Below are 259,506 nucleotides of genomic sequence, written 5' to 3' on the forward strand. Positions count from 1 at the left end.
ATTGTGAGCTTTCAAACATTACTCCATAATGAATATTATGTGTACAGAGGAAATCTTGGCTGCTGTTTTTTTTTTCACTTTGTTTGTAGATCTGGGTAAATTTACAGTGCTGAATCACAGACTACGTTTCCTATGAGCCTTTAAAGAACAAAGCAGTAGATACATGAATGAAGCTGTAGGCTCACTACGATTCTGTTATATGAATATTATGAAAATGCTATTTTGAAGTTTCCATTTTGCTGATTTCAAAACACACTTGAAATATCCTCTTTTGGATAATGGTTTTGTCCAATGTCAGCATGAGCTGCTAAGGGCATCAACTGTGAATTGGAAGAGCTGTAGCTTGAAGAGCGCCCTCTAAGAGGAAGGATGGATCAGGTAGTCCATATTCACTACGGAACTCATGCGATGTTTCTGACATTCCACGGATGATGATGTATGTTACATCTAAAGAGTCTGTGCATGTTGAAAATTGATAACGCTGTGCTTTGACTTCCAGTGAAGCAGTTTCACTGGCAAATGTGTTCCAGTCTTTTCTACTGCATTTGTGGGGACACATAAATTGCATCATACATTATTGATTATTGTTCAGATCGTAGTATTAAATCCAGGCCGACTCTGTGATCTATAGGAGTCATGGATGTGTTGGGAGTGCTATAGCTGTACTTGGCATATATAATCCTATAATCCATTTTTGGATTGTCATATAGCTGATATAACTGTCCATTGGTATGGCCACAGATGGTCTGGCTAAACCCGTGTCACCCAACACCACAGGACATAGTACATTGGTCCATGCAGGATTAAGTAAATTGAATACTATGGATAATTGGCAGTGAGCTCTAAAGGATTAATGCACTTAACCAAGTAGAATTAAAACAATGAATGACTTCAGGATGAGATACAACTGATTTGTGAGTATTATTAATGTAATATACTTGGCTTCTGTATATATATAATAATTATATAATTCCTGTACTGAAATCATAGACCGTCAAGGGTCTATGCTGGAATCCTATAATTCCTGTTCTGAATGCCTATAAGATGGACACTCAGAGTCATTTTGGACTTACAGCGGTGAAATGTATGAGTGCAAGTTACAAACAGGATCCGAGAAATAGACAATGTCCAAGCTGTGGTATGGCCACAAACTAATGACACCAAAGATCAGTACTTCTGAAAGCAGTAAGTGCCACTGTGTCCTCTTTCATTTATGGCGGTTATGACATCATCAGTTCATGGCTGTAATGTACTTCTTGAAAGTTACCCAGAAATATACTCCGCCATCAGGATGTATATTTCATAAAGCCCTCCTCTGCCTTGCAAAGAAACGCTTACTTCAATTGCATGTCAAATCTTTATAATGTTTTATTGTATCCACATAAATGCTTATAACCTGGCATAAAATCTAAATGTCGTAGATTTTGGTATCAAGCTATTTTGTGCCAAGAGCTGTTTCCAGTCTTTGCACAAAGTAAATATATTTTGGAGGAAAATATAAATGGCCATGAAAAAACATTCTGGATTGATAACTTCAGCATTGTCATTAAGTTCATGGTCAAATGGTGAAAAAAATTCATTGTAAGTTTCATATGTGACTTTTTTATGAAGAAATATCATAAATACTTTAAATCTGTAAAAATAATATTCCTCAGGATAGATTTCTTACGTTCTAATTTGACTGCATGATGTGACCATCTGTTGACAAGTTAATATGCAAATATATTTCACTGGGCTCATTTGACAATGTGGTGTGACCATCTGTTGACCAGTTAATATGCAAATTAATTCAGCTGATATTTAGTTGCCGTAGTATCTGTTGACAAATAATACACTGATGTCTATTTACTTTTCATGTGTCAAATTTAGTCCAACGAAAGCTTGTGTTGGTTGTTTATGGCAGCTAAAAAATGGCTGATGGCAAAAAAGTCTGCTGGCATTATTTTCATTGTAGCATAAATTCTGCTTCGAGAAGTTTCTTGTATTCGTCGAATCCTCCATCCATTCGTTTCACAGTGCCATTGCCGCATACCCATAATTCCTTGCAAATCATTCTGATGAGTCGTTCGTCGTGAGAGACAAGGATGACTCCGCCCTGAAAGATGAAAAATGTGTAACAAACGATGCAGAGTCAGAAGTTACTCAAAAAACTTTACAGCAAAGAAAAGAAGAATTGAAACACTAAACAGACAAAGACGCTGCCAGTAGTTTTAGTTCCAAAACATACACGGAAATAATCATACTTTTCAATAACTGCATATCACATGTTCTTAAATTACAAAACAGAAACAGAACTGCCACAGAAGAAACTTTTCATTGGCACATTCTAAAATCATTACACCTCATTTTGAAGTAATGGCACCTTATTTGGAAATAATAATACCTTATTTGGAAATAATGTTATGAATGCAAACACCATATTTGGCAATACTGATCCTTTATTTGGAATCAATATTCTTGAACAACCACCTATAACCATTTATATGTGGACACAACAACAACTATATACCGTATAACTGGCAACACAGATGTGTTTTCCTTCCAAATCTAATAATACTTACTTTGAAGTTGTTGAGGGCTTTCCCCAGTGCTTCAATCGTTTCCATGTCCAAATGATTGGTGGGTTCATCCAGTATGAGATAATTTGGGCTGACAACAGAACGAAAGAAAGGTCATATCATATTAAAGGCATTGCTGAAGTATGGATAGGTCTCAATGTGGGCAATAAAAACTTATTGACCTATGTCAGGTCAAATAAATAATCAATGGCATCATGGGAGGTTAAACATAGAAAAAATATAACATTACAGCGATATTACATGCATCACTTTGATTGATGAGTTTCCCCTTTTTTGTGAGAAGTTCTGGAGGAAACAACAAACAAATACACAGTCAAAGAAATCTCGAGACAAATTGATAAGATTTCCCTTGAATTGTAGCATGCATTACATGTTAATTTTCCTGCATCCAAACATTTATCTCAAAAATAAACTTGGTCACTTACTTGCTCATACACATGATTGAAAATGCTACTCTGCTCTTCTGACCTCCGGACAGACTGGCCACTGACCTCAGAGCCAGGTCACCGGACACGCCAAATCCACCGAGAGCATGGCGGTATACTTCAGTGGCTTTGCCTGTAATGGACATGAGATACACAGCATGTCTTAGGTTTGTCTCTACAAATTTACATTACATGTTTAACATACACTGACGTTTGGACAACAAATGAAAATCTTTGCTGACTTTGGTTTTCAATGAAACAAATTTTGGAATTCTAATAAATTAAGTTATAAATGCAACATTTATTCCAGCATAATACTTTCCATTTCTCAACTGATTACATATGCTCAACCCTTTTCCTGCCAGACAGTATCACTTCCCCATCAGCCAAGTCAGTAAAAAGTGGTATTGAGCCAAAACATGATGTATTTTCACCCACTTGGCTTGGTCTGTTATAGCATCTTTAGTCCAAAAAAATCAAGTTTACAGTATTTATGTTTTAAACAGCCTTCAAAAGTTCAATATTATGTTAAAATACACCATATAGAATATGTTGTGTTTCACTAATTTTAACCATCTTGACCTGATGGTGAAATATGGACTTGGCAGGAAAAGGGTTAAGCTTGGAATAATCTGTTTTCAGCTGTATAGTTGAACCTAAACACAGGACTATAATAATGGTAAAGTATTAAATGTATAACATCTTGCTCTATTGAATCTATTGATGGATTTTATTGCATCCACACTGTTGTTATGGCAACTGACCTTTGAACCTGGAAGCCATTAATTCCAATGAGGTCATGTCCATGTCAAGTTGATCCACGTGATGCTGACTGAAGTAACCGATCTTTAGATTTCGATGGACATGTCGTATACCCTTCACCGGTGAGAGTTCACCAAGGAGAATCTTGAGTAGGGTTGTTTTTCCTGTTCCATTCTCCCCAACCTTTACAAAACAAAATCATTGAAATCATGAAAGCATGGGCTAGTATATTTTGTTTTAAACTATGACTTGAAAGCTTGTTCCAATGAACACCAGTATCGTCAAATACTGGTATTGAAGTGTGCAGAGGTGTTACAATTTACATATCAATGCATAATTTGCATATTCATTTTGTGTTGTTACAATGAATTCTATTGTATGTTCATTAACATGTAAATAGACTGCTCAAACACGAGAGAGGTTTGCCCAATCCCTCAAAATTCTATGTGGAGAACCCTGAATTGTAGAGTTGTTAAGTAAAAATTTTCTCTCTCCTCATGTTTTTTATTACAATGTAGCATACAACACACTAACAGAGTCTTCTCATTCAAGACATCTTTGTATGGGTTATTTTCAAATACACTTAGGATAATTCTAGAATCCTGTAGTGTGACACTTCTGGGGTGGAAGAAAACGTTTCCTACATACAGTGAATGCGTTTCATTCGCCAAGGAAGACTTACAATGCAAATCCTTGATTCAAGTCCTGCTGACACGTCGATGCATTTGAAGATCGGTTTGTCCTTGGTGTAATGGAATTGCACTTCATCTAACTGCAGAATTGGCGGTGATAACTTCTCCTGGAGATCTGGAAACCTGAGGTAGATAAAGAACAAAATATGATTGGATGAAACCAATCATGTGATAAAAAATACTAGTGTGATTGGTTGGCAACAATCATGAGATACATGTAGCGTAAAGTTTCACCAGGTGAGGGAGAAAAAAAATATCCATATCTGATGAAGAGCTCATATGCCAGCACTGCTAAAAAGTGAAGAGTTAATTTATCGGAAGGCAAAAAATGCAGCAATTTTTTTTGTGCAGTAGATTTATGATATGCATTTTCAATGAATGATCCTTATTTCTAGGGTCTAATAATTTTTCTGAGTCCTTTTTCATACTGAAGTACCAATGTAAGGAGATGGAAAAGCTATTGCCAAAATTTCCCCGCCACATTTCTTTGTTCAAAAACCCCGCTATACACTTGGCAGGAGGAGTACTACAATAGCAACTATGCATAAATGATAAGTGGGACTGAATTGTAACAATGTAACAGGTCCATCATTAATATGCAAAAGTAAATATTTGACTCGGATTTCGGATATTACTCATACAGGAGTGGTGAAATTAGCACCCACCACCGGACTTACGACTGACACTTCCAGTACAAAAACTATCCGATCAAGGAATCTCTCCACAAATTGTAGCAATAAAAAAGCGCCCCCAAAAACCAAAGAAATTTTGTCCAAACTCCAGAGGGCAGAAGCCAATGTTACATACGTGACTATATATTTAGGAACAAACCTTCAGCTGCAATCAGTGTTATGGAATATGTTTATCCACAGAAATAAATAAAACAAGACAGGCATTAGTATGTCTCAATTTACGATAAAACTTTCAAAATGTTTCACTTGTGTTTTGCAGACAGTCTTTAGGCTTTAACTTTTTGTGGCAAAAGTGTTGTAAAATACTTTTGACAATAAAATAATCTTACAAAACTATTGATTTCAACAGTAACACACTTCATACAATGCCTTTTGGTAGAATTTTGCTATGTCTCACCTTAAAATGACTTCTGTTTCTTTTTCAACTGGTTTGATATCTGGCCTAGAGGGAACAAAAAAGTGCAGACATTGTGAATTTTGATATGTTACACTGAAAAAAAAGTAATAATGATGCCATGAGAGAGTAGTCGACCAATGGGTGAACACCATTGTGTGATCTGTCGTCAATGACCAATCACATTGCAATACTAAAATAGCCGAATATTTAATGATGAAATCATAACTATGTAACCAAACAACACCTCTCATGATTGTAGATTGTGGCTTGTAAGTACAGCCCTGACACTCACATTAACAGAGTATTATTCAAAAGCTATCAATGAAGAATTGTCAATGATCACTTATGAACAAGCCATTTTCATGATCCCGACATAAACCTTACATCCTGGTACTTTAGTTGCTATGGAATCACCAGTTTGTTGTAGAAAAGTCACAACATCCATCCTGCACTGTGATTGGCTATTTTGATGCGTATTGGATTGCTCCTGTTTCTTACATCAAGCAGTATGTTCCAACGTTTACAACACACCATGTTTCGTTGAGACATCCAACATTTCATTTTCTAGCTTACAGAGTGACAGAGAAACACTTTCACATGTATACTTACATTCTTTCCAATAGTTTGATTTTACTTTGCACCAATGCTGCTCTGTTTGCGTTGTACCTAAATCTGTCTATAAACGCCTGTTATTATCAAACAAAGTTAAATATCAGGCAATATATCAAAGAGCTTGCAATTCATAGAATTTAAATGACTAAATATCCATGACATAACACTATCATGGTACAATATTTCATGAACTGATGTACAAGGCAAGAGTTATCCAAAAACACTCATTTTCCTATGCAAAAATTTTCACCTTTGTCTCGCAAGTGTGAGAATGTTAGCAAGTTAGGGAGGCTTACAATAATTATTACTGACTTAGAAGGCATGCTTATATTGTGGTACAATTATTGTTGTAGATGCGTGCTTGTCATCTTACTGTATTTTCAGTCCATGCATAAAGACCTTATCTCAAATTTCATTTCACGTCTCCCCAAAAAATTGTATTTACTTTATAATTTAATCAGGAATATGCCTATATAAAATTTATGACCTTGGAATAGATCAGTTGCAATGTCCAAAAGTACTGTGTTGTGACTTTGCACGTGTCCTCTGTCCAAACTGTTAATACAAATTATCAAGTTAAAGGGTCTTCAATTCAAAATAAATCAGTTAAGGGGTGATTTGACTGCATTCGCTGAGGGCGCTCTCACCTGGACATGTTCTCTTTCCCTCTGTTGTGCTTCATATTCTCGTTGTTGATTTTTCAATTTTTCTGTCTTTGTTTTCACAAAAGTTTCAAAGTCTCCCTTGTAATGATCTAGTTTCTTTGAGTGTAAATGAATGACATCTGTGGTGATACTGTTGAGGAAGTTGCGGTCGTGAGAAACACAAAGAAGAGTTGTCGGCCACCCCTGAAAATGAACAGGACTCTAAAATGAGATGTTTGGAAATAATATCATGAATGAATAATGCTGAACAATACATGGAAACACCCAATCTGTAGCTGATATCAAATCAGTCTGTTTTGAGCTGTAATAGTACACTTTTACAAGTGTAGTTGGAACCCACCATACTAACAATACAATCTACTGGTATAAGCAATCAGTTTTGCAAATACTCACACATGTAAGAGTAACATCCAGATTTTGGTCCAACATCATGATTTCGAAAAATGTAATACAAATTATGTGATAGAACGATAAATATGTGAATCAACTGAACCTGTGACAAAATACTCTGCTGTTGGTGTTTAAATAAGAATAATTTTTGGAGGAATTTTTCACAACTGCAGGCCAGGTAAATGCGTACATGTATAACCTCTGTTTATCACATCTGATCAGCCTTGTCAAGTACACAAAATCTGACGGGTAAAGCAACCGTGACAACTCTAAAGCAATCCTCTTTACAATTTTTTCACAAATTTATCAGAGTTACAATGACCATTTCATTGTTATTACAACCACCAAGATTATTCCAAGATTATTTTGAAATATTATGACGATTAAAGAACATCTTGTATGAAAATAGATGTGATATTATTCAAAGACATACCTGTAAATATGTTTCTAACCAGAATATAGCTTTGAGATCCAACATGTTTGTGGGTTCATCGAGAAGAAGTAAATCTGGTTTGGAAAACAACGCCCTGGCAAGTGCTAGCCTCATTCGCCAACCTCCTGAAAACTCCCTGAATGCAAAATGAAGTTGAATAGCATTGATTTGGATTTCAGGTTTGTTAAAATATAGCTGCATGCGTGACTTCTGACAACGCTGCCTAAAATTCGGACAAATTTTATTGTTGCATGCGTAGCTGTTGTTGCAGCTTGTAGTCTCTGTACCATAAATTCATACCAATCAGTGTGACTTTTAGTTGCCATGGTAACACTAGCAGGTTTTATTTTTGCCGTTTATGTGGAAAATGCGGACAAATATTTATTTATGCATATTAATAAGAAAAAAAATGATGTCATTTGCGATCAGTGCTACACATTCTTTGACCTCTTTGTATAAATTTGACAAAAAATATTTATCATGAAAATTTTAATACATTAAAACAAATGTTCTATAAATTAAGGTGATCAAATCATTTTTTTTTTTACTGCATTTGTCAGTAGCGGTATCTCTGGCCTAGTTTGGGAGGTTGTATGACCTGGCCTGTCAAACAGATCAAGGGTACAATGTACAGATTCTATACATGATAAGGATACTTAGTAAACATGTGATGTCAACTTGATTTATTGATGTAATATTTTCAGGTGTGTGTAATCGGGATCAAAATGTTGATGGTTATCTGGCATTGGAAAACCCAAACATAAGTCTGTGTTCGGATAGGCTTCACTTGAACAGGACACAAATCTGGACAAAACTGAGCACAATTTTCACAAAGATCTGTGTCTATCCAACTGACGTGAATCATTCTCTAGAATGCAAAACAAAGTGTGTGTAATATATTTGAAGCCAATTGAGTTAACTTAGACATGGAGTTTCTCACCTTGTTTTCTGTGCTTGCATTTCTGGTGAAAATCCAAGTCCGGCAAGAATGACAGATGCCCTGTCAAACGATAAATAAAGCAACAGGTATTGCACAACTGACTTCTTGTTACTGATTATTTTGAATTGCGATGTGACAATGTTGGTGCCTATGCGTCCGAGGCCCACTGAGGGGTCAGTGCTATTGGTCTGTGTGTGTTTGAGTCTGTCAGCTTGTCCCTTGACAAATTTGTGGAGCTCATCATCAAAAACTTCAGAACAAAATGTTATGAGTCTGTGCATGTGAAACATTTGGTGATTGTCTGCTTGGCAGTGGGGTCTTGCGAAAATTGCCTGCATAATCACGAACGGTTTGAATATCTATATTTTTTCACAAATGCAAAATATTTCTTATAATGGTGGAGTATTTAACCCTTTGAGCACCAATGTCAATTTTGGTCATGTTTATAAAATATGCCCCAGTGGATTTTTTTCAGATTTTTGCCAAAATTTTGATAAAAAACTGTAGCCGATGAAATGTGATGTTTGTTTGGTCCAAAATTATCAAAAAATTACAGAAAAATTCGTAAAAATTGGTAAAATGTTGCACTAAAATTTTGGTGGGAAAAATTCAAAGGGTTAATGTGATATTTGGTACACGTGAAAAGATACAGGTAGGAAGTCCCTGCTACTCACCTTGACGGTGCCTTGTCTGCTTCAATGTCTTCCAATTTTGCATAGACTTGAGTTAGTCGGGCACTTAGGGAACTATCTGTTGAACCAGGACTGATTTACAATGAAGAAAGAAAAAATCTTCATTATTTTGAATCACTGATCTCAGTGAGATTGTTCCATGGACACTGTTTTGCACAAGAAACATTGAAACCTGAGACAGATCATCCATGATGATCTTACGTGTGAGACAGAACTATGTCAACTTGGAAGATACAACTGAATTAATGTCATTGTTGTAAGATTCACACACCTATTAAACAAAGTCAATGATAGGCGTCACAAAATATATCAACAAGAAATGGACCAACCACAGAAAACCTTACGAAATGGCGATGAGCCAATCCAAAATCTACTTTGATATTATGCATCATTTTATCATCCAATCAGAAAATCTGTGCCTTACAGAGGTTATGTCATCCCCAGCCAATCATAATGGTTTTAACATTCCTGTTATACACTTTGCTTCATTATAGCAAATGTGGCATAAGTTCCATTTGTCTCCTACCTTGTGGCCTGTATTTTCTCACTTATTTCTTTCTCTTCTTTTAGGAGTTTTGCTCGGAGTTCATCGCACTCTAGAACGCTGTCTAAAGCCAGCGTGTCATCCCCTTCAACCTCCTGTTCAACGTGTAATATTCTTATATGTGACGGTATCCGCAATTCTCCCCTGAAATTTCCAGAAAAGAAATAATTACATATGCGTACTTGATCCATAATCACTGAACTTACATGAAGGTAGTATGTACCTCAAAAGTGAAAGACTTAAACATTTTATCACAACTTTCCTCCATAAAACTTTCAACCATTCTCTTACCAAATCAAGAATAAATTTTACAGGTCACTGTGCAAAGTTTGGAAAAATAAATTACCTAACATCTACCAATATTTGAAATTCAAAATGGCCGCCATCCCTTTGTTAACTTTATGGGGAAAAACAAATTTTCAATTTTCTAAAAATTAAGATTTTAAAAGGTTTTCTTGCTCCCAAAATTTTACAATGAGCCCTCTCCCATAGTACTAGAAAAGTACTGAAAACATTTGAGAGTCTGAATATCTGTCCCTACGGCACTCTACCATAACATAAAATTTTGTCACAGAAATTTTTACGAAACATATTTTCATTTTCAAGATAATAAAAAGTAAGCCCCTACATTGTATGCATTATGATATGAAATTTGTGTATGTGTAATGGCTTGATATGGATTTCTACCTGAGTATTGTCTCAATACTACTCACTATATACATCATGGTTATGATTATTTAAATAAGCTGAGACTGTACAGAAATGAGACATCAGTTCTGAGGGCAAAGTGCAATCTCCATCGAATAAATAGAAGCTAAGCTATGGTGCCAGTATTGCTTGACACAGTGATTGTACAGAGACTAGGTCAGAAAGTTAACTTACGTTGATAGAAGTCGTAACATCGTCGTCTTACCAAGCCCATTCCTACCAACCAGTCCATATCGCCTTCCAAAGACTAGATTCAAATTAGCACCAGTCAGCAGAACTCTGTGTAATGAACATAGAAATGGACAAATTGCAAATTATACTGACATGATGAATAATTCCATGGTGCAGGGATTGGGGCATTAAAGGTATACTGTCACCTGCTCCAATTTTGCCACAGTTACCATGGAAAGAGAAAATCTAACCAATCACAGACTTTAAGTGGGTGGCTGCTTTTTAAAAACAGCGCCCTCATGTGGGCATTTTGAATACCAAGTAACGCCCCTTTGACCATATATGGGCATATTTAGATTACAGGTGACTGTATACCTTTCACCCACAAGTACTTTTGACTCTTTATCATGGAATATCTTTATCTGATACTTTCATTTCTTTTTATCATGTTTACAGTTTATATCATTATATAAGTAATATAATAATATAGAGACTTCCATTCTGGTCATTTTGATTTTGTAAAATGCCTGAAACACTTAGGGTGCGTTTGGGCGCACTGTTCTCAACACAAGAACAGTGCTCGGATATGCCGAGCGAGCTCGATTCTCTTCGCTTCATTTCCGGAAATAGTCGATCTTCGTTCCGAGAACGAAGAACACAACCCTGGTCTGATCCGGGAGCAGACGAGAACAAGATGGCGGAAACCAGCCGCGCGAAAATGAAAATGTTAGTGCTATGTTGCTACTGTATGAAAAACGTCTCAGGATACAATGCAAGATAGGTGAATTATTATTACAAGTTTGATCTTTCCAAACATGTGACGTTTTTCGTTTTTGGAGTGTTGTCGAAATTTTTTTCGAGTAAACTGTTGTACAAATGTACAACGAACGTCTTCAACGTAATATTTGGGTAAAGCTTATGTATGAACGATGATTAAAATATAGCGCTATCACTATAGAAACAGGATCTCCTTCGTGACACATGTGACAGTTGTCTGTTCTGTCTGTTGCCGTGACTATAATCACATTTGTACCAAGTTCAGCCAAGGCGAGGCTGTGTCGTTTGGTCGTCAAGAACAAGAACAGCTATCAGAAGCTCGCCCTCATCGGATGTTCTCTTGCTGAGAACGGTACGCCCAAACGCACCCTCAAATGTTAGTATATCAAAGATGTACCTTAAATGTATGTATATCAAAGATGTCCGACAAAGAGCGCCCTCAGTGATGTAAAATATTCGTCATGAGTTAGTACTTGTAAGAAGAGAGGAAAATTCCTTGAAAAGTTAGAATTGAAGACAATGGACTGCACATTTCAGAATGAGTAATCATACACAACAAATGCACTAAAAGTACACATGACTTACTTGTCTCCGAAAGCGATATCAAAATCTTCAATTCTGATATCCTGTGACTTCCCTCCAGCCGAATCAAGTCGGCTTTCTTTTCTGTCGATCACCTGGCTTGCCGAAGCTTCAGCTCCGAGGGAGACTCTGAAAGAAGACAGAAAACAGTGAATGATTTGTGATAAGTTGTTGGTTTACTGGATTGTTATGAAAGCTTTGAATATTTGATTGAAATGGATAACGACATAGTTTCATATTAACAGCGACAAACTCATTGATTTCATTTCATTGATTTCATTTCTGAAAACTATCCCACCTTGAGGTACAAAATGAGAGAGATGCTCTCTATGGTTGAATTGATAATAAAGTACTTGGTTCAGACTTGGCCTCTTGTCAAGTGTTCTGCAAATAAGCTGAATAAAATCAGAAGATTTCACAAAATAATAAAACTCACCCTGGTTTAGTATCTTCTTTCAGAGATCTCTTTTCTTGCTTTGCTTTGAGCTTGGCTTCTGCCTTTTCCAACTTCTTTTTATCAACAACCTGGAGAATAACAAAATCAGTAACGTAAATTGTAAATTTACAAGATTGTTATGATACATTTGTAGCTGTCAACACTTATTGAAAAGGGTACCAATATCTAATTTCAAATCAAGGGTACTGACAAGAGCGGTGTGATACTTGTTTCTAAAGTGGAATGCACCTCAGGGACAGATATTTGGACTCAAATTTTACCACTACTTTGCCTGCCTTCTGCTCATGTGACTCATTTTGAACACTGAGGAGTAAATGAAGGTGTTACCGTCTTGTTTTTGTGGAAATCAGAAAACTAACTTTTTCCCCACAGGGTTCACATTGGGATAGCAGCCATTTTGAATTTTCAAATATTGGTAAATTTTAGGTGATATGTCCTTCTCACGCCTAAATTTGCCCAGTGACCCCCCCCCCCTCCCACCCTCAATTTGTATTCTTTACGTAACATGAAATAGAATGGTTTCATGTTTCATGAGGAAAGTTTGGGCATGTTAAAAAATTTCCAAAGGACCAACTTTATTGAATTTTGTAAAGAATTTGTCTGACATGCCCTTTACCATTTTAAGTGAGCAAATTTTTCAAATAATTATACCAGCAAAGCGTATAGGGGCTGACACAGACTGGACTGCGGTCATGTGACTTTTACAAGGCTGCAGACATAGCTGGTACCATGATGTAAATTGTATGTCTTGTTCTAATCTGTAAAGGAAACGAATGCACTCTTGTGTGTACCGAAGGATTGAATCTTTCTTTTAGATTGACTTCTAAAAAGATAAATTTATACAATGGAAAGATCTAAACCATTTTCTTTGAAAATCAGTCAAAGCTGATATTAAAAACTCACAACAAAGTAGGCCTAAAATGATATTTCCTAGATTATTCCGAAAGTATCATAACCTTACACATTAACTAGACCCCCTAAGTTAATGTCGTTTGACATCTTTTCTCACAGCAATTGCGTACCACGAATGTACACTACATTAAGGCACAGAGACTGTACTTACTGAGGATGAGTCTTTCTGTAGGATCCAGATATTGACATCTTTGTCTACGTCATCTGTAAATCATCACAAATTAATAGAGCGTTTAATTTGTGGTTGATGTCATTGCCATGGATAAAAACATGGCTATGTACTACATTCTGTGTGCCTTACAGCTGTTTGGTAAGATTTCCAAATTATTTGGATCTATCATCAATTTGCTTTCAATCAACCCTCTACAGAAGAGAACACACTTGTGTTCATCAGTGGCACATAAAATTGGTTTATTAAGGTAGAACATACTAAGGGTACAGGTATATGGACTCTCAAACTTTATTGTTTTGACCTGCTGATTGTGAGGACTCATTTGAAGCTTACGAAGTAAATAAAGTCTTCGCCAACTTAATTTTGTGAATATCAGGAATATTATGCTTCCCCATAGGGATAACACAGGGATGGCAGCCATTTTGAATTTCAAATATTGGTAAATGTTGGGTAATCCGTTTCTCTATTTTTATTCTTGATTTTGAAAGAGAACGGTTGAAAGTTTGCTTGAGGAAAGTTTGAGCAAAAATAAATTTTTCATTTTCAAGGCACACACTACCTTAAGAGGACATTTTCTGTACAATAGAATTCACAGAAAAGCACAGTACATAGGAAGATGGTTACCGGACATTTATCACATAGATATACTAGTAGTCGGAGCCAGGGTTAGGAATGGGATCAGGTCATGTGTCCTGTGGATTAACCCTTTAACCGTCATGGTTTTGCCAAAGCCAATTGGTAACAATGATGATTGTACATCTGTACAGGGAATTGGGGTGAGCAGATTAATGTTTAGAAGTGAGAGTAACTGTCCTAGAGCTGTAACCTGACACAATGGTACTCTCTTTGAAAAGTTGAAAACATTTCAGATGTTATTTATTACAGTTCATTTAACACATGCACTTACTTTGTTTTTGTACAACTTCACCGAGTTGTACTGGAGCATCTAGTAGAACCATTCCTCCATTTTCAACACTACCGCCATCTTCATTTCTGTGTAAAAATATGGAAACATAACACAGTTACACACTTTTTGTAGTTTTTAAACTTATGTGGAGACAGTATATATATTTTTATGTGACAGTGCTGTCCTGCAATACTCTAATGAACTCAGGACTCAGTTAGATGGAAAAGTTTCTTGGAAACAGATTTTTCAGAAATATGAAAATTCTAAAAATATCATCGTCACCACCTAGACTTGCACGGAGTCATTTGTCAAATGAATAAATGTGGGAAATCTATTAGTATCACTTAAGTGTGCACTGGTTGTCTCCATCATTCAAATTTTCTACTTGTGTTTGAAGATTTCCACAATGCTTGCAGTCATTATCTTCTATGTAACACTGATGTTACACCTGCAGTGCTGTTATGAATGACAAGCTTGTAAATATTCCCAACATTTCCTATCATTGAAACCATATCAGCCTTGTTCATCAATCATATAAAAACTTCATCACAATACTAAAGTCATACAAATTCCAAACCCATTTATTATTGTTTCCACCATCATTAAAACAAGAATGTAGCGAGGCTCAGGACTGCTGGAAGCTGGATATTTACATCCATGGACATTCCCTACCATAATTTGGGACTAGGGTAGGGGACAGGGTGAGGGTACGGTATTAAAGAGTCTTGTGGGTTTAAGACCAGGGTGACTCTCCTAGAATGCAATTAGCTAACTGTAATTTCATATAAGGATGGTTACCCCCTGGGCATATACCAACTGAGAGATAGGATTGGAGTTGGAGTCCGATGGGTAAATATCAGGGGATGGGGGGTGGGGGGGATGACTGCCCAAGAAATGGGCCACCACATCGTCTAATTTCACACACTGATTATCACAAAATTCTTACAGTGATATTGCTTTCATGAGTTCCCCACATATTCTCTTTATTTCATCATCACTTTTATCCTCAGCAACTTCCTGTAACATTTCTCCGATGGCATCATACAGGTCTTCAGAAGATGAAAAGTCTTCTGTGCCTCCTTCTAAAATACCTAGTCGAGAAATGGATAGAGAGGTGATACTTTTTTCAGTTCACAGGAGACTATAGATGTTCCTTTCAATTGTTTACAACAATATAGACTCAAAGCAACATGTTAAATTATTGTGATCGAAACAACTACGGCAAGAGCAGTCTTCTTAAAGATCTGGACACGAATAGCTTTGTTGGTGATAGAAGGGCTATATTTGCATAACCAGAGTTGAGCAAATTTATCAATCCCAATGAGTCTAATAAATTTACTGAAACAGTAGTGTATCAGGCCTGAAGTTGGATAGTAATCCAACCATCCCATATCTAGCAGATTAGCTATAGGAATATTAGCGAGCGCAGCGAGACCGGCCGAAGGCCGCTCGCGAAGCGAGCATTGAGACTAACGTGTGTACATGAAATTTAGAATGGAATCTCTATATACATGTACCAACGAGTTTGAAAAGAGTGCAATGCCGGTTGTTTACACGGAGGCGGCCATTTTGAATACTTTTACATGGATTGCGTGAAATTAAAGATGTCATCTACCACTCGATAATGTGTTTTTCCAACAAAAGAATCTCTCTGTTCCAAAGAAAGTGAGAAATTTAGTTCAAAATGACTATTTTCGATCACTTTTGAAAGCCCGGTTCGGTCATCACTGTGCGCCGCCATTTTGAAACAAGCCAACTCTCGCGAGGGCGACCAGTCAACTCACGTGAGAATTAAAAATCGTGTGCTTGAGAGCTACTGACGGGAATATCAACTTCAAGTACTTGTTTTACATTAGACTGCCTCTGTTCCCGCCCTTGTTACAATAAACTGATCGGTATCATGTAATTAACCAGTTTTAAATAATTTTTGTTAGTGAACTTGGCATTTCCGAGTTAAATTGCTATAATAATCTATAATTGTTATTCTAGAAAACAATCGACAGCATGCAATTTCAACCTCAATGGCAAAAATATGCATCAAGCATCAAAACACAGAAATTAGCATGCTATCGCCTGAAAACATCAATGACGATATACCCTATCCTGTTCTCACTCTCAGGTCAGACCTGTTACATATTAGGATAGTAACCTGACTTACTATCCTATATCTAGCAGGTTAGCTATGAGATTGTTCCCCAACACCCAACGATTTAACAATGGACAATTTCAACTACATGTATAATGAAATAACTACTAGGTTTACAACATAAAATATCTAAATTGATATCATTTATAGTTTTAAGTTGTACTATATAATCATATATTTCACATTTTCTCGAGTAAATTTTCTTATGAAGACAACTTACATGATGTCGACATCTTGTGCAATAGCTAACATCCAATAACACTGGAAGACTTGATAAACATTGATAAATTATGACAGTTTAATACTAGTTGAGTAGTAAAACTTGCAGTATTTACAGCCTCGTACTTTGAGCCTAAAGAGTCAAGCCTTATTTAGATGGAAGGCAATGAAAACCAAAACACTAAAATTATCCAGATTTTTTCTACTACTGACTTAAACAGATTCACGCTTTGGTGTTCTCTTTCTTCTTCGGTGTGTTGGTCGGCCATTGAATGATTCATTGATTGACAGTGTGTGAGGAAAAATCATGCCACGACTTCGTCGTCATCAAAAGACGACCGGCACTTTTCAAAACTCATTATCTTTCGACGGAAAGCATAATAGAAGTTCCTCTCCGACATACGAATTACAATAACCATCCTTTATCCTACGACGGACAATCTTGTTACTTACCGTTCACATATTGCAACAATTCTGTGTCCATATTCGGAAAACATTGCGACAGGATTTCGCTGTGTGTCGCCATCTTGAAATATTTCTCATGTCTGTCGTATGAGGTCGCTCATCTCTGCCCTTACTTCCTGTGTTCGTACATTTGCAGTCTGCTGACAAGTGACAAGCCCACATTTCTGTAAGGGTCAAGGGAGTGAAGGTAAGCCAGTGTTAAATGCACGTTGCATACAGTTCTGCATTTATTTTTAAAACAAAAACAGTCTCTTAAAATACACGAAGTTGTCCTGCAAACATACATGTGCGCACATGGGTTGTAGTCTGGGCCAACATCTTGTTGAAATACTGTCTACGAGAACGAAATCATCGAGAGCTCTTCTGCCAATAGTAGTGCCATACTGTGATGACCCAAAGCCCAATAAGTATGCTCCAAGTGCCACGATGTCTTGTCAGTTAAATATTTGTGTCTGCGCGTGTTGCACGTCGTCATCTGTTGGACAGTTTAATCAAAATTGTAACGTTCTAACAGAAGATCTGCAAATGCATTCAGGAGGCCACTTCTGGAAGTGAGAACGTGTAGATTAATACCTGGAAGTTGACAGGGTGCTGAAATATAATGATCTTGTTTATTAGCTTTACATCATTGTATCTTCAAACAATAAAATTACAACTATCAAAACAGAGCATATATCGGTTTCACTACTCTTAAACAATAGATTCACCTTACCCTGGGCAACAGTGCCATCAAAATGTGGGCAACCCCAACTTCATGACCTCGTGACCTCTCTGGCCCAGAAAGGCCACCCACTGTGCCAAGGTTACTAAAAGGACAGGTGATTCTGGGTGCAACTTTATTGTGTGTGTGTGTGGGGGGGGGGGGGGGTCTGTCACCTTTAATCTCAAGCATTATGGTCTATCAGGTATCTGAATATCACATATCATATGATTTCAGACAAAATTAAAGTTTAGAGTAACACTTAGCTCCACCCTCTATCCACTCTCTCTTTTGTAATTGTTTGGAAGACAATGCACTGCAAGGCAAATTTATAACGACCCATTAATCTTTATAGAATCATTTTCTGAAAGATTTCCTGTGGGCCTACCCCTTCTCCAACCTTCTAGAATAATATGCTTTTAATTAAAGTAATGCTTATCATAAAATTGACCCAAAGGCCCGAAAAAATTGTTATGCGGCGACGCTGGTTTGTTTGTTTTTTCCTTTCTTTTTTTTATTCCTAACAATGCTGGTTTGGCACTATTGATGCAACAGTTATTGTCTTTTATCACTGGCTGCATAATACTTCCGTTTTCTGTTTATCATTTTTGGACATGCAAACAGGGATATCAAGGATAACTGTACTGATGAGTATGTAAACCCCCAAAAAGCCATGACGTGTAGGTTGTGAAATGATGTGCGCGGTGACCAGAAACAATCTTTTTGTTTTGGCCTAATGCTAAACCATTTATAGGTCAGATTTTATTTTTGTTCTTAATTTTAGGTATTGGGGTTGGGGGGGGGTCTAAAGGAAGTCCTGCTGCCTTTATTCATGTATCACATGTAGGGAACAGAGTAATTGTTATGAATGAGTTACCAATCAGAGATGTTATTTTGAATGTTACAGTATAAAATTGAATACAGGGTATTGTGATTAGTATATTCTGATATGCTAATTCCTGTTTGCAAATTAAATACATGTGTTTATCCTTTTTGCTATTAAGAATGAAATCCATCGATCCTATCGAAAACAAAGGGCTGTACCAAAATTTTTTTGAAAACGATCATACAGCATTCAATCACTTGCAAGAGACTGAGAGAATATTCAAATAAGTGTATTTTTATTCTTTCCAGACATGATTTTGATGTAGCCTATCACCAAGGAAAGAAGACCAATATTTCTTGAAGTTTTGTGACTGTGTTTGTGCAATTGTATTTCATCATGGCTTCCAGAGGACGAACAGAGACCTCCAAACTGAGACAGAACTTAGAGGAACAGTTAGATAGGTTGATGGCTCAGCTGTCTGATCTTGAAGAGTGCAGGTAGGAATTTAATTTGTAAGAAACCTTGCAGAGCTAATGGTTTCACCAGAAAGATAATGTAATAATAATATTTACGTTTTGAAGGGATGGAAAATTTCATTAAGAGAAGTGGCAGCTAAAAATGTAAGAAAGTAGCTTGGTGATTTAATCATATGATCCCTTAGTAGGAGTATCTAAAAAATTATTTCCGAATTACACTGACTGTGGTTCCCAAAAAATGTACAGACATAACTGTGGTCCAATTGGCAGGGGCTAAAATGACAATAAGAAGACAAAGAATTAATCAAAGGGATAAAAAATTGTATTCAAAACTGAAATTGGTGGTTAACAGAGCAGATAACTTCATGGAGTGATTGAAGTAACTTTCACAGGACTTGAAGTGGTCTTGTCAGTCATTTACTGCCTTGTTTTTCCATACTGCCATGTCTTTACATGTTTTACCTCAGTGTTTGTTTGTTTTTCATCAATTTGTGAAAAAACTTACCTGTCTGCAGACAGCAAACAACAAATTTCAGTATAGGTAAAGAGGCACCTTATTGCAGGTTCAAGATTTCAACAGCACTGAAACTATTTTCTTAACAATATTATTTTGTTTGTGTTGATTCTTTTGTTACAGAGAGGACCTTGACGATGAAGAATACGAAGAAACCAAGTCGGAAACTCTGGAACAGTTGAAAGAGTTGAAAGAAACACTTGCTAAAATTACGGCTGGTGATATGTCACTAGTAGACGAACTCAACTCTATGCAATTAGTAAGTGGATGTACAGAATGTACCAAAGTCAAGATGCATTGAATTAGATGCGACAAATACTTGACTAATACAGGACAGATTTGGTGTTTTAATAATGCAATGGGAACCTTGTAAAATCCAGTCCAAACATAGTGTTGAAGAGCTACAGAAATTGTTATTGTCAACTCTTTTGAGGAAAATATGACATTGACCTACAAATTAGATTGTCACTGCAAACTTGATAATTGGATTGCTCAATTTCTTGGTATATTTTTGATAGTTTGAAATTAATTCATTGCATGTGCTAGTCTCTGACACACATTGTCAATAGTGAAACATGTAATGTAGACAAGGATTCATGTGTACATACTCATCACCATAGCTAGTATACTGAGATGGGTAGACCAATATCTCTAAAACTTTATCTTAAGAACAACCCCAGGGTGGGTACTCCCATTGAAAGGTGTACGGGTATTTGCTGCCCAAATAGGTTACGAAAAAAATCCCAAAACACGGGTAACTTTTCATACAAACCTAAATATGGGTCAGTAACAGAGGAAATGCCGCCACACATCAGGAAAGCCTTCGCATGCAGTAGAATAACAGTAAAAATTCCCCAACACAATCCCTGACAATGGGTCATATTTTTAGAATATTCATAGGTAGATATTCTCAACTTGAGTGGCATATCCTTGTATGAAAATATAGAGAAACACACCCAGAAGAAAAACTCACCATGCTTTTCATATTCATAGTGATATTTCATGATAGAGATAATGTGCCTGTCAAATTCCAAGTTTTCCATCTTTCTATGTCAAGGGCCGTATGACATTAAAACTTTCATCAGCCAACTAGGGTGGAGTCATTTACAATCTGAATAAAAATCTGATTATAGAGATGGCATATGCTTTTCATCTTGAAGAGGTATGACAATGACAGCATGTAATGAGAAGAAGCAGAGAACAAGTAAAGGAAAGGTTGAAACACAGGCATCTCTACATCTGAGTTTAAATCAGATTGAGGTCGTGACCAGCAAGGATGGCAGTGATAAATATTGTATTTTATTTATGCAGGCAATCCAGGCTGCCATCAGCCAAGCTTTCAAGACTCCTGAAGTTATCAGATTATTTGCTAAGAAACAACCAGGCCAGCTTAGGCAGAGAATGGCAGAGGTAAGCCAGTCTGTTTCTTCAAATTGTCTTTGTGTTGCAGATATTTACGGTGATATTTTATATTGTAAATCAAACCAGTAGTTTTTATACAGTGTCTCTACACCTTGTCCTGTAGTCCTATAATTTTGTGGAGTGCTTTGGTCAACAGTGTATGTCTTAACATAGGCTCAGTCTTGGTAATAACTTTTGGAATTTAGATCTTGGTGCTTGAAAATTATCACTTAGAAAATTGATACTTTGCATGTATTTGTATGCCAAATATGCATATTATCTAAATTCATTTGCTGTTGTCTGTGTAAATGTGTCTGCAAATTTAGGTGAATTTCAGTTTGTTTTATCTGAAGTAATCAACGTAGCACTAGTCTGGAAGATAGCTGAAACGTTGATATTTTAGCGGAACCTAATGCCAACACCATAATGCACATGAGGGAAAATGCCAAGAGGGTTTGACCGGTTAAGAAGGGCTTGACTACGCAGTTTCTGCGTAGTGAAGCTTCATTACGTATTCATGGTGACCCCTGGCCAGCTGTCAATAACTTTGGGGGCTTTTGTCTTTTGGCCTGCTGTGCATATGCATCGTTGGACACGACCTGCCAATCACCCAGGTAGTCAATTAAACTATTAATTGACTGTTTACCGACCCAATTAACACTATCCAGCAGTATCAGTCATATTTTAATCGCGTGGCCCGGGTGGGCACAACGTAGGAACGCGTGTATTTCTATGTGTACGTTTCACTTGTGGTGTTGTTTGTACCATCGTGCGTTTGAAGTCCTTGTTTCACCTACAGCTTACTTCAAGGTGACAAGCTTACTATTAATGTTCAGTATCATTGCACCGAGTTCTGCCCACGGTGAAAAACACCTGTTTTGCCTACTAATTACTGCCCGTCGCTGCCCGTCCTGAATGTAGCCTATCTATAGCTACAGTAATCACATAAATCATTTATCAGTTTTGATATATACTCCTAAATTGTAAGTTTGATCAAAATCGAGACCACATTCAAGGGCTATGCAGACTGTCCATGTACGCACACACAGTGACAAGAAGGCGACAAACTCCTACTCACCAAGCACATCGAATCGGCGAAAAGAAGCATAAAAAAGCTAGGCTCATCGCCAAAACAAACGCGCCAAGCGCTAACAAAACCCATACCAAGCGGCCCTTTTCAGGGCCACCAAATACTCCAAAAAGAGAACTACCAAAAAATACGATAAAATGACATAGAACACACGAAATAACAAAATCGTACACATAACAAACAACTGAAACACAACGTTAGATACAAAATAAACAATCACAGTAACGTAACAGAAAACATGGCCGTGGAATAAAATCAACAATATTCTAAAGAAAACCGACAAACAACATGAAATTCAAAATCAACCTATTTCTAAGAAAACCGAAACAAATAGTACTACAACCAAAGCCTTCAAAATTCATTCGGACACCAACAAAACCAAAAAGAATAAAACCACCTCAGGATTTCAACAAATTAAGTCGTATAATGTGACTACGCTACATCGTGAGACACAAACAATCGCAACACCAATTCAAAGAAAAGTCAAATTGGACTCCACGAACAACAAAAAAACAAAAACTTGAAAGCTATCTGAAGCTTCTAAACTCGCACTTCTAGAGATACCCTTTCAAACAAGGAAACAAAACATGTCGCGTGCCAAAAGAATCGCGATAAACCAGCTAGCAAACAATGGACAAATTTCGAGAAAATAACCCTTCGACAAGGGTCGGTTTTTCGTTATTGTCAACACAAACGATTACGTACTCGAATGCGAAAGGCAATTACGCAACACTCAGTATTATACACAACAAGCCAGAACAAACAGTAAACAAAGTAAACGAACTATTAATCAAAATGTACGAGAACAAGCACATCAACCAGGATACTTGTAAGTATCTTGATCCAATAAACATAAAATCCGTACCCCGCAGTGGTACTTATTGCCTAAAAATTCACAAACCTCCGCAAAAATCTAAAAGACACACCAGTCAAAACAAAATTTACCGAAGTAAAGAAATATAGAACAAACAAACCGAACCACCAAATGGACTCACAACGTGACCAAAATTAATATACTTGCCTCGCTAATCTGAAAGCAAGACCACTAAAATGCATTAAAGTAAATTTTCACAAACACAAACTAAGGAAAGAATCTACACTGCGACTGATGAGAAACCACACTCAGGTTCGAAACGCAAGCGTCAAAGGGCGACTCTATCAACTTTTGTAACAACATAGGTCTGGCTGCGTCTCGCCATAAGCTTTCCCACCACAAACAAAACAATACCGTACACACTAATCCAAACTTCTCTACAAATATCCAAAGCGAAACAAACATTTCATTAACACAAACAATCGGATAAGAATGTAGGAACACATTTTCGAAACGAATCAAACACAAACTCGACACAAAAACATTTAGGATAGTTAGGTGGGGAGCCTGTTTCACATTTTTTACATCTCGCTACACTGTCTATGATTCTAAAAATAAAGTCATCTGCCACTTTTTCTGTATGCGCGGTTTGGCAAAACTCATCTCTTCAATCGAAAGTCGGGCGATTTCACGGTTCTTTGGGGCACTTAAGTGTACGTCGAGCTTAAGGAATGTAGTTACATTCGCGATGTTTTATTCGAAAATTATTTATTTCTTCAAGGGCAAATGCACATAATTTATGCTGTTGGAAATACTGGCCGCTCATAAACAAGACAATAAACTCAATATATGTGCATCTTTACTTATATTGTCAAAGTACCACCGACACCCACAAAAAACCAAATGGTTCAGTCCAGGTATTTGCAACTCTGCCATCCGACTGGTCAACAGGAAATCAACCATAGGTGTCTTTTGGCACGCGTATACGCCAGTCACCTAGGCGACGGTAATCTGCACCACTTATCACCATCGGGAAGGTACTCCTCCCCATATACCACTGGCGATCCCACCCTCAAGGCACTGCGTCATTCGACCAAGCATTGTTATTGTAATTTCCTGCATAAAATTAACAGCGAGGTCAACCGGTCAAAATGTCTTGGCATTTTCTGGCATGGTTTCTTGATGACCAGCGCCCTCTAGTGTTCAGATTAGAATGAGATTTCCCTTGAATGATGTGTTGATTCCATCTTCTAGTCTATGTAGCGTTATGCATTATCATTTTGATAACAAGTTGTTTTGTGAATCATACCTTAATTTTGTCGATCTTTTGATTGAAATATTAGAAAGATAACTATAATTGTCAAAAACATTTGAAATTTTCGTTTAAACATGAAACATTTACAATAATTAATATAGAATAGGCAGCACAAAATGTTATCAGTTGTTATTTGTAGTTCGTATAAGACAGACAGGCATTCCATTGTTAACATTATTGTACAAGACCAGCATATTTTTCAATTTACTTGCTGATTCGTACCTAATTTTAGAGCAGCTTATGAGATAATTATGGTGAAAAAAAATTGGCTGTAGCTGTTACCAATAATACCCCCTGATTGATATTATTTAGTCATGTGATTGAATAATTTACATAACGATAGCTCAGTTTTTAATTCCTTAAAAGGTAGTTGTGGTCTGTGATAAATTTTGAAGGATGATGTGCTCAGGCAGTTTTTCTTTTGTATGTTTTGATATACAACGTTGTTAATATAAAATATGATAAGACAATATCATTTGCTTAAAATGATTGAAATTATGACTTATCATAACACGAGCAATGATTTCACACTCAGTTATCACAATGACAGCGGTACACTGACTTGTTGATGTTTTTTTAGTGTTTTATTTGCTTCATAATACTCACAAAAATAATATTAATTTTCATCATATTCATGAAAGATGACAAAAGAGTATAGCTTTCATTTTACAAAAACCTCTTGGATATTTTCTGACTGTATTATTCATTGTCACTGCAATATACCAGTATACCAATATACCTTTATCAGCCTATTGTTAACACGGCTTTTTATGGAGACAGATCATTTTCTACAAGTGCTCCAAGGTTGTGGAACAGGCTGCCTATTTTACTCCGTTGCAGTGAGAATTTTAACATTTTTAAATCAAACCTTAAAACTTTTTATTCACCGAATGACTTTTTATATCATACATTTTAAATGCCTTTTCACTTTTTATCAAGTTATGTACAGCGCTTTGAGATGTGTTTACATGGAAAGGGTTTTTTCAAGAAATAAATATTATTATTATTATTATTATTAATATCTGCCTTTTTCTTCATGGATACGGCTGCTATTTCAAGCATTCATCATGTTTTCAGTCAATAGGTGTTTCACTTCAAGAATGAAAGTCACTGAAGTGATACGTTTTCATTTATTTCTAATCTAGAAAATTTTCCCCATCAGTGAAATTACAACCTGGTCAATATTCTTTGATTTATTGTATCTCGAAAAGTTGTATCCGGAATACAGTGAATAAAAAATATAGTACAACCTCTAGGTTTAGTACCCCCCCCCCCCAAAAAAAAAAAAACCAAACAGACAAACAAAAACTAAAATTCTCTTCCTGTGATTTGTTATGTTCTGTTACCAGTAAAATGCAATATTAGTAATGCAATGTGTGGAGTTTTAATTTATGTGGTTACATGCATAAAGAAACCTCCTCAGAGAGAAATAAGGGTTTATCAATAAAGCATGTTTCAATAATTTCAATATTTCACTTTTGTTTAATAACCCAATAATGATATACATGTATATGATGTATGTATCATTGCAGATGATGTACAGAACTCATCCAATTAAACATTGACACACATCGTATATGTCCTGCATTGTAAAAAGAATATTCATTTCCATTAAATTTCAATATTAATATTTTCAGATTCAGAGAGATAACAAGGTTGGGAAAATATCACAAGATGTGTACACGCAGCAAGCAGTGGAAATTCTTACAGCTTTGAAAAAATTAGGAGATCAGGTAAGAATATGTTTCATTCATCAAATGTGACCATTTCACAGGGAAACTTTGTGTCTTTTGTCCACAATGGTTCTACTCCAGATAAAAAGGACGCGATGCGTTCTACAGACTCAGTACACCCAAGAGATCACGTGATCGCGGTACAAAAAAACCCACAAGTGCACTAACTCGTAAGGAAATACACGTTCGTCTGTGTGCGTTTACGCACGTTGGTTAGTTTATACCATGGTCCATTCGAATTCCGGGTTTGACTTATTATGCAATAGCATATAATAATACCACTCACTTTATCCTACACCTTGTGACATTTGATAAGTATCCACTGTGAACTGTTTGAAGCATAAATCAAAAAACTCAATTGTTCACTAATTTACACAATGTACATAGACTTTTCTGCACCTGTGAGAATAACGTTGTGTATTGTTTTTGATGTATTATAAACACTCTTGAGCAAAGACACTGTTTGTTTTGGGGGAACACATCCCCTCTTCATTTTACTCAACATGAATCTAACCATTGAACCATAGTGGGTAAGACACAATTCTGATGATATCGTTGGTTTTGGTGTAACACTGCATGAGTGCACGTAGATATTTCAAATCATGCATTCATAAACAAAATATTGTTCACTGTAAAATAGTCAATGTTTCCACAGATAATCGTGTACCATTGCCCAGATTTTAAGGTTATACTATTGGCAAGCCAAGGTATGGCATTTGACATTAGAACTCTCTTGGGAAGAGTATCACATTTGGTTGGAAACAATCAGCAAGCTTAATATGTAAATTTTCCCCTGAGAGTTTTAAATGCACTGCCAAATACCTGATTGTTCCATTTACAACTCATTATAGCATGAGATTATTAATATGATCAAAGTTGGATAAAAGGTATCAACTATTTGGAATTAGATGTTGTGAAATTGGATACATCATGAAAGTTGAGGGGCTTCACAGTATCTATGCTAGCTTTTGCTTTATCACTATATTGCTACTTGGACAAGCCCTTGGTTTGCTAGATTCACTGACCCAGTCAAATATAAACAGATCATAGTGACCCAAAGCTGGAAATATTGAACTTCAAGAATCTTGCAAGTCGATGATAGCTTACAGACACTATGTGGACGACAATTTTCATCATGCCACAACCAATCAAATGCTTAGATGACAGTTTCATAGCTATTATTCATCCCAAGTATTATAGTTAGAATATAACCCATTTTTTTAGCTAGTCATATGGATTGATTTAGACAAGGCATATTATAACAGTACATGTTGTAATTTCATATTGAGAATTATGTAAATACTCTATGTGACGCAGTTGTGAAGTAATTCAATTAAGTCTCGTGTATCAGTAAATGTACTTTGTGTTCTCTGTTGATTTGACTGTGTTCCAAAGAAATCTTGTCCATTAAGAACTGAAATGTTCGTACAATCAACTTGATTATTTCAAGAAATTTTGAACTTAGATGCTTTTATTTGTAAAATATAGAAGTATTTTGAATGAATGACTGACTTGAAGGAGAATGTGAAAGTTGTTTGCAACTGTCTCCATGCTGAGATTTGTAATTTATCTCGTACCACTGACCAGTTCCTTCTGTAGCCGTAACAGGAGTACATAACACCACCACCCTATACCTGTTAACAGGTACCCTACTGCTCCCTCTATCCCACAGGATTGACTTCCTCACCTGACAGCAACAACCCTGACAATTGTGTATATCTTTGTGCATGATTTTATCATCACAAACAATAATCCATTATAGACTTTCCAAAACTGCTCACTATAAGTGTTTCAGGAAGACCCAACTTAATGTCGAAAACAAAAAATGTCTCATCTGGTAGTGTTTTACCGTGAATGGATATGATTATTGGACCAGTTTTGATGTCATATTACCAATTTTCAATGGACAATAATATCCTATTCACTGCCCACCCACTGGGCTTTTTTCAAGTTTCCAACAACAGGAAAAGTCTCCCTCCAAAGAAGCACTTACTTTTTAGCTCCCATAGCCATATGTATATATGGCAATGGAAGCTATTCTTATAGGCTAGGGAAATGTCTGTATGTATGTATGTCTGTATGTCTGTATGTCTGTACGTCTGTATGTCTGTATGTCTGTATGTCTGTATGTCTGTATGTCTGTCCGTCAACATCAAAAACTCCAAAACCGCTGTACATTTCATCTTGATATTTGGTGTGTACAGGATGATGGGCTGTAGATGAGATTTTGTTCAAATGAAGTTGTCATTGCCAAAAATATGCAAATTAAGTGAAAAATGTAAAAACAGTCAAAATTGAAAAAAACTCAATAACCACTGAGCAGATTACATGAAAAATTAGCATGTAAGTACTTTGGGCTGACATGAAATGATTGTGCACATCTTGGGTCAGTATCTTGGACTTGCTATTTTTCATGAATTTTTTTGTAATTTTCTCCCATTTTTGGTCAAAAAATCTCCTGCTCTGAAACCACAAGTCCGATTGATTTGAAACTTGGTATGGAAGTGCATAGAAGTGACCTTTCCCAAATTTGGGCAAATCGTGGTGAAATTTGCATATTTTTAGTTTACACGTCCATAGACTCCCATGTATAAGGCAGATCTCCATAGACTCCCATGTATAAGGCCACGAAAAATAAAAATTTAGTTTCTCATCGTATTCATATTGCAAAAAGGATGCAGTGACACAATTTTAGTCCCCACAGATGAAGTCCAGTGAGCTTATAGATTGGGTCATGTCCGTCTGTTCGTCCATCCGTGAGTCCATCCGTTCACGCAGATATCTCGGATATTTTGACAAAATGTCATGTGACCTCGGTGACCTTTGATCTCAAATATACATATTTGTCCATAACTCAGTAACCACAAGTGCTACCACCCTTCATATATGGTATGATGGGACAGCTTATGACGCCACATATTGTACCTCATTAATTATGCACATATCTAATTTTGAGCGAGCCAATAGAGCAGAGGTCTGATTTTTGGTATATAGGGATAACTTAGCAATACAATTTTTTTGACAAAATGTCACGTGACCTCGGTGACCTTTGACCTCAAATATACATATTTGTCCATAACTCAGTAACCACAAGTGCTACAGCCTTCATGTATGGTATGATGGAACACCTTATGACGCCACATATTGTATCTCATTAATTATGCGCATATCTAATTTTGAGCGAGCCAATAGAGCTAGAGGTCTGATTTTTGGTATATAGGGATAACTTAGCAATACAATTTTTTTGACAAAATGTCACGTGACCTCGGTGACCTTTGACCTCAAATATACATATTTGTCCATAACTCAGTAACCACAAGTGCTACACCCTTCATATATGGTATGATGGGACACCTTATGACGCCACATATTGTACCTCATTAATTATGCACATATCTAATTTTGAGCGAGCCAATAGAGCTAGAGGTCTGATTTTTGGTATATAGGGATAACTTAGCAATACAATTTTTTTGACAAAATGTCACGTGACCTTGGTGACCTTTGACCTCAAATATACATATTTGTCCATAACTCAGTAACCACAAGTGCTACACCCTTCATGTATGGTATGATGGGACAGCTTATGACGCCACATATTGTACCTCATTAATTATGCACATATCAAATTTTGAGCGAGCCAATAGAGCTAGAGGTCTGATTTTTGGTATATAGGGATAACTTAGCAAAATGTCACGTGACCTCGGTGACCTTTGACCTCAAATATACATACACTAAATAGTCCAGGATGGGAGCTACAGTGTCATTGACGCTATTTTTACAAATACCTTTTTACAAGAACTGCTTTGATTCTTAACCAAAACGTTACATTTGACCACAAACTGTTTATCTATGTTGAAAAATTTCAACCAAAACTCTACAGTCTTGAGTTATAACTTGATAGTAATAAAAACACCAGATTCAATCAATAATTCAACTGTGTACATTCTAACAGAGGGAGAGAGCTCAAGTGGTTTTGTTTACATCAACAAAACCTACCAATTCAGTTAGAATATTTTGAAATAGATCTCCAATCATTTTAAATGTCATGTGAAAATTATACCAATAAGGGCTAGTGAAAAAAATCACTTGCCATAATTTTTTTGTCTCTGACACTTCATTTAAGTCAACAGAACATGATACAAATTTTCACAAAGTAATTAAGATTTCCTTTTCATTTCCAACTTGACATTTTTGGAAACCTCTTCAAAATTTACTCTTTAACCTGTCTATTCCCAATTCCCTGTGAATTGTTCCACATCCCACCATTGATACCAATGGTTTTGGGCCAAACCACACTGAAAGGGGTTAAAAGGATGCATGGCAAATACCAACTATCATCATAGGGTGTTGTAGAAGTGATCGTCCCAGTGGTAGGGGCGGGGGTAGGGGGGTTGGTTTCAGCACAGGTTTCTTCTGGTATGGTTTACTTTATTTTAATACGTTTGACTATGATATGCATTGTCAATAAACATTTATACTGCCAACCTTTGGTGTCTTGGTCTTATGTTAGCACTGGTTTTGTAATGATTTTTTCTCCGTAAGTGTCGCTTTGTCACGCATTTGTCCTTTGACAATCTTACGCAAAGTTTTGTCACTGTGTTGACATGTTTTAACACAGCGCGGCGATTGTCGTTTTCGTCCACTGTAGTTACGTCTATTATCTGATGCGTTTGATTGCCTAATGCGCCAAAGCAAGCAAGGGTAAATTACCAATCTGTAGACGCTGTCACCAGATTATCACCGGATTAACTTTGACAAAGTCAACAACAAACGCACCAGTAAGGTATAACAGTCTCCTGTTATACCTTACTGGTGCGTTTGTTAAGGTTGGCAGTATAATGTTTATTGGCAATACATATCATTGTCAAACGTATTTAAATAAACCTTAGCAAGAAGAAACCTGTGCAGAGACCAAGACACCCCAACCCCGCCCCTGCCCCTGGGGATGGTCATTTCTACAACACCCTATGCTATCATGAAGTGTTCTTGAGAGAAAAAATCAATACTGCATTGGCGCATATCACCAATTTCCGCTGATAAGCTGAAAGCGCTGTGAGTGTGTGTATGTAACCAGCTCTCCTCAGCATTGAACAGCTTTTCAAGACAAGAAAGGAATGAGATAGTTGAAGATTAAAATGAATAAATGGCATGCTATTTCTAAGGTTTTACAATTTTTTTAAAGTTGCTAATTTTTTAGATTGCATGTTTCAGTATCTTTTACTGTAATATCATAAAACAATTGAAATGAACAACCGGCCATCATATGGACTTTTAGAATTTTTTTATATACCTGGTGTATGCCGGGATTTGGTGACTCTGTCCTTTTCCTTTAAAATTCTGAGATTAAAATGTATCATTTCTGAGGTTTTTCTGGTTTTGAAAGCCTTATCTCCAGTTTTCATGTCTCCATATACTTGCCATATAAATTGTTGAGAAAGCACATAAATTTGGTTTATAATGTCTTTGTCCCTTACCCCACCATGGTTTGGCCCAAACCCATTGTTACAAATGGTAAGTGTGGACTTGTTTACACGGAATAGGGGTGAGCAGGTTTATGATTATGCTGTTGGAATTCATGAACAATATTACCATTGATAAACAATGTGTGTTTATAACACACTTTGTGTGATTCAGCATTATTGATTAGTCAGATTTAATTAATTAATTGTTAGGTTGAGTTAATCAGACCAAGGAACTAGGTTTATAGTTTTATTAGGCTTTTGTGTTATAATTTGATTTTGCGGCGCTAATTTTGTGCTTCAGCAATTAGTTACTGTTTAATTGTTTTAATCAACTCTCTGTTTGTACACAGCTGTCAAATAAACTGTAATTCCATCAGTAAAATGAAAACGAAAATAATGTATATACCCGGTACTTTATACAAGTAAAGGCATGTTAAGTTTGCTATGTAGTACAAAGGGGAAACATTTTGAGTAGGTGAATTTTTTATTATTGATGATAAATTTCTGTGTTATCATTTTAAATTTTAGTCAGACTTAAAAAATTGCTGTAAAGTAGAGATATTTGATAATGCATAATACTTTAAGCATTATAGAAAAGAGATTTATGATTTAATGGAGAGAGATGGACAGAGAGATAGTTGTGTTTTTCTCTGATTCAAAACAATGTGTTCCCTTTATAAAGATATGGCTGGTTGATATCTACATGTAATATGTCTTAGATGCTCATTATGTGCGTCTTCAAGCTTGCCAGTATCCTGGATACCGCATCCAATGATGATGGCTTTAATCAGCGTGATGTAGGAGGCAGTTGTGGTTGCCATGGCAACCAGAAGGAAGAAGATGCATCATCTGTCTTCCTCTCCCCTCTGGTTCTGTAGAGAAGAGCCAGTGACGTAGATTCCATGATGTGGGGATGTGACTGTTATTTTGCTGTCCTATGATTGATTACTGAATTGACCCACAGGTCACGCAGTACCACATACTTCAGTGTCAGATCATATTAACTAGTGGTAGTACAATAAAGAAAAAAAAAACATGACTTGTGACAGGGGAATCTGTGTCTCTCAAGGCATTTGAGCATTTGTGACAAAAAATGATTAAATGTCAAACGATTCGTACATGACATGGTGGAAACCGTGATCGTGAGGAGATTTTTGTGGCATTGCTATTGCACTAAGTTAAACACAAATCTGTCTTGGCAGACTGAAAATTTCATGATCATTTTTGAGCAGGCCAGTAGTGCATTATGTAAGCTTTGAAAAAAACAGATTTTCCCGGCCATGCAAGATTTGATTATCCTGCCAGCAATTCAATGGCGCACTGAAAATCGCTTTCAGTGTGTTGATTATCAATCAAGTCATTGAATGGTGGTGGTGGAAATCCGTCCAAGATAACCCTGTATTCCAAGAAGTCATAAACCACAGATGTTGACTGCATGACATGTATTTAATCAATGATGACTTTGGAACTTTGCGGCGTTACCAAAACACACTACAATCCATCAGTAGTCATATTCTGCAAGTATTGTACATAGATCTTCATGTTTCCAAAGTACTGCCTCGGACCATTTTCTGAGAATTAAGCGCAGACATGGATTACCAAATATCTCAGAGTTGATCTTCACAGCCTAATCTCTCACTGGAGGCTGCTGTAACATACATTTCTGATGTTATTTTAGTGCAGTAAGCTTTCTGTTTCACCCGATCCATTGAGTATCAGAAAATATTCAAAATTGAACAGTTTGTTTTTGTTTAATACGCAGAAAGAAAGTACAGTTTACATACCGGTAAATTCCTTATGGATTTAAATCTAGATTCAATTTAATGAATGATAGTTTGATTTCATTAATAGTTTAGCAACAGATTAAAATTTCATTAATGCATCAATATATCAGGTTAGATTGCAACGAAAATGGAACAATCTCATCAACCAATGCTTGATTCTTATTGTTTTGGAATGTTTTACCAGTATATGCATGCATGGTTTCCTATGTATCAATAACTTTTGTGGTTTTGAATTTCTATCAGTCTGATGACATCATTCTGTTACCCTGTATGCTAATTACCTAATTAATATTCTTATTATGTGAGGAAACAAAGAAATATGAAACTTTTGTCATATACGAAAATTTGATTTATTATTTCCATTTTTCAAAATATCATTCACATATACATCATGATTATAATAACAGAACAAAAAAATGTAAAAGCATTACTATATAATAGCTACATTTAGCATGAGAACTTACAATGATCTAACGATACCATAAATTTTCAAACCGTCATATTCAGAAATTTAGCGTACAAATTTTACGAGCGCAGTTTATGAGAGGATTAAAGGAGTCTGCAAAAATGATGAGTTTTCAGTATTTTATATAACTTGGCTACACCAGAAGTGAGTCAGATTTTCGCGAGGTTTTGATTTTATAGTAAAATTTTTCCAAATATACCAAGTATTAGGTGCAACCAGAGTCAGCTGTCTGTAACATCTGTGTTCAAGAAGATTACATCGGAATGTACCCTGTGATGTTGCTCTGATTATCTGCATTGTGTGCAGCATCCACTATTTATTATTTCATCTTTTCATAAAAATGAACTCTCTGTTGAGTCCCCAGTTACATTGTTCATGTATTTTCATGATATCTGTATCAAAATATCAAATGCCAAATCAGCAAAGACCAGAGGCTTTTTCAGAAAATAAACTTGTTTTAGAACTCAGAACTACTACTAGGCCCTGTGATTGTGAAATATCAGTATATACTTTGAGTACAAAGTATTAAATCTGCATGTTGGAGAACTCATGTTGTAAACATTCAGCGATTGGTTGTGAAATAAATTTTACTGTAATTGGATATAATGAAAAGTAACAAAGTTCTCTTGATATCTGATAGAGTTCCAACCAATCAGTGAAAGGCTAAAGTCTGTAATTGATTTGTGATATATTTCCAACCAATCAGTGAAAGGCTAAAACATGTGATTGATTTATGATATATTTCCAACCAATCAGTGAAAGGCTAAAGTCTGTAATCGATTTCTGATAAATTTCCAACCAATCAGTGAAAGGCTAAAGTCTGTAATCGATTTCTGATAAATTTCAAACTAATCAGTGAAAGGTTAAAACCTGTGATTGATTTGTGATATATTTTCAACCAATCAGTGAAGGGCTAAAACCTGTAATTGATTTGTGATAAATTTCCAACCAATCAGTGAAAGACTAAAACATGTGATTGATTTATGATATATTTCCAACCAATCAGTGAAAGGCTAAAGTCTGTAATCGATTTCTGATAAATTTCAAACCAATCAGTGAAAGGCTAAAACCTGTAATTGATTTCTGATAAATTTCAAACTAATCAGTGAAAGGTTAAAACCTGTGATTGATTTGTGATATATTTCCAACCAATCAGTGAAAGGCTAAAACCTGTAATTTATATCCTACAGAATGCATCATGTGTTACCATGACACCACAGATGTTCTTCTTTCCATCTCTGAAGCCTGTTTTATGAATATTCATGTATGCAAATCATGTTGATAAGCATCGTTTGAGTACTGGTATGCAAATCAACTTATGAGTCATTATCAGTAGGGAATATTAATTTGTCTAAAGTTGAGGTCCCCGTGTCTTCTCATGCAAATTTGCCTTTTGACTCCAAAAATGAGGAATACCAGGCCAGTTTTGACTTTGTAGTAAATGAAATGAAAAGTGACCCATGCGGGACTTCCAGTGAACCCACATCCCCCGAATACATTGCAGATGCTCTACCAACTGAGCTAATGGATCAGTCGGTTTTACTATGGTCGGTCCTGTCTCTTAGATGGGGCTCTTCATTTCATGTGCGTGTATATTGAGTTTGGGCTAAACTCATCACCCAACCTTACTGCCTAAGGATCTACAGGATTCGACAGGGACTCGCACAGAAGTCACCAGCTTAGGAATTGATTTTTGGTAATGAGGATCATCATACGAATGATGCAATTTCAAACCCAATTTTGACTTTGAAACAAGGGATACTAGAGTAATTCTGACTTTGAAAGAAAGGATATGTAGCAGTTACTCTAGACTCTACACTTCACAACGGTAACAGTCAGTTAATCTGATATGACCTAAAATACATGTGAATATCTGTGCATTTTGACAAATACAATAGAAGCGAGACTTCGTTCCATGACTTTGATCACTCCAGTCCCATGATAACCTTACAAAATCTGTTTTATAGAAATGGAAAGTGAACACATGCCTGGAACACAAAATGTACTCTAGGCCTGGAACTTCCACAAAATCAATATGAAACAATCCCGTTTTGAACTTTGTGAACACCATGCAAAATCCATAATCTGTTACGAAAGATGTGTAAATTTACTTTCATGTTATTTTTAAAGGCGTGAAAATATTTGTATAGATTACATCATCATTGTACTGAATTGATTGTAGATTTTGTTTTGCCCTAAAATATGTCAAAGCGGTTTTCCGTCATTGATAACTGAACGATACAGCTTTTGAAAGCTTTTGTGTCGGCAAACATGGAAATCATTAGCTTGCCTGTACAAACAAATCTGTCTTTGCTTTTCGCCGATGTTTGAGCACACTTGCCAATTTGCTTCGATAATCAATACTCCGCTACTGTTATGCCGGTATGATTGTAGTTTCACCGATGGTTTCACTGAGAATTTAAATGTTGAATTAGCATTTTTCCAGTGTACAAATCTGATCGTGCAGGGCTTTTTCTTCATTCTCAAACTTTCATCAAGATTCTTGCAGTTTTCACTCTTAAAATGTGTTTCCAGAAATCACACGTGATGTCGCCCAAATGGTGAATTTTGCAAATATCACAAATCATATCTCCCTATCAAAATCACTACCTCCTTAGTTCATGTCATCGGGAAATTTAATATATTCACAGTCTTCGGTAAACAGAATGGTTACCATGGCAACAGAACCTAATTTGCATGAGTTGCTTAGTCGTGGAAATACTGCGGAGGCATTTGTGTAAATGCGGGGAAGCGCCTAGGATAATTTCATCCACCTTCAATGGGTTTTGATAAATTAGCTTAATTGAATTTAGTGAGTAATTGTGTCGATCGACGGAAAATCGGCGGAAAAAGTTGACAGATTAAAGGCAGATTTTTCAAAGCAGACATGAAAAGGCTGCCATTAGAACCATACCGACAGAATGTAGCCGTGCTTTTTAGGATATTGACTCCATTAAAATCTCTGAAGATGGCTTTTACCATCAATAGCTTCTATAAAGCTTCTCTATCTCTCCATGTATGTTCTCAGTGCTAATATGTTCAATATTAAATGGGCAATTGTCAGTGGTAACATCTGTTAAAGCTCCATAAGCTGTTACTTTTTATGTTATATCCAGTATTTTATATTCTGTTTGTTAACCAGTTTCTTGCCCCACTCTGAAAATCAAAATGCCTGGTTTTCCACTTACCAGTACAGTCCATATCCAACGTTTGTGGTTGAGATTCAGTCTGGACCAGAAATTGTTTGTCAGTAATATTAAAAATTGCGTATTGAACACACTCCAAAAGTCATGTCAAAATTGTGTGGTTTTCCATTTATCCATGTAGCTTGTATGTATCCAATATTAACTGTTGTTGTTGACCTCTGAATTTTAGCCCAGACTAGAACTTCTTCACCAGAAATATTAAACATTGCATATGCAACACAATGGGTTGTTTATGCAAGGTAAATACTTGAATATACATACTCCAGGAAGAAGAATGAGATAACATATTGTTTTCAGGAACAAACATGATAGATACTGGTAATACTATCAGAAGTTATAACTGTTGTACCTTGAAGGTAGACTGCACCTCAAGGATAGATTTTCTCCGAAGTTTTACAATGCTTTTCTGATCCACCATTTATGGGGCCTCATTTTAAAGTTCTTGGAGTAAGAAAAATTCTCACTATGTTTGTTTTTCGAAAATCAAAAATTTTTTCCCACATACATTTAACAGGGGATGTCGGCCATTTTGAATTTCAAACATTGGTAAATGTTATGTAGTTTGTTTCTCTAGAACCAAACTTTGCATGGTGACTCCTGGTTTTTGTTCTTTGTTCAATGGCTGAAAGCTTTGTTGAGGAAAGTTTGAGCAAAATGTATCGCAGTGGAATCAAGATACCCTGTAACAGACAGAAATTTTTTTCTGTTAATATGATTAACAGTATTTTGTACCACAGATCCACCATGGTAATGTTTTTTATTCCCACAAGTGTATTAAGAGGAACGACCTGATCAGCCTATCACAATCTGATTAAAATCAGATGTTGGGATGTGTTCGGTCGCTGCCTTTTATTCGTTTTATGTCTTTTATATCTATTGTACAAGAATGAAGAGCAAGCTGGATGAATAGGCAAGACAAAGCAAAGAGGAAACAAACAAATCTATTCCCTACGTCTGATTTTAATCAAATTGAGCTTTTGATGGCCTCCGTGTATCACGCACATCATCACCGTTGACTGAAGAATTTTATACCACAAAGATACGTGTTTAATCTGAAGTTACTTCAGCAACACTTGCCACAGTACTCTTTGTCTTGCCTGCAGCTCTCTTGAAACCACAAATACCAATGTTTCTTGTTGCACTGCTGAAAGCAAGTTACTGTGACCACATTTCAAGCTGTCTTTATCAACTATAAAGACTTTTCTTATCAATACCCAAACCATGTGAAACATCCAGTTCAGTCACCAAGTTGTCATGGAGGCAGCCAGTATATGTATTCGGTATGTATTCGATGCCTCTTGGCTGTTGACATGTCATATTGAGTGCTGAGGCTGAATAAAAAAAATGTCTGTATTTCCGGTATTACATGGCTTTGAAAATGCAGAAGGTAGATCGAAGGACACTTTTTCAATTTTCATTTTTGTCACTGAGACCCATAAAATATGGTCAAATTTAGAGAATTTGCTTGAAATTATTTGACAATGTGAAAAAATGTTTAGTGACAGTGATTTTCTAGGGTCAGTTGTGTTACAAGAAACACACATATTTTTATATTTGGCCTGAGTTACAATCCTGTTGACAGCACATAATCATATTGCTTCACACAACACTCAGTGTGCAAATAAGTCACTGTGCTGTCGCCAATAGTAGTACAAGACTTATACTGACATCCGTCAGAACTGTTTGAAAAGTTTTGAAATGTTCAATGTCTTGCTCTTTAATCTTTATTTCTTACGTACATATTACATTAGAAATAATCTCAATGCGCTTTACACTCAAATATATATTCAAAATAACAAATAGAAGGATGAAAATAAAATTGTTTTAACATTCATGGTCAACAGTAAAGAAACAAAATAGGAATATAGCTCCATTTAAAAACTCATCATATATTCAATGAAAATTATGGATGAAAAGACATAAAAAGTTGAGTTTTTGAGTTTACTTTTAAAAACATAAAATGTTTGAATCACATGAATATCTGACACAGAGCATTCCATAAGGGAGGTGAAAAAATTGGAAAAGCCGTCTCACTGTAATAAGCTGTATTTCCAATCAGCTGATATCAATTAATAGCACTTGAATTGAACAAGAACTGAACAGGAACTGACTGGTAACCTGACCTGTGAAATTTTTAGACGTGAAATTTAAATGGGGGCCATCCCTTTTTCAGCTGTGCGACGTTCTTGTTCATGAACAATTCCTTTTCCAAGAAATTGGCAATGAATAGGATACAAATTCAGCATTTGATGCGTGGTCATAGTTCATTAGTTAGTAACTTTCCAATCACTGCCAAGCTGTGCCAAATAAATTTTGATTGTATCCCATCGTTTAGATGAAGCTGCTTTGACTGCACTCATCAGTTTCAGTGCAACGGCCATTTTAAAATTTTGGTATGCACAAGGGATGTTGGGATATGCTGTGTGTAGCAAAATACCCATTTCATGGGTCCAATATGCACAGCGACAGGCGTGAGGACCCCCCTCCCCCTTTACATGTAAAGCCATGAAATATGTGAACAGGTAAAATGTGGCATTAAATACTGTGCCAAAGAATTAAAACCATACTTCAAGGTGATATGAACATTGAAAATTAAAAATGTAAATATTTGTTTACACTTTGGTATAGGGAACTTAGAATATTCTCTTTGATAATTAAAGATACACTGTCACCTGTTCCAATTTTGCCACAGTTACCATGGAAAGAGAAATCTAACCAATCACAGATTTTAAGCGGGTGGCCGCTTTTTAAAAACAGCGCCCTCAGATGGGCATTTTGAATAGCAACGAACGCCTCTTTGACCATATATGGCCATATTTAGATTACAGGTGACTGTATACCTTTAATAACAATCAGTGGTTACTTTGCCATTTCTTGGATTCAAGGTGGAAATTGTCAGTGGTGTTAGTTACCAAGATTTGATAATCAAAGTGGCTGCCTCTTGCAGTGTTATCTCTGTGCAGAAAAAATGAATTTCCAACTTTTGTGAAAACGAGGAGGTCAAAAATTAATTTTCTATGCAGGTTCCAAATGTGAGACCTAGCAAAATGTAAACAAACCATCAACTAATGGTAACATTTTTAGATACAAAATTTGGCACCAGCCAGGCACATTTTGCCTTAAGCATTCATCTCATCAGTAATGGGAGTTGTGATCCAAATCTCCCGATAAGTGGACACCTATTACTTCAACCTTTCCAGATGAAGATCCATTTATCGTTTCCTTTGTCTTTGACATTTGTTGCACGGAAATATTTTTTTTGCGGAATTTTTCCCATCCCATCTTCTTATTCTAATTTCATTTTAATGATCATTAAGACAACATGGCTCTGAAGTAGGATACCGGTATCACAATCAAAGGAGGGCAAGTTCAAGACTCTATCATGATTATACCCACAGCCGGAGGCACTTTACTCGTCATTGCTTCATTAGATAGAATATGATTGGTTCCCCATTCTGTAATTTGGCTTTCATCCTTTGGATGATGGAATAAAAAAGAAATGTTTCATATTTTCTGAGTATTTTCATCAATGGAGCCTGGTGGACTGTTTCTTTTGTTCTATTTGATCATGTTGAAATATTGCTCTGAGTTGAGATATACCCCATGAATAAATGGTTTAACCCTTTCACCCCCATTTCCCTATCTAGAGGTCCAACTTTACTGCAGAAAACAATGGGATTGGTTCAAACCACAGTGGTGAAAGGGTTGAACTACTGGTATATGGAGTGTTCCAACCTTTCTTGCATTTGTATCAGCTGTTGTATTACATACCTACACTGACATGTAACTTTACATATACCAATCTTCACTGTCCAAACCATTGACTGATTCACCTTGCACAGGAACCCATTTTAATGTGTACCTTCCTTAAGCTCCATTATTTTCCAATATTTAGGGTTTGTTTTTTATAAAGTACAGTGATTTTCCCTGTTCTACTCCAAAACTCAAGTTAAAAAAATATAGTATATGTATAGTATATGTATAGTATATGTAGTGTTCAACTTTTCTTCACCATCCGCATACGATAATTTTTCTCCTTGACAAATCTTAATCCAGATTATAATTTACTCGTCAATAATAACGTGTGTTTTCAAATTTCAACATATGTCATAGAGAATATCAAGAATGCATTTATTGTTCATAACAAAAAATAACGAAAATATTTATTATTATACAGTTTTGTCCCTTTAAAAAAACACCCAATATCCAACTATGCTACCACAACGTAAGTGTGACATTTTCAGTGCGAATTTCATAAACACCACCACAAACAAACACTGACATGTACAAACACCCGCACTCCACTCATTTACTAGCATACACACTCACGTACCACTGCCAATCAATGTACCAAGCAACTGAGCTTTTACTGTTATTTCTTTCACACCTTGCTCTCAGCTGCCAGTCATATAGGCGGAGGAAAAAATTAAAAAACCATTATTTGTTCCTGCTTGGCCTCTGATGTCAATTACACAAAAACCTACCCATTTACCCTTTCAGAAAGCTATTTTGGTCTCACCCCATCATTTTCACCATCATTCTCAGTGGTGAAGTTTGATTTATGTGCAGTGGAATAGGAGTGAAAGGTTATGCAGTACGCTTTCTAAGCATCAAGCTCAGGTATAGACATGTACGCTATGTGGGTTTCCAATTTACTGAAATCCCAAAGGAGACTTCCAGAGTAACTAGACTACTTTAAGAAGTAACTACAACTTCTCCCAAGCGTAGCTCCGCTCTCAACTTGTCATTAACTGATCAATTCCACAAACAACTTTCGCTGCATTGCGTCTTGCCAATCAGGAAATATCTGAAATTTTTATTTTCACTTTTAGCTAGTGCTGTTAGCGCTTTCCCTGGCTTGCGGATTGTCAATCCAAGTTCCCGCTTCACTAAGTTGAAAGCAAGATTCAGTTTGAGAGGCTAGGCTTACTACACCAATGGTCTGCTCTCTGTACTTGTAACCATGACAACCAGCTCGTGCCTTCTGGCCTTCACAGGGGTAAACTTGCCATGATCACAATGTTATGATGTTAATTTAAAACCGATGTGAACAGGATGAACAAGTTGATTGAACAACGTTTTGTTTCTTTCTGCCCCATCAAAGGCTGTCATCAAATGCTGAAATTATTGCTTTGACACCCACTCCAAGAGTTCAATATTCATAACACAGTATTATTAAACCATGATTGCTTTGAATGTTAAAAATTTATTAACTGTTAATGACAGTCCTACAATCTACACAGTTGATTACCCATGGATAGCTACAAAAGGTTTGACCCAAAATATAACTCTTTTTCTGAACATTCTTCCTCACACTGTGCTACAGGGCCAAAGCTATGATAATCTCGATTCTTTCAGCTCTGTCATCATATTCACGGATGTCACATGCATGGCTGGGCCGTCGTAAACAAGACCCATATTTCCTCTCTGACTCATTTGCCACAACAAGATCTCATATTTCATCAAGATGCATATAGATACAACAAGCCATTGTTGTGTACATAATCCAAGTATAATAAGAAAAGTAATCTACGTTATAATTATTATATGCCATTCATACTTGAGATTAGTTAAAAATGATGTGTACGTTTCAATGAATAATGAAATACAATCATGTAGATTTCATCAAAAGAGAAAAATTGTAATTAGCTAGAAGGCAACCAGTATATTCAAAACATGTTTTTAGCAACATGAAGAGATAGAAGATTTTATCTTTATGATGGATTTTTATCTGAGAGAGATTCCTTTTGAAGACATCCATTTACTATATCTATTTATTTTTATTTATTTATTTGTTTTGGTTTCTTATGTAGAAATTTTCATTTACACGTTTACAAGGCGAAATTAAGTAGGAGATGTGAGCAATTTCAAAATGTCATGGCAGCCAGAATAATGTCTTCCGGTGAAATGATATCATGTGTGTAGTTTTACGACATGAACCATTTATTCATATCATAGGTACACTGTAATCCTTTTTTGGTCAATGTCGGCATACCTTTGAATCATATCTCAGCCAATTACCAGATATTTTTCACAAATTTGCCTTCACTTTGTATATTCATCAAAATTTACACTTTGTAAATGATTGTATTGTTTTTAAGTTTGCATTTGGCACTGAAATTTCAACAAACTGAATGTTCGACAATTTGTGTGCATTTATTTTTGTCTTGGCGGGAAAGTGTGTTCTCGCCGCTCTGAAGTGTTTTCTGTTAAAAGCATGTCCCTAAAGCTCTATTATCGGGATAAATATGGCCGACCATGAAGAATGGTGTATTGATCTCCTTAGCAACCATCCCGTAGGACTCTTGATGAGTGTCACACAACTTCAAGGATGCCACTTACAGCTATTACTACTCAGCAGAATCTATATTTTATGTGAGAGTTGTTCAGTGTTAACTGAAAAGACTCCCTCTCTTCTTGCCAGCGTGATACCCGTTTAAAAATCCTTCTGTACATAAAATCCTATTGTCAGTTTGACATCTTTTAACCCATAAAATAATGAAGCCTACTTTGTGTGCCATAAAATGATTTTTAGACTCAAAAATTCTTAAATACATTTTTGTAAAGAATCGCAATCCAAAAATGGAAATTGAAATTGAAATTGAAATGATAAAAAGCAACAAGAATAATTATCAGTGAATAATGATCAAAACATAATGGTTATAGTGATATTTTTCTGACAAAATGAAGACAAACTCAGAATATAACATTCGGTAAATGCAAACAGCTCGACAGCTTTCCCAGAAGCCTATCAAAGACAACATACATGTAATAAGGTGATGTATTCCAACAACAATAAAGTAAAATAATAAAAAAACTAATCACTAACATAGGATACATACATACATACATACATACATACATACATACATACATACTTACATACATGCATGCATGCATGCATGTATACATACATACATAACGTACATACCGGTGCATACATCTATACATAAATACATACATACATACATATATACATAAATACATAAATACATACATACATACATAAATACATAAATACTTACATATATACATACATACATACATACATACATACATACATACATACATACATACATACATACATACATACATACATACATACATACATACATACATACATACATACATACATACATACATACGGTACATAATATATACACCCTGGTACATACCTTACATACATACATTTATACATGAGGTAAAATGTGAAATGGCCTGTGAGAAGTAATTTCAGAAAAATATGTTTCAAATAGTTGCCTTCATCAAGAAAAATAGGAAAAATTTAAAAAGTTCATTGTGATTCAGAACATCTATAATGAGAAGTTTTGATAGTCTTTTTGTGTCCACCACCTTTTTCACAGCACTCATGTCAAAAAGAATACTATTTCACCATAATTCAGTATTTGGTTAGATAAGTTAAAAACATTTTCTCTTTTGTGGATATAAGAAATTCCTTATTCAAATTATTTGAATTTGAAAGGGGCAATCATTAAAATATTTGAAACAGAATGGAGGCAACTACTGTAAGGAGACATCTGCTCACCCATGATTGTTTACTCATGCTCTTGCCTTATGAAAAGAATACTGCATTGAATTCAGTTTCATCTGTTTATCGAGGTAGTTTGCTCCTCGAAAATGAAAGACTTCAACTTTTGCTCAAATTTTCCTCAAGCAAACTTTCAACTATTCACTCAAATCAAAAATAAAAATAGGGAGTCACCTGGAAAATTTCGGCACTAAACAAATTACCCAATATTTATCAATATTTGAAATTTAAACTGACCACCACCCCTGGGAAAATAAAATTCCTAATTTTTAATAAACCACGCTGGTAAAAACATTATTCACTCCGCAAGCTTTAAAATGAGTGCCCACAAGTGGTAGGTGAAAAGAATATTGTAGAAGTTTGAGAGTCTGAGTATGTGTCCCCAAGGCATATTCTGCCTTAAGGACACTGGCTTATCAGGGACAGTGTGCCCTCCAAGCCAATTTGACGCACCACAGACTCAAGATATTATCTCGTTGACTCAGAAAAGTTTTACGTGTATAGGAACAGTACTGGCTCAAAACAAATTGCCTGAAATTCCTAAATTGACTCAAAGATTTCTGAAATCTGAAAAGATCAAGGGCAGACTGATTTTCCCAAAGTACCCTTAATTGACAATTTTCAGTGTAATTCCAAGTCAATTATTGTATTAAGAGTCTTTACTTTGAGAGATAGTCTGATTTTTCTGGGGATTCATGTTTTAAGATGACCACGAACAATCAAAAGTATTTTAAATTTCGTCATAATGGCATATGTTGTCGGCAGAAGTTTGTTGAAGAAAAATGATGTGAAAGATACGCTGTGTGGAAATACAGTGGTTTCCGTGAGCCAACTGTTGGCCAAATGTCAAAACCATGATGTTTGTGATGCATAGGTTGATAACTTCAGAAAACCAATCATGCAAAAACAGGAAAGGGTCATAAAGTATGTGGATTCATTTTAATTCACTATCTTTACAATATTTTAATGTCACATTTAATGCTTAACTTTTTTCAATTTCAAGGGATATGACCCTTTTTTTAAAATAAATGTCAGATGAATTCAGAGAAACATCACTACTGCCTTCATGACGTTAATATTCATAATCAGCTCAGTTAGTTTGAAGTAATTTAGGTTATCTTTTGTTGAAAAATGCAGTGATGTTATCACCACATATCAGAAAGACATCTTTTTTTTATTTGTTTTAAAAACAGTTGACGAAATTTATCAAGTCATAAATGCACAAAAAAAGGAAGTTTTGTAAAAAGTGACACAGAGAAAAAGAAAAAAATGTGCTGACTTCATGTTCAAAGTTTGCAGGGATGATGTCGCACCTTAATTGGTGAGTATTGAAATTGTATAAAAAAAACGTGACTTGCGTTGGGTTGCCAATTTAACATGTGAAGCAACCACAAGTGAAGTATATGTGGTTGATCAGAGACTCACTCTCGTATTGACTTAATTTTTGAATGGCTGATAATTTTCTTTGGATCAGGAAGCTCTTGGAATTGGCATTCATCAAGTTTGTTACCGCTAGAATGCCCCTTACAGTCCACAGTCAGGCTGAATATAATTAGGTGATATATGATTCCTCAGAATAAAATAGAATTCCATGTCAGGTTCTGTCAGACGATAGCATATGGTCCTCGGATCATTAACTGAAAATTAGCGATATCATGTTTGGTGCATAAGCTGTGCAATGGCTGCAAACATTAAATATCTGTTTCATAATTATTCATATTCTATTGTATATAAATATACCAACTAAATATTTCCGGCTGGTGTTTACTCATCCCCATGGTAGGTAGCTAAAATTACCGGAAAGCTACAGCGAATAGGAAATTTAGCTGTCGTATACAATGGTTTCATTATATGTTGACTGTTTTAATATGCAGAAAACAGTATACCAGGGTTTATATGATGTACATATGCATGTATTTGGATATTTGTGTTGGTGTAAAGAGGTATATACATTTGGATGACTTTTGTAAATGCCTGAAGTAGGAATTTTGAATAAATTTACACCCATCTATAATGCATCCGACATTGGAGAAATATCATAATTTAATCTGGAAAATATCCTACGAATTTTTCAGGTCAATTCCAGAAGAATGTAAGTCTGACACAGTCATCTCAAGGCTCTAAGTTTTTAAAATCCTTCATAGGGGTTGGCCAAAGCTGATACTATTCTATCATTATTAAAAAAATACGGTAAATATTAACATAAAGAAACTTGCCAAATAATTAAGAGTAATAAGTGTATATACATTGCGGATATATTTCTGCTGTCAAGTCAGCTTCTACCGTTTTCTTCAGATAATGTATTCATAATTTATTATAAAAGACATACCAAAAGTAGATCAATAATATTCAAGCCTTTACATATTAAGTGATGTGAATTTTAATTTAATTAAAACTGATTTTGAAATATTACTTTTTGGGAAATTTTCATGAATTTGGTATGAGGGAAGCATTCATGTTTGCAGATGATTTGAGTTTTCACTTGTTATGAATTGTTAACAGAAGTGCCATCATTAATCTCCTGTATGTTGAATGAGAGAAAAATTTCTCAAGGGCCTCATTCAATTTTCATTTTAGTCGTGGGCTCCAAAAATTCAGCTATGGCAATGATTACAGGCAGTCAGCTCCCTTAAAGATAAGACTCATGACAAAATGTTTCTGTACCTCAATGAAACACATGGTTGCACAATATTCAAAAATACCTTTCAAATTATTCAAATATATTCAAATTTGCTTTGATATGAGCCATTGCTGTTTATTGGTCAAGTCTATTAGTAGATAACAATGGACAGATATTCTTGGACATGAAATGGTAAATCATATTATTTGTATAATTCATGAAGTACTTTGCTATCTTCAGGTAATGTTCTTGCAAACATCATTTAATTTTAAAGCTCCCTGAATATTTTTAAAAGTTTTTTTTTAAACCATTCATTCACCGAGAAGCCAGCATTTGCATGAAATTCAACCTCATATTGCTGAAATAACCACTTTGCTTTATATCTTTTGACAGTCTTTCCTTGGCATATATTTATTTATGAAATCAAGAAATTTGTTTACTTTTTCGTCCTGACAATCAAAAGAAAAGTGCATGAGCTTTTATATGCACTTTCTTCAAATGGATAAATATTTGTTTGGAAATATTTTTCGGCACTGTAATCAAAAACCACTCATTTACCAAAAAGCCAGCATTTGCATGAAATTCAACCTCATATTGCTAAAATAACTACTTTGCTTTATATTGTTTGACAGTCTTTCCTTGGCATATATTTATTTATGAAATCAAGAAATTTGTTTACTCTTTCGTCCTGACAATCAAAAGAAAAGTGCATGAGCTTTTATATGTACTTTCTTCAAATGGATAAATATTTGTTTGGAAATATTTTGGGCACAGTAATCAAATTTGCATACATTTTTTTACTTTAGTGTAAATTAAATTAGCCAAAAGTGATTTGTTGGTGAGGGTGATTATATGCTGTAGCTTCATTCACAAATACCATATGTGACCTGTTTATTCAGTTCATGTTGGATAATACATGAATATTCAATGAAGATAATGAATAATTATCATAGGATTTGCATAGGTGAAGTTTTTTTACCAGTTTGTTGGTGGTATTCCATAGGTTGCTGTTGTTTTGAAACCATAGCAAATCGGTGACACTTCAGTACATGACATGTTTATAACCACAGCTGGAGGCTGTACATTCATTTCATGATACAAATATGAAGCTATCACTCCATTCCTGGTGTATTTCAACCATCTTCTAGAACACAACAGGATGTACATCTGACTCATAGAGAAAGGGTTTCAAACAATACTCATTAATATTAACCTTACATCAATTCGTCAATACCATTATGTCACGCTTTAAACATGGCATGAATGTCTTGGAGTTGTTCCGGTACACAAGTTGAGTTGACATCATTTCCAGTATGTACTGCAAGAGTTCCACATATTCTTTCTCTCATAGATTTTAAGTAGTTTGCGCCTAGAAATTTCAAAACTTAAACCTTTACTCAAATTTTCAGTTAGTGAACTTTGGGCCATTTTCAAAATCAAGAATGCAAATTTGGGGTCACTCTGCAAAATTTGATATTAGAGAAAGAAATTACCTAATATTTCCTGACATTCAAAATGGCCACCATCACTGTGTTATATCTGTAGGGAAAAATTAAAATTTTCGATATTTACAAAACTAAAAGCCCCAAACTGTAAATGATTTCATACATGGTAATGTGCCACAAATATTGCAAGCAGCTAGTATCTCCATAATATTGTATGCAAGTAGATATATAATTATGGCATATGATGTAATTATTATAATACTCACCGTCTCATCCTTGACATTGAACATGAGGATACACGTATTGTCAATGTGCCAGAAAGAAAAACAGTGATAGTTGCAATTATCCAATCAGAGCTATCCTGCTGTAGCCATTTCACCGTAGTCACTCAATGTAGAGATCCAAATTTATCATGGAATGTTGTAAGGTTCTTCAAAACTTTAATGTTTAAAGGTTAAATTACTACATTTAATCCCTCCCAAGATAATTGTAGATCTTTATCGTGTCCGAATCTCATTTCTTTGATAGCCAATATTGTCTCTATCCCATAAGGAGATCTTATCAAAACAGTATTGATGCTGTTTCACCTGACATAGGCAGTGTCTAACCAAGCATTGGCTGAACACAATGACTCAGAGCTTGATTGCATCGGTGCAATTTGATTAAGAACGGTATCTCACCAATGGTCGAAAAATTGGCTAACTTGTTATCATATGGAAGCCTCAATTTCCTGATTTGCGGTGATGTATTCTTTATTTTGAAACTGGTGCCTTATTGTGCAACAGTCTGAAAGCTGAGTCTACAAGGTCCATAAGTATGCATGTTTTCAAATCTGTCTGGGAAGTAAAGGTTTAAGTATTAACCCTTTGAGCCAAAATCAATTCTGTCGCCATTATAAAATACATCCCAGTCAATTTTTTTCCAATTTTTACCAAAATTTTGATGAAAAACTTTCGCCAGTGAAATGTGATGTCCCTCTGAACCAAAATTATCCAAAAAAATTACAGAAAATTTCAAAAAAATTGGCGAAATGTTGCACTACAATGTTGGTGGGAAAAATTACAGCACTCACCCTTAAAGCCAGCAATCTAGTATTATTGATATACTCCAGTGTGTAGACAACAAATTTTACTGATGTTTTCTTCAGGGTACAAAGTTATTAACTTCAACACAAGTATTATGGGTGTACATTCATTTACATGATATAATGTTTAGCAATTTCTAGATATTGGTCAAGCATTACCACAGATTCGAAGCATGTCACCATGCAATGGTATTTCTCACGTCCCAGGCATTCCATGTGTATGAAAACACCAATGTGGGATCAACTTATTCTTACACTCTGTATCATGGCACAAGTGAAGTGTAATTTTGTTTGAGGAATCCTCATTGGTCATTCGATGTCTCCCTACCCAATACATGCGTATTTTTTGACAAATAGGTCGCGTACTGTAACTTTAATGTGGACAGACGACAAAAGCACTCTGGAACTTTAAATCTACACAAGCTGTAAACCAGCAAAGAATTTTAATATTTTATCTATTTGAAGATAACGAGATGCATTCTATCTTAAAGCCTGAAAAGAAAGATTCAGTACGGTTTTCCCTTGTTTCCTGTTTTCTCATACATTTGTATTTTCATCTTTCATTTTTCTGCATTGTAATTTTGCATCAAGGTCATTTTCCTAATTAGACCAACATCCGCTGTTGGTGAAATGTTTATTTTTAAAAACAAAAAAAACAACCAAAAACAGCACATCCCTCCACTCCCACATCAAAACATCATCTAAACTAATGCAATTTGATGATGAGCAAGACTTGTTCCCATGGAGATATAAAGATGAGCAAGGGACTAGTTCCCATGGAGATTTAAATTTACCTTTGACCTTCAATATGAAGGTTTTCGTGAAACCTAGCAAGAGTATATCCATGCTTGGTTTCAGAAGAGAAACAAGGTTTTGAAATGAATTGTATTGCCAAATATATAAAAATTTTGAATAATGTCCAAAAATTCTCTTCACATTTTTTCTTGACTCTTCTCAAAGTAACATTTTAATCCTTTTATGGTTATTATGTGGAGTAAAGAGTTAATATTTAAAGAATATGAGGTCTTATTAAAATTTATTGGCATTGTGTTGATATTGAGTTTCTTGTCATTTTTTCTGTATGATACAAAAGCAATAAATTAAGAAAAAAACTTGATACTTATAAAATAATAAAAGTGTCCTTAAAATTCAAACACAATGAAAAAACAATGCAAACAACAACACATAAGGACATGGAAAACATAATTCAGTGTCGCTGTGTGCGTACATTGGTCATGAGAATACGCCAACTATTCCCCAAGGGTATGGTTGAAAAAACATGACAAATTACACATGTAGTGAAGCCGATCAGCTAATTATGCTGAAAGCAATCATAGTGGTAAAGAAAAATTGTTTACTGAAGTATAGAAGTTCTTATTTATTATCAATAGTTGTGTGTGCAAAATTAGAAATAGCCTCCGCGATGGTGATGTCCATCTGCGATTTGAACAACAAAACAGACACAGACACAAAGGCTCACAAATGCTCACATATGTTAATATGTGATTCTGTATAAGCAAGAATATGCAGAAAATATATGCCTATAAACCTGGAGACATTTGAAATTTAAACTTCATCTAAAGTTTAATTGAACTCCCATTCTATTCATAGGTCAGATTTTCATGAAAAGATGTATAATACACCAAGGTCAGATTTCAGTGAAAATTGTTGATTTTATACCAAAAATAAATCTGGATATCTTAAGGGATTAGCAAATCGTGATGATGGCATAGTGACAATCCTTTTTGGGAAATGTGTGGTGCCTCTGCTTTTGATAATTATATCTTGTCAACATGTCTTTGAAAGAATGGAAAGTCGATAGAAGATAAAATCTAGTATCATCTTTTTGCAAAAATAGCTTTTGATGAATATAGAAAAGTGTAGCTCCCCATAATTAGTAATAGGTCTTATGTAGATACCTGTGACTGATAATAATTTTAAAAAATGTTTTGATATGGAGCATGTTTTACAGATATCACCAGAGAGAAAGGGAACTGAATCTATTTAATGGATTATTTTTTGCCCAAAGGATGTTTTCTGACGATTTTTCAATTCCTCAAGTCATCATTAGCCAAACATACGTAATGCATCTGATATGTTCTCGTCTCTTTAATCTTCATTTTTTCAAACAAAACAAATTGCTTGAAAATGTTCTGAATATTTAACAGTGACATCGGAAAAATGAAAGTTCAGAAAAAATTAGAATGAATTTCCGTGGTAAATTTGTCCCAGCCTTTGTCATTTCTGGAAACCATGTATAAAGAGTTTCTGAGATTAAGTTAGAATGTGCTTTAGGGACAGATATTCAAACACACAAACTTTTACAACACTGTTTTTTAATAGCCTACCACTTGTTTGGGCTCATTTTCAAGCTCATGGCAGAAATACAGTTTTCACCAGCCTATTTTTGTGAAAATAGAAAATTTTATAGTAAAAGGATGGCAACCATTTTGAACTTCAAATGTCAGAGGATATCAGTAAACATTGGGGGTAGTATGTTTCTCTACTTCCAAATTTTGAACAATGACTCCAAATTATTAATCTTTACTTCAAAAGGGAATAGTTTCAAGCTTTCTTACAGAAAATTTGAGCGAAAGTTTAAGACCTTTAATTTTGAGGCGCATACTTCCTTAAAGGTATACTGTCACCTGTTCCAATTTTGCCACAGTTTTACCATGGAAAGAGAAAATCTAACCAATTACAGATTTTTAATAAGCAGGTGGCTGCTTTTTAAAAACAGCGCCCTCACATGGGCATTTTGAATACCAAGGAATGCCCCTTTGACCATATATGGGCATATTTAGATTATAGGTGACTGTATACCTTTAACAAAATAAAGGTTCTGTAAAATGTTCTCATAAATTCATATTTTGAATCTCAGTAAAATCACCTATAGAAATATTTCCACATCAACCTAACATGTTTCTGATAGCACACACTTTGCAACCCATCTGCAAATAACTTTTTTCTCATTTTAAGGAAATCTGCCCATTTACCTGTAGGTAATTTTGAACAGCCAGCTGTGCATTCAGACATACGTGTATGAGTACTTTTTTGCATTAACCTTTGTTTCTCGATTCATATAATGCCTACGTAAAAACCTGCCGTGGAAGATTGAAAGTTTTACCACAGTGGCCTACGTTTTTACAACATCCTCAGCATTCAAAGATTTTCATGAAAAGATGTGAGATACCCAAAAGATACAAAGAGATAAAAACCTACTACTGTTGAAGCTGTAAAAATTCCACTATATGAAATGAAAATGATAGGAGCTGTTAAATTCAACTGCATAAAATGTAAACAGCACAAGCCGTAAAGATTTCACTATATGTAATGAAAATGACACGTTAACACAGATTTGGCTTGAAAATGTTGCAGAAGTCATCGACAGTCAAGAAAGCAGTAAAAATACATGCCGTAAAATCAGATCTGCAGTAGTAACCTTCATAATTTTTCTCCTGGGTGTAATAGTAATGTCCTTGAGAGAAAAGTAGACATGAATTTAATATTTGAAATTTCCTTAAAATGAATTATTACAAATTTTCAGTGCAGTAGATATATTTATAAAAACTTGGTTGTGATTTCAGTGATTTCAGTGATTTTAAAACTTTACCTCTCTGCCGTGGTTCACTTTTAACTGGTTTTTATTTGCTCACGTGTTCACACACGTGAGCATATGGTTTAGCGATGTGTGTGTGTCTGTCTGTCTGTCTGTCTGTCTGTATACCCTATATCTCAAGAACTGCTGAAGTGATGTCAACCAAATTTGGTACACAGCTTCAGGATCTTAATGGCAAGAACTGGAAAGGTTTTGGTTGGTTTGGCTTGGATATTTATGAAGTTATGAAAGTTTTAATTTTTAGTCCCCAAGGCACCGTCTGGGGGGACTTATAGGTTTGGTCATGTCCGTGCGTGCGTGTGTGCGTGCGTCCGTGCGTGCGTCCGTCCGTGCGTGCGTCCGTTCACGCAGATATCTCAGAGACGCCTAGAGCGATTTGATTCAAACTTGGTACAAGGATTATCATCTATGCCATACATATGCACGTCGATTTGAATTACGATCCGATTCAAAATGGCTGTCTGGCAGCCATTTTGTTTCCTGTATTTGATGTCGGTGCATATGTTCACGCAAATTTCTCAGTGATTCTAAGAGCGATTCCATTCAAACTTGGTACATAGATTACTCTATATGTTATACCGTACATATGCACATTGATTTTTATTTTGATCTGGTCTAAAATGGCTGCGTGGCGGCCATTTTGTTTCCTATATTTTACGACTGTACGTTCGTTCACATAAATTTCTCAGAGATGCCGGGCGCGATTGCATTGAAAGTTTGTATATATATTAATCCTTATCACATATATATGCACGCCGATTTTTGTAATGATTCGATCATAAATGGCTGTGTGACGGCCGTTTTCTTTCCTGTATTTGATATCCATCCACAGGGTCCCCAGGTACATTGTATGATCCACAGGGGTTCCAGGATGAAATTAATACTAATGCTGTGTCTATGCATAGGGGCTCATGAATGCAGATATCTGAGATATTCCTGTGCCAATTCTTTTTAAACTTGGTACAAGGATACTACACTATGGCATACACATGCAGGTCTATTTATATTGGTGTGGCATGCATAATTAGGTCTAATTTGCATAATTCAAGATTAGAGCGCTGTTTCTGGTACAACTGTACCAAATTTGATGAAACTTTCTGCAGATGGGTTTAGTCCCCACAGACACCATCCGGTGGGACTTATAGGTCATGTCCGTGCGTCCGTGCGTCCGTTTACGCAGACATCTCAGAGATGCCTGGAGCGATTTCATTCAAACTTGTCACAAGGATTACTTCATATGTCATACAGATGCACGTAATTTGTTTTGTGGTACGATCCAATATGGCTGTCGTGTGGCCATTTTATTACGATTTTTTTTTTACGTGTATAGAGCCATTATTCAGGCATGTTTCAACCGATTTTATTCAAAGTTGGTACAAGGACATTGACCAATGACATAGATATGCACACCAATTTGTTTTGTGATGCAATCCAATATGGCTGCCTTAAGGCCATTTTTTTTCAATTTTTTCATGTACAGAGCCATAACTCAGGCATATCTCAACCGATTTTATTCAAAGTTGGTACAAGGACATTGACCTATGTCATACATATGCACGTCAATTTGTTTTGTGATACAATCCAATGTGGCTGCTAGGCGGCCATTTTATCACGATTTTTCATGTACGGAGCCATTACTCAGGCATGTTTCAACAGATTTTATTCAAAGTTGGTACAAGGACATTGACCTATGTCATACATATGCACATTGATTTGTTTTGTGATACGATCCAATAAGGCTGCCATATGGCCATTTTATTACGATTTTTTCATGTCCTGAACTACAGCTCAGACATGTATCAAGCGAATTTATTCAAAAGTATTTTTATCACAGACCTAATGAAGAGGACTCTATCCTCTCTGAGGACCTGTAATCAAAGTACCCATTAACAAGTGGGGACTGTGTCATCAACGATGACTTGTTTGTTACATGGTTGTCTATGAGAGAGCTTCGCTAACGCCACGTATGACAAGTGAAAACAATCAACTGTTTGAGGGCGCTGTGATATGAGCTAGTCCAGATTAGCTACAGCTGGATAGCTCTGGTTTCAACCACGGTCCCTCCGTGTTTCAACCTCATATTGAACGTTAAAAATATGATATTTTATGACTCATTCAACTCATTATTCAAGATAAATTATCGTTTAGCAAATTAGCTTTACCCTTGGTGATTGATCGTTTCTCTTACTGCTCAATAGCCAGAAATGACTACATACATTCTCCACCTAGCCTCATGGCATGGCATTATCACTCGCCCCAATCCCTAAATATGGAAGTGCCGATAAATAATAATTTTGGGTCAAAGGTGTGACAACCAGGTTCGTGCATAAGTCCAAGGCCGTGACCTACTTCATGTACTACTGCCATGTTTTGATTTTGCTTTGCCAAGAAAGATGCTCGCCATTGTCCATAAAAGTATGTTAGTTCTCCATTGTAAGCATATTTTTAATTCTAACTGTGTCAGATTAAAAAGGCGAGGTTGTTCGTGAAACAAATTCCGGGATAGGCTTTGGTATGCATACGATTGGCAGTGCATGTAGCGTACCATGCTTGTGTAATTGCTGAGCTCAACCTGCATTCACGGTTGGTACTCATGTACAATCATGATATGTTCAATTCCGATGAAGATTCATAAGTCTTACTTTTGCAGTCTTTTTTCCGTATGATCAAATCCCGACAATTCTTGTTATGGTTAGACGTGGTGGCCATTTTATGATAAGTTTTCAATACTGCAAAGCTACATAGCTTCACTATCGCGTGATCGAGGTACAGCATTGTTGAATGGGATACAGAAACTCTGCAGAGGGAGAAACGATCGTTGACATGAGCAGTCAATGTACTTCAGCACGTAGTCCGCAGATTGCGGATTGAGAAAATAAACGTGTCCCAGTAAATAACGGAATATTTATGTACATTAACTCGATATTAATCAAATTTCCAGCTCATCGCAAAAAATGTATTTCAAAGATTTGTCACTGACAAATACTGCACTGTACGGAAAAACAGTCTGTAGAATAGTTCAAGTAGTACTACCCGAGACAAACACTTGTGTTGTCAATTTTGATTTCATTTCACAAACTTCATACTTCATCGAGTATTGCGTATTTCAGCCTTTGTGAAGCCATTTTATTGATATTTTCAATTTTTGTCTTGGCTTTGTTGTGGAACATGTTGAATCGTCTCCGCGGACATGTAGGCACTAGGCCGTGGTACATGGTGCAAACATTCAGCGGCAAAATTATTGTTTCAAAGCAAAACAGTTCTATCATAAACACCATCAATTCTCTCTAGCAAAGTTGTGTTAAATATTCAGTAAAATGTCACATAACGTTAAAAGTGTAACGGGGTCGAAGTGACTTGGTTACCAGGGTCAACCAAAACCAGTGTGAATTACTGGGGTCGAAGCGGACAGCAGTCGGGATGACCAGTTCCCCAAGCGAGCTACCTTCTGAAGTCTGTTTCGTTGCAAAAAACGTCAACTTTTAAAACCCGTCATTTATTTACTGATGTTATTCTCAGCATCACAAACATATACGCCTCTGCTATGTATCACAGCAAATAGTTATATTTGAGCGCCCCGTATATGGGATCCTCGTTTTTTGCGAAGCCGGCAGTGTGTCTTGCTCAATGCATTTCGTACCCATAGCGAGGGAAACTGCCCGCGTTCCCATGCACCTTTTTTCGATGCCAGTGCAACGCTATCTTTGCAAAATTTGTGGTGATATGCTCCCGTGTGATGGAAAAGCTCTCTTATTCTAACAATGACATAGTTGACTTTTGACTTCGATTTCGTAAATGTGATGTCCATGCAGTGAGTTTGGGTTGGCGCGCTTATAATGCAATCTTCGCCCGCCTGCGGTCCGATATCCCGCATAAGGCATAAGACCACTAGAAAGATTGCAAGAAACCCGTATTTCAACTCTGTTGTCATTTTTAGTTGCCTTCACTGCTTATCGGAGAGGTTTTTCCAGGATTGGAAGCCGTGGGAATGTAAATCTATATCTTTCTCTGTACTGCGCCCTTATAGATCGCCTCTAACTCCTGAAAACAACGGTAGAAATCAAAACCATGCGGTCCATTTGCAAGCAAAGAGTTCAAAGATCATTTTCCGCATGCGGGAAAATTTGGCCACCGATGAAATTTTTCGTCTCAAAGCGTTAAAGTTGAGTATGCGAAATCTGTGTTGCTTGAAGCCTTTTTTTTGCCAAAGACCTAAAAGTGGGCCACCTGATTGGCCCAAACAATGGCATTGTGTACATTGAAGATAATATGATACAACATTATTGAAAGTTATAAACTAGTTTTATTTCAGCCAATTCCTTATTTGCATATGTAATGAACATTTCTAATTAGGGATATATCCCGAATTGACTCAACCAAAGTTGATGAATCTTGCCACATATATTTCAGAAACTATAATACATGTTATTGAAATTCTTTAAGAATTTTTGCTTCAGCCAATTTCTAATTTACATATGTGATGAACTTTCTTAATTAGGGATATTTATCTGTATTGACTTGACCAAAGTCGACAAAACTTGCTATGTACATTAAAGATACTATGATACAAGATTACTGAAAGTCATTTGACATTTTTATTTCAGCCAATTCTCAATTTGCATATTTAATGAACCTTCCTAATGAGGGATATATACTGGGATTTACTTGATAAAAGTTATACCAGGTTATAACAGTATTGAAAGTCATTTGCATTTTCATGTCAGCTAATTCATAATTTGCATAGCTAATAAGCTTTCACGGTTTGGCATATAGAGCTTGAAAGACTTGACCAAAGGTAATTACACATGCTATATTGTGATACAACGACAGTACTCAAAGAATTAATTATTTTTATTTCAGCTAATTACATATTTGAATACTTAATGACCTTTAGAATTGATCTGTGGTGAAATTCAATGAAGTTGCAAACATGTAGCAAAGGTTCAAACTTGCACATAAATGCAATGCTGGTTGCAAAAGATATAGATTGGAGAAAAGGAAATGTTTTCTTTTAACTGTAAATTCTGTAATATATTGTTTTCTGATACAGTCTGTCATCTGGCTACGACTGATGATTGATATGAAAACTGGGAATAACAAACATATGTACATATCATCAGATCGTCTGATTCCCTATGAGAAATTAAACACGAGATGTGAATGTAAATTTTTCCAACCGTTCTTTAAGTTAATGTCCATAGTTCATTCAGTATAACCTGATTGTTTTGATTAAGTATGCTTTTACTTATGCAAGAAGAAATGAATGCTTCTTTAGGTTGTAAGCTCCTCAAAACTGAAAAGTTTTAATCTTTTGCTCCAACTTTCTGGAAGGAAGCTTTCATGCAGTCCCTCTCAAACCAAGCCAAAAAATCCAGGGTTATGGTAATATGCAAATTTTGATATTGGAGAAATGAAACAATTACCTTTAACCTATTGATATTTGAAATTCAAAATGGCTGCCATCCCTATGCTTACTCTATCGGTAAGAGTTAAGTTTTAATTTTCAAAAAATATGACTGAGAAAACAGCATTTGATGCATGGGACTCAAGATGAGTCTACACAAACTGAAGATCAAAAGAACTTTAAAAATTTGAGTGTGAATATCTGTCCCGGAGGCACATTCTACCTTAACATGCAGTCATTTTACAAACTTTACGGTGGTTGCTGAGTATTCCTATGGTGCACTGAGCATGCTCAGAACCAACCAATCACAGTACATTTAAGTACTCTGAACTACATCAAATCAGAATCATGCCAAAATCTGCTCATGTTCAGAGTTTAATAACCAGTCACATTTAAATCCAGATGAGTAAATACTGTAATTGGACATGTGCTTGATCTTGTTGTATTTCATGATTCATATCGTATTCGATTTCACGTTTTTTTTTTTAGCTCACACCATCAGAAGAAGCATTTCTACAAAGTAATTCCAACAAAGCTCTGAACGATTTTGAAAAAGTGTCAAGTGATGCAGGTAAAGTCTTTACATATCTCATTATTTTTTCACAAGCACAATAAACAGCCATGGAATGTTAATATTCTGCCATGCAGACCTCAGCAAGCATGTCACTTTCCCTTGTGTCACAAAACAAGACCCTGTAATTATTTGACTTCTTGGGCTACATTTGTGGGTTCACTGGTGAAGTTGAAAGTGATGTGTTATTAGATTTTCTTTATTTCCACATGAATTCTTCAGTGCAAATTGATGCCTTTCAAAATACTGTGTGTATGTAAATTATCATGAAGATAATCAGCCAATTAAATATTATAAAGGAATGAAAATTTCATATCATAACTGAATGTGGAAAAATCTAGTGAAATTCACCGTAGCGTATTGACTGTAGATGGATGAAGGGTTCTGACAGTGTTCACTGAAACAGAAAGGAAGAAAATAGAACTGAAATATTGATTTACAGTACATTAATATCCTGGGTCAAAGGTCACATTAGCCCAGTGTCATGTGACTTGTCATATGATACTTTGTCTTTATTTGAAGTCCAGAACCATGAATCATATAGTGCTTTTATGAACAAAAATTGTATTGTGAAAGATGTTACATGATAGAGCATGCAGATGTTGAATTTTCTCCAGTAATGGATTAAAGTTTTCCTCCTTGATTTTCTTTGCATGGCAAGATTATGTAATTTTAGTCCCATTTTTATGTCCCTCAAGAAATCTCCAGTAAGTTTACAATTTTGAAGCATATTTCTCATCTCTGAAACTTCCTTGCATATTTCAATTTTTTTTTCATGACAAAAACTATTACATGTCATGCCTTCCAATATTCCCTGCATCAGAATTTGATTTCAGATAGCTGGTATTGGATCATACTGCCATTACCGTGTGAAAAATTCAATTTTCTCTTCTCTTATCCGGCAGCTGCTGGTGACAAAGTCCTGGCTATGGCAGGATCACAAGTGGAGGAAGCCAAAAAGTAACAAACAAACAAACATTTAGGACAGGTCTTAATATATGAATTTATTTGCCTTCGCAAAGTACTTGTTGAATAATCAATTCAGTTTTTTAGTGAGCAATTAGATTATTTTAAGATTATTTAACACTATGTTGTATATTTTTCTTCCTAAAAGTTTGGACGTATACCGGTACAGTAGTGTGTTTTTCTTTTTCCGGTATGTAACTGAACTGCAGCAGTTTGTATTATGAATACAAGGAGCCAGTATCTGACTTACAATCAGGCATTGACAATATTTTGACATCAGATATTAGTGTCAAGGACCTGTGCAATTCATTGGGTTTGAAAGACCTCGAGCCATCACTCTGATATTCACCAACAGATGAATGTAAGCTTTATCGCCTTTTTATTCATGCAAAGAAACAATGACCTGAAGACACACACACAGCAGTCATGTCAGATAAGGACAGGCGATAAATTTGATATGATTCAATCAGATGTACACAAGGTCAGATAAGTGAACTTATTGACCTGCAGTTCAGTATGGGCATTTCTTTAAACATTGGTATCAAATGTATCATTATCATACAGCGCTCAAATGATATGCCTACATGGTAATGTAACCTTTTCATCAGTCATGGTTTAACCCAATCCTTTTGTGTACCCTAGCAAAATTGGACCGTTACACACGGATGTAGGGGTGAAAGTGTTAGATTCTGTAGGGATGTACAATAATACATCCTGACTTTGTTTCTCCCTGGAAGGTGTATTTTCATAGAATCATTTTTCATTCACAGATGTTATCAAGTAGGAGAAGTATGTAAACATTGAGTTGCCATGATCATCGTCTCCTTTTTTGGTGGATCCCTACCCTTTCACCCCTGTTGTCCAGTGTACTGGTCCAATATCAATAAGGTTACACCAAAATATTGAGCTTGATAGAATTATAAAGTAATCGGTGCTATTTCATCCACTGCTGTTGTCGATTGGAAGAGATACAAAAGAGATTAGTAGCTGCAATGATCATTGTCACTTTAACTTGACCTTAACCCTTTCACCCCTATTTCACAGTGTATGAGTCGCATAGTACTTAGGTTATACCAAGTTGTGGGTAGAGGAAGGTTGAAACTTGACAGAGTATTCCTTACTGTAATAGTAAACTGAGCATGCAATCTCTTCAATGGACTTTTACAAATATTCTCTTCAATGGACTTTTACAAATATTTACAATCTTTAATTCAAATTGATCAAAACAAATGTTAGTGTAAATTAATATTTTGATTGCAAGCTGTGCCTTCCAAGTTTATTCACAATTCTGTTATTAATTTTACATGAGAAAATTGTTGTTGTTTTTATCCTTTTAAAAGGCATTTTGCAGCACAGAAGGACCTTTCTGTAATGAGCATCAACTAATTTAAATGATTTACATAGGGTGTACGGCTACTCTTGTAAAATTTTTATTTCAATTCTAGGATAATGTTGAAAATTAATTACAGTGCTGATTTTAGCTATAATGTGTATTTTGATCATTCAATTTCATATGAATTATAACCATCTTATTACAGTTGAGGAACTATGTTATGGAGATTGGAAAAGTGACGCCATCACCCCTTCAATGCTACACTGGTCTTGCACATGACCACATATTTCATCTACAGGAGCCCATCCAAGGGGTTACACGAGTAGAGTTGGTTTCATCTACAGGAGCCCATCTGAGGGGTTACACGAGTAGAGTTGGTTTCATCTACAGGAGCCCATCTGAGGGGTTACACAGATAGAGTTGGCATGAAATGGAAGAGTAAGAGAAGGAACTAAAACTGCACTAGTGTCACCGAGCAATGAATCATCAATGATATCTTTCTGTGTCTTTTACAATAACCTTTATTGTAGAATTGCAGTGTTCTGGAATCATTATGCAATGTGCTAGAGTTATATCAGATGTCATGTTTGGAGATTTTTTGAACAATTTCTGTAGATATGTTTATTTGAATGACAGTTTTAGATTTTCTTTGTAATTGTTATTATTGGGGATGCTCAGTATAATGCGCAAATAAAGAATGTAAAGGAGATATGTGTGTATGTCTCTCTCAATGGAAATAAACTTTATTGTTGAGTGTTTTTAACTAATTATAAAAGACATTGTGGAAACGTGGATTGCAGGCCAATTGCTTCACTTTGGATTTTTTCAACATCTATTCATCAGTTCTCAAGAACTCTATTAGACAAATGTAAGAACCACCATACTTGGTTTCCCAATACACTCCCCTACCTTAGGCCAATTATAATCTCAATAACTTGTCTTTTTTACATAGATATTTTTTTGCTCTCGTTTATTCATCACTGATAAGATATGAGTTGGAAATCTTAAATGCTAAAATAGTATTTTTACATATTTTTCAATCTACAAGGTACAATGTGTGGCAATGGCCAATATTATTTCTGATTTTCTCCTTACTTTTCTGTGTGGGCATCAGCTTCCTCTTTTCTTGAGGCAAAAAAGTATTCAATGTTGCATAGATTCTTCACAAATGCATTAAAATAAGTGAAGGTGGGAGTTTGTGAGTTACATTTTGCAACGTGTATATATCTGTCATGAGGAAAGAGGTAGGAAATCCACAACTGTGTGTATGTTTAAGAAGCCCAGTGTTTGGATGAGCGATATTGTGTTTTGGTAAATCAGTAACTGTGAATTAGTACCCCTTAATACTTGGGTGATGGCACTCACATTGGGGAATGTCAAATAATCCTATCATTCTCAAACCATACAACTACTGCAAAACAAGTCATTTTAGCTAGTGTTTAAATTCACTAATTTAAGATTCACTTAATTTAAACTTTTCCCCATATTTACTATTGTCAAGATATCTTTTCAGCTACAATGAAAAATTTGCTGATTGGTATGAAAATCCAAAATCGCCAAAAAAAGCATGCAGCTATTTTAAGGTGTTTACACTATATTCACCCATGGAAGTAGAAAAAAATATTGCAAAATATTCATAAGCATTGACTATAACCTTTCAAAACTGGCTTCACAAAACTTTTACTGGCAAAGTGCATGTCATTCACTTGCAACACACTCCTCATGTCTTTCTCACCAGACAGGTATATAAATTTCCCAGTAATGTATTCATAATTTAGATGATATCTTGCAGTGTAAGCATATTTCTGCCTCGACTGAGCAGTTATATCATTCAAGAGCATATTATGCATTATACATGTAATTTGGGTTGCTAGTAATTGCATCAGATACTTAGTAGAATTGGATAATGATGCTATTGATTTTACCCTCGAGGCAGAACTCTGATTTTAAAGCAAATTCACGTAATAATGTGGCGCCTTAGAGGGAGACTGGCAAAGTTTCCTGACAGATAACATTCAAATTTTTATGATCATTATCACATTCAGACAACGATGTAAAATTTTTTCCTGGCGGCATTTCACGCCTTGGGAAATGTAGTATTGATAGGACTTTAAGTATGGAAGTTTACACTTGACATTTCACTAAGATGCTTCTGTGTGCAATGTCATTCTTTCATCATGGTTAGGAAAATTTGGTAAATGATGTTGTAACTATGGTAACATCACTGCCATTGCTGGAACTGTACTGGAAATGACAATGATGTATCAAGGACAGTGTGCCCTCAAAGCCTATCGTCATTTCACTGACTTTCAAGAACATAGAACTTCAAGACAAGCTTATGTATTGCATCACCGTATCACTGACATCAAGTAGTGGATGACATCTTATAAACTACAGTTGAATGAAAGTAAAACAGAAGCAATACAAATATCATCACCCGGATAATCTGCAAAATCATCTCTCCCTTCCTCTACACACATTGGGAATTTTAAAATAACTCTTGCCTCTGGTGTCAAAAACTTCAGAGTCACACTTGACTCTAATTTGAATATGTCTGAACATGTGCAGAATGTTTGCAAAGCTACACACTATAGGTAAGAAATTTCGTTCAGAACAATGCCTCCAGCCCCCCCCCCCCCCTCATCAATGGTGTGCTCCTTATGCCCTTATTAACCTATTTGTTTCTTTAATTGTTCCATCCTGTATTACGAATATAGGTGGCTAGCCATGGCCTTGGTGAACAGTAGATGTTAACCATATTGTTGAGATCACAGGGTGAAAAACGAAACCACACCAATAGTGTGACTACATGTACATACAACTTGAAAACTCAGTAATTTACTGTGTAGTACCTGTAGACAGTTACAGTATTATGGTAGTACTTGCCTTGAAACTGAAAGACTTTAAATGTTTTTTCAAACTTTCCTTAAGAAAGTTTTCATCCATGTCCCTACCAAATCAGCGGTCACCGTGCAATATTGGAACTGGAAGACTAGAAGAACATTTTACCCGGTAATATTTACCAATATTTGAAATTCAAAATGGCTGTCATCTATGTGTGAACCGAACCGGGGAAAATCAAATTGTCGACTTTCACAAAACAAGACAGGGAAAACTTTACAGACTCCAAGAGATTCAAAACGATCCCCTACATGTGGTAGACCAGAAAAGTATTGTAAAAGGTTGAGAGCGTGAATATCTGTCCCCGAGGTGCATTCTACCTTAATATACACTAATCTGTGTAGAGCTGGTATTATACAAGTGTAGAGTTTCTGAAGGAGTATCATGTACAAGCCTGTAGCATCAGAAATACATTTGACTCCTAAAACCTATGGCATTTTCACTGTCATAGTGTATATTGCCCTCAACTACAGTTTTGCACATATTAATTTGAATGAAGAAGCCAATGGTATTGCAGCTGTACCCTTGCCACTGACCAGACCCCGGAGATTTGGCTTCCGATCAACAATTGTGCATGAATCAACTGCTTTTGTAGAATATTACCAATATTTGAAATTCAAAATGGCTCTCATCCCTGTCTTAACTAAACGGGGAAATTTTTTGACTTTCACAAAACTAAGGCTGTGAAACTAACTTAGTTTATATGTACTAAAAATGATCCCCACATGTGGTAGACTAGAAAAATACTGTAAAAAGTTGAGTCTGAATTTCTGTCCCCGAGGCGCATTCTACCTTAATATGTACTCATCTGTATAAAGCTTGTATCAGCATCGGAAGTACACTTGACTCCTACAACCTGTGGCATTTTCAACTTTCATAGTGTATATTGCCCTCAACTACAGCTTTACATACATGAATGTGAATTTGAGTGAAGAAGCCAACAGTATTGCAGCTGTATTCCTGTCACTGACCAAGCCCCGGAGATTTGGCTTCCGATTGACTACGGCGCATGAATCAAACAACTGCTTTTGTAGAATATTAAAAAGTCAACCAGGATGTATCTCTGCAACGACTTTTGATGTGCTCTTCCTGGAAATTTGCAGTGTGTTCAAATGGCAGGACTGAAAATAGAATATTCAACCAACATCTAATTGTTAAAAAAGTTTCGTATTTGAAATTCCACTATTAATTGTCATGCAACCGTTGCATATAGTCATCTCGATATCGAATTGAAACTATAGCAGAAATCGTGTCTAACCTGTGACCTCTTCCCTGCTGGAAGAGTTATTTATAGAGGGACACAAGGTTGGAGGTTGTTATTCAAGTGAATTGCAAATACATCAATTCTTTATAAAGGAAACAAAATAAACTTTTTAATTGTTTCTAAGACATGTCCGCACTTCAAAAGTCCTTTTTTGATTTTCCAACGTATGTTCAGTACCTTTATTATGCTTTGGTGTTTTTGATATATGACATGGATTTTTTCCCATGGTGTTCATATCAACATGAATTAATTTTAGCTCCAGAACAGATGGTTTCCCGATCCGCGAATCGATCAAATTGTTCCGTCTTTTTGTTGTTTGTCACCATGAACACAGTAGAAACACAGTCTATTAAACAGGCTTGGTCAAAAATTGAAGTTTGAAAAAGGCATGCAATGAAAAGAGTGGAGTGTGTACCGTGATGATTTTTACCCTGCCATCTTCTTCACCTTTTCATAATTTCCAGATTTTATTTGAGATTAGCGGCAATAATTATGTATATAAAAATAAATGGCCAGTAAAAACATCCACCTACTTGATGTTTTTTGGTTGTTTTGTCCACCTTTATCAAAATACTCATGTTTTCTAGAGTTACAAATCACGAACTTTGCTCTGCTTTCTTATCTACTTTTCCATCACAAAATAATTGAACAGGTTTCATTTATTGGATTCTTTGCAGGACGGAGTTGTTCTCCTCGGATGTTACCGTCATCAACTTTGTCTCGCCAGAGGGTCGGTTATCTTGTTCGGTATCTGGAAACATTTTGAAATAGTCGTCAGCACAATACACCCTCAACTCCACTCAGAGGCAGAGGAGATCTAAATGACGCACACTGACATACTGCCTGTAACTGGTATCTACCAAAATATATGTTGATGAGGTGATAACTTGTCTACCGCACAGGAAAGCTCAGCATAGATTAATCCACGGCTATATTTGACACTTGCAATATCACGCATCAGCACTATTTTAATTATTGGTTTTTCCTTTTAAAAGATAAATACGCTACGTGATGAGATTAATCCACCCATGGGACAGATATTTGGACTGTACATTTTTTTACTATTCGTTTCTGATCACTTATGGAGTTTCATATTATAGATCTTCGAGTAAGAAAAGTTTCCGTTTTACTTTTTAGAAAATCGACAATGTATTTTTCTCATAGATTTAACGCAGGGATGTTGGCCATTTTTAATTTCAAATATCGCTCTACGTTAATTTAGGTAATTTGTTTCTCCTGTTCCAAATTTTTTCACGATGGCCCTTGATTTTTATTCATGATTTGGTAAGAGTAAGGCTGAAAGTTGCATTGAGGAAAGTTTCAGCAAAAGTTTAAGTCTTTCACTTTCGGAGGGCATACAACCTTAAACAGAGAAACCTGTTCCAACACATTCAACACATTCAAAACTGAATGGAAATCAGTAGCTTGGAGTATACAAGTCCAGAGTAACGGACTCACTGTTGGAGGATGGTGAGTTCGACAGTCTATAGCACGGTGTTATATCTTTTACGCAAGGCACTTTACTCCAGCCCTTTATTGCTCCATTTGGGCAGTGGGTAATGTGTGCCTCATCCTGTAATTGGGCAATGCCTGTTGGACGATGGATTGATTAAAAAAAATTAAATAGGTATACACATGAACGATATACATTATTTCAAACCAATTTTCATTATCGAAGCCGATCGCTGTAAATTACATATTTATCTGTAACAAGTTATATTGGTATAATCTTGACCTTTATCGCAAACTTTTGATACTATGAATCGATAAAATAAAGTGTCATTTGAAAGATGATATCATTGTCTTAGAGGGGTGTCTATTATTGAATTCAGTATAGGGGTCACATTTTGATATAAATTAAGTGACCCCATTTATATGTCATTTCTATAAATATAACATTTATCGAGCGTATGACGCTCGAAACTTCAAATGTTCCCTATATGATGTTGTGACCATTGACGCTTTCAAGAATGTTTATGTTGCAAATCTCCTTTTTCGCAATCGACCTTGGCAAGACCAATTAATCCGCTGGTAACGCTGTATTTTTATAAGTAAAATCAACGAATATCGCTATTAGAATATGGGGAGCGGCTATTCGAAAGTGTAAGTGAATGCGCATGTGCTATTTTAAACTCTCGGACAATAATTTTTGCGATGGTGTCATGACACAAACTATGGTGTTTCTTGTTGCCCACAGAATAAATGTGGCAATGTTAATGATGACTAACTTTTAATTTTTCAAATTAAAATCAATTTGATTTTTTTTCAAGAAGTGGTGGATATCTTTCGTCCTGATGAAAATCGCAGCCAGTAAACACGATATTGAAAGCGAGGCAGATCATTATCTGTATGTGTATTTATATGTTCAAGCGGTTACGAACTTACAGTTGCGGGCATTCAACCAATGATGACAAGCTACAGTGGCATTGAACTCTAAAAGCTATGTCGAGGCGTTCAGTCAGTGAACCGTGAAAAAGTTGCAGTTACCTTCAAGCTTTGATATGCAGATACATTTAAAATTGAAATAAATTTTAGCCTATGAGTATGGAGAACAATGTTTTATTTTCCTATCATACCTCCAGCACACCTGCATCTTGTATTCAAACTTGTCGTTAATATTATAATAATTTCTTAATTTTGCATAATATCAAGTTAAAGGGGCAACAGCTGTAACTTTTGATGATACTTTCATTATTTCTGTTTTAAAAGCATATAAGTTTTAACTTTCATCAATCGCCAACGTACCTGAATATAGTGTGCATATCGGTCCTAGGGGTTACTAGCGACCTTTGAGCGCCCTGCCGACGACCACCACCCTTTATACGACCTTTATTCGTGAAAATTGCACTTCATGGAATGATCAAGGATGGTAATGGAGAGAGACTTAGGGTTGGAGTTATCGGAGTACGATACTCGTACATGAATGAATCTTTCAGTTTGTATTGTTGTTTGCCGGTGATATTCAACACCTGTCGATCCGACCGTCGATCGATATGTCGCAACCACGACAAAACTAATAATCCAACGTATAATGTTTTTCTTTCTGTCAGAACGTAACTCTATGTTATGGGTGCACTCGATTTACATTGTGAAATTATCGTGTTCTGCAGCGTATATTTATACCATGCACCATTTAAAGGCATAGATCATAAGATCTTTGCATGGGAGGGGGTCAGCAGGATGGTTATGTATTCCAAAATTTGACCAACCCACCCCCGATTCCTTCTTGGCGTACACTCTTTCCTCCCGAAATTTCGACATTTCACTTTTTTTTCTCGAACATTTTTTAGACCAACCTTCATTTAATTTTTTTTTGTCAACGAGGAGAGAAGCTGTTATTTTTAAAGCAATATTTGCTCCGCAGACTTAACTGCAACACCGCATCCAAAGAACTAATGGTCGTCCCACAGAATCAAACCTCGAATCATCCCGAATATAGCTGCACGACATCTGCACGACCCTCTCCTTAACAAATATACGGCAGCTGTTGATTGGCTGATACAGTCGACACAAACTATACATAGAAAGGAATTTTAATACAAAGAATCCTATCAAAGATGATTATATATATATATATATATATATATATATATATATATATATATATATATATATATATATATATATATATACGAAAATGGTTTGCTTGTCAATAGAGGAAAAGTATAGTGCTCAATGCATTTCTGCAGGGCGGTAATACTGAGAATCTAGGAACTTGTAGTTGTCACTCTACAGGCTGTTTCATGCGCTAAGAGATTCTCAGTATATATATATATATATTATATATATATATATATATATATATATATATATATATATATATATATATTCTTTACTATTTCATAACATTTTAGATATCGACATAAGTATTAGGAGTGTTCTACTCGTATGCCTGTAATTCGGGTATACAGTTGTAGCTGAGGTCTACGCCTATTGACCTATGAAATCGCAAAATATACATACAAAGAAGATCATGCTAATTTAAAAAAGGTCAATTCATCCAAGGTCCCATGGTGGCAGGGAATCAATTTCAAGTGAGGGCGTCTTTGTTGTTAGATATCCTTCAGAGTGTCTGAAGGCAAAATTTATGGAGCCGGGCTGTTTTTGTCGGGATTCAAGGTTGCTTTCAAATACATGTACGAGTGTTAATGATGGTAACTAAACTCTAACTCTTGGTTTGCCAATTCATGGATAAGAAAATGACAAGATCTTTTCAAGATCAACTTATGTATAGGGCGTTCGTTACGGTATAGGCCTATACTGGCACAAACGACTCAGTCATCTAGATGAAGAAATTGTAATAATCTATACAAAACTACAAGCACCGCTACAATTCAGTACAGGATTTAGCAAGAGGACTGAAGGACTGATAGAGTGACTTAGTTTTTGTTATATATATATATATATATATATATATATATATATATATATATATATATATATATATATATATATATATATATATATATATATATATGCTTATATATATATATATATATTAACATCCAATGGCAAGATGTTTACTTGCTAAGATGCGAGTGACTTGACAAGAATGTAACCGATGTCGTCTGGTACATTCAGTCGAAACGGTGTCTAGATCTAGTCAACGATGCAATTCATTAGCTCTCGCTTAACAAAACAATAACGCTTGTAAATATATACAGCTCCTTCTAAGTAGCTATTAAAAGAACACGTTCATATATCAACTGCACATCTTCGTGAAATCAATCCATACAGCAAAGTTTTCGCGCACTAAGAAATAGATAGTCCTATTGCAGTTCTGTTGCAGATATACGTATATAAAAGTACTCGTTCTTCCCACGAAGTATCATATTTTGTTCGTACTGTATGGGCAGTGTGTATTTTTGTCTCTCTGCACGTGTACTCCTTAAACTTTTGTCTTCAGTGTCATATCATCTGACTTGGAGAGGGTTTTTTGCGACAAATATGTGTGTTGTGAAGCATCCCTATATACGCAATGAAATACAAAAATATTGAGATTAGCCCTTGTGAGGGTTTCACCATTCACTCTCGTAGTTCATCAATACGAGTGGCATACATTTGTAAGAAATCCATTTTCAGAAAGGAAAAGTATTGGTGTAGAAGCAATGATTATTTGCCCTACGATGTACTGGTATCATCGATTTAAGACGGAAACTGCCCCCTCCCCCGCCAAAGATACTCTGACCCAATTTGACGTCGTTCTTCTAGCAGCTGAATGGCCTGTTTTCGTGTTCAGACTTTGGCCGCGTGACAGCGACTTCGGCATTGTCACTGGTTGGACTGTCAGATTTACATACAATCGTATCCATCGTGCATACGCCTGCACTTTGTTCGAATAATAAGCGTACTGCTTTAATACACGTAAACAACTTTGCCATGTTCTCAAGGTTGTGCTTGAGCTAAATTTAGATTCCTCTCTGTGAAGACAAGAGTGTGCTGTACCCACGTCCATTTTATTGAAGGTTTCAAAATGACAACAACTAATAATTGCATTTGAATGGAAAATATTTTGTTTTGAATTTTGGACGATAACATCGTAATGTATTCAAAGTGTTGCATTCAATGGAAATTTACATGATGACGTAGTGTGTCAACGACGACGGCAAACATTTGAAACAATCAATATTTTGCACACTTTATAGCATATAAAGTAGACATATATTGGTGACACCAGAAATATGTGCAGTGGGATTACAATTGCGCTTTGGTAGATGTAAGTTGTAACTTGTCAAGCCTTGGGTGCATGGATACACATCATTCCTAGGAAGCGTTCAGTTGTTATTGCCAGGATGGGCAGGCGAAATCCAGAAGAGGGGAAGGGGGTATTTGAAATCGGAAAACTGCAAAGTGGGGAAAGGCGTCATGCTTTTTTAAAAACAGTGATTCAAATTGGGTTTACTTTATGATGGACGTGGCTAAAATATGTTATTTTGAGGTCTCAATATAAACAATCTCAGTAAGCTGTGCGATGCTGGATTACTAATAAATGTGCTCGTACTAAGCAAAACCTATGATGTTCTTATCAATTCAAAGCGTAACTGTATGTACAGGTAGCCGCCATTCTATTGTTAACAATTTATTTTAATTCTAGCTTAATATAGACTGTAAATTAAATATGTACACAGATTGTTATTCTACATCAAATAATGGTTATTGCAGCATATGTGTATGACGGCATAGTAACTGTAGCTTTTGACATTTTTTTTCAGGTTTTTTTCACACATTTGTCGGCGACAATTTCCATGTATGCTTTCCACGGCGTATTGAAATACATGTTACTTAGCTCGTTGACATCGACTGTATATCTGTGTTCTGTGTTGATAAGCAAATACTAGTCCAGACTTCAATTTTAGTTTTAAACAGTATAGCAGTATTCAACAGTGCACCTGGCAAGTTTCATTAACAATAAGGGGCATTTCAAAATGCCACTGGAAGTAGAACAAGAAACGTTATCTGTAGTTGATACACGGAATAAAAGTATAAAAATAACTTTCAAAAGTAAGAGTTAGGCCCCTCCTGTAGCTTCCACCCAAAGAACAAACATATTGAAATAGCAAAATTTCCTCTAGCAATGGTGTAGTGATGGGTGGTGGTATAGGTGTGAGGACAATTAAATTTTTAACATACTAAGGAGTCATTATGTTATTAAATGGGAAGAGGGTTCTCTTATCTTGTTGGAGGCGAAAGAAGACTCAAGTCAATGAAGAGAGTGTACGTTGGCATAGAGTTACATCGGGTCAAAGAATGATAGTGTCCTTATGACATCTACATTACGTTTGAAACAACCACAACACAGCGGTTACCTTCTTTGAATCATATTGGTCAACAACAACAACAACAACAACAACAACAACAACAACAACAACAAAAACATCACGACTAATAAACATAAACAACAATACAGATAACAACAACCAGATTTCTATGATATGTCCTTGTGGCGTTTCCTATGACATCTACATTACGTTTGAAACAACCACAACACAACAGTTATCTTCGTTGAATCAGATTGGTCAACAACAACAACAACAACAACAACATCACGACTAATAAACATAAACAACAATACAAACAACAACAACAAGAAAAAACAGATTTCTGGGTTCCCTACGGTAGAAATACCAGTTGTAAGCTTATATATCCTGTTGTAAGAGACCAATACCATTGGCAGTACAGTTTTCAATTTTGGGTTTGAACAAGTTGGTTAACGTGAGGTCGCATACCATGGAAATAAATATAGTGTGCGGTAATGAGTGACAGAACGTCTGTATTCGGTTTATAATATCTGCCTGTGTTAGAAGGCGATCAGAGCGTACAGTCGATAAGATATTGAAGAATGAAATGAAAACAGTTCTGTTAATTGTTCTTGATGAGAGAGGTCTTTTTACTTGGTTACCACGTAACGTTGTTTCGGATTCCCTACAAGTGATGGCTTGCTTGCCACATCGATGCACAGGTGCGTGCACCGTTGCTTAGATCGTCGATCGAAGAGGTCCAGGATCGAAGTGTGAGGCCGAAGGCCGAACCTCGGGCACTTATTCGGCCTTCAAGCTGTACGACTGAAGCCATTATTCTTCGATGGTGTGAGTTGGTTTTTACCCGTGGCCACAAATTTATCTAGCCATATTCCAATGTACTGCGGTATAACCCCGGGTATAATCTCCAAAGCCAAACTTTGTTTTCCTATCTGGAGCGGCAAGATGAGATCCAGACAGACTGGGAGACAATCACAGAGGGTGACGAACTTTGCAGCCACCTATGTTGATCTGATACCGGGATGAACCATTTTCATGTAGGTTCGTTCGAAGGTACACGACTGGGGAATAAAAGCTACAATAAGGCTGTATTCACAATCACCTCGGGGGGGGGGGGGGTGAAAATATCAAGGGTATGTTGATATTTGGACAAATTTGAGGACGTAGAAGAGGGACTCGAAACGGAACTGCCTCTGATTAATATGATATATGATATGTTGGGCTGTGTTAAAAAGTCGCAAAAATGTTAGTATTCATGGATAAGAATACATGCACCAACATATTCAGGTACGTTCTCACACCTATAGCATGGAATTACTCCATCATCTTTGTGCTGTATTTGTGTCAACAGAAACATTAATTTTGTTTTATAGAACAGTAAAAAGATTACAGTGAGCCGCTTGTTCCAATGCTTAATATTTAGGATTTATGAAAGAGCCCATCCATAACTTTTGCAGCATTCTGTAGCAGAGACTGGAAACCAAACGTTTGGGCTTTAAGTTGTAAAGGTAAATGGCAGCTGTTGACAACCGTACTGAAAACAACTTGTGAGACCCTCTTGACACTGGCATTGGAAGAGTTGAAATGACTGCGTCATACACTGCAAAATTCTGTCAATTTCAAGATCAGGCAAGTTTTATTTTGAGGGGGGGGGATTTCAAAATTATAGCGAGTCATAGAGAGGGTTTTGCCTTTTGAGCTTGTTTTGGGGCATTTTCAGAAAATCAGAGAACTTCTTTAGGATTCTCTCGCCCCTCCAGAGGTGTTTGTGAATGCAACCTTCGTAAAACACTATCTTTAAATATTGCATGTATTGTGTCTTTTGTTATTTTATACACTGTCAAGTCAAATGACGAATTTTCAATTTGCAAATGAAGATAATTTAAACAATCGTACAGGGTACAACATGTCGACCCACCCGATGACTTAAACGGATTGTTCTAACAACGTAGATTGAAAGCCATGATTACTGTCACCATATATTTTACACAAGATGTTATGCACTTTACACCGCAAGGAAAATCGTTCACCAGATGTGAAATGATCAATGAAATGTTTTGTTAAGGACTTGCCATCTTATATCTTCTTTAATAAAAAAAGTATTCAAGAGCAAGACATTGGTGCAATTGTGGTGACGTTCCAAGGGAGACAGTGTTACATAATCCATAAATACAAACAAGATAGTTGATGAATCACTCCTTCCTGATCAATCAAGTCACAATCAAATCATAACTGAAATTTGAATAAGGCCTCACGCTTTTTTCCCACTGGATCTCTCTGTCGACTACTTGGCTCAGTATGACAAAATCCACCACCCTCAGGCGCTGATTAATCTTGCAGCTTTACATAGTATAATTCGCTGGCAGCAGAAACTCAACCCTGTAATGATAGCACGATGATGACGTAAGGGACTTATTGTTCCATGAATGTTAGGTCAAACGGGGTCACTGGTGTGATACTCTGGTCTTGCTGTCATTGTATGGTAATACTGGTATTACACAGGCCTACGACGTCACTTGTTTATGGTTTTAACGCTGGGGAACTGCCAAGAAAAAAATGAATGTAACGCTTGAGCTTTGATAAACTTCGGAAAACATTCACTTTCAACCAGCAGCTATTCTCTCTGGCGTACGCTCCCCCCATCATAACTAGTGCTCACAGTGTTGCTTGGATGGTCTATCGAAGGCCAGATAGATAGATAGATAGATAGATAGATAGATAGATAGATAGATAGACAGATAGATAGATAATTAAATAAATACATGTAGATAAATAAATGACGATGATGGCAAAATTTCCCTTGCGCTGCGAAAGAATATAAAGAACGTTTTATAAAAATAGATAAGGTGATACATTGGAAAAACAACAGTATCAAGGAGATCATCTTCTCAAAAGTTAAAAAAAAACCCCAAAAAACACCTAAAATCTAAATCGGTGATTGAGTGACATTTTGTAATTTCGAAAGTAATTATTGACGTGACATTTCGCCTTCTAAAACGATTATTTCTTTTTTTTCATTTTGAGTGTTCACTGTTTCGGATAGCACCGGAACTGTTCTTGCTACTGTCACTTTCTTTAGTGTTGGGAAATACCTTTGTCGAGTTCCATTCAAAATGGGTGACCCTTAATTATACTATATTTATGATGATGTCACCACTATTAAGCAACGTAAACCTGCGCAATATTGTTGTTCCAAAGGTTCTCCATTCGCGTCATTGGAAAAGTTTCGGGGAATTACTGCTCAGGAAGTTCGTATTGTATGCTAAGTGTATTACCTGGACGAGTAAGGAGAATTCACATTCGATCACACCAAAGAAATCAGAGAAACCGGAATTTTTTCTGTTCAACAAGCTTTATCTCCTTGGTAAACTTCGATGTTAATTATTTAAGGAACAGCAAGGTTTCAGTGTTGTCTAAGAATCGATAAGTTAATATTTAACCTTTAATAACCTTGCATATGATATGACGAATCGAGCTGTCCTCCTCACCTGGCGGCTGTTCCGTTGCCAAGTACTTCACATTTTCCTTGACGTGAAGATTACACGCGCTGGTCATTTTAAAAGCGACGCCTGTAGATGATTAGCGTATTTCTTGTTATACTATAGTTTTGTGTTTCTTACGTGGTTTTATTGCAATTTTCAGGGTCTTAAAGGTTTTGTTGAAATTCAGGGTTATATACGTTCCGAGGGGCAGCGATAGTCGATAGAATTTCCTGACTATTGTCGAAGTGAGCCGTCTCCGTCCATTTGTGTTGGGGAATAGCTAAAATTGCTGTAGAGTCCCCAAAAATTCTTTTTACCGAAAATAAAGGAAAATAAAACCGAGAAAGGCCATTTTATGTCTATTGGTAAATTGTTAGCCAAAATTCTTTCATAATTATAACGTATTTGTGCCCGTTTATGCTCGTACAACGAACCTCCCCGTGTCAAAAATAATGCCGTCCGCCAAACCCAATGACGTCATTGTAATATTCGAGGTCGAAGCTTCATTGGGAAAACAAGCGAGCAAGTGACTGGACGGCCATATTGGCCAAGAAGTAAGCTTTTTACCGCGTTTTATAATAATATCGGACGGTACTGGGGACAAACAACAACTAAATATGCTTTATAGTCCTTGTAGGATTTACGGGTACGTGGTGGTGCTGATATTGGTGGGCTGTTGCGCCGCACTCGGCCAAGAAGGTAAGTTACCTTGCGTTGTCTGTGTGTCACGGATTATGCGATGTCACAATACTGGCTTCCGTCCTACGTCGCGTACCTCACCGATTAGGTGAAAATCGTGATAAATTATGACAAAATACAATATTTCAATAGGTTTTACGAAGTTCCAAGATGAGTTTATGTTGGTATTAGTCGTAACTCGATCAGTAAGATGTGTTGCGACGAATTTTTCACGGCTATAAATTCGGTGTATGGAGAGTATATATTGCGATTCGCCGCACTGACCTGAAGACTGATAGGGCATTGTGTATGGGGCCAGTTCGAGGGACAAAGGAAGGCCGTCATACATTAATATCCTTTTGCTAGCCAGCATAAACGAGTCTTACTTTGATATTGAATATAAATATGACCGTTTTTATGTCTTAAAGCTAAATACAAACTTCGCTCGAGCGGTTTTGGCGGCACCGAGAAGCCCTTGAATTGTCAACGAATGGTCTCTCGGGAGCTGTATTCGTTGACATTTTCAAAATGGCGTCGTTAGCCGTGAAGGGTTTCCTCGTCTAGTTATACCATTTTACCAACCAAATGACTTTGTTTCTCCATGTCTGCCAAATTTATAAGGCTTTTGATGCCTTTAGTTTCTTTTGGCTGAATTCATAAATCTTTTGTGTATCGTTAATGCGATATTCATGCACATGTTACAGAACAATGTCTACCTGGTTTTGTATTATCGTGGAGACATCAATGAACCCTATAATAAATAATACCTGTGTAGACAGGTGCGATTATACAGTGTTATATAATTGTTACACACCTGAAGTTTCAATTTGTCAATTCATCAGCTAATTAGATATATTCCCCACAAACTGAGACACTTATGTTAACGACTTATGAGTTTGTAAAAGTAATGCTAAATTCGAGACATCTGTAAGAGTAATTTTGTAGTCAACTGTTTGTCAATTCGTGATCGGTTAAATAACTTGTGTTACGTTTTAAGGACAAGCAGTTCGATTACATCACATATTTGTAGGAACAAACAACAATATATCATGATAGAGTGGAGGTTGTGGTTCGTTGTGTTGTTTGAGTATGTCAGTATGAATGTGTTTACCGGAAAGAGATAGCCGCCAAGCAGAGAACCCGACAGGAAATGCTCAACTCATATACAAGGTACACAGGCTGACAAGCTTCCTTTGGCAATTGCATGGGTGTGTAGTACATACGTTATTATCATCTCAAGCACTGTCAGAGTGTATTGGGATCATAAGATATATTAAAATATTGACATATATTACATCCATCTTAGAAATATTGATGTACATTTTTGTGAGATATTGCTAATGCAGTGATGTGGTGCAGTTCAGATAAGATCATGAATAAAAATCTGGTTATTATTTTCTGACAGGCTTTCTGATTTAGGAGTAAAACAGTGTGTCAGTTGCCTAAAATAAGGACACACAGTGAGTAGGTGCATAAACTCTAGTTACATTTACAACCATGGATGGCAGTTTCTATGTATGCCTTGGTAACACTCTAGCTAAAGGATAGGAACAACGTGGTTAATCTTTTCCTTATGGTAAAATACACAGTAGCCAAAAATATGACGTAGTCCTGGTGTAAGGTTTGCTGGTTCCGGAAATTCCTTTATCACATGTGTTGCTGATATCTGAAAATCTTTTACTGAAACAGAAAACAATTGGGGAAGCCCCATGGGTTTACAAAAATTGGCGATAAAGGGAGTTCCCCTTTCGAAAATAGACCCTGATTAAGTGCCGTTTTGGGTGCCTTGTGACAATTTTCTATTTTGATAAGTCACAGTTTTAGTTAGAAACTCACGGTGGGCTGTTCTTTTGTCAGAAGTAATTTGAACATCAGCGGTTTTGAATCTGTGGTTCTATCTTTGTTTATATAAACTGTATAGTTGCCAATGTTCAAGTCTTATGATTATTGGAAATGAAATACTGTAGCAATACTTGCAGTGGAGGGATGTGTTAAGACAGTCTGATATTACTGCTACTAGTGGGGAAATTAACCGGTTATTACCTAACGTATAAACCCTTACAGTTGCAGTTACACATTGTATTATGTAGTATCCCCTCCCTGTCTCTACTGTCATTGAAAACACTCATTCTCATGTACATGTAGATGAAGAGAACTAGATTCGTGATAATATATCACAGGTCATTCACTTCATACGGAACATATTTTTCTTAGTGTGGGTTGTCTGCATCCATGCCCTTGTTTTCAGAAGTTCAGGCTGTTAAAATATCTAAAGTTTGATGGAAAATCTGTGTTAGGACACAAATGCAGACCTTGAGAAAAATGGTCCACAATTAGGAAAGGAAGCAATGCCTGTTCATAACCCTTTCACCTCTAAACGCTTCAGCCTTATATTTTTGAACAGGATAGGTGGACCCTCATATATACAGGGAAATACATGTACATGTACCATAGGGTGGAGGGTTCAGTAACAGGCACCAATTATTCAATTTGCCTGTTATTGTGGCTGTTGGTCTGGAATTATCAATAGTGTATTTGACTGAATAAGTATATTGCATAGAAACGAAGGCATTGTTAATAAACACATTTGCTGGGTGTTGAAATTCCAGCATTTTTACGCTAAGTATGTCATCAGTGTTCTCAGAGCTGTAGGTTGACTGTTGTATGTTTTCAGGCTACCAGCTGGATTATAATCAGATTATTGAAGTTACTCAAATTATGCACAAGAGTTGTTCAAATCATATATTGATGATATAACAAGTCAAACATGTGTTATTCATAGTATAGGGCACATTTCTCAAGATTTTAAGCTTCTCAATGACCCCCAAAATACTCAACAGATGGTTGATGCTTTGATAGTTTTCAAGGTGCATGCATTATGTATGTACACTGAACTTTGGAAACAGGGTCAACTTGTATGCCCAGGGGGATATTGGGTCAATGGCATGTCATTAACAATCACAGTGGAGCTTTGATAATATTGAACCAGCATTATTTTGACAAGATAACAATGAACATTTTTTCTGTAAATAACTGTCCTTTTTACTGGGCTTGTACTTTTGTGAGGATATACAAATGAGGATAAATTCATCGCATTAGAATGTAAATGCGTGTATGTACATGTATGTTTCAAAGGTTATATCTGAATATTGAGTTACTTGTGCAATTTTGTATACATGAAACTTTTAAGTACACGTTATTGACAAGCAGAGCAGGTGTACCATTTGGAGGATAGAACAGGGTTAGACTGATATCTGTAAGGGTCATTAATCGGGTACAATTGTTCACAGAATGGCGTGGTTTCCGGTTATGTTCCATTGATGCCAACTCCTTTTCATAGTACGGAGTATCGTGATCACAACAGACATCTACGTACATCATGTATGTGCCATATTGTCCAGAAGTGCCATGCAGAAAATTATAATACAGAACAGATCTTATTGCTTTCTGAATTTTTTCTTCTCATGGGCAGTGTTTGTCTTGACCTTTGAACTGTAATATCCCTGTACATCATGGCTCATCCATCAGGCATTATCTTAGAAAATGGTAGGGATTTCTCAAACCATACTTATGAAAAAAGTTTATGGTGGTTAAAGTTCCCGTGTCCCTGGTATTGAAAGTCAAGTTTCCCTTGTTTCATCAACCTAAAAAAAACTGAGATGCCACAGATACACATGCATACATGTATGTGCTGTTCCCAAAATGATCATTTGTATATTTTCCTCAAATCTAGAAAAAATCCTGACACGCGGATAGTGTCACCAATATGCTTTGTGACTTGGTAGTTAATTATGCACTTTCATTACGCACAAACACAAATAATGTTATACACATGTAGGCAACCTAATACCTAATGAAAGATTATTCAAGAATAATGACAGATAATGTAAGACAATTAACCAAGCACTTTGTGTTGAATGTATTGTGTGTCCACTTTTGACCGAGATGAACGTTACTAGGGTCTAATCTAACACACAAAACATAAGTTTCTTGTAATTTTGAAATAATTATATAAGTCCTGCTTTATGTTCCTGATGACTTGTTAGATACTTGTAGGTCAAATTTTTTGCTGTTAGTATTGCTTTGTGTGCATGTAGCTGTATTTATCTAATTCTAACAAATATTAACCTTCAAGTTAATGAGCTATGCCTAATTAGTGCATAACTGTATATTAATTAAATAAATATGTCACATGGTTTACAGATAAATAATTTGATCGAGGAATAAGACTTTACCACTATTCTTAGTAACACTGCACTAATGCCGTATGTTTTCTTCTGCCACGAATCTCCACTTCTTTCACTCAGTGTTATGGGTCACATAAAAAATTGTATTTGCTACCCAAAATATGCTGTTTAATTGATGATGTCAAGATTCATGGGAAAGTGTCAAACCCATGCCCTCACAGGATGTCAGATCGTACCATACCTGGAATAATTGTGACCTGTTCTCTACTACAATTGTTGGCCTTCTGGGTTTTGATATGAATAATTTCCACTTCATTGATAGCCTTCAGGGGGTTACATTGTTCAGTCATGCTGTTCAGTGTTATAATCTTTTCAAAATGACCAACCTTTGAATGTCTAATGGTGCCGACTAAATCCAAAAACATGTACTTCTAAATACATTGTATATATCCAGTTATAAAGACAAGCCTTACATTTCTTTAATTAATAAGGAGTACATACATTTGGATTTTAATTATTAGTTTGCATCGCAATATTCACAAGTCTTGTGCCTCTTCCAATTCCCTGTACTTTCAATTTCTCAGTGTTCCATATCACTGACTGTGTAATGCATACAATACATCTCAGTTCAGATGTTACCTGTACTTCCCTTTTTGGTTGATTTCATATTTCATGTTCAATATTTCCAGATAGTATTGCATAATTGTATCATATGCCAACTGCCTTCTCAGATAGATGGCGATATCCTATCACTTCTGTGTATCTCTCAGTTCAGAGAGGGTTTGTGGTCAGATGATGTATCGGTTTTGATTTCCACTCAGTGGTATGTCTAAGTATAATTTTGGAGCCACCGTTGGCAGAAAAGATTTAGAAATATGAATAGATGCAACAAATCAAATGAAAGTGAATGTCAAACTGTATTTTGCCAAGATTTTGAAGCATCTGTTTAGGTTCATTTATTAATTAATGCGTTACTAAGAGATATTTTTCCTTTCCTGATGAAAAAAAATGGTTTGGTTGCTTGTCCTAAAATAGGTTGTTAAGGCTAAGGGATTCTTCCATTGAATTTATCCCTGATGGTAAGTGGTTTTGGGTAATTTATTGATCATTTATCTGCAATAACAATACCAGGAAATATCAAGACATAATTTACCATTCCAAAATTTTCCACTAATCTGAATAATTGACTTGTCTTTTATGATGTGTTTTAAAACACAGTGTGGGAAAATTATTTTATAATTCTGTTTTATTATCGAGTGGAATTTTTGTTATCCATATGTTTTTAGCACATGATGTATCTGAAAATATTTAGTCTAACACCAGAAGGTACACCATCATTAGGCATGTACAATATTCTGTGAATTTTACAAAGCCGACTGATGAAAATAAATCATTGTTTCTCGCCATTGCACATATACATGTGGTTCAGTGGTGTGTAGAAGTTACTCTGACCGTTGATATTGTTTCCTCAAGAGGGCTGTATTGAAAGTGTCTCTTAGACTAAAAATGAAATCGTAAATAAAAAGATAAATTTGGATATATTTTTCTGCTGTTTGTGCCCCAACCCGTCTACATGTACATTTATGATAACAAAATGTAGGAAATTTTTCCGAGGTCAACTATTGGTCATGGGAGACTTGATGCATCTTTTCTATCAGGGTCACATGATGTACATGTATGACTAATACAAGCATTGACACTGACAGGTGATGTCATCATTCTTATTGATTGTTTTTGATGAGAAAAGGAAAAAAAATTCTCAGTGTTGTTTCTGAATTAGAATTTTTGTCATGGTTACTGTCCAATATCATTCTTATTGGACAGTATATAGCTTTCAGAATGTCTCAAGCAAAATCCCAGCAAGAAACCACCACCGTGCTACATGTATGGTAGCAATTTATCAATTGGTAAATAATTACAATGTATACTTGAACCTGAAATAGCTCTTCAATGTAGTAAGTACATCGTACTTTCAGCTTCAGGTAAATTTTGAAGTTGATATCATTATTGAAAAGCAGTAAATTTATTTTTGAATTGCGTTACATGTGGATGAATACAGCAGCTACATTGTTGGAAAGAATGATATGCGTTCTTTTTTTCCAATTTTGAATTTCCAGGTTTGAGTTTGTAGTGTTTCAGTCTGATCATCCTTGTAAAAGTCAGACGCCATTTCCTAATGGACAGTCTGGAAGGAAACCAGTGTTTTTAAGGCCCTGAAGCAAAATCCCAGCAAGAAACCACCACCGTGTTTATGAAAGACTGTCTTTGTGTGAGTGTTAGAAACAATAGCCAACAGAAACCAGATCTCCTGAATCCTGCTTAGTCTTGAATAGGTTGGAGTGCTCAGGCAGACTAAAGGTCTCTGTTTATTTTCAGTGACAAGCAAGAAAGGGGCATTTTTAGCTGGCTACTGTGAAAGTGGAATCCACATGCTATTTCAAGGGTATAGAGTTTATACCAAGGCTCTCATTAGTCGGGCTTTCTTCCTTGACAAAAGTTGTACATACACTTAGGCATTTGTAAGCTCCTACAATGACTGCAATTTACATTCAATCGTATAAAACTGCAGTTTACTTTGAACGTTTCCAGTCATCCTTAATAATTGCTGCAAAATACCAATTTAGCTTCATTTCCGAGAGCAAAACATTGTACATCAGAATTATGTAATGGCTCTGTTTGTGTGTAAACAGGAACAGGTGCAATAGTGACTTCATGGGGCATGAATAATTGATTATATAATTACACAGAATCCCAATGGCAATAAATTAATCCTTTTCACTGTATGGCATGCAATGTCTGTATACAGCATGGGTCGTCAGTTATGGAGTTGGTTTCAGCCAGTGTCTCTTTCACCTTGCAAAGCGATGTGTGGCTGATGTGCTGTAACCCAAATCAGTGACCATAGGCCGTACATATGTGTACATGTACCTGTAGGGTTTTACCAAAGAGGTCCATGGACCAATTGTTAATTTTGATGAGCTTCAAAGCTGTAACAAATGATTTTCTGGAATATAAGTGGTTGTCATGGTTATTCTATGGCAACAAACAGGTGTCAATATAATATACATTGTAACAAGAGAAGTATCGTTGTAAATCATTGAGTCTGTGCACTGTTGTGGCTGTTACCTCTAAATTGGCTGGTGTAGACTTTCTGTTGATATTGTATAGCACGCCAGATGTACAGTGCATTGTGTTTGTTCAGTTAACACTGCTGGTTGAAGGGCACTGATTCTGTGTGCTTTTCAAATTATCACCATCTTTCCAAGTCAAACAGGTGATGTTTACCAAAATTGTGAGAAACAAACTGAAAGCTAGTTTGTTTGCAAACTCTCCAGATAGAAGTTGTTGTGATAGGTTTCGATGCTGTCAAAGTGTTCATTCCCTCGATAGACTTCAGTTTTCTTGTTTCTTCTTCTTTTTCTTGCTTTAACATCAAATGGCTTTGGAACGGACTAGACTAGCATCTGCTATTTTCCGTTTACCCTTTATCACAGCACATCTCAGATGTACATTCATTACTGAATTGTAATATTAATATGATTAAGGGTAATAAAGATTATTATTATTATTGTATTATTATTTCTATAAAAGTGAAATACAAATGTAGGTATTTTGAGCGGGAAATGGAATGGAGTTCAAAACCAAGCCACATTTTACTGCCCCCTTTTTCTTTTTTTCTACTGATTTAAAGATTGTAAACTGACTCTTTAGAGGTCAGTTTGTAGATGGTAGATCCTTCTGGAAATTAATAATTAGTAAAAAATGATTACATACATGTACACAGTGACATTTACATATTACGTGCATTTGTGAAAGAGGACCCAGAGAAACAACTTATGAGTGCCGTTTATACATCTTGAACTCTATTTGCCCATTGATATGTGACATGGAATGATCAGTTTATAATTCTCTGTCATTTTTGTTCGTAATATGTAAAACTAATAGTCCATACAGTGTATGCCGTTGTAACTTTTGGGCACGCCACCTGCATTCTGCAAAGCCAGTGAACAGTTATGTAGTTGTGATCTATAAATTATAACCCACAATACATATATTTCAGAATCACTAAAGTTCTCATATACAAGAGAGTACATGTAACACCCTGTGCTCAGCAATGCCGTTTGAGCCCTTGAAAAACTGGTCCAGACATGCATGGTCTTAGTATCTGGATTTGGCTTTTAGTGTTGTGTTTCTCAAACTTGGTAGGATAATGGCTCCTGAATACCAGCTTCTCTGCACCATGAGAATCAATGCAATTTCATCAAGCTTAGCAGGATTAGGTTTAATTCCTCTAGCCAAGTTTGTTCCTTTCGAGAGATGTTTCAAATTCAAATTCAAAACAACAGTCTCTAGATATTATCAAGAAATTCCAGAAATATGAAGACATTTTGACAACTGGTTGGCCTTGATTAGATAACATATAAATCAAACGGACCTGGTAACAGGTACGTAATTTCAACTGCATATTCATTGAGTATTTGACTCGCTATCAACTCAGTTCAATCATAGACCCTCCAGAAAAAAATTGTAGTTGACTGACTCCCTCAGAGAAAAAAGATAATCTCCTAATCTCTATTCACTTGTTGCCTAATTAGGAAAATCTGTTACATTGATATGGGTAATCCTTTTAGTCCCAGACACCTGATTGTTCTGGCTTTGTCAGAACAAGTGAAGCCATGCAATCACTGGTTATGCAACTTATCTCGTCCTCCACATAAAATGTTAGGAGGCATATCCCTGATGAGATAGAATAGGAATTTGTATATGATCGAGGTCTGATCCAAAGCTTCCAAGTACATCAGCATGTTCAGTGGCTTTGTTGTAAACCATGGGTCTCTTCACAGCAGCAACATTTTGCGCAGGATGGAAATAAACTCGGCTCGCTATAATGTTCATTAGTCCGCAGAACTAAATATTTGGTAGGGTCTTGAACCTGCCCGTTCAAAGTACAAAAGTTGATTTGACTGTTCATCCATCACATGTATTCTTGTTGTAGAATTTTTCATCAGTCTGTGTCCAAAGTGTCCCATTGTGTAACAACTTGGAATATCCATGCATTAAGTCCATGCACCAGGTTTCTCCACATACTGGTAGGTATTTTTACGGGTGGAGGTCCCTTTTGTGTTTCTACAGCAGTCTATTCATATGTTAATAACAGTGCAAAAAATTACAAGAGTATGTAAATTATACATTGTTATGTAAATTATCATCCCCTCTGTATTTCCAAGCTGTGGAGAGCACTGACAGATATGTATCAAATGCAATAGGAGAAGTTCCCTTTAACTGAAATTGTTGCGATTGCTAAGAAGGAAATGTCTATGTTCCTTGTGCAGTTCAAAGTTCCCTGCCAAATAGACCAGTTGAAATAATTCCTGAATTTTAGTTTGTCAAGATCACAGGTGAGGTATACTTTAAGTGTACATGTATGGAGGGGTATAATTATCAAGGTAGGGAGGTGTAATATTTTGCTGAGGCAAGTAATTTTACTAAAGGATAAGTTATCTGTCTGCATAATCTGTTGTTATTGAGAAGTTTCTACTACTCTGGTTATAGGTTGAAAATCACTGAAATAAGATTCCGTTTCAACTGTTGCATATTGATACTGTCAGATTCACCCATAAGATCAAAAGGTAATTTAGTTTACCCAACTTGCCAACACGTGGGTGGTCATTTGATGATTAACACAAGCATTCTTAGTCAGTACGGAGAAAGTACATGTAGGTCTTCAATAGAAGGATACTTGGAGAACAGAAAGGCCTCAATAAATGCAATTTCCATGTTGGAGGACAAATTAATGAGGTAGTCTAAGAGCTTCAAACTATTGTATGTGTATAAAAGTGCAGTGCACTAGTATTTATAGACACTGAATGGTGCTCACAAGTCATTGAGTGGATTCAACCTTCATCTCTGGTTTTCTGCACATGCATGTAGCTTGGCTTCTATGCTTGTAATAGTGAACAACAGATCCGTGCACAAATTTAGATACGAAGGCCATCTTCAAACCCATATTGAGCAAAACTTTCTGTTGACCAAAATAAATGTGTACAAGATGTGCATTTCATTTCCTAAAACTATGCATAAGGTAACTCTCAGCTGATAACTTTTACTTTATGTAGTCAAAAGCAAGATTCAAAAATACAAAAGACAAATGATACATACATGTATGTGTTGAAGCACAGACCCTCGAGAAAAACGAGGGTCTATTGTTAAAGCCTCATTTGCAATAATTATGCATACACAGTACCATTTTAACTGCCAAAACAAATACAAGTATAAATCAAATATCCAAACTATGTGACATTTTGAAATTTTAGAAAAATTAATTAAGAAATTTCGACCATGCATTAGCAACTTCTGTTTGGCTTATAAATTCCCGATGATGAGTGTTCTTATGGATGAATACATTGGCAATAAGAATGTGGCCAGATATTATCTAAACGTGTGGAATCCTTGAGATTTAAATATATATCTCAACTATATCAAGTATAGCTTCACCAGTTTTTTTTTTTCAGCAAAGAAATGACTTTGCTTGCTTAACTGTTCACAAAGAAAATAAAACGTCGACAATGAAGAATATGTAATTTTGAAATGCCTTTCAATGTATACAGTATGTAGTGTGCTGCGACGATGTCGGGTTTCATCAGAAGATGAAGAAATTGATTTCTAGGACGCCTGCTGAGTACGGTTCTTCTTATCTTTCCGTCTCCTTGCAAGTAAATATGTCAAATCAATTGTGAAAGTGTCGCATAGTTAATGTACCGTGACTGGTGTGTAGATATGTGTACATATATGTTGTACATAAGCAAAGTAATTTTAGTACAAATTATGGGAATATGCACTGTACAAATGATGGAACAATTAATATGAGACCTCTCTGAAAATATACGCTTCATCTCTACCTACAAGTACTGTGCAATGGGAAGACTTTGTGGTGAAAGATTAATTTGAACCCAGAAATTTTTTGTATTAACGTTTTGTGACCCTGTGGCATATCTTTGGTCAGACATTCTAGATTTAGGCATACTTGTTGTACTATTAATCTCAAAATTTATTACTGTACCTGACTGCCTCGAAGTTATGTACTGCCTGCAGAAATGAACAGATTAATTTCTTGTGTCCATCATAACAAGGAGTACATGTATTATGAAGTTTAGTTTGCCCAATATCATAATTTATTTTAATGATGCCTGATCCACGCTGTACATTTTGAAAAAATAATATCTGTATTATCAGTAAATGTTATAGAAAAGTACCCTCAGCAAAATCTGAAATATGAAGAAAAAATGTACATGTTGAGTGTGATGCTGATTTGAACAGCCAGAGATTGTAATGTATGTGAAGGGAGGATTCCTGTAAATCTGTAGTGTCATTGAAGTAGTTCACACTGCTCCAGCCAATTTAATCATGGTATTCCGTGATTGAATTCAGGGAACATCATTTGGAATAACTATAAATTTACTGCAACCAAATGAAAAAGTTGAATTTATGGTTTATAAAACAATTTCTCTTGACACTGATGAGATGTGTAGACGTGCCTTACCAGAATTTCCATAGAAATTTGTGATGATTTTGTCCCTTGTGTCACAGTATTAGTAGTTTCATTGACTTTGCAGAAAAAGTGAAGCTCAGCAGATGAATTTATTTACTCTGAGCTTGAACTAATGATATATTGAAAGTTTTCACGTGATGATAGCTGGTTAGTCAGATCAGATATTTTGAGTAAACAGGATATTGCCACAAAGAAAATCTCAGTAATAAAACTATCTTTTGTTTGTGAAGTAATTTGTAATTCAATTTTAAAATCCAGAGTAAAAATTTCAGTGATCTGATAAATGTCTTTATGAACCTGTCAATTTAATTTGTAGAGGCCAACATTTTCAGTGTTATCCTGAAAACACTGTTTGAAGCATGACCTCGTCCGGTGACCGTGTCAGGTCTACTGTGAGCTGTAAATTAACTTTGACCCTGACACTGAGGTGACCTCTACTTTGCAATTTGCATGTGGCTCCAGGTAAACTCTGATAACGTCAGCAAATTTTAAGGCTGAGCAATGAATGAAGTGATGTACTTCCGTTAGCAAGAGTATGTCTGAAAATTGTTCAATTTCATGGGCATTTGTGTAAATTCACGAATGAGGCATGTCATCCTGTGTTTAGATCTCTTGTAATAAAATTTTGGTTCTTCTTGAAATTAATTAAAGGTTGCTTGCGCATCAAAATACTTGAACATAATTGAGTTTGTGAGGATGATTTTATGTGTGTTGTCCACCGCTAGGCTGCTTGTTTTTCCTCGTAACGTCTAAACAGCAATTTCTGTATAAGTAAATGGAGAATATAATGTATTTTGATACTTTGAATTTTCAACAAAAGCTGCTATAATCACTGCCTAAGATGCATTAATTTTTATGAGATTTAATATACTTGTTAAGAAGTATATGTATGTACATTAATATGCAAACGTTTTACTAAATTGAGTTGTTACACGTCTCTGCAGTTTCGCATGACTTTACAATGCCTACATGTATATTTAGAGAACCAAGGATAAGAATGGATACCCACAATAATCCATGTACATAGTAATTGTAAATTTTGAAACACTTCCTCTGTACATGTTCAGTACGTATTCATTTACACATTTTCATTTGTTCATTAATAGCTGCCTCAATTTCTATTCAAGAAAAAATATTTGTGACCTCTGTACATGATTTTTGTCAAGTTTTCAACATGCTTCCATGGTTATTTCAGTGGTATTGGAAGACAGGGCTGAACAGAAAAAACCCACGTTCATATTACTGTAATGAGATTCTACCATCCCGGTGCACACATTCCTGGATAATAATGAACCAGCCTACATCAGTAGTTTGATTAAAAAATATTCTATGCCGGTAGTTCTCCAACCAACTTGCATGTATGTCTAAGTGAGAATGCTGATGAAAGTTTACATAGCAAATGTACGTGTACATGTAGCAGTGGAAAGGCCCATGGATATGTTGGATAATCAGCTTGTAATATAGTACAGTACATCCAGAGGTGTATTCGTACCTGTGAAGTGAAGCAAGATGCTTATGTTACACATAGCAAAATCTTCTACCGACAGTCTCAAGCTAAACCTTGGAAAGGCCATGCATCTTGCTGTGCTTAATTTACAGCTCTCTGCGGTTTCTTTGAAAATTTGCTCTATTTTGCCTCATGATACACTGTGGGTGTACATTTGCTTTCAGTATTTTCTGGGAAATTGATAATTTCACCATATTGCCATCTTATGGTACAGACCTGTGAAAAGGTTAACGCTTTGAGTGCTGTTATTTTTTCCCATCACAATTTTAGTGCAACATTTTACCAATTTTTATGAACTTTTCTGCAACTTTTTTGATAATTTTGGACCAAATGGACATGTCATTTCAGTGGCCAGAGTTTTTATCAAAATGTTGGCAAAAATCTGACAAAAATTGACTGAGGTATATTTTATAAGGGCAACAAAAATTGACTTTGGCACTCAAAGGGTTGATTTCCAACTAATATCTTTTTTTTTTTTTTTTCCAACTAATATCTTTGTCAGTCTTCTACATGTCACAGTCCCTCCATGATGGAAGGCCATTAGTATGTAGATCTAGTTTTAGAGACTGTGAACAATTAGAACACATACTGTATATGTGTATACTAATTACTATATACTGTTAACAGATCTCAGCGAATTTGATTTTAACTCCCTTTCCCTAAAATTAAAGCTGAGAAGTCCGGAGTTCCAACAAAATTATGATTTTACCTTCCCAAACACAACAAGTTGCTGAAATAGGTGGACAGGTTCTTTCAAAGTAAGCCTTCAAAATGAAATCTAAATTGTGATTGAGTATTATGCATATGTACAGAGTCACCAGCATAAGTATCCCTTTTCCTGCCGAGCGCCCCTGTCCGTTATCCTGCCAAGTCGGTCAAAACCGGCCCCCTTTTCCGTGTCTACAGAAGATAGGCTCTCCTGCACGCTTTCCTGCCAGGCATTTGGCGGGAAATACCGCATTTTCGGGGTACGATTACCGACCATATACGTGTTAGACTTCAAAAATTTTTGCATGCCCGTATAGAGGGGCAACCGCTGATGAGGTTGTGTCCAGAAAATGACGAGGTCACGGGCGTTGTTTGCCCCGGGGGACGTGCACTTTTATGCCCTTTTCTAGCTTACTTTCGCGGAAGTAAAGCTCGTTCGCCGGCACGCACGGCCACACCGGGGAAACGTCACCTCTCTCGTGGGTTAGTAGAAGACCCAGGGGTTAGTGCTATGGGTGCGGCAGCACCCTCAAACCTGTCCTGTTTCCCCTGGGTTGTGTCACTTGGCCACGTACTTTGAACGACTTGGAAGAGTTGCACAGTGCAGTCTGCTTTGACGTAGTGTCAACGACATAGTTCCGCCATTGAAGGAAGGCGTGTACGTAGTTTGGCCAGTTCAGTGAACACTTAGCTCGTTAGTGTTACCGTTTCCTAACACGTTAGTTGTGCAGTTGTTACTAAGGTGCAGTTTTGTACCACCTTAGCTCTGGACAGTGCAACTGCTCTATGCACTAACCCCAACGACAGATGGTTGGTACAACGTCTACGTCGCACGAGCACAGCCTCCGTTGGGCTGTGCCCCTCCCACGTGATACAACGCACGTTCATCCATTACTATAGCGTCCTTACGGATCTGCCAAAACAAAAGTGGGGGTAAAAACAAAACAAACGAAAATATGCGATCATAGATAGTATTTTATTCGGGAATAATTTACATTATGCCGAACAATAAATCTCGGAGTCTGTCTCGACGTCCGAGTGCATGGTCCGTGTTTCAAAAATTACAATCGGGGTGGCAGATCCGTGTTTCAAAAATTATAATAGGGGGAATTGTACAAAATAATCCGTCTAAACAAAACAAACGAAAATATGCGATCCATAGATAGTATTTTATTCGGGAATAATTTACATTATGCCGAATAATAAATCTCAGAGTCTGTCTCGACGTCCGAGTGCATGGTCCGTGTTACAAAGATTACAATCGGGGATGTACAAAATAATCCGTGTTTCAATTTACAATCAGCGGGATCGTAAAGCACAAACAAACGGCACAACCGTGCTCAAAATGTGATCATGGTCCGTGTTAAGAATACAGTCAAGCCACTGTTAGGCGAAGCTGTCCCCTGTCCGTTATTTACGTCGGGTTCTCTTGCTGATGGGTGTCGTCGGGGCTGTGTGAGTAGAGGTCTGCACGCCAATGCTCCTCTTACCTCGTAGCATCATGCGATGATGAAAAGCCGCAAAACACTCGCCCTCGTGAAGATGAACCCCGCACAGACTACATCCTTTGGACGTCTCAGACAGTCGTCCGCTCGCAGTGGTCTTACCCTCTCTGCTACATACTTTACAGCATTTCTGCCGCCCCTCCAAACGGCTGACAACGCGCATCGGCTGTTTTTGTGGATTGATGTACGAGGCAAGAGAAACGGTGGCCTCGACCTCTCTCACACTGGGCTGCGATCGCCCACAATAACCGCCAATGAGTTGTTTCCCGACACGCAGATGAAACATCTTATGGGTCAGCTTACTATCAGGGTGTACATGCTTGAAGCATATATATGCATTTACCAGGGCAACATCAATCAGGTAACATGCCAGATATGTCCACCATCTGTGGTTCTTGCGCCCAGTGTGAAAGTACTTGCGCTTCTGGTTGGCTCGGTCGACGCCTCCCATGTACCGGCGATAATTATACAGCGACAGAGGCACTTGTCGCCGCTCGTCTCCCTCCCCCACTGGCACGCACTCCAAGGGTGGATAGACCGTATTCAAGATCAGCACCTGAGCGTTACTATCCTGATAAGCAGTGATGTTAAGACGAGAGTCGTTCTGGTCGTGGCTTTCATATCCCCAACAGACAGAGAAAGGCGCTTCCTCTTACCCGGCGGAATTAATTGAGGGGGCATGGTGCGACGATTACGGCGGTTTAAAAACCCCCACCATGTAGATCCCCGGCTCCCTCAACTCTCTACCAGAAACGACCGGGCTAAACAGGCCATCCCAGAAAAAGCTGGGATTATATCCACAGAATGGCTGGACCAGCTCCATCGTAATTCTTTTCACCACACCTCGCTCCTGCCGTCCCCATCAGTCCGATCCCGATATTTCACACCTAGGTACGGTGCAAAGTTAGCGATGTATGCAGTGGTGGAGTCGCACAGCTGCCATATCTTGAAACCGTCTCGATCAGGCTTATGCGGTAATCTCTGCTTAAATTTAGAACGGCCCTTAAATCGCACCATACCCTCGTCGATGGAGATCTCTCTACCCATCTTATAATTATTTACGCACCGGTCAACTATGGGCTCCATCCATGGATTGATTTTATACAGGGGATCCTCCTGACACCGACGTCGGCGGCGTGCCTCATCAGGATCACGACGTGGATCGTTCTCTGGGTCTGCCAGATGAAAGTATCGCATAAGCTGCTGAAAGCGACTGCGGGTAATCACAGTAGAAATACCCTGGTTTCTCAGAAAGGGATCGCTAGACCAATAATCCTCCACTGATGATTTACGGTCGATACCCATACAGACTAAGACGCCAATGAACGCCTGCACCTCTCGGTAGTCAGCGTTACGCCAGTATTTATCTATTTTCCTAGCGATATATCGCTGGTGGAATTTGGCGTATTTATTAGTCTCGTCCTTGGCCAATCTGATCAGTGTAGCTGGAATAAACTTAAAAAAGTAATCGAGCTCACGGGAGTGGCTGGGCAAGGTGAAAGTCGGTCCTCTCTCATGGTCAAAATCGGTCTCCTCAAATATATTAGCATCGGTAGTCTCCGACATACGCCAGACAGGAGGGTGTCGTCCTCCGCCAACACAGCAGCAACGTCATCATCGTCGTCAGAGCTTGCCTCACCTACATACTGCCTGTCATAAAAGTCATCGTCCTCTGCCGCATCCTCGTCAACCTCCGAGTCGGACTCAGCGGTGATATCACCGTCGTCTGGGCGTCTGGGCCTGAACTCGCCCGTAGCGGCATCAAGGATCATATCTGGCTCAAAATCAGGTGGGCTATCCTGATAACGAACCCTCCGCACTATCTTTTTCGGCGGGGACATCGCAGCACACGAAACTATGGCAGGAGCGGGCTCGGGCGGCCTCTGCTGATGACGAGGACTCAAGCTCTTTCGCACTGGGCACAGGAACCTCTCCTGACGCAGGATGAGGGCTCATAGTAGCAACAGGTGGTGTCTCTCCCGGAGCAGCCGGGGGAGAACCAATGGCATCAGCCGTCTCGTTACTCACTGTCTCACTAGCAGCAGCAGACGTAGTCTGTGCAGGTGAAGTATCTCCCACAAGAGCAGATGTAGTCTCTGCAGGTGAAGTAGTCTCTCCCGGAGCAGCCGGGTGAGAACCACTGGCAACCGGTGACCCGTCATCATCCTCATCGGCAGAACGATCGGTCTTACGTTTACGCTTACCACTGGGTTTTTCAGCCGGAGATGGCTTCGCCTTACGGGAGCGTTTCTTGCCCGACTTCTTAGAACGTTTACTAGGGACATCACAACGATCGCTACCACTACCGCCCGGAGACTCTGCATCTTTGAGCTTCAGTCGTCTGCTCGCCTTCAGAAAACTTTTGCGGTCCGTCAAGCTCATGTCTGGAACAGTGTCGACAGACTAGCAGGTCCCTCCCTTTTAAAGCCACAGGGAAACAAAGCCCTGGACATGATTGGACGCAGGGGTGTTAATATATGCATCCACCTGTTATTATAATGGACCTACGGCAATCAGTCCACCAACCGGCGCTGACATTCCTACCCGTCATGTAAATTGCCTGTCCGCACCATTTGATATGCTAATAATACTCATTTGCGATGCAAATCCCTCGAGCACTTAGCATAACATAGTCAATGTCATTAGCATCTCAACTTGACATTCCGTCCAGCTGGGTACGTGGCATGCGCACCTGCCACCCAAGGACGTTGGCCCAAGCCCATGTTTAGTACGGGTGGGAAACCCGTCTCTTTAACCTCATGTCCCTTCTAAGTACGCCTGCGCAGGGCGTATTGTCATCCAAGTCGGTGACAAGCCAACCCGACAGATCGCCCATTAAGCAGTAATGGACTGGCCGTCTCGTTCTTGTACGGCAACGAACAGTGCTTCAGCGGCTTGTTTAGGTCATAACCGTCGCCTGCCGAGCGGCTTACCCAACTAAGGCGGTCAAAGATGAAGGATGCCAAAATTGTCAACGGCTGTCTCGGCCTCGTCCGTTGGGCAAAACATGGCTCCTTCAAATAAGGTGGCCAGCACGTCTACGTCATCAGCGGTGATGACGACCCGTCATTGACGCCCGAGTGCGTAAAACTCGGAATATACCGACAGGTACCTCTACCTGAGTCGGTCATACTACGGTATAAACCAAACACAGGTCTGCCAACTCCCGTTAGACTCGGCCGTTAGCCGAACTTCACAGGGACAACATAGGCGTAACAAGTCGGTGAACAACGGTTCACGCACCTAACCACAGCCGCCAAGTCGGTGAACAATGGTATCAAATTTTGAGGCCATGTTCCTGAATGGCAAGGCTGAGGCGGTGTGTTTCGTTGCACGGCTTGAACGTCTAGAGCCAAGTGCAGCCGACAACGTCCGACATCTGAGTGGGTAGTCTTTTCGAGAAGGTAACAAGTCGGTTAAAAGCGGTGGTTACCCTTCACAAATGTCGCTCAAGTCCGTTCGGATCAGTTCCATGTCAGGGACTAATCAAGCCGAGTCCGTCAAATCCGTCCGCACTTCCCGTCAATCAGGACAAGTCCGTGATTTTCGTCTCGCACCATTGGCAAAAAATTGCACCGCCAGCTGAGGCGGTCTTAGGCGGTTGCCTTACAGAAAGCCGAGCCGTCAAATCCGTCCGCACTTCCCGTCAATCAGGACCAAGTCCGTGATTTTCGTCTCGCACCATTGGCAAAAAATTGCACCGCCAGCTGAGGCGGTCTTAGGCGGTTGCCTTACAGATTAGCGTTGCCGAGACGGTCAATTTCGGCCGCAATCTATGTAGTGCCTCAGAGCCAAGTTACCCCAAACTCCGCTAGAATACGTCAACGTGCTAACCTGCCAAGTACGCTACTCGTCCCCCCAAAAAAACCAGTCCCCCACCGGGGTGGGGGACTGGCTGGGTAGCTTCCGCACCTTTCCCTGTCGTTGGACTCTCTGTGAACCCATTTCGAGAGCAAACGCCGTTCCTCGCCCAAAACCTGTCCTCGAACGACCCCTAGCGCGAGCAAGGGTTTGCTACACGTAGTTCCGTCGACTAGGCAGGAAAGGGGGTACCAAAAAGTAGCCCGATTTCCACCGCCTTGGCAGGATAACGGCCGTGGCTGCTCAGATTCTAGCTACACCGAATTTCAAGCGGATTTTCACCGACTTGGCAGGAAAAGGGGTATTATTGCATATGAGTATGCATAGGTAATCATAGTTGTTAAAATTTTTACATGATTACTGTATATTATGAGAATTTTCTGTGCCAGGATTCCTGAGGAACCTGTATGAACCTGTATGAATTAGCCATGGCCCCTTAGATTTGAAAGATAGTGAACATACAGGAATATAATGACAGTACGTGTATGCCAATTTGACCCTTGTATGTAAATGTGCATGTATTGCTGGAAATAAATGTATTTTTAGCCATCTCATGAAGTACAGTATGGTTAGAGATATGGTGACAGGCTGATAAGTAGAACTGCTATTCAAAATTATCAAAATTCTGTTTTCACAATTTTTTTGACGTATTTTGTAAATATAGGGAAGGTCAATTGCTCACATTTCGTATATTATCTTGACTTTTTATCAGTTGGACAGGTACATGTACTCTTCCAGTTACAAAAGCCTGTAGGCAGCTTTTTGATAGAAATTGACAAATGTACATGTAGCAGTCATCACAGAATTTGCTATTTTTATGATGAACAAAATGTAACATCTGCTAGCCATAACCTTTTGTTTATGGTAAGATGTAATTTGAATACATTTCTTAGAAATGCATGCACTTGTACGGTAAAGTGAATATTGAAATACTAGTATTAGTCTGTGGGCCCAACCAACATGTACATTGTACAGGTTGGTAGAAAAAAGGAGGTCTTTTTCTATTCAGTATATGGATTTAGGGTACAGTGTATTTGTAATTATGCAGTAGAATGCCAGTGGAAATTAAAAATGCTACCACTAGTACCAGTAAACTTGATGTGTTGCTGTTACCATGTACATGTACAAGTGACAATTCTGTGGAGGTATCTGCATTATTGAAGTTCGGTCACCCTTTCTGTGTCAGATTCATATGTTGCTATCGGGTCAAGTATAAACACACGCACATCTCATAATTCGCATTCTATCAGATCTAACCAGTGGGGTCCTATAATAATAAAATTATCATGGTTTTCCAGTGCATTGTCATGCTAAGATGTGCATAAACATGAGTTATTTTCTGACAAGGTAGCGATTGCATATGTAACAATTTAAAAATACATTGACTGCCAAGGAGAGTAACAGAATATAAAGTGTTTAGAAGTAGACGGTTGAAAATTGTCTGTATCCTCAATTCTGGGGGAATAAGAATCGCTGTAGCCCAAAGCTCATTCTTCTGAGTGATTGCAGTGAATTCAGCAGCTGGACACAAATGTCTTCCAAAATTAAAATAGCCTTTGGTGGGCTGAATATGTAGCATTTCTGCTAGCCTCCGTGCTGTACATTTAGACTTCGGACTTGTATAAAAGATGCATGCATTTGTATGTACTGAATGACACAAAGTATTAAACTTGGATGTTTTGTCTTTTGACATGAAGTAATCATCTACTTCAGAAATGCAACACACCCTTACTCAGGATGTCTTGGGTTATTGTCCAATGAACAGCTGTTATGTATTGTAATATTGCGCTGTTGAATTTCAGCATATTCTGTCTGATATAGTGTTACACGTCATTGTATACACCATTCTTGTGTCACGATAAACGTAAAATGAAAATACACAGTCTTAAAACTAGTCTTATCACAGAATCTGATCATATGAGGGTAACAGAAATTCACATGTAGTTAGCTGTAAGTGGCCTTTGTCTTCCTGGCAGTACGAGTTACACTGTACTTTCTAGTACCTGCAAGATATCGGTACATTCTAGTCTAGTTCTCAAAAGACATGCATGATTTTTCCAGCCTCCAACTTGTTCCAATTAGAAGAATTTACAACGTATCCTATTAAGGATGGACCTATATTGCTTTGTTGGATATTATCAGAAAATGGGCCTCTTGTACATCCGTGGAGTGGACATTTTGATGTCAGGATTCATGATGTTTCTTGTGCAGACAGCCCCCGCATAATATTCGTCACAGTATATTAAAATAATGTGAGGATCTTCTCTCAGATTATGTTGTCATTGCAATCTACCCATCGCATCCTGTGTCGTGCCGTATGAGTGGTGTCATTTACCCCTAAGGAGATGTGATCATATAGAAAGTAATATGCAAGGATATTGAATTTTTGGCTGGTTCTCTTTCAGCCTCTAGATAGAGATTTACATCAAGTAATAATTGAAAGTGGTATTTGGGTGTACTAACTTGTCAGGCTTATCATAAAAAATAAAATCTCACGTAAATGGCTTCAATTGAGTTGATTCTGTCATCAGAATTTATATTGTATTACTTTATTGTGCACGGGGGAGTAGGACTAATTAATTAGACAGCGTGTGAAGTGCCAGGAACTGCATGTGAATATCATCACAGGCTGTTGAAATGACTGCTCATTCACACATTGATATTAGAATAACATGTGTAGCCTCATCTGACAAGAAGTGAAGGCCGAGCGATAAAGTAAATTGGCTTATATGAAGGAAGTGATCTGCTTTGTGTGGGTGCGATTGTCCATGAATTGCACTGAATCATAAAAGCTGTGAACATATCAGGTTCCTCTTTATTCTTATAATCTATTTCAGGTCAAGTAATATAACAGAAAATTGTTCCGTATATTTTTCAAAATTCATAAGAAATTTAAGTAGTAGTTGGTCAAAGCAAGGGAATGTACATGAAACACAATCAGTTGGAAAGGGACAGAGATTCTTGTAATTGAAACAGTCCAACTTTGCCATAAAAGACAATAGGGTTTTACCCAACTTTGGTGGTGCAAGGGTGAGAGCATGCAATACATGTACATGTAGTTACAGTGGATGAAAATTTATGTGTGAAAACAGTTGGTTTACAGTTTTGAAAATTAATAAACGTTGATTGACAGCAGAAGGCGCCAAATGAAACGTAAATAATGACGACATTAATCGATTTAGTTTATGCGTTATTGTACATGTAATTAGAACGTGAAATGTGGTTCATCTTTATGAATTTACAAACAGGCCCTTTGACAGGGCCTTAGAAGTCACAGTACATATACATCACTGTATATTGGCAGTCCTTCTGTTTATTGTATTATTTCAAAGTTGGTAGTGCTTGTGTTGAGAACTACTTACGAAAATTAACTCTCAGATTTTCAGCAGAATTCTTGTCTAAATAAACATTATTTTGTGAAACAAAGACAATTACAATTGATTTTTGTGGAAATATCGATTGGGGCCTACATGTACTCCATGGCAGGAAGCCAAGAGATGTAACATTGAGAATAAATTGCAAAATGGAGGTGGGTGTCGGTGAATCATGATTTTGTCTTCATACCATTTTAGTTCCTGCACACTGATTGAATTATACTTTGCGACTACAGACAGTCAGTCTGATGGTACAGACAGTGCGAGATAACTTCATGACTTGAAAAGATTTAGCAGCCAAAAAAAATCAATAAGATGCGTGCAGGCTTAGTAAACAAGATCAGTATCTTGTGTGTGGTCTTTTGACATTTCTGAACTTCATCACTGGTTATTGAAAATTGGTCAATTCAAAGTATATCACTTGTATGGGAAAATTGCCAGTGATATGCCAGAGTAAAATTAGATAGTGGGACCAGGTTAATTGGTTATTAATTCCTTTTGCTTTTCAGACTTTGTTTTACTATACGGTCGCGATCCAGTCATTAGCCATGACGTACACAGAAATTGGTTCACTAGACATAATACAATAACGTTCTGGTAAATTTCTCTGTGAAATTGAAACGATGAAAAATGTTCAGTATGATATTGAAGTCTGAGCATTTTCCTTGGAATGGCTCCTGTGGGTCTGAGCAGAATGTGACTTGACTTGTGATGTGGAATGGTAAATTTATACAATTCTGTCACCAAGTGCCGACGCCAGTGAAAATGCAAAGCATGTCAGATTCAGATCCAGACTTCACTGCATCCATCAGTGGAAATTTCTCCTGGCAGAGACTTGAGTGGATGTATCATTTGTAAAATAATTTGGATCAATTTTTACAAATCTCAGGTAGTGAACATAACAATAAAATCGGTGTTACAGTAAAAATCGTGATACATTCTGAAGTTTGTCATCTTACCCAAGACAGAATGTTCACATGCATGCTACATGTACAGTGTGTGAATAGAATGAACCTTTATGTGATGTGGTTTATTTAGTCTTGTTAATAATATTTGAGTTAGTATCCTCAGGTGATACCAGATTCATTCTGTTTTAGTCCAGTTACTTTCAGATATTTTTGCGAAGTCATGAATATTCATTAGCTGACATTGAGTAGAAAAGTGCATCCATTTGTGTTCTACCCTGCTGCAAGCTGATATGGCTGCCTTATGGCGTGTTTGTTTTTTTGGACTGTCTCTTGTCAGACCATAACACAGACAAATACATACATGAACTGATTTTCGCTCAAACATGGAATGAGTATGTACTGCATCGTCGTACACCACGCCCTCTTCGGCGAGTCTTATCACCCAACGCCGAACGAGCAGGAAAAAATGGAAAAAATGCTCTGGCTTGCGAGAATGAGTATGTACTGGGATATACATACACATGTAAATTTGTTTTGTGATACGATAGAATATGACTGCCTTCCAGCCATTGTGGTAAAAATTTGGTTTAGCCATAGCAATAACAAAGTATGTCCATACAGTGAAAATTAATGGTAAAGTTTGGTGATATGGGGTCTGCGTATACCGTACACTTTATGCCTTTCATGTACATGTGAACCACAGTTTAATAGAAACCAAGGCAAATGGTTCATGAGGGAGTTGGACCTGCATGTGTATACATTATTAAAGGATAGAAAAGGGGAGTTTTGATTGTAAGTATGGTACATGTACATGTATCTCAAACATGATTTTTGTTTATCTTTCAGAAAATGAACACAAACCTCAGTTGGATGATAGGTTTTTCCACGGTGAGATAAATGAAAATGAACGATTAGTACAGCTCCATCCGGCACTAGTGGCCCATGATGATGACGAGGGAGACGCCGGCAAAATTTGTGGCTATAAAATCAAGGGCAAGGATATTCCATTTGATGTGGAAGTTGATGAAAACACCGGTGAAGGATTTTTAAAAGCAAGAGAACCTGCAGACTGTGAAAGCCGCAGAGAGTTCACATTTGAGATTCAAGCATTTGATTGTGGTTTACCGGAGAAATACTCAAAAAAGTAAGTCAATATGTTCATTTTAAATCAGACACATTTCAGATTTTCTGGATGTTCACGAGGTTTGGAAGAATGTTGTTCTGTTAACATTTTTTCAGCAATGAGAAGAGATATAGCTGTGAACTTGTCCCCTTCTTATGATGGTGTGGCACCTTTCGTAGTCTTATCAACACTCTCACCATCATGGGTCGACCCAAACCTATTGTTATCAGATTGCCACTGATTTTGAAAAACTTTTTGAGCATCCTGTAGGTATCCTTGAGAAATGAAAATTATGAATACACATTTTCTCGACAAACTTGTACAGTATGTGCCAGTTTTATTCTTCCTCTCAGATTGGAAACTGTTTTGTGTTATCATAAAGTCACTGTCATATCTGATGTAACGTGGAAGTCTATATGAAGCAGGCACAGTTATCAGACTTGCTTACAGGGGTATATTTCACAGACTATGATAGTTGAGTCTTGACTTCTGTGTCCTATCCTATTATGAAATGCAATCCTGGAAATGATTCTAAAGCATCAGCATTTCATGAACAGGACACCCCAACACTCCAGAAAGTGTATTCACAACCAAAGTTCACAGGGTTTCCTTACTGCCTTGAAGGCTAAAATAATGAAGGCAGCCACAACTGGCCAGAGATGCCCCAGAGGACCAATATTTCATGTATCTTGGCATGTTTCTATGGTCTGAGGTGGAAACAGTTTACATACGAAAAACATGGCAAGCTGTAACTTCAGGAAAATCTGTAGACTGTCTCCAGTCATTCAGTTTCACAGTTGAGTCCTAAAGGTATCCCAAACGGATCTTTGAGCGAATTTTAAACTCTACTGCAAGACCAGTGGGTGTGAGACATCATGTGGGATATAACCTAGAATCTACATTTCATTTCCTTAAAACATTCAGATATTACACTATATAGGGACAAAGCTGCCTTTACACCATCATGCACCAACATCATCTATTTCTTGTTGTGATATTTCAATTTCCAAAGCCCAGTTATTCTTCTAAAACAATCTTTTGCCCAAATTTTGTATCAAATAAAACAAAGAACAGTAGATTGCATGTAAACAAATGAATGAAAACAAGAAAACCTAAATCATCAAAAAGGAATTTGTTCAGGCCACACCATTTCCTGCAAAGTAAAAAGCCCTAAGGAGTTATTCTTTGAATATATACAGACATTTGGTTCAACTATCAATTATCCGGACTGTTTTGCATGCAGCTGTGGTTTTGTTTATGACTTGCAAATTTTTGCAGTGGATCCTGAACAGACACGTGTTGCCTAGGTATTACCATGGAAACAATGTTACCATGGAAACATCATTGAAAACATGTCAGGGAAATGACTGTCAGATGTTAATAATGTGAACAGTTAGTGATGAGCTCTTCATATGATTTGATTATGTGTACTGAATAGTGTATGATTTATTATCTTTTTTCATAGTTGTAAGGAAGAGGATATCGTTAGTTATGTTAACTGAAACTTGGTTTTCTGTAGAACAAATGCGTGGTTTTACATGCATGCAGCACATGTACAATAATATTACCTTAAACTATGTCTAAATTATAGGAAATTAGTATTATACATCCTCAGGTTGTCTGTCAATGCTAGACAGTTGGTTGCTTGGAGATAAGACTGTTCTTGTGTGTATCTGTACTCGTATAGACTACAAATTGGCAAGCAGAGATGTACATGTAGTGAAATACGTACATTGTACAGTCATGAAATGCTACGTACAGTACAGAGACTCAGTTATTCTACTAGGTTCACATTTCACCACAGCGTATGGCATCTAGTGAAGATATCACATTAGGATGTAGCTTAGCATGGTATAAAATAGCCTGGTATACTCTGCACAAATGGTCCGTGACAGCTCTCCAGATATCCATCCTAATGTAATTTGTCTGAGTCAGTTTTGCATTTGATTGCGTTTTCTGTTCCAGACATTCATGGACAGAGGCAATATACAAGCCTTTTTTGGGTCAATGAGTTGATTGATGGTGAGGGTGAAATAAGGTTAACAATTAAGCGCAGTGGTCGTCGCGCTGCGCATCCTCCTGAGGGGGTCCCCCTCTGTTGTAAACAAATCCAAGAACGCCGCACATGTTACGGGTTGATTGTAATGTTTGCGATATTGCCGCTTGTTAAAATGGCGGCTGATCTGTCACAAGCATACCAACTAACCAAATGTAACACGCAATAAAAGGTCAATTAATCTGCTGAATATTAAACAATAATTGCACGCTGGATTGAGATCACATTTGCTCATGATTTTCTTGAATCAGTTGAATGGGGCTCGGCTACTGTTATCGCTCGAGCCATAGAGCTAGACGTACGCATGTATACGCAAACAGACTATCAACGACCGGGCTCTAGTTTTCGACATCGCTAGCAAGGACGAGAGCTTTCATTTCAAGAGGCCCGACAGGAGTACAAAGACAACAACCCAAACTACAGAAATCTACAGAGCAAAGCCCGCTGCAGCAAGAAGCATCTCTGCATCTGTTCCGTTCCGTGGTCTGTATGAACGTCCGTGTCAAACCGGGTATATGGCGCGCTACACTCGGCTGTGGAGAATCCAACTCAACTACAAAGTTTACCCCGTTTTGGGGTGCAAACGAGAATTCCGAGTACAGGTATCAAGTCAAGCGAAGGAACTTTCATAGGTCTTCTTGTTATGTGGGGGTTATCTCACTTAAAAGAGGATTCAGACCTACCCAGCAATCAGGAGGTACAACAACGAAGTTTGCCCAGCACCGGTAGGCCTGCACAAGCTAGCGGTTGGATCACTGCCATGACCGTGCACAGGACCGGGGCACAGGATCTCTCGATACGTCTATGCACGGTGTAGCCGTGCAATTTTCCTGCCAAATGCCGCGAAAACCCGCTCGTTTTGTCTATTGTTTCCTGCCATTTTACTATTTCTTACCACGTAATACTAGGAGAAGTAAGACATGGTGATCTACAGTTGGTTGTGGGCCAAGTCGTCGCGGGCCGGTACGTTGTGGGACGGGATTCTCTATATGCGTGTACGTCAACGCGGTGACCGTCTCCCAACAACATCTCCCGTTTCCTGCTCTGGCTTGCCGATCATGGTCTTGAGTGTAATATTTGTGTTAGGCATTGTGCTTCTTGCTGGTCTACATATATAGGCAATGTTGATCATTTTAGTTATGTATTTTCACTGTACTGTACCATAGCATTGTGTATAGCCAGCGTGATCGCGCGCGATCAAACCTTTTTGTTCACTGTGTCTGCGTGCAGTAAACTCAGCGACATAATGTGCTTAGTGTAGTGTCCCAATGTTCGTAGCTCTACATGAGTTTATAGATAGAAATACACCACTGAAGTTCGTTTCAGATCTCAATATTTTACTATTGCATGACGTTGAGTCTTACAAAGGCCTTAACAAAGTGGGGGACTGCTCCCATCTCACTCCTATTGAAAGTTGAGAAGACTTATGTTTACAAAAAATTATGTTTATCAACAAAAAAATCACGCACGCGCAGCGCGACGACCACTGCGCTTTAACATTACATGCAGTCGAGTCAGCTATACTTTGCTATGTTGACCAGAGAAAAGCAAAGATGTATCTTTGGACTGTCCATAAGCCAAAATGCTGAATTACCAAATATCATTGCTGAATACATGTAGCTCATCCAGATTAACTTGACCTAGTTCACTGTCAAGATACATGTGTAGATCAGACATACATATAGCCATTAAAGTATAGAACAGTAGTCTTTGGTCCACTCTTTTTGGTTGCGTCAGTCTTCAATGCATAATGATTGAATTATGTATTTCTGTTAAAAAATATCAGAACACTGCGTTTTTACATAGTTTCATAAATATTTTATCATCCTCCAGTTTATCAAAGACTGTTTGTGCTTGAAATTAATGTGCACAGTGCAGTCATTCTGAATTTTAATTATTCAACCAGCTACATGTATAGATTGCTTCAAGTTAGTGTTAGTGTTGCTGAAAATAACATTTCATGTGACATGACATGTATATGTAATGCAATCATGAAAATAAAATTTGAAATATGTAATATTATTTGAAATAAAACAATTCAGTATGCAGCTTTTGATGCTTGAGTTTTGGCTGGAAAATGACTCATACGAAACAAGTTGGCTATACCTACAAGTATTTTCTCAGCCCTTGTGTTATGTTAGATGGTTGAAGTCTTGATGTCATGTCTGATTCCTGTGAATATATTTCAGATGGAGACGTTTTAATTCAATATCCAGTGAGACACTTTAGACGGAAAACTGGTAGAGACTTTCAAGCTGTGACAGGATATTGCAGAGATTCATTGACACTCAGAGATAGTTTACAGTTATTGCACTGAGATGGCATCCTATTGAAATGGAGTCTGCCTTTTATATTCCCCATGCTGCATCAAGCGCTATCATTGTGGGAAAATGTGTGCTTTTTCCGGAACGCTCCGGGCTTCATCTAGTGTGAACAATGTAACCCTGTTGAGCTGAATAGGTGGTCTGTACTTCTCAAAGAATAAAGGGCACAGTTTAGGGATGGCATTTCCCATGCAGAGAGTGAGCAATAAAAGTATATGTACTTTACTGGGCAATAATGTACAAGCAAAATGTCATCACCTTGGCCGGCTTGGGAGCAGAGAGAAAGTTCATTCTTAGTATACACAAAGCTATGGTACATTGATTCTTGAAGATTGTTTTATTACATGGTGTTAAGTGAGATCACAGCCATGACATGAAAGTAACCAAGATGTTTAACGTATGCTACTCCGGTTGTGTACGTGTTGTCGTGTGTTGAGATGACCTGATCTGAAGAGATACTCATCACAGTGTCCCCTTAGCAGCAGTATTGTAGCAATATAACCATGAGAATTCTGAATGAATCAACAAAATGTAGCAGATGTTGAATGGGTCATCAGCTGACTCGAAAACTTGTCATTATTGCAGTGTATACAAAAATTGTATTCCCATGTGACAGATAGTCACCCGACTTATGGCGTTTTCAGAATCAGTTGATGACATTTATAAAGCTGTTGTATATCACTTGTAATTCCATTATGTTGTTCTGTTGTAAAATACAGTTTCTTTTACACCAAATTCTATGTGGGTTAGAGAAGCTATTCTCACACTGTTTGTTGACTGTGTCTGTTAGATAGTGCTTTAAAGCTTGTATTGATATTTTCTTTTTGCTAGTTGATGAAAAGTTAGAAGGGGGTCAGTGCCATGATGTTTTCATGTCGTGTGTTCATCTGGATGATTCTACTGAAATTTTGAAGTTATCAAACTAAGTGCTAAAGTCTGTGAGGATAATACACATAAATGCCAATTCAAACTCTATTTATTTGTTTTTTGAACAGAGCCAGTGTACACATAGAAGTAAATGATGTGAATGAACACATGCCGTACTTCACATCAGATGGATATGAGGCAGACATTGATGAAGGAAAACTCTACGAGAAGATTATCCAACTTGAAGCCAACGATGACGACTGCTCTTCGGCATTCTCTCAGATCTGTGACTATGAAATTGTTACACCCAGTGTACCATTCAACATTAGCAGAGAAGGTAAGCCATGTCTAACCTTGACAAGTCATATCTAACCTTGATAAGTCATGCCTAACCTTGATTTCTCAAATTACTTACAAAATGGAACATTTATGAAGGTCGTCGGTCAGTCCATAGTCTTTTGAAAAGTCTACTAAACTAAGCAAATCAAGTTGAATTTCTAACCTTCTAGCCTTGAAAGATTTTTCCTCAACAGATATAATACTTCTCTCTTGTCCCTCTTTGACTTATGGAAATCAAAGCTTCTTCACCTGTTACTTTTCATCTATTTTCCAGGTTTTTTTTTATGTTTGCAATTAAGTTTTTTGTTCCTCTCCCAAAGTTGTGTGGAAATGCCCAGTGTTCAACTTGTTAACACAAATTGTATGTTTGTAATGTACAATGTTATTGTTGACTACTGAATTGTAGTCTGGTCTTTAATTGTCAACAATAACATTGCTTATTTTATACAGTGTGTTGTGTCTTCAAGATTGATGCTTCGTATTTCAACAAACTTCATTAGGTAGTGGAAAAAAAAATCAACTCCTTTTTTGAAAAAACATAACGAGAATTTTATCAAAAATTTTCACCATTGCTCCTTTCAACACAGAATATTACAAAAAGAACTGAAATATTATTGATATGCAGCTACACTGTACAGTTGTCTCGAACCTAGACCTTCGTAATTTTTACCCTGCAATTTTGGCTTGCAAAGCTACAAGAAAACCCAGCTACATTCTAGCAGTGGATAGATTATACCATTGACAAAATCATTAGTGTATCACAGTCTTTACATAGTTTACTGCTACCTGTCATGCAGAAAAATGAGAGTGACATTTTCCAGTTCTCTTCTTTGGAATTTGGAAGTGTAATTGTCAGACTTTACAAAGGTAGTTTTGTTGTAACAGTCTGAAACTTGAAAGGAGAGATTTTGGAGAGATGTTTGCCTTATAATAGAAAGTTTTAGGTTCAGCAGAGTACCTCTTTTGGATAATGGTTTGTAAAGATATTAAATGTCAGTAAGGTTTCAAGAAGTTTCATATTGGAATGCAGCTGGTCAGGCTGTTATTACATACCTTTATTGGGGAAGCAGGATTGAAATTCATCTCTTTTGAGACTTGACGTTTTGGGAATTTACGGGCCAGTCATGCATTCACTGTCCCCAATGATGCAGTGCAGTGAGGTCTCTCAAATCGCCAGAAGTCAGTGCTCAAGTGCTAGTCTCAGAAATTTCCGTTCACTCTGAACAGAGTGATTTCATGTGTATTTCATGGTTGCTAGTCTGGCCTTCTTGCCACATGTCACCCATGTGAAGGTTTGACTGAACTGTAGCAATCAACTGCCAATCCAAACAAATTGTCCTTGTGAAGTCTAAATTGTAATGGGTGGGGCTGTGGCCGGATTTTCCCATTAGTGGCAAACCACTGGCTAAACAATCAAGCAATTACCCCCTGTGAACTTGATTAGCCTCATTTGTGAGGGGATCATGCCACCTCTGCAGTTTAGACATTTGATTACATTGGGTCAGTCATGCATTGATCAAATGTCAGTGTAGGGCACACGTGGACTTACACACATAATACACTCTAGTCTGGATGGATGCTGGAAAAATAAATTTATAAATGCCATATATTTCGGGGGCAAAAGAAAAATCAAGAAAATGTGTACGGGATCATGGTAAATTGTAGTCCTGTATCAATGCTACATGTATATAATTTCAAATTCAAAGTTTGCAGAAGTCCAAATAAATGTTGTTGATGCTAGGCTAGTGGAAGTTCTGTCTGAGAATTGAGTGTTCTTATGGGATTGACTAATAAATTCTAACCCATCAGTGTCAAGAAACGGGGAGCAGATACTTTATGTATTGAGCAAATGACTTTGTGAAGGAACAAATAGATTGTAAGTTGATTCTGTTCAACAAGTAATTTGTAATTCAGTGATTAGAGCCATGGCTCTTTACAATCCTTACTGCTCTTTTGGTAACAACATCGGACAGTCCTAACTGTCAAACTTGTCTCTCTGTTTGGACACTAGGTTTGATCAGAAACACAGAAGCCCTGTCACATGAGAGGAGTTCCGATTACATTCTCGCTGTGAGAGCCTATGATTGTGGTGGCAAGAGGAGTACAACTGTCCTGGTCACGATAAATGTCAACAAAATTTGTACACCAGGTTGGCAAGGTAAGTTGATACCATCACACCTTCCTTGCTCAGTGTGTTAAAGTTAGCCCGTCCTCGCAAATTTACATATATCCATATATGGTAAAAGATACATCAGCCATGTCAACATGTTATCACTGCTAATTTGCATACATCATTATGTACAGTAAAAGAGGCATAACAGCCATAGGTCAACATGAAACAACATATTTGCATATATCTATATATGGTTACGCACAAAATCGGTTTGTATTTATTTCACTATTTATAAATTTTCGTGTTAAATTTTCGTGTGTAAAAAAACAAACAGGATGACAACCAACTTGCATTTGTTTGATGGTGCATCAAGGTCAACAAAGTGTTATTTTGATAATGTTCGGTCCATTTGTGGTCCTGCAACTCCTCAAAGTGACAGTCTACGGTTTAGGCTATGGTGACTTATAGTAAAACTTCTTACTAGACTGAGATTACTTTCTCTAAGCCATCAACACATTAGAGTTTGAAGTGTAACCAGCGAGGCAGATGATCCTTGTTCTGAATCAAATTGCCTTCTAAAGAGTAGTTTAATGATGAGAACTTGATATTCACTTTTAGAACATTGAAAACTTCACAAGAAACTGAGAATCTGCCAAAGTCTGATAGTACTCATGTAAAAGCCATTTTCTTGTCTGGGAAATTCATCTCAGGATTGTAAACTTTGTCAGATGACAGTGTGATAGGGGTTTAGTGTAACAGATGTTTTTGATTATGCTGTGTTTAGCCAGAATCTGATGTATTGTACATGATGTGAAGCTTGTTTATCTGAATTGTTATGTTGTTTCAGTGTTTTCAAGGTGATGGAAAAAGGAGGGATTTCAAAATGTTGGAAAAATAGCTCAGTACAAGTACATTCAAACCAGAATATATAATATACGACGGGGGTATGATTTTTATTTAAGAGGAAACAATTCACCTGTACATGTTCTGTCAACTGCTGTGCATGTTTGGCAAAAACTAAAATGGAAGTAAAAGTAATGTGTTTTAACTCTTTGAGCGCCAAAGTCAATTTCAAAGTCAAACCCAATCAATTCTTTTCATATTTTATTCAGAAATTACAATAAAATAACTGAAGCCGATAGGAATTCATGTCAATTCATTCCAAACCTATAACGAAAATTACAGAAAATTGCATAAAAATTTACAAAATGTTACACTAAAATTTTAAGGGAAAAATTACGGCATAAAAGTGATGACAGAGATGTTATTACATTTCAGGAGTGCCTACACGTATTGAGTATGAAGCTGGTTCAGGTCGTAAACAGATTGCCCCTGCAATGTACCTGGAGACGTGTACAGCACCAGTGTGTGAAGACAGCTATATTGAAGCCACCATTTCATTGGAAACTGACCACATAGGAAAAGGATGCGATAGAGACACCTATTCAGAGAAATCCCTACGCAAATTGTGTGGTAAGTAGCTTTCAGCGTCATATATTTTATGTGCTCTGAGCCCTTCTGCCCCCATGGTTTGGTTCAGTCTTTCTATTTTCTGTGGCAAAGGTGGATCTTTGCACAGGAAGTAGGGTTGAGAGGATCAAGCTCATGCTGTGCGTCAACTGAATAACTATTTGTTTGTATGTCTGATGTGAATTTATTTCATACAGAGGATCCATATTTCATTTTTACAGAAAGGACTGATGGTCATCTCGGAGCTGTCTGTGGTAGCTCGTTTTATTGACCTGTGCCAGCCCTTTCTGCATAGATACGGGTAAAACGCTATCTTTAGCAGGTGCTATACGGAAGCCAGTAGCTTGTAATGATGGCAAATTTCCACCTTTGTTCAGCGCTGTACAAGCATGCCTGTCTTTCTGAACAGGCATCTTTTTTAGACCTTTTTCATAATAATATTAGCGGAGAGAGTATTTGAAGAGTGCAAGTCCTGTGCCTTGTCTGCTGTGTCATTATAAGAGTACACATGGGGGTGACACGCACTTAACCCTCTGAGTGCTATAGTCAATTTTGGTCACCCTTATAAAATATATCCTTGTCAAATTTTTTCAAGTTTTTGCCAAAATTTTGATTAAAAAATGTAGCCAATGAAATGTGATGTTATTTGGTCCAAAATTATCAAAAAAATTTCACAAAAGTTCATAAAAATTGGCAAAATGTTGCATTTAAATTTTGGTGGGAAAAATTACAGCATTCAAAGGGTTAACCTCAAGTTTTGTGTGATAGTGGACCCAGTCTAGCTGGCACATAGGAAATCCATCTCACATTCAGATGCAAAGTACAAATGTCCATCCTGCAGCCCTCAGGCACTCCAGTTATGTTGTCACAGAAACAGGCATAGCTCCGTGACTAAGCCTTGTATTAATCAGCGTGATAAATTGACACTGACATACCACGGTATGCCGTGGATAATATATTATAATTACACACGCATTAAAAATGTCTCAGATATGCCGTGTACATTATCCAACATCCTAACTCAAAAAATCTACTGGTAATATTTTAATTATCATCATATTTCCATCTCAAAATGCCATGTTTATTATCTTATGTTGCAAATAAAACCATCCTTACATGTGATAACCATTATAGGATAGATTTAAATCTCTGTACCCTTTCACCCCCAGTTCCCTGTATACAGGTCCAACTTTACCATAGAAAACAATGGATTAGGGAAAAACCATGGTGGTGAAAGGTTTAAATCTCTGTACCATTACAATTATTAGAACGTCATCTTCATGATTTATTATTAGAATTAAGAATGTGCGATTCCAGGTTGTGTAGTGGTCTGTGTACGTCATGGGGAGTGTCACACTTGTATCTCGTTTCAAATTTCCTCAAATTTTCTCTGAACGATAAGGATACACTCAGAGTTGCAGTGCCTGAGCCAGTATGGTTAGCAGAATTTGATGAATTTTGCCCAGACTTAAAGGCCTGCCGTGGTGCCATTTGAAATTGGTTGCCGTAATAAAAATTCCATGGCAGCCGTGATATGGAAATCGGTATAGCATTACATCAGCTGAAACATCTTGAGTAAAAGTCTGAATAAGTCTTAGTGTAATCTTATCTGTGTTCTGTGATTGACATCCTTATGAATTCAAGCCAAAACCAACAACTGGAAAATTACCTACCCTGAGCCTCAGGCTTTTAATACCTTGAAAGAAAAAAAAAATTAAAAAGTCTCAGCAGAATGAACAGTGCAGGACCAATGTGTGGATTAATAGCTTATTAATTTGTTTATCCTTGAAAGGGTGTGTGACATTATTATTACCTTTCTGTACAAAACATGAATTATATATTACTTTTGAGAGTTAATAACGTTTTAAAGAATTATGAATAATTTAGATCGCTTAATAATTAAGTGACATGACAGGTTGGGTCAAGCAAGTAAATTAGCTATTTTGTTGATTGTCAGTGGTTGGTAAATTACTTAATTTGGTTCATCAGTGAGTCATATGGTTTAGACAACCGTTGTGTGTATGCTAGTGGACTGCCTCTAAGACAAGAAGCAACATTTGCATTTTCTTGTGTATTAAAATCTTATTGCTGGTGCAAATTACCGTACAGTGGTGGTTATGACACAATTGTACAATAATTTTAATGTTTGTACAATTTAATTGCACAGTAAACTGTTGTTCAAAGAGAGATTTTTCGCCTCGATATACTTGAGCTGCAAATTATGTAGAGGCCACTGTAGGGGTTTTGTGACATCAGATATTGAGTCGGATCGACATCGTAGAAAAAAAAAACTACACCAGAAGCCTGCTAGTCAAATCTATGATGGGTGACCTGTTATCAGTTGAGATTCCCAAACAGAAGTCAAATTCCTGGATTACAAAGAAATTGGTAGTGCTGATGTGTAATATGAAACTGACTTTGCGTTTTCTAAACTCCCATGTGTGTGTTTGTTGAACCTAAATACATACCAGGACACACATTGACCTATACAATCTGCTTTGCAGGTCACCGTTTTCACTGATATTTATTTTGGCTGTTCTGGTTGCCGTGGTAGTGCGTTACTAAGGCTTTCGATAATTGTTTTAAAGCTCAATTTATATCATTTGATGTACAATCTGACATTTTGCGTCTGTTTGTGGAATACTGTTTCTTGCTAGAGCTTCTTTCTTACCACTGCAAATTACAATGCTGTAAGGTCAGATGTTCTTGTACACAACCAAATTTAAGCCTGGACCAGAATTCATTGGCAGCCAGTAACATTGTGTATTTTAGACAATGCATTGTGTTGGTGAGGTAGTTGAGAAGATCTGTTGCTCAAGTAGTGGCTGTGCCTAGGTACGGCCCTGACTGGAGTGATGGATCGTCTGGTGTCTGTGTAAGGCTTATATTTTGCATTTCAATGTGTAATTATTATGGAAGATAAAGAAAATATAACAATTTTCTTAAACAAAATTATAGAAAATGTAGAAATATATGACTGATGACACTCCAGTGTGTACCCTGTTCAGAGCTATTTGAAGCCTGCTGTAGGACAGTTGAACAGGTCTTATACTTTGCTATCCAGACAGATGCAAGCTGCATCATCAAAGTTCGGAATAGTTTGTTCAGTTGTTTGTACTGTTACTGTACAGTGTCTAGTTTGAAACATCCCATCACTTAAACCACTTCAAAAATGTGATTATGGTTGAGAGAGGTAACAATGAGTTCAATTCAACTCAACTTGCTCACCCACAATGCCCCTGTAATCAGGTCCACACTCACTATCTGTAATGATGGGTTTAAACCATGGCAATGAAAGGCTTAAATTTGATAATGATGAATTCATATATGCTACCGGTACTTTACATGCACATGAGGGTCATGAGTGCTGTGTCCAGCTGTAGAATTGAACCATAAACTGCTGAGAATGTGTCTGGGGAAAATGTAAAATAGAGTACAATAATGGGTTATTCATCTTGTGGATTTGCTGAATCTTCAAAGTAAAAAAGCACAGAAATAAAAAGAAAACATTAAAAAACGAATAGTTTTTCTGCCAAATTGTACAGGTGTCTTTCGACTCATGTGTTCTACCAAGTTTTTTGTCAATCAATAAAGTAACTGAGAATGCGTTAAGCAAATCCATTTAACTCCACAGTGTAAGTACATAGTGATTGAAATAATGACAGCGTTGACAGTAATCCCAGTGTGTGTAACAGTCATGAAAGGACACAGCCACAGATATTTGTGAAAGTAGGCTATAGTATGCATAGCATTTTCCAGTTCTTGTGTTCGCTGGTGTCAACTGGAAGAGAAACTGTCACCCCATTTTCCTCAGTGTGCCTGTCACTGCAGTTTAGAATCAGGATTGTTATTAATTTTGAACTCTGTAAACTCCAAGTTGTAAATAAACCATCTAGATTCTAGGCTACTTTCTTTGTAAACTATTTTTACCAGGCCATCTGGTCCAACCCAAGGTCCAACTCACTTCCTGTGCCGGATTTCTTTCTCTCTGAGAAGTGTTTTGTCTGGGTTCCTGGGCCTTGTCTGGACTCTAGGGCTATGGTTGAAAGTCTCGCCAGTTGAGATTTTTCCTTTCATTGATTTTTGTGTGGGTGTGGTATTCTTAAGAAAAATCGGTTTGGCTGATTTGTATACCTTGCTATGGAGGATTTACAGATTCTGCCCTCAATTCTTCTGCCTCATCCTCCTCATTCAACACTGTATGGATGAAGATGTTCCTCAATATATTGCTGGCCATTGTTGGTAACTTGGCCTTTGTCCAACATTCAGCATCTTCTCGAGCCAGAGTCGTTTTCTGCCCCTCGAACATGCACAAAGCATAAAGCAAAAATTCGGAAGCACTCTCTGTACGCATTGGAAAGGTTTTCTGCATATGGAAATGTAAAATGAAATCCTTGATTTGATAAAGTTTGTATGGCTTGCTTTGATTAGTTCTGAGATGCTTGTTATTCCATCCGTGACGTGATATGGTTGGGAGTAGATGTGATACAACAGTGATGCAGTGGATTATAGTCGAGTATATGTCAGTTCTGAAGCTATCATTAGATTATCATTCAATGAAGGATATCCCATTGGTTGTTTGACATGAGTCAGTCTTTATTCACGTTCTGTTAATGTCATGGATACAACCACTTGCATATTTAAAATTTCACACATAAAAAAACTAGCTCAATTTATTGTTGCTGTGAGGTACAAGCCTCTTGATGAGAAGGATGGAATTGTTGGGAGGGAGGCAAGTACATAGTCACTGCAAATGTGAAGTTTGAATTCTGCCACTTCACGAGTGTTTTTCCAGACATTGACTTCCTTCTTATCCAACTTTTCAAGAATATTTCAACCCCCTGGCTTAGCAAGGAACAGTGAAAGGTGTGCCACCAATTACGCTAGTGTGAAAATATGTAACTATTTTCAAACAATTCACCCCATGGAGACACAAAATGGTGCAGTCAATGCAAAGTCCTATACAGCCTACACACTCCAGTAAATTACTCATGCTCTCTCCTAGTATTTCTAGATTTATTCTGTTCAGTGCAGGATAAGACCTGGATATTAAATATTAACTATTAAATCAGTTCTCACATTACAACCATAACAAAATACATAAAATATACATGGCTTTTCCTCTGTATATCTCTGCAAATTACGTTTGACATCCATGTATACATTTGTTGGATGAAGCTAATGTTGAACATGAATAACCTGTAGCTAACAGGAGTCCTTGATTTCAAAACGAGGGCGAGACACCAGATAATTGCAACTGTAGAAGCTAATGTTGAACATGAATAACCTGTAGCTAACAGGAGTCATTGATTTCAAAACGAGGGCGAGACACCAGATAATTGCAACTGTAGTAAATTTTTTAACAGGAACATTATTTGTCACGAAGGTTTTCAAACTATTTGATACTGGCTCAAAAGTAGAGACAATATCATGATTCTGAAGAATCAAAGATAATAATTCCACAGGTTTTAAAAAAGTGAAGTTAATTTGTCAACCGTTTAAAAATTTGAGCGCCAAAGTCAATTTTAGTTGCCTTCATAAAATATAGCCAAGTCATTTTTTTCAGATTTTTGTCAAAATTTTGGTAAAAAAGTGTAGGTAATGAAATGTGATGTCCATTTGGTCAAAAATTATCATAAAAGGACAGAAAAATTTATAAAAATTAGTAAAATGTTGTACTAAAATTTTGGTTGGAAAAATTACAGCACTCAAAAGGTTAAAAACAATGGCAGCTTTACAATACTAGTTAACTATTGGCAGTATACTGTTTGAAGTATCCATTTCCTGATGTGTAGTATTCATAGAGTGACAAGGATAGAATTTTCAATCTTTGATTTTGACCATTGTATTGTATCTGTTTTTTCCTGACTATTCCAGGGGCATCATCCGGCAGCATTGAATTACTTCCATCACCAGGCACCGGCCACTCCTGGACTGAAGACCTTCAGACAGATGAAGGCAAAGAAAGCGACCAGATTTATGAATTTGACGGTGAAACGACAGCAGTCATGGTACCAGACGATATTGTCCCTCAAAATCTCACAGAACACTTTACTATTTCCACATGGATGAAGCACGGTCCAAATTATGGAGAAGGCAAAGAGACTATTCTATGCAACTCTGACAAAGCTGGTAAGTAGCTTGTACTGCTTCTACAGAGTTGAACTTTTCAAAATACAAGTTCAGAAAAAATTAATCAGTTGAGCATCTGTTGAAGCCCAAAATATTAAAACTTCAAATTCAAATTAGTGTAATTGGATAAGTAGAATGTCTGTGTTAAACTCAAATAAAACACCTTCAAGTTCAAAGCAGTTCAATCTCCAATTTGGTATACAACACGAAAGCACACAAAAGGTCACTTGCTCACAGAAATTGGACAAACCACATACTGATAAAGTGATATAGTGTCTTTGTACAGTGAACTCAAAGATGTTTACCTTTAGCTTGGTAACTTTTGAGCTTATCTTTGGTGTTCCTTGTTCATCAATCATGAACTAAGACCCCCAAAGAGAAAAGGATGCTTGCTTAAGAGTGATCCAGTTTTGGTCTTGTAAATAGAGTTCACAGACAGCTCTGATTATAGCAAGAGGGTCATATGTATATATTTACCACTTTCACATTCATCTTCCAGGCCTCAACCGACATCACATGTCCCTCTACGTACACAACTGCCGGCTGGTTTTCCTTCTCCGCCGCGACTATGGCAATCTGGAGACCTTCAGACCAGCAGAGTTCCGCTGGAAGATCGACCAAGTATGCGACAAAGCATGGCATCACTATGTGTTGAACGTCAACTTCCCCGAGGTGATTCTCTATGTTGATGGAGAGGAATATGAACCACACCACATCACTGAGGACTGGCCGTTACACAGGACAAGCTTCTCTACCCAGTTGACTGTTGGTGCTGCATGGGAAGGTAACGACATAGGCAATCATTAATTTTCCATTTAAATTCAAAACTACTCCCTATTTCAATTCATCAATTCTATCTGTGGAGGGAGTAAATTAATGCTACTCAATGAAAGGAGATAAATTTACCCTATTTTCTCATTGGTTATCAAAATTAATAAATGCAAACTATGTACAATTTTGCAGATTTTTAAGAAGAAGACGGACTGTATTTCCTCATCAAATGTTTAAATGGATTCACACAAGCTGTAGTTTAGCTGAAGGATAGCATCTTGAAACTAATGATTTCTGAAACAGTCTGTCCCTGAGGTGCTTCTCCACAATCAGTATGGCCAGACTGATAGCTGATTTCTGATAAGGGTGTCATTTTCTCTGTCACTAAACAAGGTTTTTGAATTGCTGTTCTTTGCAGGAGCTGATGGTGAATACGTCCAGCACTTGAAGGGATACTTAGCCGGTCTTACAATCAGACCAGGGAGCACAGAGAGCCAACGTGTCATCTCCTGTCTCCATGGTTGCAAGGAGAGTCTGGAGTTCCATGCCTTTGATCTTTTGGAGCCGGGCCAAGAGGCGACACTCAATCCAACGCAGTCATCACTCACTCTCAAGGTGTGTAATTCTTTTGATGTGTGTGCCTCTGGATCTCGTAATTGTGATTTTATGTTGTAGGATTACTCAAGAGTGTAGCACACTACATGTAACTGTTCTACTCATGGGGCTATTCTCTCAGTGTTACATTCATAATTCACTCTCAACAAAAACTTGTGACCAAAAAAATACAGGAATTTCTGATACCAGTAAAGGAGTTATTAGACTGTTTGGACACTAAACCTTTTCTTAAAGTATGCATTTCAGCTCTGCTCAAGTATCTCTGATCAAGAGTGTCTGTAATGTACTGGTAAAATTCTATTTGACTTGAAACTTATGGCTATACAAAACTTTTCCTAATCGAGGGCTGCCACAATGAGAACTGTGTCCTACAGTATAAAAAGGGTTTCATTGTACACTCTGGCATGAATTCACATTTAAAATGAGAAATTTGCACTAATTTAGTTGTATTACACATTTTTCAATGACAATGATAAGGTTAACAAATTTTATCTCTTATGATAATTTCTTCATCAGGGTAAACTCATCGGAGACAACTTTATCAATGTGATGCAGCGTGTGGCATACATCAACACACGTCAGTTCCCAACACCTGGAAAGAGAGCCCTCACGATACATACAAAAGCACAGTAAGTTTACACCATTTTCAAATTGTGAAAATATCAGTGAAAGTTATGCTTGGTGTAGTTTTACTGCAAAATCAGAGGGGAGTACTCGATTCAGTATTGGATTTAGTTACCTGAAAATACTCAGCAGTTTTTATCCTAGGGACCATGCCATTGTACTGTGTTATGGTGACATGAGCCAGTCATTTGTGGACATTGCACAAAATACTGGTTTTGGATGATTTGCATTAAAAGCAGGAGCACAAATTACCCTTGAAGTTGTTTTCATCATGGTTCCGAGACCATTAAACGAACAAATTTAGGAAGTTGGTTATGGAAATGTGACTTTGGTTTTGTACATATCATTCATCACATTGCTGAATTGAAGGCCAAACATTCCTTGTACAAGTCCACCTGTCACTGCTTTTCCAGTTACAACAACAGAGAAATTGCTGTCCTTGTGTGCTATGTAAATCGCTGAAATTCCATGACATACAGGCCCTCACATGAATGGCATTCCTTGGTAATGTGTACAATTTAGTATATTGTGTCAAATCCAACACAATAATCCTACATTAACACTTGCTGTATATCTTCTCTTCAAAGTGCGATAAATGTCCAGTCATTTGATTTCACATGATATAAGCCAGTATACAAAGGTTACATAACTCAAAAATTTCTTTTAACCCTTTCAAGAAAATAGTGTGGTCAGATCATGATGTATTCTGTTGTGTGGTTTTATCTCAATACAAGAATATACGGGGTACAAGGAGTAAAAGTTTGTCATAAGTGCAATGATTATGTTTTTAGTGTTCAATGTTGGTATTTTGATCGCAGGGTATGGTCATATATCTCCTTGATGGTTTAAATAGCTGTCACTGACCAACACTTAAGACAAAATGTGTATTCATTAGTGTGCACAAACTAACCTTGATGATTCACAAGTTGTAAGCCGTACAGTCTTGAGACAGTCCAAGAATTTCTTGAAGTTTGAGTCATCCCTGTGTCATCAACTTTGACACAGACTGAAGACTGCATGATTATTCTTTAAAAAATATTTCTGTATTTACTCAGAATGTTATTAAATGGAACTTAATGAAATGCAAACAGGCAGAGTGCTTGATGTTATGAAAGGGATGTCAAGCCCAAGTACCACCAGTACACGTGTTCGTGAAGTTTCTTGCCTCAACAAGACTGTAACCTGCTCCCCCCAAGTCCCTGTTTACAGGTCCACAATCACCATTGATAAAAATGGGACTGGGTCAAACCATGGTGGTGAAAAGGTTAAATCAGTAGAAATCACAATCTTTGCTACTGACAGACATTTCTCCAACTTTAGCACCCCTTTGTTGACGGAATACAGCATGTGACATCAACATCACATGTGTAGTACTAAACAGACTGTGATACATCCGTCAAACTGTTTCCTTGAATCGTATTTAATTTTCTGATTTATAACCTTTTCCAGATGTGATGGCACAGACATTCTCATACCAGATCTTGATACTTACGTCATGGTACTCCAGCCCCCAGAACCCACCATCACCATCACAGGAACACAGCACCATGCCCACAAAGTCAGCGACTTCCAGTCTGGAATCCCTCTCTTCAATGATGTTCACATTGTCAGTGTACTGGAGGAAGAACAAGAAGATGGGGAGGAGGAGTCTTCACTTGATGGTAACTATGGCAACATCATAATATTTTGACCCTTTAAGATTGGTTGATAGGATATGCTACATTGATACTTATGAATGTCTGTGCTATGTATGTGACTTTGTTTACTGTTCATAGGCTCAAATCTGATTGTTGAAAAACTTAGATAAGATTAGGTAGAAGTGATGGTGTGCATGATGGTTCAAGTAGAACTGGATCTGCCAGTCTCACGGTGACATGACTGACTTTGAAGGGTACAAATAATTCTGTCACATTATTAAATTGTTGTTCGTGTGACAGTTCGAAAGAGTGTGTTGTAGCAATGAAATGTAAGTGTTTGAGTGAGCATAATTGCACAGATAGTTTCAAAAGCTGAGTAAGTTATTTTCAAACGTCATACTGCCAATGGAAACAAACACAACATTTATGTCATTCAAAACACATCTACATCACAACAGGAGTATATTTCCAAAGTTGTGTAGGTATGGAAGAAATACCATAACATTGAAGCAAATTACACAGGGCATGAGACAATTTTACAAGCCACGAAGCAATTATCGTACACCAAGCTGATTCATTGCATTGGTTCATGTCAGTCAGCGTCAAAGGTTAAAAGCTTGAGCAAGATGTTTACAGCTGTTACAAGCACCATATTTAATATATTGATATGTGTCATGTCCTGTATGTGATCTATATCTGTGTGGCCAGAGAATTCTAAGCATATGCAAATAATCCCCTGCCAACGCTGCTTGAATTAGAATGTATCTCCTGTGTAGATGAATATTTGTGATGTGTGATGAAATGAGTAGGTGTTGGCAGTTGCCTTGTTAGTGTAGACTGAGTTTCCGAGTCCGAGGTTGTTTCATTCCATTTGTTCAAGGGTTGTGTATATCTAGATGAGAGAGTTTCATTCAATAAATTCAAGGATATGTTTTCATGAGAGAGAGAGAGAGAGAGAGAGAGAGAGAGAGAGAGAGAGAGAGAGAGAGAGAGAGAGAGAGAGAGAGAGGAGAGAGAGAGAGAGAGAGAGAGAGAGAGAGAGGAGAGAGAGAGAGAGAGAGAGTAGACTGAGTTTCTGAAGTCGTATTCAATAAATTCAGGGATATGTTTTCATGTGAGTGAGAGAGAGAGAGAGAGAGAGAGAGAGTGTGTGTGTGTGTGCACGTGCGTGCGTGCGTGCGTGCGTACAGGCACGCATGCATCTGTATATAAGTGAGTGTAGCATTGCTCTCACTACTATTGTGAACCAGCTGACCAACTAATTTACCCTCCGCTTTGTACAGCTGTGAACATTGCCCACAACTTGGATTCCTGTGCAGTGAAAGTGTCGCCACCTCTGGACTTCAACCATGAGAAATTGGACTTGCCTATGCCAGAACTTGAGAAATGGAGACTGGAACAATACAACACAACAGGAGAGCTTGTCATCAGAGGTGAGTACGGAGATTGAGTCACTGTGACAGCTATCTAAACAGTCAGACATCAGACAAGTCGGTGGAAGTAGAGTAGATCATTTGATTGTGGGCATGTCTAGTGTTGTCTGTGTTATTTTGGATACTATTGATTGAGTTTCTATGTTTCTGTGGATGAGAGTTCATTGCTCAAGCACATATAGGCAAATACAAATGCAAGTGTCATGTAACCTGCTGTTCAGTTCTGTGCCACTTCTTTGTAATTGTCTGTGTACGAGTGCCTGTGTGTGCCTATAGATCAGACGTCATTCTGAAATCTAGTCATGACTGGAATGACAAGTTTTTGTCAATATTTGGTGGGTTGTGGGCTTGTCATGTATCAGAATTTCCAGCTGTTGTGTGAATTGTGTGTGAATGTGGTATCTACAGATGTATTAATTGCACAAACATGCAAAATGGAATTACTGGTACCTCAGAGAGTCCTCGTTATTAGCTTGATGACAGGTGTTCAGTTCTGTAAACTACCAATCATAGACCAGTATTATGTTACTGTGAGATGATTCAGATTTTGACCTTTTTTCCAACTTTCAGGTGTGGATTCCATCACAAACTACGAAGACGTACTGCGAAACATTGTGTACATCAACACAGACGCTGGAAAATATTTTGATCGTGTATTCACCCTTGAATGCTCAGAACTAAACGGCCGCTACACCAGCAATACCCTTCAAGTACAGGTCAGTCAGTTTTCCATTTCCGAACACTCAGCTGTGATAAATATGCGTATTTAGATTTAGTAATTGTAGGATTCTGTACAAGAAACTAAATCAATATCATACGAATGAACGTGAGACTTAAATTTTTATATCAAGTATTTTCATTTTTAGTGTCTATTTTGTAAAAATTCGAGAAGGTAAAGTCAAAAACGATGAAGAGCAATGTGTGCAATATTGACTTTTCAAAAATAAACATGGTCTTTTATCTTATACTTGACTTCCATATAGAGGATATCATTGATGCAATGTGTAATAACTTGCGTTGAGTTTGAAAGTCAGCTGATAATGACTATCTGTAATCAGTGGGAAATATTCATTGACCAAGAATTGTACACTATCTAACATAAACATATGTGATTGGAAGGTGCTGAACTCATGCCTTGAAAACTGGAACCTGTGGACGATAGTGTGATCTTAAAGTTCACTGGAAATTAGGCATGGTCATGTTAAATTCACTAGTATTTTTGAATTGTGTATCTTTTTGGAGACAAGTGATTAAGATTCTGATTTGTTCCTCCCTGTCACAGATCAACGTGCTGCACACCAGCTTCCCAGGACCTAAAGTGAACCATGACAAAGGCAACGAACACATGAAAGTCAACTTCAAGCACAATTCTATCAGCAAACAGGAAATTGGTAAAGATCCCAGCTCTTCAACTAAAGGCATTGCAAGCAAAACAGGTGAGAGTACAGCTGATGATCATGATTGAAATTTGTCTTGATTCCAAAAGCAGGTCCATATTATTTACAAAGTTTGAAGACACTGTGTTTCCAGCACTTCTTTCCTTCCCAGAGTCCTACTCATATCTCACAGTTTCTAATTCTGACAGTTTGAGGCCTACTAGATCATTTTATGTGTTTCCTTAAAACCACCTCCTGCAAATTCTATGTATTCAAAAAACTTCGATGAAATTTGCATATTGACAAAAAATTGGGATACATGTATGATTAAGGACCATCATGAATATTTGAGTATTTGCTCATTGTTTCAACATACGTTGGCAGTTTTTATTGTCAATTAATGATCATTTTTGTCTGAAAGTATTTCATTTAATTCAGAAAATATGAAAATTGTTAGTAGCTTTCACTTCAAAGCAGTTTGTGTATGTTTGCATACATAGTTGCTCATGTTGTTACCATGGATTAATTTTTACCCTTTGCACTATCCTAGGCACCGCAATGACAGCTGTTATTGTAGCCTGTGTTGGGTTCCTGGTTTTCATGATCGTGCTGGGAATATTCCGTATCCGTGCTGCTCACCGCCGTGCCCAAGTTGGTGATGACAGACAAGAAATGGCCTGGGATGACGACTCACTTACAATAACTGTCAATCCTATGCAGGTAAGACATTGAACTATGACATTGTGTTCTGATGAAACCAAGGAAACAGGTTGAAGTGAATATTTTGTAAACAATCATTGGAGTCCCCAATGAGCCTTCGACAACTTCTGAATTCTGTAGAAATTTTGTGAAATCTCTTTTAGCCAGACCTTTTCCAACGCATGTAATAACAGTGTCAACATGCATACAAAATTGGCTGGAGATTTTGTTGCCATGAAAAAGCACAGATGATCAGCAATTCAAAAGCAGATTTTCCGGCATCTGCTGTGAACGAAGTCAACAAGAAATTCGTAGCATTTCCCAGCAAATAATCCTGTCAGATCGCATCAATATATAAACACCAATATTATTTTTTTGATCTGTTTCACAACAATGTAACCTTTTCCAATTTTTTGCTTTGACAGAGCATGGAATACGATGATCAAGAGTTTCACCCTCAAGAGGATAGCGATTCCAGCGACGACGATGATGATGACAGCAGTTGCCACGACGACATGGACAGCTCAGAAGATGAAGGGGAGCCTAGTAAAGAACACCAACTTGAGTGGGATGATTCTACTTTGACATTCTAAGTAGAGAGATTGGTGGACCCCCTAAGGAACTTATCATTTGCAAATGTTTCTAATGACCACAAATAAAGCTTTACTGGTCATTGGAGTTGTTTCTGAAGAGACTATCTTTGTGGCTTGGGCTAGGGGGTCCAGTGATTTTTAGTTCTTTTTGCTGCCAGACAGAAATTGCTAAAAAAATTTCAACACAGATACAATCACAATCATATTACTGGCCAAACTTCATCACTATTACCATCATACAACAAAAAAAATGTATTCTTTAGGAAATTAGCACTTTCCAAGATCAAACATTTCACATTTACATTCAGGAAATTGTAACGATGGTTACGGAATCAGTATAGTCAAAAAAAAGAGAAAGATATACAGGGATTATTATATAAGTAAGAGTGTATAAAATCCAGGAATTGTATTCCAGAAACAGATTTTGTGTATATCCCCTTGGTATTGGTAAATTTGACACATTGTCAGCATTCAACCCACAAAATAAAAACAAATTTTGATAATAAATGCTGTTGGAATTTCGAAACACTTCATTCCTCTGAAGTTGGGGGTTTTAGGTTAGATATTTCCAAGAATGGGTAAACATTTTGTGATCAATTTTATGAAATTCTTGTTTTCTTGTGTTTTGTTGATTTTTTTCTTTACTCAGTTTGTTCACCACAGACGTTGTACAAGCACAGTGACTATGTGAATAGCAATTATTAATACACAGAATAAGCAAAAATACACACTCAGTGAGACTGGTCCATGTAATCTGTGCATAAAAAAAGAGAATTTTTCAATATAATGTTTTGAGGGGGGAATGGAAAATTTTAGATAGATTAAAAATTTCATGGATTGGTGATAAGCAGAGCATATGACTTGCAGTCATGCAGTGTGCATGACTTTAAAAAGAATGGTTGGGTTTCCATGCGGAAAATATGACGGAAATAAGCACTCGGAATCTTTTAATATTCCGTGCTCTGTGAATCGCAAATCATATGGAATTGCAGGATTTGTACCATATTATCATTACTGATACTTTTATTCATAACATGTCCACCCTTTTACCTTCATGAGTACAGGGACTTGATTGCCATCGTCTGACAGATGGATCAAACCATTGCTATGAGAGACAGGGGTGAGCAGGTTAATTTTGGAGTAGGAAATGTATGTATAGAAAAAAAAAATATCTTTCTCCGCGAGTTGATTGGCGTATGATTTTTATGAAAGTGAGCAGATGTTAACAATATTTTTATCATTAATAATATTTCCAATACAGGTTATTGTTTATAATAGTCTGTCGATTAGAAATGCTGTTTTTATTACAAATTAGACATAGGTACTGAATTATATTACAAATTATACAATATTTCATTTGATCATGTCATTTAATTTTATTGATGGCTGGTTTCTTATTGAAAAAGTACACCCTTGTAAAGCTGTTAGGCGCCTTAAAAATTTCACACCGTTTAGTTACTGCTGATTTCTTGTGACTTTAGATGAACGCTACGAGATGCAGACCTTATCAAGTCTGTAAATTTTCAATGATAGTAACAATTATGATAGATTTTGCCTTAAATGTGCAAGTGAGACAAAATATTCTTGACCCGTTTTTGCACTGTCTTGAGAGTAATTTCCCCATTTCTGAAATGGCCGTGATTTTTCCATCATTTTTTCTTGGTGTGCTGGTGTAGATTTATTGCCAACTTAGGGGGGCTTACATATAATTATTTTATTTTTTGTTTCCTCTGTACGCAAAGTTTGTAGCCAAGTAGATACTGGAGATTTTGTTTATCCTTTGATTTTTGTGTCACTCTGTCCTGTAAGAGTAAATAATCACTTGTAATTAACCCTTACAATTGCTGTGTCTGGCTGTTTCTTCTCTCCATTGGATCTTGGGAGCAGGTGGTCATAATAAGGACATGCAAATTTTTTCCATAAATTAAAATTTTACGTATTTTTGTCATGATTTGGCAAAGAATGCAAACTTTTTTCAAGAATACTTTTTTCAAGAATTCTACCCTATTTTGAACACCTTTTACAAAAGCAGCATGACTGCAAACATTTTTTCACCGCTTTTGCCCGACATTTTCCTTCTATTTATGACCACTCCTCTCCAAGAATGAATGAATGATCTTTCACAACACCACATCTCACAGAGCTCACAAAGGGACAATGTTCTCTAACACATGGCTGCCTTATATGTTGGGGTCAAGTTTGTTTGACTGGGTCCATACACTCCTTGAAAGTTGTTGAAAGTCCAGTGAATCTCATAGTTGCCTTGGAAGTCCGTGACAATGAACTTGAGTCCTGGAAAACATTGATAAGCAACCCTCGATTTTCAAAAATCACAAAATGACATGTGATAATGTAAAAATTATGCACAAAATTATCTATAAAGATTGTAAAAATGTAAAAAAAACTACCCTGAGAATGGCATTTTGGACATCAAAAAGTCTCCTCGAAATTTCTGAAAAAGTCCTTGATTGGTCTTGAAGTTACTCAGAGCATATGGACCCTGATTTGAAGTTCTCCACATCCATGGCAGACAAAATAACAAGAACTTGTGATGTGTGCATACATCCTTGTAATTGTGCCAGTGAGATATTCTATCCACATTGTAAAAATTGCATTCCTTGTCAAAGTTAATCTGTAGAACTTCCCTGAGGAGGATGCAAGGGTGAAACTACACATCTGACGTGAAAAATTCTTCTAACTTTCCCACCACATTTTCATATATATTCATCTTCATATAAATTTAATGGTTTGCAAATGGTTTGCAGATTTTCAAGCATTTCTGTACTAATCAGCCTCCTGTAATTCCAATAATCTTGCAAACTTGAAGTGAAAAGCCATTCTGTGACCAGGAAAAGCTGTGCACTATGAAATAGCATGGAAAAGTTTGCCTACATGTGTTGTCCATGGTGTAATTGACTGCAATATTGCCCTCTACCGAGCATCAATATTGATACTCATATTGCCCTCAAACATGCAGTAATACTTATCCTGCATCGTTCATGCTGATTTCCCCTTTCACCATGCAGTAACATTTCTCACCAAAGACAGATCATGCTAGTGTTCACTGTAGATGCTGCCTCATGACACAATGAACGACATAAAAGTGATCCACAGCTTCATCTGCAAATGATCACTGCTGTACTGATGTGACAAACAATCCATTTCATGTGTACACCCAGGTGAATTTGCTATTTTGATGCCCTTTACACAACCTATGTAACTTTCATCAGTACGCACATGTTAGATTTTTTTCTTGATTGCCACTAACTATAAGTGAAATTAACATTTTTTTCTGCAAAATGTTGACATTTGAATATTAAATGGCAGGATGAACAGTCACGAAAATGGACATCTCTCATTTAAAAAAATAGAAATTCCTACGTGGGAAAAAGTAAAAAAAATTACAAAGAAAAAAATACCCAAGTCAATTACAAATGACTGGTCCCTTAGCAGCAATTACTGTGTCGCTTTTTACAACCCATTTTTCTGACCGTTAAGTCCATGTTAAGCCTGAAAAGATATAATTTGACATTATCATCAAATAAGAATTGAGTGACAGAGGAATTAGTACCATGCTATCAGCTATGGCAGCTATACACACATCATTATCTGCTTCTATTGCTGCCACAATGTGACTATATAATAATCCTCAAATGATATGTGCTTCCACGCAGATTAAGCGATGGAGACTCCATGGTTTGCCCCGGTATCATAATTTCACTGCTAGGCAATGTTACCTCCTGTAACACTAATCGTTGTCAAGGAAAATACCATCTCACACAAAAATATTTTCATTATTACTTTGGAAAATTTCAAGTATCAAACAAGTTCATATGTACCACCAGTGTGAATAGATTGTGGTTTTTGTACATGAGAAGGGTTGACATTTCCATCAATGAAAAGAAAACTGTGTACCCTTTCACAATTCCACACATACTAAGAACATTGTCAAAAAAAAAATCTATTAACTTATGATCTCAATTATTTCAAGTTCAAATACGTTGTGGCTATGGTCACCAGTTGCCCAAAGTCTACATGTTTGCCGCCAACACAGCTATGTGCACGCCACCATGTGGCAAAGGTGGCTGGTGCACTAGCATATGCGTCAACTTTGAAGTAAAAAAGCAGATTCCACAAACAAATATGATGACGGTGCTGATTGATTGGGTATGCACTAAATATCTGATGAGGTGCATGCATGCAGAAGTATAAAAGTCTGCAACTTATAGTTGCCACCAAGTGTGACATTGAGCCCAATGTTGAGGGTCACAACTGGCATTCTCACTCCAAGGGCTCGCCTAAAACTAGACTTATTTTGTCATCCATTCAATATTATGGAAAATCACTTGAAAGATAAAGAGACCTCCATCTTCTGACTCACCAAGAAAAATTCTCCAGTTGCAAGCTACACTGTCTATTATACATCATCAGTAGGTTTACAATTCTTTGAATCCTTGACAACACTGATTAATGTGTCATGATGGTTTTGTCATTCATGACGTTGAGGGCGCCATTGCAATTTACTTTTAAAGCCGCACTTTTCAATCCCAGGTAGGCCTACTAGGTTCTCGCATTAGTGGCGTTCTCCTCCCAGTCACACATTTGGCCAGTACGATGTTTGATTACTATAACATTGATTACACAAACTGATCTCAACCTTTTGTCACATTTTGCTAATCCTGCAAACAGAGTTTATACAAACGTTTGATTGACGGTCGGTTCAAATCGCGAATGGTCATTGATTCCCCACCACAAACGCTGGAATTTCCTAAAAAATTGTCTTCCAGTCGCGTTAGACTTTGAATATAACTACAGAGTTCCATCGGCAGCAACTTCGCGCTGACCGCTCTGCAGAGTGTCTGTGTTTTTGCGGCCAGGGAAAACTAAAAAGTGGCATTTTCTGGAGCGTGTACCCGCGTGTTGCCAGTTTGGTGTCTACTTACACGATGAATGCCGCCATAGCTTCGCGTCCTTTTAAAGGGAGGCTCCGCCTTTAACCCTGGAAAAACTGGCACTGAGGTTTTCTCTCCACACACCTCTTTTTTTTCACATCAGGCATACGTAATGTATGTACAAAAACATACATAGACACAGTTGCCAGACTGCTAATAGCAACTGAAGTCATGTGCCATACATTTTCATGAGTAAACAGAGAATAGCTTTTGGCATTTCACCAGATACCTAAACCTCCCGCTATTTTACCTGTTTATGATTTAAAAGCCTTCATCACTGGAATCAAAATCACTTCATTGTTTAAAAGACACTAAATGAAACTTGGAGGAAAAGGAAACTATATGACTGAACCACAACACAAAGGTAAATCTCAAAATCAAATATTATGAGCCAGAAAATGTTTTGTAGAACTTTCAGAAATTTTATTACCACTTATTTACCCATTACAATTTTACTGTTAAAATGAGTATAGCAGGTACATTCCATGATGTGAAAACTCAACTATGAACATATGTAAATTAGCATAAATATCAGGCAAATGTTTCTGATCTATGAGTATAATGATTCTATATTTTGATCTTTGCATTTTCTAAATATCACTATTTAAAATTTTTATCATGCCTTTACCACAATACACATCCTTCCAAAATATTAAAAATAGATTTGATAACTTATTACATCTAAATATTCTAAGTAGATGGAAGGTTTTACCACTTATGGTATCATCTAATCATAAGAAAAAATATGGAGTATTCTTTAAGAATAAAGAAATGAATAATAATGATTCATTGTCAATGCTAAGTGTAAATAAAATTATACAACATCAGTTTTCAGTTAAGGTACCGGTAGTATGCAAACAGAAACAGAATTGACGTAAACTTTTGCAAAAACTTTTCATAAATGAAACTTTCAACCATTCTCTGACCAAATAAAGGATAAAATTTGGGGGGGGGGGGGTGGGGGGGGGCAAATTTGATAATATAGAAATAAATAATACATAATGCCGACTGATATTTAAAAATCAAAATGGCTGCCACCCTGTGTTAACCCTATGGGGAAAATAACATTTTTGATTTTCGCATAAGCCAGTGAAAACTGTAGCTCAAGCATGCAATTCCAGTGATACGTAAATTTTTTAGTGTTAGGTAAGTTTGGTGAGTATCACCGTGAGTGTGCCTCTATTACATTGCAAACATTTGTTTCCGGAAAAAAATTAAATTTACTGGCCTTTTGGTGCAAAAATGGTGGTCGTATACGGTCAAAAGTCTGTTGAGAATTCACAGTGCCGTCAATATCTAACTTCTTTTTCTGAGTGTCACACTTCTTTTCATTGAGGGTATATTAGGTTCCTGAGCGTGGTCAATCCCTGTCAGTGGGTTTTATGACACGGATAGCAGTAGCAATTTGTGATCTGATGATATAATACAATGCCCAGTAGTTAAGAATATGGCTATCCACCATTGATGTCACTGTTCTCTTATTAATACATAAACATAGATATTAGTCTGCATTTTTAGTATTTTTGAACATTACTCATGCAAAAACAACAATAATACAGCTTAATAGGCAACTGCTAGCATTACAATGAATACTAAAAGATACATTATCAGTTCAGACAACAAGCTGCAACGACAGCCACCTATGAAACACTGACAATATTTGTCTACATTTCAGTGTCTGATGTCAAGTGTGTTAAGCTATATTTAGTAAACAGAAATGTAACCATGAACAGCACTATTGATATTATAAGGAGCGTTTTCTATAACCTCATTGTATAACATGGTGACAACTATAGGCCACAGCTATTAGCCCTCAACAATATATCTATTCTTGTACCAAGACTCACTGATGTAAATTAATGTACATGTAAGTATGCTATTAAGAAACTTATCATAAATGTGATATCATTTGTCAATTCCGCTGACATCTGTAAACATATTTGAACATACCATATTGATGGATTTTCCTTCCTTCCATTTTATTGCTGGCAGTGCCGTGTTTCCAAATCGCAAGTATACCTCCTCCGTGTCTCTAGACTGACTGACTGTACTGAGAATATAATATATCTGACTTTAGATATCTTGTTGTTGAAATGGCATGCTGAGTTTTAGTCCAATTTGGCTTGCTTTGTGAACTGGCACAATCCTGGGGGGAGGGAAGTTTATGCTGATGACAATTAATGCAATAAAATATGTTTAAAGGACATACAGCACAGAATAGACAATGAACAGGATTGAATCCTGCACAAAATTTAATACCCTATGAAATAAAACAAATAATTAACCGGTTTCTTGTTTTCAAGTGATTTAAAATCCTGTTGTCATCACCAGGAAATAAAACAATTAATTAACTAGTTTCAACTTTTCAAGGTGATTCAAAGTCCTGCGGTCGTCCAACTGTTGATGAGCCATCTTAATACATGCAGAATTTTGAGTACAATACAAAACAAACTGGAGCTGCCTAGGTTGATCACAGGGGCTCATGAATGGCCAATTAAAATACAACACAGAATAATGCTATTAAACCTAGTTTTGTGTATGAGCCTGTGTTCCCTTGTTCTCTTATCTTGCCTTAATATGCTTCCTGATCACTCTGTGAGTCATGACGGTTCAGTGTTGAAAATATACTAGTATGCAGTGCGCCCTCTCTTGGTGAACTTTTGGCATGTTATATACATTAAATATGGCAACAAAATAGAGGTCAACAGAGAAATCCATTACCAACAGTTCACAAAGAAGGGCGCACTGCATACTGCATACAAGAACAGTCTAGTCATGACTCACAGTCTGAGGAAACATAGGGTGAGAGAAGAGAACAAGGAAATGCATAAGGCTCATGCACAAAATAAGATTAATAGCATTATTATAGTTCATGAGCCCTGTTGGTTGATGATGACGACATATTACCGTCAGTGCTCAATCATCAATGGTTGGATTTCAAACATCTCAGCTATTTTGTCCTTAAAGGGAAAAAGTCGGCCATTTTTCATGAATTTTCTTTGATACGAGACTCTATTTATATTGTTTGACAAGTTGAAAGATACTGAATGAACGGGTACCATGCATATATTCGACCCCGTTTTAGACAAATTAAATGAAACCATTGCGAGAATGAATAAATGGTCATGACCATTTATCTTTCTCGCGTTGGTTTCATGTACTGTGTCTAAAAACCGGGTTCGAATATATGCATGGTAACCCATTCATTCAGTATCTTTCAACATGTCAAACTATATAAATAGTGTCTCGTATCAAAGAAAATTCATGAAAAATGGCCGACTTTTTCCCTTTAAATCAACAGTTGGACAACCATCAGTGTTTACATTGCACAGGGTTGATTTGTACTGGCCTGGTTTTCTATCAAGTCCTGTGTGAGATCAAGCAAAAAAGCAGTACATCACAACTCTTTAATAGCTGGACCGCAATCTCATCACACAATTTTGGAACAAGCCTCTTCATACGTGACACTGTCAAAGATTTTCAAATTATCGCTTTCTACGAACTTTGCAAAATCTCGATAAGGACAAAGCCCATTCTCATTGGTGCTTCGTCTGCAGAATCTAGCAAATCTTGTCACATTTTTACCATTGTATATAATCCTGATGAAATGGCGTTTAGTCTTTGCATTCTGCCAGAGTTCAAAAACAACCCTCGATGCATAAGGAGGCCAGGCATGGTCTGGAAGACCAAGGGTATCAATGAGAGGGGAGACCGTCACATCATGCCCGGAAAAAAGGGAAAATTTGATCGCTGTTTGATCTTTCATGACTTTGTTCATTTGAGCGGCAAGCCGAGTTAAAAAGGGATGTATGTACAACCGGACATATTTCTGATGTGGACGTCCATCAGCGTTGGTTACCATGGCAAAGGTGTCCGTAAAATTCACGATAGGGGAGATATGGGTCAATTTAACACACTCCTTAGATCCACATGGCAAATCTTTGTTGTGACAAATATACGGTGTGAGAGCATCTTGTATCCTCCAGACAGTTTCGTCTTTGAGAACTACTACATCAAGAACACGTACGAGGTCGTTGATGTTGCTGGCCAGATGAAGATTTGCTTTCCGCATCACGTATCTTTCCTGTTCATTCAGCATTTTATAGTGATTTTGTGATGTGCACTTGCAGTTTTCACGGCAAAAATTCACCAAACTGCTCCCCTGGGCTTCAAATCGGTCAAAACTGAAGCCAGGAAGGAAGGCGTAGAGGAACGCCAACCCACTCTGCAAAGTTCGGTTGTACAGTGTACTCTCGAACAAAATATCTTGTTGCGTCCAGTTTTCCATGAGAAGGTTATGTTGTTCCAGGTATTGCTTCCGGAAGTGTTTTCCCAGTTTCAGATGCTGCAGTGCTCCCTGGGGTGTGAGTTCCGAGATGCGCAGAACTTTTTGTCTGGTAGGTATTTCAATTGTCTTAACCGGTCTGGCGCCCTCAGGCGGTTGGCATTTTCCCTCATGTAATTTACATAATCCAACACAGCTGGGTAGAGTTCACGCATCTTTTCATTGAAGCTACAGCTCCAAGGACTTTTCATTGAAGGAAGTGACGTCATTGATGTTCGGTCACCATGGCGAGTGACAACGGCAACATGGCGAAGGCGGTGATCTGATACAGGTTCACCTATTTAAGGAGCATGATAAGACATTATGGTGAAAGTTATGCGATAACTCATCACCGACAGAGATATATGAAGTATAATACCATTTAGGCATGGACAAATTCTTCATAAGTATTTTCAGTAATTTTTGCGCAATAATGCAACATTTCTACCACTCCTCTCAGCTGAGTTTATGATCAAACGCAACGCTGTCATATAGCAAAATTCAAAATCATTGAACAAATTTGAACACTGACCTTCCATTCCCTGACCAATGACAGATGGCAGGTTACAGTATTTCATTATTCTGTTGTAGACACCAGATGCTGTGGAAACATTCGGTCTTTCTGTAAAAGCAGCGAACTTATATAATCAGTTAAAAAATTAATTTTCATGTATAAAGAAATTAAACCGGTAGGTCTCAGTATTTGCAATGGCCACAATAATCAATGACTTCCAGGTAGGCCGAGAATGCAACCCACTGAAAGAAACGACTTCATAGCTTTAGTCATGCCACAACTACAGGAATAATTACTGCAGTTGCTTTTCAGATTGCAGGTACATTTCAACATTTACTTGAAATCACTACAATTATCAGTAACTTTCAACTAAGCCAAGAATACCACTTGCACTGCAGTTTCCCAAAATGGTGCCATTGGTATTGTTTCTGTGTTTTCCTTTTTCCTATTGTTTACTTTAGTTGTAGTGCAGTTTTCTTATACCTGTAGGAAAATGTGTATTTAAGGCAAAATGAACTATGGTCTAGCTACTCGACAAGGTGAATTGGTTAGGAATGAATCAACTTTGAATGCATATCCATTTATGCAAGGTGTGAATATAATTATAATAGTACCTGTTGAAAAGATAGATCCAACCTTTCAACAAAATGGTTTTTCCCAAATGTGTCATTATCAATTGTGAGGGTGGACCTGTTCACAGTAAATAAGGGGTGACAAGCTCAAGGTTAAAGCTAAGATGAGTGCACTGTTTACTGTGAACCCTGTTGGAAAGGAGTGTCTTTGTATGTTGGCTGTCCGTATCAGCACAGCTGTCAATCACTGATAGTCGCAGCAATTTCGTGTAAACTTTGTACCAGCCATATAAACAGCAACCTGCGGTAATTTCTGCTGTAAACACTGTCATCCACAACTTGCCACGTTTCACAGGGCTGGTAAACAACTGATTTACTGAGAGTCAAATTCAACAATTGGCAGAAATCGGAAGTCAACAATTTATGATGCATTTCTACCGGTATTCTTCTTTGAAAAGTAATGTCAAAAATTAACAGCTGGTAGCTGTCACTTTTGATGATTTTTATATATTTTTTGTACGTCAACTGCAAGTTGTTATACTCCCTAAGCATGTTGTTATTGTTTACATTTGGATTCCAGTCCGGATCAGAATTCACTTGTCCACAATATTACAATGTAGTTAGTGTATACATGGAGACTGAGCTGACAAGCTCAACACTGTGTATATCAACATGCTTTGGGGAGTAGAACAACAAACTGTGGTTGAATTTAAAAACAAACATTGTGAAAAAAATCATCAAAAGGAAGAGCTATAAATGATCTATGTATGATTGCATCAATAATTTTCTTGTTTCAACTTAAAGGGACAAAACCTGTAACTTTTCACAGATTTTTGCTATTGTTGTTCTGTAAGACAAAGAATAGTTTCATCCTTTGGCATAAAGTAGGCTGAAATACCAAGTATTAAGCTTGCTAGCACAATGTATAGTTTAGAATGGACTTCAAGTCTGGACTTTGGTTGTAAACAAACAACAAATTAACCCTGGCAGTGCTGTAATTTTTTCCGATAGAAAATTTGAGAGCAACATTTCACCAATTTTTATGTATTTTCTGTAGTTTCCTTGATAATTTTGGACCAAATGGGCATAACATTTCATTGGCTACTGTTTTTCACAAAAATTTTGACAAAAATCCGAAAAAAATTGACAGAGCTACATTTTATAAAGGCGGCAGAAATTGACTTTGGTCTCATAGGGTTAAGCACACACAGGCTGAATAGACAAGTTGAAGTGCAGGTATTTTGACATGATTCTTGAAGTAGAACAGGACACTGTATTTCACAGAGACATTCAAATAGAGGGAAATATACATAACAGTTACAGCTGAACGAGATTTAACCCTTTGGGCGCCACAGTCAACTTTTGTCTCCTTCATAAAATATACCCCTGTCAATTTTCGTCAGATTTTTGCCAAAATTTTGGTGAAAAACTGTAGCCAATGAAATGTGATGTCCCATTGATCCAGAATTATCAAAAGAATTACAGAAAAATTCACAAAATTTGGTAAAATGTTGTACTAAAAGTTTGGTGGGGAAAATTACAGCACTCAAAGGGTTAATACAGGGTACTTTGTGAGACCTTTGGTACAGGTCTTCAACAATGTTTAAAATCACAGAGAGACAAAAAAATTATACATGCGGAGTTCTGGTGACACAGAACTAATACTCTCTACCTACCGTTTCCTTCTCCATCTATTTTCTTGTCAGTGTTAACGTGAAATGTAGACCAATCATGAATTCTGCTTGACTTTCTGTTGAAATCTTGCCGTGTTTTTTCCTTGCTTCTGCTTCCAAAAATCCATATTGCTGAAATACGGGAATGTTGGATCACATTTATCTCACTTAAAACCACCTTGACATTGATTGAATTTTCAAAATTTAATCTATACTGTCCTTGTAACTTCTTTAAACATACTATTTTGATAATTTCCATCAACGTCTGACCATGCAATGTTGTGCAGATCAAATAAAATCAGTACATAAATCTTTGAAATTTTTCAATAATTAAGTTTGCAATTCAAAGGCCCAATGAATTTATCATCCAAGAGCTCACACTTTTGCCATCTGAACTAGGGAGCTTAGTATAGAGGTGTCTGCTTTGCTTTCTTTGGACTCCCTAGGACAGTGCCAATGAGAAAAGTAACAAAATCTTCAGATCTGCTGAAAATCTGTATTGGTCATGAAATGATCAGACACTGAGGGCTGTGCCCAGGAAACATCCTATTTTCCCCTCAGTTCTGTCGTTTGCATGCGTAATGTCCGCCGAGTCAAATAGCGACTGTGGACAAGATGTTCAGAAAACATTACAAAAAGATGATGCTACAATAAGAAATCCATTTATTAGCATTTTAAGAAACTCAAATATTTCAATATCTTTAAAAAAAGATTCAGAAAAACATTAATAAAAATTTAAAATGCACTAAAGTTTCAATTATATGTAAACTTGTCATAATTCATAAACAGAAAAGATATTGTATAATAAATAATGAATCTACATACATATACATATATGCATATATGCATGCTTACAGACATACATACATACATACATACAGTGCACATACACATGAACATAATATATACATAGGCACATATATAAACACATGCATATGCATATAATAATGCATGTGTACATACATAGACATACACACATGCACGCGCAAAATGCATACATATACATGCATGCATATATATATAATATATATATATATATATATATATATATATATATATATATATATATATATATAGACATAAAAGTACTCACACTGTAATACAAGCAAAATGACAATGAATGATAGAAGACCAAGAGCATAGCGCCTCCACAGTCGATTCATTTTACTTTGATTCATCCCTGTCCCCACTCAGGCCATGAATATCAGTCTGTGCTGCACAGGACCTTGAAAAAGGAAAAAAAAAAACACAACGACTCTGTTTCATCCCTGTGCGTTCTCACCATCAGACTTATCATAAAGCCAGGCTACATATATACTTGTCAATACATGTCAGTTAAACAGGAACTTCCCCTATAAAAGCCAGATTATTGTAAATCTATGCAAATGTAAAAAAGCCACGCTACTGATCGGACGTGCCGTGTTTGGTCCCAGAATCCCATCATTTTGCCATGATTTAGGCGTTTCATTATCATTGAATCTTGCATGCGACTAAATTTGAGTTGAAAATAAACTGAAAAAAAAAGATTTTTGTCAGAGAATGCACATGTTTCAAAATGTGTTCCTTTTACGACCATTTGACCCCTCTTTGCAAATATCACGAAAGTGCCCATCATAATTATTCAAATGTATTATAAGGTCAAAGCGATGCTATGAGAATTAAAAACTCCCACCTAGTGTTTGCAAATGGCTGCATCATCAGTAATCCCCCTATTGTGCACCCAGTCCTGTAACTTCCCATTTAAAGATAGCGTGCATCTGGGGAAGATATTCTCTTCAAAATTTTCCAATAGTTTTCTAGTCTGCTGCTTCTGTAGCCTCATTTCTTAAGTTTGTGAAGAAAATAAGGTTTCAGTCTTTTTTTTGTGAAAATCTAAAATTCATTTTCCCCACAGAGTTTAACATGGAGATAAAAACAAATTTGAGGAATTTTGTTTCCCTAATACAAAAATTTGCAAGGTGACCCCGATTTTTATTCTACTGAGAGAGAATGGTTTAAAGTTTCCTTCAGGAATGCAATGTTTGAGCAAAACTTTGAGCAGTTCATGCACACTAGTACCTTAGGCCTAAAGGCTTAACAAAATGTGGTAAACAGACAGAAGATATTTCTAGCATTCGACGATTAATACCAGTACGTGGCTGAGTATTAAAATGTTTGTTGGTAAGATTTCCACGTCAATTTTCTTGGGGTATGTGCTTGTGGGAATGGAGCGACAAAAATATTTCTGGGGTTCGAAATCAATTTCCACATTTTCCGTAGCCCCAGAAAATAACAGTGAAAGAATCGGAGGCCTGTGTAGCGAATCGAATGTGATTACACACGATAACAGCGCCACAGTGCAGCGATCCGTTGACGTGTACGGTGCGGGATCCAGGATTATCAGAGCGTCAGGAAGGTGAAAGTCGCATTTATATCAGGAAATTAGCAGAGAACGAGAGAAAAGGAAATCTAAATTCAAAGCGTACTACCTTCCTTGAACTCCATTTCATCATATTATCCCCCAACATTCAATATCATTATTATCAGCAGCACACTATGTTGATTCTTGTCAGTCGGCTGCGTGACCTCACACTTACCGTGACCCGGACCCTCTATTCTGTAAAGCCACACAGTGGCGGCGCTCTAACAAGCCAGCAGGAGCGACGCCGATTGCCTTCGCAAATACAACTTTATAGGGATGTAGGCGCAGAAAAAATAAACATGTAGCGTATAGGGCTATTGAGCGGTTCTGCTCGCAGCTGCTAGTACCTGTTTTGGCCGCACACCTAAACATTCTGTAGTGGTTCTTTAAATGTTGTCAGCCGTTTGTAGAGCCCATACCCAAAAGGTAAATTCTTAAATTGATTCAGCAGTGGACCTTTTGGATTTATCAGTCCGATTAGCCAACTTGAGTTAATCCAATCTGGTCGGGTCAATGGAACCATAGACAGTAGAGGGGCAACCTCTACTATATATATGATGGAATCAGTTGAAGAGCACCCAAAATGACGATCATGAGAGAGTATGCAAATTGTGAATTCCTGGCTAAGCTTTACAAAACAGTGAAAAACTGAGCACGGTATCCTACTGAAGAATTTTTTATGAAAGGTACAAGATACATATGATCTTGATGTTACTTATAAAAGATTTACAAATTTTATATTCCATCAAGTAAAACTTTTAATCTTTGAAATTTTGTGTGTAATAGTGGCAAATGTGGTGGAAAAAATAAAAACTTCCATTTATTAACACATTTTTTTCATTTAAATTAGAATATTTTACTGTTCAAAATTTTACTTTTGTGTTATTGTACGATGAGAATGTGAACATTTCATTCACTTCACGAACTTGAAAAGATTTTAAGTGATTTTTGTGAAAACAAACATTGACTTTTCACCGTATGTTTGTAGAAAATAAAGCATGGTGACCCCATCTTTTGATTATTCTAATATACCAGGATTTTTAGTCCAAAAGTATAACAATAGCTACTATTTTTCTTATCATACACCTTTAAAGGGTACACGTGGTTCAAGTATGTGATTTGTTAATGTTTGAGTGGGGTGAACGCGATGATTGGCCCACGCGGTTAAGACGAATCATTCTAACGTATAACCGGTTTTCCCGGGGACCCAGATCACATGACTAGGGTCAAAGCATTGTCGATTCACCAGTGTGTCGCCATGTTTCACCATATCATAAAACCACATCGATCGATTCAATATACCGCATCACTATCAAAGGTAGAAAACATTGTGTGAAGTTGCCCTCACTTTCCTTTGTATTAGAACCACTTGATAGCATTAGAATCACCGGATGACACAAAAGTGTTATTCATTTTTCATTGAATCACCTACCAAACTACGGAATCTGAAACAAATAGGGAATCAAAATATTTTCAGGCCCATCCCCCTTACACGCAGAGCAAAACTACTACCCCAAGAATTTTCAAATCCCCATGAATTTTTCCACCCTCACAAGTATTTGTGAATGCAGCAACATAATGATTTCAAAAATTTGCTTCAACAGCATTTCTTTATATATTTTTGAAAAACACCAACCCACCAAACCACCTGTTTCGAGCCCCAATCTTGTAGTCTTAATGAATCTTGAAGTATTATATTAACTGAAAACAATCAGTGTCGTTTCAAAATTGTCTACATATCTTCAATGTGTCCCTTAATTTGGGGGGAGGTTTAATTTGGAAAGATATAGCGCCCCTCCCTATCTATCTATCCTCTATCTAGCCTTATTGTTGTATTTTCATATCCAGCCATGTATTTGAAAGAAGCGAGTATTATGACTTCCGAAATATCCATACGGCACCAAATGCGTTCCAATATGGAGTAGCTGTATTTTTATATAAACATTGCCCTCATGTTAATGCTGTCCCTAATCTTGTCGTTTTTAAATCCAACTTGAATTATCAAATAGCAGCAATTGTATTTCAAAAAATGTCTGTATGACTTCAAAATCGTCCCATTACAGCATATGTGTTGTTAGAGTTGAGTTTATCTATTTATCTATATATTTATTTATTCGGAAATCCTACGGAATCAAGTCCCATGTACAAGTTCCTGAAAAACTCAAAAGAAAACGGTTAAAAAAATACTGAACAAGCCAGCACCAAACAACAAGTAACGAAACAAAAATTTTGACAAAACTAAACTCGACTCGGAGTGTAGGATATACACAGAAAATATAAACAAAGCAAACAAATCAACAAGGACAGCCGTCAGAATATAACATGTCTTCATTAAAATTGCTCATACATCTGTTGAGTGGAGAAAATTTAAAACATTGATACGACGACGGGGTGGTCTGAATGTAGGACAGGAGTGCAAAATTTTGTCAGGCGCTTTGATAAAACATCTGGTAAATTATAAAAACCCAGTGGCACATTTGTGTAAAAACATGTCAAGATGATAGGGGCAACGATGCTGCTTCAAACTCGGTGAGTTAAATCACAGAGTAACATGGACAGAGTGGCAACACTTGCATGCCTTTTGTTCCATGGTCGGCTCGGTAGACTATTGGCTTTTCATATTAAAATGAGCTTCAAAGGTGTTAAACTTTTTGGAGGCTTTGTTTGTGGTTGATAATTACACGAGATTATGCGAAACATACGACGAGATGGCATCTTACTGCCAGTCGCGTAGCAACCATTGTTACTTTGTGAGCTCTCAGGCCAGAAACACTGCTTCACGCCAATTAAAACATAACACGCCAGCAGTTTCATAAACATGTCCTTTCTTGACGCACGTGTAAAAGACGGTATGACTGACCGTAAACCATTGAGTAAAACCAGACAGTATCGATAAAAGACTTTCAAATTTGGTTCAAACACACTCATTATATATTCATAAAAATATGAGAGGAATTTTTAAAACGGTACAACCCACTTTCCTGAAGCTCAAAACATTCCCGTTTTTGCCAGCACATCAATTCCTATCAGCACCACACGACAACAACAACACAAACTTTGTCGAACATACTTTCGCTTAACAATTGGTGAAAATCCGAAAATTACCGAAGGGTGCATGGTCGGCACTCTTCGGAAAAGAGAGCCAAGAGCTTCGTGAGGCGAGGCAAACATGGATTGCTTACGTAACCGCTTCGCGCCTTAAACAATAGGTGTTGCCACTCTGTCTATGTTACTCTGTGGTTAAACCTAGTACAGAGAGCTTCCTACTGGTCAGCATGATATGAAACACAAGTTTTTAAACACAATTATTTTATTAATTTACGTTGATCATTTTAAGTGATTCCATATCTGATTTTTGCCAAGGGTTCCAGACAACAGAACCATACTCGAGACAGCTCCTTACAAGAGAAGTATAAGAGATTTCAAAGTTTGAACCTGAGGAAAATTTTGAGTTTCGTTTTATAAAACCAAACATTCTGAAAGATGTATTTACAGAAAAAGAAATGATCTAAAAAACTGAAATTCGAGGTTAAAAGAACGTTAACTCCCAAATCTTTCACTTTGTTGTTGTCTATTAAGAATGGTTTCTAAAATACAATAGTCAAAATGTCTTGAAATCCTCTTGTTGGTAAAAGAAATCACAGAACATTTTTTGACATTTGTATCAAGTTTCAAAGATCGACACCAAATGGCGACTCTATCAACATCTTCTTGAAGTTTTAAACAATCTGAAATAGTTTTAATAGGTCTAAAGATTTTGGCATCATCAGCATATAAGAGACATTGTGAATCTATGCGAATACCTGGTAAATCATTTACATAAATACTGAATATTAGTGGGCCAAGTAGTGACCCCTGGGGTACACCCGATGATACTGGGCCCCACTCAGAAACGCGATCGTCAATAAAAACTTTTTGTTGACGGTTACTTAACAACTGTAGAATTTGTCCAGGAACACCATAACGTTCTAGTTTGTAAATTAACAGTCTATGGTTAACAAAGTCAAAAGCCTTACAGAAGTCAGTGTAGTGCTATGAACTTGTAGTTTCTTGTCAAAACAGTTCGCACGGAATTCAACATATGTTACAAGATTGGTCTGAGTAGAGAGAGTCTTAGTAAAGCCATGCTGTGAGTTACATATATACTGTGTAACATGGTTAAATATATCATCAAAGATCACTTTCTCAAATGTTTTGCTTATTAATGAGAGAAGTGACACTGGTTTATAATTTGTGGCATCGCATTTGCTACCACTTTTGGAAATTGGTACAACATTTTCTGGTTTAAACAGGCTTGGAAATGTACCTTCTCAATTTATTTGTTAAATAAAACCTTCAGTTGGTAAGCAAGTTGATTTGCACAACGCTTTAATATAATACCTGGGTTTTTTTTAGATGTTATCTGGGCCCATGGCTTTGTTAGGATCCAATGTATTGAGATGTTTGAGAATGATGTCCACAGAAATATGTTCATTGCATAAGGCATCACTTGTGACATCATCAAAAAGTAGAACAGCTGTGGTTTGGTCGTCCTTTTTTTGAAAATGGACTCAAAGAAAGCATCAAATAAATCTGCAACTTCTTTCGATTTAGAGGCAGACTGATTGTTATAGCGCACTGAGTTTGGGACAGATTTTGATTTACATCTCGATCGATTTTACGTGTCCCCCGAAACTTTTGATATTATTTTAAATGTCATATTCAACATTTGAATCACACTCTTTGTATTTGATTCTACTTGCTCGTTCTACTTGCTGAGTTTAACCCCCCTATCTTACTGCACTTTCAGCATATAGGGACATGATTTAGGTCAGGGACATGTTGAAGGTCTTAACAAGTGCTATGTTTGTTTCAACGCTGTTTTGTGAATGATTCGTCTAGGCCGAATTCTGTCGTTTCTGAAAACTACTAACTTCTGCAGGGATAAATTTGGGTAAATGTTGCAATATTTACAATCGATCTCCTTGTTGCTTATAGTCGTGGAGAGTGGATGACCCTAATGACAACACGCTTGGCGATGGTAGGTTAAGGCCTGGAGTAGCACAACACAAATTCTATGGTTCGAGATGAATAGCAAACAATGCATTAATATGCAACGAGGTAAGATGAACCTAATCTTTAGCTCTGCTTCTACATGAATCTGAGGGCGTTTAGTAAAACAGGGCGTATCAATATATATGAGCATGCAGAGAAGGCACCGAGACGAAATTGGTGGTCAAAAGTTTACCATAATACAAATCCGATGATAGAAATACCATGAGAAGTCCGGCGATATTTCAAACATGTTTGACCTTTTTCTTGTACTGATACAAGATGGCGGATCATGCATAATTGATTTGTCAACGAAAGCTATCAGTTTGTCCAAGACCAGTTGGATATGAGCAAAGAACGTATCCTGACATGAGCATTACCGATTGATACGCTCGACAACATAGAGTATTTGCGTCTTCGACAATGGTGACCTACAATGATGTACTCAACTTTGTAACAAATGAAAATATGTTCTTAGCATAACTTTAGAACCATGACCCAGCTAAACTGCCAAGAAAATCAGCCTCTGGTATATGAGTGTACTCTTTAGAGACAAATTTTGTATGCATGAATTTGAGGAAGAATCTCATTGTTTGAACCGATACGATAATTTATCGACGTGCCGTTAACATCGGTGTAACCTTGACACGTAAAAAGAGGCCATTAATATGCTTCGCCCGCACACTTATCGGTGACACTTTGATAAATTTCATTCGTACTGGTATCCCACTGCGTATACGTACACTTGACTTCTGAGATACATTTGTCATACCTAGGCTGCGTTTACAAAAACCGGTGAAGGGGCTGGAGGAATTCGGGGGGGGGGGGGGGGTTTCAGAAAATTTTGGCACTGCCCATAGGGGTTACCTGAAAATTCTTTTGTTTCCTTTTACCTTTACATTTTCCAATTCCAAAGTTTGTCAGGTAATTCAATGACACGAATAACATTTTAATGTCATCCTATTGTTCTAATGTTAGTAATAATTAAACCAAATATAGAACCATTTTGTCACATTTCATGACTTTTATTTCGAAAAAATCTAAACACATATGATTTTTTGTAAAAAACCAAACAAACAAGTGAGCCTAAAAAAGGGGGGCAGAAGCTGCAACTGTTGATAATTTGTTAAATATATATCAAATACAGTTTCTTGCTGTCTCCCTACAGTTTGCTGAAACACACAATATTCAGTTTGTCGACAAACCCTGTATATATAAATATGTATTGGATTATAATTGGATAAGAGTCCAGACTGAAAGTCATTTGTCAATGATGCAATGCACAGTACACATACACAGGCTGTGTTGGCAAGCTGAATATAGAACAGCTCAGCATGCTGTAGGGAGTAGAGCAAAAACACAGTTGTATAAACCGAGCAAAAATATATATTGTCAAAATAATCAAAGTTAATACAGCTTCTGCCTTGCTACTCCAGTGTCACTGTCACTGCATATTGGTAGTGACAGAGTTAGCTCTGACTCTGATGTATTTAGTTGAAGAAGAGTTTGGGTCAAATGATGCGTATGACAGTCAAATCTACTTGTACATAACATCAGACCTGAGAGCAACGCATGATATAGAAGACCAGGAAACATGAACGTTATAAGAGATTTTTGAATTCTTGCATATGAAAATAATTAAATATTAAAGAAAAAAGATGGGGTTACCTTGCTTGATTTTCTAAATTTTCACATTCTCATCAAAAAATAATATACAAGTAAAACTTTGAACAGTAAAGACTCTAACGAAAAAAATGTGTGACTGAATAATTTTGTGATTATTATTCATTTGTATATGATAATGATCAATTTCTGTAAGTAGACCATGTATCGGAACAGAGTTTATTGAACTTGGTCAGACTTTTGAGGAACATTGATCATACTGATATTTAGTAATGACGAAGGTTTGATGAGTATAACATATGGAATATGATAAAATGCCGAGAGAGTTTGACCGGTTGACCTCGCTGTTAATTTTATGCAGGAAATTACAATAACAATGCTTGGTCGAATGACGCAGTGCCTTGAGGGTGGGATCACCAGTGGTATATGGGGAGGAGTACCTTCCCGATGGTGATAAGTGGTGCAGATTACCGTCGCCTAGGTGACTGGCGTATACGCGTGCCAAAAGACACCTATGGTTGATTTCCTGTTGACCAGTCGGATGGCAGAGTTGCAAATACCTGGACTGAACCATTTGGTTTTTTGTGGGTGTCGGTGGTACTTTAACAATATCAGTAAAATGCACATATATTGAGTTTATTGTCTTGTTTATGAGCGGCCAGTATTTCCAACAGCATAAATTATGTGCATTTGCCCTTGAAGGAATAAATAATTTTCGAATAAAACATCGCGGAAAAAATCGCGAATGACACATTCCTTAAGCTCGACGTACACTTAAGTGCCCCAAAGAACCATGAAATCGCCCGACTTTCGATGAAGAGATGAGTTTTGCCAAACCGCGTATACAGAAAAAGTGGCAGATGACTTTATTTTTAGAATCATAGACAGTATAGCGAGATGTAAAAAATGTGAAACAGGCTCCCAACCTAACTATCCTAAATGTTTTTGTGTCGAGTTTGTGTTTGATTCGTTTCGAAATGTGTTCCTACATTCTTATCCGATTGTTTGTGTTAATGAAATGTTTGTTTCGCTTTGGATATTTGTAGAGAAGTTTGGATTAGTGTGTACGGTAATGTTTTGTTTGTGTGGGGAAAGCTTATGGCGAGACGCAGCCGGACCTATGTTGTTACAAAAGTTGATAGAGTCGCCCTTTGACGCTTGCGTTTCGAAACCCGAGTGTGGTTTCTCATCAGTCGCAGTGTAGATTCTTTCCTTAGTTTGTGTTTGTGAAAATTTATTTTAATGCATTTTAGTGGTCTTGCTTTCCGATTAGCGAGGCAAGTACTAGTATATTAATTTTGGTCACGTTGTGAGTCCGTTTGGTGGTTCGGTTTGTTTGTTCTATATTTCTTTACTTCGGTAAATTTTGTTTTGACTGGTGTGTCTTTTAGATTTTTGCGGAGGTTTGTGAATTTTTAGGCAATAAGTACCACTGCGGGGAACGGATTTTATGTTTATTGGATCAAGATACTTACAAGTATCCTGGTTGATGTGCTTGTTCTCGTACATTTTAATTAATAGTTCATTTACTTTGTTTACTGTTTGTTCTGGCTTGTTGTGTATAATACTGAGTGTTACGTAATTGCCTTTCGCATTCGAGTACGTAATCGTTTGTGTTGACAATAACGAAAAACCGACCCTTGTCGAAGGGTTATTTTCCCAAAATTTGTCCAATGTTTGCAAGCTGGTTTATCGCGATTCTTTTGGCACGCGACATGTTTTGTTTCCTTGTTTGAAAGGGTATCTCTAGAAGTGCGAGTTTAGAAGCTTCAGATAGCTTTCAAGTTTTTGTTTTTTTGTTGTTCGTGGAGTCCAATTTGACTTTTCTTTGAATTGGTGTTGTTGCGATTGTTTGTGTCACGATGTAGCGTAGTCACATTATACGACTTTATTTGTTGAAATCCTGAGGTGGTTTTATTCTGTTTGGTTTTGTTGGTGTCCGAATGAATTTTAAGGCTTTGCCTAGTACTATTTTTCGGAGTTTCATAGTTTGAGCGATGATAGGTTGTTGTTGAATTTCATGTTGTTGTCGGCTTTTCTTTGGAAATAGCTGATTTATTTCCACGGCCATGTTTTCTGTTACGTTACTGTGATTGTTTATTTTGTATTTAATGTTGTGTTTCAGTTGTTTGTTATGTGTACGATTTTTGTTATTTCTTTTAAGTGTTTGTGTGTTCTATGTCATCTTATCGTATTTTTTGGTAGTTCCCTTTTTGGAGTATTTGGTGGCCCTGAAAAGGGCCGCTTGGTATGGGTTTTTGTTAGCGCTTGGCGCGTTTGTTTTGGCGATAAGCCTAGCTTTTTATGCTTCTTTCGCCGATTCGATGTGCTTGGTCAGTAGGTGTTTGCCGCCTTCTTGCCACTGTGTGTGCTTACATGGACAGTCTGCATAGCCCTTGAATGTGGTCTCGATTTTGATCAAACTTACAATTTAGGAGTATATATCAAAACTGATAAATGATTTATGTGATTACTGTAGCTATAGATAGGCTACATTCAGGACGGGCAGCGACGGGCAGTAATTAGTAGGCAAAACAGGTGGTTTTCACCGTGGGCAGAACTCGGTGCAATGATACTGAACATTAATAGTAAGCCTGTCACCTTGAAGGTAATGCTGTAGGTGAAACAAGGACACACGATGGTACAAACAACACCACAAGTGAAACGTACACACAGAAATACACGCGTTCCTACGTTGTGCCCACCCGGGCCACGCGATTAAAATATGACTGATACTGCTGGATAGTGTTAATTGGGTCGGTAAACAGTCAATTAATAGTTTAATTGACTACCTGGGTGATTGGCAGGTCGTGTCCAACGACGCATATGCAAAGCAGGCCAAAAGACAAAAGCCCCCAAAGTTATTGACAGCTGGCCAGGGGTCACCATGAATACGTAATGACGCTTCACTACGCAGAAACTGCGTAGTCAAGCCCTTCTTAACCGGTCAAACTCTCTCGGCATTTTCCGGCATGTGCATGTATGTATATTTAATTTCTGCGTGTAGATATACCATATGTAAAAACCGAATATACACTAGATTTGCCCGGAATTCTAAGTTCGATGTTGATATTGGTCACATGATAAAAGCTCGACGGGCTTGACATATTGATAATTACATACGGTTGGCATGCTCCACCATTTTTAAAATTAGGCTCTGTATCAATATTAAATTTACTGAATTTGACCTAAATTCAGTAGAACCTTGGCAATATTTATGCCGGATGTTTAATGAGCTTGGCAAACTGATTATTAGTTCATTTACATGCCGCAATCTCTTTTTGAATTTGAGACAGGGTCTTATACTTATAGATACCAACACTGACTGCTCTGTTATGTAGGTGATTTTATCACCCTTTTACACATAGGCCACTTTAATCTTACTTTGATTTCTTCCATGTCTCTCCCTGAAGTTGGATACACAAGTGGTATCACCCTCTACCGAACCCTCCCAGCTTGTGGAAGATCCCTGCAGTCAGAAGTTACTCAACAATGGGCGACAGCAGCATCGATCTAACTGCAGCTGAAATTTTTGAAATACTTACTGGATTTCAAAGATCTCAGGTATTTAGTAGTATTCTTCAAGGTAGAATGCGCCTGAGGGACAGACATCCGGAGTCACAAATGTTTGCAATAATTTTCTGGTCTACCACGTGTGAGTTTCATTTTGAAGCTGTTGGAGTCAGTATACTAGTACTTGTCAGCTTCTTAGTTTTTCGAAAATCAAAAATTAAAGTTTCCCAATTAAACTAACACAGGGATTGTAACCATTTTGATTTTCAAATGTCGGTAAATGTTGGGCAATATTCTCTGTAACCAACATTTGTACGGTGAACGCTGATATCATTCTTGATATGATACGTCTATGATTGAAAGATGCTTTAGAGGAAAGTTTAAGTCTTTCGATTTCGGGACACGTGTACTTTAACTGTGATCCTATAACGGAATATCACTTTAGACACAGAAAAATTCCCTTCTTCTGTGTTTAGTGAAGTTCAAGTTATGTTTAAAGCTGCGTTGACGATAACTTTTGATGCACGTTTTTCCATTATGTCAATTCTTTTGAAAATATAATATCTTTCTCTTTTCGCCTGATTAAGTCGTAAATGCATGCTGTTCATCTTGTCAACACGTCCTTAGTGCAACGTCATTGCCATGTTTGACAACTGAATTGAAGTACGGAACACAATTCAATTTTTGAGTATCATACATAATTTGCCGTGTTTGCAAAGTAAATATTTGTTTTTCCGTTAAAGTTTAGAAGAAGGAAATATTTTCATTTAGGGCGGTACGCGCTTCGAAATTGAAAATTTTAAAGTATAGCTCTGTTTTCCGTTAAGAAATTTTAAGTCATTTAGAGAATAAGACTTAAAAATCAGGAGTTACCGTGCAAAATTTTGTACTATTACTGAATATTTCCCGACGCTTTAAATTCAAAATAGCCACCATCCCTGTATTAATTCCACGGGAAAAAAGATAAGATTTTCAATTTCCGCAAAAATAAAAAACTATTTACTCCCTAAGCTTCAAAATGAGTCCCCACAGGGACTAGATGGAAAAATTGATTGTTGAAAATGTGAGAGTCCAAATATTTGTCCCCGAGGAGCATCCTACCTTGATATAACACAAACAATATCAACAATACGAAAAGGACTATCCGTGTCTTTTAAGCTGCGTGGCGAAGTTCAATACATGAGGTGTACAGATATCGGTTAAAGTTTTCGCGCCTCTCGTGGCATATATTACCATCATCCGCATGTCCCAGTTTCTAGCTAACCAGAAAATCAATAATAGAAGTACAATTGAACACTTTATTTTAAATTTCTGGTTGAATATTGCATTGCCATGAAAATGTTTTTTTTTTTCTCAGTAAATTATTCTGTCTCATCATGATCTTGCGTACATTCCACTAACCAGATCCTGTTCGCGGCCAGCGAGCTTGGCGTCTTTGACGCTCTGGCTGGAGATGGTGAACAGAAGAAGACAGCCACGCAACTGGCGACTGAACTGTCAACTGATGTTGATGCCATGGAAAGACTTTTAAATAGCTGTGTCAGTCTGCATCTCCTCAGTAAATCTCTCGACCCTGACAAGAAAGGTGAGCAAAATTGTCCAGATACCCCCGGCGTGACTATGCTTTCCACGGAGTTTTGTTTTTCACGGATTTTATATCTTGGAATGTAAACATAGGGACATCGACATCGATAAAAAATCCTGGAAGTGTCGAAGTTAATCACTTACCGGTATAAAATACTATGCACGCACAAGAGAGAGAGAGAGAGAGAGAGAGAGAGAGAGAGAGAGAGAGAGAGAGAGAGAGAGAGCGTGTACATGTGTGCAATTGTTTTCTTCTTCTGCCTAGAGCTTGTTTGAATGGAAAGTATTAGCTTTGCTGACATATATGGCGCAGTTTGCGATATTATTGCTGCCAAATGAATCCTCGTCCTGGATAAAATCCAGTAGTCGAGCTTATCGACAAGCTGAACGCTGAGTATTTCCACATGATTTAGTGGGGAGAACGAAAAACAACATTAACAAAACGGAACCAGAATAGAAAATACATATAATAAGAACATTAAATTGGTCAGAGAATATTTATGAGGACACGGGTGTGGAGGAACTCAAAACAACCGCACGTATCCACAACAGTTTTCACGCTACATACACTAGTACAAGTATCAGACACAGTTAATAATATTTCAGGTCAGTATTCGAACACAGAGGCATCCTCTAAATATCTCACCGCTGGATCAAAAAGTTCCATGAGGGGATATATTCACTTTGCCAAGCTGTATAACTATCCTCTGATGGGAAATCTTGATCATGCTGTACGTGAAGGTAAAAATCAACACGTGAGAACCTTCGGCGCCACCAGCAGTGAGCTGTATGAAAACTTTTATGCAGATGAGGACGGAGTTATGACTGTCGTCAATGGGATGCAGGGGTTGGCGCCATTGGCGAGCAAGGCTGTTGTGACAGCGTTCGACCTTTCTACGTTCAAAACAGCCTGTGATTTTGGAGGTTGGTAGTATTTTATATGGCAACCATCGCTGAAACCAAGTATTTTTTCCCTGACTTTAGAACCGCAGTCTGTTAATGATGAAAGGGGCCATTGAGAGCTTGAGGGAGAGAAAGATGTGAAATAGCACCGAGAAACTTGCTAAAAATGTTTGAAAGCATTGGTTGGCACTTGCAGGGGAACGACTTCTAATATTTTTTACACGTAAACAATCATTTTCATGGGGGGAAAAGCATTTATGATAGCAAAATTTTACTGTTTGTGAGGAATGTGAAATCAAAACAGAACAAGAACGCCACCACTTCGCGTGTGTTGTATGAAAACCTGGCATGCATGAAAACTATCTCAAAGAAACAAGTTTATCTGGAACCGGACGATTTCAATCCAAATTTACACAACATAGCCGTGGTGTGACATTAAAAAAACTACATGGATAGGTAATACTGTCTAATTACTGTTAAATCATGGTACATGATAATCAATTATCAAAAACACAGAAAACTGCTAGGATTACACGAATACTCTATTGTGCTACTGCTGATCATACCGTGCACATGCCTTTTGCCATTGACAAAACCCAAACTAATGGTGATGGATTATTAAACTTAAATGAGAAGCTCCGACTATGGACGTAAAATTCGAGTGTCCTTTATCATATTTACTTCGATGCTCTAACATTTTTACTCAAAAAATTTGTACTCCCTCAATGGTCGTTGCCTGCGTTATGTAGACTCTTATATATAAAATATGATTTAATATATATATATATATATATATATATATATATATATATATATATATATATATATATATATATATATATATATATATATATATATATATATATATATATATATATATATATATATATATATTAATTTTCGTTTTTTCACCACAAGGCGGAAGTGGCGCTCTTGCGTACGAAATGAGTCGAACCTATCCGAGCATATCGATCAAAGTGCTGGAATTGCCACCGGTTGTCAAGGTATCCAATCATTTTAAACCCGATGATGCTGGAAAGCTGAACGTGGAATTTTTGGCCGGAGACTTCTTCGTGGATGAGTTGCCGGAGGCAGATCTGTATGTCTTCTCAATGATTTTCCATAATTGGCAGGATGATAAGATTATCCGACTTCTGCAAAAAGTACACTCTACATTGAAACCAGGTGAGCTTTGAATCAGGTGTAGGTTCAACCACAGACAGTAGCGGGACTTTCAAACATGTCTTGATAGAAGTTAATTTGTGTATGAATGCGAATTCTTTTCAGACAAATGGGCGAGCAAAGCCTTTTTTTATCAATATTTGTTTTAAATGTTCAAATAAGAGGTTACAACAATGTTACTTTTAACAGCCTACCGAATACCGTACACTCGTTTAGACTTCATTAGTTTTAAAATATGCATACTTTACGCTGATGAGACCTGAATATTGCAATAAAAAAAGACCATCAACATCATGTTAGGGTAGAATGCGCCACGGAGACATGTTAAAACTCTCAAATTTTTACAATTTTTTCTGGCCTACCGCTTGTTGGGAATTCATTTTGAAGCTCTTTATTTAAACAATTTTTTTCACCGTCTTTAATAGTTTTCTGAAAGTCTACGATTTAATTTTGGCCATAGCGTGAACAAGGGATGGCGGGCATTTTGAATATTAAACATTACATCCGAATACTAGTATTGGTAAAGTTCAGATGATTTCTTTCTCTAGTACTAAAATTTGTATGATTTTTTTTTCTTGAATTTTTGAGAGGATTGTTGAAATTTTCATTGACAAAGGTCTATGCAAAAGTTAACCAATAAGTATTTTAATTTCAAGGTACATACTACCTTAATATGAAGGGTTGTTGTACATTACACGCAATTTTTTTACCCAACGCCACTTTTTTTCGCAAAACTTAATTTATGTAATTTGTTACCCAAGGAATGATATATTGCCTGAGTTCACCATTTTGTCTAAAAGCAGTTGCAAGTTGGCTTTACACTGGCTTGGTCATATTCGATTCAATTTTCTCATTGCATTCTTGAAAACACTCTAAAACATTATTTTTCTGCGTTTCTGTAAAGTACTAACAATTTGAACCAGAGTGATTTCAATTTGGCTTATCATGATTTTAATACCGCGTTTTGAATGTCAGTGCAATGATACTGTTGACCAATGACTTCTAGTGCGGACTTAATTCAGTTGTCAACAATAACCTTTGACATTACATTTAGAGAATGTGTATCAATGGGATGAATAATAGGTCTTCCGACAGATTTTGAGAGTACAACACCAAAGTATTTTACACCGAGTGCAAAAACGTTGGAAATTTCATCAAAATGTACAGCAAGCAAAACCTAGAAATCTTTTACTGTTATTTTTACCTGTAGGTGGCGCTATTCTTATTGCGGAGTGTATATATAACGATGACAAAACAGGTCCTGTTGATCCGGCACAAAGGTGTATGTTGATGCTAGCAGTCACCGATGGCAAGGAAAGGTCAGGAAGTGAGTACCGGCTTCTGGCAGAGAAGAGTGGTTTTTCTGACGTGAAGGTCAAGTACACGGACGCCTTACACGATGTAGTTTTAGCAAGAAAGTCTTAAACATAACTTTGCATTGACTGTTGACTTGAGAGGCTCGTCATGTATGCTATGACTATCCGCTACCCAAGTTTTGATGGCAGTGAGAAGTCTTTCCTTGTATTTTTACATCGCCATTCTGAAGGACGACATAACACCAAAAATTATATTTAATTAAAAACTGTACTGCCATGCCTTTGTGACAAGCACTGTAACCTTTCACCATCATTACCAAATAAAATTTTATATACGAAAACAGGGAAACAAATAACAACAAAAAACCTCGTCATTTTTTAAAACCGAAACCCACGTTTCTTGGCATGGTTTCTATAAACCTCACAAGATCCAGGGTCACAATAGACTGCTACGCTAAACATAGGTTGTCATCCAAAGTATACATTTTGATTTTAGCAGAGAATTATTTTTCCAAAAGAGTTTTACAATAAAGTGCAAGCCTGGCCTAAAACTTTCAGCAACATTTTCCCATCGGGTGTCTTTTCTGTTATTAGGACACAAGGCTAATGTAGTTTGATGATCCAAAGTATTGGTAACGTGGTGAATCTAGTTTTTATTAGTTATTCGACAGGTGGAAGAAGGATTGCTTGCTGTGCGCATGGAATATATGGATATTTGTCCTCACATAATCTTAGGAAGGATTTAGGGACATCGGGGAACTTTTGACTAGAAGATCCGTCACCAGAGTCAGGGGTGCAGCGGTCGATGTCTCTCCCGGTCCGGGATACCTACAAATACAACAAGAATATGATGAAGTTATCGTTTTGTTGATACGATTTCAAGCTTTGTGAAAAATGGTGATAAAAGACGTACCTTAAAATCCTGTTTCCAGTGAAATTGCAGAATTCGAACAAGTATGACTTTCTCGAAATCAAAAAAGGGAAATAAAAAGACACCAGAGAGCTTTTGCCGGCAAAAGGTGATTTACAGTTAGTTCACTGTGCAGATAGTAAGCATCTATCCATGGATGGCTCTGTGCCAATCTCTAACCATAGGGTATGCGAATTTTTTCTCGATAAGGAAACTTTAAAGATCAATCCCACAATGCCTTGAGGCCATTTAGGCTTGAAATCGTATGGAAAAAAAGAAATTGTACTCTGTCCGGGTTTGAATGTGTATGGCTGTATTTTTCAAAATCTATGGTACACAATTAGTCACTGAAAAATACGATTTATCTGTAAAATCATGAATGACAAACAAGAGATCAAACTGTCGTTATTCAATAAACGTACAGCCTTTGGGTACAGAGGAACACGCCTCCAGGCACCCGTAAGCCTTTCTCATTGGACCACTGTTTGACCCCAGGATAACCCGAATAACCCGAATAACCCGGGCTTACAGAAAGGTCTGTAGGGTTGTGGACGTCGCTGATATCCATTCCGAAACTGAAGGTAAGGCAGTTTTTTACTTATACGCAGCTCCTTTGAGTCTATAATAGGCCTTCTGAAGAGTTTGGTTGAACACAAGTCTGCATAGTTTGGCACATCTAACCGTAAATGCCTCTAACAGATTCTTGTCAAAAAAGTTGGCATTTTTGATGTCATTTAAGGTCACAACGAGCTTTTGACAATTCCCAATCAAAAGATGACATTAAATTTAAACCAAAGTGACGGAGAGTTTTTGTAGATTCGCCCTCTGGGTAGAAACTCTATTCAAGCACATGTATTTTGAAAATTAGCTTTTCAAGTGTCCACGACAAATTAAATGTGCTAATCGGTCACGAAAATCGGTCACAAAAATCGGTCATGCATGCGGTTCGATCTACAAACAAATAAATACTGTGAAATTATGTGGATACTGCGACCCTTAACTACCCTTCTTCTCATTCAAGATTATGGCCCATAATCCTTTATTTATACCACGTTTTATTCGTTAGCCCACATAAGAGTCAAACAACCCTCTCTTAGCCTGTCCAACACAGTGACGTTAAAATGGACGATCGCAACGTTGACCTGACCGCTGCTGAAGTTTTTGATATTATAACTGGATTTAAAAGATCTCAGGTAAGTAAGCTATTTACTCGTTTTCACAAATTTTGAGACAGAGACATAAATTTTACCCTTCAAATTCAGGACCGAAAACACTTTTCCCACGATTAGTTCAAATTTCCTGTTTTATATCCGACCTTTCGGCTGAGTTCACAAATACCTTCGAAGTGTGAATTAAGGGGGCACATGAAAATGATTAGGGTACGCAGATTCGGAATAGGGCCGTTCACAGTTTACGTCACTGTTCTCTCATTATATCAATATGCAAAAATTTATATTTGTCCGCATTTTTAGATTACGCTTTTGAAAATTAAGCATAACAGCAAGAACAACGAAAATACATCTCAGTGGGCGACTGCTAGTGTAACAATGAATACTAAAAAACATATTCACAATTCAGAGTACAAGCTGTAAAAACAGCCACGCATGCAACATTAATAAAATTTGTCCGCATTTCAAGCTGCGTGTCCGATGTCGCGCGCGTACAGCTATATTTAGTAACAAACCTGTAACCGTGAACAGCGCTATTGTGTTGGACTGAAGGGAGGGGCTTGAAAAAAATAAATCTTGATTTGTTTTGAAGTATCATAATGGACTACAGACGCTATGAATAGACCAACACTGAACAACAGGTCAGAAAAATATAGTTTAACAATATAGCTGCAAGCATGCGATGCCGAGGCCCAAGCAATATATGTTTGTAAAAGAAGTCAAACGTCAAATGTCATTTTGTCACATGTCGTCTTTGCAAAAAAAAAAATACTCCCATTGTTACCCCTGTCAAGCAAAAATCAGACCTTTAGTTTCATTGGCTAGCTCAAAATTAGATATGTGTATAATTAATCAATACAAAGGATGTAGCACTATAAGGTTACCTATATAACCAAATATGAAGAGTATAGCAATTGTAGCTATGTTAAATTTGTCTCGGTGCTGTGTAAAAATCGCCGCGCTGTGTTAAAAAAATCGCCGCGCTGTGTTAAAAGCTCCGCTCTGTGTTAAATTTGTCTCCGCGCTGCGTAAAAATCGCCGCGCTGTGTTAAAAAAATCCGCGCGCTGTATTAAAAGCTCCGCGCTGTGTTAAAAAAATATCCCGGCTGTGTAAAAATCTCCGCGCTGTTTAAAAATATACGCGCTGTGTGAAAATCTCCGCGCTGTGTATTAAAAAATTTATTTCCGCGCTGTGTAAAACCTTTTCAAACGTTTCTCAATGACTCTTTCCACCATTTTCTTTCAAAATCAAGAATAAAAATCAGGGGTCACCGCACAAATTTAGGTACTAGAGAAATAAATGACCAAAAATTTACCGATATTTAACATTAAAAATGGCCACCATCACTGTGCCAACTCTATGGAGAACAATAAAGTTTTGGGGTTTTGGATAAAGTTGATAAAAAACCTGTACCTTTGTTACAGACTAAATTTCTTTGGCGTATTGATATTGTTTTGTAATTTCGGAATCTGTATAAAGGTCAGTGAACGAGACGGCTGAACTTTCCAAGTCTGTGTTAGGGTTAATGATCGTTACGAACTTTCCTTCATCTTGGTTAAAACTCCGTTGTCAGGGACATTCAATGTATTTACGTCATTAATACCTATAGTAAGTATCAAGGATACAGGTAGAAACGTTTACTAGTGACATCTATTGTCAAGGCAGTAGAGTGATTTTGTATCATCAATACCTAAATCCCAGACAGGACCCTGGGACGATTACATAAGGGAAATGTTGTATAACGATGATGTCACCTGTGCAGATTATGTAAAATTTTATATCATCAATGCCCAATGAAAGGAGGTTTAGTAATATATTTCTCAAAGGGAAGGATACTTTAATTATTTTAGCCAATCAAGAAATACTAGTTGATTAGTGATTGGAGGCTTAACTAATTTAATCTAATTAGGATGCTATGATTTCTTTTAAAAAGGAATGATCACCCACTATCTTCATTCGGAGGTAGCTGGGAATCTCTGATGTGTAAACTTTACACTTAAACCACCATCGATTGACATCCAACAACTCTGTGAGTCTCTACTTTGTCAAAGATCTCAAAGTACCTCTCAGCAGTGAGTACACTCCCCAGACCGACGAGATAAAAACATAACACCTTTAACAAGTTCATATAAAACAGCAAATTTCTTGGACGAATGCTTGGAAACCAAAGTGCGAACAGCAAGCAATCAGAAAGGATTTTTCTGCGTATTGTTTAAATATTCAACAAAGGCTGAGCTATTCTCAAATCAACACAGCTAATTTTGTGACATTGACCTGCATGTTGAAGCATCTACACATGAACATCTTGGAACCAATGTGTGAATCTCACGCAAAATCTCCACTGGCCAAGCGGGCCGGCAACTTTAAACAATCGCAGGCCCTGAAGAAAATCAACTGGTCCTATCCTCAGGTCAAATCCAAATATAATGCAGATTTTTTACCCGCTCTAAGGGGGGCCTAGAACATTTGATTACAAAAAATAAAAAGACACCACTTCAACATCCTAACATCAAACTGTTTCGTGCCTTTTAATTCATTTAAAGGAAAGCAAATGATGGTGACTATCAAAACCAAGTTTTGACAACTGGTCTCAGTGCAAAAAAAAACAACATATTATGAAATCAGTGAAAGGTTAAACACAAACACATAAACGGTTTTATTTCTTAAAACAGCCTTTCACAACAAATATTTCTAACATTGAGAAAACGAGCACAAGCGTGAGCTTGAAGTTGAAATAAGCTTATGTCCCGACAAGAGAAAGGTACGCGTCCAGAAGTCCGATCAGGGATGGATAAGTTTTGGCACCACAAACACAAGATCACACGCAAATCGAGTCACTACAATAGTTGACTCTTTCAAAAATGATTCAGGCTTCTTCTCTTTGAGGGAAGATGACTATCATCAAATCCAAAAAGGGAATACAAAACATCTGGGCAACTGATGAAGAGAAAAATACTGAAATGTCGACACCCACGTTAAAAGACGAATCATAAAAATGTATTCTTTACAGGCGACCAAGGCAAATGGCCATCAAGGTCACATCACAATTATGAAGGCGCAATTTTGCACAATGTTTTAAATATCGGACATTTACTTTCTAGTTTCGAAGTTTGGCATCCAAAATATTTCTGTCCTACATAACAATCTATATATCGGGTCTAATATCGATATTAGACGACACAAGAAGGACTTGCCTTCTGTTGCGGCGCGCCAGGTTTGCTAAATTGCCGATATTTTACCTCAGGCTGATAAATATCGGCGATTTTTGGGACCCTAATAATCGATACTAGACAATTCTATAATGACTTTGCCTTGCGTCATGACACGCCGGGTCTGTGAAATCACAGATATTTATTTCATATTTATTGGAACTTGGGACTCTAATATAGATACTGGAATGACTTGCCTTGTGTCTCGGGCACGTCTGGTCTTTGTAAAATTGCCAATGTTTATCTGCGATTTCGGGACTCTAATATCGATTCTGGTCGATTCTTGACTTTCAAATCGCCGGTAAATATCCAATATATATATCAGAGATTTTACCACGGTGACCTCACAGATCTTGACAGGCCCGACTTCCCCAATCCGACTCTTACTTCGATACTAGACGATACCATACTTGTCAGATTGGGGGTAAATATTAGATGTATACCACTATACCACTTGTATCGGAACTTTGGAGGGCAAAATAAACCAAAGTGAGTGTAATTCAATAAAATGACCTGTACCTGCCTGAACTCTGATTATAATATGCTTAACTGGAATCCGGCAATCTGATTGGCTGGAGCCGGGGTTTATATTTTCAACAAGAAGACCTGCGCGCCGCGTAACATTTTTGAGCTCGCGCAAGAGTCGAACGCCAACTTGAGAGCTTAACGCGCCATAATGTCGAACAAGTCTATGGCTTGAGATTGATTTTGATTGTTAAATTTAGTCTAGTGCAGCTTGACGAACCAACAAATGAAGAGTTTCTGTAATCAGTGGAGGCTACGTAACAACAACATAATTTTTAAAAGTTTTTGAGCGTTTTTTGAAGTAAAATTCTTCAAGTTGGATGAAATAATCACCTGAAATAATCACCTCGCTTCGCTCGGTGATTATTTCGCCAAATATGCTAATTTTCACCCAAAAGGTCTTATATCCGCAACCAAATACCCTCGCTTGCTGTTTATAACCTCTAATTATTGCTCATTCCCTAACTTCTTTTGTGAACAAAATCTCTGGCTCGTTACGCATTTCGGCTGATTTTCCAAGGAGTGCTCAAGATTTTCACTCCAGTAGCGTACTTTGACTTCTATTGATATGCTAATAAGGACGTCGCGCGTTCAAACGTGAATAGCGTCACGGCCGGTCAGAGTAAAAATCTTGAATACTCCTTGGAAAATCAGCCGAATTACTGAATTACACTCACTTTGGTTTATTTTGCCGTTCAAAGTTCCGACACAAGTGGTGTGGTCGTAATGGACCCACTTTCGCCGCTAGTTGGCCCGCAGCTATCCGTGGCGGGGTTGACCTTTTGATGACCCGCATAGCGACGCACGTAACCCCGCCAACAGATAGCTGCGTTTCCACCGTAGTGGGGTTGACCTTTTGATGACCCGCATAGCGACGCACGCTACCCCGCCAACAGATATCTGCGTTTCCAAAGCGCGGAGAGATAAGTTTAACACAGCGCGGAGCTTTTTACACAGCACGGAGATAAATTTAACACAGAGCGGAGAATTGTCGTTTTCGTCCACGGTAATACCGACAATCATTCCGTATTGCACTTGATATTTTTACGTGTTTCCTTGAACTTGAGATTTCATTGAGAAAGCCATTGAATTGCACTGTAGGAACAATAAATCTTTACTCACCATGACAACATTAAGGTAGAACGCTACGGGGACAGACATTCGGACTCTCAAACTTTTACAATTCTCTTCTGATATACCACATGTGGGGGTTCATTTTAAAGCTCTTTTCACCGGCTTAGTTTTTTTGAAATTCTATAATTTTTATTTTTCTCCATAGAGTTAACACAGGGATGGCGGCCATTTTGAATTTCTAACATCGGTAAATCTTGGGTAATTTGTTTCTTTAGTACCAAAATTTGCATGGTGACCCCCTATTTTTATTCTCTTTTCACCGGCTTAGTTTTTTTGAAATTCTATAATTTTTATTTTTCTCCATAGAGTTAACACAGGGATGGCGGCCATTTTGAATTTCTAACATCGGTAAATCTTGGGTAATTTGTTTCTTGAGTACCAAAATTTGCATGGTGACCCCCTATTTTTATTCTTGATTTTGAAAGAGAATGATTGAAAGATTCTTTGAGGAAAGTTAGAGCAAAAGTTTAAGTCTTTCACTTTCGAGGTGCATACTACCTTAACATACACATTTTTACAGATCCTGTTCGCGGCCAGCGAGCTTGGCGTCTTTGACGCTCTGGCTGGAGATGGTGAACAGAAGAAGACAGCTAGGCGACTGGCGACTGAACTGTCAACTGATGTTGATGCCATGGAAAGACTTCTAAATAGCTGCGTCAGTCTGCATCTTCTAAGTAAATCTCTCGATCCTGACAAAAATGGTAATCCATTTTAAGCCTATTGAATAGAGCATGTAGCATCAGAGAGAGAGAGAGAGAGAGAGAGAGAGAGAGAGAGAGAGAGAGAGAGAGAGAGAGAGAGAGAGAGAGAGAGAGAGAGAGAGAGAGAGAGAGAGAGAGAGAGAGAGAATTAATGTAGTTAAATTGTCGTTTAACCCAACACAGCGTACTTTGCTCAAAAATCATTTTTTTGAAAATATTCATTCAAGTTTAATTAATTTCCTAACCCAAGATTAAAATATTGGTTGGGTTAACTTTTAGCTTGTCAAGCAATTATAAGTTGCGTGATAAAGAAGTGTCAATTTATGTAAATGTATGCAAATCACCCGATTTCCTCTCTTTTTTCTTCCCTTAATTTCAAGCTTTTTAATCTAACAATTCTCTAACGGTTAATAAGCTCAGAACCCCTGTAAAGTATACATTTTCTGAAAGCCTAGATATACGGGAACATTTTGGTAACCACAGTGTCTCCATTGTTTACATAACTATCACGTGACACGGTAATTTGCATAACCTTTCAAAAAACGGTTTTCCCTATGTTTTGTCTCAATACTTCAAAATATCTGACTCAAACTTGCTGGAATGCAAGCTGTCACAACGCTCTTTAAAAATGTGTCTCAGATTTTTTATATCTTGCTTAGTTTTTTTGGAGCACAATTTTAAAGAAATCAACTACGCTTAAATTCACTGCTCTGGAAGTTTTTCTGGCATAAAAACTGTTGTAGAAGGTTTAAAAAAATTCTGAGACACACTTTTGAAGACCCTTAGGACAGCCTGCACTCATACAAATTTCAGCCACATATCTCAAAGCATTGAAACAAGACATAGGGAAAACCGATTTTTGAAAGGTTAGCAAATTACCTGTCACGTGATAGTTATGTCAACAATGGTGACACTATGGTAACCAAAATGTTCCCCTATATCTAGGCTTTCCGAAAATATACAATTTATGGGGGTTCTGAGCTGCTTAAACACTAGAGAATTGTTGGTTTAACATGGTAAATTTCTTGTCTTGGAACCTTAACTCCACTCTGGCTCTGTCCAATTTTCTGAAATTTTCACAATATGTTCTTTAAATGCTATTAACAAAACGACGATTTTGTTTGGTATTAAAATTCTTACATTATGAATAAGAGGCATTGTAATTTTGCTAATCATGATTTTAATCCCCTTTTTGAGTGTCAGTCTTTCAACCCATGCCATTTTAGAATGAGGATAGATAATACAAAACAAAATAGTCGTTTTTTTCTATATATACTCTTCTTTCAAGTGATATATTAAATTTCAGAAAATAGCGTCAAGTTGTTGACTTAAATTAATATTTATCATTAACACCAAAATTGAGATTTTTAATCCAAATATACACCCAATTAATCCTTCGAGAAAACTACTGCTACCATACTAAACTTAAGAGTCTCTGCTTTTTGAAAATATATAGTATGACGGGGTTTTCGTTTCATCTTCGAGAAATATTGCTTTGAAAAAACTGTTGGCAACATGCGGCTCCACCTTACATGTTAATCAGAGTAATGCACCTATTCAAAGATTTTTCAAAAATAGTTTGAGACTATGGTCTGTCAAAAGATCACCCTGAACTTAAATGTCAACTTTAATGGTTAATCATTCTTTCCTTTTAGCTTTGTACTGGAACACTGAGGCAGCCTCGCAGTATCTCACCGTTGGTGCAAAAACCTCATTGAGGGGATTTGTCCAGCATCAAAAAATAAATTTGTATCCGTTGATGGCAAATCTCGATCACGCTGTGCGAGAAGGAAAAGATCAACTTGCAAGAACCTTTGGTGTCACTAGCAGCGGGCATTTTGAAAAATTTTACGAGGGTGAGGCCGGAGTGGTGAAATTCATCGGCGGAATGCATGGGTTAGCGCTATTAGCGTCCAAGGCTGTTGTATCAACCTTTGACCTTTCTTCATTCAGAGCTGTTTGTGACTTTGGGGGTTGGTATTTCATTATTTTTCCATGTCTTTTTTTCTCATTCATATCAAACTTATCTTTGTTTTATGATTAAAAAAACGCTTTGCTCTTAGTATCGAGCACAGTAAGCACCGTTATTTCCCATGAGGACATCTGCGCACTTATCTATCTATCTATCTATCTATCTATCTATCTATCTATCTATCTATCTATCTATCTATAATATATATCTATATATATATATATATATATATATATATATATATATTATATATATATATATATATATTATATATATATATATATCTAATATTATATATATATATATATATATATATGGTCCTCGTGGGAAATAACAGTACACAGATATTAATTACTTCAAGTGCAAAGTAATGAAATCCTTACTTAAGTTTCATGCATCCTGCAATCCTCAGACAGAGGATTGCAGGATGCATGAAACTTAAGTAACAAATTCATTACCTTATACTTGAAGTAATTTGTGTTTATATATATATTATATATATATATATATATATATATATATATATATATATATATATATATATATATATATATATATATATATATATATATATATGTCTCTGTCTGTCAAGTGGTGTCTCTGTCCGTGTATAATATAATGTAATATCATATCATATCATATCATATCCATATCATATCATACATATCATTATTTCATATATTATCATATTTATCATATATAATATATTATTATAATATATTATATTATATTATATATCATTGCTTAGATATAATATAATATAATATAATATAATATAATATAATATAATATAATATAATATAATATAATATAATATAATAATATATTATTATATAATATATTATATTATATCATTGCTTAGATATAATATAATATAATATAATATAATATAATATAATATAATATAATATAATAGAGTATTATTGAAATGTCGTTTCACAAGTCTAATCGTTCATGATTCTCAGTGTAGCGAGCTATTGACATAATGCCTGAAATGCTAACCTTGTCCAAATACTTGAAGTGACTACTATGATAATCGCAATCATACCAATCCATAATCGAATAACACTAGGTCAAAATTTGTAAGACAATAGTTGTAAACATAGACACAAAACAGCACAGAACAGACAGTAAATAGACGGTACAAACAAAGTCAAATTCATGAAAGAAAGATATATGGACCTCTGGCCAAAAGACCAAGAAGTGATGTCAGGTGTTTCGAAAATAGTAAGCGCATCCTGCCCCACATGTGGCACCCGCCATATATCAATCTGTAAGTCAGATAGGAAGTGGTCACTAACTAAGGCCCAATGTCACCGATGCCATCAGTGATCATTTGTCGAAGAGAGATATTGTATTTATCTACCAGCTTGCGATACCTGCCAAAAAAGCGTTTGAATGTAGAGACAAGTCTTGCTCTGGTGTAACCTTGATTTAACAGTTTGAAAGAGAGATGGCCATGTCTCTCTACAAAATCACCATATGAACTGCATGCTCTTGCATATCGTATAAGCTGGGAAATGTATACCCCATAAACAGGTGAGAGTGGAATATTACTGATGAGGTGTGGAAAATTAATTATACTAAAGTTGAAATCATCTCTCTTGTCATATAGCCTAGTAGAAAGGTGACCATTGGAGTCAAATTCAAGTAAAATGTCCAGATATGAAGCAGAAGAGGCCGTTTCTGTAGTTTCTTTAATCTCCAATTCTGGAGGATAAATCACAGCGAGATATTTACTGAATTCAGAGTTATTCAATGAAATAACATCGTCTATGTATCTAAATGTTAGGTTGAAAGTACGAGCTACAGAGACCTTTTTCTGCTTGATAAGGTTATATCACTTTATATCACCATTTACACCACAATTAGCAGTCACTTAGGCCGCGTTCAAAAAAACTGGTGAGGGGGGGGGGGGCTGGAGGAATCGCGATTGAAATCTTATTTTTTTTAGATCCCCCCTCAATCCCCTCAAAAATTTTCAAGTCCCCCCCTCGATACCCTCAAAAATACAAGACATATGTACAACTTAGATGCCACTTATAAAATGTTTTACAAAATTGACAATACTGGAAGGTTAAAATATTTCATGAAATTAATGTTTTAATCTCAGAAATTTTGGGTGTAATAATGGCAAATTTGATAAAAAATAAAAGATTCCATTTAGTCACACATATTTCCATTTAAATTAGAGTCCTTACTGTTCAAAGTTTTACTTTTGTGTTATTGGTACAATGAGATGTGAAAATTTCATTCACTGCATGAACTTGAAATGAATGGTTTTATATATTGATTTTAAGTGATTTTAGAAAAACTGACTTTTCATCGTACATTTGTATAAGATCAAGTATGGTGACCCATCTTTTTTCTCTAATATTTGATTCTTCTCATATGCCAGAATTCAAATATCCATGGTAACTGTTAGTCCCCTAGTCTTCTATGTGTTGCTCTCTGGCTGGATCTTGTGTACAAGTAGATGTATGTTTCACTGTCAATTGAGTGTCCTATGACCGAAACTCTTCTTAAACTACATCAGAGTCAGAGCTACATGTATCACTGTCACTGCCAGTATGTAGTAGCAGGGCAGTAGTTGTATTAACTTTTTATTTTGACAATATTTTTGTTCAGTTTATACAATTGTGTTCTTGTTCTACTCCTACAGAATGTTGAGCTATCCAGTATTCAGCTTGCCAACACAGCCTACGTGTACCGTGCATTTGCATCATTCAATTATCACCAATATTTAGACAAACGGGCTTTGTTGACAAACTGAATATTGTGTTTTTCAGCAGCATGCTGTAGAGAGACACCAAGAAACTGTGTTTGATACATTGCATAGAAATATTGAAAAATTATCAACAGTTGTAGCTCCTGCCCCATTACAAGGCCAACTTGTTCTACGAAAATTTAATGGCATTCATACATTTTAGACTTTTTCGAGATTAAAGACATAAAATATGACAAAACGGTTCTAGATTTTGTTTAATTATTACTAACATTAGAACCATTGGACGACATCAAAATGTTGGGAGTCAAAATATTTTCAGGTCCCCCCCTATAGGCAGAGCAAAACTTTCAAGTCCCCCCCTCGACTACCCCAAAAATTTCGAATCCCCCCCTGAATTCCTCCAGCCCCCCCCCCTCACCACTTTTTTGAACGCGGCCCTTAGGCATTTTGCCTCGTCTAGACACTTACGTCCGCTATCCTTTATTTTCGTCAGGGGGAAGGGGCGCTCTGGCTTACGAAATGAGCCGAACCTATCCGAGCATGTCGATCAAAGTGCTGGAATTGCCATCGGTTGTCAAGGTATCCAATCATTTTAGACCCGATGATGCTGGAAAGCTGAACGTGGAATTTTTGGCCGGAGACTTTTTTGTGGCTGAGTTGCCGGAGGCAGATCTGTATGTTTTCTCAATGATTTTCCATAGTTGGCAGGATGATAAGACTATTCGACTTCTTCAAAGAGTACATTCTGCATTGAAGCCAGGTACGTTCTGAATCCGATAAAATTTCAAGCTTGAAATAATTTTGTGACACTTTTGATCGCCTTTGTGATTGCAATGTTCAATTTGCCTGGGTTGACGAAAGGGAGACGAAGCGCTTACATGTAAGTAGTAAACACCAGTCAAGGTAAAAGCTCTATCACCATTTCAGTGCTTGTTACCTTTGTTTTTTATTCTACATACAATATCAAACTCATGCGTCTGGTATTATACTTCCTAAAATGATTCGTCTTGTATCGTCTAGTGTTCCTGTCGACAAATGTAGTTTAGCCCGGACCAGATCTCAATTTTATCAGCGACTTGTGAAAACTAAGCACAGTTCATATCGAACACGTGCATTACACATGATCGGCCTAAGCGATATATATATATATATATATATATATATATATATATATATATATATATATATATATATATATATATATATATATATATATATATATATATATATATACAGTTCTGTCTGTCTGAAGATTGCAAGATGCGTGAAAGTTAAGTAATATATGTTATTTTGTATACTACACACACATTTTGTATGTATATATTATTATCCATACATGACACACACACACACACACACACACATATATATATATATATATATATATATATATATATATATATATATATATATATATATATATATATATATTATATATGTGATACTCACTTTGAAGTAGAAATGTTAATATTGGAATTTTGGAATCTGTAGGTGGCGCTATTCTCGTTGTTGAAAGTATGTACAATGATGAGAAAACAGGTCCTGTTCAAGTTGGAGAGAGATGTATGTCGATCCTTGTGGTATGCGAAGGTAAGGAACGGTCACTCAGAGAATACAGACAGTTTTTGGAGAAAACTGGATTCTCCGATTTCAAGGCCAAGTGCACAGACAGTTTACACGGAAATAAGATAATTTTAGCAAGGGCTGGAGAGATGTTAAAGGAAATAGGATGCTTAAGATGTGAAGATAGTGGCAACATGTAGTATAGATAACGCTTCTGATTTAATATGGAGATCTATCCATATTGACTGAGGAGCAAGGCTGGAGAGCTGAAAACAATCTTGGCTGCAATCTCCAAAGATTGCAAGAACTCCGGTAAAGGGCTGGTTGGATAATTCTTTGAGTTGACTCGGCTTTTCCTTCTCGAGCGTTAGCGATAGTAATGGTAAACTTTACTAACCAATCTTTCTATGAAATATTGTAATGAAGGCTCTGATTAAGAGTAGCCTTTTTGTGTTCGAAATTTTCTTTTCACCCATTTAATGCATTTTATTGTGTTTTTGAGGCCTTTGGTGTAATTTTTGCTTTTTGCATGGAAAAATGTGGCAGATATTATAGTGCTTCGTCCAAAAACAGCAATAATACATGGAAGTCGAATTGGCAAGTATAACATTTTCCCAATTAAAAACAAGCTCTATCTCTAGATTTACATATCTTTGATAATTCATGTAAATTTACTTTGCCTGAAGTGAAGTGGCAGGTAAAAGTGCATGTGTGTACAACAAAAATTGAATTTTGGATTTCATCGACAATGTTGATTCTCTATACATGGTCGTCTTTGAGAAAACTAAAAACAATTTTTTCCAATATAAAAAGCAATATCTGTGCATTTATAGATGTTTGATAATTGATATACATATACTTGATTGGGATAGAGTGGTAACAAGTGCATATGTGTACAAGAAATTTGATTTTGGAATTTCATCAACGATGTTCATTCACTATGCTAGGGAGTCTATGACAAAACCGAGAATATTTTCCCAATATATAACATAGACATTGGATAATTGGTATAAATGTACTTTATTAGAATAGGATGGTTATACTTCATATGTGTACAAGACATTTGATTTTAAAATTTTACCGCCAAATGTTCATCAACTATACTAGGGCGTCAATGAGGAAACTGCAAATAATTTTTTCCATTATCAAACTTGCTGTACTTGTGTATATATAGATGTTGGACAATTGACATAGATGTATTTGATTAGAAGAGGATGGTTACAAGTGCATATGTATAAAGAAATTTGATTTTGGATTTTCACAAAAAATGTCCATGCTCAATGACAAAAATTGAGAATAATTTTTCCCACTATAAAATTTGCATTATTTGTGCATAATAGACATTGGATAATTGACATAACTGTACCTGATTAGAATATGGTGATTACAAGTGCGTATGTGTACAAGAAATTTAATTTTGGAATTTCATCACAAAAATTGATTCACTTTACATAGGAGTCTATGAGAAAACTGTATAATTATTTTACAATACTAAACTTAATAAACCTGTTCTTTTATAAGTGTTTGGCGATTGATACAAATGTACTTGATTTAAGTAGGGTATTTGAAAATTCACATGTGGACAAAAATGTGATATTGGAATTTCACCCAAAATTATTATTTCACTTCTCATGGTAGTCTACAGGTAAAGAATTAAATATTTTCCCTAATAAAACTTGTTATATCAGCTATGTGTAAGTATATTTATTTGTATTTACATGTAAGTGTTGTCGAATATTGACTTTTAGCTGTAATAAGTAGCGTGATAAATAGTAATAGTGCTCACAACACGATTGGAACTAAATTGGGATAATTGGATTTTCATATTTTTTGAATTTCTCAAAAGTGTTAGGTGCCGTATAGCTTAATGTTACAAAGTGCTCATAAAAGAAGTGTGTAATTTAAAAAGAAAAGTAGATGAGATTACATTTGTAGATTAGATCGACATTACTTCACCATCGAATTATCCAAAATTAGTTCCGATTGTGTTTCACTGTACAATTACAAGCCAAGCTATAAATGAATGTAAACATCACAGCTATTGTCCCTTTTGCAATAACATAAGAAATGTTGGGGAACATGATGACAACCCTAACCTGTCAAGGAAAACTGGATGCAATTGTACCTTTTGGCAATCAAGTGTGTTTTATTCTGTGCATCGACTTCAGTTTCTTGTTCTCCTTCCCACAGCATGCAAGAGTATTCTGTTTGGCAAATACTTTGTATATGCATGTGTAAAGACCGTAATCATTGCCATTGATGACAAATGGATTGCTGACTATATACGTATGGCTGTGTTGGACTTTTCATCACACTTCTGGGAGTTGAAAACGAAACTGCAATGGATACTCAAAACAAAACCACCCAAAATCAGCCAAACGTTACAGCTTAAATTGACAACCCAACACGTATTACAAATCAATCAGAGACGGTTTTGTTTTGAGTCCCTGCTTTAAGACTCAGTCTCCAAATTCTTTCAAGTAAAGTGCCCTCACATAGCTTTGATATTATCAAGCAAACCCCCATCAATACCCCTCCATAGGTGTTTGTGAATGCAGCCCAAAGTCGACACGAGTTACAATTCCACGATATGGACATGGAGGGCCGAGTTTGATTATACAAGCGCTCGACTTGTCCAGCCCTAGTAAAACAATCAATCAGTGGGAGACAAATCTACAGATTATCCACCGTGACGTTAGTTCAAACTAACCAATCACCAACACTTTGATCTCAAAAAGATAATCATATCGATATTAGAACCCAGGTCACTTTTGAAGAAACAATACTATTACTAGGTTCAGATCGACGCTCCGAGTGTTGGGAAACCCAGCGCAGTCCAACTACCTACGTAGCAAGGTAAGATCAAAAGTCAGCGACAAGTGTCACCTGAACACATACCTCTGTGTATTTGACTCTTGGCCGGAGACAGATAACTGACGTACGTTCATGCTTTCATCCACAGCCGTTCGTATCAAATGTTATGAAGGAGCTTTCAAATTTAATTAGGGCGTGGGCCAGAGCAATTAGGCTCATATGTGACGAGTTTGCCGGTAGAGGGGTCACATTGTGCAACGTTTTCTTTAGGGGTGGTGGTACTTTACATTTGCTGATTTTAAAATGAGCATAAATTCTGAATGTGTTAAGTACATTATTGAGAGACGTTTTACAAGAGTTCAGTGAGAATTGTCAGTAGCTGAGGTGTAGTGGTGTACATACTGTGGAGAAGTTTATTTTCGCTGAAATTCATTTCGGGGTCAAATTCTATTCACTTTATCTTGCCGTTCATAGAAAACTTGCCACTTGAAAAGTTGTTAAAACCATGGAAATCAATTGAAGTGAAGATAACGTATGTCCTGCGCAACACTAAATACATCACGTATCAGCTTACAGTCTAATAAACAATTTCACAAACAGCAAAACAATGGCAAGCCTATTTTAGCCATCGAAATTATTTTAAAAACGGAGTTAAAAAAAACGTCTCTCATATAGATGAAGATGACACAGCTTTGCGTATTTCACAGAAATAATGTCTTGCATATTGCTGGAGGAATTCGGGGGATTCGAAAAGTTCCGGGGTTGGGGGTACTTGAACGTTTTGCTGCGCGTATGGGGACGGGGACCTGAAAATATTTTGGCTCTCTTCAACACAGATATGAATGATCAGTAGGTATGTTAAACTTGATTTTTTTCAACATCGTATTTTGTATCAAAATCATTTTTGTAGTTATTTTTTACACACCCTGACAGCAGTCTTACGATATATTGATTTGCTTGTACTCTACAAATCAAAATTAAAAAAATCAATGAATTTAAGAACTTTCCTAGGAATGTAGCTCTACAAACAGCTGACGACATTGTTATAACCACTACAGCGGGGTGCCAATATGACACCACCAAGCAAACAAATAGTAGGTGATGGGTATGTAGATGGGCTTGTGCACAGAACAGTCAACAATACCTAAAAATGACACAGAGTATCTTGAAATACATGTTTGTTAAAGTACACACTGCACTACAGAATAATAATGTGAGTGACAAACAGGGAGTGTTGAACAATTGCGAGCAGAACTTCGCAATTTATGTTTTACTTCGGCGCGTACATATGTGGCTACGATAGTTGAACATTTTTGATCATTTAGTTGGGGGGAGGATCCGAAAAAATAAGATTTCAATCATGATTTCCCAAGCCAACCCCCACCCCCACCCCCACCGTTACTTGTGAACGCAGCCTAAAGGGCAGGGTCGTCGGAATTGTGCTGAAAGGTCGATTGGGGCACCTATACGACCAATGTAAACACTGTATCCAAGGTACGTTGGCGATCTGTATCTATGATTTCCACTCAGCAGATTTATATATGCTATATATGTATTGTAGACGTTATATAACCTTAAATATCACGGCTGATTTCTCAAGCACTCCATCATAACTGAAATTAATGCCTTAATGCCAGAATTATACTTGCAGTGTAACAGAGTGCGCGACGGATTCGATGGTTCTTTAATGGTTTAATATGATATCCTGTCAAAGGCCTGGCAGAGTTGCCATATCTGGACAATCTCAAAGATTATTTCGTTTACTATTTCTGTAAACGAAGAGATTACGTGAGCTATAAGACAGGTATTCATTGCATTGCACACGCTTTACGCACTGGTTTATCAGACCAAGTTTGAGTTGCATAACGTTCATCAGAGGTAGATATAATACTGAGTATTATTGTACGTGACAGGTCACATCTGCTTCATAGTGGATGCAAAACTTACAAGCCAACAATGAAAATTATGCAAACTAACTTAAACACCATCAAGCGAAATGTTGCCGATATTTGGAGACGTTGAAACTTGATCGGATATTGCAGTGCATGCAGGCAGCTAGTTTCTGTTCAAGTCCCAGTGCCAGGAATTCGTGAAGTACATAGGAAAGAATCAGTATGTAAATATGTTTGCATTTGTTTACGCCAATAGAGTTAGATAAAAACTGTGCCAAGGGTCGGTGACAGGTAAATTCGTCAAAATTCTGTCTTCTTGACGTAACCTGTCAGAATAATCAAATTTCTCAAACAGCGTGCTATCAATTACTCCTACAACTATACACGACCTGCACTAGGATTTCTTGCGTGTCACTGTACATGCATCTTCCCATTTACCGCATTTTAAGGTACCACACGCCTCAAAACTGAATGATTTAAACTTTTGCACAAACTTTCCCCAAGGAAACTTTTTAACCATTCTCCTTTATACTCCAGAATAATCTGTATCTGCCATCGTGTGAATATTGGTACGATAGAGGAACAAATTGCCGAGTATTTACCGAAAGTTGGAATTCAAAATGGCTGCCATTGGCATTCCTGTGTAAACTCTACGGGGAAACACATTTCGACTTTCAAAAAAAGCATGACTGTAAGAGCATCATTAACTCCACAGTATTCAGTATTTCAGAGTCCTAAACGGTAAAATCAGAACAGAACACAATGAAATTATCTGGCGCGAGTTCATGTGAACTTGATTAATATGGTTAAAAAACTCAGAGTATGGCAAGGTAAACACCATCAATACACAGATTCAATTCTTCAAATGCTAGATCAGCGACACATCCTTATCGTTTGACTATGATTGTAAAACAGACCATAATCATCGATTCGTCCATCGCTTATCTCTGGTATCCTTTATCTACCCGATTTGGTTTCGTGGCAATTTTTTGTCATTTTTTTTTCAATTGTTACTACTCATCCAACAGGCTGGCCAAATTAGAGCATGAGATACCCATAACCCACTACCCAGTAGAGCAGCGAGGAGTAAAGTACCTTGCTCAGGGGCACAACACCGTGCTGGAGTCTCGAACTCACCATCCTCTAACAATAAGACAGTTGTTCATCTTTGCAGTTTGTTTGGTTTTACTGTACTCTGTAGATCAATATACGTTAAACTCTGTATCATCCGCTACGTCTTTCAAGTCGTTTTTTAAGATCAGAAATGAAATACTCCCTTACTCCCGTATCCTTCAGTCCAATTTTCCAACCACTCGATTTTTTTCACGAATGTTCAATTTCACCACTTGTCTGCTTATAGAATATTAGTCCGCTCTAAGGGACCAAATATGGCTGATACCAACGATAAAACTGGAGCTGTCGAAATTCATGGCATGATTACAGCTTATCAAAAGTCTCAGGTAAATACACGCTACCTTTTTTGACATAGAGTAAATTAATAACCTTAAGGTGGTTGGAAAGGCTAGAGCGTCAGTTATAAATTTCATCAAAACTATTAAAATATAAAAGTAGTCAACATTCTCTGTGGAATAAAAAAAACTAGACATTTGGGCACAAAGGCATCGCAGAGTTATAGCCTGTCAAAACTTCTGAAAAACTGACTAAATAAGAAGAAGTTGGGGAGTCCTTAGTGTATTAACTATGGTAGAGGTCCCCTAGCTTTTAATAAAATGTTTGAAAAGGGAAAGTCATTATTTGCTGTTTTTCAGGAAAGTTTGACAAGGCGGTGCTGGCATTCAGAGTGAGTGACTGCTATTGTAAATGCATTTTTAGATTCTTTGAGTGTCAAAGAGGTGTCAAAAGTGAGATTAACCAAACAAACTGCTCTATGACTTCAAAAGAGGGGTGCAAATATGGCTTGTTTTCAACATTTTTGACAGAATAACAGTTTTCCTACATAATTGTATACCAATTTAATCCAACTTTGAAATGAGATATGGACATGGAATTTTTACAGCCTATTAACAAGGTTACAGATAAGATTTGTACGGCACAATTTTCCTGTATTTGAAGTACTTTTTGAAAAATCACATTTTGAAATTTGAAAGAATTTTAAATAATTTTTTGATATATAAACCCATGTAAAATCATAAAAACAAATTTTATTTACAAATCCTGCCGTACAAATCTTACAATAAATAGTGTCAACATATTATAAATAATTTGTAATATAAATACTATCCAATTATTATTAAATTCAAATATGTAAAAAAAATATGAAAAATTAAATTTTAATATTTACTGGTGTCATATTTGGAAATCATGGCTGCCAATACACAATTTTTATATTCTTTGGAGAAAATATTAACTAAGGGAGTTATCCTGAAAATTTGAACTAAATACCTTGATTCTAACACTTGAAACTTGACTTTAACTCTGAGAAAAGAATTGGTGCAAAAATAGCCTTTCCAACCACCTTAATATTAAGTTCCGTTTACTTGGCAGCGAAGTAAAGTTCGCCTCTCAGTTCTACATATAACCTCTTTCAGCTGTTAACAACTTGTTGTGTGAAAATTTGGCATCATTAGATTTTAGAAACGTAAGATAGGTACCTTTGTTAGAATGTAAATTCTAAGGATATTGTGAAGATGAAAAGCTGTATTTGGACCCGTGGGCCGGAGGCCAGTAGAGGTCGATGTCATCTGTCAATCTGTTTGTCACTCTGTCTGTCTGTCCACCCGTCCGTCTGTAGACCAAATTTGTGGAGGTCATAACTCAAAAAACTAATGGAACAAATAAGATTATTTAATGTTCGGTCGAATAGCTATAGAACGAGTGAACCTGGTAGGTGTGGGTCGCATATTTAAGAAGAAATTGTTCAAACATGTTTTTAATGAATGTCATATATATCCAGTAATAATGGACAAAACTCCTAGATACTTTTTTCAAATATAGTATTTGTGGAATTTGAGAATGGAGTAGAAAGAAAATGCGCCAGAATGTAATTCGGTAAATTCTCGATTGGATTCAAACTCACAACGTACGGCACCGAGCCACCTAACGAAGACATCGCAGTCGGAAAATCAGTGTGCAAATTACTTCAACTCTCCTGCCGGTCCTAAAATTGTGACTATGCGACGGGATTATGAATTCCAGGTAGTTGGTTTTACTTAAATTCCAGGCAGATGGTTTGATTTAATAGGGGAGTTCTATGTGCTATAGAGAAGATGACCTGCAATGGTTTTGTCAGCCAGAGAAATCTTTCACGTAGCGTTACAACACAATGACTTTCATGAAATAACGTTCATAAAATAAATGTTTTGTCATTTGATGATGTTCATGAGCTGAAATGAAGTAAACTAAATTCAGCATATTGTATCCACCAATACTTCCTTCTTTACCATAAAAACATGTTCTTGATCCCAACTCTAATCTACATGAGAAACAACAAGCGAAGGCTTTTCTGAGCAATAGCTGACATACTAGTTCTAGTTGTTTTATGATTAAGCTTATATTTTAGTGATTTCCATAGAAGGTTTTTTGAAATTAAATTGATTATGCTTCACCACTCATTTTAGTGAAAGCTACATGTCATATGATGTATATAAAGAGGGCCATGGGAGTCTAATATTTTGATTTCAATCCGGCTTCCATGTATTATCTAGTGTTGGAAGGATTGTTATTCAAGTATGCAGGAGTCTGGCAAGAGTACATTTTCGAGGATTCGATGGCTTTGCGTATACCCTCTAACCTGAGGGGTCGTCAGGGTTGGGCTCGGGGATAGAGTATGTGTTCGACGCCTAGGGAGAGCCCTTTAAGTTCGCGCTGAATATTTAGTTTTCGGTCTACTTATTTTATTGTGTACCACTAGAACGTTGAAACAACTACAAACTGGGTAATTACGTCTTCACCAGGTTACGTAGACAAATGAAAGTATGTGTTAATACATGCAATCATTCATCGTTTATCAATTCCATTCAATGCCGATGGTCTTTTTCTGTCGCCACTAGATTCTCCTCACGGCCTGTGAGCTGGGTGTCTTTGAAGCTCTAGTAGGAGATGGTCACGTGAAAAAGACAGCAGAGCAGTTGGCAACTGAACTGTCCACAGTTGTCGATGCCACAGAAAGACTTCTCAATGGTTGCGTCAGTTTGAAACTCCTTGACAAGTCTTGGGATAGTGATGAGGAAGGTGAGAATATCGACAGTTATTCGATAATTGGTTAAAGAAACGCAGAGATTAAAAGACAAATAAATGACGTTCGTCACACAGAGTTAAAGGAGAATAGTAGACGCGCCACAGAAAATCGACATTTAAAAAAAAAACAACTTCAAATCAGAAAAGCCACATATCAGTCGCATACTCAAATCTGACAAATCTATGCTGTTAAACAAACGATCTGAGTTGGTTTCAAAATGTCGCCACCAAAAAAAAAAATATTAATCAAATTTTAACAGCACCTCTACAAATAAAATGCTACGTCCCAAATATATAATTGAGCGAGTGTAAGGCTAAGATTCGCTTCGCTTCTAACAGAAGATTGGAAGATGCATGAAACTTAAGTGACAGATATTATCACTTTGTACTTGAAGTAATTTGATTATTATAAATAGCGCTCAGCTTTCCACATTTAGCACTGTAATTTCCCACGAGGACATCTGTATACTTATATATATATATATATATATATATATATATATATATATATATATATATATATATATATATATATATATCGAGGATGGACATGTCTTTCCTTTCAGCCCTGTATTCAAACACTGAGACGACCTCTAAATATCTCATCGCTGGATCGAAAACATCTCTGATTTCCGCTGTAAAGTTTACTAATCGTACCGGTTATGCAATGATGGCGAATCTAAAGCATGCAGTTCGTGAAGGCAAAGACCAGCATGTCAGAACATTCGGTGTCACCAGCAATCAGTTGTATGAGAAGTTTTACAAAGACGAAGCCAATACGGTGGATTTCGTCAGTGCAATGCATGCGCTTATCTGTTATGACAAGTGAGGCTATTGCAAACGCTTTTGATTTATCAGCGTTTAAATCTGTGTGTGAATTCGGAGGTACGTATATATTAATGATGAACCCTTTGAAAGCTGTAATTTTTCCCGCCAAAATTTTAGTTCAAAACTAGTTTTGCACTGAATGGATATCACTTTTTATGAGCTGCAGGTTTTGAACAAAACTTTGGAAAAAATCTGAAAAAAAAATGTCTGGGCTACAATTTATGAAGGTAACAAAAATTGACTGTGGCGCTCAAAGGGTTAATGTTGTAAACATTCGTAATGACGAAGAAGTTACATGTTTGCTTATATTGGTCTTCAGAATACTTGACGTGATATTTTAGCATGTTAATAGGTGATGATACGATTGTAACGAGGATATGAGAGGGTGACGTAAACTGACAAAAACGAAAAGGCTAACATGCAGAGAGAGAGAGAGAGAGAGAGAGAGAGAGAGAGAGAGAGAAGAGAGAGAGAGAGAGAGAGAGAGAGAGAGATTGCTTCGCAGTGCTAGTGTTCAACATTCAAAGCGGCCGTGAATAATCAACAAAACGCGCAAGACAAGGATTTTCATCGTGACTAAGGTTTCCTTTATTCCGTTATCGTGAGCAACTTTGCACTCAGACGTTGATGTAATCAGACAATTTACGTCTGAAGCAGCTAAGTGCTTGGTCGAATTATTCTCTTTTTTATCGCGTTAATATCCGTTTTTTCCCATTAAATATTAGAAGACATCCATATTTACTTTAATTATGTGTTGTTATATCCTAAAGTAACTTAGAGGTTGTACACATCAAAGTTTGGATATGATAAATGGATCATTTTGCTCTATTGAAACATGCATCTCTGAATATATTGTACTAGGCGGAAGCGGCGCACTAGCGTACGAAATGAGCCGAACATTTCCGGAGATGTCAATCAAAGTGTTAGAATTGCCACCCATCGTGAAGGTATGCAAGCGCTTTGAACCGGATGATGTTCGACAACTAAAAGTCGACTTTGTTGCTGGAGACTTCTTCGAAGACGAGCTTCCTCAGGCAGATCTCTATATCTTCTCAAGAATATTTCACAATTGGACAGAAGATAAAATCAATCAGCTTCTGCAGAAGGTACACTCTGTCATAAAACCGGGTTAGTCATGATTTCTTTCATCGTCCAAGTTTCTTGTTCAGAGGTTTTCTATACCTGAAGTATCGATATGTTCTAACACTCTTTATTGTCGCGCGAGCGAAATATACTTTCGTCTGACGAATGCCCATTGGCTCTTTGCTGTCCCCACGCCAAAGCGGCGCGTAAAAGCGGCGCGTATTATTTGACGAATGGGAGGTCATTTACTATGAAACCGAAACTAAAGCGCTGGCAGACGACATACTTCAAAGTAAATACGGTTGGTGACAAATATGTATGAAGATTGACCAAAGTACGTTGCCATATGGTTGTTATGTCTAATACCTCGCCGAATTATTGATACTAAATGCTATTAGAGTAGTGAGAAGAAAACTTTCATCCGCATAATCATGTTTCGTATAACATTTTATGTGAGTGGATGTGGACTATCTTTTTCGAAGCGGAATGATATAAAATCAAAGAAAGTTATTCATGACAGTGGGTATAGGGCCGTTCACAGTTTACGTCACTGTTCTCTCATTAATATGCAAAAATAAATATTTGTCCGCATTTTTAGATTACGCTTTTGAAAATTACGCATGCAAGAACGACGAAAATACATCTCAGTGGGCGACTGCTAGTGTAACAGTGAATACTAAAAAACATATTCACGACTCAGAGTACAAGCTGCAAAAACAGCCACGCATGCAACATTGATAAAATTTGTCCGCATTTCAAGCTGCGTGTCCGATGTCGCGCGCGTACAGCTATATTTAGTAACAAACCTGTAACCGTGAACAAGGCAATTGATGACGATGGTGTGTTCTACAATGAAATGCGATAACTGCAATATTCTCAAATATTGCAGGGACATGAAAAAAATAATCCCACACCTCAATGGGCTGGTATGGACTGTATCACACGAGATGGAGGATTTTAGTCTCACTCGAACCGGACAGAAATTTCCAAACTCGTGTGAGATATTCCGTTTTAGCCCAATTGGGAGAGGAATTCTATTCGTTTGGTATGGAGAAATAGTTTTTAGTCGTTGTATTTAGGACAAGATATATGAATTTAAGGCGCAACGAAAAACGATTTTACTTTAGCAGCACAAGCTAAACTTCAATAGCTAACACTAGTCGTTTCAGGAAAGTAAGTAATTGAGAAGAAGATGATCTATCTGAAGTCCGGTAGTCTTAGTCACAGCTTATTTCTAGCCCAGTTTAGCGATGTATTCATTGTTTTGAGTGCGCTGCATGATAGTGAAGATGTATTATAACAACTTAGCTCGATTATAAATTCTTTCTATAGGTTTGGATTTAGCTTAGCGGTTTTGACAGCAATGCCTTTGTTAGGTGACTAGGTGCCGTACGTACGCTACGAGATCGAGAATTTGCCGAATCACTATATTTACATATTCAATTCGGGAACATGGACAGCTGAAGGACAAAGTATAAAATTAGTTATGAGAAAATGGGGTCAGAACCAAGACAGACAGATGCAGACTGCTGATGATAAAACTTAGAAGTGAGGTCAGCTGTTTCGAAATATATCATATCATAATTATATCAATCTGTGAGTTGTATGGCCGATGGCCACACTCGAAATACATGTTAATAATGCCACCCGGTCACACAGGTAACAATTTTTTAAAGAGATACAAAAGAGATAAACGATACAATCGTCTCATTCATATCACAGGAGGAGCGATTCTCGTTGCGGAAAATCTTTATAATGATGAAAAGACTGGTCCTAGCCATGTGTCCAGCAAGTGTTTGTTCATGTTGGTCTCTGCTGAGGGCAAAGAACGGTCAGCCCGAGAGTACAGTCTCCTGTTAGAGAAGAATGGCTTCTCTGACGCCAAGGTCAAGTACACACATGTGCTATTGGATGCAGTTTTGGCAAGACGGTCTTAAGTTCTCGAGACCATTTGATTAGATGCGATTGTCAGCACTGAGATTACGTCATAAAACCGAATGCCAAATAATTTACTTTGTCCGAAAATGTTTCTGTCGTGTTGACATTGTACTTTGAACCCTGACCTCTTTGTGACCCATGCCATCATGAAGAAATTTATCCCCGAACAGGGTTCAAAGGACTGGTTTTCAGTATTATCAGTATGGTATGACGTAAGCAAGTAGGTCTTTCAAAGGAGAGTTCCAAGAAGATGGAAATGTTTCCAGAAGATTTGATATGTTTTTAATTGATAATAGGACTTGTTGAGATTTCCAGTAATTTTTTCATCGTCTCGTAATGTAAATAATTCCATTTTCGCAAAGGCAACAGGCGTGAAAGTAATTTTTGATACATTTTGTTTTTACTAATTTTGACCGATGGAGAATTTACTGAATTTTCTAGCCTGGGTTGATAGTTCTGTGCAGGTGGACAGAATTGTCCCAAAGGTTGTCTGACGCCCATGACAGTTAAAGGTATACTGTAACCTGTTCCAATTTTGCCACAGTTACCATGGAAAGAGAAAATCTAACCAATCACTGATTTTAAGCGGGTGGCCGCTTTTTATTAACAGCGCCCTAACATGGGTATTTTCGATACCAAGGAACGCCCCTTTGACCCAATATGGGCGTATTTAGATTACAGGTGGCTGTATACCTTTAAGCGAATCGGTTGTATTCATTGTTCTGATTGAGTTTGTATGCGATGTGTGATAGTGAGTATGTATATGCAAGCGCTTTACGAGCTCTACAGGAGATACCGCAGTCAGAAAAATTGTAGCAACTTAGCTCGGATATTGAACGATTGAGCCGAACAGTTTGACAGTGTTGTCTTCTCTGACTGGGTGCACAACGTTGTAAGTTCAAATCCGATCTAGAATTTATGGAAGTAAAACAGAAAATCCACTTCTAGTGTGACAATCTTCATGAAACTTTGCTCATCGCTCACATGACATAACTCAGTGAAAATATATGATACAATATTCACGAAGCAAAATAATATAATATTTAAAGCCCAATCACTCCGCTCATGAATATAGCCTATTGTTAAGGATTGGGGGATGCGGGTATTGTGGAGGCTACATCCATGCGAAAGATTAAACCATCTTAAGGGCGGGTGGGTGGGCAGCACATCTTTATCTCTTGCTTGTACCTTTACTGCTCTGTCGTCGTATACGTTATTATACCATTCCTGCAGCAGCCTGGCCCTTATCTGTGCGAGGAATGACACATGTCTTGGTACTTCTTCTTTCTTTTATACTTCTCTCCATTTGATGAATATTCATGGAACTTAACACCTGGCGTAATTATATCGCTGTGTGATTGGGCTTTGAATAATATAATATTTAAAGCCCAATCACTCCGCTCATGAATATAGCCTATTGTTAAGGATTGGGGATGCGGGTATTGTTCCGGCCGTCCATTTCACACATTAACCATATATATAATTATATATCCCCCTCACTACTTAACCCCATTCCTATAAACCCTTGCCTATAACTCTCCTCTTCCTCATCCAAACCCCCACTCATACATGCGTGCTACAACCATCAGTTATTCATGAAAACATTTTTCCTATCAAAACAGGACATCAAGATAAACTATGCCAAATTGTTTTATCTTCTTTAATATTTATACAGCGGTTATTAATCGACACTTCACATATGCACATACTATGGCTCAAAGGCTATCGTAAAACTCGTTCATAACTTTGCAAGGTGTCTAGATTTTCATTCACAGCTTCAACAAACTAGTGTGCTGGGTCCTGACTGACATATTTGACAATTGTGTATAATAATTGACCATCTCTTCCGACCGCCAACCAAGGTGACGCACCAGGCTTTCGATATCCGTATCTGCCATGGCTAATGTTACAGCGCATGCGCTTCTACAACTGTGAGGAGTATCCAGGTCTAATTCTTTGAGGTAGTTTTCGGCGCAGATAAGAAACTTGTGATGCTAGAGGGCGTTGTTCAATGTCTCCACTTGAGGTTGTCGGTCGGAAGAAATGCCCTCTCCTCAGATCCATACCTAAATCCTTTGCTAAACAAATATATTGTTCTACGGTGTTCACCGGACATAAAAACTTATCTTCACATCTTTTAATCGCAAACAAATTAGATGAGCCTCCCCTCAGTGTCTTTTCCCAAAAGTGTGATTAAACAAAAAACCGGAGTTGGCTGGAAAACTATATCTCTTGTGTTTCTACATTTCCCAAACCCTCAGCCCTATCACCCGAGAAGTAAATCACCTTGAAAAATGCTGGATCCCTTGCCAGAATGTATATGTGTTGGGGACTTTGTGACACCAATCTTCTGCATGATATGATGAAATAAAAATTTCATTAATTTTGTATAAAGAGTAGAGTGGCTTGTTTGGGTTACATGTGCTTTTACTGCCCCTCAGACAATTTTTTTTCCATGTATCTGACCACAATGTATGCTTCTACTGGGTTTTGTCTTGAAATAGAGCGTTCCTTGTATACAATGCGATAGAATGTTTTTAATTTGGATACCATATTTATTAGCGTAGCAGCTTTTTAAACGTTTTGGACACTGGCAGGCTAGGGAGACACCGGAATGCCCCAAATACTGACACGTATCAGTGTGAACATGGGTTTTTGTGTCCGTATCTTTAAATAAAAACCGTACAATGCCTTCTGAGTTCGCCATTGTTAAATCTATTGGGACAGGTAGTGAAGCTAGAAATTTCTCGAGCTGCTGAACAAGCCAATCTTTTTGTCTCTCGTATGCGGATTTCTCTCCCAACAGTTGATGCATATGTTGATGCATATCTTCAAATATTTGGTGGTAATTTCTCTGAGTGGGTTCTGCCGTCTCTCATCCGGCTTCACGAGTTTTGTGTTACACATTCGACAGTGGTGCATTCACTGTCATAGGAACAACCACAGATCCAACTGAGAGTGCCTTGGGGAAAAGACAGGAGTTTCTGCAATCGCTCCGCGAGGTGGATATTTTTTGGTCATGTCTGTTATGAAAATGTGTTGGTCTTGTGTTTGTGTGTGCGTGTCATTGGGTTTAAATTGCACCTACTCTGGCGTTCTTTGTCATGTTCTTTTAAGCGAGCAGGGTCCAATATAGTGCTTCGGGTTCCTTGACTACGATATGCTCCTGTTGCCAAGTACTTTCTCACATGTCACCTATCACTTCAACATCGTCGCGACCTTATGCTAAGGGTCGCCCATCTGAAAGAGCTAGAGTCCGTATGGATACGTAACCTAATATGATACTCAAGAAGCCAACACAACATGCTTGCTAAATCACATTGTTTCATATCTTTTGTTTTTGGAAATGACCTAGTAACAGTTTTTGCTGTAAAACAGAGCATCACAATGGATGTTACGGGGATTAGAATACTTTTCTCGAGAGCAATAAAATATCCAGCGTCAATACATAATTTGGCTAGTATGAAAGCAGCAAACTCTGCCAATTCTTGACGACTAAACAGCGGGCTTGCTAGTTTTTTAATGTCGCAGTTGGCCACCATGTCCGTCATCGATATATTGTATACATGGGACGCCAAGGGATCTAGCATAGCTGGTGATACAATACCCAATTTGTGATACACGTATGCTGAAAGTTTCCAACTATAAGGCAAAGTATTACACGCGTACCACACCCAGCCCAATGAAACCCCAGAAAGCCCCTGTCGCGTTTAGACATTTTCACGTGGTCGTAACCACTTTTATCATCACACTTGACTTGTAAATCCCCCTGATCAAGATATCGACAGACTTCCACAAAGTGATCTAACTTAAAATTTACGTTCCAAATCCAAAGATTTATATAACGCATATCAATAATGCACAATCTAGGCTTCTTTGGTTCAATTGTGATGGACATCACTAATTTTGGAGGGGGGTCAATACCCACTTTTCCCCATACAGAAATCGCCCCGGATTCTAATTTACTTTCCGGTGTGGAGGATATAAAACTCTCCAAACTGTTGACAAGAGGGTGATTTTTGAAGACCGTAATAGTATTGGCGGGAGTTATGGTCGTACACAAAATCTTTAAACTCTCCCTAGAAATGCCTTATAGGCCTATACGGAGAAATACTGACACCAATGGTAATCCATTCCATGATTAATTTTTGTTGTCAAGTGGGTCTGTGACAATTTTCCAAAAATCAAGATGGTTGTGAATTTCCCCACTATAAAGGTCTTAGGATTTATAAAAGCTGGATGTGCAGGGGAGGCCATTATCGTCCCTTGAGCCATCGTGGATACAATCGAGTAAGGGCAGGACCGTGTCTGGGGGTGCCCTCTAAGGACATCCAAGATAAAGTTTGTAGGCCTTGATGTCTTTATTGACTTGGTGTTCAAAGTCCCAATGATGGGTAATACGCTGAAGAGAAATGTACATTCCTGAAGAGGGCACCCCCAGACAGGACCTGCAAGGCAGGCAGCCATAACGGCAAAGGGCTTTGATGATCGCCCTCCCCGTCTAGGAGTACAGTGTCGCAACATAACAGGAACACATTACATATATGTATGCAAATAATATCTCTTGAATTCATTTTATCATATTCGTATATACATAGGCTTCAACTATATTGCCATCTGGACAACTTCGGGTGCGCCATGTTGGTTACTCTGTCCACCAATATTCTGAGTGCATGAGTAGCTGTGGTCTGGAATTCCACGATGCGTTGTTGGCCATTTCGATCACTTTTTACAGAGCCTCCTCTTTAATCGATGCATTGCCAGCCGACTTCTCGAGCATGTCAAACTTCTTATGTAACTCTGCCAATTGTTTTTGCATCTGTAATGCAATGAAACACCGTATTACTACCTCTAGTGTAGCCAATCCGTTTTCTGTAATTAACAGTGTCGCTTACACAATCACCTGCTCACCACGACCCCTCATCCACCCACGCACCCGCACTCATATACGATACCCGTACTCGCATATGACCACGGGCCGCGCAGGTGAAGAGCAGAAAACGAGCGAACAAGTGACAGTGTCCCTCATAGACATCACATTGTCACATATTTCATTGTGTATACAAAATATTGCATACTCCCACCAGAACAACACAGGTAAGGGACCGTTCAGTTTTTACGGCCGGGGGGGGGCCGGCAAAATCCAGGGGGGTCATCATAATTTTGGAATCCAAGAAGGGGGGGTCATCACTTTTTCACTGGTAGGAAAGGGGGAGTCACCACATTTTCAAAAACATAATACCTACAACAAAGTCCACTTTATGCCATGGCCATGATTGACCCTCTTTACCGGCGGGCCGCCTTCGGCGGCCCAATACAATAAATATACTTTATGTATTACCCATGACCCTCTTAGCGGGCAGACGCCTTTGGCGCCCACTCCAATTAGGTTTACTTCATGCAATGGCCATGATCGACCCTCTTTACTGGCGGGCCGCCTTTGGCGGCCCACTACAATAAATTGACTTTATTGTAATACCCCATGACCATCTTAACAGCCGGACGCCTTCAGCGGCCCTGTTCAGTAAAGTTTACTTCATGCAATGGCCATGATCGACCCTCTTTTTACCAGTGGGCCACCTTTGGTTGCCCACTAGAATAAGGTTGACTTTACGTAATGGCCCATGACCCTCTTAACCGGAGGGCTGCCTTTGGCGAACCACTCCAATGAAGTTTACTTTATACAATGTCCATGGACATAAGTTGTCTATGGAAATGAAGTTAAAAATTGCCTTACAGTCGTCCTAATTAACAGACGTTTGCATGGATGTGGCTGAGAAGTTTGTACACTGGCATCTCTGCTACACGAATAAAGTGCGCCGCGTACCGGAGTTCAAATCCAAACCGTGCGGGTAAATTTGACATATGGGTTTTGGCTATTTTTCAGTGGGGGGGGGGGGGTCATCAAATTTTTTCGTCTGACAAAGGGGGGGTCATCATTTTTTCGCGAAAAATGCAGGGGGGTCATCATTTTTTTGAACACCGGCGACAAGATTTTGCCGGCCCCCCCCGGCCGTAAAAACTGAACGGTCCCTAACAACTGAAATTGCATATGCATAATTCTCATAAGCCCCCGCATGGGCAACTGTGTAGCAATATCGCGTGTATATGATACTCGTACGCTCCACATGGGCAACATAATGTAATGCCTCGACGCCCTTATACATACTACTAATATTCCCCCTCATGGGCAACACCTCGCGTATACGTAATTCTCATAAGCCCCACATGGGCAACACCACATAACGCCTTGACTCGCGTATGCGTAATTCTCATGAGCCCCACATGGGCAACACAACGTAACGCCTTGACTCGCATATACGTAATTCTCATAAGCCCCGCATGGGCAACAACGTAACGCCTTGACTCGCGAATACGTAATTCTCATAAGCCCCGCATGGGCAACAACGTAACGCCTTGACTCGCGAATACGTAATTCTCATAAGCCCCGCATGGGCAACAACGTAACGCCTTGACTCGCGTATACGTAATTCTCATAAGCCCCACATGGGCAACACAACGTAACGCCTTGACTCGCGTATACGTAGTTCTCATAAGCCCCGCATGGGCAACAACGTAACGCCTTGACTCGCGTATACGTAATTCTCATAAGCCCCGCATGGGCAACAACGTAACGCCTTGACTCGCGTATACGTAATTCTCATAAGCCCCCACATGGGCACACAACGTAACGCCTTGACTCGCGTATACGTAATTCTCATAAGCCCCACATGGGCAACACAACGTAACGCCTTGACTCGCGTATACGTAATTCTCATAAGCCCCGCATGGGCAACACAACGTAACGCCTTGACTCGCGTATACGTAATTCTCATAAGCCCCGCATGGGCAACACAACGTAACGCCTTGACTCGCGTATACGTAATTCTCATAAGCCCCGCATGGGCAACACAACGTAACGCCTTGACTCGCGTATACGTAATTCTCATAAGCCCCGCATGGGCAACAACGTAACGCCTTGACTCGCGTATACGTAATTCTCATAAGCCCCACATGGGCAACACAACGTAACGCCTTGACTCGCGTATACGTAATTCTCATAAGCCCCACATGGGCAACACAACGTAACGCCTTGATTCGCGTATACGTAATTCTCATAAGCCCCGTATGGGTAACAACGTAACGCCTTGACTCTCGTATACATAATACTCTGTATCCCGTGTGGGTAACAACGTAATGCCTTGACTCGCGTATACGTGAATCTGTACACAAATACTTGGTGCTGAATACAAGGAGGCCCTATCTAAGAACTTCTTGTCACTGTTAACGTTGTGCTAAATACTCCTCTAAAACCCCTAGGAGGGCTACATGAAATACGGGACAGTAGCACTGAGGGAAGCGAAACATGAAACAAAGTGATGAAAAACAAATTCGTTTGCCTCGAAAAATAATACAAGCGACAGCAGCATACCATGTGTATCTCATATTTCCCTAGAATAAGCTTCAGTGTTGCACACTTACAATGAATTCAAACACCCTGCATCACACGTAACTTGCAAGGTATCAACACGAGAAATGGAAACGGTGAAACTATCGATTTGGTAGACTGAACCACGGCCCTCCACAAAACTGAACGTGCACACACAGTACAAAATATCAAACTACCAAAGTACTAGCCAGCAAAGGTGAAAAATACATTCAGCATAAAGTGATGAGCTACATACGCAGTGGGCTTGAATTCGTACTTTTCCATTGAAAACGGAAATGTGTTACGTACACAAGGGGAATGGCACAAACGAATCTGCTCAACATACCTCATTGTGCCCCATTGTTTTTGGTGTAGACTGGGCGTTGGTCGCGGCACTGCTGGTTCCCGCCACTCCTTCAGTCGGTTGTTGAGCAACGCTGGCGAGTACTGGGCGAGTGACTGCGATGGGCTGGCCATCCTAGGCGATGAGCTTCCACGAAATTTCGAAGTCATTGTAGCATCATTCGTCGCAGAAACCGTCTGAGCAACAGCGTGGGGATGAGCCACTGAAGAAGTTTCAGTGGAGATGGTAGCGGTAGTGGGTGTAGAGGTGGAAGCCATCGTGAATCTGCCAAGACTGCGTTGCACAGGGCCCGGTCTGTGCGAGGAATGACACACGTCTTGGTACTTCTTCTTTCTTTTATACTTCTCTCCATTTGATGAATATTCATGGAACTTAACACCTGGCGTAATTATATCGCTGTGTGATTGGGCTTTGAATATAGTCACTGTTCTCAATTTTAATATCAAGGTAAAAGTAAGGGGTCGAAGGTCGTGTGGAGTCCATCCAATGTACGTTCGCGTATACCTTGTAGAATATCTGTGTCCTGCGTTGTTAGTGCTGTTAGTGTACTTGTTGATAATCAAATTCAGTTTCATACTTGAATTTTAGTTTTCAACGATAACAATCAATGCACTTGACACATTGAAAAGTTGCATTAACAATGCGGGGTGTTACAAAATGCCTTAGGAAGTAGACAAAGAAACTGACAACTGCAGTTGATACAAGGAACAAAAATACCGAAAAAAAAATGAGTTACGGTAGCTTTAACACGAAAAGAACAAAACATTGAAATATCAAATATAAAAAAATTCCTCAAACAGTGGCAGAGGTCCATCACATTTATAGTATCATCTAAGGGGGTTATCAAATTTATTCTGAGTGGGTGAGGGTTTTGTTATGTTGACGGAGGCACAAGAAGAATTCGCCTGCCGACCCTAGGATATAATAACTGATTGTTCCCTTACAGCAAGCTGACATAGTCAGTGAGGCAAGTGTTTTGTTAGGATTTGCTGTGAGTGGTTGGTAAGACCATTGAGACAACATGCAGATCATCTATCATGTCCGAGGCAGAATATTGGAGTCAATATTGGAGTCAATCCGATTTGGGATGTAAGTAAGAATATGTATTCCAAAGGAATTACGTGAATAATTTTCGGAAATGACGAACCCGAAGTTGGTCATCGCATTGCCGTGGGTTCCGTAGGCATTACAACCAGGGTCGGGCACGATGTTACAGAGTGTTTGCGACGTTGGGATTCAATCTATTTTTGTTCCCCTAAATAGCGTGACTACTTGGTCTATGCTATCTTTGAAATCGTGTATAACTTGGCCAAAGGTACGTGTGGACCAAGGTGTCGTCTGGCATTTGCTTCGTACGTGAACGCCGAGTTCCTCGCTCAGGCGACCGACGAATAGAAATGACAACTTGCCCACGGCATATTTATATTATTCCTAAGGTACATGTAGTTCAAAACTTTAAACGCGGAATTTATGGCAAGCTACTTTTATGCCCACCATTTTTCTCAATTCCGATTTAAACGATTTGGTAAATTATCCTTGACTGAAAATGGAGAATCAAAGGATCATGTTTACTTGGCTAGTTATCACCTAATGCTCTATATGTTACAGATGTTATGCAAGGCAAGGCAAGGATCGTAGATGAACCAAAAGAAGACAAGGTTCTGTAGATAGATTTGAATGTCACAACATGTTGTGACCTGACCTGACCTGACCTGACCTGACCAGTGTGTTTTGTAGGAATCCAGCCTTGATAGGAAATTCGTCTTTTCGACAGAATAACCTTGGGCATGCGTGTGACGAAACGAAAAGGACTAAAACAGAGGTCCTGGGGAGATAGTATCTTCCTAATTAAGGGCGCCACCGGCAGCAGACAAAAGTTTAGATCCCGCGTCAAGTCGAGAAAACTTAAAGGCCCAGATATAAAATAAAAGAAGTACATTTTTCTAATTAAGTCCCCCTTATTAAACGACCATGAATGTATGATGTAATAAAAATTCCTATTCAATAAATGATAAGATATATTAATAAATAAATTCACAGAATAGTATACAAATAAGATAAATAATGCTTCAGTCAGCCGAGTATGTAAAAGTTAGTGAGGCAAGGATTCTCAGAAAGTAGATTAGTGAAATCATTTAAGAAGTTCTACGGTAGATACAGAGATGTTGTATCAAAATATGACCTGTCTGTTTCTCGAATGATGAGTGACAGCATACCAAATTTTGACTCACAAAAGTAATTTGGTGAATTCACCAAATAACAATGGATTTGTCGCTTTGGGTCAATCTTGACGAGTGCAGCTAGCTGGCAGGGTACGCTTACCCATTCCGGACACATGGTACCACCACTATTTCGTGGTTCAAGATGACCCAATTGCCTTTGTCATTTTCGATACACTCCTCGGACCTAGTAGATTTCATAGTTACCTTGAATGATAATGATTATTGGACCTGATTAGATGTCTATTGCTTTGATTCATATCTACTTGCAAAGAGAAAGATAACATTGTAACCGATAAAATACTCTGTCTCTGTCTGTCTTATCTATGATTTCAACATAATACTGAAGCAAAGGTCGATCGACAGCGATAAAAATCCAGTCTTATTCTTTATACTCAAACTAAACCTGCCATTAATGTTTAATCAGCAAAAGCTTGTAAACAAGTTCAGTATTTAAACAACCAGGAGGGAATTTATTTCTTATGACCTCAATGTCTTATCGTGAAATCTCATGGATAAGGTTGACGTATTAGTATGAACTTCGCCGTATACTGTTCTATTGAAAATGCACCTTATCATAGATGGACACTGCTTGACGACAAACCAGCTGCAACTGGATTTGTCGGTCGACCATTAGGTCAAAAATCGAGAAAAATCTACAGAGCTAAAATTGATGCATAAAGCACTGCACCACTTCCCTTTTTTGAAAAAGTCATTTGCAAAAAGTGTAGAATTTTTCAGGGAAAGCGTATGTATACCATTTTAAACCAGCAAAAGATTTTGAAAAGAGGGAAAGAAGAGAAAGATGTATTTACAATTTGCATTATGACCACTTGATTTCCAAGATTTAATATCTCGACCCTTGAGGTACAGGAGTTCAAGTTTGGCATTCAGTCACAAGTAGCTCAGTAACTGAGTGAGACACACACACATGTCGCATAATGTTTTGGATTTGTTTGATGCTCAGCGCCCTCTACAGTGATCTTCCTCCTTCTCTCATATAATACACACTCTACAAAATACAATTTTTGAAGTAGATTCTGAACAGTAACGGACACCCACTGTGTCAATATTTGCGTCTATTTTCTCTAGGCTGAGCCTCGACATAGATGGCAGTAGCAGGCTTTATACAGACATTGACCTTGCGTCCACCACCATGGACTTTATACCCCGTAAATATAAAAACGAACAACAAAAAAAAACCCAAACAAACAGAAAACTTGAGATAAAGCTGCATGTTGCCGAGACAGTTTTTTTCAAAGGAATATTTCTCATCTAAGATGACAAGGAAACTCCCTCATACTATATATTTTCAAAAAGCAGGGAATGTAAAGTTTCGTATGGTAGCAATAGTTTACTGAAAGGATGAAGGGGTGTATATTTGGGGTAAACAACCCGCAATTTCGGTATTAATGATGAAAATTAAATTAAGTCAAAAAGTTGATACTATTTTCTGAAATATAATATTTCACTTGAAACAAGAGCATATGTAGAAAGAAACGATTATTTTATTTGCATTATCTATCCTCATTCTGAAATTGCATTTGGTTGAAACATAGACCCTCGCGAGGGTCTATGGTTGAAAGACCCTGAAGGCTGACGCATGGCCGATAACCCCCGTGACCCTATGACTTCCTAAGGTCACAGGGGCTGTACGCCATGTAACACACTACACGAAGTTGTGAGACGAGGAGCCTGTAACTGCAAGTTCTCTGAACGATATTACTTCCAAGCAGGGTGCCAACATCGCGTCCACCGTCGTTAACCAAACAGCTAGGATCAACGGAGTGAGGTAGGTATACTTCACACGTACCTTCGCCAAAGCTTGGCGGTTCTCTAACTTAGCTTGAGCGAAGTGTTGCAAATGCGCTTCAGCCAAGCTTGTCGTCGATAAAGATTAATCCATTTTTTGCGAATCTTACGATAGGGTTATAATATGTCCAGATCTTGGAGCAGGATTATAGCCAAATCTTAAATCAAGCATACCTTACCATAAGAGACTATCTGAGTTTTCAGCAGGATTAGGGACTAGACGTAAATTAGCAGGGGGGAGGGCCGGGGGATTTCGCAAGAGAGTGGCCGAAAAATCATGACCCTCCCCCAAAATTTAATCCAAAAATTTATGACCCTCCCCCAGAGCAAGGCTGAAAAATTTGTGACCCTCCCCCAGTTTCAAAAAATAGAATATTACAAATTGATCGAATCTTCAACGTTCACAAATTGAGGTGGGGATTTACAATACAGGGCAATATAGATAGACACCAGCAAGGGATGCCTGCAAATTTTTTATTTGCTTCTGCTTGTGACAAGAACAAGTCCAGATTTGGATGTCAGCCTTACCTAAAAATACTTTCAATGACTCGGTGTCAGTCACATTTGACCAGCATGGGTAAAACTAACGTCTAGACAAAAATCTGGATAATTCTATGCTACAGATTTTTCAGTACTTTTAATAAAAGGGAAACCCCTGATTTCTCTACCTACACAATATGCATTCCAATTGTTATGATAATGGTTTCAATATACTGTTTAACTCTTACACTGTTTAAACTTAGTAAACCAATCATCAGATAAAGGAGTACTGGTATTCTTGTTTCCATTTTGGTATGGGTGGATTGTTCTGGGGAACACCATAGGATAAACTCTATGATAAAATTAATTCATTGTTTAATTTTCTGCACAAGTTTGATGAAATGATCGATTTTTCATTTTGTCAGCACACTTGTAAATGTGGAACAAACCACAATAAACAGTTTTAAGACTTTAACGTCATTTTAAATCAGAGATTCGTCATATAAGTCATTAATTTCTCTCAATTATTTCTGTACGTTCTTCCTGACTGTCAAAATTGATTGAGGTCTAAGTATTGAAAGGGCTTCATTTAATAATTATTTTCATAAATATGTTTCACTTACAACTGGACTAAATTGTCACTACTTCCAAGTGTGACTGTGAACATCATTCTAAAAATATTCAAATAGCTTCAACACATTCAAGTTTGTTTACAAGTGTCACGCTGTACCAAAAGTTCTCTGGACGTACACTGTACATTTTAGCCTATCATTTTCAGGAAATAAAGGTCTGTATCTTTAAATGATTGACTTATTGGTCTATGAAAAATATATTAAGGATCAGAAGGATGTTGATATTGCAATTCACAAGTCTTGTTGTTGTTTTCCCAAGCAGGAGCATATCAGTATCATCATGCCTTCATGGAGCTACCAAGCTCTGCATGGCAGGGCTGTGTGTTACCGGCGTTATAGTATATGGCCTCCTACCACATACCGTATAACGCTGGTAACACACAGCCCTGCCATGCAAAGGTAGGAGCTACCACACTCTTTTGGTGGTACCGTGGTATCATATATTGCTTTATATAGTTGCAGTTCCGAAGCTGAACTGAAGGTTTTGCATTTTTTGAGTTTAAGCTTTTAGTTTTTAGGGTTTGATCATGTTGACGTCCTACCTAAACACCAGTCCAAATATTGAGGTACAGCGGCAATATTGCCCTACGCTAGGAGGATATGTGTACCACTGTCGCTACGCGAAGGCTACTTACCCAGAAGAGCTAACTCTACCGGGTGCATAGGCCTTCACATTGCGATTATGCTCTTCAAATGTTTTCTTTTATATTAATGCACATGTGCCTGCCATTTTTTCTTATGAATTATAATTTAACATTTATCAAAATATAAGTGAAATTCATAATTTTGGAATGTATCACATTGACAATTGAGGGAATACTGGAAACACAATGTGACACTGATCTCCACAACAATATTATTTGGTCATGTACAATGTATTGAGCAGTTCAATCTCTACATGGGGAGGAAATATGAGAAAGTAAGTTTAAAATGTGTTCCTGGTACAGATATAGAACTACATGTGTGTGCATGACCCCATTATTCACTGAATTTATTACATTTACGATAGATCTGTGTAGTCAGAGAACTGAAAATACCTGTACATGTGCTCATTGTACTAATATCAAATCCAGCTTTACAAAATGTACTGTGTTCCAGTAGACAATGAGAAGATTTAGTTATGTTGCCCTGTTTGTGGGGAAAAGTCAACAGAAAGGCTATGCCTATTAAAGCGATAATTTAAGCAAACAATTCAAAGTATGGTCATAAAGTGATGCTATAGAGTGAAATTATAGTGTTTTAAGATTGACAATACTTTGTCACTTTTGTGCCTCATTTCTTTACATTTTAAACATATCACAGAAAGCAGCCTAGAAAATAGAGGATAGACTGATACTGATTTGACACAGAATCGGCAAACACTATTTCATGATCAATCAAGTTTTCATATTCTGATATTCGGTAGGGTATATTGCTTTTTAGTACATAGTGTTGTATCCAGATTCTCAGAAAAGGGATTTCACCATATTTAATCAAGTTCAATCTGAATACATGATCAACATGGCTAATTCACTGTATAAATTACCCACATTAAATTTCAACAAATGTCATATATTCTGCCATAACAACACAAATGAACACTATCCATTCCAGAGATAGTATCCACGTGGTAAATCCAATATAAACTTGAAAATGCCACAAGTAGCCATACCAATCAGATGACTAGTACCTAAATATTTAAGTATACTAAAATCACTTTTCTGGAATCAAAATTATTAATTATCACACCAAAGCTTACTCTTAATTTCAAACAATAGTATCTCTAAAAACTAAAATTCATGTACCTAAAAAGTGACTGATGCAGGGTGGAGCTTGGCCTTAAACTTTAAAGGGAAGTGGCTTATGCAAGAGAGGGAACTTTTGTTGATCAACAAAAAGTGGAATGAGAAATAATATTGTCAAATAGTTAGGTTCAAGATTGACTACATCAGTAGAACAATGTAAGATATTGTAGTAATATCCAGCAGTGTTTTTTTTAAGGGCGGTACCTAGGTAAATGTTACCAGGGTTCCCCAGTCATTTTACCAGGGTTACCCTTGGTATATCAGTGCAGTCATACTAGCGGACAACAGAAATTTTACCAGGGTTCCCAACATTCCCCAACCTTAGCAAAAACACTATCCAGTGTTTATTAACAAAACACACTACATGTACAATGTGCAGCCAGAATGCCACGGGTTGGGTTAGCTGAGGAACAATAGATTGGATTTGCTATAAACTTAATGGCGATAAGAATAGCAACAAGAGAGAATGGTGGGGAAGAGATACACAGAGAGTTGGGAATGATCACTTAATAGGAAGTAAGAGGCACTGTGCGAGTGATGTCATGTGAGCATAATTGTTTTTACAAACAATTTGTTTTCTACTTTTAGTGCACCGACAACATGCCCAAAAATTTGTGACCCTCCCCCTTAGAGGAGCTCAAAAAATTGTGACCCTCCCCCCAATCCCCCCGGCCCTCCCCCCTGCTAATTTACGTCCAGTGCCTTAGTGATAGACCATTTGATCTTGGGAGGGGTGGTCAAAAACAGAAAAAAGGATTCAAAGCAAAAAATAGCTTCAGTCAGTGATGCTTGGCATTTAACTTTTCATCGTACGGCAAACAACAAAGATCTTAGGAGGTGGTGGTGATCATGAATATTTTTGAAGTTTTTCTCCAAGTGAGAGTCATGGTGTGCTAATTCTTTTAAAAGTAAACTGTCAGATTTATCATTTTTTGCGTTCTTAATTATTTTCTTTATTTTAACACGATTGGAACTAATTTGGGATATTGGACCTCATTTAATTTATTTCAAATTTCTCAAAAGTGTTAGGTTCCCTATAGCTGAATGTTGCAATAATTACAAATTACTCATAAAACAAGTGTATAACTTCAAAAGAAATGCAGATTAGCTTACATTTGCAGATGAAAACGACATTACTTCACCATCCAATTTCCCCAAAGTAATTCAAATCGTGTATTTGTAAACAACTGTCTGAAGATTTTTTCCCTAATTTTTTGCTAGAATTTTTTCCTGTTTTTGACCACCCCTCCCAAGATCTACTGGTCCGTCCCTAATTCTGCTGAAAACTCAAGCAGTCTCAGGGGTTTTTACACGAAGTTTGGTCGATATCGCGTTTTATTCGAGTGATGTGTCCAAAATGCAGACACATCATGTGTAATAACTCCGTTATCATACATGCATACATTGGTTTTTATCATTTTCCTGGTGACGTTCCGATATTATACACGAAATTGACAGAAATAGCCCTTGCTTATTCGATATGGCGCGCTGTACTCAATGGAAAGTTGGTTGCGAAGGAGTGATGGCAACCATAAACACGATTGGAACTAATTTGGGATAATTGGATGGTGAAGTAAGGTCATTTTAACCTGCAAATGTAAGTTCATCTACTTTTGTTTTTAAGTCACACACTTGTTTTTATGAGTAATTTGTTAAATTGCAACATTCAGCTATATGACACCTAACACTTTTGAGAAATTTGAAAAATATTTGGATCTAATTATCACAAATTAGTTCCAATCGTGTTCATATCACTTGTAGATATTATTCCGCCGTTGGACCATACCACTTCAGCGGGTGGTTGTAGTGCATTTTCAGAGCGAGCAATTTCATTATTAGGATGTCAATACAGGTTTTCATAATTTGAAAGATGTTTCTGTTTAAGTCAAGGATGAAGTTAGATGTCAAATATAGGCTGGGGTGGGTAAAGTGAGTAATTTTACGTTTTGTCTTCCATGAAAGTTAAACGCCAACTAAAATCGGGTCAACAACGACCTCGCCCAGCGCTTGGAGCTATATGCATATCCACGGCATCTCTACGAATGCAATCAATGAGTATATATTATTGTTGTCGCAGTCAGTTTATTTTTCAAGAATTACCTATGTCCTTACACATTCCCATATGCCGAATTTATCATCTTAGAAAGGAATTTGTGAGCGGATTAAGAAAAACTTGAAGTGAGTACAGCTTCGTAACTCGTAACTGTAAAGGACTGGTCAGTTTCTTCGGCGCGCGGGGGGGGGGGGGGGGGGGGAGGTGGATTGTATTTGCGGACGTCAAAAAGTCCTGACCCCTATTCCAACTTTCAGAAACAGAATGATCCCCGTAGTTCAAACTTTCGAAAACAGGGCGACCTCCCCATCAACAAAGGCAAATCAAGGTGTAATATATAATATATATATATATATATATATATATATATATATATATATATATATATATATATATATATATATATATGCGCACCGTAAGTTTACATATATATATATATATATATATATATATATATATATATATATATGCACCGTAAGTTTGCATATATATATATATATATATATATATATATATATATATATATATATATAATATATATATATATATATATATATATATATGCAAACTTACGGTGCATATATATATATATATATATATATATATATATATATATATATGTAAACTTACGGTGCGCATATATATATATATATATATATATATATATATATATATATATAATATATATATGTATATGTATATATATATATAATATATGCACGCACCGTAAGTTTACATATATATATATATATATATATATATATGCACCGTAGTTTGCATTATATATATATATATATATATACTATATATATATATAGTATATATATATATATATATATATATATATATGTGCACCGTAAGTTTACATATGATTTGTCAAGTATATGTTTTGTGTTTATATGTGGGTCAACGTGCATTAAGATTGCTGAGCCATTTATTATAGCTTGCACTTAACTTTAGCCATAGCATGCAAAAGAATCCGCCATTGCCACTCTGCTGCTGGTAAATGCTGTTCACGGTCCCCCTCCCCCCCCGCTTGTATAGACGTGCGAAAACAAGAAGTCAATAAGACATGTAAAGAAAACGCTTGTCGTATTCCAGCCATTATTGTACTGACTTCAGAGAATGAAAACACACGGAGATCGAATCACCTTGATTTCCTGAAAAGATTTTGTACACTGAAACAGGGTAAATTATTTGAAAATCAAGTGACCCCACGTGTTGTTTGAAAAAGAATGATCTCCCTTGCAGTTGTCCAGTTTCAGATGACCCCTAGATATAATCAAATAATGACTGTTTGCTGTCCTTCGTTGTCCATAGCAGTGACCTCGAGAGCGTTTATAAGCGTCGCATCGTGTCCAGTGCAAAGATCCAGGTCAATCAGATCGTAGGTGGTTACACACAGAGAGAAAACAGCAGAAATGGCACAAAGAGAAAGTACCTTTTGCGTGGATGGATACGTATTTTTGCCGCATTTTGATAAGGAAAAACTTCAAACACGTGATGCTGGTGCACTGAAATTTCGACACAATGACGTCGTGGTTGCTGGTTTTCCGAAGTCGGGTAACGTGTGGCTGACAACAGTTCTGAAGGCCATGTACAACGACTGGGGTCTCTTAAAGATTGGTGACGTTGAAAGTCCGATACATCTCGAAGAGCACACACTCTTCAAGACTTATTTCGGCAACATACGTCGACACTTCGTTGAAACAATTAACCACGATGACGTCCCTTCACCTCGTCTCATTGCTACTCATCTGCCAGTCACCTTTTTCCCTTGTCACGTGTTGAAAGACAAAGGTGTTAAATTAATTTATATATCTCGAAATCCCAAGGATGTCGTGGTATCCATGTACTATTTCATGAACACATTTCTCCATGGCGCGTTCTCTACAGGAGATTTGGAACACACCGTGCATAGCTTTCTTGAGGACAGACTACCATACACACCGTGGGTGAGACATGTTGGGGACTGGTTACAAAAGGGCATTGAAGATTATGTCCTCCATGTTACGTATGAAGAGATGAAACAAGATCTACCCGAAACCGTGAAGAAAATAGCGAATTTCCTCCAGCGTCCTTTGACCGAAGAAGACATCGAGAGGGTTGTCAGAACCACTGCCATGGATGTCATGCGAAATGACGTTTTCAAAACGGTAATCGTGGACGAGGGAATAATTCCTAAAGGCGAGAATCCCTTTGTACGAAAAGGAATTGTTGGTGATTGGAAGAATCATTTCACAGTTGCACAGAGCGAACTTTTTGATTCAATTATAGGCGAAAAAGTTAGCAGCATCAACCGAAACATTCCTTACCAGTAATGTCCGCATGAAATGAGAATTAAGAATGATTGGACATCACTGCAAAATTACACTCACAAAATTCTTATTGTCATTGCAGTCTCGTATTTTCTAGTTCATTAATTTTTTTTCCTTAAAATTAATTACTTTAATTGTTACCTTACAGTAGAATATTTTAAATTTGTTGTTTATTTGTTCATCATTTTCAGTATATTCACTATTCCATGTTGTGATTAAAGATATCATCGTAATTTTGTTTGGAACACGATTGAACTAATTTGGGATAATTGGATTTTCATATTTTTCAAATTTCTCAAAGCCGTTAGATGCCCTACAGCTGAATGTTGCAATATTATAAATTACTCATAAAAAAACAAGTGAATTGCTAAAAGAGAAAAGCACATGAGCTTACATTTGCAGATTAAACTTCACTATAAAATTATCCCAAATTAGTTCCATCGTGTTTGGATATTTATCATGATTTATATATAGTACATTCTTTCATTACTGACTACTTTCGATGATCCATAAAATCTCATAAAAATTATCTTAAAATTTTAATATTTATTCCTTAGATTACTGTAAGTAAATCGTTTAAATTACTTAATCATTTATTCAAGCATTTCATCATACTTGCTTATTTCAGGATACAAACCTTAAGCTTCGCGCCTAATGAATTTGCAACAGGAAAAAAACGAACAAGATCTCTATCTCTGTATGATCAATTCAAAAAATGTTTATGTCACCGGTTTCAGTTTTAATATTCACATGGCTTCAACGCAGCCTCCAAATTTCTACCATAAATGTTTTAAAACGTCATGGATATTAACAATAATTCATAATTGCCTCGTTGACAAACTTACGAGGATGACTAGTTGCATTCTAGAAGAGGCAACGAAAAGGTAGAACCACTAGAATGATGGATGAAACTAAATGATAGTTAAGGGCTGGAGCGATCAAATTCCCTTAGAAATGGTTATTATTTACAGCAGCGAGTTGAAGGAATTTAGGAGTGCCCTTGAGAACCACAGAACAGTCGAACTACCACGGTTATTAGTCCGTTTTGAGATTACTGGATGCGCACGCTCATTTTCATAAAATTATGTGTTTTAACTTGTCATATGTAAAAGCTACTTGTTCACATAATGCTATCATGTATTGAAATTATCCTCTTGTTTAAAGAGTACTGAGATAGACCCGTAACATATTAAAGTATGAATCATACAGCAAGGCGAACGCGTTAGCCATTATTATGCATAAAACAGCTGAGCGAACAGAACTTATTACACTCCGAAAGTCATTTATAACCATGGTCAAAATTGTGTCGCTAGTTTTTCAGTTTTTGGACATTGCGCTTAAGTACAAGAACAGCTTTTACCAAAAACAAACAACACGTTGAAATTTTTTATGAATTACGACAGAAACCTGTTATCCTTCACGGTCCTGTACATCGTTTTTATACCGTTTGTTAGTACGCTCCTGGTCGACTGCATCAAGACAAACCGCTATACGATATCATCAATGAACCATCAGAGTTCAGTTTGGGAGTGCCTCAGGGCTCTGTCCTAGGTCCTCTTTTGTCACCATCTACATTACTTCGTCAGAAAATTTTATTCACAAGCATGATCTTTACTTCTATCAGTATACAGACGAGAAATGAAATTTTCATTTTCTCATCGTGAATCTCCTGTAGCCTTGTCCTCAGTCGAAACATTTATTAGTGACATCAAGGAATGGATGACTCGCAACAAACTCCAGATCAACGACGATATAACTGATGTCCTTGTGATTGGCTCCAAGTTCAACTGTGTACAGTGTGTACCTGCTCCAGTCAACAGTGTCAATATTGGTTCTACTTCCATCGTATCCGTCATATCTACTCGCAACGTCGGCATGGCCTTTGACAGCAGTAGCATTTTCAGTCAGCATCAATCTACAGTTATCTTCGCCGGATTGGATCTATACCTAGCTGCCTCACAAATGAAGCATGCCAAATCTGAATACATGCAACTTTGACAGCCAAACTTGACAATTGTAATTCATTTCTATATGGCCTCCCAGATAATACAATAGGCCTCTTTTAACGAGCTTAAAATGCTGCAGCAAGAATAATCACAGTAACCATGAAATTTGCGCTGATAACCCCAGTTCTCACCCGTCTCCATGGTTACCAGTTTGTCTCAGGATTGACTACAAAATTTTGCTGTTAACTGTCAAGGCTATTCACAACCAGACTCTTGCATACACCAGTGATCTTCTCCAGCCCTATATTCCAACTCGTACACACCGTTCAGCCACCAAGAAACCTTTGACATATACAGCCGACAAAACATGGTTAATAATAATGACTTGTTGTCTTTGTTAGAGTTTTTCAGCTAGCTCTTCTGTAACTTTTTATTTGCATTTCCAGTGCCCAGTGTAATTTGCCCAGTGTAATTTAGTAAGCCCCTGCTTTAAAAGGGTTGCAACAAATAAATAAATAAATAAATAAATAAATAAATATAGGCACGCCAGTAACGAAAATATACGAGTAGACGATGTAAATACCTTTGAAATGTTTTATTCGTACTAATAAAATGTACATTACAATGAATGAGTTACGAAGCTTTACTCACTTCACGTTCCCCTAATCCGCTCAGAACGTCCTTTCTAAGATGATATATTCGGTATATGGTACGTCTAAGGACATTGTATAGCTTTCGAATAATAAGCTCTAATTTCTGACAATATTCCGGTATTTTTGTTCCACGTATGAACTGCAGTGTAGGTCTACCTCTAAGAATTTTGAAAAACCAAGTATCGTTTATCAATGCAACTTGTCAGTGTGTCATGTACATTGTTCTTGTTGAAAACTAAATTCAAATCTTGACCTGGATTGGGTTAGCAACACCAGCGATGACGGACACAGATATACAGTCAAAGTGAACAACCTGAGTACTGAGTATTTCAACACACTGTGTAGAGTACACCTTGACACTGTCGTTGACATATGTAACAAAAACCTGAAAACAATTGTCACACGCAACACTTCGTAGGCCTTTAATTACACATGTGCTGCAATAAACCATTATTTGGTGCGGAATGTACTTGCATTCAGACCATGGTGTTCTGACTTCAGAAAATGAAGACACACGCTGAATCACCGTTATTCCCCGGAATATTTTTGTGCGCTGAAACAAGGCTTTTTGACAGGATGGGCATTTTTTGAAAGCCAAGTCACTCCTTGTGCTGTCTGAAAAAAGGCATACCCCCCTTTGCAGTTTTCTAAGTTCAGATGACCCCTCTTGATTTTGCCGGTGTAATGTCGCCACCAAAAAAAACCATTATTTAACAAATATTAACACCACCTGCAAATAGAATGGTACGTCCCGATCATACATATATAAGAGTGTTGAGCTAAGAATCATTTCACTTCTTCTGTCTGATGATTGCAGGATGCATGAAACTTAAGTAACAGATATCATTACTTTATACTGTTCAGTTTGTGAACTTTATTGGCTAAGACTGAAGAATAGGTATTTTCAATTGTTATTTGACTAATTGTAAAGTATCGACTGATCTTGCGCGCCAAGGTTGTTTCTGGAGTTTCAAGATATCCTGAAACTGCGTTGAATTTTGGTGTTTCCCATATTTCCAGGAAACACTCTTTTCTGACAGAAAACCGGTGTTTTGTGAGTAAACTGAACGATGGATGATCACAACGAACTTTCGGCTTTCAACGTGTATGAAATGGCTACCAAATATCAACAATGCCAGGTAAAATGCCCATTCTTTCATTTCCAGCAGAAAAAAGCATGCTAAAAACAGGAGTTTTATAATGTACAAATTTTTTATTTACATACCATTTACATACCATTGAGGTACCCCCCAAGTTACCCAGGATTTAGCCTTTTTAGGGGAGGGAGCCCCCCGTTCACTAATGTAAGAGTCCCACCCCTTTTTGAGGGGTTGGAGCCTCTATTTACCAATATAAGAGCCCAACATCTATAAGTGGTCTAGATGTGAGGGTTGTTTTAGGGGGGGGCTCATTTACCCATTTAAGCGGATAGACGCCTTTTTAAAAAGGGACATTTTTTAAATTGTTAAATGGAGGCTCCCAGGTCCCCTCGACTATAGCCTCTTTCACGGGGTGGGAGCCTCTATTTACCTATGTAGTAGTCCCACACCTCCGGTGGTCTAGATGTGAGGGTCTGCATACTACTTGGATAGTTAACAAAATTGATATCGTGCGTGATATAATTAAGAGTGCCATTTCTTTTCGTTGATTTATAACAAGATTGTCTTTGCGGCCTGTGAGCTGGGTGTCTTTGAAGCTCTAGTAGGAGATGGTCACGTAAAAAAGACAGCAGAGCAGTTGGCAACTGAACTGTCCACAGATGCCGATGCAACAGAAAGACTTCTCAATGGTTGCGTCAGTTTGAATCTCCTCGAGAAGTCTTGGGATAGTGATGAGAAAGGTGAGAATCATAATTAGAAAAGTGGTCAACGAATCGGAGGGACAGATGGTTGCACTGTACATATTAAAGACGAATGCTTTATTAGACAGAGATCTAAGGAAGAAGCAGTAATCCCACAAAGTTGTTTCAGAGAGAGAGAGAGAGAGAGAGAGAGAGAGAGAGAGAGAGAGAGTGAGAGAGAGAGAGAGAGAGAGAGAGAGAGAGAGAGAGAGTGTGTGAGAGAGAGAGATAGTGTGTGTGAGAGAGAGAGATAGTGTGTGTGTGTGTGAGAGAGAGAGAGAGATAGTGTGTGTGTGAGAGAGAGAGAGATAGATAGTGTGTGTGTGTGTGTGTGTGAGAGAGAGAGAGAGAGAGAGAGAGAGAGAGAGGTTTAAACCTGTCTCAGTGGTTACCCTTTCCGAATCGCCAATAGTCATCTGCCCCATTTATAGGCGTTCGGGAGAGCTGTAAACACATCGGAAAAGACTCTCCACAGAGCCGACGACCGTCGTGTATATGTGATCAGTGGGGACGGGTAGTAGTAGAGTAACCGTGGACAACTGGGATGAATAAGAATTTTACACCCCATTTTATTCATTTATCTACATGAAGCGAAGGAAAAATTAACCATCCATGTAACTAAAGTATGACCCTGACCTATATACGAACTCACGCAGCAGTGCATTGTCCTGAACTAAGCGGGGAAATTCCCTGCTGAGTCACACACAACATGTTTATACATGTACGGGAAATTCCGTGTGAGTCATCACCATCAAACTAGCCTATATAAAGGAGCTTTTTTTACCCCCGTTGTCAGTCAGTCGCGGAGTCTAGCTGATGTGAATTTTTTCTACTGCATGACTGAGGTCTGAACTCGGAGTTCCTATCGGTGCGAACTTGTTCACCTGATAGATAAAATTTTAGTAATTTCCTCTGAACTTAAAATATGTCGGAAGACCATTACTTCAAATAATATGAGACGTTTCAGATGAATGGCACTGATATCTAAAGTGTTCACTCTTTTATCTCTACGTACAAATGTAGTTCCTAAGTCGTTCTCTATTCTATTCCCACCAACAAAACATTCAATACTCATTTCCCCTCCCCGATCTTTATCAATACTTATGATAATATCACAAGTTGTTCTGTTATCTGTTTTCATAGCATAATATCCAACCAAATCGTCAAATTCATCTCCAGTAGCTAACTTTACACATCTAATGAGAACTGTACCATGTTGAAGTATTTTCATATTATCAGTCATCTGTTGATTTACTGTCTGTAAAGTTAATCAGCTGCCTCATCACCAACACTTTTAAGACCCAGTTTCTTTAAAGTTGTGTCCAAAATAATCTAACTGGAACTCCGCTAGCTGTATACGAGCAATAATTCTCCCCCTCGTTTATCCACCTTCTTAGTGTATTATCTGCCTTCATTATTGTATTAAGAGGACTAATTTTAAGGTGAATCGGTATACCAAGAAGTGCAATGTATGGATTCGTAGGAGTAAGCCAACTACGAAAATCTAGCAACTTATATTTGTTTACATTGCTATCAAAATAAATCACATTCGGAGTTCCTGGTGGTTCAGCAACACCTCCTGCAATTTCACTATCCAATATATCTAAGATGTTACGCGGCACATTATAAGGCATGAATTTCTGACTAGCCGAATCCCATGTCAGAGCAAAAGGAGTAGAATCATTCGAAGCCTTTGTGGCGTCAATTACAGTTTCATCAATGTCTTTAAGTTCGGAAAATTCTACAGCATGCTCGTGGGGTTGCGCCGCGGCATTGGCTAAAACGAAATATTTTTCGCGGTCTTTATAACGAAGGACGTAATCCTTATTATGATTAGCAGCCATCTTAGTATTATTGTTAACTTTAACATCACTCAGATCTTCAAGCTCAAGATTTTGCATACGAATTGTACCTAGACCGAAGCCACTTGGATCAGACATACTCCGTAGGGACCTATATACAGTGAAAATTAAAATAATACCTTGTAATATACAATACACAGTCATGGCTTCAGCTATAGGAATGACAGTTCTCGGTGCTGTATTAAATGCAACGGCATTCACAGGAGGAAATATTATCGGTCAAAAGCTTTCTGGGAATGGTGAGGCTCTTATTGAAGAGAAAATTCGACATGATAAAGCATTAGAAAAATTTGAACATGATCGCAACGTCTGGTCAGAAAAAAGATTACTCCAGGCTGACTGGGAAAGAGAAAATCAGGCAAAGGATGCACATGCTGCGGCAGAATTAAGAGATACAGATGCAGAAATCCTGGAAGAAGCAGAAGCGGTGCAAAGCAACTCTACGTCAAGTCCAGCGCAAGCGTTAGCGCAATTCTCAGATTATTATCAACCCAGCCCTGAGCAAAAGAAATATGAGATGATCTATATTGCTGGAGGATTGGTCGTGGGATGGTTTATCTTCCGATAGGGTTACACCGGCCCCGCTTCGGACTACTACAGAATTCAATACAAAAGCTAATTGGCCAGTTATTGAAATCGATCATGTTCCCATCCTGATCTGTTATCCAGATACGCATTGAATTCATGTAATCTCCCCCTTTTCTCAATGGCATAGAAATTGCTCCGTTTTTAAATCGTAAGTAACCTTTTCACTTATTTCTCTCGTATCCCGGATGGGAAGTATTTGTAAACAGTTCGATACTTTCCCCTGTATGTATCCTCCGGAGGCACCCGAACCAAATGAAACATAATTTCCAGTAACATCGACTACATCTGAATGAACTATATATTTAGTGACTGTTAAGAAATCCACTTTCTTCGGACTCATAGTACTTTTTATAACTGGGTTGTCCTCAGGTTTATCTGAAAAGCCACTACGTTGGCAAAGCTACCTGTAGCATTGAAATAAACTTTAACATCTTTAGCCAAAGTTAGAAGAACGTGGTTTGTCGGCAGATGTTTTTCAAAATTAATTTTTTGCTTCAACCCGATTGCTTTGTTTAACGTATCGATATTGTAGTTACCTGGACGTATTGATTTAGTCTTCTTCGGTTGGTCACCTTCTGATATTTTATTACATTATTCGTCGATGTTATGTTATGCCATGAATTATATAGTCCGCACTCTAGCAGTCTTATCTTCGTAAACTGTGTCGTGTCAATGCAAGGGTAAAAATTAACATGACTGGTTCACCTGTTTGGCTTTCAATCCAAATGATCATTGTTGTACGTTGTATATATTACTAAGTATAAGTGTTCGATGAATATTATTATTATTCCGAAGGTGCCCATTACGAAGTATAAGGTTCTGCAGGAATAATATTTTTCTGTTCAAGGAGATCTTTGGTTGCTACCGCGGCAGCAGTCGCACCGCCTAATTTTGCCAATCGAGTCAAATTGGACGACTTGGATCGCCAACCTCTATTTTCAGAAATTTGCTGGAGATCATAAGATATCCCATCGCAAGTCCTGCGATTACAATACCATCGTACATTGTGTTTACAACTGTTTTAATATCCATGATTGCTGACTAGTATATAAAATAAAAAATAAAAATAAAAAATATGGGGAGTTAATCCATCTCATACAATGTAGAGAGCTGGGTCCTCCCTCTCCCTCTCCCCTCCCCTGTCGGAACTGTTCCGGAGGGAGCTGCTACGTGCTCTGTTTTTTTTTCGCTTTCTGGGGAGGATCTTTCCGAACGGAACAGGGGTATGCTCGAGCACGCCCCCAATATAGTCCCTAATGCAGTCAATGAAACTCCCACAATTCCTAAAACAAGATAACATTTATTATACCAGCGTGAATTATTATCACACTGTTCTTTAATTGTAGGCGGTAGGTCTGCTACCGCATCACTATCCCCCTCCCCCCTCCATTGCTTTTAGTTTCTTCTCCCTGTTTTGCCTGTTCCATTCCGCTAGTCGCTTGCCCGCAAGCAACTCTCCCTGGATGCTTCGGCGGTAACGTCACTTTCTCTATGTTGCGCTGTGTCGGAATCGTTTCCGTTTGCGGTGTGGGCTCCGTCGGCGGGGCTTCTGACGGAGTCCCTGGCGGAGCCGTTTGCTGAGTCGGCGAAGTTGAATCCATTATTTCAGGTACTATATTAAACCCGATTTTTTTAAAATTTAAATGTTTACCCGTAATTAAACCGGTGGAAATTAGAGCAATCACGGGCCCCCATGTGTACGCTATCCGTCCTGATAATCGTTTTATTTCACTGTTTAGAATAAAATCCTTTTTAAGATCAGTGGCATAGTTATCTCGATCATCGATTGGAACTACCTGACTAATTGCACGGGCTCCTAGATCTATGAAACTTTGAGTGATGGTATCACTTATAAGAGAACTGTATTTCGCTTCGTACATTTTGAAGGCTTTAACCACCGTTTCATCTTTCCATTTTTCTACGTCAGCAACTGTAATCTCCTTACCAAAAAATAACTTGCTTTGACCACTTGCGATGACACAGAGTATTTTTTCACGTTTTGTCTCTATTATGGATTGAGCGTCCGAAGGCACCGAAGGCGTCGAAGCCCCTTCGGAACCGTTCCGGTAGGGCGCTGCCATATTTGCCGCTGCCGATGACTTTATTAAATTCTCCATTGTTTGCAGTATGTTATCTATTCTTAGTAAAAAATAAAAAATTCGTTTAAACCTGAATCCGAAATAAAGTATAACATAGTCTGGAATGTTAGTACCCCTAACAGAACCGTACCGACAGGGATTCCGACAGGATTCCGGGAAAATTCTCCTCCATTTAAATATATACTGTATATAGAAACACGAATAATGAGTACAGACTATTCCCAGTTGCTTTTCAATTGAATAAGACGAGCGTACCAACAGTACAGCATGCTGATACCCCCCCTTCCAAACCGGACGGGGGAATAAAACCTATTCTCATGGACTTAGAAATATATGTAACGCCGACAGATAAATTTACTTTTCATCCTCGGGATATGTTTAAAGATAACGTAATCACTCATCAACAGCTAAAGAAAGTAATGTCTGGCTGGGCAGTCCAAACATGAAATACTGGGACCAGCAATTAAATTTCGCCGTATGGTGCAGCACTACTGGTTGTGGTATATCATTCGCCCATCTCTTCGATAAGAAATTTCCACCACAAATACGATCATTCTGCCGTTTTCATGTATACTTTACAATACGTCGGATCCTTCACGAAATGGGCGTTGCACTTCCAGACGACCCCCCCACCTTCAAAGCGGGCGACAATCCATACAATCTCGTCCAATATGAACTTCTATGTACAGAATTTGGAAATATAAGTCCAACGAAGTCCGACTTTCGTTATCGAAAAGGTCAAAATAAAGGTCTTGGTTATGGATATGAATATTACACTAATCGTGGGCCTGTTCGACAGCCAAAAGCGATATACAACGGTCATGACTTTTTCCTCTCCGCCGACGGAGGCGTTTTCTATACACATACCATTTTTGGAAAGAAAAAACATGTACTGCCCGACAAAGACAGACCACACTATTATTTCTTCCGAAATGATGGATCGGAGGGACAATACAATAGTTTCATTCCTCTGAAGGGAGACTCGGGACTAACAAAGGCCGGTCTCGCCCGCCTCAATGAAAGTCTTGAAGCCTACGTATATTGCATACTTGGCGCACAAGCGAATATTCGCAGTACCATTGTGGGCGATACTGGCAGTGCAGTGCAAGTAAGAAAAGAATTCGGTGTTCTCCTCGAAGATGAAATTCGCAATACCGACAAAGTAATCAGTTATAGGCGATATCAAGACACAATAATGAATACTGGTGTAAACTTGATATGGCAGTCTCACCCAATTTACTTCTCTTGCCGTCTGAGATGGTTATCTTTCGGGCCCGGCAATCTCGGGTTATAATAATGAATTGCAATACGCAACAGAATCTATGTCCTTCGGGGTGAATGGTGATATAAACACGGAAGTTCGAGAAAGTGCTGTACACGAGATGGAAGGAGGAGGGGATCCCGTGAAGTGGCAAGACGAGCCCGGAGAGTCACCACCACCTCACAATGACACGACTCGGATTCGGTCCCCTCCCCTCCCCTCCCCGGAACGGGCAGCATCTACAACCAGCGTAGACCCTATTCACGAATATGGTAAAATTGGTTTGTTATCTTTAGCAATATTCATTACTATTGTAGGTACTGGAATAAGTCACTAACTATATAGTTCATTCAGATGCTGTCGATGTGACTGGGTTTCATCTAACTCGAACCAGTAACTTAAAAGAACTAGAAGACAGAATCAGTTCATTAATTTACAGTATATAGATCCAGAGGAAATGTCAATATACGTAACCCCACCATTCAACATGATTATAACTGGACCGACATATTCTGGCAAAACAGAATTTATGTTGGACCTCCTCACCGGTCCGTACTTAAGGAAATTCGAATATGTGATATTCATTTGCCCAACATTCATGAATAATAAAGCGTATAATAGAAGATTCATTTTCACTGATGATAATGTGTTTATATTTCCAGTCGGACTCGATGCAGTGGATGATACATTAACCTACGTGCATAAAGAATGGGCTGGAACGAACACTTTAATAATCCTCGATGACTGCGCCTCGTCCAAAGATATGAAGAAGCGCAGTAACGTTTTAGTCCAACTTGGTTTCAGCGCAAGACATGACGGATTATCTGTCTGGGTTCTGACTCAACAATATACTAGTATTAGTAAACCATTCAGGGAAAACATACAGATGTTAGTACTATTTTACACACCGAACAAGATAGACAACAAAACTATTATAAAAGAATATGGAATGGAGGTGTCAGAACGGGAAGCCGTGGGCCTAATCAAGCAATTGAAAAGTAGGCCATTCAGTAAACTAGTATTTCGTTTACGGCATCCGTATAGTATGAGATTTATAGAGGGTCCGGTGGCCGCCGATTTTGGTACTATATAGATGCCCTCCGTACGACATAAAATTATTCGTATAATATAGCTAATCATGGAACCTGAAGACAACACCGAAGGTACTCTTAGAGAATTATATTACAACCCGAAAACTGGTTTTGGAGGTGTACAAAATTATATGACGCAGCACGGGCCAGCGGACTGAAAGTGACCAAGAAAGAGGTGCAGGAGTGGTTAAAAACTCAGCTAACCTATAATCTACATAAACCGGTACCTCGTTCTCATGGGGGTGGTTCGGGCGGCCGGCGCGTTTTTGTAACATCGATAGACGCCCAGTGGGAAGCGGATCTCGTGGAATTCCCTCCCCCGTTCGCAAAAGAGAACCGTAACATTCGATACATGCTAACAGTAATAGATGTACTCAGTAAATATGCATGGGCCAGGCCGATACAGTCAAAAACGGCTGATGATACTCTGCAGGCGTTACAAGACGTGATTAAGAAATCCGGGAGAAGGCCCGACAAACTTCAGACAGATGAGGGGCGGGAATTTACTAACCGAAAAATGCAGGGGTGGTTGGAGGAGGTGGGAATTCACTGGTTTCACACCTACAGTGACAAAAAAGCTAGCGTCGTTGAACGTTTTAATCGGACCCTTAAGACGATGATGTGGAAATACTTTACATATAAACAGACACGTTCCTGGCTCCCCATTCTACCAGAACTTCTTGAGAATTACAATAACACCGTTCACGGAAGTATCAAAATGAAACCCAGGGACGTACAGAGGAGAACGATTGGCAGGCATTTTATACACTATTCGGTCCTGAGTTGGCAGCCGGGGGAGCCAACCCTGAATTCAAGCCGGGAGAACGAGTCCGAATTACAAAATACAAGACCACTTTTAAGAAAGGATATTTACCAAATTGGACAGAGGAGATTTTCGTAGTTTCAAAAGTTGTGTATGCGGCTGGACTAGGAACGCCACCAGTTTACAAAATAAAAGATCTGAATGGAGAGGAAATACTTGGCACTTTCTACTCCGATGAACTTCAGAGCGCACCTTCAGAACGCGACGAGCTGTACAGAGTAGAACGAATTTTGAAGACGAAAAAAATTAGAGGAAGAAATATTATCTGATAAAATGGAAAGGTTATCCAGAAAGTTTCAATAGTTGGGAGCCGGAGGAAAATGTTATTAGAACTTCGTAAGTTCCTGCCCATGGTACTTGTCAAGTACTACGTAAGTTCCTGTCCATGGTACTTGTCAAGTACTACGTAAGTACTAACGTAAGTATTTACGAAAGTTATTCAATAAGTACCATGGAAAAAGTCTTAATTTCTTGAAAGCCGAAAGTGTCAGTTTACCACCCCACTTCCACCCCCCACCTGGCCAAGTATTTATCATGTACTGTCGTAAGTAATGTTCACTTACTGCATCTTTTTCGGCCGTATGTGGATGAGGTGGTACCTCAGTTCCTGAACATATTAAGTTTGCAAGATCTTCAAAGCGACTTCTCATGTTGCCACGGTCCGTTCTTTCGAGCGCCCCTTTTTCAGCTTTATCAATAAGTTCTGGTGAAGTATAATGTACACAACTGACATGAACCATAGACAAGTAACTCCAAAGTCCACCCTTTTCATCATATCAAGTGCTCGTAAGTCAAACGGAGCATTATAAGCACACACAGTTTCACAAGCATTAAGAAGTTTGTGTAGGTTCTTGAGTGAGACTCGACGTTGTTCTAGTTGTTCTTGACCAGGTGGGAAGTACGCTTTTTCAAGTTCCTCCTCCTCGAAACCGTCTATTAAAAATCCCTGGCTGCCGCTATCGCGTGCCGAAGGGCTGCCCCATGCAATTCCAAAGTCAAAAGCTTGTGGAAAATCTACTGGTCCGACTGTCTCTGTATCAATCGTTGGATTAAGTATATTCTTGAGAACTTCAGGCGTAAGGGGCGACTAATTACCAAACATGGAAGCCTGTAGTCGTGGCAAATTTCTAAGAAAGTCTGTTTGAACTTGTTGTGAATCTCTTCTAGTTCTTTTAAGCGGTACCGGTGATTTCGTACGACCTGGCTCGAGTCAACACATTCCGCCTGCAATAATCCCAAGGCATATCTTTGAATATGATAATGAAACTGGGTAAATGGTCAAATGCTCTAGAAACAATCTTTTTTTCTTCCGCTGCCACGCCCCGGATTCTAGAAAAAGTTAGATGTTGAATTATGGAAGAGTCACAAATAATGTAGCGTTCCGAAGGAGAGGTCCTCCCAGCCCGACATTGTAAACTAAGAGTATGTTCTATAAACTGATTCTGAAAATCGGCAATCGAAACGGGGGAGCGCCCATTATAAAAGTCGGCAATGTTGCTGGAAAAACTAGTGTCAAATTCTGGTACGTGAGACGCAGACAAATTTACTGCATCGTAACTCTTACCACTTCCAGTTGGTCCATTTATGAATATGTATGACATTTTGGGGATACTATATCATAGAAATTTTTTTTAAATTTTTTTTTTATTAAGATATATACGATAAGACAATGACAATCCTTTCTATTTCAGATGCAATAAAAATACTTGAAACCGGAGAAAACATCAAAATTGATGATGGAGGCAAATTAGTATTTGGTGAATATGTAGATCCTATTATATATGTAGACAGTGAGCTAGAAGTGGTTTTCAATATCGGACCTAAGTACGGTTCGGGAGGAGATCCAGCTACATGTGATGAAATGTGTGTCCGTTGGCAACTGAGTCTTCAAAAGTTTACCGATCTGATAGTATTCCGTACCTTAGGGGAAAGTTTCGATGCAAGCACTGCTAAAAGTTATGCTGCAAGCCTGGCCGCTCACTCCAAGAATACTACTGGATTTTACAATCCATCTAAAGTGTATCAGAAGCGAGGGAGCGAGGCACAGGGCGTGGCGTATTTTAAATTTCGGTTTAAAAGAGGGGGAGGGAGAAATCACGATTTCGCTACATGTATTGATATGGTTCAAGAAATTGACTGTGCTTTTAAAACAGTGAGTCCGTTACTACCAGTCCGAGAAAATCCTGCTATTGTACCTCGTAATATCCAGAAAGGTAGTAAGATAGAATTCTTAGCATTTAAACCGCGCTTAAATAAACGTGCTCTTTCTTTCACTGTTGAGAGATTAATATTTTGTGCTGCACCTAATAAACCAGAAATTCAAGATGCGGAAGAAATAGTCGACTTAGAAAGATTAGGTGAGATATATAAACAAATAAATGCTGACAAAAATATTATAGTGGATTTTGATGACCTATCATAAAATAATTATTTTTCATTTTTAAAAATTTTAGGATAGTATATATCATAAAGATTATTATGGCCCGTCGATTACATACAGCATTCAAGGGAGCAGTTTTACGAAAAGAATTTCCTGAAGTCAAGCGAGTCAAGGATATCGGGGAGCTGGTGGATATTGAAGGTATGGTTAGAAACGGAACGAAAGATGTACTCTGTTTATACTGAAATGGAAGTCAAATTATCGGATCCGAAAACTGGTAATACACAATCGCGTTCATTGTATGTTAAATTAAATGATACATACACAAAAGATGTAAGAGGATCGGATCGGATGTGGGGCAACAATTAATAGATCGCTACGATCGTATGCTTGATACAATTGAAAATGTTGAGGGTTCTGGTCTCGTTCTCGAGGAGATACTTAATTTTAAAGTAATTCTAGTAGAAGTTTACTCGGGGCTGGCGCAGTCCAACTTCCCGGATGGTTAAAAATAAGCATTGTGTGAGCGATCTGGTGCTACCTTCGGGCAGCGAGAACTGTTTTCAATACGCCATCGTAGCAAGTTTAAAGTTGGCCGACCCCGAGTTTCGTGAAAAGAAATGTGGTCAGGTAAGGAGAAAATGGAATACGTACGCCCCATTTATTGCTGACTACTGTTGGGAAGGTATTCCCACGCCCACGCCCGCCGATCTGACTGTATTCAGGCGCTTCGAGCAGCAAAATCCAGGCATCAAACTTCAAGTATTTCAGATCTACGAAAATGATCCTGCTCCCCGTCTGACATAACTGTGTTATATAGTGCCCCTGGCGGAGCCGAAGGTGATAGGAATCAAATAGCAAATATCTTACTGATAGTTGGCGAAGACGGCGGCCGTTCTCACTTCGTACCAATTACTGCGGAAAATCGCCTTCGTAATTCTCGTACTAATCGAAAGAATGAGCGCAGACGGAAGTGTATTTGTATGGTTTGTAAAAGAGGTTTTAAGTCAACAGAAGAATTAGAAAAACATCAGGTATACTGTGGAACAGACACTGCCCAGCCAGATTTTCCTAAGGAAGTGTGTCAATTTGAAGGACATCGGAAGAAGGTCCCTTCTCCCTACGTCGTCTATGCAGATACTGAGGCAATTATTGAGAAGGGGACTGGCCGCACATACCAATTTGTCTTTCGTATGTTATGGTGGAACGGGGGTGGGGAGGATCGCGGACCTCTTCGGAACGAGGCCCGGGCCGACCCACTGTTTATGGTAAAAGAACATTCACAGGTCTCTCCTGTGTTACAGACTTTCTAAAGGATATGAAAGAACGGGCCGAGTATTATTCTAAATCGTATTATTGGAAAATAATACCGATGAGGGATCCTTCTAATTACCGGCGCGACGGATGTGATCCAGTCTGTATTGCATGTGGAGAGCCGGCAGGATACCGAGTAGTGAAGGAGGAGGCGACCTTCTATTGCGAAGGATGCCGGCCGTCGAGAACCATTCCTATCTACTTTCACAACCTCAAGGGATACGATGGTTCTTTTATTTTGAAAGAATTACATGAAATCGACGCCGGAGGGGGACCAGAGCCTAAAATCATAGCTAAGACGAGCAATGGAGGAATTATGGGTCTCTCGAAAACATTTATTTTTCACGCCTCAATTGTTGTTGCCGGAGGGAAGAGGGAGATAAAGAGACGTTTCTTTTCTATAAAGTTTATGGACAGTGCTCAGCTGATGATGGGGTCATTGGCGAAGTTGGCAACGACTGTGCCGAACCACGGATGGACGGCAGTACCACTTACGTACCCGGACATTCAAAGGGCGAAAGGTTTCTTCCCCTACGAATATTTAGACTCGGTTGACAGACTGGGAGAGAACCAGCTCCCGGAGAGGGGGAATTTTATAGCGAATTGACGGAAGAGGGGATTTCTGAGTCTGATTACGAACATGCATTAAGAGTATGGGACGAAGTTGGATGTAAGACGATTCGTGATTATATGGAATTCTATTGTGAGACTGACGTTCTACTTCTTGCAAATATATTTGAAAATTTCCGTGACACATGTTTAGAAGCGTACAAGTTAGATCCAGCCCACTATATGTCAGCGCCCGGCTTGACATGGGATGCTATGTTACTTTACACGGTAATAAGTTTAAACTCATTCAAGATGCTGAGCAGATGACTTTCGTACAACGGGGAATTCGAGGCGGCATCAGCCAGTGTAATATTCATTATTTACAGACAAATCATCCGGCTTACGCTGGCCCCGCCGGCGGGAATACTTACGTTAAGATCCAGAGAAGCCGGTGACCGAAATAAAATATCTCGATGCAAACAATCTCTACGGCTGGGCAATGAGTCAGGCAATGCCTACGGGCGGACTTCATTGGATGACGATGGAAGAGTGGGAGGAATGGGAAGGCGGAGCCGGCGGAGCGTGGGGACCTGGCGCCACCTTTCCACCAAGTTTTCTAGAAGTAGACTTAGAATATCCCCCCGAATTACATGAAGAACACAGCGATTTGCCATTAGCACCGCATCACTATGAATTTCCGAGGCAGGGCGGTCGACTGATTACAAGTGTGATGGATAGAGAGTCCTATGTCTTACACTACAAGTTGCTGGAATTCTATCTTCGGATGGGAATGAGATTGAAAAAGATTTATCGGGTGCTTGCTTTCGAAGAGGCTCCGTGTCTCGAGAAATATATCGACTTTAACACTAAAATGAGGGCAAAGGGGAGGACAGATTTTGAAAAGAATTTCTATAAGCTGATGAATAATGCAATGTTCGGTAAGACAATAGAAGATGTTCGAAAGTACAGAGACTTTAAATTTGTTTCGGACTGGAACGGCACGGATAGTGGACGTAAAAAGATTCAGAAGTATAATCCAAAGATGAAACATATAACTTTCATAACTTCCGAGAGGATGGTGATTCCTGCGACAGTGCCCTACTGGAACTGAAAACGGATGAGCATAGATATGTAAAACCAGTTTTCATCGGCGCCGCAGTACTGGAACTTTCTAAGCTGCTTATGTATGAGACGCATTACAATTACTTTCGGTCAAGTTCCCTGGAATACGATTAGCCTACATGGATACTGACAGTTTTGTTTACAGTGTACCGATCCCGAACGCCTCCCCGGACGGCTCCGCGTCAGCACTTTCAATGATATAGTCCGAGAAGATGTTGAAAAGAATGGTGAGAAGTCTATATATGATACTAGTGGGATGAGTGGACCCAACTTTCCGAAGATTAATAAAAAAGTGATAGGTAAATTAAAGATGAGTTGAATGGTGAACCTATTCTTGATTTTGTCGGCATACGCTCGAAAGTGTATGCTTTTCGAACTCCAACTTCCGAGACGAAAAAAAATAAAGGGGTGAAAGATGTTTGTGTTAGAAAACATTTGAACTTTGAAGATTATAAAGATCTGTTTGAAACTGGGAAGAAGCCGGAGCCGGCACAATTTGTACAGTTTGTACGGAAAAAGGCTGGAGAAATCCGTAGTGAAAAGCGTAGTAAAATCATGATGGCGCCAAATGATATCAAACGTGTGCAGTTATATAATCCAGACACGGGCGAATGGCTGGCAGAAACATGGCCGATAGGACGGACGACGGGTCATGGTTAAAATTGTAAAGACTTTAATCTACTATTTTCAATAGAGACCAGGGCATCACTGATAACATAAATGTGAGCAAATATATGACATCGTGAGCGTCATCGCCAACCTTAATTGAGGTGTCTTTCTTCAGAATTTCAAGTTGAATTCCGTCCTTTGTGTTCATTACTTTTAAACCATTTCCATGAAACTCAATATCTTTAAAACTACGCAGATCGATAAACAGACAAAATTTATTCTTCAAATAATCGACCTCATCTATATCAATTTCACACCAATCTTTATCTTCAGCAAAATACCGTCGCACCTCTCGCCAAAATTGTCTTGGTATCATCTTCTGAGCGTACACTTTATTTGCAATGCCTTCAATCATTACAGACACAGATTCAATGGAGGGGTTAAAGAAAAATTCACTGTTCAGTTCTGCATGATACTGATTTTTAGTGAAGAGTATTGCGATACCTCTAATGCTACGTCGTGGTACATTTATATTTTCATTGATAACCGTGTCCGATTCTTTGAATGGGATTTTTCTAAAATAATGTATATGCTCGTAAAGGTAACTTTTTCCACCGTTGTAATAACCAGCAGTTGACCTCGCGAGTTCGGGGTCAGAAATTGTTTCGTATTCCATTTGAATGTTTTTTAATTTATAATTGGCTGTAAAATATTATTATAAGCGATAAGTAATTGTAAGATGGGTGCAAGCGTAATTTCCCATTCAATATGACTCCCTAACGCTGATGGATATGCAACTCCATGACCTGTTATGAGGGGATGAGTGAGACGAATAGCATATTTTGTTTATATGTGTCGAAAAGTAACTTATCGCCCATGACGGTGGCATCTCCATCGGTCGAACCGCTTCTCAATTTTCTTAGATTTTCGTTCTGAATTCCGTACAGTGTCATGTTCGATCTCTCCTTTTTATGTTTGAAGAGATCGCGATAGCATTCAATAAGGTTATATTTATTCAAATCGAAAAGTGTCTGACCCTCAAATGTGAGTTTCATACGCTCCACCAAATTTTTTGCAACATTTTGTACTACTCGGTTATTTTCATCTCCCATTACTTCGAGATCAAAAACCAGGTTGAAAGTATCTGGAACTAAGAGTACTCCGCTTTCTAACTTCGGACATCGTATGATAAGTGTCTGGCCTGGATCTGCCTCACTTGGATTATGAGCAATCACGTGATGAGTTCTTTCTGACTTCGTTCCATTCGGTATTCGGTTGGTGAAAGTCGGTAATAATGTTCTATCGTACCCCATTTTCGTGTAATGTATATAGTAGAAGAAAAAAAGAAAATAAATCACATCTTACATTTCACTTCGTGTATATAATGACTTAGAAAAAAAAATCACATCTTTACGTAAATATTTCCGTCTGCCTGAAAGATAAATCGATTGCCTGTGTCGCGAATCAATCGAAGGACCCAATATTCTTGGAGATGATGAGCCTCTTGGTCATCCTCAGTATCCTGGAATACAGCTATGAATTCTAATCGCTTAAAGAAGTTAGTCTTTTGACATTCCTTCACGAAAGCTAATATGTTATGATATAGATTATCATCTTTGAGTCGGACACCTGGATTTGCTCGAAGTATATGTCGATTTACTCGTCGGAGTTTGCACCATTCCAATTCGACGGAGAAACCAAACAGGTCTTTATTTTAGAAAGAAACTTTGCAATATTCTTTTCACCAAACATGTTGATGCTGTAGGGAGTGTGATATATTAATACATAATTTTATTTATAATGACTAATGTTAATCCAGTTAAAAATATCCATAGCTGTTCTCCGACAAATCCGACACCGATCCTGCTGTTTTTAATAGAAAACTGACGAGGGAGCCGATTAAACCTGGTATTGCAGCAGCACTTTTTGCGGCCAATGTTTTTAACCATTCGCCAAATTGCTTTACAATTTCTTTCGCTTTTGTATATACTTTGGGCGGACCTGAACCTCCTGCGTTTGCGCCAGTTCCTGCTCCTGCTCCCCCTGCTCCCGCTCCTCCTCTAGTTACAGCCAGGGCAATTGTTGATATTGTCATTCCAAGGGCAGTCAGTATGGCAGCGATTGTAATACCATTTCGTTTAAATAACTCAGTCAGCTTCAGCCTGAGTGACAATTCTGGATCGGAAATTACATCACGAAGAGACCTAGTCGTAGCCAGTCTTTCACGTGCCCCACTGATCATATCAAGTTGTACTTCATTCGATCATCAATTTTAGCTAGTCTTGTTCTGAGTTCGGGTGTAAGTTCTGTCTGCTCTAACAGATTTTCTCTTTCACTGTAAAGCTCATCAAGACGCATATTTGCTATCTTTAATTCATCAACAAAAGCTCTATATTCTGGGTTTAGATTGTTCCATTGGTCCGATTTTATTTTCAAAGCTCGTATTTTATCTGCATTACCAGAAGCATCTTGCCGTAACTCTGTCAGTTTATCTTTGTATATACCCATGTCTTTTGGTGTCATCTTCTCAGCCGGTATTTTATCGGTTTCACATCTTCAGAATGCAATTCACGACTCACATTTTCGGGCTCTGCGCTAGAGCGACCTCCGAGTACATCTCTAATAAATTCATGTCCTCCTTTTTCTCTCATTAATGTGGTGAGCTTATAAAATCCACCTCCTCTATCTTTAGACAGCTTGAGGTTTTTATAATACAGCTTTCCATCCCTAATCTCAGATTCCGTAGCCAATACATTTAGTGCATCCGGATTAGTAATTTTATTCTCCTTTAAGAATTGATTAACCTTATATATTTTGCTTCCTACTCTAAGTTCATCCAAACGACCCACCTGCGGGCTATCGCGTGAGCCAGCCTGGAAAGGATCGGCTTCTGCAAGGGCATTATCATCATAGGAAAAAGTTGTTTCATCAGTACGTCATCATCATCATTTAAATTTGCATCATCGAAATCCTGGAGTGGTATATCTTCTCCTCCTTCTGCCATATTGTATTTCTATATTACTACAATTATTTTTTATCCCCCCTTACATATACAGTAAAAATGCACATCTCAGTTGTTGAAAGCGTTGAACAATTGGCTGATTACATAGAAAGAACAAGTGCTGCATATCGACGAAGTTATAAATTAATGGGTCGAATTGATATGGCTCTTAATATTACTAAGGGAATTCTTGTAAGCTCTGCTGTATAGCAGCAATTCCAACAGTTCCGGTACTGTTAGCCTTAACTCCTATACCTGGTGTTGTTATTGATGTGATACAAGGAAAACTGGTGTAGCAAAGAGACGAGAGAAATATAAACATTATTATGGCAATATAAACAGCTGCTTACACAAATACAAGAAAAAGGCGCAACCCTTCGGAACGAGGAGGCTCCGGAGTCAGAACTTATTCAGGACATATTTCATCAGGCGCTAGAAATTCAAAAACAAGAAGGATTTAGTCCACCTCTGGAAAGATATTTAAAACATTATGGATTGAATGGATATGAAATTTAGTTCGCCCCGATAGGAACTCTCGTGTTCAACATCAGCAGACTCCGCGACCGGCCGGACTGACAACACAGGTAAAAAAAGCTCCTTTATATAGGCTAGTTTGATGGTGATGACTCACACGGAATTTCCCGTACACCTTCGGAACGTGTATAAACATGCTCAGCAGGCCCGCTTAGTTCAGGACAATGCACTGTTGCGCATGCGTGAGTTCGTATATAGGTCAGGGTCACACTTTAGTTACATGGATGGTTAATTTTTCCTTCGCTTCATGTAGATAAATGAATAAAATGGGTGTAAAATTCTTACTTAATCCCAGTTGTCCACGGTTACTCTACTACTACGGGTAACTGCTCAAATTTAGTCTAGTAGCCACATCTGCTAAGGTTTTTCTATATTCTGTAGTCGGAATTCACATTTTCAACCTCAAAGTTCTGCTCATGTGGATGCATGTGAAAGGAGCAATACTAATCAAAATTCAACCTTCGATTTTTCAGCCTTTTTCTCCAACACCCAGGCAGCCTCCAAATATCTGATCGAGGGATCGAAAACCTCGCTGAAAGGAGTTATCCTGTACAATGCTCGTACAGCATATGGCATGATGGCTAATCTAGTTCATGCTGTGCGTGAAGGGAAAGAACAACATTACAGAATGTCTGGTGTTACCGGCAGCCAGCTCTATGACAATTTCTTCTCGAATGAGGCTAGTACGATTGAATTCCTTGGGGTGATGCATGGGTTATCGATTATGACTGGTGGCGTTACAGCCAAAGCCTTTGACTTGTCGGCGTTCAAGACTGTTTGTGAGTTCGGAGGTAAGTGTACATCTAAGTCTTCTATTTTCTCAAAGGCTACCATCGAAATATTTGGCGTCTGAAATTCAATAAAATGTTCTTTACTAGGTGGAAGTGGCGCCCTCGCATACGAAATGAGCCGGACTTATCCCGAAATGTCGATCAAAGTACTGGAATTGCCACCTGTTGTCAAAGCAAGCAAACACTTTGAGCCAGACGATGTGAGACAACTTAACGTCGAATTCGTGGCTGGAGATTTCTTTGTTGATGAGTTGCCGAAGGCAGACCTTTATATTTTCTCAAGAATTTTTCATAATTGGAAAGAAGATAAAATCAACCAGCTTCTCCAGAAGGCACACTCTGCGTTGACACCAGGTGAGCTGTGAGTAGGAGGTAATGTATGTGAAGGCTTTCATGTCCAAAGTGTCATTTATAATTGTCTGACGATATCATGCATAAAGATGAAGCAAAACAAGAGGGTAAGGGACGACAGTCGCCAGAACAGCGCACGCGCTGATTTATAGTTGCTACGGCTCCATTAAAACACCTCTGGAGAGGGAAGGAGAATTGACGTTGGATTTGAAAATATCAATGATATGTTAGGGGCGTTTGAAAGGATTTGGGGACTTAAAGGCATGTGTTGGTGCCAGATTGTCTCATTAGAAAATTTACTTAATAGATTACAATTTCAATGGAAAACAAAAGGCTATCACACCTCCATAATCCTCATACATACTAGAACAAAGGCGATCCCAGGGATCGCGAACAGTGCCTTTAAAGGGGGACTTGACACAAAACTATCTCCTGTCAATATGAAATATGTGTTGGGTTGTCCATTTATAGCTGTAAACATTTGGCTAATTTTTTTGTGGTTTTGTTTTTTGTAACCACTGCAGTTACTTGTCCTACTCCCTGAAGCGTGATGAAAAGTCTGACTTTTATCAACACAGCCATAAGTGTATTGTCAGCATTTTTTTTTATTTACAACGGAATTCAAATCTGGACTGGAATTCATTTGAATAACAATAATTACGGTCTACACATATACAGAGTACTTTGCAAAACAGAATATTTTTCATTCTATATGCTGTAAGGAGAACAAGAAACTGCAGCGCGCCCGGGAGAGCGGGGGCTTATCGCCCTGACCAAATAAATCGTTAGCAGCTCATAAGGTAAAAGAAGAACCTTATGAGCTGCTAACTAGGTATTTGGCCAGGGCGATAGGCCCCTGCTCTTGTGATCGGCAGAACAAATTAATGAAGGGGATTAGGGAGGGCTATGCAGAGATAGCAAGGGTTAAGTAATAGGCACACACGAGACACAGGTAAGGCTTGTATAATGAAAAAAGTTTAATACATGACTTCTAGACGAATAATACCTGCAGTACCCTGTGTACAGCACAGGTATTTGGTGTAAGAATAGACCCTCGAGCGCTGGTTTGATTGTGCGAACAAAAACGTTACAACGATTTCAAAATGTGTTCTATAGGTGGCGCTGTTCTCATAGCAGAGATTCTCTACAGTGACGACAAGACGGGGTCCAGTTACGTAGTCCCGCAAGTGCTTGTACATGTTACTCGCTGCAGAAGGCAAGGAACGGTCGGCAAGAGAGTACAGCCTCCTGTTAGAGAAGAATGGTTTCTGCGACGTAAAGGTCAAGGACACCGACGTATCATTTGGCGCAGTTTTGGCAAGACGGTGTTAACGCGCACGTGCAGATGTCTCCGACTCGACTACCATAGTGAAAGCACGGAAAGTTCATAAATATCCGAGTTGTCGTCACTAAAACCTCGCTGTTGTTTTCATTTAATTTGTGACAAGGTTTTGAGAAATAAGTAGATTGTCCATAATAAAATAGGAGTAAGGTAAATGTTTAAGGAAGAAAAGGTGTAAACTTCCGGTAAAACTAATTCGTTATTCCAACCTTTGCCTTTTGGCAATGAGCGAAAACGAACCTTAATTAACCCTTTGAGTGCCGTACTTTTTCCCACCAAAATTATGACACTGTGACACATTTTACAATTTTTTATGAATTTTTCTGTAAATTCTTTGAAAATTTCAGACCAGGTGAACAGTACTTATTATGAACTCCAGCTTTTGGTCAAAATTTTGGGCAAAAATAAAATCAAAACAGAATGTTTGGATCTGAAATAAATGTTTGGGTTATATTTTATAAAGGTAACAAAAATTTGACTTAGGCGCTAAACTCCCCACCATACTATCCAAAATGTTTTTTTTGTGTCAAGTTTGTGTTTGATTCGTTTCGAATATGTGTTCCTACATTCTTATACGATTGTTTGTGTGTCAAGCATCGTTTCCAGGGCCAAAGGAGTGAAGTAGTGATTGAGATACACAAAAATACACGGATGATGTTATGAGTAAAATTTCATTTCAAATAGTGCATTGTTTTTGGATAGAAGATTTTGTACATTATTCCCTGGTTACCGTAAGTTTTTGAAAAAATGCAATATGGCTGCCAAACCACATGACTGATCCTAACGCCTTATGTAAACAATAAAAGTACACACACTAATGATGATATTGGTGAAATGCAGAATCTGATCAAATGGTGCATTAATTTTGGGGAAGAACATTTTTAACATTATTCACTTGTAATTATAGGTTTTTCGCAAAAACCAATATGGCCACCACACAACGTGACTGATCCAAATGTGCTCTGCACACCTACATGTCAACACACCAGTGATGGAACGGAAAAATTCACCTAGGTTTTTCGCACAAACCAAAATAGCCGCAAACCACGACACCGATCCTAATGCCTTTCGAAAACTTGGAAGTACTGACACTAGTGATGATATGAGAAAACATGTTTGTTAAAACAATTTATTGGTTTTGAAAGACAAATATTTTGAAGATTATTCCATGATTATCATAGGTTTCGGCAAAACCCAATATGGCCATCAAACGACATGACCGATCCATAAACTATATTACTCACACTAGCGATGACGTGAGTAAAATTCAGTTCAAATGTTGTGTTGGTTCTTGAATTTAACATTTTTATAGAGGTAAATTTGATTTCACGAAAAATTGCGCCCAAACTACGTGACCATCTAAATTCTTTTTGCATACTCACACTAGTGATGACATGAGTAAAATTTCAATTCAAGCAGTCTTTTTGTTCACTGGTAATTATATGTTTTTCGCAAAAACCAATATGGCCTCCACACAACATGACTGATCCAAATGACCTTTGCACAACTCGTACCTATATGTCCATCGTGACACACCAGTTGTGGAATGAAAAAAATCCAGTTCAATGATAATCGAATTAGTTTTGGACGAGAAATATTTTGAACATTATTTAATAGTTATTATAGGTTTTTCACAAAAACAAATATGGCCGCCAACTAACCACGACACAGATCCTAATGCTTTTCGAAAACTTTGAAGTACTGACACTAGCAATGATATGAGTGAACTTGAACCGTGAAATGACGGACATGAACTCGACTGAGGTAACATGATATGGTATTGTTTAAGTTTTTGTTATCATTCTACCCTGAAAAATCTCAATTAAAAGAACTCTGACGCAGCCAAACTATAAGCTATATGTGAAATGGCTATTGCAAACATTTGCCGCTTATAAAATGAAATCACAGATCGATCAACCCGCCGCTCGCAGGAGAAGTACCGGTGGGAAAGAAGCGATTCTGCCCTCAACGTCGAAGACGAATATTTGAAAAATATTAAGAAAAAAGACGTCCCGATATAGATATACGTTTTGTGGTTAGATGATATAAGCAAATCAAGAAAGTTGAATACTTATGCAAAATTTTAAAAGAAGACCTGACGTAATTTGAAGAGAAAAATTTACTTTTTAAATCAGCACTATGTAAATTTTGACCTGCTGCTCATAATGAAAGGTTGAAACTGGTGTTTATTAAAAAATATACTTAAATATGATAGCCTTTGTGTAATATGCAGTTCATAGTATTAGCAAGTTAGCGGTGAATTTTTCACTTACTTACTCGTTTGCACAATACATACAGACACGAGATATGAATTTTATCGCTAACTATTATCAAAAGTCAATCACTTCTACATAAAAGTGATTTTTGAGAAAAATATGCTGTGTTGGGTGCAGCGCCCTCTCAAGATACTTCTGTTTATTGAAAATACTTCTTTAAGAAAACTAAATACATCCCTATCCTTAGGGATAATGTTAATATCCTGGAAACCGATGATACAAAACTATCGTCACAACATCTAAAACTTTCCCTGTGGGATGACCCGACAGTATGTGCGATAGAATTTAGTGGTTTATGAAAAATTCCAAAGTCCTGATCCAGAAAACGGGCGATTCCATCCGAAGGGTTCGTACTTCCAAAGAACGTGATTCATAATGATCTGAAATTTCGCCCAACGTTGGTAGGTATAACAATTTTATGGCTTCTTGGTTCCCTCACCGTCACTTTTGTAACGCTGTTCAGTGGCAGTGGGGCACTGTCTCACCAACGCTTGGTCTCACAACACCATTTTTTTTCATTTTTGTCAATACGACACATGTTGGATAATAAATAGATAGTTTGCAGAAATGCTGGTATCCTGAAACAGGGCCAGTAATTAGGGCTTGTTTCAGAGTATCGAAAGCTTCCTTGAAGTTTTCATTTCAATAAAAACGTTAAAACCAATAATTGGTGTAAAGGTCCAGCAATACTAGTAAAATCTAGAATAAAAGGACGCTAGAAACCAACGTATCAGATTAAGATAAAATCATAAAGTCGAGGAGACAGGAAATATATCTTGAGACTGATAGATGGACGTTATTAATTAATTGCAATCAGTTTTTTTCCACCGCCTGACCAGTTAAAATCTTAGTTTTGTACGCGTAGTACGATGAGCATCGTTATTGGCTGGCAAACAAGCCAATCACAGCATTGAATACAACCGCTCGGCCTATCCACGCTTTTACTATGGTAAATGAGTCAAATCATAAAAAGCGGAAAGCCTTTATGAGGCTGCCTTTTCATCACGTTACTCATGTCATCAATAAGAGTCAAGTTCCATAAAACAACTAAAAGCGTTAACGCAAAATTTGACACTATAATTCATGATTCTTGTTAACAATATTCTTCTCTTGAAACTTATGAACTCCGCGGCGACCTCAAATGGAATGGGAAACTAAAACGACTGTTTTGATATAGAAATGAAAGAAGTAGTCTCAGTGAGGTGCAAAAAAAATCAACCAACATGACCAATGTTTTCATGAGCGAAGAATCATCGAACTTTGAAGGTAAACAGTCACCTGTAATCTAAATATGTCCATATATAGTCAAAGGGGCGTTCCTTGGTATTCCTTGGTATTCGGCCACCCGCTTAAAATCTGTGATTGGTTAGATTTTCTCTTTCCATGATAGCTGCAGCAAAGTTTGAACAGGTGACAGTATACCTTTAAGATCTCTGCATGATAAAGTCGAAGAGAGCAAGAGGCGCATTCCACGGCAAAACCAGATTGACAACCAGGATCAAGCCAGTAACTGAGGTAGGTGCCATGGTCACTGATAGACAAACAACGTCCAGTCCACCAGTCACAGCCATCGAAATGTGTGTCAGATGACTTGTCAAAGTGCCTCTATTGATTAACAGATGGCCCGGTAAAGGTAAAACTCAACAAACATAGACAAAGGTGCGTATACATACTTAACTGAAAAGGTCGGCTTCAACAACGCTATCCTGTCATCATCTAGATTAGTGATTTAACTGTAGCTGTCCATGGCTCATTAGAAATACTTCATCCCTAGAGAGTTAGTGTATTGATATCGTAATTTATGATTTCTGAATGTAAGCGGGGTGAATTCATTTCTACACTGCAATAACAAAAGCAAAAACAACAGCAAAAAAACAAAACAAAAGACAACAACAATAATAACTAGAAAGCATTTGCAAGCAAAAGCGAAGTTCCAGAGACCAGAGCAGCGGAAGAAACAAGAGAATGTGTGACAAAGATAGGTGCAGAATGAAAGAGTGCTTTGGAATTTAATATTCAAGCACGTACCTATAGTTAAGGGCTGATAGCAGTAAACACCATAAAGCAAGGCAGTCCGGGGAATTACAGTACACAGATTACAAATGCCTACATGTACGGAAAAACGCAACAGATACATACGCGGGCGACAACGCACGGAAATGTATATCAGACGACATTCTCGCGAGCCAGAGCAATAATTTTCGCTCCGCTGACCTACGCAAAAATCAATCGCTTCAATTTTGACGGGTAGCGCTGAGTTGTTGCCGTAAAGAGGCGCGTGGTTTACGACGATGATCAGACGAGAGGAAACATCGGACCTAGGCCGTTGAAATTGAAAACCGAGGCCTTATGCATTTTCATTTGATTAAAAGCACAGACTAAAACAATTTCCATTGCTATGTCGCTGTTTTCACAAGATACTGACCGTTTGATCTTGGAAAGTTGAGTTGCTTTTACGTGCAGCCAACGCATGCCGCATGTGCCGGTGCGGTGACAGACAGTTGACTATGAATGCCTAGCTCTGCATGGCAGGGCTGTGTTACCGGCGTTAATTAAACGGCCTCGCAGACTGATATGGCACAAGACCACTAATTCATTTCCCATAGGCCACCACAGTAGCGTTGAGCTCGATTTTCCTATTTTAAAACATTCAGCGGCACGAATCCTCTTAACAGGTGTTAGGTCAATGTCAGCTTAACTACTCATTAATTTTTCGTGTGGGCAAGTCCACGGAAATTTTGAGATAGCGATGAAAATAGCGCCCTCAGTGGTGTTTTTGACAAATTTCAGGCTTATTGTTATGATTTCTATTAGCCCTAGAACACCTCATATTACCACCAAATGCTTCAGCCATTATTCACAACAGTCTGCATTTTGATTCAGGCAGAAAAATATCTTTACAAAAATTCTTGACGTTAAAGTTCAAACTAAACAAGCATCCATGCAGATACCAAAACTTCAAGGTCTGCACTATTTTTCTTCCGAACTATCTTCGTGGGTAACGAACCCGGAAGTGAATTAGTGATCTTGTGCCATATAGGAAAAACCGCTGGTGGCTCCTCAGAAATACGGCGGGCAGTTTCTCCGCCAAAACAGCCGATTTTGAATCCAAATTTTGCATTGATCTTCGTTTTCGAGCACACCCACCTCGCCTAGGTACACGATGTGCCCAGCCGCTCTTGTAAACTTATGGAAAGGCTACTTTTCTCTCTCTATGCGAGTGAAGCGATCGTACCGCCGCCATTGTTATGTCATTAGCATTCGGGCGAAACAGTATAGCGCCACGTACGGCGAGTATTTAGAGAAAAAAGCAACAAAAAACAAAGCGTAAGAAAGCTAGAATTATTAATAGCTGAACGCAATATGATAGTTGAGCAATGCAAAATATAATAAAAAATAAATAAATAAACACACAAGAAATGCCCGTAAAACCCGTCCGAGCTGAGCGATGACGTCATAAGCGTGTCGCAATGCATTCTGGGTAATTAAGGTAAAATTTGTGGATAGCATGTTCTATGATAGTAATACCGGAAATAGAGAAAGAAAGAAAGAAAGAAAGAAAGAAAGAAAAGAGGAAAGTGAGCAAAAACTAACAGTTCCAGAGCTGGTCTCTGGAACTAATAATAGTAATAATAATAAATGAATATATAATTAATAATAATAGGATCACTGAACGGGTCAGACTTGGCATAGCAGTCTCTTGCGCGAACAGTTCTGTATTTATATTCTGAAAACTACATAGCTAAACCCTAATTACATATACCTAAATGATCGAACAATATTTTTCTTATTTCAAACATACGACATTGATACAACTTTTCTATAACGTTCTTTTGAGACGACATATATCTGATGGGCCCGTGTTCGTTGGCGATGAGCGAGTTTTTCTGCAAGGCCTAGAATCTCGAGACAGTTAATATAATGACCTTGAGTGTAGTTCTTTAGAGGCAGATGTCGATACAAAACAACAACATTAGGCCAAGAAAAATAAAAAGTGTGTTTCTCATCCTCGCGCGCGTCAATTCAGACCCACCGCGTCAACCTTTTTTCCTGCTCATGAGGAAATAAAATGAAAACAAAAATAAACCAAAAAATCTATTCAGAATTGTACACATATGTCACTGTTATATTAAGCTGTCAAAACTGTAGATTGCTGCGTTAAACGTCAAACCTCAGAACTGTTGCTTTACGAAAATACTAATACAACACTGCTGTGCATTTATCTCTGCGTGCATTCCTATGTTGTTTTCATGTTTTTTGCGCGTTCTTGTAAATTGAAGAATAAAAAAATTGAAAAGAAAAAAAACCGCGTCACCGCATCATGTTTGCAATATGTCTAGGATGAGAAACAAACTTTTTTTCTTTGCTTTAGCAACGAAAATACGCTGGGAGTGTTTGAACAAACTACCACATTAGATTTGCCGGTGACATCTCCTTGGAAAATGACTCATGTAACATCCAGGGGCTGCAGAAAGATAATCAGAAAAAATGGTCAAGATTTGTTTGTGTTTCGAATCAATGATAATAGCATAAGTAAAAAACATGCTTTTGTTATATTGTGTCTCTTGTGCGTTGTAGTGGAATCTGCCTAGTCCGACACTGACAAATAATGTTTTTGACCTTTGATAAGAAGTCGTAGACAGTATGTCCATGCGAGTTTACCTGAGTTGGCTGTTTGTTAATTGTCCTCAGATTGACCTACGGCCACATTAATAAAATGTTGCAGAACACGAACCTCCCGAACTTGTATGATGTATCGCATCCCCAACATGGCGGTTTCGATTGTTCACCGCGTAGCGTATGTTACAAGCCGCTAATAGGTCGCATTCACAAACACCGGGGGGGGGGGGGAGAATTGACGAGGGTCTTGAAAATATCGAAGGTTTGTTGGGGACATATTTGAAGGGATTTGGGGACTTAAAGGGGAGGGAATCGAAACAAAACTTCTCTGGTTGATAAGAAATACATGTAGTCCGTGGGCTGGAGGGGCCCACCGTGCACCCCCCCATAAACCTACTACATGGGTATTTTTTTGTTCTTTGGGATCTGCTGAACTAGAAAAAAGATGTTAACATTGGATATTTTGGGATGCACTACCTGTCTGCACTGGTTTTTGATTTGTATGTACCGCAAAAATGGCGAAAAATGGGTAGGGGTAAGGGGTACTATATCCTCCCCTAAATTGAGTAAACTAGCATGAAATAGCACAAACCTTACATTTTTGGAAAGCTCAGATACTGCTCTTTCTGAGGAATACCAACTTTAGCAAAATTAATTTGTGTACATAGAATAGGACGACTTTAAAATGATTTTTTTTTGACAATTTTGAAATTTTTTATCCAAAATACCATGTAACAATTGTGATTTACTTTTTATTAAGCAAAATTTTCACAACTTTTTGTGTTTAAATTATTTATTCCGACATATTAAACAAGAAAAAAAGTGTTAACATCAGATATTTAACTATACACTACTTCTCTGGCGTCAATTTTGAATTGCGTGTATCTGTATGGGGTGTGCAAAAGCTAGGGGTAGGGGTACAACATTCTTTCCTTGATGAAGTAAACTGGCTCGAAATGCCATATACCTTATAGTTTTTAGAAAGCTTAGATACTGGTCTTTCTAAAATGCATGAAGTTTTAGTAAAAAAATATGACGTCATAGAATTGGATAGCTTTAATTCGATTTTTTCTGGTAATTCAGCAATTTTAACCGGAAGAAATACAATAACTATTGTTTCCTCCCAATAAAGCAAATCAAACAGATTTATGGATGTTATTTACTAATTGCAATGTGCTGAAGAAGAAAATAAATGTCAAAATTGGGTATTTACAATGCATTATTGTCTCTACTCACTAAAAATGCAAGTTTTGTTACATTGGTATATCGTGAATGGGCATTTTATTGTTATGCAATGAACTAATGCACAGCCTTAAAAAGAGACTTTAAAACGCACACACATAGTCATATTGCCATTTTCTCCTTAAAGTAAATAGATTGTTGATGACTGTCTATTTTTATAATTTACTTTTTTAAATATTTTTTTATAAATAATTTTGATAAGACGTATTTGGAAAATTGTCTATGCCTCCTTGTCTTACTTATACAGCAAGCATTACTAACAATCTATAAGGCCGTGGGCTAGAGGGGGCGTCTACGTGCACACCCCCCCCCCCCCAACTGCACAGGATAACAAACCTGTGTTTTTCAGAAGCCTTGGGATCCCTAGAATAAGAAATAGGATTTTAACAGACAAAATATAGGGACTCAATAGCTGTTACGGTCATGTTTTGAAGGGTACCGCAAAATCACGATTTTGTGACCCACATGGATTTTTGTCAAACCTGTCTTCATGTACGTCATCTGCTGAGCTTACTTTTTAACATGACCTAGCTTATGGGGTATCATTAGAAAGGTGATTTATTCTTCTTGAAAATGGTATATAGCAATATGCAATATATTCTATACTTTTCATGAAATAGGACCATAATTTACCCCATACCCCAAAGTTTTATGTTAAAACTAATCTAAATTCTACCAATTATTCACCTAGACATAATACAAAGGGCAATGCTGTGTATTAACTTTGTGTTATTTGCTACAGGTACATGTTAGAAACCTGAAATAAACTTTTGACAGAAAAAATATTGGGATCCTGTAGCTGTAACAGTCATATTTTGAAGGGTTCCGCAAAATCACAGTATTACTGAATCACATTCGTTTTTGTTAAACCTGTCTTCTTGTAAGTCTTCTGCTGAGCTTATTTTGAACATAAAGAGGCATATGCGGTATCATTTGAAAGTTAATTTACTTTTCTTTAAAATGATATATTGCAATATGCAATATCTTCTATAGTTTTTATGAAATGAGACAAAAACTTACCCAATACCCCAAAGTTTTATGTCGCAAGTTACAGTCAAAACTAATGTCAAATTCTACCAATTATTTTCCTAGACACTTTACAAAAGGCAATGCTTTGTATAAAATATATTTTATTTGGTACAGGGACATGTCAAAAATATTAGTTAGACTTTTAACAGACAAAATATTGGTATTGAATGACTGTTACTGGCATGTTTTGAAGGGTACTGTGAAGTCAGAGTATTACCGACTCGCATATGTTTTTGTTAATTGTGTCGTCTTGTAAGTCATCTGCTGAGCTTACTTTTTACCATAACCTAGCTTATGGGCTGCCATTGGAAAGACAATTTATTTGGCTTTAAAATGACATATTGTAATATACAATATTTTCTATACTTTTCATGAAATAGGACCAAATCTTACCCATACCCCAAAGTTTTATGTCGTAAATTACTGTCAAAACTAGCATTTAATTTTAAAAAATTCTATAAAAAAGACAAAATTTGTATGAAACCTATTTTATTTGTTACAGAGACATTTCCAACTATGAAAGATACCATTAACAGGATAATTATTGCGATTTAATAGCTGTTAGCATCATGGTTTGAAGGATAGCAGGATATGTTGCTGAAACCCGTGAAATTTTATTAAACAGGTTTCCATGAAATTTATCTGCCAACCTTTATTTTGTCCATAACCCAGATTGTAGGGTATCATTACAAAGATTTTATCACTCTAAGACTTATTTTTAGCATATTATAAAGTGCATTATCATCTTAAGTTGTAATGAAATAGCAAAATCCTCATCACCCCGGCCCTTAGTTTGATTTGCAAACTACATCTTTTCTAAAAGTTTGCAGTTTGCGAATTTGGGATATGGGGTAAGTTTTGGTCCTATTTCATGAACACTATTGAAGATATTGCATATTACAATATGTCGGTCGCTTTCTGGCAAAAATTGTCTTTCCAATGATAGCCCATAAGATAGGTTAGAGTAAAAAGTAAGCTCAGCAGATGACTTACAAGTAGATGACACATTAAACAAAACACATACGAGTGGGCAAGACTGACTTTACGGTACCCTTCAAAACATGACAGCAGCAACAATTCAATCCCAGTATTTTGTCTGTTAAAAGTCTATCTCATATTTGTGACATGTCTCTGTAGCAAATAAACAGATTTCATACAAATCATTGTCTTTTGTAATATGTCTAGGTAAATAGTTGGCTAGAATTTGAAATCAGTAGTGACAGTAATTTGCAATATAAACTTAGGGGTATGGGGTAAGTTTTGGTTTTATTTCCTGAACACTAAAGAAGATATTGTATATTACAATATGTTGTATCAAAGAAGAAAAAAACTTTTTAATGATACCCCAATAGCCAACTTATGTTAAAAAATAAGCTCAGCAGATGACTTACAATAAGACAGGTTAAACAAAACGTTTGCGAGTCGGCATTACCATGATTTTGTGGTACCCTTCAAATATTACCGTTACAGCTACAGCATCACAATATTTTTTCTGTTAAAAGCTTGTTTCTAGTTTCTAACATGAACCTGTAGCAAATAAACTAAATTTAATACAAATCATTGCCCTTTGTATTATGTCCCGGTAAATAGTTGGCAGAATTTGAGATTAGTTTTGACTGTAATTTGGAACATAAAACTTTGGGGTGTGGGGTAAGTTGTGGTCCTATTTCATGAAATTGTAAAAGATATTGCATATTGCAACATATCATTTTTAAAAAAAAGGGTAAATTAACTTTCTAATGATGCCCAACTTGTACGTTATGTTAAAAACAAGCTCAGTAGGCGACTTACAAGAAGACAGGTTTAACGAAAATGTATGCGAGTTGGCAATACTGTGATTTTGCAGTACCATTACAAATATGACTGTTACAGCTACAGCATCAGGATGTTTTCGTGTTAAAAGTTTATTTCAGGTTACTAACATGTACCTGTATCAAATAAAACAATTTGATACAAAGCATTGCCTTTGGTATAATGTCTAGGTAAATAATTGGTAGAATTTAAGATTAGTTTTGACAGTAATTTACGACATAAAACTTTGGGGTATGGGGTAAGATTTGGTCCTATTTCATGAAAAGTATAGAAGATATTGTATATTACAATATGTCATTTTAAAGCCAAATAAATTGTCTTTCCAATGGCAGCCCATAAGCTAGGTTATGGTAAAAATTAAGCTCAGCAGATGACTTACAAGACGACACATTTAACAAAAACATATGCGAGTCGGTAATACTCTGTCTTCACAGTACCCTTCAAAACATGCAAGTAACAGTCATTCAATCCCAATATTTTGTCTGTTAAAAGTCTAACTCATATTTTTGACATGTCCCTGTACCAAATAAAATATATTTTATACAAAGCATTGCCTTTTGTAAAGTGTCTAGGAAAATAATTGGTAGAATTTGACATTAGTTTTGACTGTAACTTGCGACATAAAACTTTGGGGTATGGGGTAAGTTTTGGTCTCACTTCATGAAAACTATAGAAGATATTGCATATTGCAATATATCATTTTAAAGAAAAGTAAATTAACTTTCAAATGATACCGCATATGTCTCTTTATGTTCAAAATAAGCTCAGCAGAAGACTTACAAGAAGACAGGTTTAACAAAAACGAATGTGATTCAGTAATACTGTGATTTTGCGGAACCCTTCAAAATATGACTGTTACAGCTACAGGATCCCAATATTTTTTCTGTCAAAAGTTTATTTCAGGTTACTAACATGTACCTGTAGCAAATAACACAAAGTTAATACACAACATTGCCCTTTGTATTATGTCTAGGTAAATAATTGGTAGAATTTAGATTAGTTTTGACAGTAATTTGCGACATAAACTTTGGGGTATGGGGTAAATTATGGTCCTATTTCATGAAAAGTATAGAATATATTGCATATTGCTATATACCATTTTCAAGAAAAATAAATCACCTTTCTAATGATACCCCATAAGCCAGGTCATGTTAAACAGTAAGCTCAGCAGATGACGTACATGAAGACAGGTTTGACAAAAATCCATGTGGGTCACAAAATCGTGATTTTGCGGTACCCTTCAAAACATGACCGTAACAGCTATTGAGTCCCTATATTTTGTCTGTTAAAATCCTATTTCTTATTCTAGGGATCCCAAGGCTTCTGAAAAACACAGGTTTGTTATCCTGTGCAGTTGGGGGGGGGGGTGCACGTAGACGCCCCCTCTAGCCCACGGCCTTATAGATTGTTAGTAATGCTTGCTGTATAAGTAAGACAAGGAGGCATAGACAATTTTCCAAATACGTCTTATCAAAATTATTTATAAAAAAATATTTAAAAGAGTAAATTATAAAAATAGACGGTCATCAACAATCTATTTATATTAAGGAAAAAATGGCAATATGACTATGTGTGTGCGTTTTAAAGTCTTCTTTTTAAGGCTGTGCATTAGTTCATTGCATAACAATAAAATGCCCATTCACGATATACCAATGTAACAAAACTTGCATTTTTAGTGAGTAGAGACAATAATGCATTGTAAATACCCAATTTTGACATTTATTTTCTTCTTCAGCACATTGCAATTAGTAAATAACATCCATAAATCTGTTTGATTTGCTTTATTGGGAGGAAACAATAGTTATCATATTTTATTCCAGTTAAAAATGCTGAATTACCAGAAAAAATCGATTTAAAGTTATCCAATTCTATGACCTCATATTTTTTACTAAAACTTTATGCATTTTAGAAAGACCAGTATCTAAGCTTTCTAAAACTATAAGGTATATGGCATTTCGAGCCAGTTTACTTCATCAAGGAAAGAATGTTGTACCCCTACCCCTAGCTTTTGCACACCCCATACAGATACACGCAATTCAAAATTGACGCCAGAGAAGTAGTGTATAGTTAAATATCTGATGTTAACACCTTTTTTCTTGTTTAATATGTCGGAATAAATAATTTAAACACAAAAAGTTGTGAAAATTTTGCTTAATAAAAAGTAAATCACAATTGTTACATGGTATTTTGGATAAAAAAATTCAAATTGTCAAAAAAATCATTTTAAAGTCGTCCTATTCTATGTACACAAATTAATTTTGCTAAAGTTGGTATTCCTCAGAAAGAGCAGTATCTGAGCTTTCCAAAAATGTAAGGTTTGTGCTATTTCATGCTAGTTTACTCAATTTAGGGGAGGATATAGTACCCCTTACCCCTACCCATTTTTCGCCATTTTTTGCGGTACATACAAATCAAAAACCAGTGCAGACAGGTAGTGCATCCCAAAATATCCAATGTTAACATCTTTTTTCTAGTTCAGCAGATCCCAAAGAACAAAAAAATACCCATGTAGTAGGTTTATGGGGGGGGGGGGTGCACGGTGGGCCCCTCCAGCCCACGGACTAATGTTGGGTTGTCCATTTGTAGTTGTAACATTTCGCTAACTTTTGGTGGTTTTGTGTGTCGCTACAGTTTCTTGTTCTACTCCCTGAAGCGTGATTAAAAGTCCAGTTTTTAGGTTATCGACATTGCCATATGTGTACTGTCATCATTTTTTATTAAAATTGAATTCAAATCCGTATAAGAATTCATTTATCGTATACCGAGTATTTTGCCAAACAGAATTTGATATTCTAGCATGTTGTGGGGAGTAGAACAAGGAAACTGCAGTTGATACATAGAACAAAACGTACTGAAAAATTGGCTAAAAGGTAGAGCTAATGTCCCTTTTATACATTTATGTTTATTTTCTTCAGTTTTTCTGACAGGTAATAAGGGAAGTCATTTCGTTTCTAAACCTTTTTTGTGAGGTCGTTGTTTTCTCTGAAAGACAAAATGCCAGAACAACACCATCCTTTACCGGAAAAAAGGAGAGAGAGAGAGAGAGAGAGAGAGAGAGAGAGAGAGAGAGAGAGAGAGAGAGAGAGAGAGAGAGAGGAAAAATCTTTCTATTTCAAAATCAGACCAGTTTTATTTTGAGGGGGTTCAAAATTATACCAAGTCAGAAGGGGGCATTTGAACGCGTTGTAGAGTTTACCTCCACTTATGACGAGAGCAGCGCCCTCTAGCGACGGATCTTCCAGGCGTCGTTTTGTAGCTCTTTTCTGCATTGCTGAATTCGAAGTGTACCTTACTCAAACATGTAATTTGAATGATGACAAAAATCAGATCTAAGTTTTCGCCTCCACTGTTGCAGTAAATTCATTTTCCCGTAAGTTCGAGTATTTTTCGATTGACCAATTAATCCGTTCTCAGTCAAATCAAAAATAACTTTGAACTGTATGCAAAGACCTTAAAATCCCAATTCACCTCTTAAACTTCACATGTAAAAAAACCCTAGTCGAGCTAACTCCGGTAAGTTTCATCACAGGACGAGAGAAATCATGTGGCTTAGACAATAAGTTCAGAAAGAGGATATGTTCAGGTGGTTTTTGCAAATGTTTATAAATGCAAATGACAATAATAAACGCAGGTGCGTCATGTGTTATGATGGTGGTGACCGTTTCGTAAAATGCAGACACCGACAACAACAGACTGATAGCAAATTTTGGGCGAAGAATAATGCACATGAAGAACAAGATTTTAGAAAATTAAAGTAAGGAAGATGCAAACGATAGAAGAAAACGACGAGTAAAGCCTTGCTGTTTTTGTTTATTATTGGACTTTGTTTAAAGAACCTCCCCTCCTGTATAAATATTTTGGTCTCAGAAAGTCAGCAACATTGTATGTCATATAGGCCTATAAGTCTACCCCCAAATCAGGGCAGGTAACATAGCATAAATATTGTTAAATTTTGGAAATAACACTGTCTACGATAAAATTTATCTCTACACCTTAGCTATGTGTACAGATGCAGCGTGACGAGATTATTTTCTGGTTGCATGTGTTTCCTTTTGGATAATTTGTATTTTTAAAGAAAATTTTCCTGTGTTCTGAGACTGGTAAGTTAACAAAATTTACTGGATTTCCGTTCATTGTACAGGGAACACGCTCGCTGAAGTAAAAGTCCAAAACCTGGCCTTTAAAGGTATACTGTCAACTGTTCCATTTTTGCCACAGTTACCATTGAAAGAGAAAATCTAACCAATCACAGATTTTGAGCGGGTGGCCGCTTTTTAAAAACAGCGCCCTCACATGGGCATTTTGAATACCAGGGATATGGGCATACTTAGATTACAGGTGTCTGTATACCTTTAAACAGATATGATGATTTTGAACTTTGTTCCCATTCTCAGGGTGAAATGTTTTCAGGACAAACCCGAACACAAGGCCAGACAGACTGTTATCGATATCGATGTCTGGACAAACTCGTAATACGTAACGAATGATTTGTCTTGTTTTGGTTTGTCAGACACGTGTATGTGTGCGTGTCTTCGAAACAACCGTTGTGTCGATAGTCTAAGCTTGCGAAATACATAATCTGTTGTTCATCATTTTGGGCCTAGCCAACCGACAAACACTCAAGGTCTGTGAGCACACAGACAAATACTTCGCACGGAACACTCCGAGCGCTCGTGTCCGACCAGTAGATCTCGAGAAATCGTAATCATGGCTGTTTTTGTACATTTCGACTACAACCTTAGGGAAGGGGAAGCTGCTCGCAACTCCCCTTCATACGATTTGAAACTTTCCCCAATCCGTCATATGTCACTATTCTTTACTTTCATTCCCCGCTACATTATTTCATCTCCCAGTCGACTAGCTCGCACACAGAACCGAATCCAGTTCCCAGATCGCCGACTGGATTGTTTCAAAGTTGACTGCGCTAGTTTCTTTTTTAAATCGTGTGTGTTCTTCGTACAGCGTTTAGATGTAGATAGAGTGAACATCCAATGGCTGATTGACTGAATAAATGACTGAATTGATGGGTAAAAACAAATAAATAAACAAACAAAACAAGCAAATAAATACACAATTTATTCATTAATTTATCAATTTAGCAATTATTGTTTATAATGAATTAAGATTGACTGATTCATTATTGATTCATAATAAGCCGATAACTAATTGATTCATGATTAAACAAATAAATTAATTAATTAACCCATTAATTAATTTAGCAACTAATTAATTGATTAATTAATTAATTAATTAAAACCATGTTCTTTTTGCGTGGATCTTCGTGTGTCATGGCTGTAAATAGCATTTACCATACTACATTATAGGAGCAGCTGCTAACTCCCCTTACGCGTGGCAGGACCGCGTTCCTGAGTGTTTTCTAGGTGTGATTGTGCGATTCCCCCTCTTGTAATCTAAATCCCCCTTTACCTGTAAAAATCACAAACGCGCGCAGTGTCACCTCAACAATGAGATCTTGAGATATTGACTTACACAGAGTATTAATAGTGGCGTTCCGTACCATGATATGTGCACATGATGTAAGATCACTGACTTTGCCTCCAAACTACAAAAAATGCGTCTGAACTTGCATGAATAAAGACTGATTGATCAGTGTAAGGTTCTGGTAAATAATGGTAAACATTTCCAACACAGAGAAGAAGAAAAACAGGAAACTGTTTTCAATTTAATATTTGAAGCACTCTTTAGCCTTAATGTGTTAATACCTTGAGAAACTTGATTTGCATAATTTAATTTCGATAATTTATTAAGGTTCACTAGCTCTCAATCAGAACCAAATCCCCAAATTTTTCAAGGAGAGGTACATACCCCCTTGTGAGAGAAACCTGGGGAAAGCCCCACCCCCCCCCCCCCCGGTATTTTCCCGGACAGGTAATTCTCAATACTTGCCGACGGGTCAATTGTTGGAGTTATTACAAGAAAGCATGTGAAGCATTTCCGAACAGATTAAAACATCACCGCTTGCACGTCTGAACACAATATTTTACATCTACCGGTAAACATTGATGGGAGTACGGACCTGCACCGCATATTTACGTTTGGGGACTAAATTTATTATTCTGGGAGTTTCATCACCTGTTGTCATAACTGTTTTATTCTACGTTGTTGTGTGTTGACCGGTAGTATGACAGGGTGAACAGTCAAGGTTGCTTTTCCGTCTCTGTTGCACTGACAACGTCGGCACTTTGTACGACGAAATCGATTTTCCTCCCTTTCACTGGCCGATGAAAGCGACTAGGATCTGGCGTAATATTGGCATGTCTTCAATGACATCGAATTTGAAATATAACCGCTGTTTTAACGGAGGCCAAGTACTTGCCTGGGAACCATCCACGCCCCTTGCATCGTTTTGTTTGTGTTCGGATTGGTTAAAGAGTTTGATAGAACATCACCAGCTGATCATGTTCTCTTGGACGCTTTTCGAGGCAAATAATTGAAATATCAAACAAAACACCAGTAAATGAACAAAGAAACTTCGTGAAATGTTACGGCAACGCGCGTGCGTACGGGATGTGGTCTAGTCGTGGTGAATCAGGTTCTGGGCATTGAACCTAGAGTACCAGTATTTAAATACATTTCGCGAAATGTCGATCATTTGTTAAATACCACAGAAAATAAATTTCAGTCTCGTTCGAATGTGTGATTTCTACGCTTACTTAATAGATATGTCAGAAAATACGTAAATATATAAACAGGTCATGATAAAAATAAATAAATAAACAAATAAACAAACAAACAAATAATTAAATATATAAATTAATTTTCTTATTTATGATGAAGTTTTTACCGTGATTTTTTTTGTTATAATTACTGTAAACTTACCAGAAAAACAAAAAAAGCGTTCTCCGTCAGTTGAAAAATTATTTTTTATTAATGACGTAAATTCTTAAATTGATAATAGGTCTGCACGACATGGGTTAATTCAGCCACTTTTATTTTGTTTTCAGATAAACAAATAGATAAACACGGCACCGACATCGCTGTAGCGATAATCAATTTTTTGAAGGCAAGAAGAAAACAAATTAGTCAGCCTTTGGGCCTACAGTGACACTGCCTTGTTTTCGCATTTTGCTTGTCTTGGAAACCATCCACGAGACTTTTTTTCACAATTAATGCATAAGTCACAGAAGTAATATGGTAGAACGCGCTTCGGGACAAATATTCAGCATCTCAAACTTTGATCAAATATGGCCCTTTCAGGCAGTACCTCCTAGGTCCCTTCACCCTACGGAATCCTGTGTTTAGTTACAATAGGCCTCACATCTATGCGCAGCTGCAGCGACATTAATATGGTGAATATGATACACAAAAGCTATAACAACTGATGTATTATTTGATTTTATCAGCATATAAAAGCAACAACAATAATAAAAGTATTAAGTTCCATTTGCTCTTCGCTGGTCACCACGGCAACTGCACGATGAACCCTGCTAGTCACCATGCGTGTAACTCATGCACGATTCTTGAACCTTGAACATGTTGAAAGATTGTTGCTAACTGCGCATGATAGGCTTCATGTACTGCGCATAATATTTACATTTTGAAAATTTATATGTGGGTGTTTCACTGCATGGTGCCTAACCCCCTTTTTATTTGGATTGTTTTAAAAACTTCTCCTTCAATATAAGTTTGCCGACATTTTTCCATGTTAAATTGGCATAGAATGATTTTGCAGTTGGGTAGCCTAAGACGACTAACGCCAGTCGTCTGCTTGTAACGGTGGCCAACAACATGCCTAGAACCACCCATGCCCCTTTATGTGTACGGATTGGTTGAAAAAATCGTAATGACTATAATGAAACACCGCGTTCCTTTGGACGCTTTTCGTGGCAATATGGCAAGTATCAAACAAAAGATCAGTAAATTAACAAAGAGTCTTCGTAGAACGTTGCGGCAACGCGTGCACGGGATGTATTTGTGCTGAATTAGGTTCCCGAACCTTTGATATTTGAATATTTAGGCTATACATTTCGCGAAATACAGAAAAGATGAATTTCAGTCTCGTTTGACGGCGACTGATTTTTTAAGAAGGTGAAGCAGAAATAGGTAAACAGATAATCAGGTAATAAATAAATAAAAAATAAATAAATAAATAAATAAATAAATAAATAGGCCTACATAAATAAACATAAACGAACAAGTATGTGAATTAATTTTCCAATTTGTAATGACGCTTTGCCATTTTGTTTTTTTTTGGTTATATAAGTACCATAAACTTACCAGAAAAAACATTCTTCCTTCATCTCTCTCTCTCTCTCTCTCTCTCTCTCTCTCTCTCTCTCTCTCTCCAGTCCAAACAACGATTAACGTATGACAGACGTGCAAGATTCGGGGGGGGGGGGGGGGGGGGGGCTGGAGGAAATGGGTATGGCAGCAATTTTTTCCCGACACTGTTGCAGCACCTTTTTTCTATTGTGTGTTCTGCATAATTTTTTTTTTTCAAAGTTGGAAGCAATGCAGTTTTTCCCGTTGAGTTAATTACATGTCACTGGTTAACAACTGCACATCAGAATATAACAAGTAGTATTCTATGTGAATTCAGGACAGATGACATTAGAGGGCAGAGATTGTGTGAAACAAAGGGCCATTGTCTCAAATAAATTCTTTATTGAGAAGTGTAATGACTCATCGTGTCATGTGCTTTAAATGTTCACAATACTGAACATCGAAAACATCTCTATGTAAGTTTTAATCTGACTTTTTTCACGAATACTAGCAAAAAGACATCGGACTGCCTCATGTGTGTTCCATGAGAGAGTCAAATTTTCCCAAATTTTGTGACAATTTTTTTCCTTTGGTCTGCTATGATATTTTTTTCTCTCGAGACATTAAGCTTACTGGATCAATTTCTTTTTCCTTCTTTTTCACCTGTCGACATTTGCCCCACCCCCTAAACCAAATGCTTATCTGACGCCGTCCTATTTGTTCCATTATGCTTTTCTTGAAGTTAACCCTATCCACGAGATTGTTCTCGCAAGTAAAGCAAACTCATGTCTAGTGTATGGTAGGTAGAATTCGCTTCGAAGACTAATATTCGGCCTCTCAAACTGATCAACTCTAGGCCTTTCAGGTACTTCCCAATCCCAGGTCCGTCCCTTCCATGATGATACACCTACATCTGTTCGCAACGACATCATATCAATATCATGAATATCTGAATATGATACACAACAGCTAAACGTTTGTGCTCTTAATTTTATCAGCATATATGGCGATATAAAAATATGCAACAATACTGTGTTAGTCACCATGCTTGTAACTCATGCATATCATGGGCGATTCTTGAACCTTCAACCTGTTGAAGAATTGCTGCTAACTGCGCATGAAAGGCTACACGTCCTGCGCATAATATTTACATTTTGAAAATTTATATGTGGGGGTTTCACCGCATGGTGTCGAACCCGCTTTTTATTTGCGTTGTTTTACAAAAATCTGTTCTTGTAATTTAGCGTTCACTGACAGTTTTCGACGTCGTTTAAGGTGACATAGAATGAATAATTTTGTAGTTAGATATTTTCACAAACATGTCCGGTGCCGTTTACAGCTTCAACATTGAGATTGAGAACTGAAGAAGTTGTAGCCGTACGTGCGCTTTGCTTTCCTTTCCACACATCTAGCAGGGAACTAGATATATTTTCACCCTATAAGTCGGTGTGGCACATTGCAAAAACTGAATCGGCTGTCTCTCCTACTCTGGCTGATGGAAATGGCCAGGGTCTAGCGAAATAGCTATTTTGGCCTATCTCCAAGGACACGCGATCGCGACGAGCGTCGTTTTTCCCTGGCGTTTGTTGTCGTTGTAACGTGGGTCAACAAACTATAGGAATCACGCGCGCCTGGGAACTCATACTCGTGTTTGTATGTGGATTGGTAGATGAAATCGTAACGACTTCGATGATTGGTCTTTATTTTTATAATTTACCATATTCTTCAGATTGACCAATCCAGTCGCTTTATTTTATGCAAATAACGTTGTTCCACCAAGGACTCAGGTTAGTAATGGTTTCCCCGCTCTGTTCACGTGAACTCGTCGTGAATGAATCATGCAGGCAAGACATTGGCAGGTCAAAGGTTGCACAGTGACCTATCATGGTCGCGCTTACATTCATCACATGACAATGTTTTGCGTGGTTTGTAAATGTGTAGTGGATGAGCAGTTAGTAGTTCTATGTGAAATGTCTGTAAAGGAGTGTACCTAAAACCCTGAAGGAAATCGTCAGAATTGTTGTATTATGTCGCAGCAAAATGTGCACATTCATCTCATTGCAGGAGGGTAGGTTCTTTTTAACCTTGTATGCTACGCTTTTGAAACACTGTCCCGTTGTTTTAAAGAAAGCAATACACCTAATGTACCATCAGGATTTTGCACGTCGGGGCAGACTGTTGTCGTCAAGCCTGACCCGACCACGTTTTGATATTCATAATTTTGCTGTATTGGTCATCATTTTGCAGAACAGTATGTTCATTTAAACCAACATTTGCTTGCAGATTTTGCATTAAAAATTTCTCGCAAGTCTTCGAAATTTCAGTGCTTTTAACCGCATCGGAACGAATGGGCATAATGTGACGGAAATTCTTCTATAGCGTCGTCATCGTGTCACCTCGATAGTAATCACTACACAGGCCTCGCGATATTTTTAGTAGCGCGAAGTGGTCTGTAACGTGGTATAGCGTAATTGAATAGGGTTAAAAGAAAGTTTAATTCAGAAGGTATGAACCTGGATCGATACACATCATCGTTATTAGACACGTGAAAAGAAAAGTATGCAGTGATACTTGCTGTTCGTCTGGAATTCCCCCAAATGTTGATCAATACAGTGATACACCAAAATCGATGTAAATAGAAGTGATGTGGCGGGAAATTGTCTTGTTCGGTTGTACAGAATACAGTTGTGTACTCATGTTGTTTTGGCCGACACTTGTGTCAGTCACATCCGTAAAGCTCTACTCAAACTTGTGAAGTGTTGTTTGCAAATGCCCGTTATGTGTGAAGTATCGAGATTAATTTAATAATCATGTACTATGTAGGTGTGTACTGTGTGTTCGACCATATAAGCAACATAATATATGCACTGCTTGTACCGACGCCATGTTTAGGTGGCGTTGTGTTCCTTCTAAGTACATTGCCACGGATGTCTGTTAGCCGACATCTTACCATACAGTTCATCTAATCTCATGTTTACGTGCAATATGTAGTTTTATTCCAAATAATTAACACCTATTTTACAAATGGTGGTTGGGGTGTCCTCCGTTTGAACCTGTGGATTTATCTTCAAGTCGTGAACTTGTGTTACTCGAGTATTGTAACTGTTAAAACAGTACACCTGAGTCGTTACTCCTTATCACAAGTAAGGGACAGTCAGGTCTTGACCATGTCCATGTACTAACATTATAACAATAGGCCCCCCAATAAATTGACCATGGCAAAAGGTTCAAGGGTATACTGTTCCACATTTGCATCAACCTAACGCCTTCACATGTTAGGTACCAACACAGCCAAGTCATGGCTTTTCTTAGTTCTTGACCGTTGAGTAAATATTTAATGTGCCTTGATGTGAACTTGACATACACCTGGTAAACACTACACATAGACAATCAATTCTGTACACTGTGACTATGGAGTTAATAACTCTCGGGACGACACAAAGTTTGTTCACTTTTCTAATGGAAAAAAATCTGCCCTATATTCGACACTTGGTCAGATTTTTATTGATTATGCCATAACAACAGTGATGACAATTAATGTTGTGGATTTTTATGGTCAACAGATACCTGATAGGCTATTCAGGTAATTCTCAATTTTAAATGCAAGCTATAACCATTCTGTGTAATGTTGTCACAAAGTCCAGTTCTCAAAACTGTACAGAACAGAAAAAGCATTCACAGAATATTTAACATATCTTTTGTACTTATAATTTTGTCTGGATATTTTTCTTGACAGAATTGCTGGCACAACTGGGGCTATTTTAACTTGTCCATTGGAAGTCTTAAAAACACGTCTCCAGTCTTCCACTGCCACATTCCACCGTCCTGTGTATCTTCCCACTCTGAACCCATCTGGTAGCATAGCACAGCTATGTACCTGTACAAACCCAAGGCCCGCAAATATGGGTATTCTAATGTGCCTCAGGTAAGTGTTCTGAGGGAAAATAATGTCTTGTTTTTGCTCTGCTGTCAATCAGTAGGAGCATGTGGTTGGTTACAGAACAGAAAGCATTTATCGTTTTTTTATCGTTTTAAACTCATTTGTGAAAAGTGAATCAGAGTTTTTTCTGTGCTCAGTAGTTGAAATTATGTTTGCCCTTAGGTAGGGTAAATCATCTCTCCAATTAGTGCATTGAACGGTGGTGTTGTCGAGACTTAGTATTGATGTATGAGACATGAATTAACCCTTTGAGTGCCAAAGTCTATTTTTGCCCCCTTTACAAAATAAACCCCAGTCAATTTTTCTCATACTTTTGCCAAAATTTTGAGAAAAAAGAGTATGAAATGTGATGTCCATTTGGTCCAAAATTATCAAAAAATTACAGAAAATTCATAAAAATTGGTAAAATTTTGCACTTAAATTTGGCGGGAGAAAACTATGCACTCAAAAGGTTAAATAGGAATATACTGTCTCAGGCATCTGTTTAAATATTTTTGCGATGCTTGTGTGAACTGTAAGGGGGAAATGGTACATACAATAAAGCTTACCAATCTTGTGTCATGTCAGCCAGGGAAGTGATGTGCATATGGGCTGTTTTCCCGAAAAATAAACTTTTCTAACTGTAGGGGAGTTTTAAAGTGGAACAGTGTGTATAGTTTCATACTAAATAAAGAGACGATAGTTATTTTTAAGCCATGTTATGTCAAATGGCATTGATATATTCAGTCGGAAAGTTTCACAGGATTTTGTGAATTACTTGTCTAATTTCCAATCACATTTATTTTATTGCAGGCACATCATCGACACAGAAGGTCCAGCTGCCTTGTTTAAAGGTCTCGGACCAAATCTTGTTGGTGTAGCTCCTTCAAGAGCTATTTACTTCTGTGCATACGACACAGCCAAGAAATTTTTCAATAACAGACTAACACCAGAATCAAAGAAGGTGCATATGTTTTCGGCAATGTGTGCTGGTAAGTTTTCATGCTTTCTTGTTGTTGCATTTGGAATAGTTAAAGAAGAGCTGAATATCTATGATGACAGTAACTGCAATAGCGAGAACTTGAATGCAAAATATTAATTGTACTGTACAGTATAGTCTTGAATCTGTTCCCACATAGGGCTAATATAGTTAGTGCTGTATTTCCTTTGACATGAGGTTTAGTTTGCAGTGAAACTGGTTTGCTCTGGACACCATGTTCATTGTTCTTTACTATTGTCTAGAAACAAAGGACATGTTTACATTTTAATTTGTCCAGGAACATCTCAAGGTCATAGGATAATTTGTTGCATCTCTTTAGGATGTGAGATTTGGTCATCTGATGTTGGTTTTGATGTTGCCTATACAATGTAGAAGCTGTTGCCAAAAAACTGGGTCACTTTGACGCTTTTAGTATAAGAAGGCTGGTTGTTTTTGACAAATTTACAACGTTGCCTCTATCTACTATCTTAATGGTTGTAAAAAGATAGTAAGAACGATTAGCTCCAGGGTAGTGTAGCCTCTTGCTGTTTGGCAGGTGTTAACCGACCTATATTTCAACTATACTGTAAATCAGGCCAGTAAGCAGCCTAAGAAAACAGCTGCCATGACTCCCAAAATTGTCAAATAGTGATGTCAAAGTTGTTTTGCTCAACAGTGTGCCCCTTGAACAAACATGTATTTCTGGAAACTTTACATCAGTTTGAGGCATTGTGCAAAATTCTTTGCATTAGCCTGATATCTTTACTTATAAACCAGAAAATTTGCTTGCATCACATGTGATTTGTGCATCGTTGCTCATCATATTGGCTGAGGCACACTGTTGCTCAAGCTGTTGGAAAATTTTGATTGCAACTCGTACATAGTTGAGCACAGTAAGATAAATTTTACTGTTAGATACAGTATCTTCTTTGACAGGTGTGTCCATATGTGAAACAATCCATGGTAAACTGTTGATGAACTCTGACATGCTGCATCAGCAGTTTAATACTGTGCAAAGTAAAGCTCATCAGAAGGAGGTTTCTTCTTGACATACATCCAATAATTGTTCAGCAATATTACTCTGAGTTGAAGATGTTGAAGGGATTCTGAATTATTTGGTTGTGGAAAGGGTTCAGGTTGATCAACTCTGGTTAGATTTTGTCAAATGCTGAACTACATGTAGTTAGTTCTTTTCCTGAAAATATATGTACAGTGTATGTAACTGATCTTTTTCAAACTCTGTTCAACTAGGTTTGTTGTTAGCATCATACATGACTACAGACTTGCTATTTTCCATGTGAATAGCGCTTTATATAAGTCATTGTTAGATGAAAAGATGCATGTGACTAGTCTTACAATACAATGCCCATGTGTTCAACCATGTGCGTCCTACTTTGTGTGAACTGAAAATAGTCACCTGATCTGCATGTACTTGTCTATTACTGACATCCTGTGATGTAAGGGCAGTGTAGTACGGTATTACAAGAATGGGTTTCCATTTATTCTAGCCAAAGATAGCGATGAAGAGGTCTTTTATGACTTGAAGTGAGCTCAACTTTACCTTTAGCTCGAAAAAAAATTCTGCCTTCTATACGATTAACTGTAGAAGTGACCTGTGCCTCATTTACATTCAGTTGCTGTAGCCTTTAATAATACATCACCTCCTGCAGCAATCCTAATGGTTTAGCCCCATTGTTTTGAAAGTTGTAAATTGACCTCTATTGGAAATTGGGTAAAGTAATGCCTTCCAATTTATCACCGATGGAATGTTTATTACTGATTTATGAGTTGGTTTAGAAGAATTCCAATTGTCAACTTTTTTGTCTGGTGTACTATTTTTCTTGTCAACAACAAGGCTTCATCAGTGGCCCTTGGCAGCTCCTAGATTTATCTACAGTCATTGAACTGTACCAAGCTATTGCTGATATGAGACTAGTCAGAAATGTTTGGTTTTAACACTAATTGGTTGCACTTTATTCAGAATAACTTGTCATTCGTATTTTAATCTGGCATGTGTTGTAGACGTCATTGTAGCGCATCTTTGTAGTCTTGCATAGACCACATGCATATATGTACACATATGTATATATGTATATCACAGGAAATGAGAAACAGATTTGACATCATTCTGTGGCTAACCGTACCTTTTCAGAAAAAACTTGATGATCTTATAATGTAGGTGAACTTAACAGCATAGTTCAGAGTTGACCTTTGTCCTTGAAACTGATGCAAACTACTTGAGAAAACGTAGGGCTTCCTGTTAGGGACATTGTTAGTGGAAACCCTATCTGAGCATGCCCCAAATGAGTGACCAAAATTACTATGCGAGCTTGTCCTATCAAAATGTGGGTGAGCTTATGTTATTTGACTTTCTTGCTTCCTGTAGTGTAGTATGATGGGATACATACTGTTTATATTAACTTGATAAGAAATTGAAGGCCCTGTCAGGGTAGCGAGGTGAACCTGTCCAAAACAAAGTGATTAGGGTGATAAATAGCTGACCTTTTGAACTTTTTCATGCGTCATGAGTACTAGGAATGAAAAATTTCAAAAAAACAAACATGCTATCAAACACCTATTCAAATTCTTATAAACTGTGCAAAATTTTTCATTTTGTATACTTGATTACTGGCATTGAGTAATGGGAATTTGAGTGACTCATCCTCAATGGAGCCTTTGTGAAATATTTTAAAATGGAAAAGGGCCTGATACACATAAGTTGGCATGGCATGTGAATGCTTCTTGCAGTTTTTAGACCCCTGTTTCTGCTTATTGGAATCACTGTTACAAAGGCAATTTTGTATGGATGTCATGATGAAATCTTGTTTCAATCACATAGAAACATTTGCATAAAACATTCATGTTTGAAACATGCCAATAATATCTTGAAATTATGGAAGCTGCCAATAGTTTTCATGACCATACATGTATATTTTTCAGTAAGTTTCAGTGTGCCATTATTGGTAGACTGTATCTATAGATTTCAGTGGTTTAATGTATAGTGGTTTTTTAATGTTCTTTTCCAAAGTACAAATTTCAGAGCCGAAAGTGAATCTTGAATGCCTCAGGACACATTGATTTCCTGAGTTTCAGTCTATGTATTTGGTGTTTGTCAGAATTAGGGAACTGTGAGTGTGAGTTCAGCAAGTCAGACAAAAGTTAAAATGAAATTGCCATTCCGATGTCTGTAGAGTTCACAGCCTCTTCCTCTGTGATGATGACACATCTTCATTGTCGTATGTGTTTCATGATCATAATCGGGTTCACAGGTTTATTGTTGAACACCAAGCACCCAACATTGAAACAAAGATTTCAGTAATAAATGCAAATGTCTGGTACCTTAAAAACACATTGACCTTTGCCCTTCACTGTGTCATTTATTGTCTTCCCCTTTACTGTGTCTTTTATGGTCTTCCAGGGCTGGGGCAATGTATTCACAGGAAGCAGGTTGAAGTAGTTACTTCCAGAGGTCAAACTGTTTCCGTTCTCTTCAGATAGCAGTGCAATGTACATGTATGTAAATATTGTCTTTGAATTGGCGTCCTTTCTCTGCTAACGTCATATTTATTTTCTTCTCAAGGTTTTTGTGCAAGCACGTGTACCAATCCAATATGGGTAGTCAAGACCAGGTTACAACTGGACCAAAGGTAATTAAAAGCTTTATTATTTGAGCAGTTATGGTTATTTGTCTGTACAGGGGTGGATTGCTACAGATCAGTTTGGTGTTTGTGCAAACTGCACGTCCTGAGTTGTTATTGTATGATAAGAATTTATTCAGCAAGTGCTGCCAAACACATCTGCTGCTTTCCCCCATGTGAGCTAGAATTGTCACTGTCTGTTTGCCGTGAAATACATTGTATTTGCAACATAAATATCTCTGTGTTGAAATAAAGTATATTCAGAGGCCTGTGAAAGCATGTTTTGTAAATTTACAGATTCAATGAAACTATTGTGAATATGTAGGTAACACCGCATTGAAATTGGTGAAAGAATCAAATGAAATACATTGGTAACCTCTTAAGATTAACAATTTGCAAGTTTTCATACTATATACCAACCTGTAATACTGTAAGTGCACATCTAACTCATTTAATGTTATGTTTGTCTACCGTATTCTTATTTTACCAGTAAAGCTTGTCACAATATAATAAAAAAAATAGTTCAACTTTTGCATGTTTATTATATAACCCTTATTTAGATCTCATCGTCACCTCGCTTCTCAACAATAATTATACCATCCTAGTTGCTAATTTGTGTTACGGTCTTTTTCTCCATTTCAGAAAAATCGGCAAAAACTTAGGTGCTACGCAGTGCATTAGGACCATCTACCAGAAAGATGGGATTAGAGGATTTTACCGCGGTGTCACTGCCTCGTATGCTGGAATTTCAGAGACTGTTATTCATTTTGTCATTTATGAACATTTAAAGAAAACACTTCGTGAAAGGCGACGTGTACAAATCGGATCAGAAAAGTCTGGACGAGATTTCTTTGAATACATGCTGTGTGGTGCTTGTTCCAAGAGTTGTGCTTCCATTATGGCATACCCTCATGGTAAGTAGTTATTGTAATTTATTCTAATAATTTAATCATTGCCATGTACATTAATATCAAAATATTATTAGAAATTTATACAGCATAACATGAACTAACTTTAACTTGCACAGCATCTAACCTCTATGTTGAAAGTGTGAAGGTTTAACGTTAGCTTGATAGTAGAGAAATTTGCAAATTATTTTCATTGTAATTTCGTACCATCCTATTTCATGAAATTTTGACGATGATTTCAGTGGCTGACAAAGTCTTAAAATTGGTTCTCCATTGTATCTTGCAGAAGTTGTAAGGACCAGACTTCGAGAAGAAGGCACAAAATATCGGTCGTTCTTTCAAACTCTCCTTACCGTTGCACGGGAGGAAGGCCCGAGGGCGCTGTACAGAGGACTCGCGACACAACTCGTTCGACAAATCCCCAATACTGCAATAATGATGTCCACATATGAACTAGTAGTTTACCTCCTCACAGTGGAAGTTCCATACATCTCAACCCGGTAACAAGAGTAATAATCCGCTAGAACTCTGTAAATATTTGTAACTGAAAAAGCAAAATCTATATTTATTATGTGTTTTATATATCATTTTGTATTTACCATAAGCTGCCTGTAGATAATTTATGCCCAGGGCATTTCAACTATGATTTGTGACATTCATGTCAGTGAAACTTATAATGCAAGACAATGTGTTTACAGTATTACAGCCACATGATAAGCAGATCTTGACTTGTCAAAGCTTTGACGTGTCTGTAAAGGTTTGAAGTCAATGTATGGATATAAGATGATCTTGGAGTTCCAATATACCACAAGTTCTTTGGCTTGTTGAAGTTTTAGTTAATTCTGATATCACTTTTGAGCTATCTGTGAAGACCAACTCTGATGTGACCTGTACTCCTAACATTGAAAGTAAAAGTGAGGGCGTCAGTGAAACACCAGAGAAAATGCTTTCACATTATAAACCAATGTTACACTAGTAGGTGTGTAGAACTGATAAGCAATGCCACATCAAAAGCAAATTATCGAGATTAGCAAACTTGGTTTTGAGTTGTTGACAGGCGATATCTGCCAATGCGTTTTGGAAATTTAATCAAAATTTATGGGCCAGTCAGTAAAGTTGAAATGTAAATATTATGTGTAAAGTTCATGGAAAGATTGTCATGTTGAGTAATCTTGTAAAAGGGTGATGTTGACATCAGATTCAGTAGAGCTTGTACAGAAAAAATTTCTCTTCAGTGGGTACACTTCAATATAGATAGACATTAAGGTAAATAAAAGGACAAAACCAGGCCCTGTGTAAAAAATCGATCATTCTCTTGAAGAGGCTAAACTTTCAACAATTGGCAAACAAAACTTTAAAAAATCTGGGGTATACGTCAGAAAATATGTAAAAGAGCAAAAAGCTTGTATGCCATGTTGTATCGTGTAAAAATTCACTCAAAGCTGTCCCCTCCAAGCGTAACAAGTGAAAAGATATGGGTGATGCAGTTCCAACACCATCCCAAGTGCTCTTTGAAAAAAACACTTCGCAAGGATGCAGTTTTTGAAATAGTATGGCTTTAATCATCCACCGTGATTTTGAAAATAAAGTATGGCAAAATGGTCAGACGTTTTAAGTTCTCAAAAATAAATTTCCAACAACAAAATATTCTACAGTCAGTGAAAGACTTCATTAAAAAAAGTTTCTCTACTGTAGGTTTTCTGTCATCACTTCGGTGGGATTTTTTACAGCCTGTAATAAGAAATCGTCCAAGCAACTCTAAGAAGACAAATTCAAATGCGCAAGTTTGTAAAAGGAGAATTTCTGAAATCTTCAAAGAAATTCAACACTGTTCTTCAAGATCTCTAACATTTAAAGTTTACAAATATTGACCTGCCGGGACAGCATTTGAAGAACAGTGCATGGCTATTCTGTTTGCGATCACGTAATTTTATGTAAAGATGTTACGAGAAAGCTGACAAATCTGCTGAAGTCGGAGTTGCAAATGTGAATTACCTTGATAAATAATACTTTCACAACCATACTATGGAACAGTCACATTCTATCCGAAGGGTTGATGGACCTCTATACAGGTAATGAAAGGTGAAAGGTTCAATACACCTTTGGAAACTTAACATGAAATGTGATTATTTCCAATCTGACACTATTACATGTCAGTTGATAATGTTTGTTTTATTCTGTTATCGTCAGCAGAGTGTGCTTTGCCAACACTTTGGACGTTTATAGAACATCTGAAATATGTTTTTCGTTATTCTGTACTTTGTTCAGGTAATATCAGTGCCACGTCTTTTGTCTAGTCACTTGACAATGTTGAATCCATGTGGTACCGCAGCCAGTCTTGTTTTGATCTCAGGGTTGTAATTTGACAGCCATTTATGTTATGAATCTGTCAGTCACTTCTGTGTTTTCACTACTTACTATTCGAAGTGTAAGTTTAAACATGACAAACCACCTTTTTTTGGCAGATTTCATGCCTTTTTGCTGCAATTTTTCTTGCAAGAACAAACGTTACATGCTTGCAATAGAAAAGCACTTCAGCAGCGTTTTTCTCTTTTGATCTAGAAGCCTTCAAAATTCCTAAACATGCAATCCATGTGTGTTTTCATCTTTTGTAATCTATGCATTTGCTTAACTTCTAAACAAAGACAGTCCACTGTCTGTGAAAAAGTATATCTCAACCTTCATTTGTATAATAAGTATTATACTGAGAACATAATTTTCAACTTTCTTTCATACCTTCATACTTTCCTGTTCAATTAAATTTTTTCTGTTAATTGATATTTTGCTACTTAGCTGAGTTATAAGGCAAGTTTCAAACAGGAAGATTCAAGTTTTGACTTTGAATACAGAATTTACTTTTGACAGATTGTTATCCTTCCTGCGGTTTTGAGTTTAAATATCTTTGTTGTGCAGGCTTGCATTCGTTCGGTTGAGGGAAATACAATGTACTATCTGCATGCACACACATGTTTTGCTCTTGTGAAAAAAAACAAAACAGCATTCTGTAACCTTGTAATATATGTAAATAAGTTGTGCTCATGGAGTTTGGAGCCACGTATCTCCTGTGGTATGGCTTTACCAAGTGTAAGCTTTCTGTGCAATTTACAAATTTGTTGTAAATAAAGTTAATGAAGTGTTCAAGAGTACCAGTATGTTGGAATTATTTTGTGTAAGTCTCTGTGTGTGTGTGTGTGTAAGTGTTGTTACATTTTAGGGACAGTTGAATGGTTGGTCTGTTATGAATTACCCCAAAACATGACTTGCAATGATGTACAATTTCTGCATGTACGTTGAAAGTCATTGTGAGAGACAGTTCAGAGCATATCCTGCAGCTCTTTTTCTCCGGGAGTATCGCTAGGTGATGTCATTGAAAAAAAACTCCATATCACTGAACCAAACATGTACGTCGAGCGACAGTTGCAATGCATGCTGTAGTATGGAGGTAGTATGTGTGTGTGTGTGCTAAGTCTGTGACTGTAGTTCTTAAGTGTCTACCCAAAAACCAGTCTGAAAATATCAGAACCCTTAGTGTCAAGCTCCCATCCAACAAGTACTACTCATGGACACCCAAAAGCCACTCACGATCTACGTACTGTGGCTGCAAATAATTTGAGGCATTTGGGACAACTGTAGTGTTATGTAACCAGCTCCAGATGAGGATGGACATACACGTGGTAAGGCATGCGTTTGGTAGTTGACAGCGAGGCAATACACGAGATGTTGCAAAACAATGTATTTATAAAGTACAATACATTTATAAAAATACCACACACACACACACATATATAGGCCCCCCTATATATATATATATATATATATATATATATATATATATATATATATATATATATATATATATATATATATATATATTATGTGTGTGTGTGTGTGTTAATTCCTTAACATATTAATTGTTTTTTTTCCCTGTTTATTCTTTGTTTCTTTTTATAGTGCTAGTTACTATCTTCACCCTTGAGGATGTAATGTCAGTAAAGTTATTATATAACGCTGCCCTCCCAGAGAGAAAGGACCTTGTAAGGGGAGAACCATTTGATTTCTGGGGGGGGGGTATGGAGGAAAAGGGTATGGAAGCAAATTTTTTTTTCCTGTCAGAGTGACAGCAATTTTTTTTTTCTACTGTCAGACCTGCATCAATTTTTTTTTTTCAAATGGAGTAGCAGTGCAAATTTTTTTTTTTTTGTTCATCAAGTTTTTAATGCGTTGTAAAGGGAGCCGTCATTATTTACGGCCTGAAACTCCGAAATTTCGAGTGCCACCCCCCCCCCCCCCCCCGCCAACCATGATGAATTTGAGTAACCTCCCTCTCTAACTCTGAAATTTTGACTGATCCCCCACTTAGAAAAGTTTAATACCAATACATGTAATTGTAAAATTTACAAAATACAGCAACAGTAAAGACCTTTCAAATCCTGATGTACCCTGCTAGACTATCATCAGTTATCTCATGATGGTTCAAAAAAGGTGAACACATCAAAATGAAATTCAAAGTCCAATAAAATAAAGATATAAAAGATCACGCAGTATCTAATTATATAGTATATTGTTTAATTTGGATGGATATTATGACAGGGTTTTCACTAGGATATCTGACCGGGCAGAATTTGAAAGTACAGGGGGAGAACATGAGAGAGGCTTAGGGGAAAAGTGTCACAGGGGCTTTCCCCTATCTTGGATGGAAATTTTTAAGATATTGATGTGTGCAATGGTGCAGTCTGGTGCAATCTGAGAGGTGTTTTTTAATTTTTTTAACTAAGTGAAACTGTCAGAATTATAACCCAAGGGGGAGAGCACGAGAGGGGGTTTCCCCCTCTCGTATTGGAATTTTGAGAAATTGATGTGTTTAATGGTGCAATCTGAGAGGAGTTTCAGTTTATTTTGCACTCGGTAAAACTGTTTGAAAATGACATTGAACACTGATATTTTTTACATTTTTTGCATGATCAGTTTTTGAGTCACAATATTCAACAACCAAACAATGACAATACAATGTGTGAAAAACAGTTCTGTTTGCCAGAGACTGAAGACAAATGAATATACAGGAACGGAAAATCTGTGACCTTCTTGTGTCATTTCTCCAGCTGCCAGCTTCTAATGAAAAGCCTGAATATGGTATGTTTGCGATCCGGTGTTTGTGGTCAGAAAAACAAGGCTCACACATTGTATTTCATTATATTTGTTGTTCCTCAATTTTTCATTGTCAAGCTACATCTTTCTAACAAATTTATATTGAGAAAATAATATATTGGTTTAACACTAGTTTATTGACTCCTGTCTTGTGTTTTAAATTTTCACAATTTACAGAAGTCAAATAGTCCCCTTTAGATAGTGCCTATGCCATTGAGATATTGCAACAGAAATCCTGAAATATGATTTCTTGGGTCAGAAAAGGGAAGGAAAACATTGAGTGTACTGAGGTGTAAAGTAGACCTATGTAGTGCATGCTTTATCATAAGTGCTGGGAAAAGAAACATAAGAATTGCTTGTGGTAAAACATTTGCGCCGCCTATGGCGGCGCGCCGGCAAAGAATACATGAGAATAAGGTTCCAAATTTTGCTTATTTCTGGTGCATTGTGACAATTTTTTTTTCTCTTCTGTCTGTTATGACAATTTTTTTTTCTCAGGCCATGACAGGATCAATTTTTTTTTCCCTTCTCTCTCACCTGGTGACAAATTTTTTTTCTCAAAATCCTCCATATCCCCCCAGAAATCAAATGGTTCTCCCCTAACGTCTGTTTGTACGACGTCTGGCTTTCTTGTGTAACCAGGTTCCAAAGGCTATCGCCTTTTATTTAACAGTATACTAGAATACATAGCAAAAAAAAGTTTTGGTCCTGGCCATACCTTATACGTCACACGATTAACCACTTCGGCTCCGTCTGTTCCAGGTGTATACATGTTCCTACAGCGATGAAACTACAGCAATTCTGTAATAATATAAATTAGAAACACTACAAACGCGATTACACTATGGGAATCCTGTTGTTGACGTGTCCGACGAACACGAGCCCGTCCACTTTGGATGACCTTTGTTTGATCTCTCCGAGGGTCGGTGTCTGCAGCCTGAGAGGTTTGATCAATAGCTCATTAGGCATACATAATATTTAAAAATATTTAATAATATAATTTTACTTAGGAATATTGACTAAATCATTCGGTATATCACCAGTGCCTAATTTCGTCTCTGCTCTGCAGAAAATCGCTGAATGGCACGGGTCAAAAAAAACCCCAAATGATAAGAGAAAATAAATTACTCTCTAATGGGTGAGTAGTGATACTGACGTTGCAGCTTGAATGTTTCAGCCCACTGTTTCAATTCTTAATTTTATTTATTTATTTAATTATTATTTCATTCATTCTCTCATTTATTTATTTATTCATTTATTCAATTATTTATTTATCGGTATATTTGTTTGTTTATCCTGGTTTCCCTGTGGCCACACTAGACACGATGGTCTACGGTATGTCGAGTGAAAGTAAATTGATAGTGATACAGATACATTGTAAAATGCATTTGTCGGTCACATGGTAGACGATAATGTCAAGTTTGAGCCGCCCTGTAATTTATTTTCTTATAATTGCAATGCAGAAAAGTAGCTAATAACCCTGACGGCATGCCAAAATGACTTTGCAAATATGTATGTCTGGTCTCTTAAAATTACACAATAATAAGACTTTGAAACGATATGAAGAACAAGTCTGATTCGTTTCGACATAGACCCTCCAAAAAATTTTGGAGGGTCTATGGTTTCGACGACCGTCAGTTGTATA

The 259,506-nt window shown here is 37.4% G+C and overlaps 8 protein-coding genes and 1 long non-coding RNA gene across 12 annotated transcripts; 6 read left to right on the forward strand and 3 right to left on the reverse strand.

The window, feature by feature from the left end:
* Positions 1-1,350: 1,350 nt before the first annotated feature.
* LOC139137462 (ATP-binding cassette sub-family F member 3-like) lies at positions 1,351-17,476 on the reverse strand. Its single transcript, XM_070705579.1, has 19 exons — positions 17,328-17,476; positions 15,456-15,600; positions 14,510-14,595; positions 13,582-13,634; positions 12,498-12,586; positions 12,065-12,190; positions 10,706-10,810; positions 9,806-9,967; positions 9,262-9,351; positions 8,588-8,647; positions 7,648-7,783; positions 6,807-7,007; positions 6,157-6,233; positions 5,548-5,592; positions 4,449-4,581; positions 3,769-3,949; positions 3,005-3,137; positions 2,562-2,649; positions 1,351-2,095 (listed from the first exon to the last, which is right to left on the reverse strand). Exons 1-19 carry the CDS (start codon positions 17,398-17,400, stop codon positions 1,946-1,948), a joined length of 2,133 nt encoding a protein of 710 aa, XP_070561680.1. The 5' UTR covers positions 17,401-17,476; the 3' UTR covers positions 1,351-1,945.
* On the forward strand, positions 17,411-62,426 carry LOC139137463 (protein LZIC-like). Of its 2 annotated transcripts, none has more exons than XM_070705580.1 (7): positions 17,411-17,526; positions 19,174-19,362; positions 19,979-20,114; positions 21,167-21,265; positions 26,113-26,208; positions 59,337-59,418; positions 60,324-62,426. In XM_070705580.1, exons 2-7 carry the CDS (start codon positions 19,262-19,264, stop codon positions 60,380-60,382), a joined length of 573 nt encoding a protein of 190 aa, XP_070561681.1. In that variant the 5' UTR covers positions 17,411-17,526; positions 19,174-19,261; the 3' UTR covers positions 60,383-62,426. The 2 variants fall into 2 exon arrangements, with proteins under 2 accessions (XP_070561681.1, XP_070561682.1); XM_070705581.1 differs by lacking the exon at positions 17,411-17,526 and adding an exon at positions 18,772-18,793.
* A 14,166-nt stretch (positions 62,427-76,592) lies between these two features.
* LOC139137464 (calsyntenin-1-like) lies at positions 76,593-126,412 on the forward strand. Its single transcript, XM_070705582.1, has 15 exons — positions 76,593-76,821; positions 101,246-101,543; positions 106,898-107,106; positions 109,120-109,266; positions 110,500-110,694; positions 116,569-116,823; positions 117,323-117,607; positions 118,013-118,209; positions 118,726-118,838; positions 120,283-120,494; positions 121,754-121,903; positions 122,474-122,619; positions 123,186-123,339; positions 123,830-123,999; positions 124,404-126,412. Exons 1-15 carry the CDS (start codon positions 76,740-76,742, stop codon positions 124,569-124,571), a joined length of 2,781 nt encoding a protein of 926 aa, XP_070561683.1. The 5' UTR covers positions 76,593-76,739; the 3' UTR covers positions 124,572-126,412.
* Positions 126,413-129,924: 3,512 nt separating this feature from the next.
* LOC139137465 (2-phosphoxylose phosphatase 1-like) lies at positions 129,925-139,189 on the reverse strand. The gene is made up of 5 exons (XM_070705583.1): positions 139,075-139,189; positions 137,700-137,831; positions 136,610-136,738; positions 134,380-134,469; positions 129,925-134,145 (listed from the first exon to the last, which is right to left on the reverse strand). Exons 2-5 carry the CDS (start codon positions 137,782-137,784, stop codon positions 133,862-133,864), a joined length of 588 nt encoding a protein of 195 aa, XP_070561684.1. The 5' UTR covers positions 137,785-137,831; positions 139,075-139,189; the 3' UTR covers positions 129,925-133,861.
* Positions 139,190-143,814: 4,625 nt separating this feature from the next.
* Positions 143,815-155,015, forward strand: LOC139137466 (acetylserotonin O-methyltransferase-like). 3 transcript variants are annotated; one of them, XM_070705585.1, is made up of 7 exons: positions 143,822-143,940; positions 149,075-149,225; positions 150,579-150,759; positions 151,365-151,682; positions 152,580-152,846; positions 154,054-154,170; positions 154,820-155,015. In XM_070705585.1, exons 1-7 carry the CDS (start codon positions 143,876-143,878, stop codon positions 154,903-154,905), a joined length of 1,185 nt encoding a protein of 394 aa, XP_070561686.1. In that variant the 5' UTR covers positions 143,822-143,875; the 3' UTR covers positions 154,906-155,015. The 3 variants fall into 3 exon arrangements, with proteins under 3 accessions (XP_070561688.1, XP_070561685.1, XP_070561686.1); XM_070705587.1 differs by lacking the exon at positions 154,820-155,015 and having other exon boundaries at positions 143,815-144,107; positions 154,054-154,720; XM_070705584.1 differs by lacking the exon at positions 154,820-155,015 and having other exon boundaries at positions 143,817-143,940; positions 154,054-154,720.
* A 496-nt stretch (positions 155,016-155,511) lies between these two features.
* On the forward strand, positions 155,512-169,761 carry LOC139137468 (acetylserotonin O-methyltransferase-like). Its single transcript, XM_070705588.1, has 6 exons — positions 155,512-155,650; positions 156,136-156,262; positions 161,628-161,808; positions 163,464-163,781; positions 167,002-167,268; positions 168,000-169,761. Exons 2-6 carry the CDS (start codon positions 156,191-156,193, stop codon positions 168,269-168,271), a joined length of 1,110 nt encoding a protein of 369 aa, XP_070561689.1. The 5' UTR covers positions 155,512-155,650; positions 156,136-156,190; the 3' UTR covers positions 168,272-169,761.
* A 1,126-nt stretch (positions 169,762-170,887) lies between these two features.
* LOC139137470 (acetylserotonin O-methyltransferase-like) lies at positions 170,888-224,912 on the forward strand. The gene is made up of 6 exons (XM_070705589.1): positions 170,888-170,927; positions 174,138-174,237; positions 176,788-176,968; positions 222,060-222,377; positions 222,465-222,731; positions 223,845-224,912. Exons 2-6 carry the CDS (start codon positions 174,166-174,168, stop codon positions 224,117-224,119), a joined length of 1,113 nt encoding a protein of 370 aa, XP_070561690.1. The 5' UTR covers positions 170,888-170,927; positions 174,138-174,165; the 3' UTR covers positions 224,120-224,912.
* On the reverse strand, positions 182,468-189,105 carry LOC139137469 (uncharacterized). Its single transcript, XR_011553392.1, has 2 exons — positions 188,599-189,105; positions 182,468-185,642 (listed from the first exon to the last, which is right to left on the reverse strand). It is a non-coding gene; the product is annotated as an uncharacterized lncRNA (long non-coding RNA).
* Positions 224,913-245,090: 20,178 nt separating the features above from the next.
* On the forward strand, positions 245,091-255,862 carry LOC139137473 (solute carrier family 25 member 36-A-like). The gene is made up of 6 exons (XM_070705597.1): positions 245,091-245,340; positions 247,009-247,197; positions 248,005-248,183; positions 251,751-251,817; positions 252,451-252,722; positions 253,003-255,862. Exons 1-6 carry the CDS (start codon positions 245,300-245,302, stop codon positions 253,218-253,220), a joined length of 966 nt encoding a protein of 321 aa, XP_070561698.1. The 5' UTR covers positions 245,091-245,299; the 3' UTR covers positions 253,221-255,862.
* The last annotated feature ends 3,644 nt before the right edge of the window (positions 255,863-259,506 follow it).

This window comes from Ptychodera flava, chromosome 7, assembly GCF_041260155.1.
Source record: "Ptychodera flava strain L36383 chromosome 7, AS_Pfla_20210202, whole genome shotgun sequence".
NCBI classification, from domain to species: domain Eukaryota; kingdom Metazoa; phylum Hemichordata; class Enteropneusta; family Ptychoderidae; genus Ptychodera; species Ptychodera flava.

Bases quoted from the DNA above. Each gene is read 5' to 3' on its own strand.
- LOC139137470 (XM_070705589.1), top strand. From the start codon at position 174,166: ATGGCTGATACCAACGATAAAACTGGAGCTGTCGAAATTCATGGCATG. The intron at 174,238-176,787 runs GTAAATACACGC...TGTCGCCACTAG, and splicing joins CAGCTTATCAAAAGTCTCAG to ATTCTCCTCACGGCCTGTGA. The intron at 176,969-222,059 runs GTGAGAATATCG...TCGATTTTTCAG, and splicing joins TTGGGATAGTGATGAGGAAG to CCTTTTTCTCCAACACCCAG.
- LOC139137466 (XM_070705584.1), top strand. From the start codon at position 143,876: ATGATTCGTCTAGGCCGAATTCTGTCGTTTCTGAAAACTACTAACTTC. The intron at 143,941-149,074 runs GTAAATGTTGCA...CTCTCCCTGAAG, and splicing joins TTCTGCAGGGATAAATTTGG to TTGGATACACAAGTGGTATC. The intron at 149,226-150,578 runs GTATTTAGTAGT...TCCACTAACCAG, and splicing joins CTGGATTTCAAAGATCTCAG to ATCCTGTTCGCGGCCAGCGA.
- LOC139137465 (XM_070705583.1), bottom strand. From the start codon at position 137,784: ATGAATCAAAGTAAAATGAATCGACTGTGGAGGCGCTATGCTCTTGGT. The intron at 136,739-137,699 runs GTGAGTACTTTT...CCCGTATTTCAG, and splicing joins CATTTTGCTTGTATTACAGT to CAATATGGATTTTTGGAAGC. The intron at 134,470-136,609 runs GTAGGTAGAGAG...CTGCTTTTACAG, and splicing joins AATAGATGGAGAAGGAAACG to AAAGACCGAATGTTTCCACA.
- LOC139137463 (XM_070705580.1), top strand. From the start codon at position 19,262: ATGGCTTCCAGAGGACGAACAGAGACCTCCAAACTGAGACAGAACTTA. The intron at 20,115-21,166 runs GTAAGTGGATGT...TTATTTATGCAG, and splicing joins AACTCAACTCTATGCAATTA to GCAATCCAGGCTGCCATCAG. The intron at 59,419-60,323 runs GTAAAGTCTTTA...CTTATCCGGCAG, and splicing joins AAAAGTGTCAAGTGATGCAG to CTGCTGGTGACAAAGTCCTG.
- LOC139137464 (XM_070705582.1), top strand. From the start codon at position 76,740: ATGCTTTATAGTCCTTGTAGGATTTACGGGTACGTGGTGGTGCTGATA. The intron at 76,822-101,245 runs GTAAGTTACCTT...TTTATCTTTCAG, and splicing joins CGCCGCACTCGGCCAAGAAG to AAAATGAACACAAACCTCAG. The intron at 124,000-124,403 runs GTAAGACATTGA...TTGCTTTGACAG, and splicing joins TAACTGTCAATCCTATGCAG to AGCATGGAATACGATGATCA.
- LOC139137468 (XM_070705588.1), top strand. From the start codon at position 156,191: ATGGACGATCGCAACGTTGACCTGACCGCTGCTGAAGTTTTTGATATT. The intron at 156,263-161,627 runs GTAAGTAAGCTA...ACATTTTTACAG, and splicing joins CTGGATTTAAAAGATCTCAG to ATCCTGTTCGCGGCCAGCGA. The intron at 161,809-163,463 runs GTAATCCATTTT...CTTTCCTTTTAG, and splicing joins TCTCGATCCTGACAAAAATG to CTTTGTACTGGAACACTGAG.
- LOC139137462 (XM_070705579.1), bottom strand. From the start codon at position 17,400: ATGGCGACACACAGCGAAATCCTGTCGCAATGTTTTCCGAATATGGAC. The intron at 10,811-12,064 runs GTAAGTCATGTG...TTCATTACACAG, and splicing joins GATATCGCTTTCGGAGACAA to AGTTCTGCTGACTGGTGCTA. The intron at 9,352-9,805 runs GTAGGAGACAAA...ATTGTAAATCAG, and splicing joins GAGAAAATACAGGCCACAAG to TCCTGGTTCAACAGATAGTT.
- LOC139137473 (XM_070705597.1), top strand. From the start codon at position 245,300: ATGTCGCAGCAAAATGTGCACATTCATCTCATTGCAGGAGG. The intron at 247,198-248,004 runs GTAAGTGTTCTG...ATTTTATTGCAG, and splicing joins GGTATTCTAATGTGCCTCAG to GCACATCATCGACACAGAAG. The intron at 252,723-253,002 runs GTAAGTAGTTAT...TGTATCTTGCAG, and splicing joins CATTATGGCATACCCTCATG to AAGTTGTAAGGACCAGACTT.